This window comes from Schistocerca nitens, chromosome 2 (assembly GCF_023898315.1).
Source record: "Schistocerca nitens isolate TAMUIC-IGC-003100 chromosome 2, iqSchNite1.1, whole genome shotgun sequence".
NCBI classification, from domain to species: Eukaryota; Metazoa; Arthropoda; class Insecta; order Orthoptera; family Acrididae; genus Schistocerca; species Schistocerca nitens.
In genome coordinates, this window is record NC_064615.1 from 893137593 (window position 1) to 893425950 (window position 288358).

General features: G+C 42.8%; 1 protein-coding gene across 1 annotated transcript; it reads right to left on the reverse strand.

Annotated features, from left to right (window-relative positions):
- Positions 1-100965: 100965 nt before the first annotated feature.
- On the reverse strand, positions 100966-229909 carry LOC126235422 (uncharacterized). The gene is made up of 5 exons (XM_049944146.1): positions 229821-229909; positions 180620-181014; positions 175742-177233; positions 174774-175528; positions 100966-101132 (listed from the first exon to the last, which is right to left on the reverse strand). The coding sequence occupies exons 1-5, from the start codon at positions 229907-229909 to the stop codon at positions 100966-100968; spliced, it is 2898 nt and encodes a 965-aa protein (XP_049800103.1).
- Between the last annotated feature and the right edge of the window lie 58449 nt (positions 229910-288358).

The window sequence follows — 288358 nt, forward strand, 5'->3', positions numbered from 1 at the left end:
GAGGATTAATGAATGGTGCGACAGCTGGCAGCTTTCCCTAAACGTAGATAAATGTAATATAATGCGCATACATAGGGGCAGAAATCCATTCCAGTACGATTATGCCATAGGTGGTAAATCATTGGAAGCGGTAACGACCGTAAAATACTTAGGAGTTACTATCCGGAGCGATCTGAAGTGGAATGATCACATAAAACAAATAGTGGGAAAAGCAGGCGCCAGGTTGAGATTCATAGGAAGAATTCTAAGAAAATGTGACTCATCGACGAAAGAAGTAGCTTACAAAACGCTTGTTCGTCCGATTCTTGAGTATTGCTCATCAGTATGGGACCCTTACCAGGTTGGATTAATAGAAGAGATAGACATGATCCAGCGAAAAGCAGCGCGATTCGTCATGGGGACATTTAGTCAGCGCGAGAGCGTTACGGAGATGCTGAACAAGCTCCAGTGGCGGACACTTCAAGAAAGGCGTTACGCAATACGGAGAGGTTTATTATCGAAATTACGAGAGAGCACATTCCGGGAAGAGATGGGCAACATATTACTACCGCCCACATATATCTCGCGTAATGATCACAACGAAAAGATCCGAGAAATTAGAGCAAATACGGAGACTTACAAGCAGTCGTTCTTCCCACGCACAATTCGTGAATGGAACAGGGAAGGGGGGATCAGATAGTGGTACAATAAGTACCCTCCGCCACACACCGTAAGGTGGCTCGCGGAGTATAGATGTAGATGTAGATGTAGATGTAGAATTAGGCTAATCCCAGCAAGTATTTTAGGACAATCCTCGCAAATGATTCAAATGGCTCTGAGCACTATGGGACTTAACATCTGAGGTCATCAGTCCCGTAGAACTTAGAACTACTTAAACCTAACTAACCTAAGGACATCACACACATCCATGCCCGAGACAGGACTCGAACCTCCGACCGTAGGAGTAGCGCGGTTCCGTACTGAAGCGTCTAGAACCGCTCGTCCACCGCTGCTGGCCAATCCTCGCAGCTCCAACAATGTGACGATAATTCTTCAATGATAACCCCCGCAAAATATGACTTCCAAGCAGCACTGTGTGAGATTATCTCACCTGAATATATGATTCTGCTCACTAAAACAAAGATTGAGACCAAGAGTTCAGGCAAAGCATTGAAAGGTCGACACCCAATAAATTATAAATGAAATAAGGCTCCATGAGAATAGAAAAGTTTTTTACTGAGGAAAAAAGACCTGCCACGGTAACAAAAGAGCACTCTATAGAAACAACATGACGTAAGCTAGATTTTGCTAAATCAGTATAAAAAATTAAGAAGACTGCTCAAACAACCAGACAATTATCCTTCAGAGTCACATTCAGACTTCTCAGTTTACTACAGCAGCTCCTATATAGATATGGACTTACTATTCGGCAAAGATGTATCCGAAGAAGTTGAACAAGAAGGTGGAACTCCAAAGAAGAATCAGATTCCCTCCATCACCCAATGACGTCGCTGTAGTAACAGTGCAGTAAAAACTAAGAACTCATTCCTGCTATCAAGGTGCTTTTTGCTAAAAACTTCCAGGAGCCTACAAATTTACTGAGACACTATAAGAGGCATTATTTGGCACTGACATTGTGATAATAAAATTGTCAAACCTATAGGGATGAACACTGTAAGGTTCCATAACTTAATAACTTGCTCAGAGAAACTAACAAAGTACACTATTTACCAGGGACCTAGACAGTTTAACCTCGGTCATTGAGCTCTTTCATTTCACCCTATTAATAGCTCCATCGTGAAGGAGAAAGTTTATTTGCTCTACAAGTTTGTTTTTGCATTATGTTCATATTTATGTGGGTAAGTTCAGTATTGTGTTAGGTAACTTGGCTACGATACAATAACATTACAAGCGGTTATTTAAAGTGATTTTATTATTGAATCATCCTTTTTTATCATGTTTATCTCAAATGGGGCAGAATCCCACACAGTGAGGTTTAACCGCATTTTGTGTGGTAAAATCGGCAACTGTTTTTCGCTAAATTGTAAATTTCTCAGTAATTAATAACCAAATGGAGCTGGAATGTGGAGAGGTTACAACTAACAACCGATGTACGATTTCCATTTGAAATCGGAAGAAAATCTATCCATCACTGATCACAATGTTAGAAAACCTGAAAATTTCGGTGCTTTGCCCCCACCTACTCTATTAACAAATAATAGAAACATAATAATGAGTAAATCATCAGCCAAATATTTTATTGTTCTAGCAACAGCACCAAAATACAACGAAGACGACTTGTAAAAGAAAGTATTAATGAATACAAACACCACACACAGGTAAAATGAAGTGTGAAATCAGGAGAAATCCCACCAAGACGTAGATAGAGGCTAAGGAAATCTACATTTATAGAAGGAAAATCCGAGAAGCGATTGAAATTTTCAAGAACGAATGCAGCTTCAATAGAAAATATAAATATAGGATACCAGCTTCACAGCTTCCCACGATCAGAGAAGTAAATACACAGCCATGTTGCGTGAGCAATACAATGACCAGAAAACCACTTCTGCTGGATGACAATAATATTTTGATAGACATCCTCAATCTCGTAACCTCATTCTCTGCCTGTTCCGCTTTCCCGCCAGTGACGATGGCCCGCCAATATCAGCTAGAATAATTTTATGCAACAGTCCTCTTCTTTACCATAAGCTCGTATCGCTTTGATTCAAATGACAATGGCTCATCAATACATGGCAGAAGATTGTAATCCAATGACTCCATTCCTTCTGTATAAGCGGCCGCGCGGAGTAGCCGCGCGGTTAGAGGCGCCATGTCACGGATTGCACGGCCCCCTCCCGCAGAATGTTCGAGTCCTCCCAAGGGCATGGGTGTGTGTGTTGTTCTTAGCATAAGTTAGTATAAGAAGTGTGTAAGTCTAGGGACCGATGATCTGAGCAGTTTGGTCCATTAGGAATTCACACACATTTGAAAATTTGAACCGTATAAGCGTGGGAAAACCCCCTTGTCAGTGTTCAGCTAACTGTAAAACAAGACAGTTCTGAGGAAATTCCCATCCCGACAGAGGTGTCGAAACGTCGATCGTGTAGAAGAAATTGAACATGACGTGGCCCAACGTCCTGTTCTATTTTATCTACTAAAACACATTTGTCTGGGCATGTACATTGACCGAAACTCCAAGCGTGCCACATTTCACTCAGTCGACATAAATGCATATGTGTTTTCTAATGTTATGCGTAGACTCTCACCTCAGTTGTCTTCTCGTTACTGTTATGTGCGCCTTGCACGTGGCAAGTAAGAGAATTCCTCAAGTTTTTTTTGTCAGATTACTAGCTGATATATTTTCTTTTGGAGAAACATTTACACCATCGTGTTCGATTGCCAAGGATTCCGCACCGGAGAAAATCAGTGTGACGGCATAGGAAGTACTTGCCAACTACTTCACGTAAACTGTAAGTTAGATCAGTAGTGCCACATGTGTTTCTACTGTTAAGGAACAATAATACAAACAGTTTATGAGTGGAAATACTTAATTTGTGTCTCCATTGTTTCTTGCACCAAGTTTGATACAATGATGTTTACTTGTTGCAAAGTGCAGATTAACCTGTAAGTTAGTATTGTTACATCAATTTTAACAGACATTTTAAACCTGGAAAAACTGTTGTTACACACTTTACGTATTTTTGACAAACATTTTAGGCGTGCAATCACTTTACGTTATATCAGTATTATCATTACACTTATCTTTGATGAGTAGCTCAGGTAGTTCATATACCTTAGGGCATTGCTCCTATTAATGCAATTCATTTCGTTTGGATACGGTACCTGCTCCATGGCCCACTTTGACCAAGTTTGAAGCCTCATGACATCACACCAGCAAGTCAGTCTCATAGCCATGACGACACGTGCACCGGCTGCCTACATGTTGGGGTGAGGTGCATTGTCAGCAATAATCTGATACACAAGTTCGTCAGCAAAACTTGTGCCTGACCAGTAAACCTCGCCAGTAAAATTAATCTCTCTCTCTCTCTCTGTCTCTCTCTCTCTCTCTCTCTCTCTCTCTCTCTCTTCTCTCTCTCTCACAAACACACACATACACACGCACAAAGGCCACACACATACACATTTAGATCTCCCAATTATAGCCCAGCATTTTGGCGATTATGAAAGCGAAACAGCCAGTCAGTGTGTGGCGCCAGTGCGCCCATATTTGCCATGTTCCAAAGTATCCGAATGACCTGAACCTGAACTATGGCCGGCCGATGTGGTCGAGCGGTTTTAGGCGCGTCATTCCGGAACAGCGGTGCTGCTACGGTCGCAAGTTCGAATCCTGCCTCGGGCACGGATGTGTGTGATGTCCTTAGGTTAGTTAGGTTTAAGTAGTTCAAAGTCTAGGGGACTGATGACCTCAGATGTTAAGTCCCATTGTAACATTACGAGTCAAGACAGCTGTAACGGAACTTGAATAGCGTAAAGTTATCGTTAACAACGCACGCCGCGCGATTTGTTACGATTTGGTCTGTCATAATAGTAGTAACATGCTTTTGAATGCAATTAAAATATAACGGCGATACCTGTTTAGCGTTATTGGAAATAATATGTAATAAATTAATGAGTAAGGTAGCCGATCCTATAAGAAGAGGTAAAATTGGGCATATTAAGGTGTTTTGCTTTATATCGATCGACTAAGCCGATGATACGGCGTCTTTTTTTCCGTTTACTCTTAGAAGAAAAAAAAAGAAAACAAGTAACGAAGTGCTAATTGTGCATTGTGAAAAATATAGGGGCGAATTTTAAATAGCTACAGTGTATAATCAGACTAACAAATGGACATTCAGTTACGCGAAATAGCGGACAGTGAAGTGTGGTCATTAAATTGAGTACACCTACAGGGCGGTCAATTCCGGGATAAGTCTATTCGCATCTCACGAGGGACGCGGTATTGAGACCGGTTTTTTTTTATTATATCACGGAGAGCGGGCTTCAATTTATGAAAAGGAGAAAAGCTGTATCATTATCATTGACTGTTGGTGTTAAGCAACCAAAACTGTTCATCAAAGGGTTTCGGTGAATGAGTGGTGAATGCGAAATGAAACTGTGAACGAAGTTATGTTAAATAAAGCAGAAGAGACAAGACAGTTTGGTCGTATCTGTTATTATTCCATAAACCGTAACATTTATTCTCGTTGTACGAAGCCTTTATAGACGATCGTTATGACAATTTGCTTTGAAGGGATCTCGTTACGAGTTAAGTTTTGGGGACCTGGTCAACAGGGGATAGTTCGTAGATGCCGGCCGAAGTGGCCGTGCGGTTAAAGGCGCTGCAGTCTGGAACCGCAGGACCGCTATGGTCGCAGTTTCGAATCCTGCCTCGGGCATGGATGTTTGTGATGTCCTTAGGTTAGTTAGGTTTAACTAGTTCTAAGTTCTAGGGGACTAATGACGTCAGCAGTTGAGTCCCATAGTGCTCAGAGCCATTTTTGAGTTCGTAGATCTTAACTACTGCATCTATTCTGGAATCAGGTGCTACCGTGACCGTTGTGTGTTGTCAATGGCTTAAGGTCATCATATTTCATGCTCTAAGATCGACGCGCCTTTCCTCTTGGTATAACGGTGTCTCACGGTAACCACGACAACGCCGACGGCGAAGGAAGATACGGTAGAAGTGGCGCCACAACGTGCGGCTCGATCGAGGAGGATTGCTGCATCGAGTTGAGTGTCATCCGGATTCACGAACCCTAGAGTTGGAAAATATTGTAGCAGCCAGTGAGTCTGTCCAATGAAAGAGGTATTCTTCAATAATCGCTAAAAGTGAGCGATACTATCAGGTATGATTAAAATAACTGTATAATTATAAAAAAAAGGAAGTTGAGACTTGTGATTTCGGTAGATAAATATATATAAATACATAGTGAAAATAAGTGTATGTCTTGGTAGTGAATAATCATGTCAAAATGAACGAAAAGAATACATGATAATGTGCAGTTGAGTAGAGTAATGAGTAGAGACAGAGAGGAAAGTGAAGATGATAGGGATGATGCATCCCATGAGCTCAATGTGGGACAGGAGACATGTACAGATAATAATACAGTTATTGATTTAGAGCCGTTAGGAGATTCAAATACAATGATAAGTAAGGTAAGCAGCGTGGGAGAACATAAAGATCTTGAGGTTTCGGAAGTAGATCAGCAAGTTGATCCTCATAATGGAAATATTAATCAAAAAATGTTTGATATGCTGGTATCAATAAATACTCAAATGGGTGTAATGAATGGAAGACTTGGTTCGCTAGAAAAAGATAATAAGCAATTAAAAGAGGACAATCAAAAGTTAAATGAAAAATTTGAGGCCAAATTTGGTTCATTAGAAGTTAAAATGGATTCTTTGGAAAGCAAACTGAACACCTTTGATTATAAACTGGAAAATACTAAGAAAGAATTAAAGGCGGACTGGGAGACTCAATTAAATGCGAAATTTGGAGAACTAGATGTAGAGTTTTCTAATACCTTAGAAAGGCAATATAATAATTTAATGGGAAAACTTCATGACGTAGAAAAGAAATATGAGGTAGTTTCGTAGAGTTATGATGGCCTGTCCAATAGGATGGTTAAGTGTGAAAGCAGCTGTTTCAATGCTAGCGCACAGATAGAAGAGCTTTCGAAACAAATAGTCGAGCTTGAGTCTGATGCTCGTAAGGGGATTGACAAGTATTTAGTAGATCAAACTAAAGGACTTGACGAAGATCTAACTGAATGGATAGAAATAAAAGGAAATGAAATTGTAGACAAGGTTAAGACTACTATTGGATCCCAGCCAAATGAAAATATCAATGAGCACCTAAGTAGAAATGATGAATTAATTAAGCTCTTCACTAGCGAAATTCAGAAAATAAAAGAGAAAATAGTTGATGAGTTACCTAAATGGCAAAAGGAAACCAATCATAAATTGGCGGAGTTAGAACGAAACTCATCACAAAATTTGTTGACAGAGGACGAACGTTCGGAGAATAGGTCGAAAAACAACCGAACATGTGATAATACGAAGTACAATTGTGGTGAAAATTTGCATTGGGAAGTTGTTGATTCGGTTGGTAAAGATGATGATTCTTTTGGTCAGCGAGGATATTTGTCTTCTTTAAAGGTGGAGAACAACATTCTCCAATGAAAAGAACAACCTGCATCCGAAAGTCTTTATCAATAATTTCAAAAGAATATTTCCGCGTAGCTGGTCAGAACACGACCGACTTCAATTTATAGTATCCAAAATTACCGGAGAAGCCGCATTATGGGCCGCCGAAGTAAGTGAAAGTTGCCATACTTGCGCTGAGTTTGAACAACTTTTTTTGGCTAAATACTGGTCGTCGAGTAAATAAGAGAAATTAAGAAAAGAGGTTTACCAACCTGAGTATTTTAACAGTAAAAGGAGTACTTTAAGGCAATATTTTGAAAAGTACATAAATAAGACACGTTATTGGAGTGATCCAATTTCTCACAAGGAAGTGATCAGAATTTTGAAGGGAAGGTTGCCCATAAATATACGTGAAAAGTTAATAAATGTTCCTGACCACGATGTAGAACAATTCTTGTCGGTGATTGACTCTATGGATATGATTATGGAAGACGCAAGGCAAATGAGTAGTAATCAAATGTCGACTCACACTCATAGTAATACGAATAATTATAATAATAATGTAACGTATGATAATAATAATACCGAAAACCAGGTCAAACCCGCATCACAGGAGCGTGGACACTCTTCATCCTATGGTTGCAATAAAAACAATGATTATAATAAATATAGAAGAGATACTTACTGTGCTAGAGGTAAACCTCGATATGGTGACGCGAATGTGCATAGTAGTGATATTAATAAGAGTAACAGGTACCCAAGTGATGAACCCAATTGCATTCGACCTTGGGAAGATAATTCGAAGCATAATGTTCATCGGCAGGATGGAACAAATGCCTCGAGTCCTCATCCAGCACAAGGAGTTATACCAATGGGCGAAGGAGCCTCCAATGTGCGACGGGGTGAATACCATAACTCGGATCATACTGTACGGATTGTGGAAGTTCATGAACCCCCACCGATGACTCAACGAGATAGATTAAACTAATACCAGTCACCAAATGCCTTCCTAGGATGACTGGAAAGGAGAAGGAAGGCAGGCATCAATTTGAAGCGAGAGTATTAAGGTACAATAATGATCAGGATATAAGGAATGAGTTAATTGAAGAAAAACCTGAAGTTTCTAATAAATGCGGACAAATTTTACAGGCAATAATTCCAACAAGTATAAATAATGTTGATGTTGAAATATTAATTGATACTGGAGCAACTATTAGTGTCATGACGTTGGACTGTTTAAAACAGATAAGCCGAGGGGTAAAAATGCCCACTTTTCCTATCACAGGATGTACCGTGTCTGGCGCGTTCAGCGCAAAAATGCAAAAAGTTGTGATACAGGTACGTGTTGACGTTACAATACAGGGGGCTCAAATAGAAAGTACATTCCTGGTTGTTCCTAAAATTACAGTACCATGTATCTGGGGTTTGGATTTTTTATGTGAGACCGGTGCAATCATTAATTTAGAGAAAGGTGAATGTATATTTAATTCCAATGGTAATGTTTTGACAACCACCCTGAAAAAGGGCCGAGTAATTCCAAATCAATTGTGTATGAATCTAATGGTAAAATATGTCAGTATTGATGATGAAAATGTGTATGATATATGCCTTATTGAATGTTCTGAAGAAATGATGGATAAAATGTCATTGCAGGAAAAGGTGTTAGAATCAGAATATTTATCTGTTATCCAAAGGGATGAACTGTACTACTTGTTGGAAGCATATCAGTCAATTTTTAGTAAACGTCCGGGTATAATAAAAGACTTTGAATACCATATAAAGACGTATGCACATAAACCCTTTTGTCGTACTTCCTATTCTATCCCATGGACAAAGAAAGAAGTAGTCAGAAAGGAAATCAATAAAATGTTAGAATGGGGTATTATTGAGCCCTCAGATTCTGAATATTGTAACCTTCTTGTGGCGGTAATTAAACCCAATGGTGACATCAGATTGGTGTTGGATGCCAGAGAGATCAATAAGATCATTATACCTGTACAAACGCGACCGGAGAACCTAGAAGAGTTAGTACAAAAGTTTTATGGTGCCCGCTTCTTAACTTCTTTGGATATGCGTAGTTCATATTGGCAAACTAGAATATCGAAAGAATCTAGAAAATATACTGCATTCGTTTTCCTGGGCCGAAGTTACCAGTTTACTGTCATGCCATTTGGGTTGAAAATAAGCGGTGGTGTTTTCATATCGGCATTAGATACCGTACTGGGCAGAGACCTTTTGAATGAAGTTACTTTATATGTGGATGATTTGCTAATTGCTTCTGAAACTTGGGAGGAACATTTGGACTTATTAAGAAGAGTTTTTGCGAAATTTTTGGAATACGGAGTTACTGTAAATTTGAGCAAATCCAAGTTTGCTCATAACCAATTGAAATTTCTTGGACATATAATCACTCCTGAAGGGATAAAACCAAATCCTAAAAAGATGGATGCGATTAACAGATGTGCTTATCCAAAATATAGGACGGAATTAAAGTCATTTATCGGATTAGTTTCATTTTTTCGACGATTTTTACCCAATCAGATAGGAAGCCAAGACTGTTTGTTACGGCTGTTAAGAAAAAATGTCACGTGGGAGTGGAATTCCGAATGCACGCAAGCTTTTGATAACATCCGCAATGCTTTGACTAATGCTCCACTGTTACATCATCCGAGACTGATCAAGATTTTTATATTGCTGTGGATGCTTCTGAAACAGGATTGGGTGCCACTCTTTTCCAGATGGACAATCCAGAAGATATCAGTACCATCAAAATAATTGGGTTTGCCAGCAGAACACTCTCTAGCTGTGAACGTGCATATTGTACTACTGAATTGGAAGTACTGGCCGTGGTCTGGTCACTTAGAAAGTTTCGCTATTTTGTATATGGAAAGAAGATCATTGTAATCTGCGACCACAAAGCTTTATCTTTTATTTTAACAGGAAGGATGTTCCATTCACGTTTAACCCGGTGGGCCTTGCTACTGCAAGAATATGATATTACGCTCAAATACATCAGAGGGAAAGACAACATCATAGCCGATGCTCTTTCAAGACTACCGAAAAGAAAGAATGACGACGAGTGTGAAGAACGGACTATTGGCTTTAAAGTCATGAATTTATCAAGGCAATATTGTGAGAGGCAGATTTCACAGCTATGTCGAAGTCTTCCACAACTGCAAGAAGATGATAAGTTGTGGAAAGCCATTAGGCATGCTGTTGAAAGCAAAACGCTAAGTCACTCTCAAGAACAGTATCAATTAAAATCCGGAATATTGTATCGGAGGAAGGATGAAGAAGATGTTTGGAAAGTTTGTGTTCCAAATAAATATTTAGAATCACTAGTATGGTACACTCACTTGAATTGGGGTCATTTTGGTGCCGCTAAATGTACAGCCAAAATAGCACAATACTGCTATCATCCAAATTTGGGACGTATAGCTACAAATATTCTTAAGAAGTGCAAAATATGTCAGAAGGCGAAACCCATAAACTATTGTCGGAAGATAGAATTACATCCTAACATCCCACAACAACCTTTAATGTTGGTGTCATGTGATGTCTGTGGGCCATGTCCCATGACACGTGGATGGTTCAAATATGTATTGGCTTTCTATGATCTCTTTTCAAAATATGTGAAATTATATCCTTTGAAAAATCTCCACGTTCGACCCATGTTACGCAAATTTATCAACAAATATATAACTGAGCTTGGCAAACCTATAATGATCTTGACAGACAACGCTGCTTATTATACAAGCAAAGTATGGAGAGACACTATGAAAGAACAAGGAATCCAGCACATTTACATCTCAAGATTTTACCCTTGTGGAAATCCGGTTGAGAGAATCTTCCAAGAATTGAACCGATAACCGATTTTTACGGATGTACATACCGAAACAACATTATAAATGGATCGATTGGATTTATGAATTTGAGAAAGTGTATAATGACTTACCACACTTATCGACAGGTTATTCACCTAACCAAATAGTATTTGGTGAAAGTATTGTGTCAGAATGGATGAAGAAATTACCTGCGATAGAACAAAAGATTACCAAGAAAGAAGATATGGTGAAGAAGGTCTACGAAAACCTGCAGCATCAAGCACAATTGAGAAAAACCCGTTTTACTCGTATAAAAATGTGAAGAAAGTAGTCACATATGATGTAGGGGAAGAAATTTTATTCAGAAATCACCCAAAAGCATCAACCAGGAAAAGACTGAATAAGAAATGGAAATATTTATATACAGGTCCATATAAAATAATGAAAATACCTCATGAAGGGAGCTACCTCCTGGCAGATTGTGATACTGATGTAATTAAAGGCTTGTTCCCTCACATAGACCTGAAGAAGTATTATCAATAATGAGCAAAATATAGATTCAAGAAACACTGAATGATACCAAGACTACACTCAGTGGACTAAATAAAAGCACCAATTGATAAATACGTACTTATACTAACTTACAAAGAAAATTAAAGAATGTACCGACGGCTTCCATGAGATACCTTCTTGGTATCAGCAACAATGACGACGCTGAAATACGATTTATCCTCTCACCGAACAGCGAGGATGGATGATTTAAAAGTGGCATTAAGAGGAAAAGAAAAGGACCAAATCCTCTCTGGTTAAACAAGTGGCCTGATAAGGGTTTTGGCCTAGGAAGCAATCGTCGAACCCGGCTGTGATCCCTACCTTGCACAGTCGGTTGAAGAACTGAGGGCTTCATCCAAGAAAAAAAATGTGGTGTGAATATGAAGTGATTAGTGCGAAGTGTTTCTAAGACAACCTATAAACAAATGTGGAATTTAGTTAAGGGCATTTTGTCGAGGCCCATTAACTCAACTTAAATATTGTAGAATGTATGTACTGACTTGTTGAGTGAATCTGAGAGTGATTGTATTCGCCGAAACAAATACCCTCTCCTGTCACAGTACACAAAAAAAATAAGCCTGTTCTGTCTGGAACCCTCTTCAAGACATCACAGTCTGGGGGGCCGTGTAACATTACGAGTCAAGACAGCTGTAACGGAACTTGAATAGCGTAAAGTTTTCGTTAGAAACGCACGCCGCGCGATTTGTTACGATTTGGTCGGTCATAATAGTAGTAACATGCTTTTGAATAAAATTAAAATATAACGGCGATACCTGTTTAGCGTTATTGGAAATAATATGTAATAAATTAATGAGTAAGGTAGCCGATACTATAAGAAGAGGTAAAATTGGGCATATTAAGGTGTTTTGCTTTATATCGACTAAGCCGATGATACGGCGTCTTTTTTTCCGTTTACTCTTAGAAGAAAAAAAAGAAAACAAGTAACGAAGTGCTAATTGTGCTTTGTGAAAAATATAGGGGCGAATTTTAAATAGCTACAGTGTATAATCAGACTAACAAATGGACATTCAGTTACGCGAAATAGCGGACAGTGAAGTGTGGTCATTAAATTGAGTACACCTACAGGGCAGTCAATTCCGGGATAAGTCTATTCGCATCTCACGAGGGACGCGGTATTGAGACCGGTTTTTTTTTATTATATCACGGAGAGCGGGCTTCAATTTATAAAAAGGAGAAAAGCTGTATCATTATCATTGACTGTTGGTGTTAAGCAACCAAAACTGTTCATCAAAGGGTTTCGGTGAATGAGTGGTGAATGCGAAATGAAACTGTGAACGAAGTTATGTTAAATAAAGCAGAAGAGACAAGACAGTTTGGTCGTATCTGTTATTATTCCATAAACCGTAACATTTATTCTCGTTGTACGAAGCCTTTATAGACGATCGTTATGACAATTTGCTTTGAAGGGATCTCGTTACGAGTTAAGTTTTGGGGACCTGGTCAACAGGGGATAGTTCGTAGATCTTAACTACTGCAGCCATTCTGGAATCAGGTGCTACCGTGACCGTTGTGTGTTGTCAATGCCTTAAGGTTATCATATCTCATGCTCTAAGATCGACGCGCCTTTCCTCTTGGTATAACGGTGTCTCACGGTAACAACGACAACGCCGACGGCGAAGGAAGATACGGTAGACCATAGTGCTTAGAGGGATTTGAACTATTTTTTGGACCTGAACTATGTAAACTGGCACCATGTTAAAAATTATCTAAGAAACTGAATTATTTATCCAAAACACATAAAGAGTCTACCTTGCATTATTTTCTACGTGTAAAATGTCCATAAAAACTGTGCAATAGTCACATGAATTGCGTAAATCGGTACCATTTTCTAAGGTATCTAGATAACCTAAAATGTATATATTGGTGCCATGTTTACAAGTATCTGAAGTGTGTAAATTGTAGCCATGATCAAAAATATCTGACATGCATGAATCGGGGACGTGCTGAAAAGAACCTCCCTTTTTATAGACGCTGTATCTACTGTGAGGAATTTTTAGTGTCTGCTGTACTGAAGTGCTGACTGAATGGAATAGTTCAGTAAACTGCTGTATCTAATTTCCGAATGCATTAACAGTTACTTGTTTTGAAACATGCAGACAAGTATTAGCATGGAAGAGGAAGCAGTGTTTCGGCCAGCAGAAATTTACCACATATACAAGGAACCTGTAAAGCAGATTGTTGTGAAACACAGCCATCATTGTCATTTTACCGGTTGATTTCCTTGCACATACTATTTGTAATTTAAATTCTATACCTAATTTTACACTGTCCGGAATGTTTCACAATCTGATGAATTATGCTACTCATTTTATAATTCTGAATCTATCCAAGAAACTGGAAGAGACTGAACGTGGTGAAATAAACCAAAGGCCATGTTCCCGTAATTATGACAAACGTGGAAAAGTATGAACTACTTACTAAATCTGTAGCCATGGAACATCACTAGAATATTAGGTTTGTAGATCCCCTCAAATTCCTGGCATGCTCTCTAGAAAAATGTGTATCACACGAAGGGTTATTATTATTTTTTTGCGTGACTGAATAAAATAAACACACTGCCATGAATAAGAGCCCATGGAAACGGGTCATACTGGTCAATGACTACCCGCTGATGTGACAAACTTTCACTGTGACATAGGGCAAAAGGACCAGTACCACAACAACAGTGACACAGCAGAAAGACAGAATCACTGTAACACGTGAACTGATTACTTCACGCCCGAGCCGTAGACTCTGTAGGCGTTATGTGATGGGAATCGTTGCTTTAGCAAAACAAGTATGCTCCAAGCTCATACAAATATCCTTTCGGCTGGAATCACATTGACTGGAGTAGAATTGTCTTCATTGATAAATCCTGCTGCGAACTGAATGCCGATAACCAGTTACGACGTGTCTGGAGGGGCCCCGGTCAGCGTTGGAATTACGTGTCTGCCGCCCACCATAAGGCCTGGCGGACTGTTATTCTGCTGCTTCTGCTGCTACTGGTGCTGTGACTAATGCTGCTGCTCGAAAGCCACAGGTCGGCGAGCTCAGCTGCTAAGGCTGCTGCCGGCCGAAGTGGCCGTGCGGTTAAAGGCGCTGCAGTCTGGAACCGCAAGACCGCTGCGGTCGCAGGTTCGAATCCTGCCTCGGGCATGGATGTTTGTGATGTCCTTAGGTTAGTTAGGTTTAACTAGTTCTAAGTTCTAGGGGACTAATGACCTCAGCAGTTGAGTCCCATAGTGCTCAGAGCCATTTGAACCATTTGCTAAGGCTGCTGTTGCTACTATCGTTGGCAGCTGTATGGAGGCTTGCAGATCTGCAACAACGATAATAAAATGCTCTGACCTTCTTTTGCCTGGCGTAGTGCTGCAAGTCGACGTGGTATGGACTCAGCAAGTCACTGGAAATTTCATCTAGAAATATTGAATATTGAGCCTTGTTGATTCTATAGTCGTTCATAATTGCGAAAGTGTTGCCAGTCACGAACTGACTTCTCAATTATGCCTCATCAATGTTCATTGGGACTCATGTCGGGCGATCTTGGCCAAATCATTCGCTAAAACTGTCCAGAATGTTCTTCAAACTATTCACAAACAGTTGTGGTCCAGTGACATTGTTCACTGATATCAATAGAAATTCCATCGCTACTTGGGAACACGAAGTCCATGAATGGCTGAAAATTATCTCCAAGTAGATGAACATAGCCATTTCAAGTCAATAATGGATTCAGCTGGACCAGAGGACCTAGTTCATTCCATGTGTACGCAGCCCACACTATTATGGAGCCACCACCAGCTTGCATAGTGCCATGTTGACAGCATATGTCCATGGCTTCGTGGGGTCTGCACCACACTCGAACCTAGCCATCAGGTCTTACTAATTGAAATCGATACTCGTCTGACCAGGCCACGGTTTTACAATAGCCTAGAGTCCAACTGATATGGGAACAAGGAGATGTCGTGGTGTTAGCTAAAGCATTCAAGTCATTCGTGTGCTGACATAGCCAGTTAACCCCAAATTTTGTCGCATTGTCCTAACGGATACATCTAGCGTTGTTTTTTTTTGTGTAATGTTACTTATCTGTTGGCACTGACAACTCTACGCAGACGCCCCTGGTCTCGGTCGCTAAGTGGAGGCCGTCAGCCACTGCGTTGTCCTTGGTGAGAGATAAAGCCTAAAATTTGGCATTCTGAGTACAATCTTGACACTGTGGATCTCGGAATGTTGAATTCCTTAACTATTTCCGAAATGGAATGCCCCATGCGTGTAGGTCCAACTACCATTCCGCGTTCAAAGTCTATTAATTCTCGTCGTGCGTCCATAATCACGTCGGAATTCTTTTCAGGTGAGTCACCTGAGTGAAAAATCAAACTGCCAGTAAAGGTGGACACGGTACTCAAGGACACATGGTTATTTGTGTTGATTCATCGTGTCTTGTAGATGGACGAGGTCACCCTGGGAATGCCACGAAGACATTCCCCAGTCCGAAACCCTCCTTCGGCCCGGACATTTCCGATAATTCTTATACGGCAATACACGTAGATGGCTACCTGTCCAATGGAGCACAAAACGTGATTCATCTGAAAAGGTCACCTGTCGCCACCCAGTGGACTTTCAGTTGTGTTACTGGCGCGTAAATTTCAGCCTCAGTTGAGGATCAACAGCTGTCAGGATGTGTGGATGCCCATTCGCCTGCTGTGTAGGCCCATTCACTTCCTGTCTCAGTTGCGGATCAACAGCTGTCATGATGTGTGCATGGCTATGCGCCAGCTGTGTAGGTCCAGTCACAGTAAAGTTCGCTCAACAGTCCTCCAGAAGACAATGATGTTAGCATCCTGGTTTGTCTGGAAGATTAGTTACTAAACAGTTAAACATCTACTCGCCCGTACGCACCTCAGCAGTTGCCATTCGCCCCCTGTCTCTATGGACGATGGTGCACCAAGTGTATTTGTGACAGTTTTGGATAGGGAATTTTGCCACCCACGGATGTGGCACACGAACAGTTAAAAAATGACGAAATTCCTCCAGCTGAATTAAGGTGTTGGTTTTATTGGCAACTAGTTTCCATGTTGTTACAACATCATCTTCAGGCCCATACTTGTTGACAGCAACCGTATGTGTCTAACACTATTTGTCAGTGGTGAGAAAGGCGTGTTCCCACGAACACGCCTATCTCACCACTGACTACTAGTGTTAGAACACGCCTATCTCACCACTGACTATTAGTGTTAGACACATACGGTTGCTGTCAACAAGTATGAGCCTGAAGATGATGATGTTACAACATCGAAACTAGTTGCCAATAAAACCAACATCTTAATACAGCTGGAGGAATTTCATCATTTTTAACATATATTATACTAGCTGACGTCCCAAGTCATCCGTTTCAATTATGAATATACGAAGGTTTATAAACTTAGCTGCTTCGTTCGAAGACCAAAGATGATGTGCCTTTGGACGTCCGTTAAATCGTTCCGTTTTCCCATTACGACACCGACTGCCACCTGCTGTCTGCGAGTGGTTATTATACATCTGCGTCGAACATAGCTGGTGGGCACATTAATGAGACTGTACCGTGTAGTTGAGCTACTGCACATGCAAAAAGGCGTAAGCAATCTTCATTCATTCTTTTCTTCGGTTTTTCTTAAAACTGCCCTCTGTAATGGGGATGAGCAAAGAGGAGGATTTCCCTGCACGTCTGACGACCAAGACATGCGAGCACGTGGATAGAGAAAGTCGAGAGCATGTTGGAGATTCTACTAGAGAACGCCGCTCGCCCAGGCAGTGCCAAGACCGGACTACGAACGAGAAATGCAGTGTGCAATGAAAGCTGGAATACAGTGAGGCAGGAAATGAAAGAGGGCAGGAAGCGAGTAGCGAGATACGGCGCCCTGGGCGGTGCCTGGGAGGGCCGCGGTCCCTGGAGACTGTGGCCGCAATCTGGCGGTTCCGCGCCGGCTGCGCTGATAACAAGCGCCGGCTGCCTCTACCGGCACTGTGCGCCGAGGGTGGGCCTCCGACGCCGGACCGGCGCGCTCCATCTGCTGAAGCCTCGCCTTGTCCCTGCCGAGGGTCTGCCCGCCTCGTCAACTAGGTCGCTCCCGTCTAGCGTCAGTCAGATCTGGACGACGTCCTGATTTACAAAAGATGCAACAAAGTAGTCAATCTATGGCGCTGTAGTTTATTGACTTCGCAACTACTCTGCCTCACAAAATACTGAAGTACCCAGGAGGAAGAGACGAAATTAACCTCCACGGGTTGAGAGGAAATGTGGTGGTGTTTCTCAGTGATTACATAATCTACGCAAATTCAGAAAGAACTTGGCAGTATGAGCCCGCTCGTCAGTATGACGTTCCACTCCTATGACCCGGATGCAAGAACTAATTAGGTTGGGCAGGATGTCAATAAACAGTTGCATCCTCCCCTGGAGCAAGCTGCCACCTAGATATTGAGATATATCCTCGATATCCTGGATAATGGCACTGGGACATAGTCGACGTCCGAGATGCTTCCACATACGTTATATCGAAAGCAGATCTGGGGATTTCGCTGGCCACGGGAGGACGGTAGCGTCATGCAGACATTTCATAGAGACACCTTGCATGTGCAGACGAGCACTGTACTCTTGAAAAACTACACTAGTATACTGTCGCATGAGAAGTAACACACGTGGACACCAGATGTTCGTAATATATCGCCGAGCCGTCAGCATTCCTTCAATCACAGCCTGAATTCAAACCCGATAGCTTCCTACGCAATGACGCCAGAAATACGAGGGATGTTCGGAAAGTAAGCTCCGATCGATCGCGAAATGAGAACCACAGTGAAATCAAAATTTTTTTATTCGCAACGGTTTGCCACACCTTCCAGCTACCTCACGAAATAGTCGCCGCTCCGACTAAGACGTTGTTCGTGGCGTTGTACAAATTTTCCAGTACCCTCGTCACAGGAAGCAGCCGCTTGTGATTTCCGCCAATGCTCTACGCTGATTGCCTTTCGTTGGCTGTGCCAAAATGTTGTCTTCTTAGTCAGCGGTTTGTATCGGCAGAGATGAACAACTGAGGGAGCCACTTAAGGGCTGTATTGTGGGTGATCAGACACCTCCCATCGAAAACGCTGCAGGAGCGACTTCATAGTCCCTGCAGAATGCGGCTGAAAATGTGTTGACGAAAGATGTGTATGACATTTATGTTACGTGGGCTGCATAGCGTCAGGGGAAATCTCTCACCAGATCCACATACTTGGCAGGAGACACTGTGGTTTTCGGCGTTTCTATGTGATCACTTTGCGCTCTGAACTGAAAAGAGCGACGCGAAGCGATCGACAGGCGTAGTAAAGACACTGCCCAACACACGTGTGCAAAGTTCCATCGTATTTTCACAGTGGTTTCATTTTGCGCCTCATCGGACCTTACTCTCCAAATACGCCTCGTAGTTGCACTGTGACTCTCCAAAACAATGGAAGAATCGGACGACCCAAAAGGTCGCCGCCTTTGTTATTATTATTAATTTTATTATAATCACCATTGTTATCATTATTTTAATCATCAGTATTCTGACAGGTTTGATGCGGCCTGCCACGAATTCCTCTCCTGTAGCAACTTCGTAACTCGTTTTTTTTCTCTTACAAACTACGTCATCAATTATTCGCTGGATGTATTTCAGTCTTCCTTCTACTAGAGTGGAAGTTATCCTATGACATTTTAACATATGCCCTATCATCCTGTCGCTTCTCCTTGTCTGTATTTTCCGTATGTCACTTTCGTTGCCGATTAAGTGGAAAAACTTCTCATTCCTTACCTTACCAGTCCACTTAATTTTCAACATTCACCAGTAGCACCACATCTCAAATGCTTCATTCGCTTCTGATCCGGTTTTTCTACAGTTCACGTTTGACTACCATACAATTCTGTGCTCCAAACGTACGTTCTCAAAAATTTCTTCCTCAAATTAAGGCCTATGTTTGACATAGGCCGTTTCCGCCAGTGCTAGTTTGTTCTTTGTGTCCGTGCTCCACATGTCATGAGTTATTATGCTGTCTAGGTAACAGAATCCCTTAACTTCATCTGCTTCGTGATCATCAGTTCTGACGTTAAATTTCTCGCTTTTCTCATTTCTGATACTTCTTATTAATTTTGTTTTTCTTCGATTTACTTTCAGTCCATACTCTGTACTTATTAGACATTTTATTCCATTTAACACATGCTGTAATTCTCAGGATAGAAACTGCATAAGCGTTTACCGCCATACTCGCCGACAATAATCATCCGGTGTAGTGCAGAACCACGATTCATCGCTGAACAAAATGCGGAGCCTCGTTAGCAATCCATGCTCCTCCGTCGCGACACCACTCCAAACGTAGCCAATTGTGTTGTGGTGTTGGAAATGCCGTATGGCTAGGGCCTCCCGTCGGGTAGACCGTTCGCCTGATGCAAGTCTGTCTAGTTGACGCCGCTTCGGTGACTTGAATGTCGATGGGGATGAAATGATGATGATAAGGACAATACAACACCCAGTCTCTGAGCGGAGAAAATCGACCCAGTCGGGAATCGAACTCGGGCCGTTAGGCATGACATTCAGTCGCGCTGACCACTCAGGTACCAGGGGCGGACGTTGTGGTGTTAACATGAGCATTCTGATGGGAGGGTAGTTACCTATTCCAGCTGTTGCTAGTCTCCGATCATTAGCGCTAGATACTGTATGGAACCGATTTCTTGCTCTCTGATGTCAGGCGCACATATGACGGTGCTGCATTGGGCACGGTGCACAATACGCCGATTCACCCTTGTGGTGGTCTTAAGTGCTCGACTGGAACATTGACGACAAGTAAGCCTGGCCCCACGTTCCAATTCAGTCCAACATGGGACCACTGTCAAATTCGAGTGTCCCAAAAATGTGACCAGCTGGCCAAATGGAGACAAACGACGAGACTTCTTTCGAACTCTGTCACGTGCTGATAATTATAAGAATATACAGTATTACCGTACCCTTCACACTGATAACTCAAAAGCTGACGCTGTTCAAGCCCCTTTTATGTCCTACCAGACCTGGTGACAACAACAGACACTGAAACGCTAATGCACTCTCGTGGCCGTTCTACTTGTCTCACATTACTACTACTCTAATCATTTATGTACACTCCATGGAGTGTGCGTTTGAGGAGTTAAGTTGACATCCGATCATTTCCTGACTTTTCTGTTAAGCGGTGTAGACGCCATCAACGCCCTTTCTGTAAATTGTGATACGCGACTTCAGCCGCCGGTCTTAACGTCGGAGAACGAGAGGCGGAACCAGAAGCAGGAACTGAATGCTATGAAGAAACGGAAAACGCTCTTTCTGTGGGTCCCACCAAAGACAATTTCAGCCCTGGAACTGATCGACTTGCTCGCCCTCCCAGAGTGATGGAAGGTGTTACCATAAACGACGGGCCGCAGTCGGTGGTGTTGAGGTCTCCAATGACTCAGTTACATCAGACTTCCTGCAAACTCTTGGTTGCTAGTTCCCATCCGTACGAACTCATAATATTCGAGTAGTCTGCTAGACTTGGGAACGCCGAGCGAGGCATACAAGCATGTTAACTTCATTCCGGCAAAAGAGGCCCCCACCAAACGTCGCAGACGTGACAACTTTTAATATTATTGAAACGAAAAAGGCAAGGAACTCTCCCTCGCGGTAACACACGATGCGAGACAAGTACACTTCGGGTAGTTTCCTAATGCTCTCGAAAATTGGTCGCCTGAGTTTGACCGCCTATCCCTGTATTAGGGATAGCAGAAGACGAGTGATTCTATGCTAGAAAACTGCATGCTTTTCTGTAACAGTGTTCCGTAAGCGTCAGCTATAGACGCTCCGAACATGATACGGTCGGTTTGTGACCAGGGATAGAGAACTGCACTTAACGTGTCGCCTTTCCCCATAGAGCAATGCCAGTCTTGCTACAATACTCGTAGAAGTCCGATCATTGATCAGTCCGTCTGCACCACCTACACATTTGTTTTACACGCTTTCGGATCAATAGCATCTGAACACCGTTTTTAACGCCAAATTGACCACTAGATGTCGCGGGAGGCGGACCCGCAGGTATAAAAGGATGAGAGTAGTGTTGTGAGTAGGGAAGAAATAACAGGGGAATGGATCGAACACGAGATCTCGGTGAGTTAGAACGTGAACTCTGTTGGGTCTCACTTCAGCAACAGATCCATCGTGGACATTTCACCCTTTCTCAAGCTGCCAAAGGCGACTATTAGCGAAGTAACTGGGAGGTGGGAACGCGAAGGAATAACCACAGCTACGAGGGTGACTCAAATGAAAACGTTAAATTTGTAATAACAAATCGAAATTTTGCGCCGTTATCCTGTAAGTTGGTAAGCGTGCTACAAACAGCGTTCAGAATGGCCTGTAGGTGGCAGTATAGTGCAGATGCACACTTACCGTCGCAGTATCAGTATAAAGATGGCCGCCCCACTTGCGACTTGCACCAGGGAATAACAGCCTTCTGTTATTCCGTTTTTGCGTAGTGAAGGTGTGAAACCTATTGAAATTCGTCGACGAATGAAGGTTCAATACGGTGATGCATGTTTGTCACAGCAGCAAGTCTACGAATGGAGTAGGAAGTTCGCAAACGGTGTGACTTCAGTGGAAGATGCTCCTCGTTCAGGCCAGGCACAACGAGTTGTGACTCCACAGAACATTGCAGCAGTTGAACCATAGTGAAGGAAAACCGCCGAGTGACACTGAATGACATTGCAGCATGTTTACAGATTAGTCATGGGTCAAGCACACCACATTGTGCATGATGTGCTCCAGTTTCACAAAGTGTATGCAAGATGGATGCCACGGCAGCTGACTCCGGAAACGAGAGACCGACGTGTTGATGCTTGTGAAGAACTTCTTCGGCTCTTTGAACGAGAAGGTTACTGGGGACGAAACCTGGGTTCACTTGCACAACCGGAAACGAAGAGAGCGAGCAAGGAATGGCGCCATTCCTCATCATCAAAACCAAAGAAGTTTCAAACAGAACCATCAGCATGGAAGGTTATTCTGACTCTCTATTGCGACGAAAAGGGCGTCATTTTGGAGCATTACATGCCTGGAGGGACCACTGTCACCAGTGCAGCATACACAGATCTCCTAAAAAGTCATCTGCGGCCTGCAGTCAAATCAAAGCGACGTGGATTCCTTGCAGCAGGTGTCCTTTTGCAACATGACAATGCAAGGCACCACACTGCCCGTGCAACAGTTGCAACAATCACAGACCTGCATTTTGAGTGTCTTCCTCATCCACCATACTCACCAGACCTTGCCGCAAGTGATGTCCATATGTTTGGACCACTCAAAGACGCAAGTTCCGTTCTAATGAAGAGGTACGCGGACTACCAAAAGAATTTTTTTTCTTAAGGAATTTATGCACTTTGTAAGAACTGGAGGACTTACATTGAGCGTGGGGGAAATTATGTTGTAAAGTGATACAGCTTTGTGCCACTTCTGCACAATATATAATATTTTAAAAAATATTTAACTTTTTCGTTTGACTCACCCTCGTAAATAAAGACCAGGCAGGTCTCATGTGCTAAGGGACATGGACTGTCGAGCAGTGCGAAGAGTGTTTGCCGAAAATTGCAAGGAATCAGCTGAAGGAATTACTTGTGAACTCCAAAGTGCCAACAGAAATCCAGCTAGCACAACGACTGTGCACAGAGATTTACCAAAGAATGGTACAAAAGTGAAGCAGTTCCTCATAAGACACTCATTTCTGTAAATGCAAACAAAAGCGACTCTTCAGATGGTGGGTGTATAGTGGGACGCTACTGGATCGCGGATGACTGGAAACGACTGATATGGAGTGATGAATCATGCTATACGCTATGTCGGTCAGATTGGTTTGGATTTGACGAATGCCTGGGGCGCTTTACGTTGCATCATGTCTACTCGGGAGGAGGTGGTGTCACGGTATGGGGTATGTTTTTCATGATTAGGATTTCATTCCTTGATTGTGCTTAAGAAAAAGTTAATGCTGAAGGATATGAAGGTATTTTACAGCATTATGTACTGAATACGTTAGAGAAACTGATTGGGAAGTATGATTGTGTGAGCATGAGAATGCACCGTGTCATAAAGAGCAGCTGTGAGGCAGTGGCTTATGAACAATAGGATTCTTGAAATAGAACACCTTAGGGATGAGTTATAACGTCAGCTTTACTCCAAACAACGCGTCAAACATCACTTCTTTCTCTGGTTTCATCTCTTGAGTAAGAAGGTTCTACCACGCCTCCACAGAAATTCAGGCACCTCGCTGACTATTCCATCTGTCATAAAGGCGAAGTGTGGATACACCCTACATTAATTTCTGCTTAAAGATCTCTGGATGCTTTTTATCCGATTGTGTAACTGTACATGCTGAAAAAAAATAACGCACATACCAACTGAACTTCAGTTTTCTTCCTTTTCCGAAGATTTCATGGTCCAATCCAACATGACGAAACCTACTCTGACTACAGGAAGAATACACCGAAAGCAATACATTGTCGAAACTGTAGCTGCTAAGACGCACTGCGACTCTTACTAATTCTTGCCGCATGAAGAACGGCTTATAACAGCGTTTTGTACCGCCCTCCCTGCTTAACGGGCGAATCGGCGAACATGCAAACGCAGCCGTGACAAGAGGATGTAGCGCCGCATAGCTCGAAGTGTAAAGAGCACATACGAGAATTTTAACCACGAAAACACACCGAAAATGTCTCAAATCATTAATTTTTTTTATTAACTTGCAGTTCATATCAACAGCTAAACTGTTGCAGATGCAATTGTTACATAAGTGGCTAACAGAGAAAGATAATCAAGGTAGTGTATGATGTTACATTGTAGACGACTTCCCTCAGTCGGGGCTTTATTTGTTGAAATGAAGTATTTTATAATGATTGCTGTAGGACAGTTTTTATGATAATCTTTCAGTACCATATGTTTTGCCGGCCGCGGTGGTCTAGCGGTTCTGGCGCTGCAGTCCGGAACCGCGGGACTGCTACGGTCGCAGGTTCGAATCCTGCCTCGGGCATGGGTGTGTGTGATGTCCTTAGGTTAGTTCGGTTTAAGTAGTTCTAAGTTCTAGGGGACTTATGACCTAAGATGTTGAGTCCCATAGTGCTCAGAGCCATTTGAACCATTTTTGAACCATATGTTTTACTAACAAAGAGCCAGTTCCTTGTTTATTCCCTGCACTCATTACAAAAATGCGAAGTTTCTATTGGACAACTAAAACAAACATTTTCCTTTCACCCGATATACCTGGTAAAAGAAAAATTAATGCATTCAGCCACTTCACAGTAATTTCTAGTTTTATTTAGATTAAAATAGGATGGCGTATGAAACGGGTCGTGGCTGTCCTGGATACCAGCCATAACTGATGTAATTCATAAAAAGTTGTGATGCAAACTGACAATGTACAAACGTTTGAAGTTCAGTATTGTTCGGCTGATAAAGCTGAAGTGACAAACAGCTGTAGGAAATTATATCCTTCGACAATTTTCAGATAAATATTTTATGCTGTCGAAATATTTCTTCATTGGCAGACTGACTCACACTGTTAGCTTCGGTTGGAATCCAAAATATCTTAAGTTTTTTGTCGTCCCCCTGCAGAAGGAGGCCGATAACAAAAGCCACGAATTATTTTTCTGCAACTGGTAAGAAGACGTTCCCCATGTAGTAATGAAAAATATTCTCCAGATTTTGCTACATCGGTTACGAGATTTTAGCAAGTAAAAAATCTTTGCTTTAATTTTTGGTCTATAATTTGTCTTGAGCTTCATGAAAACAAACACGAAACTGCGGAAACAGTAACTCATTCATATTTATCACTGGAAATGTGTATAAATGTGTCGCAGCATTAACTGACTGCACGAGCTACTCTGTTGTCTTTTCGCTCAAGATGATAAAGTGCGGTTTACATGCAGTTCTTGCACGAAATCCAAATAATTGGCTTTATACACAGCGTGTTAAGGGTGACTAAAAGTTTCATCTTCTAATCAGGTATGTACTTCTTTATAGTATTACCTATTAATGACATCTCTTATACACATTTAGTTGACTTTCTTTCCCGTGTAATTTCCTGGACAAAGAAGTCTCAAAATCGGTAACGTTCATCTCACCTGCAATACGGAGATCTCCTTTGGTAGTAGTGTTCTGACTTTCACGAACAGTTCCAAATCTTTCGAATAGATTTTGTTTCACACTTTTGGGAGTTTCATTTTGAAGTATATTTCGTACTTCACGTAAATTTTTCTTCCAATGATACAATTCATTATCAGATTGTACGACACAAAATCGATTTAGTTCACTACTTAACTTTAAGCGTTTTCTCCCTCTTTCGTTTAACTAAAAAATTTACAGCCTTTCCTTCTTAACGAAAAGCTATTACTGTACATGTTTTTGGGAGGCTGGGAAGGTACTGTATGTTCGTTTCTGGATTTTAATTAGTATAGCAATCATAGTTCAAACAGAGTTATTCCTGTTTCTTCCAATGTTTCCACAATTTCTAACGAAATGTCGACATCATTCGAATGAACATCAAAGAAATTACCTAGTAAATAACGCATATGTAGGTTTTCAGAAGAAGTAGGTGTTTTCGATTGTATACTACTTTCTTCACGTTTCATTTTTTGCGGTTCAAAACGTTAACTGGAGCCCACATTACTGTGAAATGCTGGAACCTGCCGAAAGACAGCAAGCATATACGAAGGAAACATACAGAAAATTAGTTTATATTTACCTCCATTGTTAACACTTAGCGATACTGCAAATTCAGCTGATAATTATTGTGGATATTGAATAAGTTACAAACTGAAGCGAATAGTAACTGTGAGCAAATGTGTCAGAAACTATCAACGGGAACTGAAATACGCTTTCTAAATTACGGTCGCATTAAGCCGTGTTATACGATTTTCAACATGCCGTCAACCAGGGATATGTGCCTGCCGTGTTACAGCTGCAGCAGGTGTGTATATTTCTCCAGGCGCGAGACGAGCAACAAATTTGGCAAATTTGCGACATTTTTTAAAATTATTGCACAGTATGTTAGCAACTAAGATTTTGACGTATATTGGTGTAGTCGTCTGGTATAAAAAATCTGGACATGTGGAACTGGACCGTTCCCATGCGAGTCCAAAGCAGGTGTCCCCAACATAGAACACATATTTGTGAGTCATCAAAAAGAAATTATTGAGCGTTAACCTACAGCAGACAGTTGTTGACCACCCGCTCACAAAAATGCACATTCTTGTTCAGTATACAGGATTTAAGAAAAATAAGCACAGTGGATGAAAAATAAGTTACCAGTGAGCGGTTCATCGGCGTGTTTCGATGAGGGTCTACCCTCTCTACCTTTGCACACTATAACTTAGCAATGAGTGATGAGCGGTCCCACTACAGGATGAAGTATGACCCGATTATCCACCTTAAGAGCGCTGCTAGTGCAGTTTCGTGCTTAGTGTCTGTTCATCGTTTAGTGGCTTTGCGTCTTCGTGTTGCTGGTAGTCAGTGTACACACTAGACACCGAACATTTACAATTTACCACGCTATTCAGACTAGTGCACTGAGAGCAGTCGCACTCTGTGCACTTCATCTGAGGACACCTTGGCCTGAACATCCCGCTGTCTGAAGAGTCGGGCTAGCGGCAGACCGATGCCAACTGCTCGTACAACGCGCGCATTTCTCCTCTGCGTTCACTGCACCGTGAGTGAAGTACAGCTGAAAGATTAACTTGCTGCCAGTTTAATGCCCTGGAGGATCTGCAGAACTGCATCATTGTAACTGGTGATGTGCTCATCATGACACGGTGACAGAGGCCAGCTGCTTAGAGTAAAATTGATGCACTAAAGCATGTTTTATAAATTCTTTTAATGCCAGTGGAGCGCGTAATTTGCAAGTCTGACGGCAGCTAACTTGTGTAAATTTTATTTTTTGATGCAGTACTGACCCTGAGCTAATAAAACTTTTTGATTTTTTGAGCAAATGGTTTCTTTTTATTGCAGCTTTCACCCCCAACTCCTCGTTAACTACCTCCTCAATCAAGAGACATCACGCTAATGCCATTGGGCATTCCCTCTAGCATTGATAATATTTTCAGTTTGGCGGGTAATAGTCTCGAATCCTTTTCATGTATGATACATCAAACTGAAGACACTCATCAATTAGAAGGTTTTACACAAGTACTAAATTGCGGGAACGTCACCTGCTTTCCAAAAACTCCCAGACATTTATTATGGAATTGGGAACGAATGGGTTAGCGGGCCATTCAAGATAGAGTGCCTGAGGTTTCGTCCAACAGGAAACTTAGTCGATGAACTCTGTTAACACGGATAGTGTTGTCTTAGGAGCGTTTGTAGCGCAGCACTTTTCTCTTGCTTAATGTTCAAACTGATTTGAGACACAGAATATTTTCAGATAATTTCTAGTCTATTTTATGTGCAAATGACAGACGTAATATGAATATGATTGAAACTGAAGAAACTGCAAAAAGGTGGGAATTTAAGGAGATGGGACCTGGACAAACTGACTAAACCAGAGGTTGTACAGAGTTTCAGGGAGAGCATAAGCGAACAATTGACAGGAATTGGGGAAAGAAATACAGTAGAAGAAGAATGGGTAGCTCTGAGGGATGAAGTAGTGAAGGCAGCAGAGGATCAAGTAGGTAAAAAGACGAGGGCTAATAGAAATCCTTGGGTAACAGAAGAAATATTGAATTTAATTGATGAAAGGAGAAAATATAAAAATGCAGTAAATGAAGCAGGCAAAAGGGAATACAAACGTCTCAAAAATGAGATCGACAGAAAGAGCAAAATGGCTAAGCAGGGATGGCTAGAGGACAAATGTAAGGATGTAGAGGCTTGTCTCACTAGGGGTAAGATAGATACTGCCTACAGGAAAATTAAAGAGACCTTTGGAGAGAAGAGAACCACTTGTATGAATATCAAGAGCTCAGATGGCAACCCAGTTCTAAGTAAAGAAGTGAAGGCAGAAAGGTGGAAGGAGTATATAGAGGGTTTATACAAGGGCGATGTACTTGAGGACAATATTATGGAAATGGAAGAGGATGTAGATGAAGACGAAATGGGAGATAAGATACTGCGTGAAGAGTTTGACAGAGCACTGAAAGACCTGAGTCGAAACAAGGCCCCGGGAGTAGACAACATTCCACTAGAACTACTGATGGCTTCGGGAGAGCCAGTCATGACAAAACTCTACCATCTGGTGAGCACGATGTATGAGACAGGCGAAATACCCTCAGACTTCAAGAAGAATATAATAATTCCAATCCCAAAGAAAGCAGGTGTTGACAGATGTGAAAATTACCGAACTATCAGTTTAATAAGTCACAGCTGCAAAATACTAACGCGAATTCTTTACAGACGAATGGAAAAACTGGTAGAAGCGGACCTCGGGGAAGATCAGTTTGGATTCCGTAGAAATGTTGGAACACGTGAGGCAATACTAACCTTACGACTTATCTTAGAAGAAAGATTAAGAAAAGGCAAACCTACGTTTCTAGCATTTGTAGACTTAGAGAAAGCTTTTCACAACGTTAACTGGAATACTCTCTTTCAAATTCTGAAGGTGGCAGGGGTAAAATACAGGGAGCGAAAGGCTATTTACAATTTGTACAGAAACCAGATGGCAGTTATAAGAGTCGAGGGGCATGAAAGGGAAGCAGTGGTTGGGAAAGGAGTGAGACAGTGTTGTAGCCTCTCCCCGATGTTATTCAATCTGTATATTGAGCAAGCAGTAAAGGAAACAAAAGAAAAATTCGGAGTAGGTATTAAAATTCATGGAGAAGAAGTAAAAACTTTGAGGTTCGCCGATGACATTGTAATTCTGTCAGAGACAGCAAAGGACTTGGAAGAGCAGTTGAACGGGATGGACAGTGTCTTGAAAGGAGGATGTAAGATGAACATCAACAAAAGCAAAACGAGGATAATGGAATGTAATCAAATTAAATCGGGTGATGCTGAGGGGATTAGATTAGGAAATGAGACACTTAAAGTAGTAAAGGAGTTTTGCTATTTAGGGAGTAAAATAACTGAAGATGGTCGAAGTAGAGAGGATATAAAATGTAGACTGGCAATGGCAAGGAAATCGTTTCTGAAGAAGAGAAATTTGTTAACATCGAGTATAGATTTAAGTTTCTGGAAGTCGTTTCTGAAAGTATTTGTATGGAGTGTAGCCATGTATGGAAGTGAAACATGGACGATAACCAGTTTGGACAAGAAGAGAATAGAAGCTTTCGAAATGTGGTGCTACAGAAGAATGCTGAAGATAAGGTGGGTAGATCACGTAACTAATGAGGAGGTATTGAATAGGATTGGGGAGAAGAGAAGTTTGTGGCACAACTTGACTAGAAGAAGGGATCGGTTGGTAGGACATGTTTTGAGGCATCAAGGGATCACAAATTTAGCATTGGAGGGCAGCGTGGAGGGTAAAAATCGTAGAGGGAGACCAAGAGATGAATACACTAAGCAGATTCAGAAGGATGTAGGTTGCAGTAGGTACTGGGAGATGAAGAAGCTTGCACAGGATAGAGTAGCATGGAGAGCTGCATCAAACCAGTCTCAGGACTGAAGACCACGACAACAACAACAATATGAATGCGTGACCTACCCATCTGATATGTGTTTACTGCGTTAACAGAAACGTGTACACCTAAATTTAATAATACTTATGGTGCTTACGAAGGTTTTTCTTGGTAATATGGAAGAATCACATGCGCAATAACGTTTTATTTTTATCTTTATTTTTACAACCTCTTATGTGATCAACTTCACCAATTCTTAATAAATTCCGTGTGACAAGTTCCATTAGTTATCCCGAAGTTTTCTTTTGTATTGCAATTCTTATCCATGATAACGAGGGAAAATGAAGTGTACTCACGTACATTTTATTTTTATAAATTAATTTTATCCCCCAAATTTCATTTTACCTTTATAGTATTTATAATCTAATCAATTTTAATAGTACACCTGAATTTTGTATTTTTCTCGACAACGTTTTAAGCACTTTGGAAATTATTATTACATGTACAATCATACTCAGAAGTATCCGAACGACCTGAATTTCATTTCGCCTGATTCGCATGCAACCGGCATAACGTAGCTGTCTAGCCGGTCCTCTAATCGCTCCTTGGTACAGTCGTTTGACTATTGAAAATGGTTCCAACAAGTCACCACTAGAAAACACTGCTCTGTATCGCAGTAACTCAAGATGTAAAGTAATACCACGATGCTACAAATATCAGGGAACACCTTATCACAGATAAGACTGCCCTTAAGGCTTGTAAGCTCACATTTATTACAATAAATGACAAACCTGAAATGTTACCACTCTCATTAGTACGTCAGATAGGTCATTCACGTAGTAAGTTCGTCGTATTCATGATTTCCTCTTCAAAGTAACATACAGTACTTATTATTTAAGACAAAATGACATTAAAAATTTAAGTCATCCACGAGCAGCTAGATGAGAATATGTATGAACTTCAAATGACACGACGAACCGTCTCGTTCTGCATATGGATTCAAACCCAGGTCAGGCAGACTGCCGGCCGGTGTGGCCGTGCGGTTCTAGGCGTTTCAGTCTGGAACCGCATGACCGCTACGGTCGCAGGTTCGAATCCTGCATTGGGCATGGATGTGTGTGATGTCCTTAGGTTAGTTAGGTTTAAGTAGTTCTAAGTTCTAGGGGACTGATGACCAGAGAAGTTAAGTCCCATAGTGCTCAGAGCCATTTGAACCATTCAGGCAAACGAAGCAAAGATTTCGTGACTTACGCAAACTAACAGTCATTCCTGATTAGGCATAGAGAGAGTGATATACCTCGATTTTAGACAATATCAGTTAGCAAATATCAACTTTAAATTACATAACGCAAACATTTTTAACGGACGCGAATTCCTACCCAGCATCTATAGTCCCTGTTAACGAACTACGAGAGATGTTAAGTATTGCTTCTTCACAAGTAACTTACTTGAAGGGCCGTGAGGCAAAGCTTTGTGCTGGACAGGGATTCGAACTCAGAACCTAATCGGATTGATATCGAAGCACAACCAACTGTGACATATCGGATTTTCTCGGCAATAGCTAGATGTTTTAACTGAAATGACGAGACGAAACATTAATTTTTTCTTTCTCAGGACTCCAACCCGGCACCTATCGCTGTTATATTATAGAGAAAACGAACGTTAAATATGGGTTTGTTGCACCAGCAGCGACATGTGAGCATGTTTGAACTAGAAATAATATGACGAAGAGTTCAGTGCTCACTGGTAATAGAACCCCACACGTATCGTTGTTGACTACACACAAAGAGACGTCAGCTACCGAATTTTTCTCCACCAGCAGCTCGGACTAACATCTTACACTTAGATTATGAATCTGAATATGGGAATGAGGTTAAGCTATTTATTGTGGACGATATATATATATATATATATATATATATATATATATATATATATATATATATATATACTCCTGGAAATTGAAATAAGAACACCGTGAATTCATTGTCCCAGGAAGGGGAAACTTTATTGACACATTCGTGGGGTCAGATACATCACATGATCACACTGACAGAACCACAGGCACATAGACACAGGCAACAGAGCATGCACAATGTCGGCGCTAGTACAGTGTATATCCACCTTTCGCAGCAATGCAGGCTGCTATTCTCCCATGGAGACGATCGTAGAGATGCTGGATGTAGTCCTGTGGAACGGCTTGCCATGCCATTTCCACCTGGCGCCTCAGTTGGACCAGCGTTCGTGCTGGACGCGCAGACCGCGTGAGACGACGCTTCATCCAGTCCCAAACATGCTCAATGGGGGACAGATCCGGAGATCTTGCTGGCCAGGGTAGTTGACTTACACCTTCTAGAGCACGTTGGGTGGCACGGGATACATGCGGACGTGCATTGTCCTGTTGGAACAGCAAGTTCCCTTGCCGGTCTAGGAATGGTAGAACGATGGGTTCGATGACGGTTTGGATGTACCGTGCACTATTCAGTGTCCCCTCGACGATCACCAGTGGTGTACGGCCAGTGTAGGAGATCGCTCCCCACACCATGATGCCGGGTGTTGGCCCTGTGTGCCTCGGTCGTATGCAGTCCTGATTGTGGCGCTCACCTGCACGGCGCCAAACACGCATACGACCATCATTGGCACCAAGGCAGAAGCGACTCTCATCGCTGAAGACGACACGTCTTCATTCGTCCCTCCATTCACGCCTGTCGCGACACCACTGGAGGCGGGCTGCACGATGTTGGGGCGTGAGCGGAAGACGGCCTAACGGTGTGTGGGACCGTAGCCCAGCTTCATGGAGACGGTTCGAATGGTCCTCGCCGATACCCCAGGAGCAACAGTGTCCCTAATTTGCTGGGAAGTGGCGGTGCGGTCCCCTACGGCACTGCGTAGGATCCTACGGTCTTGGCGTGCATCCGTGCGTCGCTGCGGTCCGGTCCCAGGTCGACGGGCACGTGCACCTTCCGCCGACCACTGGCGACAACATCGATGTACTGTGGAGACCTCACGCCCCACGTGTTGAGCAATTCGGCGGTACGTCCACCCGGCCTCCCGCATGCCCACTATACGCCCTCGCTCAAAGTCCGTCAACTGCACATACGGTTCACGTCCACGCTGTCGCGGCATGCTACCAGTGTTAAAGACTGCGATGGAGCTCCGTATGCCACGGCAAACTGGCTGACACTGACGGCGGCGGTGCACAAATGCTTCGCAGCTAGCGCCATTCGACGGCCAACACCGAGGTTCCTGGTGTGTCCCCTGTGCCGTGCGTGTGATCATTGCTTGTACAGCCCTCTCGCAGTGTCCGGAGCAAGTATGGTGCGTCTGACACACCGGTGTCAATGTGTTCTTTTTTCCATTTCCAGGAGTGTATATATGCAGGGTGAGCCACCTAACATTACCACCGGATATATTTGACAAATCGATTCCACAGACCGAACGTGAGGAGAGGGGCTAGTGTAATTGGTTAATACAAACCATACAAATATGCACGGCAGTATGTTTTTTAACACAAACCTAAGTTTTTTTTTAAATGGAACCCCGTTAGTTTTGTTAGCACATCTGAACATATAAGCAAATACGTAATCAGTGCCGTTTGTTACATTGTAAAATGTTAATTAAATCCGGAGATATTGTAAACTAAAGTTGACTCTTGAGTACCACTCCTCCGCTGTTCGATCGTGTGTATCGGAGAGCACCGAATTACGTAGGGATCCAAAGGGAACGGTGATGGACCTTAGGTACAGAAGAGACTGGAACAGCACAATACGTCCTCATGCTAACACCTTTTTATTGGTCTTTTTCACTGACGCACATGTACAATACCATGAGGGGTTAGGTACACGTACACACGAGGTTTCCGTTTTCAATTACGGAGTGGAATAGAGTGTGTCCCGACATGTCAGGCCAATAGATGTTCAATGTGGTGGCCATCATTTGCTGCACACAATTGCAATCTCTGGCGTAATGAATGTCGTACACGCCGCAGTACATCTGGTGTAATGTCGCCGCAGGCTGCCAAATACATTGTTTCATATCCTCTGGGGTTGTAGGCACATCACGGTACACATTCTCCTTTAACGTACCCCACAGAAAGAAGTCCAGAGGTGTAAGATCAGGAGAACGGGGCCGGCCGCGGTGGTCTCGCGGTTCTAGGCGCGGAGTCCGGAACCGTGCGACTGCTACGGTCGCAGGTTCGAATCCTGCCTCGGGCATGGATGTGTGTGATGTCCTTAGGTTAGTTAGGTTTAAGTAATTCTAAGTTCTAGGGGGCTGATGACCACAGCTGTTGAGTCCCATAGTGCTCAGAGCCATTTGAACCATTTTTTAGGAGAACGGGCTGGCCAATTTATGCGTCCTCCACGTCTTATGAAACGCCCGTCGAACATCCTGTCAAGGGTCAGCCTAGTGTTAATTTCGGAATGTGCAGGTGCACCATCATTCTGATACCACATACGTCGACGCGTTTCCAGTGGGACATTTTCGAGCAACGTTGGCAGATCATTCTGTAGAAACGCAATGTATGTTGCAGCGGTTTGGGCCCCTGCAATGAAGTGAGGACCGATGAGGTGGTCGCCAATGATTCCGCACCATACATTTACAGTCCACGGTCGCTGTCGCTTTACCTGTCTGAGCCAGCGAGGATTGTCCACGCACCAGTAATGCATGTTCCGTAGATTCACTGCCCCGTGGTTTGTGAAATCCGCTTCATCGGTAAACAGGTAGAACTGCAACGCATTCTCTGTGAATGCCCATTGACAGAATTGCACTCGATGATTAAAGTCATCGCCATGTAATTGCTGATGTAGCGACACATGAAACGGGTGAAAGCGGTGACTATGCAGTATGCGCATGACACTACTTTGACTCAGTTCACCGGCTCTCGCAATGTCCCGTGTACTCATGTGTGCGTTCATGGCAACAGCAGCTAACGCACCAACTGCACCCGCTTCTCCTGTGACGGGCCTGTTACGGACCCGTTTGCGTGCTACGACCATACCTGTTGCATACAGTTGGCGGTAGATGTTTTGCAATGTGCGGCACGTTGGATGCTCTCTGTCCGGGTACCGTTCTGCATACACCCTGCAGGCTTCAGCTGCATTTCGTCGACACTCGCCATAGATATCATCTCCGCCTATTCAGAGTTCGAATACACCATGGTCACAGTTCCTACAACACTAAACTATCACAGACGTCTGGTAACACGGTGTACTACAGTTGGTCTGTGTGCGGAGACGAATGCAGAATAACAATAGCAGCAAGCGCTACATGCGGACACTGCGACAGCTAGACCAAACCACAACAGTGCACTACACCCACACTCGTAAACACGGTCGTCATCGTAAACATGTCCCTGCAGATGCTGCTCGCCGACCGTGGCCCGTGTTTGTTACAACACGCAACTGAACGTCGGAGCTTTCAAGCGTCAACTTTAGGTTACAATATCTCCGGATGTAAGTAACATTTTACAATGCAACAAACGGCACTGATTACGTATTTGTTTATATGTTCAGATGTGCTAACAAAACTAACGTGGTTCCATTAAAAAAAACATAGGTTTGTGTTAAAAAACATACTTCCGTTCATTTTTGTATGGTTTGTATTAACCAATTACACTAGCCCCTCTCCTCACGTTCGGTCTGTGGAATCAGTTCGTCAGTATTTGATGTGGTTTACGAAATATATCCAGCGGTAACGTTAGGTGACTCACCCTATATATATATATATATATATATATATATATATATATATATATATATATATATATATATAAACTGGAAGATTACGGATCTGCGGTCGGCAACACATTTATAAGACAGCAAGTGTCTGGCGCAGTTGTTAGATCGGTTACTGGTGCTACCATGGCAGGTAATCAACATTGAAGTGAGCTTCAATGTGGTGGTGTAGTCAGCGCACAAGCGATGGGACACAAAATCTCCGAGGTAGAGATGAAGTGAGAATTTTCCGGTACGACTATTTCACGAGTGTACCATGAATATCAGGAATCCGGCATATCATCAAACTTCCGACATCGCTAAGGCCGGAAAAAGATCCGGCAAAAACGGGACCAATGACGACTGAAGAGAATCCTTCAACGTTAGCAAGTGCGCCACCGACTGAGCTACCCAAGCAGGAGACGCGACCCGTCCTCATAGCTTCAAATCTGCCAGTACCTCGCCTTCTACCTTCCAAACTTCACAGATGCTCTTCTGCGAACCTTGGAGAACTAACGCTCCTGGCAGAAAGAATACTGAGGAGACATGGCTTAGCCACAGACTGGGGGATGTTTCCACAATTAGATTATCACTCTGTAGTGGAGAGTCTTCCTGGCAGATTAAAACTGTGGACCGGACCGAGACTCGTTTCGGCACACAGTTTTAGTCTGCCAGGCAGATCCAACAACATGTATGTACCCTTTCCTGCAGTAGTAAGAGCCAAAGGACACGAAAAGGAAGCAGTAGTTTAGAACGGTGTTTTTCTATTTGTACATTGGGAAAGAAGTAAAGGAAGCGAAATATATATTAGGACAGAGATTAACATTCTGAGAGAAGAAATAGAAACTTTGGGGTCTGATGATGTAAATGGAATTCTGCTGTGTTTCGCGGCTGAATATTATACCGACTGAGATATCCCAGCAGCTTCGCTTCTACCTGTATCTCTATTCCACTTCTCAAATATGGAATTAGCAGAGGGGTTCTGGGAGTCGTAATGTTGTGACTGATACGCATGCCTATCTCTGCTGCCTATTTTCTACTATTGTCCATTCATTTTTCACTCCGTCCTCTTCTCGATCTTTTCTTGCGTGTAGAAATCCAGCGATGAAATTTCGTTCATTGGACTATAATAAAGATTAGTTGTAAACTTTCGTCTTCTTGTAGAACGGAAGCTTTCTTTTGTTATTTAGTTCACAAAAATTATTATTGATATTACTATATACTTACGCTTATTTCTTTTGCTGCACAGGATTTCGACATATTTTATGGCCTTAAGTCCTAAAACTCATCAAGTGCATCTATGACTTCATTGTTTAATTGTACCATTTTCTTTCTTATTTACTAATCATACATCACGTAACTATTATAATAAAATATTTTATGAGCTACTTTGAAACTTCCTTTGTTTACGTATTTCATTTATTGTTGAATTTCACGAGCAGAAAAGGCAAATAGAAGCTTCATAACAAAGATGTTTCAGATAAATATCCTCGTGGCTTTCTTAGTTGGTCATATGAACTCTTCTTACAGTCTGATATTACCACCATCCTACTTAAGTGCAATGAAATCTGTAGCACTGATGCATGTGATCTTCACTGTTCTAACGTAGGTTGAATCAAAGTTTTATTTCTCAAGGGCTATCTTTACTAGTGAAACGTCCCCTTTCAACAATTATACAGGACCGTGCTTAACCTGACACACAATATTTTTTAGCGCAACGCAATCTGACTTTCAGAAATCCCTACAAAGAATGGCCCTGACTAACATTAACCTATGCATTTCACAAATCGCTTACCTCACAAAAATCTTGGTTACTCGAACTACTGCAATACAGCGAGCGCCACTACTGCCAGCTAAATAAAAGATTCAAACTACTGAAGGCACTAACTACTGATAGGCATAGTTAGCAAATGAAAGATTTTAATAGAGAACAAACAATGTATTTACCTTAATAGTCATAATATATATAGCAGTACATGACAAATTTCAAAACTCCGCCATTTCTCTCCCCACATCCACCACTGCTGGCGGCTCACCTCCAACTGCGCAACGCTACGCGCTGTTCACATCCAGCTACCGCTGCCCAACACTACAATGGCAGACAACAATGCAAACTACCCACAGACTGCACACAGCACAGCCAGTAATTTTTCATATAGAGCGCTACGTGGCGTTACCAATAAGAAAACATAAGCAGCCTACTTACACTAGTAGTCATACATTTTTAATTATAATCAGAAAAAAAATTCAGAGTGAGACAATAAAAGTTGATGATGGTCTTAGTCCCTTCCAGGTCCATCATCAATCCAACAGTTCTACCCATGATGAATGAAATAGTGGTAACCTCGGTTGTAGAAGCCTGCATTGTGTCTATTCAGGAAACGAGTAACCTCATAAATCAGCACAGAAACATCTGCCACGTCATATGAAGAAAGAGGAAGTCATTCCATATTATATCTGGGAAATATACGGAGTAAGGCAAAATATGATACTCGGAAACAGCAGCGTGTATGTGTTCTTTACTGACAAAGGCTGAGGAATTCTCGTAGAGCAAAATCACCCCTCTGACTGCTCTCTTCGATGCTTGGTCTTGATATTCACCCCATCCAACTCAGAAGATTTCGGTATTATTCTTTCGCGACGGTACGAGCATAATCCATTAGCACTGGACCATTATAGTTTCAAAAACATTCTGCTTCACCTCAACCGATGATGGTGGAATCTTCGCCATGTTCGTCACTGGCCAATCTTGTTTCCAAAACCTTTTTTAATACTTTGTAATAAATAATTTCAGATAGTAACAGCGTATGCTCTGTTAAAGAATCATGCGTACCCAGGAGCAGATAGAGATTCAGATCACAAAGTAGTAGCGATGAAGAGTGGGCTGAAGCTTAAGACGTTAGTCAGGAAGAATCAGTACGCAACGAAGCGGGATACGGAAGTACTAAGAAATGGCGAGATACGCTTGAAGTTCTCTAAGGCTGTAGATACAGCGATAAGAAATAACTCAGGAGGCAGTACCGTTGAAGAGGAATGGGAATCTCTAAAAAGGGCAAGCACAGAAGTTGGAAAGGAAAACATAGGTATGAAGAAGGTAACTGCGAAGGAAGCGTTGGTAACAGAAGAAATACTTCGGTTGATCGATGAGAAAGGAAGTACAAAAATGTTCAGGGAAATTCAGGAATACAGAAACGAGAGAGCGGATAGGTGGAGAGAGTACACAGAAGGCCTATGTGAGGAGGGAAGATTTGTCTGATGTGACAGGAATAACCGGAGTCGATTTAGAAGGGATCGGGGTATTATAATCAGAATTTAAGAAGGATTTGATGGACTTAAGATCAAATAGGGCAGAAGAGATAGATGACATTCCAACAGAATTTCTAAAATTATTGGGGTAAATGGCAACAAAACGACTGTTCACGTTGACGTGTAGAATGTACGACATACCATTTGACTTTCGGAAAAAAGTCATCCACACAATTCCGAAGACTGCAATGGCAGACAAGGGCGAGAATTATCGGACAAACATCTTAACAGCTCATGCATACAAGCTGCTGACAAGAATAATATACAGAAGAATTGCAAAGAAAATTGAGGTTGTGTTATATGATGATCAGTTTGGCTTTAGGAAAGGTAAAGGCGCCAGAGAGGCGATTCTGACGTTGCGGTTGACAATGTAAGCAAGACCAAAGAGAAATCCAGACACGTTCATAGGATTTGTTGGCTTAGAAAAAGCTTTCGACACTGTAAAATAGTCAAGATGTTCGAAATTATGAGAAAAATAGGGGTAAGCTGCAGGGAGAAACGGGTAATATGCAAAAAGTACAAGAGCCAAGAGCGAATAATAAGAGAGCACGACAAAGACAGGGATGTAGTATTTCGTCCCTACTGTTCAATCTGTGCATCGAAGAAGCAATGATGGAAATAAAAGAAAGGTTCAGGAGTGGAATTAAAATTCAAGGTGAAAGGATATCGATGAAACAATTCGCATATGACATTGCTATTCTGCGAGAAAGTGAAGAAAAATTACATTATCTGCTGAACGGAATGAACAGTCTAGTGGGTACAGAATATGGATTGAGAGTAAATCGAAGAGAGACGAAAGTAATGAGGAGTAGCAGAAATGAGAACAGACAGACGCTTAACTTCACGATTGATGGTCACGAAGTAGATGAATTTAAGGAATTCTGCTACCTAGGCAGCAAAATAATCCACGAATGATGGAGCAAAGAGAAAATCAAAAGCAGATTAACACTTGCAAAAAGGGTATTCCTGGCCAATAGAAGTCTACTAGTATCAAACAGGCGTTAATTTGAGAAAGAAATTTCTGAGAATGTACGTTTGGAGCACAGCACCATGTGGTAGCGAAACATGGACTTTTGGAAAACCGGAACAGAAGAGAATCGAAGCATTTGAGATGTGATGCTACAGACGAATGTTGAAAATTAAATGGACTGATAGCGAAAGGAATAAGGAGGTTCTGCGCAGAATCGGAAAGGTACATGAGAAAGACACTGTCAAAGAGAATGGACAGAATCGTAGGAAATCTGTTAAGACATCAGGGAATAAGTTGCGTGGTACTACAGGGAGCTGTAGAGGGCAAAAACTGTAGAGTAAGACAGTGATTGGAATACATCCAGCAAACAATTGAGGTCTTAGGTTGCAAGTGCTACTCTGAAATGATGAGGTTGGCACAACAGAGTTATTTTGGCGGGCTTTATCAAACCAGTCGGAAGACTTATGACTCAAAAAAGCATCTTTATCTCTCTGTGTGAGTGACGTACCCAGGATCCATCTAATATGATTAGGTGGCTAAAGTAGCGATATGGACTGCTGTGACACAGCTACGACATTTCCCTCCTGTCTCGGTTAGGTGATTTACTTGGATGCGTGGGAAACTTTATCATGGCGTACAAGATACCGGAAACTAATCATGAGTGGTTTTCACTTTTCCCACTATCCTTTCGATTGCAGTACGTAATTCGTCGAGCTCCGTGTCCTCAACATCTATTTCAATACCTGGTTCTCCACAGAACGATGTTCTGAGACTTCGTTTTTCACCATTCAAACTTTTTAGACGGCACTAGAAGCATATGATAATACAGTTTCAGTAACTCAGAAAGAACACCATTTAAAGTGTTTTGAATGACATTAAGTGGGTTCGGGTACTGATATGAATCAACGGCAACAGGTGAAAATTTGTGCCGGACTGGAATTAGCATTCGGATATCTCGTTTACCGCGAGCTGTCGTCTTAACCGCCCTGGCCTTCCGAGCACGTTTCCCTTTGTAGCCAAATACGGACATGTACGAAAGAAGTGACACGATTTATTAGAATGAATCGTCGCAATGTGGCTCCCTTTCAAAATGCAAAAAAAATTAATTACCGCCAGATGCTACAGTTCATCTGTGGGCTACGCCGTTTTGTTTTCGCTCCCATGAACTATGGACCTTGCCGTTGGTGGGGAGGCTTGCGTGCCTCAGCGATACAGATGGCCGTACCGTAGGTGCAACCACAACGGAGGGGTATCTGTTGAGAGGCCAGACAAACATGTAGTTCCTGAAGAGGGGCAGCAGCCTTTTCAGTAGTTGTAGGGGCAACAGTCTGGATGATTGACTGATCTGGCCTTGTAACATTAACCAAAACGGCCTTGCTGTGCTGGTACTGCGAACGGCTGAAAGCAAGGGGAAACTACAGCCGTAATTTTTCCCGAGGACATGCAGCTTTACTGTGTGATTAAATGATGATGGCGTCCTCTTGGGTAAAATATTCCGGAGGTAAAATAGTCCCCCATTCGGATCTCCGGGCGGGGACTACTCAAGAGGACGTCGTTATCAGGAGAAAGAAAACTGGCGTTCTACGGATCGGAGCGTGGAATGTCAGATCACTTAATCGGGCAGGTAGGTTAGAAAATTTAAAAAGGGAAATGGATAGGTTAAAGTTAGATATAGTGGGAATTAGTGAAGTTCGGTGGCAGGAGGAACAAGACTTTTGGTCAGGTGACTACAGGGTTATAAATACAAAATCAAATAGGGGTAATGCAGGAGTAGGTTTAATAATGAATAAAAAAATAGGAGTGCGGGTTAGCTACTACAAACAGCATAGTGAACGCATTATTGTGGCCAAGATAGACACAAAGCCCATGCCTACTACAGTAGTACAAGTTTATATGCCAACTAGCTCTGCAGATGATGAAGAAATTGATGAAATGTATGACGAGATAAAAGAAATTATTCAGGTAGTGAAGGGAGACGAAAATTTAATAGTCATGGGTGACTGGAATTCGTCAGTAGGAAAAGGGAGAGAAGGAAACATAGTAGGTGAATATGGATTGGGGGGAAGGAATGAAAGAGGAAGCCGCCTTGTAGAATTTTGCACAGAGCATAACTTAATCATAGCTAACACTTGGTTCAAGAATCATGAAAGGAGGCTGTATACATGGAAGAAGCCAGGAGATACTGACAGGTTTCAGATAGATTATATAATGGTAAGACAGAGATCTAGGAACCAGGTTTTAAATTGTAAGACATTTCCTGGGGCAGATGTGGATTCTGACCACAATCTATTGGTTATGAACTGCAGATTGAAACTGAAGAAACTGCAAAAAGGTGGGAATTTAAGGAGATGGGACCTGGATAAACTGAAAGAACCAGAGGTTGTAGAGAGTTTCAGGGAGAGCATAAGGGAACAATTGACAGGAATGGGGGAAAGAAATACAGTAGAAGAAGAATGGGTAGCTCTGAGGGATGAAGTGGTGAAGGCAGCAGACGATCAAGTAGGTAAAAAGACGAGGGCTAATAGAAATCCTTGGGTAACAGAAGAAATATTGAATTTAATTGATGAAAGGAGAAAATATAAAAATGCAGTAAATGAAGCAGGCAAAAAGGAATACAAACGTCTCAAAAATGAGATCGACAGGAAGTGCAAAATGGCTAAGCAGGGATGGCTAGAGGACAAATGTAAGGATGTAGAGGCTTGTCTCACTAGGGGTAAGATAGATGCTGCCTACAGGAAAATTAAAGAGACCTTTGGAGAGAAGAGAACCACTTGTATGAATATCAAGAGCTCAGATGGAAACCCAGTTCTAAGTAAAGAAGGGAAGGTAGAAAGGTGGAAGGAGTATATAGAGGGTTTATACAAGGGTGATGTACTTGAGGACAATATTATGGAAATGGAAGAGGATGTAGATGAAGACGAAATGGGAGATAAGATACTGCGTGAAGAGTTTGACAGAGCACTGAAAGACCTGAGTCGAAACAAGGCCCCGGGAGTAGACAACATTCCACTAGAACTACTGATGGCTTCGGGAGAGCCAGTCATGACAAAACTCTACCATCTGGTGAGCACGATGTATGAGACAGGCGAAATACCCTCAGACTTCAAGAAGAATATAATAATTCCAATCCCAAAGAAAGCAGGTGTTGACAGATGTGAAAATTACCGAACTATCAGTTTAATAAGTCACAGCTGCAAAATACTAACGCGAATTCTTTACAGACGAATGGAAAAACTGGTAGAAGCTGACCTCGGGGAAGATCAGTTTGGATTCCGTAGGAATGTTGGAACACGTGAGGCAATACTGACCTTACGACTTATCTTAGAAGAAAGATTAAGGAAAGGCAAACCTACGTTTCTAGCATTTGTAGACTTAGAGAAAGCTTTTGACAATGTTGACTGGAATACTCTCTTTCAAATTCTAAAGGTGGCAGGGGTAAAATACAGGGAGCGAAAGGCTATTTACAATTTGTACAGAAACCAGATGGCAGTTATAAGAGTCGAGGGGCATGAAAGGGAAGCAGTGGTTGGGAAAGGAGTGAGACAGGGTTGTAGCCTCTCCCCGATGTTATTCAATCTGTATATTGAGCAAGCAGTAAAGGAAACAAAAGAAAAATTTGGAGTAGGTATTAAAATTCATGGAGAAGAAGTAAAAACTTTGAGGTTCGCCGATGACATTGTAATTCTGTCAGAGACAGCAAAGGACTTGGAAGAGCAGTTGAACGGAATGGACAGTGTCTTGAAAGGAGGATATAAGATGAACATCAACAAAAGCAAAACGAGGATAATGGAATGTAGTCAAATTAAGTCGGGTGATGCTGAGGGAATTAGACTAGGAAATGAGACACTTAAAGTAGTAAAAGAGTTTTGCTATTTAGGGAGTAAAATAACCGATGATGGTCGAAGTAGAGAGGATATAAAATGTAGACTGGCAATGGCAAGGAAAGCGTTTCTCAAGAAGAGAAATTTGTTAACATCGAGTATAGATTTAGGTGTCAGGAAGTCGTTTCTGAAAGTATTTGTATGGAGTGTAGCCATGTATGGAAGTGAGACATGGACGATAACTAGTTTGGACAAGAAGAGAATAGAAGCTTTCGAAATGTGGTGCTACAGAAGAATGCTGAAGATAAGGTGGGTAGATCACGTAACTAATGAGGAGGTATTGAATAGGATTGGAGAGAAGAGAAGTTTGTGGCACAACTTGACTAGAAGAAGGGATCGGTTGGTAGGACATGTTTTGAGGCATCAAGGGATCACAAATTTAGCATTGGAGGGCAGCGTGGAGGGTAAAAATCGTAGAGGGAGACCAAGAGATCAATACACTAAGCAGATTCAGAAGGATGTAGGTTGCAGTAGGTACTGGGAGATGAAGAAGCTTGCACAGGATAGAGTAGCATGGAGAGCTGCATCAAACCAGTCTCAGGACTGAAGACCACAACAACAACACAACAGCGAAGATTAGGATTTAGCGACTCGTCGTCCATGAGGCCATTAGCCACGAAGTCCAAGCTGCGATTCTTTCGAGGATGGGGAAGGAAAGTAGCCGTGCCTTTTGGAAGGAATCATTCTGGCATTTGTATGTTGTATCGATATAGGGAAATCACGGAATACGTAAATTTGGATGGCCAGATGGGGATTCAGACCACCATTCTCCGGAGTGCGAGTCGACTGTGCTAACCACGACGTCACTCCGCGTGATCGGGGATTTCAGTGTGTACCACGATTTGTGAGATTCACCTGCAAACAAACAAGAAATTAATGTAGTAATCTCAGACATTATAACTCAGTAGTACAACCGAAAGGATTATACACTTCGAAGTGTCTTATTTTGAATGAAAAATGAGAGCTTCAAGAATTCGGAAAGACAGAAAGGAATAGTCTGAGGGAAATTCTCGGACCACAGAAGACTTCTAATGGGACGAAGAACTCCACAAGTACTTTGAAAAGATCGTGGACACAATGCGGAAGCGGAGGTTGAAGCTCTATTAATGATGGCAGAATGCAGACTGACCAATAGAATCTTCAACTACATTGTGCGATTAAAGTCCTAGTATATATGGGTATATGAGGTGAAGAGGATTGCAGCGGAAGTTGGAATTACACCACAGACGGTCCGCAGTAGAAGAAAGTTCACAAGCAGAGTTAACAGGATAGAATCATCTCACCAGAAATCTCCAAACAGGAGGCCCAAATGGATCATTTCTGAGAAGCAGAAAAAAGGAACTGAAAGAATGAAGAGATTTTTGGAGAAGAAGATAATCCTAGAAGTCTTAAGTTCTTTGCGGCCGATAGTTGGCCAAATTCAGAAATGGAAAGAAAAGAAACCTCAGGCAAGGTGGCAAATCATATTTACTGCTCCGTTTAGGATTTTTAGTTAGCTGTATGGTTTGGTCAGAAGCCAAAAATGTGGAATTTTTTCCGTAAGGTGTAACGGAAGTTCTAATGCTGCTCCTATATTATTATAGGATGACAATCTACACTGCCTCACACTCTTTCTGTATCTGCATTAGTCATTGACAACAAAGACCAGATTTGCTAAATCTATTAATGATGCCTCCAATGCGTGCAGACAATGTCGCTTCTGATGGTACAGAGTACAAGTCATTCGAAGTCGTCGGGGAGACTAAAAAGAGCGCCAGCTGCAGCTGATAATAGGACAAGACGTAGGAAGTCCGGGCGTCTCGCCGTCCATTTGTCGGCTCGCCACATCGTAATCGAATCCTAGCCTTTCCCCAGCAGTCCGCTCTCATTTCGGCCCTAGCGCTCTGCTTCCGTCCACAGAGAAAGAGAACACGAAAGAAAGACGCACAGTTTGCATTCCCATCATACTTGGTCCCGGACTCCGGTTACACCTCGAATTTCCCGTCCCTCTCCATCAGGAGTGTTGTGTGTGTGTGTGTGTGTGTGTGTGTGTGTGTGTGTATGTGTGTGTGTGTGTGTATGTGCCGTGGCACTCTAGGAACAGATTTTCATTACCGTGCCAGTATTATCGTTCGTAATTTACAGACGTCAGATGTAATTTCCAAGGAAAACAACGTTGAAATTAATATTGAAATAATGTTTGCACCTTTTATGGAACAGAGACCATAGACAAAACAAAGGTCACGATGTAGTCTTGCAGCGTAGAAACTCATATTTTCTGATCATTTACATCAGGCATTAAATTGTAAGGAGTGGAGATCTAATATATTTCGATTTCAGTGGGGTACCTGTCTAATAACAAGAATTTATTGCGAAACAGTTGCAGAACTGCCAAACCAATACGTAAATAAATCACTAACGAAACTGTGATCAGTTCTGCGACGATGGTGAAATGTAGATAAAAACCAAGCGTTCGTTTCTTCAGCAACATTCCCCTGTGCCGGAATGAATCAGTAGAATTCCGATTAATAAATGGCTCAAACATACATTATATGCATAAATGTAAAATTTATCGGATTATAATTAAATCAGGGAATAAAAGAGTAAGTTTGATGTGAGCATCTCGCCAGACATCTGCACTTCCATTCTTTTTATTTATTTATTTACGCATCTAGTTCCGTAGGACCAAATTGGAGAGAAAATCTCCAAGGTCATGGAACGGGTCAGTACATGAAATTACAACATAAAAGTAATAACAGATAAAATAAAATCTTTATTAACCCAAAAATTTAAGCCATAATTTTAAGTAAACGCAATCAATAATATAACATAAGAATCGGGGTAATTTATCAAGGAACTCCTCAACAGAATAGAAGCAGTGACCCGCGGGGAAACACTTCAGTTTCGATTTGAAAGCGTGTGGATTACTGCTAAGGTTTTTTAATTCTTGTGGTAGGTTATCAAAAATGAATGCAGGAGTATGCTGCACACCTTTCTGCAAAATCGTTAAGGAAGTGCGATCCAAATACAGATTGGATTTCTGCCGTGTGATAACTGAGTGAAACCTGGTAATTCTTGGGAATAAGCTGATATTCTTAACAAGAAACGACAGTAAAGAATATATACATCGAGAGGCCAATATCAGAATACCTAGACTAGTGAAGAGGGGTCGACAAGAGGTTCGCGAACTTACTACACTTATTGCCCGAACTGCCCGTTCCTGAGCCAGAAACATCGTTTCCGAATGGTAAGAGTTACCCCAAAATATAATACCATACGACATAAGCGAATGAAAATACTCAGGCTAGTTTTCGTGACGAATGATCACTTACTTCAGATACCGTTCGAATAGTGAAAATGGCAGCATGAAGTCTTTGAACAAGACCCTGAACGTGGGTTTTCCACGACAGTTTACTATCTATCTGGACATCTAGAAATTCGAACTGTTCAGTTTCACTAATCATATGCCAATTCTGTGAAATTAAACCGTCGGGGTTTGTGGAATAGTGTGTTAGAAACTGTAAAAACTGAGTCTTGCTGTGATTTAGCGTTAGTTTATTTTTTACATGTCGTGAACTAATGTCATAAACTGCACTATTTGAAACAGAGCCAATGTTGCACACAACATCCTTTACCAACAAGCTAGTGTCATCAGCAAACAGAAATATTTTAGAATTTCGTGTAACACTACAGGGGATATCATTTATATAAATGATATCTTGCGAAGTGTAAACTGGAGGCATCGAAGGAAATATTGCTCATGTCTTTCACGTGGCGTCCAGAATTAACGTAAAACTTCGGCTTGATTCCCGGTTCAAACAAAATAAATTTTAAAGCGTGACTTCACGTAACCAACCATTCCATAAAGCGGTACCAAATTCGTCTGGCGCAGTATTCGGGTTAGTGATATTTATTAACAGTGACAGTGACACATGAACAATTAAGAATACTCCAGCAGAGACTGAGTAAACGCTGCCTCATGGCGGTAGCATTCAGCGCGTACCAGGGCACGCCACGAGACGGGGCAAGTAAGACACCGAAGAAGTGACGAACAACGGTTTTACTTAATTTTTCTCTTCCTGTTAACGCACATCTCTAAACCGAAAATCGCATTGGAATAGTTTGAGGCCTCTCACCCCCATGCGGCCGTCCTGATTTATGTTTTCCGTGATTCCCCTAAATCGCTCCAGGCAAATTCCAGGATAGTTCCTCTGAAAGGGCACAAGCGACTTTCTCTCCCATCCTTCCCCAATGTTATTGAACTGATGACCTCGATGTTTGGTCCCCTCCTCCAAATCAACAAATCAGTCAACCAGCTGAGGCCACCCTATGGAATGGGCACGTTGAATTCCGTTTTAAAAATAATTTTGTTTGCAACGGGAAAAAAACTGGTGTTTTTCTTTGAAATTAGGCTTCGCATGCAAGGCACGATGAGAAGTACACTACTGGCCATTGCAATTGCTACACACGAAGATGACGTGCTACTGACGCGAAATTTAACCGACGGGAAGAAGATGCTGTGGTATGCAAATGATTAGCTTTTCAGAGCATTCACACAAGGTTGGCGCCGATGGCGACACCTACAACGTGCTGACGTAAGGGAAGTTTCCAGCCGATTTCTCATGCACAAACAGCAGCTGACCGGCGTTGCCTGGTGAAACGTTGTTGTGATGCCTCGTGTAAGGAGGATCAATGCGTACCATCTCATTTCCGACTTTGATAAATGTCGGATTATAGCCTATCGCGATTGCGGTTTATCGTATCGCGACAGTGCTGCTCGCGTTGGTCGAGATCCAATGACTGTTAGCAGAAAGGGGAATACGGAACGCCGTGCTGGATCCCAACGGCCTCGTATCACTAGCATTCGAGATTAAAGGCATCTTATCGGAATGGCTGTAACGGATCGTGCAGCCATGTCTCGATCCCTGAGTCAACAGATGGGGACGTTTGCAAGACAACAGCCATCTGCACGAACAGTTCGACGACGTATGCAGCAGTATGGACTATCACCTCGGAGACCATGGCTGCGGTTACTCTTGACGCTGCATCACAGACAGGAGCGCCTGCGATGGTGTACTCAACGACGAACCTGGGTACACGAATGGCCAACGGCCTCGTATCACTAGCATTCGAGATGACAGGCATCTTATCCGCATGGCTGTAACGGATCGTGCAGACACGTCTCGATCCCTGAGTCAACAGATGGGGACGTTAGCAAGACATCAGCCATCTGCACGAACAGTTCGACGACGTATGCAGCAGCGTGGACTATCAGCTCTCAGACCATGGCTCCGGTTACCCTTGACGCTCCATCACAGACAGGAGCGCGTGCGATGGTGTACTCAACGGCAAACCTGGGTGCACGAATGGCAAAACGTCATTTTTCCGGATGAATCCAGTTTCTGTTTACAGCATCATGATGGTCGTCTCCGTGCTTGGCGACATCGCGGTGAACCCACATTGGAAGCGTGTATTCGTCATCGGCATACTGGCGTATCACCCGGCGTGATGGTATGAGGTGCCATTGGTTACACGTCTCGGTCACCTCTAGTTCGCATTGACGGCACTTTGAACAGTGAACGTTACACTTGAGATGTGTTACCACCCGTGGCTCTACCCTTCATTGGATCCCTGCGAAATCCTACATTTCAGCAGGATAATGCACGACCGCATGTTGCAGGTCCTGTACTGGCCTTTCTGGATACAGAAAATGTTCGACTGCTGCCCTGGCCAGCACCAATTGAAAACGTCTGGTCAATGGTGGCCGAGCAACTGGCTCGTCACAATACGCCAGTCACTACTCTTGATGAAATGTGGTATGGTGTTGAAGCTGCATGGGCAGCTGTTCCTGTATACGCCATCCAAGCTCTGTTTGACTCAACGACCAGGCGTATCAAGGCCGTTATTACGGCCAGAGGTGGTTGTTCTCGGTACTGATTTCTCAGGATCTATCCTCCCAAATTGCGTGAAAATGTAATCACATATCAGTTCTAGTATAATATATTTGTCCGATGAATACCCGTTTGTCATCTGCATTTCTTCTTGGTATACCAATTTTATTGGCCAGTATTGTACTTTTGTACTTCTTCCTTAACTGACATCGCCACCTACGAACCCGCTAGTTCTTTCCGACGGGAACGGCCAAAGAGAACAAGCTAAGAAGGATCGATACTAGAGGACAAGTTGCAAGGATTACTGCTGCAGTTGCAGCAGTGCTATTAAGTCCCAAGCTAATACAACTTTGCAATTGTGACATAATCGGAAAAAACACTCAAATATTTGTGACAACAGCGAGGAAGAGTTTCTGTTTCGGTGCTAGAAATTCGTTGCCTCTTTTCTCGCGTCTTATTGGTTATGTTCATGTATCGTTCCACAGTCTACGTGACACTGACGCGTCGCCAAGCTGTGAGAAGTTGAGAAACACCGCCGTGACTGCCGCTCGCCCTGATCTAGACTTTAGTCGTCCAGATCGGAACCCAATGGAACACCTCTGAGATGCGTTGGACTCCGCGTCCAACGTCACTACCTTCTCAGGTCACCGGTTATAAGGAAGAACAAGGTGCCAAAAGTTGAGACCCCCATCGAAAACAGTCATAAGGGCAAGGGGTGGTCACATCCCATTTAATGTTCACTAAACAGTGTCCGGTGCTTTTGACTAAAACAAAGGCAGACAGAAGTGTATGTCTTTGCACCTCTGTAGACTCGAAGTCTGCTCTTGAGTAACGTTCAGTACAGTATTGCTCCACCGTGTGGATTGATACATGCTTACAAGGGAACCTCCCCAGTGCACCCCCCTCAGATTTAGTTATAAGTTGGCACAGTGGATAGGCCTTGAAAAACTGAACACAGATCAATTGAGAAAACAGGAAGAAGTTGTGTGGAACTGTGAAAAAATAAGCAAAATGTACAAACTGAGTAGTTCAAGGGAAGATAAGGAACATTAAGGACGATGGGAACGCAGGAGGGCCGTGGTCTCGTGGAAACGTGAGCAGCTGCGGAACGAAAGGTCCTTGGTTCAAATCTTCCATCAAGTGAAATGTTTAATTTTTTTATTTTCAGTTTATGTGACAAACTCTTATGTTTTCATCACTTTTTTGGGAGTGATTATCACATCCACAAGAAAACCTAATTCGGGCAAGGTAGAAGAATCTTTTTACCCATTCGCCAAGTGTACAAGTTAGGTGGGTCGACAACATATTCCTGTCATGTGACGCACATGCCGTCACCAGTGTCGTATAGAATTTATCAGATGTGTTTTCCTGTGGAGGAATCGGTTGACCTATGACCTTGCGATCAAATGTTTTCTGTGCCCATTGGAGAGGCACGTCCTTTCGTCTACTAATCGCACTTTTTTGCGATGCGCTCGCAAAACACAGACACTAAACTTATTACAGTGAACAGAGATGTCAATGAACGAACGGACAGATAATAACTATGCAAAAATAAAGAAAGTAAAATTTTCAGTCGAGGGAAGACTTGAACCAACGACCTCTCATTCAGCAGCTGCTCACTCTACCACGGGACCACGGCGCTCCTAATCTCACTTTGTCCATTATGTTGCTTATGTGGCCCATGGACTACTCAGTTTGTATATTTTGCTTATTTTTTCAAAGTTCCACACAACTTCTTCCTGTTTTCTCAATTGATCTGTGTTCAGTTTATTAAGGTCTATCCACTGTGCCAACTTATAACTAAATCTGAGGGGGGTGCGATGAGGAGGTTCCCTTGTTAGATGCTTCGAGGGTTGCCCAGAAAGTAATGCCCCGCACTTTTTTCCTTCAGCAGTTCTTTATTGAACATAATGAGAATTACACAAACGAAAGAATGATGTTTTATCTACACACCCTATTTTTCGACGTAGTCTCCATCCCGTCCTACGGACTTCCTCCTGTGCGAAACGAGAGCGTGTATGTCCTGTCGGTACCAATTCTTGTCCTGGTGGCGGGGCCAGTGTTTCCCTCATTGTCCTCAAAATGTCTTCCACGAGTAGCATCCTTTAATGGACCAAACAAGTGGAAGTCCGAGGGGGCTAGGTCAGGTGTGTCAGGTGTGACGGCCGTGGATAGTCCCCACGGCCGCTGGAAATCGTCGAGCTCCGCCGAACCGCCTTCTGATAACCTCACCCTCGGTGTCCAACGACTAACTGTACGTCTGTTGATAGCAGATGCTCCATAGACTTTGCACAAGCGTTTGTGAATATTCCCCATAGTCTCTTTCCTTGCTGCGATAAATTCAATGACGGCACGTTGTTTTTAACGTACATCACCTACTGTCCTGCAGCTACGCTATCAATCGGAAATGACGAAAACTTGACGAGCTCACTCAGGAAACTTCAAATAAAACATACGTAACGTTTCGCATTTGTAACATTGTTTTCTGCTGAGAAAAAATGTGTCGCATTATTTTCTGGGTAACCCTTGTATTTGCCACGTTACCTACAAAGTAGTGGAGTCATAGCCAAGCATTTCCTGCGCAATGACGGTCCTCCAGTGTGCGGCGACACCCTGGGTCATGACAGCAGGTACAGGACGGTCGGTTGATTCTGTCTTTCTGGAAGAAAATGTTCACTAGAGTGGCGATGTATCAATATCTATGCTAATCTGATTACAGTCGCAAAAAATTTCATCCGTGCTCCAGTGGTAATCCTGCGAGATGACTGCTTTCCGACTTTCATAAACTAGCGTGGGAAGTTGACAGGATTTACAGTAAAAACATTCCAGTGACCTACTCACAGGAGAATGATGCCTTATGCAAGAAGGCAGTAATCTGCCTTTGGATAGAAAAGCGCATACTCCACGTAAACACCACTGTTACACTCCGCGGTGCAGCTCACAATGTATGATACTTGAAGCAAACACTGCAATAGTGAGGTGTGATCGTGCATTATCGTCTTGAGATACGAACCAATAACTGAATTGTTGGCGGTAGGATTAAACAGTAAGTTGGAGATCCTGTTACAGTACTGTACTGTCTTTGATTACTGTCGATAGAGATGAAGGCGCTAATATTAGTGCGTAATACCGGCCCAAAACACAACTGCTCCTGCTCCCTGCTAGGTCGTGAAACTGCGTGCCCTTGATGTGGGTTGGTACTTGGCTGTTTCTACACTCATCTACGGTGAGCATCAGGAGTCAGGTAAATACAGCACTCTTTACTGAAGAGAACCCAACGCCATTGATCCAAGCTCCATTGCATTTTCTTCCCGTAGCGCGGCACTGTTGGATTGTTACTGTTATTGTATGTATAAGCCACAAACATTTTACGGTATTTACGCAACGTTCAATTTGTGACCACCGAAATCACCCTGTCTGTACTTCAGTCACGTTGCGATTGAATACATGTTCCGGGTGGCTATAATTAAATTGCATCTACTGACAGAGGCCCAGTGTGTGTCGTAATTAACGTTAATGGGGAACCGATTTATGCTGGAAAAAAATTAATTCAAATTTTAACGACCACATGCAGATCTGACCCAGAAAATGCCAGAAAGACGTACAGAAATGTTTCCACATGCAACGGATTAGGAAGTGGACGTGGACAGAAAAGGTCAAATAAGTGATAAATACATTACGTTGTTAGTATTATTAACCTCTGCTTACACGGTTTTTTCGTTGGGACCACCAGAGACGTCGACGAGATACTGCATCTGTAAAATGGCGTGGTCAATAGTTGCTCGCAGCAGTTCCGGTGGAATCTGAGCAACATGTTCCGGTATACTGGCCTTCAGATCGGATATAGACCGAACGTATCCCTGGTAAACGCGTTACTTTAGATATACTCAGAGCCAAAAGTCACATGGGTTCAAATCAGGTGATCCTGGAGGCCATTCATCTGCAAAACCTCTGGAGACAACTAGTTTCTGGAAGGTTGCACTAAGCACACCTTTCACTGGGGGACATAAGGCGCTGCCTCGTCTTGCATGAAAACAGTGGTTTCCAAAGCAAGAACCACATGCCGTATAAGGAGGTCTCGATAACGTGTAGACATCGCGGTAATCCTAACATGCCTTCTGGGTGTTTTATCTTCAAACAAGAACGGACCGAGGATAAAGGTGCTTGTGAATCCAGTCACATATGGCGAGTGCAATGTCTCTCCGTGGAAGGCCCGAAGTTTAACATTACGTCAGATTCGGAAGTTTTGTGTATTCACTGCACCCTGTAGTTTAAAATGTGCCTCGCCACTCCACATTTCATCAATTTTGATCCTTTCCAGAAACCTAAGAGCAAATCCAGAACATTGCTACAGACCATGATGTTTCAGTTGCTGCACCGTCTGGATTTTCTACAGATACAAGTGTAAAATAGATTGGAAAAATTTGACTATTGAATGGGAAATTCTGTTGACACTGTACGAACATTAAGATTATGCGGGGCACTTGCTGCATTGATCTATTGCAGCAACAACAATTTGTCAATAACTTCCACTGGGATATGACACCTTCCTCTCCCAGGTGTCGTACCAAGCTTACGTGTGTTTATGAATTCCATTATCACTGCCTTGAAAGAATGTTATCAGGCCTCTCCTCAGACCTTTCAGCTCGCAATACTCTCTCAATGCAGCACTGTAATAGCTGCCGTTCACATAAAACAGTTGCACTAACAGCATATGGTCTCTCTTTTGCGATGCTCTCTCAATGCAGCACTGTAATAGCTGTTGTTCACATAAAACAGTTACACTAACAGTGTATGGTCTCTCTTCTCTATAGCCATACTGTTCACTCATGTTATGACTTGTCAAACGACAGCTTGGGTACCATACCTTCATACAAACGGCGCACAGTGTCAGATTTATACCTGGTGGCCAATATTGGAACTAATTTTTTTGCTGCGAAAACGTGTTCCGCATTAACACATTAGCATATCTGACAAGTTTTACTCCCATACGAATGCTACAGCCAACACTAGACCTCCGTGAATAGCTGCACTTTAATTTTAACCATCTAGTACCTTCGTAATGGCACCTAGGGCAGTAATTGGCCGTATTGAAAATGGTTCAAAAGGCTCTGAGCACTATGGGACTCAACAGCTGAAGTTATCAGTCCCCTAGAACTTAGAACTACTTAAACCTAACTAACCTAAGGACATCACACACATCCATGCCCGAGGCAGGATTCGAACCTGCAACCGTATCGGTCGCGCGGTTCCAGACTGTAGCGCCTAGAACCACTCGGCCACCCCGGCTGGCGGCCGTATTGAGACGGCTGTTTGTTGTCTATGTCGACGGAGCTCTCCCTGTTGCCTTCATTTTCCTAGGGGAACCTATGAAGGTTTGTCGGTAGCGGTTCTTAGTTCGTGTTGGTGATCGTGATCTTCAGTGTTTTGTGTCTCACGATTTCGATTAAAATTTCGAAATACTCCGCCATCATTTATACCAGTTCAGCGGGCAGTATCGTTGAGGCAAAGTGTGCACGACCTAACCTTGAAATCATACTCTGAGGCAGGTTTACTGAGCACATGGAACGTGTCTGCTTCTCACCTCTACTCGTTTCACTGATACACTATGTGATCAAAACTATCCGAACACCCACAAAAACATACGTTTTTCATATTAGGTGCGTTGTGCTGCCACCTACTGCCAGGTACTCCATATCAGCGACCTCAGTAGTCATTAGACATCGTGAGAGACCAGAATGGTACGCTCCGTGGAACTTACGGACTTCGAAAGTGGTCAGGCGATTGGGTGTCACTTGCGTCATACGTCTGTACGCGAGATTTCCACACTCCTAAACATCCCTAGGTCCACTGTTTCAGATGTGATAGTGAAGTGGAAACGTGGAGGGATACGTACAGCACAAAAGCGTACAGGCCAACCTCGTCTGTTGACTGACAAAGACCGCCGACAAGTGAAGAGGGTCGTAATGTGTAATAGGCAGACATCTGTCCAGGCTATCACACAGGAATTCCAAACTGCATCAGGACCCACTGCATGTACCATGACAGGCGCGAGGTGAAAAAACGGATTTCATGGTCGAGCGGCTGCTCATAAGCCACACATCACGGTGGTAAATGCGAAACGACGCATCTCTTTGTGTAAAGAGCATACACATTGGACGATTCAACAGTGGAAAAACGTTGTGTGGAGTGACGAATCACGGTACACAATGTGGCGATCCGATGTTAGGTTGTGGGTACGTCGACTGCCCGGTGAACCCCATCTGCCAGCGTGTGTAGTGCCAAAAGTAAAATTCGGAGGCGGTGGTGTTATGGTGTGGTCATGTTTTTCATGGAGAGGGCTTGCACCCCTTGTTGTTTTGCATGGCACTATCACAGGAGAGGCCTATACTGATGTTGTAAGCATCATCTTGCTTTCCACTGTCGAAGAGTAATTCGGGGATGGCGAATGCATCTTTCAACACGATCGAGCACCTGTTCATAACGCACTGCCTGTGGTGGAGTGGTTATACGATAATAACATCGCTGTGATGGACTGTCTTGCACAGAATCCTGACCTGAATCCTACAGCACACCTTTGGGACGCTTTGGAACGTCTCCAGCACTTGACTGAACGTATGCCTGCCAGAGTGGAAGCTGTCATCAAGGCTAATATTGAATTCCAGCATTACTGATGGAGAGCGCAATGAACTTGTAAGACATTATCAGTCAGGCGACCGGATACTTCTGATTACATAGTGTACATTAAGATGACACTAACCTCTCAGCGAAAGAGTCAGACATGTATCCACACAGGTATCGATCGTGTACTGCCGTGTGCAGCGTTTTGGTCTAGCTGGACACGTGATATGTTACATGGCAGGCTCTTTGGTTTCTGACAATCAATCAGACAGGTTCCCACAAGAATTCACTTTGAACTCGGCACAGTGTGTCCAAGTTACTCGTGCGTTTGCCTCTTGGAATTGTCCTAGTTCTACTTTACTACGCACTTGCAGGTTGCTGTTTCACTTCATGCTGCTACAAATCTGTTGCTTAGATCTCTACATGCTATTGGCTTAAGCGAAGCTCCGCAAATGCACTCGACTACGTTCACGTAGGACGAAGTAGTTTTGTTGATTTCGCGGTTAAGCCTGGTGACTTACGCTCAGCAGATTTACGTGGTGTCTCTCTTGCAAACGGAACTCAGTTCTTTGTGGACAGGTTTGAGTCGCGTATCTATGTGGACTGGAATATCGATACATTCTATTTCCAGTATTAGTAAATGTATTTCAGTACACGTCAGTGCACTCGGTAAAATGAGTTGTTTTCTACCACAGTAAATTATTAACAAATCTTGTGTCGCAGTGTCCATTTTCCTAATTCTTCGCCGCTAGCGCGTGCTTATGTAGGCTCACCGTCTGCAACAGATCACACTATGGTAGCTTTCCCTATTTAATGGCACCTCCACTAACATGTATCCTGTGCATTTTGCAAGGCCTCGGGTATTATTACACACTGTCTTAGCGGCCACTGCTTCTGCTTCGGTCTCGTTTGTGTAGTAATTAGAACGAAAACAATTTTATATGAGGCCTTCTGAAAAATTGATGTATTGAAGACTGGTTTCTCGTTTTTTCTACGCACTTCTGGGAAAGCTGATTTTTAGTAATGAATGTTAAATAGCTTTTCTTAACTTAATTCACAAATTGTAATACCTTCTTAACTTTTCACGCTAATGAAGGCCATGGAAGCATGATCTTTTCCGAATGTTCTGGGAGTCTGAGGTTTTGTTAAGCCTGCCTTTTCAGTTCTTATGGTGGTATTTCCATAGAAAGGTCCATTCCTAGTACATTTCTAACCGAGAAGTCAAATACCAGTTTTCATAGCTTAAGATTTAAAATTTTTTTAATAAAGTAAAATAGTTTAAAAAAAATTTTTGTACTCTCTTTCACTTTCTTGGGTTGAATTCCTAACAGCACTTAAACACTAATTTTTTATTTCTGAGAAGCCAAACACAAATTTTCACAGATTTAGCTTCAAAAATGCTATGAAATATTTGTACATACTGTAAGTCCCCCCCCCCCTCCTCCCCATTTCATTCTCTTAGGGTTCAATTTCCTAAAACAACGAAACACGTATTTTTTAATTTACAACCGAGATGTCTAATGCTAATTTTTACAGATGCAGCTTTAAAATTCCTTTAGCAGTTCCTTAAGTTTTATTTATTTCTTTTAAACCTAACACCCACTATTTCACCCCCTTTGGGGTTGAATTCACAAAAATGCTGAGACACGTAATTTTTTTATTTCTGACTGAGAAACAAAATACCAATTTTCAAAGTTTTAGTTTCATAAGTGTCCTAATCTAGTTTCATAACTCACTTAATAGCGACATGTTTTCAAACAAATCAGTCCGCCTGCATCATTTCCGCTTCGCCCGTCAGGCGACTATGTTGTGCTATTAGTTCCGCCTCTACCGTAGCACTGCGTGTTTTCCTCGTGTCCGTTTAGTGTCGTGTTGGTCTCCGTGCGCGTCGCATCGATGATTGTCGGTTAGTGTTTGCTGTTCGTGCGGCCCTTCCTGTCACGGCGTCGTCTCGCGCCGTGATGTCCACCGTGGTTCCCACGAAAATTCCGCGTACAGGTACTGTCAGCTTCACATTCGTCAAATTCACGCTTCACGTCCAGCCCGGTTCTTTGGAGATACATGACTGGTTAGTCGATACGGTTAAAGTCACTACTGGTTAGGTACATACTGCAGCGAATTATATGTGTTTTTTTGTTAAGTTTCTTGACCCGCTCCAGTTTGATAGAATACGTCCTCGTCACGGTTCTCAGGTACCCTTTACGCACTGTGATCGTTCCACTAGTATGGTTCTCTTGGCTAATGCAGAAGTGATTTATACGAATGTCCGCGTGTCTAACCTTCCTGTTTTCTGAGGCCCGTTTTGCTTGCTTGTGGGGAAATACGTCATATTCTAAGGGAACGCATGTCTGCTCGGCACCGCTTAAAGGTCTGTAGTGGTATTCGGTCGGCGGAAATGGTCAAAAAACATATTCCTTCTCGTCTACAGGTATGAGTTTATAGGGTCCATATTACGTACAGTGGCCAAGAAGGAACATATTATTGTAATCAAACCGGTCATTTCCGTATTAATTGTCCGCGGCGTATGGTGGTATTAAAACCTACATACGAATAGCGTAAAAACTTGACTTTAGCTGATCTCCCGGAGGCATCTCAGACTGAATCGTTCCCTGTTATTGAGGGACGTAGTGACCCTTTGACCGACAACGCTCGTGGTTTTCCCCCGCTGTCCTTGCGTCGGGATGTTGATGCCTGCCGGCCGTTGTGGCCGAGCGGTTCTAGGCGCTACAGTCTGGAACCACGCGACCACTACGGTCGCAGGTTCGAATCCTGCCTCGGGCGTGGATGTGTGTGATGTCCTTAGGTTAGTTAGGTTTAAATAGTTCTAAGTTCTAGGGGACTGATGACCTCAGAAGTCAAGTCATATAGTGTTCAGAGCCATTTGAGCCATTTAATGTAGCTTCCGAATTTTCTAAGGATACTGCCGTGTTTTATAGGGAAAGCATTCAGTTGATCGATTTCTAAGTACTCGACAGTGGAAGGGGGATCGGGTGCACATTTTGTGATGTCAGTTTACTCCTTTATGCCCCTCTGGCACAGGTCGGACTACCGCACGTTCGAGTTTCTATAAAGAAGAAATCATTTACCTGCTCCATAAATCCCCGGCAAATATTACTTTAGGTGGAGACGTCAATTGTGTTCTACGGCCAGCGGAACAGTCTCCTGGTGCGCTCCTTGCGCATGCGTGACGTTTGGGTTTTTAGCTATCCTACACTTGTGCGACATACATACTTTACTCCCACGTCTAGCAGTCACCTCGGTCGCTTTTACCTTTACGATTCCTTGTATGGGCATCTTCTGGATGTTCATGTGATACCAGCCTGTTTTACTGATCATTGCACCGTAGCCGTCACGTTCAATTACGAGCGGCAACCGGTAAAATTGTTTCGTCCTCTCTGGATGCTCAATGTAGCCTCTTTGCAAGATACCTCTCTTGGTGTCGTCCTGGAGGACGTATGGGTTCGTTGTTCTCCTGCTATGGACCGGTACTCATCTATTGTGGCATGGGGGACACTGCATGTTAAACGACAAATCCGTAGGGCGATGGTGCGTTTTGGAGATACGAAGGTGGCAGACGATCGACGAATGCAAGAATTTTACTACTTAGTCTTACGTCAACTGTAAGATAGTGCTACGCATGCTCCCATACGGGTCACTGATATACAGTGCATCAAAGCCTAATTGCTGCAGCTCAAACGCATTCAAATGGAGGGACTGCGGACGAAGTCTCAACCAAGTTCCCTTTTACAAGACGAATTGACGTCACTATACCATCTAATCCGTTTACGGGCGCGCCGGAAACGTGTGTGCCTTGCCTTCCTCACAACCGCTGACGGCCGCATGTCCACTCACCCCTCACCGTGACATTTCCGACTTTATTTACACCTATTTTACTGATCTGTACGATACCCTTGCCCCGGCTGAAAACTCTCTCGATGACTTTACATCCTTGCTGCATCGCGTCGTCATTCCTCAATTAAATGACGCCTTTCTACGTCCCTTTCACAAGGATGATATATATGATGTAACAGGATGTCAGTCCCGGACGTCGCCTGGATTAGACAGTATTCCTAATGAGTTTTATGTTCAATTTTTACTACTCATTGGTGACACTTTTACGTCAATGGTAAATTAAGTGATGCGGGGAGTCTCCCTTCCTGCTTCTTTTCAGGAATATAATCTGGTCCTCCTCCCGAAATCCATAGATAGACTTGCGATTCATTCCCTCCGTCCTATTACTCTCATTAACTTCGATTATAAAATTGCCGCTCGAGCAATTAATACCCGTCTCTCTAAGCTGCACGATACTATTACTGCCACCCACCAAAGCTGTGTGCCTGGACGCACGATACTGACTTCTGTTTTCGAATGTTGCGATGTAATTTCGATGGTCGCTGCCGCTAATATCCCAGGGGCTTTTTTTTCTTGATTTCCAAAAAGCGTTTGATCGTGTCAGCCATGATATTTTAACGAGAGTGCTTACCGCTGTCGGCTTTAATAATGATGCTCGACAGGTCTTAATTCGCCTTTTTACCGTTGTCAGTGCTCCGGTAATTGTGTTGGATGGACTATATTGGGGGAACTTTTTCCGGTCCGTGCATGCGCCGGAGACGTCATGGTTTCAGTAAGACATGTCGAGGACATACCGAGGCTTAGGGATACCTTGGATTCATTTTGTCGTCTTGCTGGTGCTCACATTAATGATCGTAAATGCACGTTCCTACCGTTGAGAGGCTTAAATCATGTCGTCATTCCTTGGGCGACAGTCTTCAATCGCCATAAGACCTTAGTGATCTCAGTGAATCGCAATCCGATCAAAGTGGCGACACTAAATTGGCGAGTGGTTACGAGTCGTGCTCACGGGGCGATCGTTGAACATGAACGCCGTTCCCTTAGCTTCCTTCACAAGGTACGGGTTTTAGAATCCAGGTACGAATTTTTGAAACCTATGTCTTCAGTAAAGTATGTCGATTCCTGTGGCGCCGCCACAGTATCCAGTATCCGTATCCAGTATGAAGAAGTGGGCAGGCCTCGAAAGCTTGGAGGATTGAGTGTTTCCGATATCAAAATGAAGACATCCATCTTATCTGACCGCGCCGGCCCATATGGCCGAGCGGTTCTAGGCGCTTCAGGCTGGAACCGCGAGACCACCACGGTCACAGGTTCGAATCCTGCCTCAGGTAGGGATGTGTGTGATGTCCTTAGGTTAGTTAGTTTTAAGTAGTTCTACGTTTTAGGGGACTGATGACCTCCGATTTTAAGTCCCATAGTGCACAGAGCCATTTGAACCATTATCTGTCCGCCGCAATGTTTTAACCTGTACGCGGGCTCCGCATTCAGTTAGTCTACCTCTCGTTTACTTTCGCGCCTCCGGCCGGTCTGTCTGACCCCTCCTGTTGATGTTGAAAGGATTAATCCTACATATCGGAACATTCGTGAATACTTTCTATCGGTATCCTAGGTGCTAATATACTTTCCACGACACATATTAATACCAACATGCTATCACCCCGTTGGGGGTGCACCATGTCCCCTTTCTCCTGTGGAACTTGCTTCCCCGTCAACGTCTTGAAAAACGGTCTGGTCTCAGTCTTCCTTTATTTTCGGTGCACCATGTCCCCTTTCTCCTGTTGGACGTGCTTCCCCGTCAACGTCTTGAAAAACGGTCTGGTTTCATCTTAGTCTTCCTGTATTACCGATGGAGATAGCTTCAACGTGGCATATGGTCGTTAACCGTCTGATACCCACTGTTGATCGTCTTTTTCGTATTGGCCTTCGTCTGACTGATCAGTGTGAGGAATGTCATCACACTGACACGTCATTTCACAGGCTTGTTGCTTGCAGACGGTATCATTGGCTATGGGTCCGCCGTCAATTAGTTTTCCTTACTTGAGGGGCTGTGAAACCGCTTTCCCAGACGACATTCTCCTACATCCGGACATATCCATTTTTCCTCAGACGAAAACGAATACGATTTTTCTGGTTCTTGGGTTACTATGATCACTATGTCGTTGAAGGGGTGAATGACCCAGATCTCCGCGTTTTTCATCATTATCTGACACCTGCGCATCGGAAATGGCAGCCGTTGCCACGATACCGAACGTTTTTTGCGAATATGCTTTTTCTTGTGTTTAACCGTCAGGTTGTTGGTTAAGCTCCCCTGTGATCCCTGTTTCTCCCCTGAGCTTGAGTCCCTCCCTAGTTGCTTTGTTTTACCACTTTTTCTCTTCCACATGTATATTAAAAAATCGCAAGAAGGGTGGGGTAATGGGTTAGTTTTCCAGTTCAGAATTTAATAATTGTTTGTGCTTGAAATAATTTGTTGACTTTCTTTTTGCAGCTGATATTAAATGAGGATTTAACTTTGGTTGTCTGACGGTATTTTCATGAAAATCAATCTGATAATAAGAAAAGGTGCTAACGTGCTCGCTTCCCATGCAAGCGTGCCCGGGTTCGACTCCCGGCCGGGTTGGAGATTTTCTTCGCTTGAGGACTGGGTGTTGTGTTGTCCTCATCATTTCATCCTTATCGCCGGCGCGCAAGTCGCCCAATGTGGCGTCGACTGAAATTAGACTCACACTTGGTGGCCGAACTTCTCCGGATGAGGCCTCCCGGCCAGCGATGCTACATGCTCATTTCCATTTTTTCAGTAAAACCTCTTATTCTCTATTTATTCGGGGCGGAACTTCGAAAAATCCCTTCTTAAACGACGCCTACAGTGTAAGAGCAATTGACTCTCCAAAGTTTCTATCCTTAGCGGTTTGGGCTAGACGATGATGATTCGGTGATCGGTCAGAACATATCCCTTTATGCACAGAGATTGCCTGGTTTTTCGGCATTTTTGGGTAAGCACACATACAACAAACTTTTGTTACAAACAGCAGTACAGTCAGCACCACTGCAGATCATCTCTCGCCAAGTGCTCAGAAGAAAGCAATTTTTGTGTTCAGAGGACAGATTTTTTTACATTTACAGAAAGATTCAGAGTTGTTACATATTATACAAACTGCCTGAACACGCGTACACTGAACGGTAGATAGTCTATAAGGCGATCTCCATTACAATGAGTTTCCTAATTTTGCATCCCCTTTAAGATCACTTATTCCCATTGTCGTACCAGCTCACCATTTTCTCTCTGAGACTGATAAATGTTCTCCACTACGCTTGTTAAGTGTAACTGATGTCGCCACATAATCACCTACATTTTAACAAAGGCTTTCCGGAAACACGGTTTTCATTGGTTCCACGTAATTCACTATTAATGGTTTAGTATTTAATACAATTGAAGATTGCAGTGTAACTTCCACCGTGTACGCAAGCCTTATTTTTCCGTTCACGGTTCGAAATAGACTTAAATGCATTCAGAATGTTGCTTTCCTTTTAGCTTCATGACGCGTGTGGCTTAACGCACCTCTGTCCATGGTCGACAGGGTGCTGACTAAGAGATTTCCGATCAACGACTTCGTAAAATACGCAAGTCATGGTGATACTTTTTTCATGTGGTTTCGAAGCCGGTCCTCTGTCGATCCCAAACATTTGCTTCCATCTCGTGGATGCATAATATCTCTGCCCGCTAGAAAGCAGGAGAATCGTGCCATCGATAACTGAAGTTGGTTCGCGGGCAGGCTCGGGAAGAGTCTCTTGGCGCGCTGTGCCTTGGCCGAAATGTTAACCAGTCTTAAAAACCTTAATTTGAGTTGATGTCTTACCAGACCCGTTGTGGTACGGGGGCTGTACTGGGGCACTCTGTGCCGAGTATCCATTGTCACACTGTACTTTAGATGGGACCGACCGATATAGCAGCAGTGTGTGGTGGCGTCCACGGTGCAAAGTAAAAGGAGTTTGGTGGATGCAATTTGGATAAATGGGGGCGTCTGCTAAATCCTGTACTCACGATTCTCTAGCACTCGCAGTGGATGGATATTGTATCAACAAACCTATTTCTGGATGTTACAGCGCTGCATTTGGAAACAATGAGCGTCGACTAGTCTACCTCTAATTGATTTATTGCCTTCGCCTTGAGATAAGTGGCACGGTATAACTCTAAAGAGCTGTCAGGAATACCTGCTCTCGTGATTCTTGAATAGAGTATTCACTAGTACTAGCTGAAATTTATTGCAGAACACAATTAGTATTTCCACTCTCTCATTCCTAGCACCGAGTCCATATTCTTCCGTCACCCTTTCTTTTACTCCTTCCCCTACAACTACTTTTCAGTCCGCCATGACTATTACAGTTTCAACTTCTTTGCGTACTGAATTACTCTTTCAATGTCCTCATATACTTTTCCTACTTCTTGATCTTCTGCTTGCGACGTCGACTTGTATACCTGAACTGTTGTCGATGTTGATTTCCTGTCGATTCTGATGAGAACAAGCCTATCACTGAACTGTTCACAGTAACTCACTGTCTGTCCTACATTCCTACTCATAACGAATAATTCTCTCTTTATATAATTTTCTGCCGCTGTTGATATTACCCCGTACTCTACTGACCAGAAAACCTTGTCTTCTTTCCATTTCACTTCACTGACCCACATTATATCCAAACCCAGCCTATTCATTTCCCTTTTCAGATTTTCTAGCTTCCATACTACGTTCAAGCTTCTGACGTTCCACGCCACGACTCATAGAACATTATCCTTTCGTTGGCTACTCAATCTTCTTATGTCACTGACCTCTTGGCACCCCCTTTCTGGAGATCCAAAGGGGGGGACTATTCGGGAATCTTTTGCCAATTGAGAGACCATCATAAAGCTTTTTCAATCACAGGCCACATGTCCGGTATTCATATTACTCGTTTTAAAGTTCTCGAAACACTGAGCAAGCATTTCATATATATACAATGGCAGCTTGAGAACGAGCAATATGAACACAATAAATCCCAATATCTTGTTCACGATGTAAGTAGTAAAGTCGCTAAGATACTGGTTTGACTGAAACTATGGATATATACAAATTGAGCTGTGGTCGATTTACTTTAAACTTTACAATTAACTTGTGTTTTCGTTACTCTGTTCTAATAAAATTGCTTGCTTACTTCAGTTAATCATAAGCACAATAGAATTACTTAATGTAAAGCTCAAACACACAGAAATAAACACAGAATTAATCAGAAAAGGACCTCAGAAATAAACGCTCAGGCTCGGTAGCGTCAGGTGCTTAAACGGATCACCCAGATGATGTGAACTTCGAAATAAAAAATTATTACATAAAATACTTACAAAATTAATTAGTTATGGAAATTCACGAAGTTAATCATTAGAACACTGCAATGAACACGATTGTAGTTGCGGAAGCAACGACCAACAGGCCCACAATCAATGGCAACACCGGCCGCCTTAGAGCACAGGAATCTGTACAACACACATAAAGCAAACTATTACAAATGTAATGCTTCAATAAACCAGTGAATTTATATAAAGCCCCTTTAAAGGAGATCCCATCCGAGGGCGGGACTGTGTGTGACTTTTAACCAACAAATGGATAAATAATTAACGTCACTTGAACTTCATAAAACATAGATTACTGAACGTGCGTGGATATGCACGAGCTTAAAAAAATTATCTAAAAAACAAATGAAACTTTAAACCTAGCCAGCGAGTAGAGTAGTTACCATTACCGCCTCAGATCAAAGATTTTTAATAAGTACACTAAGTGTTATCCGCTCTATTCGCATAGAAATTACTTGCAGGCAGAATGGTGGATTACATGTCCCTGGAAAAGCTTTAAATTAATAACGGGCACATAAAACTGCACGTGGCTTGCTGTGGTTATTTTATGATTTTAAAAGGAATATCAAAATTAGAAACTCTGAATAAGCAGTGCAACAGTGGGCAAAAACATTGGAAAAGGGCGGTCAGTTATATTAAATCTTGGTCGGGCAGAGATTCCGAATTCAGATATTGAATTTTAAGGCATACGCAAGGGCAGAAATAGAGCCAGCTCACAGTTTAGTAATGATGAAAGCAGGTTGAAGCTTAAGAGACTAGTCGGGAAGAACAAGAAGGAATGTACGGAAGTGCTAAGGAATGAAGAGATACTCTTGAAATTCTCTGAGACTGTAGATACTGCGATAAGGAATAGCTCAGTTGGCAGTTCAGGTAAAGAGGAATCGATATCTCTAAAAAGGGCAATCAGAGAATTGGGAATGAATATCATAAGTACAACGAAGGTATCTGCGAAGAAATGGGTAACAGAAGAAACCTGTTGACCGACGAAAAAAGAAAGTACCAAAATGTTCGAGGAAATTCAAGTGGTTAACAAAAAAAGAAAAGAGAGAAGAAAAGAAAAGGTTGAAAATGTGGGAAGAAATGGTGAATGAAAATTGCTTTTATAAAATCGTTAATGACGGTGAAAAAAAGGGAAAGAATGAAAAGCAAATCGGACTTCGTATTACAGAAAAGCTATTGTTGGGGTGGTCCTTGTGGCGTTTTTGAGCAAAAGTTAAACCAATTTCCACTACAAAAAGTATTGAAAAAGAACAGAGAATAACAAAATGTAACTGACAGGGGAAAATGACGTAGATAAGAGTTCATCCTTTACCAGGTAAACTTGTCTTCTTTCGTGCGGCGTCCAGGTATTCAAAAATCTCTTTCATTTCTGCGTGAAAAGTCTGCTCCGAAATCTTGCAATCGTCCAGGAATCACTAATTTATACCAATTAAAATCATCTTGATACTGTATGCAATTTAATTTACTTTGCTACTTCCATCCTCCGAATTTCTTAACAACTTTCACAATATGTCTACACATTAAAATCAGATAAAGACTAGCTAATAAGTTTTTTTACGTCTTCATCAGATCACGTCTGCCTTCAGCTTCGGCTATCAAGAGACAAACAAGAAACGGATAGAAAACAAAAAAAAGGTTACAATTTTAGTAGTTTCTCTGTCGTCGAGCGCTCATACCGCTGCGACGGGATATTTTTTATCTGAGGGAACGAGTGTAGCGAGGCGAAATTCAAAGTCCCGCTACATCGCCCCCCGCGACTGTCACGCTAAAACATTTAGCGTGGCAGGCTAGCAAACCTAAAAGTCAATACATGTATATTTTCATTGGAAAGGCCACGTGCATCCATAGGGGATAATCTTAACCAATACTTACTTTCTAAACCTATATACTAAATACAATTATTACAGTTTGGATCCTTTTTACACGATTAATAACCAGCTCAGTTAATGTTGTGTGCTCCCAGCGTTGGTTTCCCAATGCATCTCTGGCAGCATGTAATCTTCGCGCATGCGCAATAGCACCACTGAATTTCGCGTGCGGCAGTTTCAAAATCGCTGTATTATGACAGTCTTGAACACTATTCACTCTCACATAGTGTTCATTACAAGTTGTTATTCCAGCATAAATGGCGTATTAAGTCCGGTGACACCATAAGATTGAGCGTGTGCGTGATCTGAAGCAATGTCTATGTCTTCTGTTAAGACACAACACTCCAGGTCCTTATGCGTTTTCATGACTATTGTTCCCGGGGCATATATGGTCGATGTAGTTTTTAGCCTCCACATCGCCTACGACAGGTGCTGAGTTTGTCTCCAAAGCATCTGAAGGCCGGCCAGGAACAAAGGCGTCGATGTTCGCAAAGGTAGGTGTTTCACCACATTGTTTACACTTGCCAACAAACGTTCATTTGCAGTGTGAAAATCCTCATTATCGTCGAAGTAAATTGCAGTTTATATCGATTTACAAACAGTTATTTGGTTTATGCGCCATAAGTTTCACAAACACAAAATTCGTCGTTTATAACGTTGTTTGCAACACTTTTTTGCAATATTTACATTTTAACAGTTCACTTTGTCCAAGCATGTTTACATCGTTAATTATGAAAGCTTACATTTCGTGGTCACATTTCAAAATATGTTGACAATATGCAAAGTTTTAACACATATACAAATACATATAAATTTACAAGAATATACATGTGAAATATTTACACTAAAAATTATACTATGTCCCATTGGCTTTCTTTTATTGGGGTATTAATTTTTTTTTATTCAGGTTTCGGCGTGCCAAGGGATATCAGACTTAATACTTAAAGCACGGGCTTTCCTTCATTTATTATTTATCTCTTTCTTTTGATTCCATATCTTGGCTAGTGGTTGACCAGGCTTGTAATGCCATACTCAGTTTTCTTCATGTCTTTAAATTCATACCTGAAAGTTTACTGTCACACAATATATTCTTACATTCCATAAACAAACAATACCCAGCAGCAGGAGGTGGTAGGATAATGGAGAAAGAAAGAAAGATAGACTGGAAGAAACTATTCACTACCTATAAACTACCAAATCCTACAGCTACTACATAAAAGAGAACACAATACATTATAACCTTTGCATCACCTTCAAGGGGTGTGTGAAAGGAGGTGCTTACAATTTACCAAATCATGGGTAAATATAAGTGTCCTTACGTCAAGTCTGTGTAGTGTAACAGCGTGACAGATTCTCTGTTTGTGTTGTGATTGTTCATATGACTTAGCGTATTATACCTTAACAAATCCTTGCATGAGTGAATCGCATATCTGCTCAGTACTTCCTCAATATCTCCACTTCTTGTGGATACCGTCTATACAAATGGAAAATGGATCTCAGAGATTGTCTCTCTCATAATGTGTATTATATAATGACATATCGAATTTCCTCTCAGGAGTTCAACCATGAACTTTCTTCTACTTTAATGAAGGTTAAACATTATGTATATACACTCCTGGAAATTGAAATAAGAACACCGTGAATTCATTGTCCCAGGAAGGGGAAACTTTATTGACACATTCCTGGGGTCAGATACATCACATGATCACACTGACAGAACCACAGGCACATAGACACAGGCAACAGAGCATGCACAATGTCGGCACTAGTACAGTGTATATCCACCTTTCGCAGCAATGCAGGCTGCTATTCTCCCATGGAGACGATCGTAGAGATGCTGGATGTAGTCCTGTGGAACGGCTTGCCATGCCATTTCCACCTGGCGCCTCAGTTGGACAGCGTTCGTGCTGGACGTGCAGACCGCGTGAGACGACGCTTCATCCAGTCCCAAACTTGCTCAATGGGGGACAGATCCGGAGATCTTGCTGGCCAGGGTAGTTGACTTACACCTTCTAGAGCACGTTGGGTGGCACGGGATACATGCGGACGTGCATTGTCCTGTTGGAACAGCAAGTTCCCTTGCCGGTCTAGGAATGGTAGAACGATGGGTTCGATGACGGTTTGGATGTACCGTGCACTATTCAGTGTCCCCTCGACGATCACCAGTGGTGTACGGCCAGTGTAGGAGATCGCTCTCCACACCATGATGCCGGGTGTTGGCCCTGTGTGCCTCGGTCGTATGCAGTCCTGATTGTGGCGCTCACCTGCACGGCGCCAAACACGCATACGACCATCATTGGCACCAAGGCAGAAGCGACTCTCATCGCTGAAGACGACACGTCTCCATTCGTCCCTCCATTCACGCCTGTCGCGACACCACTGGAGGCGGTCTGTACGATGTTGGGGCGTGAGCGGAAGACGGCCTAACGGTGTGCGGGACCGTAGCCCAGCTTCATGGAGACGGTTGCGAATGGTCCTCGCCGATACCCCAGGAGCAACAGTGTCCCTAATTTGCTGGGAAGTGGCGGTGCGGTCCCCTACGGCACTGCGTAGGATCCTACGGTCTTGGCGTGCATCCGTGCGTCGCTGCGGTCTGGTCCCAGGTCGATGGGCACGTGCACCTTCCGCCGACCACTGGCGACAACATCGATGTACTGTGGAGACCTCACGCCCCACGTGTTGAGCAATTCGGCGGTACGTCCACCCGGCCTCCCGCATGCCCACTATACGCCCTCGCTCAAAGTCCGTCAGCTGCCCATACGGTTCACGTCCACGTTGTCGCGGCATGCTACCAGTGTTAAAGACTGCGATGGAGCTCCGTATGCCACGGCAAACTGGCTGACACTGACGGCGGTGGTGCACAAATGCTGCGCAGCTAGCGCCATTCGACGGCCAACACCGCGGTTCCTGGTGTGTCCGCTGTGCCGTGCGTGTGATCATTGCTTGTACAGCCCTCTCGCAGTGTCCGGAGCAAGTATGGTGGGTCTGACACACCGGTGTCAATGTGTTCTTTTTTCCATTTCCAGGAGTGCATATATCATTTCTATAAAACATAAATAAAGAATGTAGTCTTATAATTGACAGTAAAATGTCTCTTTCTCAGTGTCCGTTGCTCGACGTCGACTGCACGGGTGGTCACTTCTCCTTTGCACTTACCTTGCATAGCCTGAGAAGTCAAATGTTGTCTTCAACATACATGTAATTTTGTCATCTCTTCGCTTAGGTGGAGGTATTGCACGTGTCGCAAAACGGCCTTAATAACTCTCCTATCTTTTGCTTCCTCAGGGTTTTCTGTTGTGTGTAAGCATAATAAAGGCTAACATGGCACTAAATTTCACTTTCGTAAAAAATTTTTTATACAAATGTATTCACATGAGTGCTGTGTAAAAACTATATTTCTTTCAACTTAAGTTCCTTAAAATATCATTCTCCTGTCTGAACACGAACTATAAATGTTTTCTTCCGCACAATGACTTAACAAAACTTAACGAAAGGTTACTAAGTTACACTTCTGAAATAAATTAAAGCTTATGTGTTTCCGAGTCACATTCTTATTACACTTCTTTCAACAGCTGTAATCATCATTATGTTCACTCTGCTTTTCTTGCATTCGTTCATTTTCGAGGGCACTGTAAATAGATTCACCTTTAACGCCTTGTACTCACGTGTTCTAACTCATCACAAATGTTTTCTTTCAAACTGAAATTCTTATGTAATCTTAAAGATGTAGACTGTTTACTCACTTCTCTATGTAGCACAATATTACCAAAACATTCTCACTCATTCCTTACTCACATATTCATCATAATAGATACATCCTTATACATTAAACATATTCCTCATCGAACATTAATATACCACATACATGGGGCCATTTGGCACTTCCATTCTCATAAAACTCCAATAATATTTTCCTCAAATAATCTCTTGTCTCCATCAACTACTTCACAGTAACTTACCTTCTTATATTAACTTAAATATTAACTCATTCATACTGATCATTTATTCTTACGTCCTCATTCATTCTGCTATATACCTGTGTCATTACTGATATCAATAGCTAGTATTTCCTCTCATTATAGTGCCTTGAAATAACTAACTAGTTGTTGATTCACCTTATAATTTACAATTAACAGCAAATGTAACCTGTGTAGATCTCATTCCTATACGAATATCTTTTCTCATTCAGTAAGTGTACTCACCTGGGTTCACATTCTCTTCATAATTATGTATACAAGTGTAACTGCAGTATATAATTTCCATAAATGAATGTTTGTGTTCTTAGGCTGCATAACTTAATGTTCGTGTATTCAATACAAATATTCATGATCTCGTTGTCACAGCAACTTGCTCATGTTCAACTTAGTTATCATTATATTATGTTGTTTTTAGTGCACAAAGGGTTTCAAATGTCTGTGGGGATGCAGCCCCCTCGGCTTGTGAGATAACGGGTATTCTAGGGAGTAACAACCTGGGTAAGGTATGATTGCTATTCTGAAAGGACCTGAATATAATAACTGCCATTTTCTGTTCAGTTGTTTTAATTTTGTAGCCTTGGGATGTGAACGCAAAAGAACACGGTCATCAACCTGATAGGTTCGTTAATTCCTGTTCTGCTGTCATTTTGTCGTCGTACCTGAGGAAACAAACCGTCTCAGCCGTTGCACTCTTACACCACCTCACGACCGAAGCACGAGCGCTTAGCTCGGTCGTAGACTGTTTTCCGTCGTCTGCTGTGTTTGGCCGGGTTCATTGACCAGCTCCACTATGTTTACATTCCGGCCGGTTGGCGCCCACGCGTCAGCTGATGGCGCGCCGCAATTGTTATTGCTACTTCGTGGCGGGGAGTGCATCACTGTACTGGGAAACGGCGGCGGATTCCGTGGAGGATTACCATTTGTCATGCGTGAATTTTGTGTGTTCCACATATTCTGTCGGTGATTGTTGGGACTGTTCTTGTTTTGGTGGTAATTATGTCTGTTATATGGCATGTTCCTGTCAAAGTAGCCCGGGTTGTACCGGTTATTCTCACGTCTCCCATTGCGGTTGTTGTTGTACTGTCTGTGATTTTTATTTTGCATGTAGTTACCATTTTGATATGGGTGATAATTATTATTGTTATTATTCCACGAATTTCTGCGGTTGTTCCTACTGTCATACACGTTTCCATTTGAATATGTTTCGCGCGCAGGCATCGTATTGTGTCGCGGCGCGGACGGATGATTCCACCAACCACCGTCACTACGGTTCCTTTGGGGTGGGTGCTGATTTTGGTTACTAATATGAGTAAAATTTGAATGGCGTGAATCGCCTCTGTAAACTACGTCCATTTGATCTAAGAAGTTTAAGAAAGTCTTAACGTCATTCTCCGGTACTCCTATTAATCTGTCTCGGTATGGAAAGGGTAAGCGGCTCTTTAAAGTGGCAATTATCGCTGGCAAGTCGGCTGTTTTGGACCAGTACAGTGTCTTGTCTAGGTACCTCTCAAAGTATTGTCTTAATGTCTCTTTTTTAGGGTCATAGGTCTCGGGGTTGCACAGTTCTCTCCTTAGACTCTGTTGCTCATTCTCGGACCAGAATTCGTCCAAGAAGGCTTGTTCGAACTGTTCAAACGTAAGGCACCGCCGTTTCATAGCGGCACCCCACTTAGCTGCTCGTCCTCTCATGAGATTGATGACGTATCTGATTTTATCGACTTCTGACCAACTACGTGGAAAAACACCGTCAAATGATCTAATAAACACAATAGGGTGGACTTTGTGCTTGTCCTCACTGGAAAATGTCTGGAAATGCCCATGCCTTACAAACGTGTCATCGGTCATGCCGGTTGGCATAACTGTATTGACGTAGTTTGTGTCACTTGCTACTCTAGGTGTCGTACCGTAATATTGCTCGTTTGGTGGAAGAGAAAGCTCCACATTGTAATTTTGATTGGAAATAGGTGATTTAACAATAGGTGTTCTGTCTGTGTCATTAGCCATGGTCTTAGCTGTTTTGTCGTTTCCTAGCGATGCGTTTGCACCAATCGCCAACCACGGCACAATATTATCTCGTAATTTTGTCACTTCGTCTTCTAAGTGTTTTGTCTCGTCTTTAACATGTCTTTGTTTTTGAAAGTATGTCCTGTGTAATTGTTTCAAGTTTTTTGTCCAGATAGTCGTCACACAATTTACATTCGTGTAAAATTCTTTCGGCCATGTTGGTGTCGTTGTTTAGTGACGCGAGGTCCGCTCGATCTTCTAATTCTTCTATCTTTTCTTTGAGGTGGGTTTGTTCAAGAACTACCATTGTGAGCTGTTGGGTAATATTTCCCACTTCTTCAGTCAGCTTTTCTTGGGTGGAGCTAGCTGAAGTGTGGGCCTGTGCTAACTCTCCCACACGGGTGTTCAATTCCTGCTGCACATTAACTATTTGAGTTAACTGATTCTCACATCGGGTGATATTGTTTTTTGTTTCATGTGTGAATGTAACCCAAGTTTCTTCCTGTTTAGTGACACGATCGGACAATGTCTCAAATCGCTGGCTGAGCTGTTGAGTGGTGTTATTTAATTCTGTCATCTGTTTTGTCGTTCGTTCAAAATTTTCGGTCATAGTATGGTTTAATATGTCAATTTTCTGACTAACGTCTCGTTTCATATCTGCAAATAACTCTAATAGTCGGTCCAGTTTGTCAGTTTCCTGTGTCCGATTTGTGTCACATTGCTGAATTTGTCTCATATTCGGTTCTGACATTGATGTTAACAATGGCGCTGATGGTCTAGTCTCGCGTCCATTCCACATTTCGTCATTTGAAGTCGCCATCTGTGTATTATCACAAATGTTGCGAGTTTGCGGCAAAATCATTGCATTGATCTGTGAACTCGTCCATGGAGGGAAACGCGGACTTTCTTGTTGGTTGCACGATGAATCTAGTTCACTTAATTCATCTGCCGAAACTACCTCTACCTTACCACGTTCCATTGTAATAGGATGTATAATCGTAAGTCAAAAGGGAATAATATGAGTCTGATTAATAAAGATTTGACTCAAATTTAGGTTGAAATATTTTCTCGTCAATGTAAATGATTGCTGTGTTGCAAACAATGGTTGAGAAAGATGCAGCAGGGCGGACAAAATTTTTCGTAGCAAATGACTGTTTGGCGGTCAAATTTACGATCTTCATATGCAGCTACAACAATACTATAATTACCACAAACTACAATAGAGAGAGATAATTTTGGAAACATCTAGAAGAAAACTACAGGATGCGTGGAAAGGGAAAAATGGATTCTGCAGTTGGCTATTGAATGCTTGAATGAAACATAATTGTGTGACTCACCATTAAATTTTCTGTCCTGCAGCGGCTGGTCAATCACTTCTGCGTAAATCGTATTCGTCAAAATATGGATTTTCTTAATACATCTCCACCGGATAATCACCAAAAGGTCTCACAATAAGTTTTGCATCAATATATGTCATGAAAAGAAAACAGATTGAATTAGTTACAAAAATTCTTTACAATATTGTGGTATAATCATTTGCTTAGGTACAATAAAGTTGGTGTTTTCGTTACCCTTTAAACTTCAGGATTTTTGATTATTCTCTGTAGGGAAAAAATACAAATTAAAGTTTCAAATTTGCTCAAAAACGACACATCCGAAAATTGCGTCCTGTCGCGGGAGCGAGTTGTAGTGGTTAACAAAAAAAGAAAATAGAGAAGAAAAGGTTGAAAATGTGGGAAGAAATGGTGAATGAAAATGTCTTCTATAATATCGTTAATGACCGTGAAAAAAGGGAAAGAATGAAAAGCAAATCGGACTTCGTATTACAGAAAAGCTATTGTTGGGGTGGTCCTTGTGACGTTTTTGAGCAAAAGTTAAACCAATTTCCACTACAAAAAGTATTGAAAAAGAACAGAGAATAACAATTTAACGGACAGGGGAAAATGACGTAGATAAGAGTTCATCCTTTACCAGGTAAACTTGTCTTCTTTCGTGCGGCGTCCAGGTCTTCAAAAATCTTTCATTTCTGCGTGAAAAGTCTGCTCCGAAATCTTGCAATCGTCCAGGAATCACTAATTAATACCAATTAAAATCATCTTGATACTGTATGCAATTTAATTTACTTTGCTACTTCCATCCTCCGAATTTCTTAACTTTCACAATATGTCTACACATTAAAATCAGATAAAGACTAGCTAATAAGGTTTTTTACGTATTCATCAGATCACGTCTGCCTTCAGTTTCGGCTGTCAAGAGACAAACAAGAAACGGATAGAAAACAAAAAAAAGTTACAATTTTAGTAGTTTCTCTGTCGTCGAGCGCTCATACCACTGCGACGGGATATTTTTTATCTGAGGGAACGACTGTAGCGTGGCGAAATTCAAAGTCCCGCTACAACAGAGGTAGAAGTCACTTAGAAACGAATTAATAGGAAGTACATGTAAGTTAAGGAGAACTGGCTATATGAAAATTGTGAAGAACTCTGAAAGAAAATGATTGTTGGAAGGACTGATTCAGCAGATAGAGAAGTCAAAACAAATTCGGTCTAATTGAAAGTAAGGACGGTAACATTAAGAATGCAATGGAAACTCCACTGTTAAATGTAGAGAAGAGAGGTATCGGTAGAAAGAGTACATTGAGGGCCTCTATGAGGGAGGAGGACTTATCTGGTGACGTAATAGAAGAAGAAACAAGAGTCGATAGGGAGAAAAAAAAAATCCGAAGACTGGAAGAGGGACGAATGCGAGAATTATCGTACAGTCAACCTAACAGCTCATGAATCCAAGTATTTGACAGGAATAATATGCTGAGGAAAGGAAAAGATAGTCGAGGACCTGTTAGATGACGATCAGTTTGGTTTGCACCACAGAGGCACTTCTGATGTTATGGTTGATAATGGAAGCAAGACTTAAGAAAAATCTAGACACCGACCTGTCAACCTGGAAAGAGCTTTCGGCAATGTCAAATGGTGCTATATGTTCAAAATTCTGAAAAAATAGGGTTAAGCTATAGAATAAGCTGGGTAATGTCAATGTGTACAAGAACCAAAAGTGAAAAATAACAGTGGGGGACCAACAACAAAATGCTCCTATTGAAAAAGGTGTAAGAAAGGGATGTAGTCTTTAGCAGCTATTGCTGAATCTATTGATGAAAGCAGAAGAAATTTTCAGTAGTGGAATTATAGTTCATGGTGGAATGATATTAATGTTAAGATTTTCTGACGACATTGTCATCCTTGGTGGAAGTGTAAAAGAATTGAAGGTTCTGTTGAACGGAATGAAGAGTCCAATGAGCACAGAATATGAGTTGAGAGTAAATCCCAGAAAGACGAAAATAATGAGAAGGAGCAGAAATAAGACCAGTGAGAAACTGAAAAACATAATAGGTGATCACACAGTAGATTACAGAATTCTGCTACCTAGGCAGCAAAATGACCTATCGAGACAGACATCTCTGCAAGCCAACGTATGGCGCTAGTGGAGTGGCCCCTGAACCACTACTAGTCATTGCCTTTGCTGTTCTACTTGCAAATAGAGCGAGGGAAAAGAGACTATCTATATGGCTCTGTATGAGTCCTAAATTCTCGTATCTCATCTTCGCGGTCTGTAGGCACCAGTAGAATCTTTCAGTACTTAGTTTCAAATGCCTGTTCTCTAAATTTTCTCAGTAGTGTTCCTCGTATAGAACGTCTTGTTCCTTCCAGGTATTCCAATTTGAACTCCCAAAGCCATACATACCATACTTTCCCTAAATTCTCCCAATAAACCGAAGTCGACCATTCGCCTTCCCTAACACAGTCCTCTCATGTACGTTACATTTCACATCGCTTCGTACTCAAGAATAGGTCGCAACAGCATCCTATTCGTGACTACTGCTAGAGGTTTTGGAATCCTTTATAGATGCCATACTTTCTCTAAATTCCGCGTTTAGAGCAACCTGCCATTCCTCACACTAACTAGAAATATTGTGTAAGCTATCTTCTATGATCCTGCGGTCACTGACTTTGGACAGCTTAACGTACACCACAGCATAATCAGCAAACAACCGCAGATTGCAGCTCACCCTGTCCGCCAGATCTTTAGATACCTGCCACGAATTCCTCTCCTGTGCCAACCTCTTCGTCTAAGAGTAGCATTTGCAACCTATGTCCTCAATTATCTGCTGAATGTATTCCAATCTCTGCCTTACGTTGAAGTTTTTGCTCCTTGTATTACCTTGGAAGTCATTCCCTGGTGTCTTCACAGAAGTACTATCTCTGTCCCTTCTCCTTGTCAGTGCTTTTCACTTATTCCTTTTCTCTCCGATTCTGCGCGGAATCCCCTCCTTCCTTACTTTAACAGTCCACCTAATTTTCAACATTCGTCTGTAGCACCACATCCCAAATGCATCGATTCTCTTCTGTTCCGGTTTTCCTACTGTCCATGTTTCAATACCATACACTGCTGTACTCCAAACGCAAATTCTCAGAAATTTCTTCCTCAAACTAAGGCCTATGTTTGATACTAAAGTGCACGTCATTTATGACGGCTGCCGAGTTTAGGTTCGTTCTGCGCATCTGACGTCACAAAACAGTCAGCCAATGAACAGAAAATGACGTTGCCAGAGCTCGACTGCAGTGCAGAGCACGGATGAGTGTCTTCAGTTTTAGAAACGTTCAGTCATAAATAAAGTAATTGAACAAAAACAATGTCTTGATAGCAGACTTTCTATTATAGAATGTTTGGAAAAAGCATTCTTTATACCAATTGCTTCATATTCTATTAATTAATTAAACCAAACAAGCAATAAGCCTCCTAATTCAGGCGATAGCAAGGAAAGGTTTTTGTATCATTCTCACTACCCGCTTTTTCGCATTAAAGAACATCAGTAATTATTTCCTGTTGTAATTCGACGAAACCTGAGTATTTCCTAGTCCTACCAACAGTGTATGTCGTTATTTTGTGTGATATTTTAAGGTCCTCCGGGAGATGCATTGAATGACAAGCTGCGTTAGCGTAATCGTTAAAGTGTATGGCTCCTAAGCGAAGGGTTCTGAGTTCAAACCTTGTTTGGTGCTTAATATTTTATTTATTTAAAAACAATATCGAAGTGTCTTACTTCATGAATTTTATTCGTTTGAATGTAATTTTTTGAAATTTCTAGTGGCAATGAAATTCGACCATATGGAAAGTATACGCTAATGGACTTTTACCTCTGCAAACTCTTCAAAATTTCGTGCAATGTGTTGTGGATTGGCAGGAGAGCCAACCCACTAATGTTAGAGGATGCCGAAAGGCACGCGTTTAAGCTCACGCAGGCTGGCGTGAGGTCTGGAACAGGACAAGGAAATTAGAACTTAGAAAAACGGACGCAGATGGTGGAATACTTAACTTTAATCCATAATGTTAAACGTAGCTCTTGTCTGTACATTATTTACAATATCAATGGCGCCTTGCTAGGTCGTAGCAAATGACGTAGCTGAAGGCTATGCGAACTATCGTCTCGGCAAATGAGAGCGTATTTTGTCAGTGAACCATCGCTAGCAAAGTCGGCTGTACAACTGGGGCGAGTGCTAGGAAGTCTCTCTAGACCTGCCGTGTGGCGGCGCTCGGTCTGCAATCACTGATAGTGGCGACACGCGGGTGCGACGTATACTAACGGACCGCGGCCGATTTAAAGGCTACCACCTAGCAAGTGTGGTGTCTGGCGGTGACACCACACAATGGTTTACTAAATCTAATGCTGCACAATAACTGCGTTGAACATCGAAACAAAATGAAGTCATTTATGGGGGGAAGGTATCAGTCAAGAAGATGTGTAAAAATCAAATTTTTGGGCCAAAATAGTTTTTATGAAATCGAATGATAGTGTGTCAAAGCAGTCGAAACACCATGTGTCTGCATAGGCGAGCAATGCAATGATGACAAAATCGCGCACATCGCGGAATGCGGGGAGCACGTCTCTGTAGCAACGAAAGGGTTAATGCGGCCATAGTGGCTTTACTTCATAAACTGCGCGCTCCCCCCTAAACGTAAGTTTGCGAACTATACCACGGCGCTGCTTCTCTTGGCGCGTACAACTGGCAACGCAGCAATTTCCCGCGTCTAGGCGAACCGCGAAGATAAAATAATTGAACTATAGTAGACTTCGCATGGCCAGGAATGCCCTTTTTACCAGTGCTAGTCTACTTTTGATGTTCTCCTTGCTCCATCGTCACTGGTTATTATGCTGCCTCTGTAGAAAAAAAAAAAAAAAATTGTGCAAATGGCTCTGAGCTCTATGCGACTTAACTTGTGAGGTCATCAGTCGCCTAGAACTTAGAACTAATTAAACCTAACTAACCTAAGGACATCACACATATCCATGCCCGAGGCAGGATTCGAACCTGCGACCGCAGCGGTCGCTCGGTTCCAGACTGTAGCGCCTAGAACCGCACGGCCACTCCGGCCGGCTATCTGTAGCAGAAATCCTTAGCTTCATCTACTTCGTGACCATCAATCCTGATGTTAAATTCCTCGTTCTCATTTGTTACTTCTCATTACTTTCTTCTGTATTCGATTTACTCTAAATCCGAATTCAGTGCCCATTACATTGTTCATTCCATTCAGCAGGTCATGCAATTCTTCTTCACTTTCACTCAGCATAGCAATGTCATCAGCGAATCGTATCATTGATACCCATTCACCTTGAATTTTAGTTCCATTCTGGAACCGTCATTTACTTCAGTCAGTGCTTCTTCGATGTACATATTGAACGGTAGGGACGAAAGACTACATCCCTGTGTTACACAATTTTTAATCCGAGCACTTTGCTCTTGGTCGTCCACTCTTATTACTCCCTCTTGGCTCTTGTACATATTGTTTATTACGTCTCTCCCTATAGCCTACCCCCATTTTTTCCAAAATTTCGAACATCTTGCACCATTTTACATTGTGGAACCCTTTTTCCAGGTCGACAAATCTTATGAACGCGTATTGATTTTTCTTCAGTCTTGCTTCCGTTATCAGCAGCTACGTCAGAATTGCCTCTCTGGTGCCTTTAGCCTTCCTAAAGCCACACTGATCGTCATCTAACACTTCCTCAATTTTCTTCTATATTCTTTTGCATGTTAATCTTGTCAACAACGTGGATGCGTGAGCTGTTAAGCTGATTGTGCGATAATTCTCGCATTTGTCAGCCCTCACTGTCTTCGGAATTGTGTGGACGACATTTTTCCGAAATTCAGATGATATGTCGCCAGACTTATGCATTCTACACACCAGTTTGAATAGCCGTTTTGTTGTAACTTCTCACAATGGTTTCAGATATTCCGATGAAATGTTATCTATCCCTTCCGCTTATTTGGTCTTAAGTCCTTCAGAGCTCTCTTAAATTCTGATTATAATGCTGGGTCCCCTGTCTCTTTTAAATCGACTCCTGTTTCTTCTTCTATAACATCAGACAAATCTTCCCCCTGATGCAGGCCTTCAATGTTCCACCTATTTGCTCTCTTCTCTGCATTTAACAGTGGGATTCCCGTCACGCGCTTAATGTTATCATCCTTGCTTTTAATTTGACCGAATGTTGTTTTGACTTTTCTATATGCTCAGTCAGTCCTTGAGACAATCATTTCTTTTTAGATTTCTTCACATTTTTCATGCAGCCATTTCGTCTTCTTTCCCTGCACCTCCGACTGATTTCTTTCCTCGACTTGTATTTCTGAATTCGTGTATTTCCCTGAGCAGATTTGTAGGTCCTTCTTTGATCTATCAGCTGAAATATTTATTGTGTTAGCCATGGTTGCTTCGCAGTTACCTTCTATGTTCCTATGTTTTTCTTTCCAATATTTGTGATGGTCCTTTTTAGAGATATCCAATAGTCTTCAACTGTACTGCCCACTGAACTATTCGGTGTTGCTGTATCTAAAGCCTTAGAGAACTTCGAGCGTATCTCGTCATTCCTTAGTACTTCGGTATCCCACTTCTTTGCGTATTGATTCTTCCTGACTAACGTCTTAAACTTCAGCCTACTTTCTATCACGACTACATTGTAATCTGGTTTTATATCTGCTCCTGGATACGTCTCACAATCTAGTTTCTGATTTCGGAATCTCTGTCTGACCATGATGTAATCTAACTGAAATCTTCCCGTATTACCCGACCTTTTCCAAGTACACCTCCTCCTCTTGCGATTCTTACTGGTACAAATTAATTGCAGAACTCAATTAGTCTTTCACCTCTTTCATTCATTGTCCCAAGCCCATGTTCTCCTGCAACCATTTCCTCTTCCCTTACAACGGCATTCCATTCCCCCATGACTATTAGGTTTTCATCTCCCCTTACGTAATGTATTACCCTTTCAGTATCCTCATACACTTTCTGTCTCTTCAACTTCTGTTCGTGACATCGGCATGGATACCTCACCTACCGTTGTTGATGTTGGTCTGCTGTCGATTCTGATAAGAGCAACCCTACCACTAAACTGTTTACAGCAAGACATTGCCTGCCCTACCATCCTATACATAGCGAATCCTACTCCCGTTATCCCATTTTCTGCTACTGTTGTTATTATCCTGTACTCATCTGGCCAAAATCCTTGTCTTCTTTCCATTTCACGTCACTGACACCTACTATATCTAGATTGAGCCGTTGTATTTCCCTTTTCAGGTTTTCTAGCTTCTCTACCACATTCAATCTTCTGACATTCCACCCCCCCCCCCCCGACTCTTAGAACGTTACCCTTTAGTTGGTTATAGAATCTTTTTCTCATGGTCACCTTCCTCTTGGCAGTCTCCTCTCGGAGATCCGAATGGGGGCCATCCAGGAATCTTTTGCCAAAGGAGAGACCATGATGACACTTTTTTCAATTACAAGGCGCAAGTCCTGTCGATACACGTTGTGTGTCTTTAATGGAATGGTTTCCATTTTCTTCTGCGTCTTCATGTCGTAGATCATTGCTTCCGCCTTTAGGGGCTGTTTCCCACCCCAAGGACAAAGGAGTGCTCTGAACCTCTGTCCATTCCTCCGCTCTCTTTTACAAGGCCCTTGGCAGAGTGAGGGTGACTACTTACGCCGGAAGTCTTCGGCCGCCAATGCTGATTATTAATCAAAATTTGAGTGGTGGCGCTACCCCTAGATCACAGGTACGTTCGTATAATATATATAAAATAAAAGCGATCCTATCACACTTCCTGTGGCACTCCTGACGATACCCTTGTCTTAGATCAACAGTCGACGTGGGGGACAATATGCTGGATTGCATAGCGCTTAACAAGTCCTCTAGCCAGTCACATATCTATTAACCTATTCCACCTACTTTTACCTCCGTTAAAAGCATGTAACGAGGCAATGTGTCAAATGCCTTCCATAAATACAGAAATCTTGAAATATGGTATCTGACTGTTTCCCCTTCATATATAGTTCGCAGTATATGACGTGAGAAAAGTGCAAGCTGAGTTTTGCAGCGGCGATGCTTTCTAAAACCACGCTGGTTCGTTGACATAAGCTTCTCAAGAAAATTGACTATATTCGAACTGAGAACATGTTCGAGGATTCTGCAGCAAACCAAGATTGGGATATTGTTCTGTAATTTTGCGGGTCTGTCCTTTTACCTTTCTATATAGAGGAGTTACATGCTCTTCTTTCCAGTCGCTTGTGACTTTACACTCAGCGAGAGATTCGCGATAAAGCGATTTAGGTAAGGGGCAATGCCACAGAGCATCTTTCTAAAACCGAAATGGGATTCCATTCGGACCTGGTGACTTATTTCCTTTAAAATTTTTAGTGGTTTCTTTACTCCAGGAGCGCCTGTCGTCAATACGGGAGCCTGTTCGATGGTCAAATGGCGGTAAGTTCGTACGACTCGCCTGATGAACTACTCCTTGAAAGCGAAATTTGAAACACCGGATTTCGTTTTGCTATCTTCATCTGTACACTAGACTGGTCAACAATGAATGGATAAAAGCCGTGGCCCGCACAGTGATTTTACGCAGGATCAGTAGAAGGGAGAAACGATAGAGGTTCTCAAAGTACCCTTCGCCACACACCACCAGGTGGCTTGCGGAGTGTGGATGTAGATGTTATCTGGTTCTCCGCCAGATCTTTTGCTGAGGTATGACGGTGTTTGTCGCTGTATGCTCGGCGCATGTCTCTCGAATATCTACTAACATTTGGCAGAGAGTGCAGCAGACGCTGCTTCCTCAGACTTTCCAAATTTTGTTATTAAATCATAGTGGGTCTTTTGTATGCTTAATCCATTTACTAGGCTCATAATTATCCAGAGCGCATTTACTATCTGCTTAATGTTTCCTCTTTGGGAATCTTACTGGCGCTAAACAATGTCAGTTCTCCGTCTAAGTGAGATGCCAACAACTACTTATCCGCTCCTTCTAGCAGAAACAAAACTTTCTTGACTTATTTATTAACATTCGTAACCATAGTTGCTGCATTGACTTTATGATAGCTAATCCTTGCTTCTATGCTGACGATGGTGATAAGGTCCGGTCTACTTGTAGCTACCAGGTATAACATATTTCCATTTCGTGTGAGATGCAGAACTAGCTGCTCGAGACCGGTTTAAGAAAACGCATCCAAAAGTACTTCGTGTCTGTCTGTATGCCCGGAAATGAGTCCATAGACCGCCCAGTTCATACTCGGTGGGTTGAAGTCACCTCCAACTGGTCTTGCATAATCTGTGTATTTACTCGCTACTGACCGTGGAACTTCTTTGAACGTCTGCAGCTGTCACGACGGAATCGGGTGGCCGATAAATTACCTTGGCTTCACCTACACTTGTTACATGCGACCAGATAACTACTGTCACCCTCAGCTTCGACCTAAGTAGACAAACATTTTTCTCAACTGCAACGATCACTCCCCCTCTTATGGCCTCTAATCTGTCCTTCCGATATACATTCCATGACTCACTAAATATCTCGGAGATTTCCACTTCGGGTTTCATCTAATTTGAGCGCTAGAATTTCCCTGACGAAGACAGCAGCTAGGACACAAAAAACAGAATAGCAATGGCAAAAAATGCATTTCTCTCCAAGAACAGACTACTAATATCAAAAATGGGCATTGATTTGAGGAAGCAATTACTGGGAATGTACGTTTAGAGAACAACTTTGTATGGTAGTGAGATGTGGACTGTGGGAAAATCTGGATGGAAGAGGATAGAAGGATTTGAGATGTGGCGTTAAAGAAGAACGTTGAAAATTAGGTGGACTGCTAAGATAAGGAACGAAGCGGTTTTCCACAGAATCTTCGTGGAAAGGGATGCATGAAAAACAAGGAGGAGGAACAGAATAATAAGACATGAGGCATAAACTTCCGTGGCACTAGAGGGAACTGTAAGGGATAAAAATGTACAAGAAGGCTGGGATACATCCAGCAAATAATTGAAGAAACATGTAGTAAGTGCTACTTTGAGATGAGAAGGTTGGCACAAGAAAAAAATTAAGTTTCGCCGTTAATATTTAAAGAGTGATTCTTATTAACGTAGGCAGATGGCCCTAAGACAAGTGTTTTAATACGAGGTGCATTCAAGTTCTAAGGCCTCCGATTTTTTTTCTAATTAATTACTCACCCAAAATCGATGAAACTGGCGTTACTTCTCGACGTAATCGCCCTGCAGACATACACATTTTTCACAAAGCTGACGCCATGATTCCATGGCAGCGGCGAAGGCTTCTTTAGGAGTCTGTTTTGACCACTGGAAAATCGCTGAGGCAATAGCAGCACGGCTGGTGAATGTGCGGCCACGGAGAGTGTCTTTCATTGTTGGAAAAATCCAAAAGTCACTAGGAGCCAGATCAGGTGAGTAGGGAGCATGACTGAATCACTTCCAAGTTATCACGAAGAAACTGTTGCGTAACATTAGCTCGATGTGCGGGTGCGTTGTCTTGGTGAAACAGCACACACGCAGCCCTTCCCGGACGTTTTTGTTGCAATGCAAGAAGGAATTTGTTCTTCAAAACATTTTCGTAGGATGCACCAGTTACCGTAGTGCCCTTTGGAACACAATGGGTAAGGATTACGCCCTCGCTGTCCCAGAACATGGACACCATCATTTTTCAGCACTGGCGGTTACCTGAAATTTTTTTGGTGGCGGTGAATCTGTGTGCTTCCATTGAGCTGACTGGCGCTTTGTTTCTGGATTGAAAAATGGCATCCACGTCTCATCCATTGTCACAACCGACGAAAGGAAAGTCCCATTCATGCTGTCGTTGCACGTCAACATTGCTTGGCACCATGCCACACGGGCATCCATGTGGTTGTCCGTCAGCATTCGTGGCACCCACCTGGATGACACTTTTCGCATTTTCAGGTCTTCATGCAGGATTGTGTGCACAGAACCCACAGAAATGCCAACTCTGAAGGCGATCTGTTCAACGGTCATTTGGCGATCCCCCAAAACAATTCTCTCCACTTTCTCGATCATGTCGTCAGACCGGCTTGTGCGAGCCTGAGGTTGTTTCGGTTTGTTGTCACACGATGTTCTGCCTTCATTAAACTGTCGCACCCACGAACGCACTTTCAACACATCCATAACTCCATCACCACATGTCTCCTTCAACTGTCGATGAATTTCAATTGGTTTCACACCACGCAAATTCAGAAAACGAATGATTGCATGCTGTTCATGTAAGGAAAACGTCGCCATTTTAAGTATTTAAAACAGTTCTCATTCTCGCTGCTGGCGGTAAAATTCCATCTGCCGTACGGTGCTGCCATCTCTGGGACGTATTGACAATGAACGCGGCCTCATTTTAAAACAATGCGCATGTTTCTCTCTCTTTCCAGTCCGGAGAAAAAAAATCGGAGGCCTTAGAACTTGAATGCACCTCGTATAAGACACACGGGGGTCGCAAATGTCAGGAAGTACTGCAACAATGGACACAGATGTTGTACATGTGACGTCACCAGATAACACCTCATTGCACGTGCTGCGATTGAACCTATTAGTCAGTGGCGCCTGATCATCTTAGCCCAAATCAAGTCTACACTTCGTTGTGGCTCCGCACCTATGTGCGCGACATCAGCGCGTGGGACTGTCTGGCAGACAGTATTTTTTTTATTGGATTGATTAATTTAGTTTTTTAGTTGAAATGCGATTCGTTATTTATCGTAACAGTCTTGTCGTTTCCGATGATTTTTAGCAAAGTAGAATACAACAGAAACCTACCGTATTACATAAGAAGTAATTGAATACAAGTTTCCGAACCACCTCGTTAACAGTAAATAGCCAATGTTTTCTTAATTAAAAAGTTTGTAATCAAAAAGGGAAGGGAAAAAAAGATAGAAACACAAAATTATAACAGATTTTCTCAGTCACAGCGAAGACCATAATTTTTAACTTCTACGTTTACAACAGATTACGTTTACAAAAGATGTTCAAAATATGTACCGTTTGCTCTAATGCGAGTGTTGCATCGCTCCATCTTCCATCACGCCCACGCCGAACCGCTGCCGCCGAGCGAGGTGGCGCAATGGTTCACACACTAGACTCGCATTTGGGAGAACGGCTATCCTGATTTAGGTTTTCCGTGATTTCCATACATCGCGTCAGGCAAATGACTGGATGGTTCCTTTGAAAGGGCACGGCCGACTTCCTTGCCCATCCTTCCCTAAACCATGGGGCAGATGATCTCGCTGTTTGGCCCCCTCTCCCAAACAAACCAAACCGACCGCTGCACGTGTGGCGACCTACGTCATTTCGTGACGTCACATGTTAAACATTTTTCATCCATTTTTGAGGTATTTTCCGACATTTTCTACCCCGTGTGTCTTATATTAAATCACTTGTCTTAACCTCATCTACCTCGCTTCGGGCTTTTTAAACCGTGATAATACTCGTCTTCTTATACAGCGTGTTTCACAGTCTAGGGCTGGCAGATCAAGTCTTCGGGGACGACCGTCTTACAAACAAAATGTACGCTGACGCTCCCCGGTGACCCAAGGCGTCTCATATAACTGCTTACGTTCGTGGGAGGTGGCAGGGCGAAAGCACTCGGCGGTGTGAACTTTCAGTGTTTGTTACCCCTATTGTAATCTGATCTGCGTGGAAGGGGAAAATTAAAGTTCCTAATTAGCTTTTAAAATATTTTTTTTCGCTTACAGACACACATTGTGTTGGGGCAGATAGTATTGACATGCAGCACACCGGGTTAGTAAACACTGTTAGTTCGGTGAAATGTCGCTATTCCAGGACTGGCATTTTCGATAGGAAGAGTCCTAGCGCCACTAGCTAGCGTCAGGGAACATATAGCCTCGAACAAAAGTTTTTCCACATGACATGATCTCTTACGCCTAGACGTTGGGTGCAAAGACTTCGAAATATCCAACGCATTAATCACTGCTGCATCATTACTGCTGCTAAATTCCGTAGCCCCGATCCATTATCAAATTCACCTTCTGTGGAGAGAGAGAAATCAGCTCTTTTGCATCGAATATCAAGATGAACTGTGTCGAATGTGATCCATCACTACAATTTTTTGTATATAAATTATCACATTGGTCTTCCGCTCTACCACTTATTTCTTCCCCATATTGCTATTGATCAAGAGTCAAATGTAAGTCTCCTCCTTGATGAAACAGAACGTTCCAGGATGAATTCGGGCATGATGATACGGCACTGTCGTAGGACACGTGCTGTGTGCAGCTGATAACCTGTGTAATCACAATTCTCCATTCCATCTTGCAAGATCTGTATGATATGAATGAATGTACTGCTCTGCGGGGAAGGGCCAAATTAAAGTTCCTTATTTGTGGTCTGTTATGTTCTCTTGCTTATCTTACGTCACGGCAACCACTGATGACTAAACAAAGCAGGTTTTTACTATAGAATTTTATCCTGTTTTTGTAAGTCATACTCCTCAGTTTGTTGTGATCTTGATAACAATTCCTGTGAACGGCCAGTGCGTGAGATGAGCATTTCACGGAAACTTTGCAAGAGTCAGTGCCGTAGAGAGAAAGTGAATAAGGTGTTGAACGATTATATTTAAATTTTCCGTGAGCTGGCATATTTTGTCTTGACTTTCTAAGGTGCGCCTTACTGGATTTGCCTAAAACAGTCAACAGGATGTGTGTCATTGTCAATCTTCTTGTAACATCCAATGTTATAAATTTTACATGAGTATAGAGTGTGTGTGTGTGTGTGTGTGTGTGTGTGTGTGTGTGTGTGTGTGTGTGTGTGTGTGTGTGTGTGTCTGGAGTAAATGCGAGACAGAAAAGTTGCAGTTCTTGTCTCGAGGCCGGTTGTCTTTACGTGGTTACATTAACTCTGGTAAGGATGAATTGATTAATTCACACCGTGTTCCTCTCCTCACCGACTCTGTGGAAAATCTATACTTTTCTTATCAGTCCACTTAATCATCATCTTCCTCCTATAGAACTACATCTAAAATAGTTCCATTTCTTCTACGGTTTTCCCACAGTCAATTACTCGCTACCATACAGCGTTATGCTCCAAACACATACTTAGAAAATGATTTTGGTGGTGTTGAACCACACTTACACGACGTTTTTGAAAGAATATACCGCCATTTGACTCTAAGTTACTGTATTTTTCTCCTGCACAATCTAGATTCCGGGTTTTACTTCATTATAGAGCACAATGTTAAAAGTTCTTAGACCATTAACACGTCATATGTGGTAAAGCCAGCCCAAAATAGGTAAACAGGTCTACCTCATGCCGTTTAGATGTAACTTTAAATAGTTCTTCGCTTTTTTCTCAGACCGTGGGGTGTGTCCATCAGACTGTTCATTCCATTTAACAGATCAATTAATTCTTCCTCATTTTCACTGGGGATAGCAATGTCATCAGCAAATGCTATCATACGAATCAGGTATAAAACCTTAATCCGGCCAATGTCGCTTGTATTTTCGCTCGGACAACTTACTTTCCTAAACTTGGAAAGCCATTCACTCAGCCTCGCCTTCGGTATCCGTCCACCTATCCCCCCTGGGATCCTGTAGGAACTTGCTCATTTCTCGCCTATGCTCTCTGGTTTTGAACGTCTTCCGATTACCTAAACTTGCCGAAAATGTCGCAACAACCGCACTATCGTTTCACCCTTATCAACACTCGTTCTATACCTCACTATTACCAGTATATTCCCGTAATAATACAACTACATAATCCCCATATGGTTTCATAACCAAACTTTAGCGACCTTTTCACATATGTTTGCGAAATCTGCCCAAAGACCTACTCAGTCTTTCAGCTTCAAGAAAATACATCTTTTTCCACCACTTACCTTCGTTTGCTTCATGATCCTCCTGCAAATCTGTTCCATCCAATGTAATTTCAAACTAACCTGAAACCTCCTAAACTAACGCACACTTCCTGTAACTTAGTGTACTGGAGTGTTTCCACTACAGTAATTTATGTCAAATGGGAATAGTTTTGTAAAATGCGGCGTAACCGTCGCTTGACATGTTGTAACAATAGCGTTGCACCCTGTTGCGTCTGGGATATGACATCGTCCAAGACCTGATTTCTTATCTGCACTCATTTGACGCAATACTGTCGCTGATGAATAAAGTGAGATGAGTTCTGTTAATAATGGTTCAGAGTAGTCGTTATTAGAAGTATTCCTTCGCAATGGGTATAGATTTGCTCATACTTCCACGTGGAGGTCCTTCTTTAATAGCTACTAATTTTCAGAGTTATTAGAGAATGAGTGTAGTAGTTACAGGCAAACGATATGTAGACCCGAGGGTTATTACAGGAAAACTGGTGTAAGTTTCTGTATAATGACTAGAACAGAGATACAATTAGTTACTCTCCTGCGTGTCTAAAGCTGATTGTATAATATATGCAATATATTAATCTCTTCATTATAGATTTTTTAAATTATTTGCTGTAAACGAAAGACAGGTGTCTAAACAATATAACCAAGTAAGAAGAAACAAAAATGTTATGAAAGTAGTAAGAATATTATCTCTATTATAACTATAGGATGGTTAGTGTATAGCTTGGTAATCTCGAATTAGCACAACTTTTTAGTGATTTCATATGTAATCTGCTTCATATTATTTATCTAAGCAGCATTTAATATTGTAATTACAGTTAAGTACCTGGTTTGTGGACTCCGTAAAGCCTCGAAACACGAAAATTATCTGCAGATAAACAAATTATTCAAATTGCTTGTTGAATGCATCTCTATTAAAACTAAATTACAATTAGGTATGTAGCTATGCAGTAGACGCAACACGTCACTAATCTCCCTGTTACCAGGCGACTTCTTAAATTTGATTGAGCATTTATTACTGGCCACTGCAACTTCCACATCGCGGCACGTACTGTGTCATCAACGACACTACTTACGTGTAAGAGGAGCTGAGACGAATCAGGCTGGATTCTAACGAAGAAAGGACCGAAAATGAGGAAATCCACTGACTTGTGCGACTTCGACGAAGGACTGCTTGTTGTGGCCCGGCGTCTATTTAATAGCGTCTCGAAAACAGCCCAGCTCTTCGTCTTTCAGCGTGCGGCTGTTGCGAAGAACTATGTGAAGTGATTTAAAGACAATGAAACAACGAATGGGTGACACGGTAGTTAATGTCGACGCCTCAGCTCTGATAGTGGGTATCAGAGGCCTGCTTTCCTTGTAAGGCGTAAGCGGCGGCAATCTGTGGCAGACCTGACGATAGAGGACAATGCTGATGCACACACAAGTTTCTCTTCCTCGTCCGACTGAAACCGACATCCACGCGCATTTTACTTCAGGTCGCGAAAGATGTGAAAATCGCACGGTGAAGGATCCGAGCTGTACGGAGGATGTTGCACTGTTTCCCAATCAAATCGCTAAAACGTATTCTTCGTCCTATTGGCAGTGTGAAGGCGGGTGTCATCGGTCCATAGAATAATTCATTCCAACAGTATTCCCGGGTTCACAAAAATAGAGCAGAAAAACGGACTGACCTTTGGATGACGACCAAAGAGAGAGAAAAGGTTAAGTATAGAAGGAGTGGAAAAATGTAGAAAATAGCCACATGGAACGTTTGAGGAATGATCACTAAAGAACAACAACTAACAAAGAAATGTAACACAGCTAAAACTGATATAGTCGTAATATCAGAAACAAAAAAATTACAAAGCTCTAAAGGAATTAATGGTTATATTATGACATACAGTGAAGTAAGTAGAACTGAACGGGTAAAAGATGGAGTTAGTTATAATCAAAAGTGCACGTAGAAAATGGTTGCAAAAATGAAAGATTGATACATTTAAGGTTAAAAGTATTGGGGAAGCAGTTGAATAAAATTGGAGTACATGTACTAGAGGGGGGAAAGAATGAAAATAAAGCATGCAAATTACCAATGCATGGGTTAATGGAGTATGTAAAGTAGAATATTTACACCTAGCTCTACATCTACGTGATTACTCTATTAACAGTCAAGTGCCTGGCAGAGGGTTCAAAGAACCACCTTCATGCTGTCACTCTGCCGTTCCACTCTCGAATGGCACGTGGGAAAATCGAGCACTCAAATTTTTCTGTGCGAGCAAGAATTTCTCTTATTTTATCGTGATGATCATTTCTCCCTATGTAGGTGGGTGCCAACAGAATGTTTTCTCAATCTGAGGAGAAAGCTGGTGATTGAAATTTCATGAGAAGATGCCGTCACAACGAAAAACGCATTTCTTTTAATGATTGCCACTCCAATTCATGTATCATGTCTGTGACACTACTCCCTATTTCACCATAATACAAAAAGAGTTGCCCTTCGTTGTACTTTTTCGATGTCATCCGTCACACCCACCTGGTGCGGATCCCACACCGCACAGCAGTACTCCAAAATAGGGCGGACAAGTGTAGTGTAAGCAGTCTCTTTAGTAGACCTCTTGCAGCATCTAAGTGTTCTGTCAATGAATCGCACTCTTTGGTTTGCTCTACCCACAGTATTATCTATGTGATCGTTCCAATTTAGGTTATTTGTCATTGTAATCCCTAAGTATTTAGTTGAATTTACACCTCTCAGATTAGTGAGACTTATCGCGTAATCGAAATTCAGCTGATTTCATTTAGTACTCATGTCAGTAACTTCGCACTTTTCTTCATTCAGGGTCAATTGCCACTTTTCGCACCATACAGATATATTATCTAAATCATTTTGCAAATAGTTTTGATCATCTGAGGACTTTACAAGACTGTAAATGACTGCATCATCTGCAAAAAATCTAAGACGGCTACTCATACTGTCTCCTATGTCGTTAATACAGATCAGGAACAATAGAGGGCCTACAACACTTCCTTGGGGAACGCCGGACATTACTTCCGTTTTACTTCACGACTTTCCGTCTGTTACTACGAACTGTGACCTTTCTGACAGGAAATCACGAATCCGGTCGCACAGCTGAGGCGATACTCCGTAGGCACGCAGTTTGATGAGAAGACGCTTGTGAGGGACGGTGTCGAAGGCCTTCTGGAAATCTAAATGGAATAAATTTGACATCCCCTGTCGATTGCACTTACTACTTCATGAGTATAAAGAGCTAGTTGTCTTTCACAAGAACGATATTTTCTGAATCCGTTCTGTGTGTCAATAAATCGTTTTCTTCGAGGTACTCCATAATGTTCGAATACAGTATATGTTCTAAAACCCCACTGCAAATCGACGTTAGTGATATAGGCCTGTAATTCAGCGGATTACTCCTACTTCCATTTTGGTTACTGGTGTGACTTGAGCAATTTTCCAGTCTTAGGTACGTATCTTTATGTGAGCTAGTGGTTGTATATAACTGCTAAATATGGAGCTATTTTATCAGCATACTTTGAGAGGAACCTGACTGGTATACAATCTGGACCGGAGGCCTTGCCTTAAGTAATTTAAGCTGCTTTGATACACCGAGGATATCTACTTCTATGTTTCTCATCTTGGCAGTTGTTCTTGATTGGAATTCACGGAAAACCGTGTTTAAAAACTCTGCTTTAGTGGCACTGTCATCAGTGACTTCACCGTTGTTATCGTGCAGTGAAGGTATTGATTGTGTCTTGCCACTGGTGTGCTTTATGTATGACCAGAATCTCTTTGGGTTTCCTGCCAGATTTCGAGACAGAATTTCATTGTGGAAATTATTAAAAGCATCTCGCATTGAAGTACGCGCCATATTTCTTACTTCTGTAAGACTTTGCCGATCTTGGGGATTTTGCGTTCTTTTAAATTTGGGATGCTTTTCTCGTTGCTTCTGCAACAACGATCTGACCCGTTTTGTGTACCATGGGGGATCAGTACCATTACTTATTAATTTATATGATATATATCTGTCAATTAATGTTGATATTATCTCTTTGCAAACATTCCACAACTTTTCTACACTTACATGATCAGATCGGAAGAAGTGAAGACTGTCTCGTAAAAAGGCGTTAAGAGCATTTTATCAGCTTTTTTAAATAGATATACTTTGCGTTTCTTTTTGATGGTTGTAGGTGTTACGGTATTCAGCCTAGCAGCAACTGCCATGTGGTCGCTAATTCCAGTGTTCGTCACAATACTCACCATTTGTCCAGAATTATTTGTTGCTAAAAGGTCAACTATGCTTTTACAACCATTTATGCTTAGAGTGGGTGCATGAACTAATTGTTCAAAATAATTTTCTGAGAAAGCATTCAGTATAATTTCGGATGATGTTTTGTGCTCGCCGCCGGTTTTAAACATATAATTTTTCCAGCATATCGAGGGTAGATTGAAGTCACCACCGACCATAGTTGTATGTATAAATGTATTTGAAATGAGACTCAAGTTTTCTTTGAACTGTTCAAAAACTATGTCTTCTGAGTCGGGGGGGGGGGGGGGGGTCGGTAAAACTATCCAGTTAATAGTTTAGTCGGATTGTCATGTATAACCTCCACCCATACTGTTTCACATGAACTATCTACTTCAATTTCGCTACAAGGCAAACTTCCTCTGACAGCAATAAATTCTCCACCACCAACTTTCTGAACACTGTTAGATCGTTTGAAAAAATTGCGGCTGAACTTATTTCCGGCTTTAGCCAGCTCTCTGTACCTACAACTATTTGAGCTTCAGTGCTTTCTATTAGGGCTTGGAGCTCTGGTTCTTTCCCAACAAGAGCAAATACTGCTCACCACGTTTTTCATGCGACGCCCAGTGAAGATGGAAAGCATAGGTTTGTTTCCCGTTATAAACAAAATTATATTTAAAGTGCTTATTTGGCTGGGCAATGCTAAAATAGTGTAGAACGATATTAGTTTTATCGACGTGTATCAAAATGGACGGTAAAACATGAAGAACAACTAGTACTGCAGAAGTGAGTGCACCACCCTGACACATGTTGACTGCTTCTGCCATGCAAAAGCGGTGCTTCGTCGGTTCTGGAGTATCGGTTATTCTTTGTGTTTCCTGTCAATACATAACGATAAAAAAAAATTACGCACCAGATTGAACTGTCGAATGGTCAAATAAAATTCCAATTTAAGTCATTTTCCTTGGAACTGATTGACAGATGTTCGATGACCTGCTAAGGAATATCGTATCAAATTCTGTCCATTTGGCGCATAGATCATCATATTCCGATCCGGTTGGAGGGCCCTGCCAGTAACCGGGGAGAGATCTAGCGACCTTGGTGGCCATAATAGATTTTGACAAGTATGAAGATACGCAATGGAAACTCTCGCTATATGCAGGCGAGCATTATCTTGCCAAAATATGAGCCCAGCATGGTTTGCCATGAAGGACCTGGACTCTCCCTGACTAGAGTCGTCTTCAGTGATGAGTCCCCACTTCGAATTGAGCCCCGATGACCAGCGAGGACGTCTCTGGTGACGTCCCAGGCAACCGTGCGATACCAACGTGATTGTCGAGCGAAAACTGTCAGACAACCAGAACTGATGGTCTGCGTTGCAATTAGTTTTCGTGGCAGGACTCCTTTGGCTGTCACACGGCATCCTAACAGTACAGTGGTACATCGACGATCTGCTATCCTCCGTTTCGTTGCTCCTCTTAGGAAACGATCCTGAGCTTAGATTTCAGCGAGGTAGGGCCAACACGAACACGGCTTGTATTCGTGCTTGCCAAACCACACCTTCACCTGGAAGGTTCCCGGTTCTCTCTCCAACCTGAGAACATTTGGAGTATTATGGGAAGGGCCCTCCAACCAGCTCTGAATTTTGACGATCTAACGCTCCAGCTGTGCGGAATTTGCCACGATGTCCCTCAGGAGGACATCCAGAATTCCATCAATCAATTTGAAACTTGCTTGCATAAGGACCAGAGGTTGTCCAACGCCTTATTGAGTTCTTCCATACCTGAAGGTTTTTCTTTTGAATAAATCAACTTTTTCTGAATCTGTAATCATTTGCTTGTCTGTACATGTAAATCACTTCTACCAATTTATGTCCAGTTCGAATAATTCCCTCCTGGTGCGTCGTCCACCTTTTTTTTTTGCGTTAGTGTCTACATCTCAGTATGAGTGGTCTATAGTCCAGCCATTTACTACACGCGAAACGTGGTGTAGGCCGATCTGATTAAAGTTCCCAAGCATTTCTAAAATATCTTTCGGTGTTCATTCTTATGGATGTCTTATTTAAAATATAACAATTTACTGGCGTGGGCAGTATGAAGATAAGGCTCACTTGTAATTTCGGCGACACTTCTTAGTCCCAGGACCGACGAATTAAATAAAAAGACGTTGAGCGTCGCTGGGAAGTGCATGGAACATTTTGCCTCTGAGGAAAGCTTTTACCTCGTATATGAAATACAAGCAGTTGTCAAATGGAAATGATTTTCACTTTATTTTCAAACTTTCATTATTTGGCATCGCATTTAATTCACAAGGAAAATCTGGTCATTTCTGTGCAAGAGTAAGTTATATACAAGACTGGCTACTTTTGTTCCTAGTAAGTTATTTATGCATGCTACTACTGTTTCTAAATTGAGCCCGATCCTTCACAACTACTTCCACAGGACATGTAGGCTGTTGTTAGTGTACCTAATTTTTGAAACAGTTGCCTATATGAATTTTGATGATGGACACCAGGTAATGTATCTACAGCTTGTTTCTGTGCAATGAATACTTTGTGTCTACGAGTACTAGTAACACACAAAATCATACGACATCAGAGGAAGGATATATGAAAAGTATGCCAGTTTTCTAAAGCTTTCACCACTAAAGCAAGCAATTAGTCATAGAGTAAATGTTCATGATCTCCATTGTTTGAGAAAATTAGCAATATATTGTTTACAATTAAGGTTCTCATCGGCATGCACACCCATATATTTTGAAATAATTCGTTTCCCATGTGCTTGATTTTTATTGAAGATGATACATCGTGGCTTTTGTATAATTAAGCGATATGTCTTTTTGGATGTTCAGTGATACGCTATTTACTCTGAGAGCCAGTCAGTAACTGAATACTTCCTTTATTAATCCCTTGTAATTGCAGCTATGTTGGGTTTGATTATCGTACTCCTCATTTGGAAATTGTGTTTGAATCTTGGTTCTTTGTAAGAGAATATTGCGTGCTCCCATGAAAGGTCAGTACGTGCTGTAAATCGACAGCGGCAGAACAGAGTCTATGGAGACTGATCTACTGTAACGTGATATTGCTTCTCCAGTTGGTCGGAATTCGAAGACTGTACTGTGAAAATTAATTAGAGAGGCAGCCATATTCAACACCATGTAGTATTTCAAATGCCCCTACGTGACCAGCGCCTGAGAGAACAGATATATTTTCCACTCGGCCTTTGCAAGCTCATACAAATACGTCACTTACCTTGAGTCAGTTTGCTGCATAGCGATCATTGCTGCTTTGCTTTTTTGAAGCGGCTGCTGAGAGAGCGTGCGCCTAACGACAACATGAGCACAGGAGTAGCATCAGGTCTTGCTTTCAGGTGTATCCTGGTTCTGCACAAGCCTTCATGACGGAGATACGCATGTGTGGAGGTACGTAGGAGAATTAACGTGGCGAGACTGCAACTGTCAACCTCATGTGGCCCAGCATCTCACATAATGGCGTGAGGTAACCTTCAGAACACAATACGATCCCCTCTGATCCGCATCGTCGGTAGCTTTTCTACATGGTGTTTATAAATTACTTATACCAAAGTAACTTTGATTGTGGAAGGGGTAAATAACTTAAAGGAGTGTTTGATACAGCACTGAATGCAGTAAATCTTCAAGTTTTATTTCCACCCGACACTGTTGGTTCCCGAAGTTGCCGGTAGGTGGCATGCAGCAATTTGCTACTCCTATAGTCATCAAAAAGTCTTATAATGGTGCAGAGCCTATGCGTATCGAAAGCCACCACCTCCAACTGTTATTAACTGCTGCAATCGTTTTACCGAAATTGGCCGTGTGTCACACAGGACGGCCAGTCATGGTCGGCCAACAACCCCTGACGCAGCAATCGATAAAGTTCGGCAGTCTTACACTCGTAATCCGGGTAAATCAACGAGACGTGCCAGATTAGAATTGAATATGTTTAGTGTTATATTGCGGAAGATATTATGAACACGCTTCTCATTCAAACCTTACAAATTAGAGCTGTTGCAAGCTGTAAGAGGAAGTGACAAAGAAAAACGGAGTTTGGGCAGAAATGTTTGAGTGCAGAATGAAGATGAGTTTCTTAATAAAATTGTATTCAGTAGTGAAGCCATCTTCTGTACCTGCGTTAAAGTGAATCGGCGTAATACCCGGATATGGGCTGAGCAGAAACCACGTCACGTAATCGAGCATATAGGGGACTCGGCAAAGTTAAATATCTTTTGCGCTGTAAGCTGTAACAAGATTTAGTCCATTTCTTTTTTGGCGAGTCAGCTGTAACTGGCATATAATACCTGCAATTGTTTGAACATTATGTGATACCTTAAATACAACTCGATATGTAAACAGCAAGAGATCGCGCTACCACGTATCTTCATGAAGTTGCCGCATCTCTCTGTAGAAATGTGCCGACTTGGACTGGACGTGATGGAACAATATTCTGCCCACCACGATCACCTTATTTAACCCTAATTGACATCAGTGTGTGGGCTTACATTAAAGGGAGAGTGTTTGTTCCTTCGGTTCTGGGAAATGTCTCGTAATGCAAGACGGCATTTTTGCCGTGCTGTCGTAACCTGTCTCGGCAAAGGGAGTGTTAGACTGTTGCCCTGCGCAGTACATAATGGGAGGTCTGTGTCCCATTGGAAACATTACGCCGTGAGGAGCACAATGAAATTTCCTGAGGGATAAAAACCAAACGAATCAACTGTGTTTCAGTCAGGAAACTAAATTATTTTGAAAAGAAGTTACCAAAAATTACATCAGTAGCATTAATTTGGTGGAGGGTACAGATTCCTCACATAGTCCACCTACTGCACACACATGCTGTGTTTGTACTGTATATCGCATATGATAAAATGATAAAAGTGAGACATATACGTAAGATATGCTAAATATCTCAAGAAAATATCTTCTGCGAGTTGTAGATACTACCTGTAGTAGTGCAGAAATTACTTAATTACTCACTTCGAAACAGATAAATTGATTGACAGCATGATACAGCAGTAACTACATAAGCGTTACTACAGTGCTGTATTCAGTTTTAGTATTATTATTATTATTGATAGTAATAGTAGTAGTAGTAGTAGTAGTAGTAGTAGTAGTAGTAGTAGTAGTGGTAGAGTGGCTAGAGACAAAGCATTAACAGACAAAAGTCGTCCAATCTCTGCCAGTTCAACAGTAAGGAAGGCAGGAATGAGGTGATCCACGAACAGTAGGTATAGTGCACACGACTGAAAACGTTTGATTTTAAATGGAGCTGCAATGTGCGGGTCAAGCAGTTGCCAAAGAGGAGAAGAGTAGTGCAGGGGAAGCTGCGCGCGCGCGCGCGCGCACGCACGCACACGCACTTTGCCTGGTGAAACGTTGTTGTGATGCCTCGTGGAAGGAAGAAAAATGCGTACCATCACGTTTCCGACTTTGATAAAGATCGGATTGTAGCCTATCGCGATTGCGGTTTATCGTATCTCGACATTGCTGATCGCGTTGGTCGAGATCCAATGGCTGACTGTTAGCAGAATATGGAATCGGTGGTTTCAGGAGGGTAATGCGGAACCCCGTGCTGGATCCCAACGGCCTCGTATCACTAGCAGTCCAGATGACAGGCATCGTATCCGGATGGCTGTGACGGATCGTGCAGCCACGTCTCGATCCCTGAGTCAACAGACGGGGACGTTTTGTAAGACAACAACCATGTGCACGAACAGTTCGACGACGTTTGCAGCAGCATGGACTATCAGCTCGGACACCATGGCTGAGGTTACCCTTGACGCTGCATCACAGAGAGGAGCGCCTGCGATGGTGCACTCAACGACGAAGCTGGGTGCACGAATGGCAAAACGTCATTTTTTCAGATTAATCCAGGTTCTGTTTACAGCATCATGATGGTCGCATCCGTGTTTGGCCACATCGCAGTGAACGCGCATTTGAAGCTGGTATTCGTCATCGCCATACTGGCGTATCACCCGGTGTGATGCTATGGGGTGCCATTGGTAACACGTCTCGGTCACCTCTTGTTCGCATTGACGGCACTTCGAACAGTGGACGTTACATTTCAGATTTGTTACGACCCGTGGCTCTACCCTTCATTCGATCCCTGCGAAACCCTACATTTCAGCAGGATAAAGCGCGACTGCATGTTGCAAGTCCTGTAGGGGCCTTTCTGGATACAGAAATAGAGTGCTGCCCTGGCCAGCACTTTCTCCAGATCTCTCACCAATTGAAAACGTCTGGTCAATGGTGGCCGTGCAACTGGATAGTCACAATACGCCAGTCACTATTCTCGATGAACTGTTGAAGCTGCATGGGCAGCTGTACCTGTACACGGCATCCAAGCTCTGTTTGACTCAATACCCAGGCGTATCAAGGCCGTTATTACGGCCAGAGGTGGTTGCTCTGGGTACTGATTTCTCAGGATCTATCCACCCAAATTTCGTGAAAATGTAATAACATGTCATTTCTAGTATAATATATTTTTCCAATGAATACCCGTTTATCATCTGCATTTCTTCTTGGTGTAGCAATTTTAATGGCCAGTAGTATATGGGTTTCGTATCTTCTTAGTCCCCTTTCGTGCACTGTGGGCGTCTATCGATTTACTAGTACATGAACTTCAATTCTCAGTCTTCATTGGTAGAACGGATGCGTAGAGACACACACACACACACACACACACACACACACACACACACACTCTTGGCACCCGCTGCTTCCCTCAGCTGTGACATGCAGATTCTGTGTAACATTTCTACAGGAATTTTAGTCTTCTGTGGACGAGAACAACAGAGGGCGGGTCACGTGATATTTTCTTTCCATTCGCTGCCACGCGCCACCTGGCTCTGTGCCCTCCTCTCGCTGCTTGTCCTTCCACCGGCCCACGTGTCCCCAGTGCTGCGGCCTCGCACAGTGGGCTGCCGCTGGGGTGGTGGGAGGGAAGGTCGGTATTTTTCTGCCGCACCGCCGCCAACGTTGTTGCGTTTTTTTCTGATTCCTCACAGCAGGCGGGCACTGCAGCTGTAGCCGCAGCCGCTGAGCTCCCTGGACTCATTCGGTAATAGCCGGCGCATTAGCGCGCCGCCAAAGCCGAGCGTCGGCTCTGTGCCGCCGCTGACGATGCGTGTTGCTCGTAAAAGGCTGCAAGCTCTCTCCTGTTTCTCTCCTTCGAAGCACAGAGCAGATACCGCCAGTGTACAACCACGTTCTCCGACTACTTTTGCGAACGATTGTAGCTTTTCGAGATTGTGAATGACTCCCTTACTGCAAACATTTCGTTTTAAAGCCGACAGGTGCTGATTGTTAAAGACACGATTTTGGAAAAATTGAAAAATATTTTAGTCGCTAAGAGTACAGTCCCTAGAAATAGATCCTGGACAAATACAGTCAACATGAGACGATCAGTCAACTTTAAACGAAAGACTGCGATTCATTGGCGGAACACTTAGAAGGTGCAACAGGTCTACCAAAGAGACTGCTTACACTACGCTTGTCCGTACTATTCTGGAGTACTGCTGTGCGATATGGGATCCGCATCGGGTGGGACTGACGGATGACACTGAAAAAGTACAAAGAAGGGCAGTTCGTTCTGTATTACCGCGAAATAGGCGAGATTGTGCCACAGACGTGATACGTGAATTGGAGTGGCAATCATTAAAACAAAGGCGGTTTTCGTTGCGACGTGATCTTCTCATGAAATTTCAATCACCAGTTTCCTCCTCCGATTGCGAAAACATTCTGTTGGTACCCGCCTTCATAGGGAGGAACGATGATCACAATAAAATAAATCAGGGCTCGCACGGAAAAATAGAAGTGCTCGTTTTTCCCGCGTGCCGTTAGAGAGTGGAACGGTAGAGAGACAGCATGAAGGTGGTTAATTGAACCTTCTGCCAGGCACTTTATTGTGAATAGCAGAGTAATCACGTAAATGTAGATGTAAATGTAGAAAAGGACTTCAACCAAATGAAACAAGATGTGAAGCTAAGACACTCCAAGTTAATAAATAGTCAATTACAATTGTAGCAAAGGGACAGAAATGGCTAATTCTTTGGCACTACCACTGGGAAGCTACGTGATACTTTACTTAAAACGTGTGTAGATAAACATCCAAAGTCAAGTTCGCAAATCTTCTTTGTTAATTACCGGTTTCAGCTAATTGACGACCCATTTTCAAATGAATCATAAATGTTGTTCGACTTCTGAAATTCGTAACACATCGTCGTATTCTCAGAGCTAAGTCACCTAATTTTAGGACAACTTAGCTCTCAAAACACGACGATGTGCAATGACTGTCACACAGAGAACAATACTTTAGACTGTTCTGAAGGTGGATCGTCAGTGAGCGGAAATAGGGAATCAATGAAGATATGGTCTCTTGGAAACTGAAGTACGATAACAAGATAGTGTACCAAATAACAGAAGCCAGCACTGCCGAGATGGCTGAGAGATAAGGAATGAAGGAAGACTAGAGTTCACACCTCATTGACGGCGGGGTCGTTGGAGACAATAGCAAAAAATCTGAGGTAGGATAGGAAACGAAAAAAGTCGTTTCGACAAGAAGAATCCCGGCATTTGCCTAAAATGACGTAAAGGAAACACAGAACGTCTAAATCTCGACGGAATAACGTCGTACACTCTGGGGAGGTATGAACGTTTCCACGGTATCTGTGTGGGCCTACACTGACGAAGGTGGAACGAGTTACACTTTGAGGCACCACTACGATATTAATCCAACTTCGAACAGATGTTTTTCACATAATGGATACCAAATCATTGAAGTTTCATTTCAGCTGGAACTAATGTCAATCTATGAGGCATGGCTTTACTTTTGTGATCATCTTAACATGGAATCAAATATATTGAGGAATTTTCTGCCATGCCTGAAACAAATGTTTTAGTCATTAAGACTGATGGCCGAAGGCTGATTTGATGGTACACGTGTCAAAAATGGTTCAAATGGCTCTGATCACTATGGAACTTAACTTCTGAGGTCATCAGTCCCCTATAACTTAGAACTACTTGAACCTAACCAACCAAAGGACATCACACACATCCATGCCCGTGGCAGGATTCGAACCTGCAACCGTAGCGGTCGCGCGATCACAGACTAGCGCCTAGAACCGCTCGGCCACTCCGGCCGGCACACGTGTCACTATGTAATGACAGTTTTAACCGGTTAGTAACGTTCACCTAAAATTTCTTAGTTGCGAAATATAGAAACACTGCACAATTTTTACTTTTGAGTTTATTACTTTCAATTCGTAATCCGATCAGGGATCTTCCAAAGTATGCGCCGATGTAGTGTAACCATAAACAGTAACGCCATCTGCTGGTGACGTAAGAAACTGTTTACATAAATGTTCTCGTTTCTGTTCGAGCACTTTTGTGTCTGCGGGTAATAGCTTTTGTGTAGCCAAAAATGAAACTATACTGAAAAATAGATTGTAAATGTAAAACATTTATCGTACTTGTACTCTTACCAGAGCTGCGCTAGTTAGGCACATTTTTTCTTTGTCGTAACAACTTTGAGAATAGTCGTCGGGACCAGTCTGTTCGTTGTGTCTATGGCGTACTCTGTGCCAAAGTGCTGCATCCTACGATGATCGATGAAATACGTATGGAGGAATGTTTACAAAGGACTATATATATGGAGCTACTAGACAAAGAAATGTGACACTCTCTAATAATTAACGTAACATGTCATGGATTTTGAACAAGGAAATCACAGCACCAATCCATCTAAGTGATATTTACTTATAAACTTAGTTTCTATTAACAGTTTGCTTTCACATTTTGAAAGAAAAAGATGAAATATTCCACACAATAATCAACTGATGTCTTTTATTCACCATTTTCACAACGCTTCATCACAAAACATTGTCACTCAAGTATAAAGTATCATCACGAGCCTGCTGTTTCCGCCTTGTAGTAAATTATTGAGTTTAGTAACTGCAGTGCACTGTACTGTCTGTATGAGCAATCATTTGACTAGCACATGTGCATGCATGATGATTTGGATGACTAGTGGAGTTATTACGTTACTATTATGTTATTCAGTGATACACTGTAAAACCTCTTGAGCCACTCCTTGTCAACCTTCCAATTGTCATAGCAGTTTTGTTTCACGCTAATTACCAGTTGTCAGTGCTTGAACACAAACAAGGAATAATATTACAGAGCACACTGAAATTGATATAATTCGCTGTCGGGTAATCCGATGCCTTCAGTGTCATATTATCAATACATTAATATCTTTCGCAACAAAACCCGCTAGCCGCGCTATAATAACCACACCGACATTCAGTGTATGAGTGACAAATCGGAGGACTAGAGAGGCCTGGCAACGATCCACACATTTGTCAAGAGGGCTTTGGGTTAGAACCGCAGTTATGGGTCTAGTGTTATCGTGCTGGAATACGCCATTTAATACCCTTCACCTGAAGGCTATGGCAGTAGAGTTTACCGTTCTTGCCACATTTTAGCTAGAACTTTGTCTCCCTTTAGCGATTGGTACATCAGTCCTGTCTGCATATACAACAACTCGGCACACCATAACTACAGGAATTGAAAATGTATGGGGCTCCAGAATGCTGCTTCCTGTGATCTTTTCCTCAAGGTGTTTCTGGTATAACAACATCCATTTCCGTCACTGTATGATGGTCTTAAAATGCAGTCAGAGCAAGTTGGCTGAAAAGAAACTGCGGTTACAATAATATTCATATAAATTATAGACGGGAACGGACCAGTAAAGAATATGTCTTATTCACATTCGTTGTTTCAATTTACTGATGGAGCTATCGGTGAGGGTCAGGTCGACATCGAGGAAGGTGGTTTTGTGGACACATCTCCATACTAGCAAAGACATCTCTGGCCAACCCTTCTCTCCAAATACCCCAACAGCCCTTGCAGTACCGAAAAGTGAACAAAAACAGTGCTAATCTCGTTTGAGATTTTAAGTAACAATTTTCTGTATGCATAAACGCCTGAATATGGGTAGAAAATGCTCGAAATGCTCGAAATGCTTTGCGTTATGTTAAATTAAACGTAAAAAATTAGTGATCCATGTCAGAAAATACAAATAAACAATTTTTTACCACAGTCACGGTTCCCAATCCTAACCAATATGCGCACAAGTAACTTGAAAACTAATCCAAGATTTCTAAATTTATCCTATGCTGAGGGGAAACTTAGTTTAGGAAAATAATAACTTTTTTATTTGTGATTGGGAAATGCTGTAACTTTATACTGACACTACCAACGTGTGTGCCTATGACCTATTACAATCTCATTAATATCGGACAAAGACGTTTAAATGTACATAGTTTTAAAGTGAAAAATTCCTAGGCTAGACGCCCAAACCTCAGACCATCCCATGTGCCACACTGCCGTGAGTTTTGCTAGGAAACTGCACGTGTTTTCCTTCACCCTTCGCCGTTTCCAAAACCTGTTAGTTCTATACGATTATTCATACCCTTTCACATTATGTATGTTTGTATCATGTGTACTTTATAGATTACGAAATCGAATTACAGTTACTTGGCCACTTGTTTCGTTTTCTGTTCCGCGCGACGGCGAGTGTTCCTCAGAAACTGCTAGTTATTTGCTGCGCTATTCTCCTTTCGTAACATCTGGAGCGTTAGTTCATTAGGGTAGCTCATGCCCTTTAGATTGTAAATGTTTGTGTTATTTGCCTTGTGTATGTTAGGAAATCAAACTGTATCTATTAGGTCAACTCGTAAGCAGAAAGTAAATAGGATCAGGTAAACAGTGAAGCGCTTTCTGACATTACAGAGGAGAGTAGATAAAGACGGCGTTTGCATGACTGCTGTAACGCGCGCTACATTCTGTTGTGCACGTCGACCTGCTCTCGCACGCAGGCATACATGAATGCCCCTTGTTGTCTGGCCGTTCTACCTGCTGGGCGTACACGTATGCAATGTAGGGAGAGCGCCCAGACGGCTTTGGGCGTACATGTAATCCTGTAGCCGAAAAAGGTTAAACGGGAACAATCACATTATCAAGGCAACGTACCACTCCACCTGTCTTATACAGATTTCAAGTACCAACAAGAAATGATCGCCATCGTACCTATATGAACAATAAAGTGAGACATGTGAACACTAGAAATGAGTGATAACAAGTCTGTACCAGAAGTGAAAGCTAATAATGGACTGATGGGACGTCCTATTAGGTAAGAATTACATGCAGAGCGCCAGCCACAATCTCCCGTGCCACACTGTATCTATCACTTAGCCAGAAACAGTACTATTTTGCCCATATATCCCTTTGAACAAGAGCATAGTTCGTACCACAGGTTATCGCGAAGGGGACCGCGGTTTTATGAGACGGCCTGTGTAACTGAATGCGAGCAAAGGCAGTGTCGCTTATTTCTTAATATGGTAGTTAGTCTGCATCTGGAATAACAGGCATGTGAGAAGGAACTGTATTAACACACCGCTTGGGAAAAACAAGCACCAAGAAAACAAGGTCAAATATCAATGTAACTTGGCGTGCGCACATATCATTGAGTGTTGTGTAGTTGATAAGAGTTGAAATCCTCTGTAATGGATAGAACGGCTATCAGAGTACATCGACGCCATTCGTGTTTGCGGTATTACCAGGCCTAGTAGGGTACGTAAGGGACGTGAACAACATTACATTCTGAGTGATCAATATGAAGGACGGAGAGGTACTGCATACTCATGCCAGGCAGTGTTGTAAGCACCAGCCAAAGTTGAAAGGGGAATAATTGTGGATCTAACTTCAGCTGGTAGGTTGAATGGTGCAATATCCAATTCTATGGGACATTCAGATGATACAGTGGCCCGAGTCTGGACTGTCTGGGAAAATGAAGTTAGGCATACACATTGTTAACGTTGCAGTCCACCGCTACTGACAACAGTGGAGGATCACCGTAATATGCACCACGTGGACTTCTTCACATCTGGCTCGCCATTCGAGTACATTGTGTCATCCCGCACCACTGGTCGGAGATTATTAACAGACGAACCAGCGAATTATCATCACACACATAGGCCCCTGGTAACATCACCGGGATCATGGGCTCCTGGTGAACGGTGCTGTCTTGTGCAAAGTGATAAAGCATGGCTCTGGCACTATCCCACGAGAGCACAGTCGGCCAGGATGGCAGTGGACTGAGGAGATGTTACATTCTTTAACGTTTTGAAGAAGCACAGTGGTGTTACTCCTGGCATCATGATACAGAATGCCATTGAGTGTGACGAGTAGTAGTGATTGAGGGAACTGTGACTGCAGCAGCGTAAGTCACGGACATTCTGCGTCCTCACAGGTTACCTAACACGTGCCGGTGTCGTGGTGTTCTTTCCTACAGGACAAAACTCGTCCACACATTGCATTACTCTTTCTGAACTGAGTGCTGTTCAGCTTTCCCCGTGGGCAGAAAGACAACCAGACTTGTTCCTGATAGAACATTTCTGGGACTAGCTGCGTCCCAGTTCCAGTATCCGGTATATCAAGGTCGGGGTACAACAGTTGACGGGCAGCATGCCTCTAGAGCGAATACTGCTACACAAAGAAGCAATGCAGATGATAAACGGGTATTCATTGGACAAATATTATACTAGAACTGACATGTGATTACATTTTCACGCAGTTTGGTTGCATAGATCCTGCGAAATCAGTCCCCATAACAACCACCTCTGGCCGTAATAACGGCCTTGATACGCCTAGGCATTGGGTCGAACAGAGCTTGGATGCCGTGTACAGGTACAGCTGCCCATGCAGCTTCAACACGATACCACAGTTCATCAAGAGTAGTGAATGGCGTATTCTGACGAGCCAGTTGCTCGGCCACAATTGGCCAGACGTTTTCAGGTGGTGGGAGATCTGGAGAATGTGCTGGCCAGGGCAGCAGTCGAACATTTTCTGTATCCAGAAAGGCCCGTACTTGACGTGCATTATCCTGCTGAATTTTAGGGTTTCGCAGGGATCGAATGAAGGGTAGAGCCACGGGTCGTAACACATCTGAGATGTAACCTCCACTGTTCAAAGTGCCGGCCATGAGTACAAGAGGTGACAAAGACGTGTAACATAAGGCACCCCATACCATCACCCCGGGTCAGAAGCCAGTATGACGATGACGTATACGAGCTTCCAATGTGCGTTCACCGCGATGTCGCCAAACACGAATGCGACCATCATGATGCTGTAAACAGAAACTGTATTCATCCGAAAAAATAGCGTTTTGCCAATCGTGTACCCAACTTCGTCGTTGAGTACACCATCGCAGGCGCTCCTGTCTGTGATGCAGCGTCAAGGGTAACCGCGGCCATGGTCTCTGAGCTGATAGCTCGTGGTCGTGCGGTAGCGTTCTCGCTTCCCACGCCCGGGTTCCCGGGTTCGATTCCCGGCGGGGTCAGGGATTTTCTCTGCCTCGTGATGACTGGGTGTTGTGTGATGTCCTTAGGTTAGTTAGGTTTAAGTAGTTCTAAGTTCTAGGGGACTGATGACCATGGATGTTAAGTCCCATAGTGCTCAGAGCCATTTGAACCATTTGAACCATCTGAGCTGATAGTCCATGCTGCTGCAAACGTCGTCGAACTGTTCATGTAGATGGTTGTTCTCTTGCAAACGTCCCCATCTGTTGATTCAGGGATTGATACGTGGCTGCACGATCCGTTACAGCCATGCGGATAAGATGCCTCCCATCTCGACTTCTAGTGATAAGAGGCCGTTGGGATCCAGCACGGCGTTCCGTATTACCCTCCTGAACCCACCGATTCCATATTCTGCTAACAGTCATTGGATCTCGACCAACGCCAGTAGCAATGTCGCAATACGATAAACCGCAATCACGATAGGCTACAATCCGACCTTTATCAAAGTCTCAAACGTGATGGTACGCATTTCTCCTCCTTACACGAGGCATCATAACAACGTTTCACCAGGCAGCGCCGGTCAACTGCTGTTTGTGTATGAGACATCGGTTGGAAAATTTCCTCATGTCAACACGTTGTAGGTGTCGCCACCGGCGCCAATCTTGTGTTAATGCTCTGAAAAGCTAATCATTTGCATATCACAGCATCCTGTCAGTTAAATTTCGCGTCTGTAGCACGTCATATTCGTAGTGTAGAAGTTTTAATGGCCAGTAGTGTATTAGTACATCATTGAGCCGTGTACGGCCTGCGTTCATGCCATTTATCGTTCGTCATCTTCTATTACCATACTGCCGTCTCGTTTTCTTATTCCATTTACTGGCTTCACTAACTTCCTGAATCACTTGCTAGTGGGCGGCAGCAGCAGCGCGTATCGATAAGTGCACTGTCGTACTATCTCTAGAGCGACCGATAGCATTTCCGGGTCGTCGTGAGTCTGGCAGTCAGTTCGGGATGGACCAGCAGTGCAGTCGGGACGCAGCAACAGTAAGTCAGAGGACGGAGCGCCGGTGAAGCGCCGACAGCCAGTGTTCTCAGACTGCTGGCGACGCACATGAACTATCTGACGGACGGAGATTGGAGCGGGATGACCATTGGTTGGTCGTTCGGTTGGTCGTCTCATCGGCCGACGTATACTTGGCCCTTTCACCGTTTCCGGGCCTGGGCAGTTGGTCGGTTGGCGTGGCACAGAGAGGAAATCTCCACGGCACGCAGTTTAGCCAGGCCTGCTGGCAGCGTCTATGCAGTGTCGGAGTGTGTGGTGCTGTTCCCATTGCTACGAGGTTCGTGGCTCACCTATCCTCGACATGAAAATTGAATTTTGACTTAATCTACCATCAAGTCACGACTGTTCACCTTGTGTCGTTTGGAGTTCGTTGTCGGTTGTTGGCATAATCCCGCGAGCAGTAACGTGTGTTTTCAAGTTGGCAAATTTTAACCACCCCCTGTGGAGTTTAACTGTACTTCGTTATTTGAAGTGCACCAGCCGAATATTGTACCTTGTGCCCGTTAACGTTCCGGTTACCTGCCCTGGCCGTTGACGTAAATTCAGGCAGTGTTTTTTCCTCATCGTGTTGTCACTGTCGAGCATGGTGTGTAGTTTGACAGATCAATATAATTGGTTGTGGGCGCCAATAACTTTTACGTTGCTCCATTGAACTCCCTGTTGTGTGCTGGTCGGGTGAAGTGGAGGTTATCTTGTCCGCGGGTCCGTTGACTGTCAGTTGGGTTGTCGTCGGATCGACTATGGTTGAGCCAACTGCCTGTCTCACCTAAGCGAGCGTTAGTGTCTGAATTCCAGGCTGACCCTCGGACCTTCTGAGCGCCCTTGGGTGTACTGCCTTTCCTTGTTTGTTCTTGTTGTTTGTACTTTTACGGCTTCTAGCCCATTTTTAGATTAAGGTTGTTTTGCCCTTAAGGCATCAGACGGTTTGGGCCTTCAGTCTAATTTAAGAACTGTTTTACGTAAAGCCTTTGGCATTTTCAAGATTAATATTATTGAGCCTTAAGTGTTGGGCCTTCAACCGATTTTGAATTTAAGTTTTGCTTTTAAAGTGTCAGATTCTTTGGGCCTTCAGCCTAATTAAGGAACTGCTTTAAGATAAGGCTTTGCCTTTTGAATTTCTGATTTTGGTTGAGCTTTAAGTTATTGGCTTTCAGCGGGTTTTAAATTAAAGTGGTCTTGCCCTTAAGGCATGAGACTGTACGGTGCATTCAGCTGCTAATTAAGTTCCAAAACTAAAGCTGTTTTGTTTTTCTTTTTTTTTTAATTTTCTTGGCTCTTGTAATGTTTGATCAAATGAAACGTATGTTGGAGTATAACTGACAGCAGCTCCTTATTTCGGCCCCTTTCCACAACTTAAACTACCCATCCTGTCCTGCGGGTTTAGCAGGGCGTCTCAATCATATTAATGAACAGATACAAAGAACTGCAACATAATATGCTAACCGTCATGAATTACAAAATGAATTTGAAAAGTACTTTCGGAAATGACGGCTTTGTTGTGCATATTGAACATGTGGAGAAGGAGTTGTTCAACAGGAACCAATACGGCTATATCGCTTCACCTAAGGTCACAGGCGTGTCGTATTCTCTGCCAGAAGTTAGTGTTATGAGAATTACGTCATTATAGACAGGGGATTTCAGATGACTCCTGACCGAGCGAGATGTCGCAGTCATAAGGAAGACACATTCATGAGGATGATGGCTCAGGTCACCGTTCAACCATACAGATTTAGGTTTTCCGTGGTTTCCCTACAATACTTTAAGCAAACGCCGCGAAAGTTCCTTTGATAGGGCACGGCCGATTTCGCTCCGCATCCACCTCCACTACGATTCGGTACACCGTCAATAACATCGGAGTGGAGGAGACCTTAAACCCCAATCTTCCGCCCTATCCTCCATAAAAGGAAACTGTTCCATTACAGAAAGAAAAAAGAACATAAAAATTTGATCAGTGATCTCCTTCGTCTTTGAAGCATCGAACCCTTTTCTTTAAAACAGCTTCTAACTTCACACAGCTTTGCAAATTAGTTAATGTGTTAAATATATGCTGTCAGCTTTGTAAAACTTTCGTAGTTGAAAATGATTATGTTGGTTTTATTCGTTTCGGATTATTCACACGCTATATAGTAAAAAGTGAAAACCGAAACGACGTAAATTAAAACATCTCGCTTGATGCTGAAGTCTTACCGCATATGCAACGAACGTTTTTCCTTCGACGTACCTCTGTGCTGTAACGGTACCCCGCCCGAAAACCAAAAGGGTCCTTTGTGAAATGAAATGGTACCCTTAGCCATCACTCCCGGCTATCGGGCCGTATGGCGGGTGACAGTAAAGTTCGTATCCCACCGGCGTCTCAGGTGTCTCGTCAGTCTCGCTGCTCAGTTCGAGACTCGTCACTGAAGACAATTCTACACCAGTGAATGAGATTCCAGCCGTGCCATTTTGAGTGTACCTTCCCGACGGTAACCTCATGTACAACTAGGTCTGTATTGCCGGATGGCGATCTCAGCCTTCGTCCCCAAAAATGTGAATTCAACTTCTTATAACTGCGCCATTTGTTCAGTGGAATGCAGTTGGACGGTTGGTGTCGCGTTGTAGTGCAGACTGGGGCAGAGCTTCGTCATGCATGTACCATATTTTCATTTGTAAAAAGCACGGTTAACGTTTAACATACTGCAGTCGGCGGATCCTTGGGGATGGAATAAAAGCTCTGAAAGGGCAAGAACAGGGGAAGAAATTCCACAGTAACCAAATATTAAATTTTTGTAGTCCTTATAGGAATACACTGTACCCTCGCTCGTGAAATAAGTTTCAGCCGTGAACAACGTATTTCTCGAGCTCGTTTATCATAGTCCTGCATCTGATGACTTTCAGGCGCAGTTGTTAGTCTTGTGGCAGAAATACTCTTCTCGTACATGTTACCTGGACAGCACGTCAAACGGAACTTCGTGATACTGCTAATGCATTTCTAAGGGACCTAAGGCTTATGCTACTCTCATCTGCAACAATTTGCGACACATTCCTCTCGTCCTGTGCACCATATGTCCAGGATCGTCCCCGGCCACCGAATGAGAGTGGTGTTGTGTTGCATTCCATGTATATCTGCATACTGCGTTTAAAAGCTGTCTGCTGGTGACAGAGGTCCCCTAGGTGTAACTGCCTTGAATTACTTCTCTTCTTTCCTTGTATTCGTAAATGGCGAAAGTGAGAACGTGATGAATGAGATCGTTTCCATCATGCTGTTGTTTTAAATTGTACTTTATTAAGCACTGCCGGCCGGGGTGGCCGAGCGGTTCTAGGCGCTACAGTCTGGAACCGTGCGACCGCTACGGTCGCAGTTTCGAATCCTGCCTTGGGCATGGGTGTGTGTGGTGTCCTTAGGTTAGTTAGGTTTAAGTAGTTATAGGGGACTGATGACCTCAGACGTTAAGTCCCGTAGGGCTCAGAGCCATTCTATTAAGCACTACTAGCACTACTAGCTCACACCGGAGTAAAACGTAAATCAATCCTACAACTGCACTGGATGTACATTTTTCCCAAAAACAGTGTGATTACACAACTGGTGTGGTTACATTATCCTCGTAAGCTTTATGAAACAAAATTAGAATAACTTGTAATGTACATGGCATAAAACAGGTATAGACTATATGTGTAAACGACAGCAATAATAGACAGGAAAAAAAAAACAGCGTACAACAACAAACAACGGGAATACAGTTCTCGGAGCAGACATGTGAAAAGTAGACACCCGCGGAGTTGTTAGCAGTTCCGCTAAATGTGTATAACTGAGCGCGTGAAAATTTGGGAATCTACATTTTACTTACACGTACAAAGGTTCATGACATGAACAGAGCATTTAATTAATTACTTCCACGTCCAGAGTCTTATTTTCATAAGTAAAAGACAGCAATTTAATATAAAGGATTTCATTCATATTTATTCTATTTTCACTTCTCCTTTCTTCTGGATCATCTTCTTGAGTTAGCATCTGAGTGAACTCTATGGGCTGTGCCATTGCTCTGCCACTATTGGATCGTATAGAAGTGTTATTTGAACTGCTCTACTACTAAGCCAAGATTACAAGTATTAATGTAAAGGAATCCATGTTATAGCACGAAACATGTTCTGGAAAGCAAGACTAAATTCTTTCTTGGCCGTAGAGTTCATGATGAGCCTTGGCCCCTTCTACAGTTTCTTTCCATCTCTCTCGGTCTTTTGCCAATACTCTCCAGTTTCTATAGCCCAACTTTCTAAGATCTTGGATTACTCCATCTGGCTCTTGGTCGACCACGTCCTCTCTGCCCTCCTGCCTTTCCTTGTAATATTCTTTTTGCTACTGCAGTATGCGAGCCATATGTCCCGCCCAGCTCACTGTCCCTCTGATGGGTTGCTCTTTGTGCATGATATACAACTCATGGTTGTAATCTCCTCCTTCATCTTTCACAGATTGTGCGGATAATTCGTCTAAGTACCTTTCTTTCAAATGCATCCATCATTTCAATATCTTTAGTTGTTAATGCCCAGGTTTCAGAGGCTTATGTAACCACTAGTCATATAAGTTGTTTATAAATTGTTAAGATTCAGGGGCCTTGAAGACAGAAGTCTTGTTAGAGCAAAATAGGCTCTAGTGGCTAGTATTAATTTCTATTAATTTCTGCTTAATTCCATAGGAGGTATCATTTAGATGGGTAACTGTCGAGCCCAGGTACTTGAAGTGTTCAACTCTCTCAACCGTATAATTGCCCATTGTTATTGCATTTGGCACATTTTCTATACATGCTTTTCCAGCTGCCATATATTTTGTTTTATGTTCATTAATAACTTACCCCATTTTCCTACTAGCCTGTTCGAGAGCCGTAAATGTCTCTTCCATTGCTTTCTGGGTTCTTGCTACTATATCTATGTCATCCGCGTAGGCCAGTATCTGCACTGATTTATAGAGAGTCGTTCCCGTATTTAGAAGGTTTGCGTTTCTCATCACCCTCTCCAGGGTGGCATTAAAGCGAACACATGCCAATGAATCCCCTTGTCGTACTAGCCGGCAGCTGTGGACGAGCAGTTCCATGCGCTTTAGTCCGGAAATGCGCTGTTGCTGCGGTCGCCGGTTCGAATCCTGCCTCGGGCGTAGATGTGTGTGATGTCCTTAGGTTATTTAGGTTTAAGTAGTTCTAAGTCTAGGGGACTGATGACCTCAGATGTCAAGTCCCATAGGGCTTAGAGCCATTTTTCTACGCCTTTTATTTATGTTCTTCCTTATTTTCTCTCCTTAATTTACTTGTATTCCATCCTCATTGTCCTTTTCCATGCCAGGCCCGTGTTCCTTTATCCGTCCGGCTTTATTTTGTAGAAGTTTCGCAACAATTGTTTCTTATAGAGCGGGCTGTCAACCCTGGGTCCTACCCCTACCGTGGAACGCGTGATTTTTGATTAGAATTTTCTTCCCTTAGCCTTCCCCAATCCGCCACCTGGAGAGGCGCGCGATGGGAGACTAGCAACTCCACACGGGAAAGAAGATTAAATACTCAGGTAAAAAATCATCTGTGTATTTGGTGTTAAGAGATGTATTGTTCCAGAGTGTACTCACAATCTATGTCTGCATTAATGTGTTAAAGAGTAGCTGTAAAGTAAATATTGTAGCTGTTGGCGTATTTTCAAGCAGGTGTATTGTAGAGTTCTACGAAGTCAATGTTCATTACTAAATTTCGTGTAAAACTTATATGCAATATTCGGTTCCAGTAATATTTACTGTGAAATGCTAAGTATTTTCAAAAGTAAACTCCTTGCAACGTATATGCCACTATTACTATTAAAATTATAAACAACCGACCAGTTGCAATGGATAAAGATACTCTTAACCTAGGTTTCGACAAATATAAATTTGTCTTCTTCAGAAGGTAACAGTTTTACATTAGTAAGGACTAATGTACCATCGCCGTTTTTACAATTATCGGTATAGATCCATGAGTCAAAAATAAATTATAGCCCTAGAATTAGGGTTTGTCACGTTAATATAAAATAGCTCATGGATCTTGCAGAGCCCTATGTTTGATACTAGTAGACTTCTCTTGGCCAGGAATGTCCTTTTTGCTAATCTCCTTTTGATGTCCTCCTTGGTCCGTCCGTCATTGGTTATTTTGCTGCCTAGGTAGTAAAATTCCCTAAGTTCATCTACTTCGTGACCATTAGTTGTGAGGTTAAGTTTCTTGCTGCTCTCATTTCTGCTACATTTCATTACTTTCGTCTTTCTTCGGTTTACTCTATATTTTGTACTCAATAGACTGTTCATATCATTCCGGAGATCATGTAACTCTTCTTCGCTTTTACTCAGGATAGCAATGTCATTAGCGAATCGTATCACTGACATCCTTTCACCTTGAATTTTAATTCCACTCCTGAACCTTTCATTTCTATCATTGCTTCTTCGATGTATACAGTAGGAGCGAAAGACTACATCCCTGCCTTACGCCCTTTTTAAACCGAGCATTTCTTTCTTGGTCATCGACTCTTATTTAATTCCCTGTTGGCTTTTGTAAATATTGTGTATTATCCGTCTCTCCCTATAGATAAGCCCTATTTTTGTCAGAATTTTGAACTTCTTACACAATTTTACATTGTCGAACGCTTTTTACAGGTCGACAAATCCTATGAACGTGTCTTGATTTTTCGGTAGGTTTGCTTCCATTATCAACCGCAACGTCAAAATTGCCTCTCTCGTGCCTTTATTTTTCCACTCATCCTCAATTTTATTTTACGTTCTTCTGAATATAATTCTTGTCAGTAAGCATGAGCTGTTAAGCTGACTGTGCGATAAATCTCGCACTTGTCAGCTCTTGCAATATTTGGAACTGTGCGGATTTGAATAGTCATTTTGTAGCCACTTTCCCCAAACATTTTAGAAATTCTGATGGAATCTTATCTATCCCTTCTACCTTATTTGATCTTAAGTCTTCCAAAGTTCTTTTAAATTCTGGTTCTAATACTGGATACCGTACCTATTTGAAATCGACTCCAGATTTTTCTTTCATCACATAAGACAGATATTTCCCTTCATAGAAGTCTTCAATGTACTCTTTCCAGCCATCAGCTCTCTCCACTGCATTTAACAATAGAATTCCCGTTTGCACTCTTAATATTACCACATTTGCTTTCAATTTCCCAGAAGGTTGTTTCGAGTTTCCTATATGCTGAGTCAGGCCTTCCGACAATCAATTCTTTTAAGATTTATTCACATTTTTCATGCAGACATTTCGTCTTACTTTCCCTCCACTTCGTGTTTGTCAGCTCTCAGTGCCTTGTATTTCTGCACTTCTCTCAACATTTTTGTACTTCCTTCTTTTTTCAAGCAACTGAAGTATTTTTTCTGTTACCCATAGTTTCTTCGCAGCTACCTTCATTGTAGCTACGTTTTTCTTTCGAACTTCTGTGATTGCCTTTTTCTTTCGGACGCCTGTGATTGCCATTTTTATTTCGAACTTCGGTGATTTCCCTTTTTAAAGATATCCATTCATTTTCAACTGTACTGCCTACTGAGCTATTCGTTACTGCTGTATCTATAGCCTTAGAGAACTTCAAACGTATCTCGTCATTCTCTAGTACTTCCATATCCCAATTCTCTGCGTATTGTTCTTCCCGACTAATCCCGTAAACTTCAGGATGCTCTTCGTCACTACTAGATTGTGATCTGAGTCTATATCTGCTCCGAGGTGCGCCTTACAATCTAGTATCTGATTTCGAAATCTCTGCCTGACCATGATGTAATGTAACTGAAATCTTCACTTACCACCCGGCCTTAGCCGGCCTTTGTGGCCGAGTGGTTCTAGGCGCTTCAGTCTGGAACCGCGCTATCGCTACGGTCGCAGGTTCGAATCCTGCCTCGGACATGGATGTGTGTGATGTCCTTAGGTTAGTTAGGTTTAAATAGTTCTAAGTTCTAGGGGACTGATGACCTCAAATGTTAAGTCCCGTAGGGCTCAGAGCCATTTGAACCCCCACTCTGCCTTTTCCAAGTATACGTCTTCCTCTTGTGAGTCTTCAATAGAGTATTCGCTATTACTAGTTGAAATTTATTACAGAACTCAATTAGCCTTTCTCGTCTTTCATTCCTTGTCCCAAGCCCATATTGTCCAGTAACCATTTCTTCTACTCCTACCCCTTCAGTTGCATTCCAATACATCATGACAATTAGATTTTCATCGCCCTTCAAGTACTATATTATCCTTTCAATATCTTTATATACTTTCTCTCTCTCTTTATCTTCAACTTGTGACGTCGGCATGTATACTGAGCTATCGTTGTCGGTGTTGGTTTTCTGTTGATTGTGACAACAACAACCACCCTTTCACTGAATTGTTCACTATAACACACTCTCTGCCCTACCTTCCTATTCATAATGAATCCTACTCCCATCGTATCATTTTCTGCTGATTTTGATACCATCTTTAGGGGCGTTTCCCACCCCGAGGACAAGAGAGTGCCCTGAATCTCTGTTCGCTCCTCCGCCATCTTTGACAAGGCCCTTGGCAGAATCAGTATGACTTCTTCTGCCGGAAGTCTTCGGCCTCCGGTGCTGATTCTTAATCGAAGTTGAAGCGGTGGCGGGTTTAGAACCTGTGACCGAGGACGTCTTGATCACTAATCAAAGACACTGCCTCGAGACTACAGAACATAAAACAGAATTCAGCAGAGTTTCAAAAGTCTCGCAGATGACCCTCTAAATATTTTGATCTGTATGAGGCATATCTGAGTACACCAGTAAGCCTTGACAAAAAGCAGTTAAGTATTAGTAGCTCAGTAGATATAGCTTTGATGGAGGGGTTTGCAAAAGTTGGAGTCATTTTGATTTTAGGTATGTTCTATGGTTCACACCTCTCGTGAAAAACTCATGTTTTAGACCTTCCCCCTCACGCACAATATCTGCCGTCCTGAAAAATCTTCCAAGAAATGTCTTTTTTTCCATTTTTTCCACAGTAATTCGCTATCTGTGCATTATAGGCAAAAATATGCTGTAACATTCTGAAACATTCGGAACAGCTACTGAGATCCGAGGCTCTAAAAAATCTGTATAAGTCTTAAGAAAGTTCGATATGTGAAGAGTTTCGCGTTAATAAGGTTTCTTCAGTGCATTTTTTTTGCGTAATGCTTAATAAAGTGTTGTAGGGGAATTAACTTGCTTCAACATTCGTAAAAATACTTTTCAATACTGCCTATACAAGCAGCAAATGCTGCATGAACAATTTTAGGGAAAGTGGACTCGAAACGGAAAGTCCTATCCTCAGTAAAACACTAGTATTACTGAATGTAATATCATCTTTCACTGATTATGTATGCATTATCTACATGTAGTTCTTGAGATTCATCTAATTTATGGAATTAATTTGCAAGGGGACCAAGTTCACATATTACTCTGCCTTGACGCTCTTGCCAAGTGACATATAAATGGGAAAGACCAAAGGTGACGTAGTAGATGGTAGATACCTCCTACCCACAGTTCACTGGAATAGGATCAAATGTTTTTCTGCTATTTTTAAAAGATTAGTAACTTAAGTTCAGCCATACAATGGTCAAAATGCTGTCGTAATCTTCGATGGGTACCCCGGAAAACGGGCAGAAAGAGCTCGTCGTTCCAGGCTACAGTCTCGTGGAGAAGTTCCCTTTGATGGTTCCATGTTTCCGTAGATTGGAGAGAATGAATTGTTACGGAATGAAAAACAAGAAAAAAGTAAAAAGTAAGACTAATCCCGCTTCGTCTGTCGTCTTCAGAACAAATTGGAGAGAGCACAGCTGGTCCGCAAGCCAACGATAGAAGATAAAGATGTATTAATGCTGAAAACTACCATTTCGCTGTCCCTGGATTCTTCTGCTATTGAACAATCGACTGATCAGTTGGTTTTAGTTATGACTTTAATGTCAAACAATGCATTCTTTTGCAAATCCATGTAAGATAACATAGGAGACGCAATGTATTCCATAACATTCTTCAAATGTAAAGATATTGTGGAATACACGCCATTTCATCGTGCGATAAATGGCTGCGATACCACCACCGCTCTATTTGGACAGGGCGACACTAAATTTTGCTCTCCATCTGAGAGTGATGCTTCCCCTCGGAAAAGTATTTCCATTTTGAAAGATTCAGCCGCAGAGAGAGAAGACGAGAAAGAAACTGAAAATTTCGTTGTGGCACTTCATGTAGCTGTCTCAAAAACTACTGTAGACGAGTTGTGATATCTTCGCTGCTGCAAAGCTGCTACAAGCACAAAATTAGATTTGGCACGCTTACCTCCAACAAGGAATGCAGTTCAATATCACGCATTTAGAACTCATCTGCAAGTTCAGACGTGGACGGGTTATGAAAAAGACGCCCTCAAGTTGGGCTGGAAGAAAGATATTGGTTGCCTAACACCAGTGCCAATGAGCAGAGAACCAGCTCCACAGTATTTGCTGAAGATGATTTTAAGTTAATGCAAAAACATAAAAAAGAAGACTTGTGGCAACAAATGCACTGAGGTGCCAGATGTTATGGGGTACCTCCTAACTTCATGTTGGACCTCCTTTAGCCAGCCACAGTGCAGCAGCTCGGAATATGTACTCGACAAGTCGTTCGAGGTCCCATGCAGAACTATTGAGCCGTGCTGCCTCTAGGGGCGTCCATAATTGCGAAAGTATTGCCAGTGCAGGAATTTATGCACGAACTGACCTATCGATTATGTCCCACAAATGTTCGATGGGGCTTATGTCGAGCGATCTGGGTGGTCAAATCATTCGCATGAACTGTCCAGAATATTCTTCAAACCAATCGCGACAGATTTCCGCTCAGTGACATATTGCATTGCCATCCAAAAAAATTCCATCGTTGTTTGGTAACATGAAGTCCATGAATGGCTCCAAATGGTCCACAAGCACCCAAACTAGCAACGTTCAGTGAGTATCCGTTTCAGTTAGACCAGAGGATCCAGTTCATTCCATGTGAACAGAGCCCACAGCTTTACAGAGTCACCCCTTCGGTCCCTGGCTTCGTGGGTTCAGCGCCACATTCGTATTCTACCGTAACCTCTTACCAACTGAAATCGGAACTCATTTGGCCAGGCTACGGTTTTCCAGTCGTCGACGGCCAGCTGATATGCTCACGATAGCAGGAGAGGCGTTTCAGGCGATGTCGAGCTATCAGCAAAGGCACTCGCGTCGGTCGTCTGCTGCCATAGCCCATTAACATTAGTTCCGTCGCACTATCCTAACGTTCGTCTTAGTCCCAATTGATTTCTGAGGTTACTCCACGCAGTGTTGCTTGTCTATTGGTACTGGAAACTCTACGCAATGTCTATTGCTCTCGGCCTTTAAGTAAAGGCCGTCGGCCACTGCGTTGTTCGTAGTGAGAGGTAATGGCTGAAATTTAATACTCCCGGCAAACTCTTGACACTGTGGATCTCGAAATACTGAATTCCCTAACAATTTCCGAAATGGAACTTCCCCCGTGTCTAGCTCCAATTGCTATCCCGCGTCCCAAGTCTTGGCTGACCATAATAACGACGAAAAACTTCTCACATGAATCACCTGAGTACAAATGACAGCTAAGCCAACGCACTGTCCTTGTGTGTGTGTGTGTGTGTGTGTGTGTGTGTGTGTGTGTGTGTGTGTGTGAATATCGCTACCCCACGGCTCACGGCTTTTGCCACCTAAGTATATGTTTTCATTGGTGATTTGGATCATGCGGTGGCGCATCAGTTGTTGAATTGCCCGCCCCCGGTACCTGAGTGGTCAGAGCGACAGAATGTCAATCCTAACCGCCCGGGTTCGATTCCCTGCTGGGTCGGAGATTTTCTCCGCTCAGGGACTGGGTGTTGCGTTGTTCTAATAATCATCATTTCATCACCATAGACGCGCAAGTCCCCGCAGTGGCGTCAAATCGAAAGACTTGCACCCGTCGAACGGTCTATCCGACGGGAGGCCCTAGTAACACGACATTTACATTTACATTTTAGTTGTTGAATTCTGCATGGAACAAAACGTGTTAGATGATCCACTGCCTATTGGTGGAAGTGATTTACTGTACACAGTATCCACATTATGGCGAAACCATACAGTGGTGAGTGAGTGTACCGGGACTTACACCAGTTCACTGCTACTAGCCCAACGTCATCATAAAGCACCTGTGCGTAGCATGCACGTATTGCACCATAAGCTAAGGACAAAATTTAAAAAAAAGTTATCTTTTCCAAACTGTGTCAATACATGCTTCAGTATATTTACGTTAACATTGTTAAATCTCCGAGTGATCGGATGAAGATGTTTCCGTGAATACATAGTTTTAAATAAAAGAAAGGGGCGCTAAATAATCAACCTAGAAAGCCAAAACGTGTTCAGAATGTGCATATGTACGTCACAATCTACTGTTGAATGTCTCAACTTGATGGGAGCAATATTTTGGTCAAAATACGAGTTTTTACGAAAAACTGGAGGCGCTAAATATTAGACTCAGAAAAATGAAAATTGGTATGAAGCTTGAGTCTGATATAAAAACATTAACTATGTGACCCCATTAAGTTAATTCTAACAGCTTCAAGTAATTTACTAAAAACTAAATTTGGGACGAAAACGTCCTTATTTCTGATAGGGTAAGTATCATTTATATTCACCATAGAAGATTCTGACTCCAGCACTTAATTACAACAATTAAATATTAAAGCTATAACATGTTTCAAGATTTTATTGTAAACATAAATCAACACAAGGCTTCTTAAAGTGTAGTTCAGAGGTCAAGTGCTAGTGTTGGTTCCGTTCTAAAAATTCTAGCTGGCAAAGCTTAAATGCAGTCGAGATACAACTTTCTCTGTGATTAACGCCAACTTAATTCCATTCATAAAAAATTACGAAGATTGTATACAGATTAATGACAGATTTATTAAGTAATGTGAGTCCGAGAAAGCGCCCATTTAGATGCTGCTACCTGGGCGTACGGCAGACGACGGCAGATTTTCCCTTCGGCCGTCCGTTGCGCCCATGAGGCATGAGAGGCAGTGATACTCCAATTCGCACACAGCAATCACACGGTCGGCGTCAGTCAAACGTCGGCTTACGCGCTGCCTCGGATGACGTCACAGCCAGGCTGCTATTAAAAAACGCGTGTTACGTAAAAGCAGTCCTGGCTCGTGCAGATTTCTGAAAACGCTCACTTCGCACCGAGCTATCACTCTGTCCGTGTCAGTCAAACGACGGCTTTCATACTGCCTCGGATGACGTCACAGTCAGTCTATTGATAAATGGATGTTCTCGGTACAAACGGGAAGTAAATTCACTTGGACTGTGCACCGGATGTAACTGTTTGTGTGCCGTTTGTTTCTTAGAAGTCAGGGCCAAAGACCATTTCAATTGGAACTTAGCGTGGAGGTTACCTCTGAACTGCTCATAGTGCTGTTTGATCGACACATTATTATTATTATTATTATTATCATTATCATCATTATCATCAACATTACCGTGTTTGTGCGTGTGAACTTTTACTGGATACATTAACCAGTTAGAGCTCAAAACTTACATTTATGATCATAGTTCCTGATCTGCTGAGTAAATAGAGAGTAGAAACCTTTCTTTCAGTGAGTACAAGAAGAATGTGGACTTGCAGACTGGCAACTATGGTCAGTATGTTCTCCATCTCTTTCCGGCTGACCTTAAAAATAGTTTCATGCTGCCGTAAGAGACGGCAGCATCAACCTATCCCTCCACATCATCTGACATGTGTGGAAACCATCTCGGAAACCATTCGGAATAGGGCATATATCCACATAAAGTTTTTTATTCAGAATCAGTAATGCTATCACCTGTCAAAACACGTACCCTTCCTCCTAAATCACCCTGAACATGTACACTACTGGCCATTAGAATTGCTACACCAAGAAAAATGCAGATGATATACAGGCATTCATTGGAAAAAAATATTATACTAGAACTGGCATGTGATTACATTTTCACACAATTTGAGTGCATAGATCCTGAGAAACCAGTACCCAGAACTACCATCTCTGGCTGTAATAACGGCCTTGATACGCCTGGCAATTGAGTCACACAGCTTGGATGGCGTGTACAGGTACAGCTGCCCGTGCAGCTTCAACACGATTCCACACTTCATCAAGAGTAGTGACTGGCGTATTGTGACGAGCCAGTTGCTCGGCCACCATTGACCAGACGTTTTCAATTCGTGAGAGATCTGGAGAATGTGCTGGCCAGGGCAGCATTCGAACATTTTCTGTATCCAGAAAGGCCGTTCGGGACTTGCAACATGCGGTCGTGCATTATCCTGTTGAAATTTAGGGTCTCGCAGGGATCGAATGAAGGATAGAGCCACGGGTCGTAACACATGTGTAATGTAACGTCTACTGTTCAAAGTGCCGTCAATGCGAACAAGAGGTGACAGAGACGTGTAACCAATGGCACCCCGTACCATCACGCCGGGTGATACGCCAGTATGGCGATGACGAATACACGCTTCCAATGTGCGTTCACGCGATGTCGCCAAACATGGATGCGATTATCATGATGCTGTAAACACAACCTGGATTCATCCGAAAAAATTAAGTTTTTCCATTCGTGCACCCAGGGTGGTCGTTGAGTACACCATCGCAGGCGCTCCTGTCTGTGATGCAGCGTCAAGGGTAACCGCAGCCATGGTCTCCGAGGTGATAGTCCATGCTGCTGCAAACGTCGTCGAACTGTTCGTGCAGATGGATGTTGTTTTGCGAACGTCCCCATCTGTTGACTCGGGGATCGAGACGTTTCTGCACGATCCGTTACAGCCATGCGGATAAGATGCCTGTCATCTTGACTTCTAGTGATACAAGGCCGTTCCGAGCCAGCACGGCGTTCCATATTCCCCTCCTGAACCCACCGATTCCATATTCTGCTAACAGTCATTGGATCTCGACCAACGCGATCAGTAATCGCGATAGGCTATAATCCGACCTTTATCAAAGTCGGAAACGGGATGGTACGCAATTATTCTCCTTACACGAGGCATCACAACAACGTTTCACCAGGCGACACCGGTCAACTACTGTTTGTGTATGAGAAGTTTGTTGGCAACTTTCCTCATGTGGGCACGTTGTAGGTGTCACCACCGTTGCAAACCTTGTGTGAATGCTCTGAAAAGCTAATCATTTGCATATCACAGCATCTTCTTCCTGTCGGTTTAATTTCGCGTCTGTAGCACGTCATCTTCGTGGTGTAGCAATTTTAATGGCCAGTAGTGGATCTACCACCCGCGCCGCGCACAACCATAATTGGTCCTCTCAAGTTCACCTAGGGCGTCTTCCCAGTGAAGCACACATACGATGAATGAGTCGATATCTTTTGGTGTTGGGCACGGCCGATAAGCAAGTTTCTGGTGCTGTTGTTCGTGCATGTGTTGCGTGGTGCCCTCAGAGACGCCATCCCCATAATAATGTTTTTGATGACCTGTAGAAACGCTCTCTGGAAACCGGTGTTCTTCGTCCACAAGTAATGGACAAAGGTCACTCAAGGACTAGACTTACTCCCCAAACATAGGACTCGATTCTTGAAACCGTTCACCAATAACCTCAGCAAACTACCCGTGTTACTTCAAGGCAGTTTCAGATATCCCAAAGACAGGTTGTTGAAGTGATGCATGATGAAGAACAGCACCCATATCATCACATTTTAACTAAACTTCAGTGGCCAGAAGACCGCACTTGGCGAATACAAATTTGTGAATGGCTTTAGGACCAAGTGCAAGATAACTAATATTTTATATATAACATGATGGACTGATGAATCTAGCTTCACTCGTGAAGGAATTTTCAACCTCCACAACAGTCATTATTGCTCAGAACACAACCCACGTGTCACCCACGTGGCTTTCAGGGACGCTTTGGCATAAACCTGTGAGCTGGAATCGTGGGAGAAGTACTTTTGAGCTTGTTAGGCCTACCTGACATGCGTCCCTGTATCACGTTTCTTTGCTACACTTTACTTGACGCATTAGATAAACTTTGCTTTTATTTTTTTCGCGGCAGCTGTGGTTTCAGCATGATGATGCAACGCCACGATTTGGAATCAAATTGCGTGAATATTTAAATGAAACATTGCCCAGGAAATGGATTGGCCGTGGAGGTCTAATGTTCTGGCCTCCACTTTACACGGACCTTAATTCACTAGATTTTTGTTTGTGGAGACACATAGTAACAAATTTGAAGTACTTCACCCATCGGTGTACACGATCTAATAGCTCGCGTGCATTCCCTTTCAACAATGGTGGATGCATGTGAGCTGCATAGGGTCCAGAGATGTATGACTCTGCGAGCAGTGAAATGTTTGGAAATGAAAAGTGGTAGCTTTGAACATCATCTCTAAGGTGAAAGTACTTCGTGCACATATTTACCAGCTCTCTGAAGATAAGCCTGGACATAAACTGTCGAGAATGTAATTATTGTGCGTAGCATAATGTGAAAGCTAGTGTAGCCTACGTATTGTGTTTTTCTACCTTGTTGCTTACTGACCATGTTACTGTAATTCATACGATTATCTGTTCGCTTCATTTGCGTCGTGGACAAAAGAAAGTGGTCGTTTACGTCTCTATGAGGTTCATACTATGTTTATGCTTAAGCTCTTCACGGGCGTGCTGCCGAATATGATCGTCTTCACTACACGATATTTCGGCGATCCTTTTGGCTTTCATCTTCAGGTGTGATCGCTGAGTACACAATGTTATCTTTTAATATTTAAATAACTGTAACAGTAATAGAAATGCACAAGTTACCACTTTGTGGATGTATATATTGAATAAAATTTGATGCTTTTGAAACGTCCCCTTTGAACAATTATATACAAGACTGTGCTTAAACTGACACACAATATTTTGTTAGCGCAACGCAATCTGACTTTCAATAATCCCTACAAAAGAATGGCCCTGACTAACATTAAACTATACCTTTCACAAATGACTTACCTCACAAAAATCTTCGCTGCTCAAGCTACTGCAATACAGCGAACGCCACTACTGCCAGCTAAATAAAAGATTCAAACTATGGAAGGCACTAACTACTGATAGGGATAGTTAGCAAATGAAAGATATTAATAGAGAACAAACAATGTATTTACCTTGATATCATCATATATAAATATAGCAGTTCATGACAAATTTCAAAACTCCATCTCTCTCCCCACATCCACCACTGCTGGCGGCTCACCTCCAACTGCGCAACGCTACGTGCTGTTCACAGCCAGCTGCCTAACACTACAATGGCGAGTATTACAACAATGCAAAGCAGCCACAGACTGCACACAGCACAGCCAGTGGTTTTCATACAGAGGTGGCGTTACCAAAAAAACTAAACAGCCTACTTACACTTTAACTGAAAAAAGTGCTTCGCGCAAACGCGAGTCTGTGTATCCATTCCCAGCGATATTGCCTTGTCGTACTGAGCTAATGGGGCAGCACCAGTACAACAGACAGTTGATGCTACCTGTGCTTGACAACCAAGCGAGGTGGCGCAGTTGTTAGCACACTGGACTCGCATTCGGGAGGACGGAGGTTGAATCCCGTGTCTGGCCATCCTGATTTAGGTTTTCCGTGATGAAGTCGCTCCAGGCAAATGCCGGGATGTTTCTTTTGAAAGGGCACGGCTGACTTCCTTCCCCATTCTTCCCCATTCTTTCCTAATCCGATGAGACCGATGAGACCGATGACCTCACTGTTTGATCCCCTCGCCCCCAAACAAGCCAGCATTCCCCACCCACAACCCTGTTCTTGCCAACACTGTGCGTAGTTACAGCGTTGCCAAGGTCTTAATTTTTTAATCGCGTTTGTATTAAACCTATTGGAGGGACTAGGTTTTAATAGACAGCAGAATTAGATGAAAATTGGGATGAGGAATCGCATGTCGACCACCAAGTGTGGCAAGTTTTCATTACCCTGCATTTGTATATTTTTCTCTACGTGTATAGTGTAGTATGACCTACTTTAATGGAGACATACTATCCTTGCATCATAATTCAGTGATGATACTGACTGTCTGAAATATTTATTGTGTATGCAGTACTGACATGATTTAATCAGACGCAGTCATGTCATGTAAATGGGGAACTGTAGTTAGAATTCATAGGAATATGATAGTTGATCCGATGAGATTTGCATTCTGGAGTACTCTCCTGTTTCAAAACAGCACGAGATTTAGTATCGCTTTGGTACGTTCTTCATCTGGCAGGCGCTACTACCTCTATGCAGAGGTTTGGCTTGCCGATGAAGTAAAAATTTCATGTTCTATTTTCGATTCAGGTAACGTGTGTATTGAATGCAAATATTGGTCAACTATGGTGAGGGCATGCATAAAATTTTATGCAACTAACTTGTAAATAAGTACAGAGACGCATAGTTCTGCGCTACCAACTTCAGTGGATTGGGAAACATTGTTTTCGAATAACTATTACGGTGAATTTCTTAAAGTCAGTGTCATTAAAGAATAATGCGGTGCAATGATTTTCGGTGTCTAACATTGTGAACAGACATACAGGGAGTGGACTTCTCTTATTAATGACGTGCTGAGTGTAAGCTCCACGTTACTGCAAGTGTAACATAAGAAAGCACTCACCACTCAAACGCTGTTACTGGCGATCAGAAATGTGTGTCATGTCTAATCCAGTGTGTAACTGACTAGATTCTGTGAAATACTTTCCAAGGTTTGAAGGTTCACGGAATCATATTAATACACGCGCTGGATGGCATTAGCCCCTAAATGACCGGTAATCCATTTGTTCCGCCACTTAACGTTTATTGTCTAATTAAAATCTCGGCACGACAGCAACGGCAACGCTGCACAGTTTGATGTGAAACCTGCGAACTACTTGGAGTGAGAGCAGATAGACAAACGACGTTCCGTCCCGCCTACGCAATTATCGCCGTGCCCTGCGGGTGGAATGCAAATTGTGTACTACTTTCACCACCACTGACAGGACAAGATGCAGTGTGCTTCATTGTGCGTTAACTTGGAGTGTTACATGGTATGGTCGTGTGCATAAACACTTCGTGCCACTCCTAGAATATTAATCAGCGCCCCGAGTACAGTGAAAAGTAAAATACATTAAATTCAGACTTTAGCAGCGAATAAAACGATTTTTTATACTCAATGTCGTGTAGTTAATATTGCATCCATTGGGACAGTGGATTGTACAGGGTGAACATCAATAAATCCGGCAAATACATGGACGGATTCCTCGGTGTAAATGGAGGGCAGAAGGTCCTTTGGCTAAGTGTCCTGAAACGGACTGTGTGCGTGTGCGTGCAACAACAATTTACAGAGCCCCGTCGCTTCCACATCACAACAGATGTGCAAAGTGTCCTCCATGGATTGCAGGTGATAGGGATGGTAGCGGTTGTCATGCAGGACACACATTATCGAACTTTGGCTAACACCATTTTTGCGGGCCACTTGCCTCTTGCCTGGAGCTTTTACTTGGGTTCGTCCCAGTTACCTGTAGAGCACGGTCCTCCATAGCTGGTTACGAACAGTCGTCTGTCTGAAAGTGCCCTTGATCTCACAAACGCCCAAAAAGGGCTTCAAATGCTGCGTGATGTGGATGGTTCTGGGAGGGTACTTGTTTGGAATGGACAAGCTTGTGATTGTTTAATTTGACGCAAAAGAGACTCTGTAATAAACTTCAATTCGGACATTTGCCCTCTTACTGATGCAATATACAAACTTCACTTTAACTGAATTACATAAACACGAATAAGAATCATATTTTGCGTCCGCAACCCAAATCATAGGTATTAGACACGGTGAAATAATCAATCGTAAACAATCGTTCTTGTTTAACCATATCTCTAAAGACTAGTAACACTATACACTTCCAACCCAAAGCTACACAGCCACATAATACCACGACTTCATTAAAAACCAAATCTTAAAGCTTAATAAAACTGAACTGTCCACATAAAGGTCTCCAGTGAAACATACTTATACTAAAAATGCAAAGTGGTCCTACCAAGGATGCAAAACTGGCACACAGCAAAAATAAAAAGTTTCACATTCATTAAAGATATACAAGTGATCGTTTTCATTTGCTTTCCCGTACACAAATACCATCTCGCTGTGTTCCGGACGTGAGTACCGGACGATTCTGCTGCTTACAGTGTGCTCACAGGACACTCTTTCCTCCATTTCCAGTCAGGAATTCCTCCCTGCATTTGTCGGTTTTATTAATGTTCGCCCTGCATATATCTGTACAGATTTTTTCCTCAGTAGTCTTAGAGGAGCACCTCTGACTGCCTTCTAACTAAATTAAATCTTTTTTTCAAAAAGAAAACCTGGTTTTATAGGTCTACTCTTATGCATACGACTGTTATTACGTTTCATTTTCACAACGCTCCTGAATCACTATCCGCATGTGGGCTACCCACTCACCTTCACCTTCTTCATGTCACTTCTGCTACTCTGTTAACAACAGTTGGTAATCTCTGGGCCACCTGAAAAAGTTATATACGGATAGGAGCGTCCTTCTCCAAGTTTCGGTTCGTTGCCTGTGGGACTTGGGTGAATGCAGCTAGTCCAGCCACAATTTCAAGCTATTTCGACCATCTGGCTTCACAAGGAAACGCGATTTTCCAACCTCCGTGTCGACTAAACTAAGATGTAATGCAAAAAAGAGACAAAGGATAATTCTTACCTGTGATTCCTGGATTATTGTGAGAGTTGTTCCGTTCGATACTCACTTTCATAACAAAAATGGAACTATTTCAAATGACAAATTCTAATACGTAACTATATCTATACGAATTCGTAATTATTGCTCATTATTTAAGCTACTCATATGTGGCCAAAAAGTTAATGTTTACTATATATGTTGCACTTACGTCTTTACATGAGTTCAGCAGTTCAGGTAGGTGCGCAATGTAATCATATCACTTGCTATACTGCGGCAGCCTTTGTGTAACGTCCTCATTTTGTCTGTAGGACGATTTTATGTAAATCAACAGTTACATTATAAAGTATTGAACATTTGTAATTATCTGTCTTAGATGCTCAGACAGCTGCTCTGTGGAGTACACCATTGCTAGGCTGCTAGTTCGTAGGCTAGTGTATAAAAGAATCCGTTGTATAGAATGTAACACGTTCTGAGAAGTAAATTAGAAATTCAGATAAATAATCGTCTTTGCATTCGATTTATGGATGTACGGTTCCTGACTGCACTCACAATGTGTTTTAAGTAATTTGTTCAAGTTGTGCTGAGTCTTTCCGACTGTCGGCAAGACTCAGCACAACTAGGAGCACCTCCAAAGATGTCCAACTTAGCTTCCGACGAAACGTCAGGGATAGAAGAGTTCCACGGACCACGGCTGTACAACCCGAAAGAATTCTCAGCAGCTGAAACATCCGGTCGTGAAGGACTTCATTGTACAACAGTACCTGCCGGTAAAATGTGCCTACGGCTTTCGTCTTGACTATAAACCGAAGAATCACTGAGACCTGAGCGGACGTACAGGATACCTCACAGATGTATGAGGGAATCTTACTACTAAATCACTGAGTTTTAGAGATCTAAACTAAACTCCGAACAGGCCTTAGAAGGCCAAACGGTATCGACCGGCCGCCGTGTCATCCTCAGCCCACAGACGACACGGGTTGCGAATACAGAGGGGCATGTGGTCGACATACCGCTCTCCCCGCTGTATGTCAGATTACGAGACCAGAACCGCTACTTCTCGATCAAATAGTTCCTCAGTTTGCCTCACAAGGGCTGCGTGCACCCAGCTTGCCAACAGCGCTCGGCTGACCGGATGGTCACCCATCCAAGTGCTACATCTACGTGATTACTGTGCTATTCACAACAAAGTGCCTGGCAGAGGGTTCAATGAAACACCTCCAAGCTGTCTCTCTACCGTTTCACTCTCGAACGGTGCGCGGAAAAAACGAACACTGAAATTTTTCTGTGCGAGCCCTAATTACCCTTGTGATGATCATTTCTCCCAATGTAGGTGGGTGCCAACAGAGTGTTTTCACAATCGGAGGAGAAAACTGGTGATTGAAAATTCATCAGAAGATTCCGTCGCAAAGAAAAACACCTTTGTTTTAATAACAGCCATCAATTCACGTATCATGTCTGTGGCATTATCTCCCCTATTTCGCGATATTACAAAACGAGCCACCCTTCTTTGAACTTTTTCGATGTCATCCGACATTCCCACCTGATGCGGATCCCACAACACACGGCAACACTCCAGAATAGGGCGGACATGCGTGGTGTACGCAGTCTCTTTAGAAGGCCTTTTGCACCGTCTAAGTGTTCTGCCAATGAATCGCAGTCTTTGCTCTCCCCACAACGTCATCTACGTGATAGTTCCAATTTAGATTATTTCAAATTTTAATCCCTAAGCATTTAGTTGAATTTGCAGCCTTAAGATATGTGTGACTTATCGCGTAATCGAAATTCGGCGAATTTCCTTTAGTACTCATGTGAATAACTACACACTTTTCTATATTCATGGCCAATTGCCACTGTTCGCACCATACAGATATCTTACCTAAATCATTTTTCAATTCGTTTTGGTCATCTGATGACTTTACAAGACGGTAAATGACAGCACCATAAGCAATCTAAGACGGCTACTCAGATTGTCTACTGTGTCGTGAACATACATCAGGAACAGTAAAGGGAATATAACATTTCCTTGGGGAACGCCGGATATTACTTCTGTTTTACTCAACGACTTTCCGTCTAGTACTACGAACTGAGACCTTTATGACAGGAAAGCATGAATCCAGTTGCACAGCTGAGGTGATATTCCATAGGCAAGCAGTTCGTTAGAAGGCGCTTGCGAGGAACGGTGTCGGAAGCCTTCCGGAAATCTAAAAATATGGAATTAATTTGACATCCCCTGTCGATAGCACTCATTACTTCATGAGTATAAGGAGGTAGCTTTATTTCACAAGAACTATACTTTCTGAATCCGTGCTGACTATGTGTCAATAAATAGTTTTGTTCGAGATAATTCACAATGTTCGAATACAGTACATGTTCCCAATCCCTACTGCAAATCGACGATAGAGATATTGGCCTGTAATTCAGCGGATTACTGATCTTTCCATTTTTGGGTATTGGTGTGAATTCAGCAATTTTCCAGTCTTCGGTACGGAACTTTCTGTGAGCGAGCGGTTGTATATAATTACTAAATATGGAGTTACTGTATCAGCATACTCTGAAAGGAACCTCGATGGAGTATAATCTGGACCGGAGACCTTGTCTTTATTAAGTGATTTAAGCTGATTTACTACACCGAGGATATCTACTTTTTCTCATCTTGTTCTTGAGTGTAATTCGGGAATATTTACTTCATCTTCTTTGGTGCAGGAGTTTCGGAAAACTGTGTTTAATAACTCTGCTTTAGTGGTACTGTCATCAGCGACTTCACCGTTGTCATCGCGCAGTGAAGGTACTGAATGCGTCTTGCCACTGGTGTTCTTTATATATGACCAGAATCTCTTAGGGTTTTCGACTAGATTCCGAGACAGAGTTTCCAAGTGGAAATTGTTAAAAGCATCTCGCATTGAAGCACCCGCTATATTTCAAACTTCTGCAAAACTTTGCCAATCTTGGTTGCGTTTTATTTAAATTTGGCATGCTTTTTTCGTTTCTTCTGCAACAGCTATCTGCCCCGTTTTGTGTACGGTAGGGGATCAGTACCATCACTTATTTATTTATGTGGTATATATCTCTCAATTGCCGTCGATACTATATCTTTCAAATCATCCACATCTTTTCTACGCTTACATGATCAGATCGGAAGGGGAGGAGACTGTCTCCTAAAAAGGCGTTAAGAGTACTTTTATCGGCTCTTTTAAATAGATGTACTTTTTGTTTCTTTTTGATGGTTGTAGGTGTTACGGTATTCAGCCTAGCAGCAACTGCCTTGTGGTCGGTAATCCGTGTATCCGTCACGATACTCACTATTTGTCGAGGATTATTTGTAGCTAAGAGGTCAAGTCTGCTTTCGAAACCATTTACGCTTCGAGTGGGTTCATGAAGTAATTGCTCGAAATAATTTTCTGAGAAAGCACTCAGTACAATTTCGGATGACGTTTTATGCCTGTTGCCGGTTTTAAACAAAGTTTTCCAGCATATCGAGGGTAGTTCGAAGTCACCATAGACTATAATTCTGTGAGTATGGTAACTATATGAAATGACTCAAGTTCTCTTTCAACTGTTGACCAACTGTATCTTCCGAGTCGGGGGGTGGTTAAAACGATCCAATTAATAGTTTAGTCCGATGGTCAAGTATAACCTCTACCCATACTGTTTCGCAGGAACTATCTACTTCAGTTTGACTACAATGTAAATTACTTCTGACAGCAATAAATACTCCACAACCAACTGTATTTAATCTATCCTTTCTGAACGCTGTTAGGTCGTTTGAAAAAATTTCGGCTGAACTTATTTACGGCTTTCGCCAGTTTTCCGTACTGACAACTGTTTGAGCTTCAGTGCTTTCTATTAGGGCTATGAGCTATGGTTCTTTTCCAACACGGCTACGACAATTTACAACTACAATACCGATCGTTTCTACAACTACCTTAACCGCGCGTGGTATCCGCACGGTCTAAGGCGCCTTGCCACGCTTCGAGCGGTTCCCCACGTCGGAGGTTAGTCCTCCCTCGTGCACGCGCGCGCGCGCGCGCGCGTGTGTGTGTGTGTGTGTGTGTGTGTGTGTGTGTGTGTGTGTGTGTTGCCCTTAGCGTAAGATCGTTTTAGTTACATTAAGTAGTGTGTAAGCCTAGGGACCGATGACCTCAGCAATTTGGTCCCATAGGAACTTTCTACAACTTTCCAACTACAACTACTTTACTGTGTTTTTCTTGTCCCCTTTTAGACAGACGCCATTTCTGTGGTTTCCTGAGACCCTGTAACATAAAAAAACAACCCAGTCAATTCCCCACAGCCCCCGCTACCCGTGTAGCCGATTGCTGTGTGTAGTGGACTCCTGACCTATTAGGCGGAACTCTGAAACATACCACCTGATGGCGCAAGTCAAGGAATCTGCAGCCTACACAGTCACAGAACCGCCTGAGCCTCTGAGCCGGCCGTTCCGGCCGAGCGGTTTTAGGCGCTACAGTCTGAAACCGCGCGACCGCTACGGCCGCAGGTTCGAGTCTTGCCTCGGGCATGGATGTATGTGATGTCCTTAGGTTAGTTAAGTTTAAGTAGTTCTAAGTTCTAGGGTACTTATGAATTCAGAAGTTAAGTCCCATAGTGCTCAGAGCAATTTGAACCTTTTTTTTTTTTTTTTTTTTTTTTTTTTTTTTTTTTTTTTTTTTTTTTTTGAGCCTCTGATTCTACCGTCCAGTCAGTTCTGTCGACGATGCTGCAGATGGTGAGCTCCGCCTTAATCTCGCAAGCAAGACTGGCAGTCTTTACCATTCCCGTTAACTGCCCGAAACGAGAAAGAATCTTCTCTGATCCAAAGTGACACACGTCATTGTTACCGACATGATCCACCACCTGCAGCAGGTTGCAACTTATATTCTTCATGGAATCCGGAAGCACCCTTTCCACATCCAGAATGACTCGTTCCGGTATGCACACGGAGTGCACACTGGCTAACTTTCTGTCCTTGGCAGCCGTGTTCCAAAGGGTCCCGATTAAGCTCCTAACGTTGGAGCTCCCAATTACCAGCAAACCCATCCTCTGTGAATGCCCAGATCTTGTGATCTGAGAAGCTTCCTCTGGAACAGGGTGGACGACTACATCCGGCTCAGAGACTTCGTCAGCCACAGATAACGCCCCAAAACCTGTTCATCAAACGAACAGGGGAGGCCCTACGATCGGCTCCTTGAAAAGTCCTGCTGGACTTTGGAACGATCTCCCCCTAGACCACGGGTGAGGGAGCAACCTTCGTGCAGGCAGTACCCGGGGCGGCTAAAGCAGTGGACCAATGGGATGTGCTCAACGTCCCTTGCATACCCACGTCTGACTTCCCCCCTGGTAGTAGCCTCAAGCTGTGTGATGGAAGCCAACACAGCCTGGAGCTGTGAGCGAAGGGTCAACAACTCAGATCACATCTGTACGCAGCAGTCACAGTTCCTATCCATTACTTAAGTCGCTCCTGTTTGAAGCTGGTAAACCTATGTGATAAACCAACGGTGCATTCGTCTTATTAGCAGCATGAAATCGCAGTGCACTCTCACTGACAATCTAACTGACACTGAACTGTTCTAAACAAAACAAACAAAAGCCTGTATGATACAAGGGTTGACACAATGGTCGATAGCAACTGCGGTACACTACTATTAAAACAAAAGTTTGTGCCTAGCGAGCACTCAAACACGCAAGAAATTACAAAAATAATATAGGAACTAAACAGATAACTGAAAATAATTCGTTCGTGTTTGAAGCTCATAAAAATATAAAACGAACGGTGTACTTGGCTTAGTAGCGGGAGGAGCTCCCGGTGCTCTCTCACTGACGATGTAACCGACACTGAGGTGTTCTAACCCACTGAGCTGTGTTAGCCCAACCCGACAGCACTTAACTTCGATCTGATGGGAACCGGTGTTACCACTGCGGCAAGGCTGTTGGCGAGTTTTAAAGAGAGCACATTATTTCCATTAGAGATTGTGATGCATCCATCTGGTACACTGCTGCTCATATGGGACGAAATGCTTAGCCAGTGCAACGGGTGTGTGCAGAACGGTTCTCTGAAGGCCGTAGAGGATGGGGTGGGTCAGGTTACACCACCCAGACCACCTGGATCAACCGAATGGCATTGCAGGACAGACCTGCGCAATGGTGGCTCAGTGTAACACATCCTACATCCCAGGGGTGACAGTCCATCGCCGTTTATTACGGCATAGGTTACGTGCGCGTCGTCCGCTTTTCTGTCTACCTTTGAAGAATGGTCAGAAACTTGCTAGAAGCAATGGTGTATGGAACGACGTCACTAGGGACAGGAATGGCATCAGACAGAGTTTTTCAATGAATACAGGTTCTGTTTGTTTGAAAATGATGGCCGCATCTTATTAGGGGGAGCGCCATCAGAGTGACTGCATTCGCAAAAGGCATACAGCGCCAACTCATTGCCTTATGGTGCTTGTTGGTACATTGGTACAACCAAAAATCACAGGGGGTGCGTGTTCAGGCCACTGTAACCTGTGTGACTTACGTGAATGATATCCTGCGACTTACCCTTGCTGCACAACTCCCCAGACGCCATTTTTCAGGAATACAATGCATGACCACATGTTGCTGTATGAAGTTGTGCCTTCTCGGTGTAATAGGACGTCTGCCTTTTGCCAGGCCCGCCAGATCACCAAACTTGTTGCCAGTCGAAAATGTGTGGATCACTGTGAAACACGGGTGCAGTGCGGTGATCCAGTGCCAACAACCACGGATGAACATTGGCACCATATGAATGGCTATACTACAAGAAGCCATTCGCGCCTTACACGAGTTGATGTCATCATGCATGGAACACGTTATCACAGCCCATGGCAGACCCTGCTGAACTGAGATGGCAGAAATGCTAACCTTTACTGTAGAACGTACTAATGTACATGTCCTGTGAATATGAACATCCTATATCTAGTCGTTCAAGGTGTTTTTTTTTCCCTTAACATATATATGTTCCTTCGCCATAAGGAGGCATCACCACGACGCAAGTCCTTACAATCATTATATATATATATATATATATATATATATATATATATATATATATATATATATATATGCGCGATCTAAAGACTGTGTCGTGGTGATGGCGCCTTATGGAGAAGGAACACAGTTCGAAAAGTGGCTAGCATGTAAAAACACCGTGAGTGCCCTAGTACCACATATCGTAGAGTCTCTGGTAATCTGCTGTACTGGCAGCGTCGGCACTTGCAACCCGTCGTTTATCGCCAGGTGTTCTGGAACTCACGTATAGCACGATGCGGTGCGGGTTGATGAGACAGAGCTGTTGTCGACGAAGACTTGTTGGATCTTGTCGATGGTAAATGAACTGGCAGAAGGGAACATGTACGAGGAGAGATGCAGTTCACTGAACAACTTAAAGAAGTGAATTGGCATGTTCTGTTCTGCTCAATACGTTTGTTTGCTGTGAACCTCGCTGTCCCCTTCCTCAAGTACTGGAACTTGTGAGTGTGTCGAAACTACTACGTAGGAAGTTTGCTTTGGAATTGCATTCTATCCAGCGACGTTTTGTGGTATAAAGTTTGCTTTGAATTTTATGAGTTCTGTTTAAGGAATTCTATGGTCACGATTTGGGATGCTGGCATTTTTTATGACCTGTCATTGTGGCCGAGATTTCGTTCCCTTCTGGTTGTATTTTCTTGTGCAAGTATTGCGGTAGAACAGATCTTGCAGATGGTCTCCAAGCCGAGTTGCTTACAGGTTCCCAAAGAAGATCACATTTTGTTGTAGAGTTACCGTAGGGTAACTGGTCTATTTCATATCCAGCAACTATATTGTGTTGGAAATAAAAATAAAAGATGTTGGTTGGTGCTGCATTAATCACATCTTACCTCAGCTATCATATGCATTATGGTCAGTTTCTAGGGCGCAAATTTTTGTCAGCTTATGTTGTACCTGAGTTGTACTTCGGTCATTTATAATTTTTAGTTTTTATTGTGCTTATTGTTTACGTCTGCTACTAATTGTGTTAACTTTAGTTGAAGGCTTTTGTTGTAGGCGTGGCTACTGTACGTAATAGCATGCTTTGCAAGCTTCCGTTTTAAGAGTGAGCTTTGATATATACTTATCTACGGTAATCACCCTGTTTTGAGTCCGCAGTTCGTGGACTGGTGGCTAGCGTTGCTGCCCCCGGATCACGGGGTCCTGGGTTCGATTCCCGACCGGCTCAGAGATTTTCTCCGCCCAGGAACTAATGTTTATGTTACCCTCATCATCATTCGGGTAATTGCCACACTGGAAATGGAAAGTCTGGAATTTGTGCGAGCGCTGATGACCACGATGTTGAGGGTCCCTCAAACCAACATCACCACCGCCCTGTTTTTGAAAGAGCTTTGCTTCCACTGCAGTTATACTCATAAAAGCTTTTATATTTTAACTTCCATTTAATTCTGAGGCTGTAATACTTTCTCAGGACGCTCTTAACAACGAAAAAACTACTATTCTAAAACATCATCCTGGTGGAAACCATGTCATTATTCAGATGTATCGAGGCTGTGAAGGGAGCCAGAGGAAGTAATGACAGTGTGCTTCGCAGTTGTAGAATTTCTCTTGGAAGAAACACTGAGATGCGTTCGTTGGCACCTGTTAGCAGAGAAAATGTCTGGTATAAAAATCAGTGAAATGATACGTGTGCTGTCATGTACGATGAAGAAATTACTACACTCTATGAAGAAGAAAAAAAAAAAGAAAAAGCTACGCACCCCGAGGAATTATCCTAATGGGACGAAAATCGGTAGATGTGATGTGCACGTACAGAAGAATAAACGATTACAGTTCCAGAAAAATGGACTGTTTATTCAGGAGAAGGAACGCAAATTGAGCAAGTCAGTATCGCGGTAGTACATCTGGCCCTTATGCAAGCTGTTATTCGGCTTGGCAGTGATTGATAAAGTTCTTGGATGTCCTCCTGAGGGATATCGTGCCAAATTCTGACGAATTAGAGCGTCAGACTGTCAAATTCCGAGCTGGTTGGACGGCCCTGCCCATAATGCTTCCAACCTTCTCAAGTGGGGAGAGATCCTGCGATCCTCATGGACCAGGTAGGGCTTGACAAGCACAAAGGCCAGCAATAGACTTTCGCAGTATGCGGGCGGTCATTACCTTCTGAAATGTAAACCCAGGTTGGCTTTCCATGATGGACCACGAAACAGGAGTGTAGAATATCGAGGACGTACCGCTGTGCTGTAAAGGTTCCGCGGATGACAGCTAAAGGTGTCCTGCTACGAAATGGCAACGCAGGCCATTACTTCTTTGGACAATTTAACACAATTTCCCTCAGGAGAACATCCAATAACTCTGTCAGTCTGTGCCAAGCCGAATAACTGCTTGCATAAGGGCAGATGTCGAGCCGAATAACTTCTTGCTTAATTACCAGATACGGCCCACCGCGTAATTGTTTTGCTCAATTTATGAACCTCTTCCTCTTGAATAAATCATCCACTTCTTTTAAAATTATAATCATTGGTTAGACTGTATATATCCATCACATCTACTGATTTCGGACTTTTTCTTATTTGCATTTCCAGTTTTACGGATTTATTTTCACATCAAATCGAATTTCAGCTATCACCAAAGATAATTACTACTAAAGTCTATAATGAGGTATATAACATATATTTCAGCATAAAAATAACGACATAATACACAACGCACCACTCCCGCGTCACCTGCGTTTCGCTGTTGTGCAGAAATATTTAACCGTTTGAGGCACTTGAAGGACAATATCATCATTCCACCTTTTATTTACGCGGCATGTAGATTCTTCAACTGGAAATCAAAGGGTGGCGTGGCGCGTCGGTATTCGTTTCCGGAGGTGAATGGGGTCGTCATCAAGCAGCCTGCACGGCCGCAGAATGCTTTTGTACCGCACAGAGCTGCTCCACTTCGCATATTTCATTGATTTCAGTGCGTCACACACCAGCATAATTTGTATTCAGTCTTGTTAAATCGAACAACCAGGCATTAAATGTATGTTAACTTGGGAATAATCAGAGCCACATTGTGTAAGGGGGCGAGGGATGGGGGGGTGGAGGTGGAGAGGGAGAGGGGGGGGCGGAAGATTCAATTGTACCGGCGCATTCTTGACGCAGAGATGAGATGAAAATCTCTCGCGTTTGCAGCAGGCCGACAGCGTTTACCCTCGTAGCACTAATGGGGTGGTGGTGGATGTGGCAGGGATGAGGCTACTGCAGGACCATCTTTTGAAAATATTGCAATCTACTCAGTTATATTTTAAAATTTTCGAAAAAATATCCATCGTTTTTAATGAACTAGAAAGGCCCATTTTTTAAATTTTTTAGTTGAAGTTAATCCAAAAATTTAAGCCTTAGGAGTAGATGTCGCTTCCCGGATGCATGTTTTATCTAATATTTTCAGGTTCAGCACCTCATTTACACGTCAGTATCTCTTTAAATAGCGTGTTGTGAGTAAAAGTCAATTACTATTAACGAAGTTTGCAATTTTTAAATTTTTTTTCGATTGGCATACCCTCAGTCGGTAGCACACATTAATGAAGGTGTGTTGACATTGTTAAGTGTGAGCTAATAGATATTTACAGGTTCTTGACCCTATTTACACATCAGTATGTACGGGCTTGCAGCATACTGCATGTGAAAAACAGGTCCGAAACTTGTCTTGTATGTGAAGTAAATTGTTGTAGCTTCGTCATAAGTTGCACTGAGAACTATCTATTTTTTATTTATGGATGGTGACTAGAATCGGACACCTATGTCCATTTTTAAGTCATCGCTACTGTGTCACAAATATAGGCGATAGCAATTACACAAACTGCAGTTGCAGTAATCAAAGTGGTTCAAAAATGGTTCAAATGGCTCTGAGCACTATGGGACTCAACTGCTGTGGTCATAAGTCCCCTAGAACTTAGAACTACTTAAACCTAACTAACCTAAGGACAGCACACAACACCCAGCCATCACGAGGCAGAGAAAATCCCTGACCCCGCCGGGAATCGAACCCGGGAACCCGGGCGTGGGAAGCGAGAACGCTACCGCACGACCACGAGATGCGGGCAATCAAAGTGGTATATGGTAGACTTAACAACAGCACGTAACACCACATAGGAAGGACATTGGTGTTCTCTTTCTCTGCATACGCCTAAATTTAAGGATGGCCAGGTGCATCCATTCGATTCATTGATGGCGTGGCCATTAGCAGCGAATATCTGCGTATGTAGTGCCACCTCTCGACCTTAGGGTGAGCGAAGGAGATTGGCTGTGAGCGAAGCGGGCTCTGGTGGCCAGCCTGGTGTTACCATACCCGTCAGTCTTCGGAGCGGCTCGATGGCAGCATGGTGTGAGGTCAGCATGGGACTGCCGATCAAGCACCGTCTTTGTATGTTGACATCAAACTCATGAAACAAAGTTACTTTTTAACAGCGATTATACCTCAACTACATTACAAATACAGTAAATACGAGGGTTGCCCAGAAAGAAATGAACTGCATTTTTTTATTCAACAATCCTTTATCGAACATAATGAGAATTACACAAAAGACTGGTGTTTTATGTACACACCCTATTTTTACACGTAGTCTCGATTCGGTTATATCGCCTTCCTCCAGCGCCAAACAAGGGCTTGTGTGTCCTGCCGGTACCAATCCTTGTCCCGGTGACAAAGCCAGTGCTTCACTGTTTGAATCACCTTCTTCCTTTAATGGCCCAAAACAAATGGAAGTCCGAGGGGGCTAGGCCAGGGCTGTAGGGGTGACACTGTCCAACACTGTTCTGCGATATGTTCAGCAGTTCTCAGACATACGTGGGGCCGAGCGTTATCGTGTTGCAGCAAAACATCTCCTGGGTTGCTGTGCCGCCAAAGTCGGCGGAAGCGTGTCTTGAGTTTTGTTAATGTGTTAACATATCATTCTGAATTAATGGTACCCACTCTTGGCATCACATCAATGAGACTCACACCTTCACAGTCCCAAAACACGGTGAGAATAACCTTACCGCGGAAGTAGTTGCTTTGAACTACACTACTGGCCATTAAAATTGCTACACCACGAAGATGACGTGCTACAGACGCGACATTTAACCGACAGGAAGATGATGCTGTGATATGCAAATGATTAGCTTTTCTGAGCATTCACACAAGGTTAGCGCCGGTGGCGACACCTCCAACATGCTGACATGAGGAAAGTTTCCAACCGATTTCTCATACACAAACAGCAGTTGACCGGCGTTGCCTTGTGAAATGTTGTGATGTCTCGTATGAGGAGGAGAAATGCGTACCATCACGTTTCCCACTTTGATAAAGGTCGGATTGTAACCTATCGCGATTTCGGTTAATCGTATCGCGACATTGCTGCTCGCGTTGGTCGACGTCCAATGACTGTTAGCAGAATATGGAATCGGTAGGTTCAGGAGCGTAATATGGAACGCCATGCTGGATCCCAACGGCCTCGTATCACTAGCAGTCGAGATGACAGGCATCTTATCCACACGGCTGTAACGTATCGTGCAGCCCGTTTCGATCCCTGAGTCAACAGATGGGGACGTTTGCAAGACAACAACCATGTGCACGATCAGTTCTACGACGTTTGCAGCAGCATGGACTATCAGTTCGGAGACCATGGCTGCGGTTACCCTTGACGCTGCATCACAGACAGGAGCGCCTGCGATGGTGTACTCAACGACGAAACTGGGTGCACGAATGGCAAAACGTCATTTTTTCGGATGAATACAAGTTCTGTTTACAGCATCATGATGGTCGCATCCGTGTTCGGCGACTTCGCGGTGAACGGACATAGGAAGCGTGTATTCGTCACCGCCATACTGGCGTATCACCCGGTGTGATGCTATGGGGTGCCATTGGTAACACGTCTCGGTCACCTCTTGTTCGCATTGACGGCACTTCGAACAGTGGACGTTACATTTCAGATTTGTTACGACCCGTGGCTCTACCCTTCATTCGATCCCTGCGAAACCCTACGTTTCAGCAGGATAATGCACGACCGCATGTTGCAAGTCCTGTACGGGCGTTTCTGGATACAGAAATTTTCGACTGCTGCCCCGGCCAGCACATTCTCCAGATCTTTCACCAACTGAAAATGTCTGGTCAATAGTGGCCGAGCAACTGGCTTGTCACAATACGACAGTCACTACTCTTGATGAACTGTGGTATCGTGTTGAAGCTGCATGGGCAGCTGTACCTGTACATCCCATCCCAGCTCTGTTTGACTCAATGCCCAGGCGTATCAAGGCCGTTATTACGTCCAAAGGTGGTTGTTCTGGGTACTGATTTCTCAGGATCTATGCACCCAAATTGCGTGAAAATGTAATCACATGTCAGTTCTAATATAATATATTTGTCTAATGAATACCCGTTTTATCATCTGCATTTCTTCTTGGTGTAGCAATTTTAATGGCCAGTAGTGTACTTCTTCTGTGGGGAGTGGGAATGGCGCCATTCCATCGACTGTTGTTTTGTTTTGGGCTCAAAATGGTTAACCCAGGCTTCATCATCTGACACAATCCGGGACAAGAAGACCTCCCCCTCAGCTTCAAAACTTTGCAACAAATCAAGACAAATTTTTTATGTACGAAATGTGATCCACCGTTAGACACTGAAACCAACCTTGCACACAGTTTTGAATATCCAAGAATGCTGACAATTTCATCCACACTTCCTTTTCTGATTGACAGGTGCAGCCCGAGCTGCAGAATCGTAATGCGTCTGTCCTCGCATCAACTCGCTGCAACACGTCAGATGTGACAGCCGTGGATGATCCCTCGACCGCTGCAAATAGTGGAGTTCCGCCGAACCCCCTTCTGATGACATTACCCTCCTTGCCTGGCGATCAACTGTACTATTCTCGACAGCAGATGCTCTACAGACTTTGCAAAAGCGTTTGTGAATATTCCCCACAGTTTCTTTCTCTGCAGTGAGAAATTCAACGGCGTCACGTTGCTTGTAAGGTACATCACCTATGGATGCCATTCTGAAAATGCCCTGCAGCTACGCTATCTGTCGGAACTCATGCGAATTTGGCGCGCTCACTGAGGAGGCTTCCAATCCACATCCATAGCACTGTTTTCGCTTAGAGAGAAAATTCGATGGATTACACTACTGTCCATTAAAATTGCTACACTAAGAAGAAATGCAGATGATAAACGGGTATTCATTGGACAAATATATTATACTAGAACTGACATGTCATTACATTCTCAGGCAAATTGGGTGCATAGATTTTGAGAAATCAGTACCCAGAACAACCACCTTTGGACGTAATAACGGCCTTGATACGCCTGGGCATTGAGTCAAACAGAGCTGGGATGGGATGTACAGGTACAGCTGCCCATGCAGCTTCAACACGATACCACAGTTCATCAAGAGTAGTGACTGTCGTATTGTGACAAGCCAGTTGCTCGGCCACTATTGACCAGACATTTTCAGTTGGTGAGAGATCTGGAGAATGTGCTGGCCGGGGCAGCAGTCGAAAATTTCTGTATCCAGAAACGCCCGTACAGGACTTGCAACATGCGGTCGTGCATTATCCTGCTGAAATGTAGGGTTTCGCAGGGATCGAATGAAGGGTAGAGCCACGGGTCGTAACACATCTGAAACGTAACGTCCACTGTTCAAATTGACCTCATTGTGAACAAGAGGTGACCGAGACGTGTTACCAATGGCACCCCATAGCATCACACCGGGTGATACGCCAGTATGGCGATGACTAATACACGCTTCCAATGTGCGTTCACCACGATGTCGCCAAACACAGATGCGACCATCATGATGGTGTAAACACAACCTGGATTCATCCGAAAAAATGACGTTTTGCCATTCGTGCACCCAGGTTCATCGTTGCGTACACCATCGCAGGCGCTCCTGTCTGTGATGCAGCGTGAAGGGTAACCGCAGCCGTGGTCTCCAAGGTGATAGTCCATGCTGCTGCAAACGTCGTCGAACTGTTCGTGCAGATGGTTGTTGTCTTGCAAACGTCCCCGTCTGTTGACTCAGGGATCGAGACGTGGCTGCACGATCCGTTACAGCAATGCGGATAAGATGCCCGTCAGTGATACGAGACCGTTGGGATCCAGCACGGCGTTCAGTATTACTCTCATGAACCCATCGATTCCATATTCTGCTAACAGCCATTGGATCTCGACCAACGCGAGCAGTAATGTCGCGATACGATAAACCGCAATCGCGATAGGCTACAATCCGACCTTTATCAAAGTCGGAATCGTGACGGTACGCATTTCTCCTCCTTACAAGAGGCATCAGAACAACGTTTAACCAGGCATCGCCGGTCAACTGCTGTTTGTGTATGAGATATTGGTTGGAAACTTTCCTCACGTCAGCATGTTGGAGGTGTCGCCACCGGCGGCAACCTTGTGTGAATGCTCTGAAAAGCTAATAATTTGCATATCACAGCATCTTCTTCCTGTCGGTTAAATTTCGCGTCTGTAGCTCGTCATCTTCGTGGTGTAGCAATTTTAATGGCCAGTATACTTTGGAGAGGACAGTGCATAGTCGCTAACCACCTCCGTCATCGTTACGTGAACTTCCGTTTGGCTCTGAGTACTATGGGACTTGACATCTATGGTCATGAGTCCCCTAGAATTTAGAACTACTTAAACCTAACTAACCTAAGGACATCACACAACACCCAGTCATGACGAGGCAGAGAAAATCCCTGACTCCGCCGGAAATCTAACCCGGGAACCCGGGCGTGGGAATCGAGAACTCTACCGCACGACCACGAGCTGCGGACACTTCCGTTTGAAAACTATAAGTGACCCGTATTTTTTTCCTTCCGGGACGACTGCAAGCTGTTTCGAATGCCAATGCTTTTCCTATAGCGTGTTAGGCATAGCAATGTTTTTTGCGTCTCATGTTTGTAGATTTTAGTCCTTTCCCTCTGTGTTCTCTAGAAAGGCCTCGAAATTAACTGACCAAAGTATAAGCCAATGTTTATTCCTAACTGTTACTGCGGTTTTACTGTTTTCATGCTTTTCAGTGTTGCACACCCTCTTTAAAAAAGTAAGTTTGCTTTATTTCGGCTAATGTTTGTGTTACAAGCTCTAATTCAGGCAGCTAAATGCACAAACCGGTAGATTCTTTGAATTTGACGTGTAGGATTAGTACGTTTTCCTTAGATTACTGTACACTGATGAGCACAAAGACAGAGTACCTGACGGTGTGTGTCTAGTGAGAAACGGAGTGTGAAAAGGAGAAAGAGGAAAGATGAAGGGCAGGAAAAGGCGAAATTAAATACTTTGGACGGTGTCCAGAATGACGCTACTCTCCTTGGAAGGAGGCATCTTAGCGTGCGGATCAAGGATCGCAACTACTTAACTCGTGAAATATTAAACTGCACCGAGTAAAATACTCTTACGCATTTCCAAGATGTCTGAAAAACAGAGCCGTATCGAATATCGCTGGAAGTTTTCTGTAAAATGAGTGAAATAAACTGGCCGTTTCAAATGAGTATCAAAACTCCACGACACTGTTATGTAATCAACGACTCGTATATGAAATTGCAAGGGGCTAGTTATTCTTCTAATTGCTCCAGTCATCAGTGGAGTATTCCTTATCACTGGAATATCTTATTTTTTCCTTCTTGTAATTGATTTTATAGTGAAAATTCCTTTTGTAACCTAATCTAGTGTGTGCTATCCCTTGTGTTTTTGCTCCATGCAGCTTTCTCAGAGTGCAACTTCTATGCTTATCCAGAAATTTTCGAGCGCCATCGTTTTGAAATGTCCAAATATGCAAGGATGCTGGAAGACATAACATCCATTATAGGAGTCAGACTTTGAAACAGGTTTGAAGGTCTAGCAATAGAAATAAGATGAAAGGTAGCGATAAAATTGAACTGAAATTTCTAAAATAATTGCGGGGTAGTAGGAAAGAAACGATTGTTCAAGTTACTGTGTGGAATCTACGAGACTGGATGGATACCATCTAACTTTAGGACTATTGGCTTTCATACAAGCTCAAAGAGAAAAAAGGCAGATAAATGAGATAACTAATAATCTTATAAGCTTGACAGTTGATCCACCCAGTTTTCTGAAATACGGACACAATTCAGGGATTAGGTCTTACGCCTGTTTCGACTGGACAACTGCTACCTAAAAGCCAGTATGAGGAGCAGTCTATAAGGCAAAGTCAAATGAAAACGAGACAGATGGAAACAAAGTGAGTAAAGTGTTTATTATTTGAAAAGTAATCGCTATAACTGTTAATACTTTATCCTATTGTCGGGCAGAGCGTTCAGCGCCTTCGTGGGAAAATGATGGCGGCTGCCTAAAGAATAATGATTGTAACCAAACGTGCATCTCTTCGACAGAAGCAAATCGTCACCCATGAATGTCTTCCTGTAGGGCTCCAAAAAGATGGAAATCGCTTTTGGGGGGGGGGGGGGAGACCGAGACTGTATAGAGTTTTAGAGTTTGTGTAAGGGGTGCCCAGCGAAACTTGAGTAGTTAGTCGAGAGAACAGCCACGCCTACTCCGGGAAAGTCTAGGTGGCGTTTATCTTTGACTGCAAGGGCCCTATGCTCGTTGACTTTGTGGAACACGGCACTACAATTTACGCACAACGGTAGGTGGACATTCTGAGAAAACTGCTGGGCGACATCAAGTCCAAACGACCAGGAATGTTGACTGAGGGGCATAACTGTGTTGCAGCATAATGCCCGCCTATAGGAAGCCAAACTGCAGAAGTTTTACTGACAAGCCCTTACACATCATCCACACGGTCCCGATGTCTCCGTATGCGATTTCCATAAGACTTCTGTGCCTGTCGATTTGCTTCGGAAGAAGAGATGCGCGTGGTACAATCATGGTTCCACAGGTAAATGCAAACATTTTCCCATGACAGCACTGATCGTTTCTCACAGTGGGATAAATGTATTAGCGTTTGTGGCGATTAATCTTTTCCCATCCGTCTCGCTTTCATTTTACTGCTTCTTGTCTGATCGAGGGACATATGATCAGCATGTCGGCAATGCCTCCAGTTATCATTGCCAGTAGAAGGGTCCTGATAATGCCACCACTTCTTTCTTCTAGCGGCTCTTCATCTGACCTTACAAAGTTGAGTTGACTCCATTACAGATCTCGTACCTCAGGAAAAAATCTGAGTAGCTAACGGGAATCAAAACGGGTCCTTCCGTCATATACTGAGGCGTTCACTAAGTGAATAAGCAGCGTAATCTATAGAAGAATAGAAAAAATGAGTATCTGCTAGATAACGATCAGTTTGACTAAAAAAAATGGTAGTTATGCCGTAGATCATCCTTCGACAACGTGATATCATGTAATATGTTTTAATTTTTCATAAATACAACTAAGGGAAGTACAATATGTACAAGGAGACTGAGTAAGTAGACTGGAAGATGCAGGGGTATCAGCTAAATTGTCTTTCTCAAGTGCTTTCGCTATTGTACATTGAAGAATTATGAAGGGAAATCAAAATGTGTGAGAAGTCCTATGGGACCAAACTGCTGAGGTCACCGGTCTCTAGACTTACACACTACTTAAACTAACTTACGCTAAGGACAACACACACACCCATGCCCGAGGAAGGACTCGAACCTCCGGCGGGAGTTGCCGTCCGATTTGTGACATGGCGCCTCTAACCGCGCGGCCACTCCACGCGGCGGGAAATAAAAGAAAGGATTAAGAATGGGTCGGAAATCCTGGTCGGAAGGATATCAAAGAAAAGTATCGCTGATGACATTGCTATCCTTTCAAGGTGATAAAGAGTTACAGGTCCTGTCGAATGGAATTAAGTCTACTGAGCAGAGAATATGGATTGGGAGTAGACCCAATGAAGTCGAATGCCAGGAGAAGCAGCGGAAATGAGATAAGCTATGCTTCATATCAAAGTTGGGAACCACGTAAACGACGAAGTGAATGTAATTAGCGTACTTCACAATGAAAATGTCTTATGACGGATGAGTGAAGGATATAAAGCGTAGAGCAGTACAGGAAAAGACAGCATTCCTCACTAAAAGATGTCTTCCATCATTATATGCCTTGACGAAGAAATTTTGAAGTATATATTAGGTTGGTCCGTAAGTTTCCACCGTTTTTCTATAATAAACGCAACAGATACACATACCAGACTTTATTCATCAACTACATATTCTCCTTCACGTATTTACAAGAGTCTGCCAATTCTGGGATAACTTTGGATACCTTGACTGTAGAAATCACGTTATTTTGAAGCGAAGAACTCGTCATGTTCGATACTAATTTCCATCCGGAAGGGAATTTCCTTGAAGGTTGTTCGATAGGGAGCGGAGAAGATGAAAAATCTGAGGGTGCAAGAATAGGTGAATAAGGTGTGTGGGGAATGACTTCCTAACACAACTCCAGTGCAGTGTTTTTCGTCACTCTAGCAGAGTGCGGGCGTTATTGTGTAGTAGCATCACTTCTCGCAGTCTTCCTGGACGCTGTTCTACGATTGAGTCTGGGAAACAGTTGTTGACAGTATGTGTCACAAGTAATGGCTACATCTCAGGGAAGTCTTTCGTAGTACACCACACCATCGCTGTTCCTCCAGACGCATGACATCTTTTGTGGATGCACGCAGGTCTTCGTACGGGGAGTTGCTACTTTGTTTGAGGCCAACCATTCCTTTCTTTTCCTTACTTTAGCATAAAGACAAAATTTCGCGTCACCAGTGACAATACAGTATAGGAATGGTCTGGGTTGCTCGAGAGCCCATTCATGATGAGCAAGCAGTGATGCAAATATGGCCACCTGCCGATTTTGTGATTTTTGCCTAGAGTATGAGGTACCCATACACACGATTTTTGAACGCTCCGCATTGAAAGAAAATTTCGCCTGATGATAAAATCATCACATTTCATCACATTTGTCAGTTCAGGAGTACAATGATGAGGATCATCGGGCATTAACGCGTTTAAACTTCATCAACCCCCGAATGTCTTCCTTAACGTGGAGAGTCACTAAGACAAAAACGATCCTCCTTTAGACGAGGAAACCATTTTCTTGCTGTGCTCAGTTCAATGGCGTTATCGACATATACAGTGCAAATGTTTCTGGATGTTTCCGCTGCTGTGACCCCTCTATCAAAATCAAACAGAAGAATACGTCGGAAATTTTCCGCTTTCTCCACTTAGCACTCCATCTCCTGGCGTCCACAGCTTCACTCACTATCAACAAATGACAAAATGGCAATATATAAGCTCAAATAGCAACGGCGACCTACAAAAAAAATTTCAATCAATAACCAAACCCATCGCCAGCGGTATACCAAAATGCAAAAGAAAAACGCTACAAAGTTATGCACCAACCTATTGCGCCTAAAACACAGTATATTGTAAAAGTATAAGGTAAATTATTAGCCTTTCTAGCGTACTTTCCAACAGTACGTCAAACAAGTATGGACGGAAATAGAAGAGTTGATTAAGAGTGGGTGTAAAACTCTGGGTGAAAGGGAATGAAAAATCTCGAAAGAAGAGAATCAAAGTGTCTATGAGGTGGTATTACAGAAGGATGCTGAATACAAGTAGTAAGAGGACTGATAAGATCAAAATTGAAAGTTTCGGAAATATGTCCCGTAATGAACTTTCCTTCGTTCATTTTATTATAAATTCCTGTATTATCCGTGGTACTCTGTTTTTATATTTTACATGTAACTGATTTATTATTATTATTATTTTTTTTTTTTTTTTGTAAATTGATATATTTTATGGTTTTCACAACCAAACAGTTGCCTTATAGACAACGCGCACTCACAGTGCAAAGTCTTGGGGCAGGAATATAGACTTAGTTGTACCTATATAATGCCCTGATTCTTAGCATTATCCTCAGTTTGACAGCTAAATGTCGCACGTTTCTTCTAATTGTACATTACTTAGTTCATGAGTAGAGATAGTGCAGATATTTTTATTTGTTTTCGGTTTTTAAGATAGGCCCTTTATATTTTCGTATTGCAGAAACTGAAGATGCCCATTGTGGGTCAAGCGGTTATGATTGTCATAAAAAGTGATTGTGTCAAAAATACAAACCATTTCATAATAAATAAAACCGAAATGCTTAAACGAAATGTCGTTTGTTCCAAGAAATGAATAGGTTCTTCGCAGAATCCCCGAAGACACCAATATATGTAACCACTGACTGAAAAAAGAAATAGAATAGCAGGCAATCCGAGACTGAGTCCCTCATTACTAGAAGAAACCATTTGAGGTAAATACATACACTGGTATATTTCAACCAAACAGTGGAGGGAGTTGGCTAAAAATGCTAATCTGTGATGATGAAGAGAGTTGCACGTGCGAAAAAGTCTTGGCAGACGACATCAAAACAGTCAGATAATGCCGGCAGCCCCTACTCCGTAGTGAAAAAAATTACTCAAACATCAGTGGACAGATTGAGTACAGAAATGCAGCGCTTCTCTCGTTAAACGACAACTGACTACAGACACAACTAAATATGTACATTTTCGTAGATACTCACAAACATATTATGGAAGAAGCCTACAAATCGAATAGGATTAAACGAAATATGGCAGAAGTTCCTTAATACGAGACAGTTGTTACTGGGTCGGTAGACAACGCTCGGTCACTCAAGCCAAACCACACAACTCATCGGAGGTCCAAATGAAGAAATAAAACATGTAACTGAAGGCGAGCGAGAGAGTTACTAATGATGGCATTGTATCCTGGTTGATTGCCTCTGCGGCAGCATAGAGGCGTTTACGGCCTGAGTGTTATCGTAATTACAAGCTCTCATCGTAATTCCGGATGATCTGATTATCGCAACTAGCGTGCTACAAGATCATTGACTGTTTATCCGAGTAACTAGCAGTCAATTATCGGCCCTTGTGGTGGCCGCAGCATTCATTTGAAACTTTCTCAACACAGTACCTAAACGGTAGGAACATGAAGTCTACCCACGGAAATGTATCTTGACTACAGGAGGAACCGAGTCCCAGTGATACAGAGATCCTGCTTTGGGGAGGGGGAGGGGGTGCGGGGGGGGATCATTAAACACCTCGGGTTTCAGATAAACGACCTACTACGCAGAGGAGTCATTTGCACAATTTTGGGCAGGACGCTTTCTTGTCTTAGGCTTCGGACACTGACTTCTTCCATCCGCTTACCTGGCGCTTCTATTTATGTGTTCATCAGTGGACGACAGTAAAAACGGCATAAAAGGCCCACTTAATTACGGGAAAGGCCATCTTGGCGAAAATTACCAACTTACGAACTAGGTTCAGTTACGACTACCAAAATTATGGACAAAACATCCATAATGGTGCATTGTTATTGCCTATTTAGTATTTGTCGTTTACTGTCGCGACACACATACAATCACAAATTAAATTATACTCAAAATTAATTAACATTATTGCTAGCCAAAAAGGCGCGGTAATGTCTAATTACCGTATTTCCGATTCTCCACATCTCAGACTCCGTGGTTCTCTTCTTTTTCCGGTTTTCCCGCAGTCCACGATTCATTTCCAAAAGATTTGTGTTCGTAACGTAAATGTTTCTATCCGAAGCTAAGTTTTATTAGGAGTGGCCATCTTTAGGCAAAGAATGGTCTTGCACGTTTCGTGCGTCATACATTTTTTTTTCTTCTAAAATAGAAAAACTCTTTCAGTCTCTTTACTAATTACTAACGAAATTTTGATATTGTAGTTCTGTTAACACTATTTGTAATGCTCCTCATTTCTCTCACCTTACTTTGGTTTCTTTCCAGTCCGTATTTGTGCTCACTAACTTCTTCCGTTCCGTTCAACATATTGACTAAATCCGCTTTAAATTCATAAATGAGAGCAATGTCAATCAGCACTTTCATTTTGAGTTTGAAGCCCACGTCTTAACGTTTCTCTAAGTACAAACATAGTTTCGTGACACAGATTTAACCCTGGGGATGATAGTCCCCAACCCGCCTATGGCCATTTTGATCATTTCCCTCTTACTCTTCACGACGTTCAACAAGGTGCGTCAGAAAAGTTCAGTGAATGGTCCCAGATCATAAGGGAAACAAGATTTACAAAAGAAATGCCTTTAGCGGCCTTCAAACTATTCACGATTAGCTGCAGCGCAGTAGTGACAACATAGTAAAGCTGTTGGAAACTGCCACCAAATGTTTCTTCTGGAACCGCTCGCAGCACCGCTGCGAAGTGACAGCGGTATGGTGTTCACCGTCTTCCCTGTCTCACAAAAAAAAAAAATCGGCTGGCAACATCCAAGATTAAGAGAACGTTGATCGCCTTTTCCTGCAGCAAGGACTTCATTCATTATAAATTTACACCCGCGGGAGGTGAAGATGACGAACACCATGACATTGGCTATCGCTTGGCGTCAGGATCGTATAGGTAGCATAATGTCTCACCTCCTGTAACGATGCCGGTATCCACGGTGCTTCGAGCGGTTGCACAAGAAGCGCTTGCTGATAATTTCCAACAGCCTTACAACCGATGTCAGATATTTGTGGTAGCCAGTGGTAACTACTTTGGCTTCCAGTAAACGTATTTTATTCGTCACTCTTGTTTCCTTTATTTTCAGAACCATTCACAGAACTTTTCAGATGCGTTTTGTACGGGGGTTGGAACTTTAATAGTGGCAACTATTTATTTACAGCTCGTGCAAAATAGATAGCTGTGTCAAAGTTTTACTGACCTTCAAAGTAGTCACAGCATTGTGTATAAGCCGTTGCCAGCGATGTGGAAGTCGTAGGTTACTCTTAGCAGTGCCAGTTGTGTTGACAGTCCGAGCGGCACGATCTATTGCCCGACGAATTTGTAGCAGTTCTGAAGAGAATGACGTGAAGTGTTTCCTTCAGTTTAGAAATCGAGTTGAACTCTCACAAGCCGCATTATCAAGCCGCATCCACACGTAAAGACATGCAGAGGGCTTTCTAATAGAAATATTTTAGATCTGGTAGCCACGAACAGACTTCATCGACAGTGTCAGTGTTGAGACAGGGATTAGTGATCATGATGTCATTGCGACTATGGTTACGAAAGTTAAAAAGTCGGTCAAGAAGGCTAGGGGAGTTGTTAGCATGCCACTTAGTAAATGAATCGACTCCATTTACATCCGGTACGATGGACGTGGAAGAATTATGGGCAAATTTTAAACACATTGTAAATCACGCATTGGAGAAGTATGTGCCGAAAAGGTGGCTTACGGACGGAAAATATCCGCCGTGGTTTAACAGCGCAATTCGGAGAATGCTCAGAAAGCAAAGACAGTTGCGGTATAAGAAAGATCGGGAGAATGAGGACAGGAAAAAGTTAGTAGAGATTCGTGCTGCTGTAAAAAGAGCGATGCGCGAAGCATACAACGACTACCACCGTCATGCCTTAGCCAAAGATCTTGCTGAAAACCCAAGGAAATTCTGGTCTTACGTAAAATCAGTAAGCGGCTCGAAGGCCTCCATCCAGTCTGATCAGTCTGGCATGGCAACGGAAGACAGCAAAACGAAAGCTGAAATTTTAAATTTAGCATTTGAGAAATCTTTCACGCGGGACGATCGTACAAACATACCGCTGTTTGAGTCTCGTACAGATTCCCGTATGGAGGACATAGTGATAGACATCCCTGGGGTTGTGAAGCAGCTGAATGGATTGAAAATAAATAAATCGCCAGATCCTGATGTGATTCCAATTCGGTTTTACAGAGAGTACTCTACTGAATTGGCTCCTTACTTAGCTTGCATTTATCGCGAGTCCCGAGCGAATGGAAAAAAGCGCAGGTGACGCCTGTATATAAGAAGGGTAGAAGGACGGATCCTCAAAATTACAGACCAATATCCTTAACATCGGTTAGTTGCAGGATTCTCGAACATATTCTCAGTTCGAATGTAATGAATTTCCTTGAGACAGAGAAGTTGCTGTCCATGCATCAGCGCGGCTTTAGAAAGCATCACTCTAGCGAAACGCAACTCGCCCTTTTTTCACATGATATCTGGCGAACCATAGATGAAGGGTATCAGACGGATGCCATATTCCTTGACTTCCGGAAAGCGTTTGACTCGGTGCCCCACTGCCGACTCCTAAGGTACGAGCATATGGGTTGGTTACCAAATATGTGAGTGGCTCGAAGACTTCTTAAGTAATAGAACCCAGTACGTTGTCCTCGATGGTGAGTGTTCATCGGAGGTGCGGGTATCATCTGTAGTGCCCCAGGGAAGTGTGGTAGGTCCGCTGTTGTTTTCTATCTACATAAATGATCTTTTGGATAGGGTGAATAGCAATGTGCGGCTGTTTGCTGATGATGCTGTGGTGTACGGGAAGGTGTCGTCGTTGAGTGACTGTAGGAGGATACAAGATGACTTGTACAGTAATTGTGACTGGTGTAAAGAATGGCAGCTAGCTCTAAATATAGATAAATGTAAATTAATGCATATGAATAGGAAAAAGAAACCCGTAATGTTTGAATACTCCATTAGTAGTGTAGCGCTTGACAGTGACGTCGATTAAATATTTGGGCGTAACAATGCAGAGCGATATGAAATGGGACAAGCATGTAATGGCAGTTGTGGGGAAGGTGGATAGTCGTCTTCGGTTCATTGGAAGAATTTTGGGAAAATGTGGTTCATCTGTAAAGGAGACCGCTTATAAAAGACTAATACGACCTATTCTTGAGTACTGCTCGAGCGTTTGTGATCCCTATCAGGTCGGATTGAGGGAGGACATAGAAGCAATTCAGAGGCGGGCTGCTAGATTTGTTACTGGTAGCTTTGATCATCAAGCGAGTGTTACGGAAATGCTTCAGGAACTCGGGTGGGAATCTATGGAGGAAAGGAGGCGTTTTTTCCTGAATCGCTACTGAGGAAATGTAGAGAACCAGCATTTGAGGCTGACTGCAGTACAATTTTACTGCTGCCAACTTATATTTAGCGGAAAGACCACAAATATAACATACGAGAGATTAGGGCTCGTACAGAGGCATATAGGCAGCCATTTTTTCCCTCGTTCTGTTTGGGAGTGGAACAGGGAGAGAAGATGCTAGATGTGGTACGAGGTACCCTTCGCCACGCACCGTATGGTGGATTGCGGAGTATGTATGTAGATGTAGATGTAATTAATCGAGTGTAAGCATTATTTGCGTGAATATGACCTTTTACTTCCAACAAGAGTGCAATATTATTTATAACCAGGAACCAATCACTAGTAATTTTCTTCAGCGGGAACATATGCATCAATCCGCAAAAATAACGAAATTAGATATTGATTTTGTACGACAATGTTGCTAATGATACGACGTCAATCCACTCTAGAGAATGTTAATCAAAGAGAGTGCTCGTTATTTACGGAAAACCTGTGGCATCGCTAGTGATGTGGTGCTTTTTCTACTTTACCAGTAACCATATACACTGCCCACGCGTAGTTACTAGCCATAGTTCCACATATATTTACATATGAATGGTTGGCTCATTACTTCTTCGTTTTCAGTAACTTAGAATGACAAACTATTATTTCAGATCTTTTCAGAAAGTCAAGCTGTTGACCAGTAGCAGTTGTCAGCATCGGTCCAGGCCACGACAACAAAATATTCTTGTATTGATCAGTTTGGAGAAAAGAAAGCATGTTGACGATATAGCTGTAGCACGTCAGAGGCAATACTTTGTCTAGGCAGTGAGTTTACGGGACATTTCTCTAAAAAAATGCTTCATATGGCTCTGAGCACTATGGGACTTAACATCTGACGTCATCAGTCCCTTAAAACTTTGAGCTACTTAAACCTTACTAACCTAAGGACATCACACACATCCATGCCCGAGGCAGGATTCGAACCTGCGACCGTAGCAGTCGCGCGGCTCCTTACTGAAGCGCTTACAACCGCTCGATTGCTCTACTGAGCCGCACTCTAGTGAAGGTGTTTTCCCAGTTCTGTGCTGCAACGAGCTAACAGTTCGTAAATGTGTTTCTACATGACCCAGAAAAAGCGTTCCAAGTCATAAAGTGGTACAAGATATATGAAATCCTGTAAAAAGTAAGACTAAGCCAGAGATAAAAGCCGGTAATAGGCAACAGAAACGACAAGAATGGAAAACAAAGGGTGCAGAGATCGAATTAAGACGGGCGAAAGGTACGGATGCAGTTTTCCACCTTCACTTTCTTTCAACATAGCAGTTCAGGAAATGAAGAAAATGTTCTAAGTGGTGATTAAATTTTGTAGTGAAAGTGATTAAATTTTGGAGTGAAGGTGTCAAGTAGATGAAGTGACTGGACTGAATGGAAAATAGCGCCTCACAGACTACGTAAGGAGGATTGAAGCGGACAATCGGCTGTACGGAAACAGAAAATAAGAGACCGAATTCTTTGAGATATGTTGTTACAGAATGATGATGTAAGTTAGGTGGACTGATAAAACGTGACGCTTCTAGAAAAATCGGTGAGGAGAGAAACATGTAAGAATCAGTGGTAAGAAGTATGCAGTCCTAAAGCATCGACTGCACACCGGCCACTGCAGCACCGCGAAACAGGATCAAGACTATGCTGACCCGCGCGCCAGAGGAAAGAGCAGGCCGCGCAGCACCTCCAGGAAGACACCCTGTCAGCGCTGATTTAACCGGCCGCCCTTCGCTGGTCGGCAAAGTTCATTCGCAGACTGCAGGAGCATCAGTACTGAGTAATAGCAAGCCGAGTAGTAATTCTGAAAAGTACATGCATATAGAAGGCGCTGGAAGTCGCTTAAGTCATGTTTATTTTCTTTTTGGAAGTTAAGTGACCAAGTAATTATAGTTTTCTACAGGTGATAATGAATTCCTGACACGTCCATCGCAACTTCTCTCCTTCCTTGTTTATATTGGTGCTGACTTCCATGACAGCCGACAAAACAGGAACGACAGGTTGGTAAGAGATGTGTTAAGATATCACGAAATAGCTTACATGGTATTAAAGGGAGCCCTAGAGAAGAAAACAAGTAAGTCTGGCATACAGCCAACATACGCTGTCTGACAGAAATAGCACCCAAATACATGGTTGGCCGTTGATGTACGTTCATACATGTGCTACCATTGTCGTGAATGTATGAGGGGCGTTCAATGAGTAATAGAACTCATTTTTTTTCCTGAGCCACTTTCGGTTGAGAAAATTCGAAATTTGTTGTGGAACATCGTGGAAAATTGTTGCGTCAGCCCCTATGGTTCCACGGAGTTCCGATAGGTGACGGCGGTGTACGGAGCCTTCATAATGGCGCCTGTAACAGAGGTGCGTTTCAGAGAGCTGTCACTGAGTTTCTTTTGGCGGCAAACCAGAACACAACAGATGTTCATAGGCGCTGTCAGTGAAGAAAGCACGGCGAGTCGTTGTGCGAGGAGTCTGTCATGATGAAAGATGTTGCGCAAACCTGTCCATTGTCCCGTGTACCGGCCGGCTGAACATTGCTGTGACCCTTGCAATTCTGGAACATGCGAACACTCTCATTCGAGGTCATCGTAGGATCACAATCTAGCACCTTGTTCTGTTGGTGGTGCAGACACACTTGTCCACCATTTAGTGTACTCAAACGCGTTTTCCCCTTGGGCTCCTAGCCACCTCACAGAAAACCATAAAAAGCAACGAAGGACTATCTGTACGGAGTTGCCGACTCCTTATGAGGTTGATCGTGGCGACCTTTTTGTCCAACATCGCTACAGGCGATGAAACATGGGTTGATCACATCGAACCGTAAACAAAACGCACGCCATGTCATCTCTCCTCCGAAGGAAAATCAACAATTCAAGAACAGCCTTAATCGCATTTTTTATTCTTATAATACCGCCAACCGGTTTCAACCCGACGTAGGGGTCATCTGGGCGTTTACACCATTGGTCGACTGCTGGTGGTGTCACTCCTGTCTACATAACGCCCAGAAGATGACCCCTACGTCGGGTTGAAACCAGTTGGCGGTATTACAACAGTAATATATGCCATTAAGACTGTTCTTGATTTATTGATTAATCATACTAATCGCTGCTTCTTTCCACAACCATGTTGTCCAAAAATCCTAAGGAAAACTTTAAAATTGCATCCTTCGCCGGTAAAATCACGGCGATAGTGTTTTGGGAATTTGAAAGAGTCATTATAATTGATGTTCTCCCTCTTGGAGCAGTGAGAAACTCTAAAGTGTATTGTGCAACCCTCTGGAAATTGAAGTAACGATTTCAGCGTGTTCGTCGCCAAAAAACACGCAAACAACCTTCCCCTTTTCATAGACAGTGCAAGGCCTCACACAGCGCACCCGATAGCAGCTCTAAAACTTGATTCGACATTTCTTACCGAACGGCCCTACAGCCCAATCTCGCACTTTCCGACTTCAATTTGTTTAGCTCAGTGAAGGATGTACTCCATGGTAAGCAGAACGCGGATGATGGGAACGTTATTGATGCAAGAAGACGTTGGCTCCGACGTCGACCAGTAGACTGGAGCCATAAGGGTATGCAGGCCCTCCCAGTAATGTGACGTAACGCCGTCACATTGAATGGAAATGACGTTGAAAAATAGGTTTTTATAGCGAAAAGATTGGGGAAGAATATGGTGTACAGAATACTGAATTAAACCAACTTGCTTTCAGAAAAAAAGTGTTGCATTACTTAGTGAACGTTCTTCGTAATTGACTAGGGTTGCAGTTCTCTGTGATAGGCTGATCGGCCACCGGAGTGCGTTAGCATTGTTCGTGTTTTCAGCAGGTCTGGTAGCGTATATAAGGAGCGCGAACAGCATCAGAGGATGAGTGGAGGACATAGAGAAAGCATTATCAGCAACTTCTTTTTTGGGTCATCGTCCACTAAATACCTTTTTTGTGTTTGAGTAATCAGTCCGCTGACTAGTTTGATGCGGGCCGCCACGAATTCCTTTCCTGTGACAACCTTTTCGTCCCAGAGTAGCACTTGCAACCTACGTCCTCAATTATTAGCTGTATGTGTTACAATCTCTCTCTTCCTCTACAGTTTTTGCCTTCTGCAGCTCCCTCTAGTACCATGGAGGCCATTCCCTCTTGTCTTAACAGATGTCCTATCGTCCTGCCCATTCTCCTTATCAATGTTTTCCACATATTCCTTTCCTCTCCGATTCTCCACAGAACCTCTTCATTCCTTACCTTATCAGTCCACCTAATTTTGAACATTCGTCTGTGGAACCACGTCTCAAATGATTCGATTCTCTTCTGTTCCGGTTTTCCCACAGTCCATGTTTCACTGTCATATAATGCTGTACTCCATACGTACATTCTCAGAAATTTCTTATTAAAATTAAGGCCGATATTTGATATTAGTAGAATTATCTTGGCCAGGAACGCCCTTTTGCCATTACTAGTCTGCTTTTGATGTCCTCATTGCTCCGTCCGTCACCGGTTATTTTACTGTGCAGGTAAATGGTTCAAATGGCTCTGAGCACTGTGGGACTTAACATCTATGGTCATCAGTCCCCTAGAACTTAGAACTACTTAAACCTAACTAACCTAAGGACATCACACAACACCCAGTCAACACGAGGCAGAGAAAATCATGACCCCGCCGGGAATCGAACCCGGGAACCCGGGCGTGGGAAGCGAGAACCTGTGCAGGTAGCAGAATTCCTTAACTTCATCTACTTCATGACCATCGATCCTGATATTCTTTCTCTCTGTTCTCATTTATAACACTTGTCATTACCTTCGTATTTCTTCGATTTACTCTCAATCCATACTCTGTAGTCATTAGACTGTTCATTCCATTCAGCGGAACATGTAATACTTCTTCACTTTCGCTCAGGATAGCAATGAAATCAGCGAACGTATCATTAATACCTTTCACCTTGAATTTTAATTCCACTCCTGAACCTTTCTTTTATTTCCATCATTGCTTCCTCGATGTACAGATTGAACAGTAGGCGCGAAAGGCTACATCCTTGTATTATACCCTTTTTAATACGTGCACTTCGTTCTTGGTCGTCCTGTCTTATTATTCCCTCTTAGCTGTTGTACATATTGTATATGACCCGTCACTCCCAGTAGCTTACCCCTACTCTATTCGGAATTTCGAACATCTTGCACCATTTTACACTGTCTAACACTTTTTCCTGGTCGACAAATCCTATGAACGTGTCGTGATTTTTCTTTAGTCTTGCTTCTATTAGTAACCGCTACGTCACAATAGCCTCTCTCGTGCCTTTACCTTTCCTAAAGCTAAACTGATCGTCATCTGCCGCATCCTCAATTTTCTTCTCTATTCTTTTGTATATTCTTGTCACCAGGTCAGATGCATGAGCTGTTAAACTGATTGTGCGATAATTCTCGCACTTGTCAGCCCTCGCCGTCTTCGGAATAGTGTGGATGATGCTTTCCCGAAAGTGAGATGGTATGTCACCAGACTCATATATTCTACAGACCAACGTGAATAGTCGGTTAGTTGTTAATTCCCCAAATGATTCTAGAAATTCTGACGGAATGTTATCTATCCCATCTGTCTTATTTGATCTAAAGTCCGCAAAGCTCTATTAAATTCTGATTCTAATACTAGGTGTCCTATCTCTTCTAAATCTACTCCTGTTTCTTATTCTATCACATCAGATAAATTTTCCCCCTCAGAGGCTTTCAAATGTATTCCTTCTACCTATCGGCTCTCTCCTCTGCATTTAACAGTGGCATTCCCGCTGCACTCTTAATCTTATCACCCTTGGTTTTAATGACACCGAGGGTTGTTTCGATTTTCTTGTATGCTGAGTCAGTCCTACCGACAATCATTTGTCTTTCGATTTCTTCACATTTTCCACACAGCCATTTCGTCTTAAATTCCCTGCACCTCCCATTTATTTCATTCCTGGGCGACTTGCTTTTCTGTATTCCTGAGTCTCCCGGAACATTTCTGTACTTCCTCTTTCCATCGATTAGCTGAATTACTTCTTCTGTTACCCATGGTTTCTCTGCGGTTACCTTCTTCATATCTATGTTTTTCTTTCCAGCTTCTGTGATTTCTCTTTTTGGAGATCTCTATTCCTCTTCAACTGTACTTCCTACTGATTTATTCCTTACTGCTGTATCTATAGCCTTAGAGAACTTCAAGCGTATCTTCTCATTCCTTAATACTTCCGTTCAAATGGCTCTGAGCACTATGGGACTTAACTGCTGAGGTCATCAGTCCCCAAGATTTAGAACTACTTAAACCTAACCTAAGGACATCACACACATCCATGCCCGAGGCAGGATTCGAACCTGCGACCGTAGCGGTCGCGCGGTTCCAGACTGTAGCGCGGTTCCAGACTAGCGCCTAGAACCGCTCGGCCACAGTATTTCCGTATCCCACGTCTTTGCGCATCGATTCATACTGACTACGTCTTGAACGTCAGTCTACTCTCCATCGCTACTATTTTGTGATCTGAGTATACTTCTGCTCCTGGGTACGCCTTACAATCCAGTATCTCATTTCGGAATCTGTCTGACCATGATGTAATCTAACTGAAATCTTCTCGTATCGCCCAGCCTTTTCCAAGTATACCTCCTCCTCTTGTGATTCTTGAACAGAGTATTCGCTGCTACCAGCTGAAGTTAATTACAGAACTCAATTAATCTTTCTTCTATCTCATTCCTTGTGCCAAGCCCATATTCTTCAGTCACCTACCCCTCCCTATATTGCATTCCATTCCCCCATGACAATCAGATTTTCGTCTCTCTTTACATACTGTATTACGCTTTCAGTATCCTCATACACTTTCTCTACATCTTCTTCTTCAGTTTGAGACGTCGGCATGTATACCTGAACTATCGCTGTCGGTGTTGCTTTGCTGTCGATTCTGATAAGAACAACCCTATCACTGAACTGTTCATTGCAACACACTCTCTGCCCTACCTTCCCATGCATAACAAATCCTGTTCCCGTTATACCATTTTCTGGTCCTGTTGATATTACCTTATACTCATCTGACTAGAAATCCTTGTCTTCCTTCCACTTCACATCACTTTCCCCTACTATATCTAGACTGAGTCTTTGCATTTCCCTTTCCAGATTTTCTAGTTTCCCTACCACCTTCAAGCTTCTAACATTCCATGCCCCGACTAGTAGAACTTTATTATTTCGTGGATTACTGAATGTTTTTCTCATGGCAACGTCCCCTTTGGCCGTCTCCTCCAGGAGATCCGAATGGGGGACTGTTCTGGAATCTTTCGCCAATGGAGACGATCATCATGACACTGCTTCAATTACAGGCCACATGTCCTGTGGATACACATTACGTGTTTTTAATGCTGTGGTTTCTATTGCCTTCTGCATCCTCATGCCGTTGATATTTACTGATTATTCCGCCTTTAGGGTCAGTTTCCCCAACCCTAGGACAAAAGAGTTCTCTGAACCCTTGTCCGCTCCTCCGCCTTCTTCGAGAAGGCCGTTGGAAGAATGAGGGGTGACTTCTTATGCCAGAAGCCTTCGACCGCCAATGCTGATTATTAGTCAAAATTTAAGTAGCGGCGGGAATCGAACCAGGGACCGAAGACGTTTCGATAATGAATCAAAGCCGCTACGCCTAGACCACAGGTGCAACCTGCAGCAACTTACAGAGTTTGAAAATGGCATCAATGTGGGTCTCCTTTTGGCTGATCAAATCGTACAATGGCGAAATTTGGGTGGCCCTAGGATGTGGTAGTGGCCTGGTTATGGTCTGCGTGGCATATGGGGGCAGGTTGAACACGTCTCACCACCAAAAGTCGCACTAGGGCATTACCATCCCAAGTGCGGGCTACTGTCGACACCAAAATAGAAATGGCTGCGGGAGTGGAATGGTAGCAGGGGGGCACAGACCGTTGATGAATAGCGTCGTCATTTGTTCAACGATGAATCTTAGTTCTGCACCATCACAGATAAACATCGTCAGTGAGTATGACGGCGATGTGGGGAGAGGTACCGTTCATCGAATATTTTGGAGAGACATGATGTTACTCCTGGCGTCATGGGATGAGCAATGATTGGGTATGGCTTCGACTCGTGGCTGATAGTGAACGAGGGAAGTGTGATGAAACACGGTATGTCCCTCACATCCTACGTACTTATGTGTTACCTCTGATTGAACAGTATATTGGTGCCCTTTTTCACAGGACAATATTCGTCAAAAACTGGCACGTGTTATCATGAACTGTTAACGTGTTGTTGAGGTACTCCTGCGGCCTGAAGGATCCCCAGATCTGTCCCCGATAAAAACTTGGCGCGGTTAACTCAGCTATGAACTCCTAGCCAGCGCCAGTACCCATGAAAACAAGGATCAGTCATAACAGTTGCAGGCCAGCTTGATTCAGATGATAAATGTGATTTGTTACACCCTTCGTAACAGAATTAGTGTGTGCTTCCAGACGAGAGCTGTTGAAATGTCTTACTGGTAACTGGGTTCATACTATGAAGTTTTTCTTACATTTCACTCGATTTTGTAATCACTGAAATGATAGTACATGTCCTCTTAGGCCGTGAAGGTTCAATTCATTTCGCCCCCACATCTTGCTGCATTATTTATTTTGTTAGGTACTGTACATATCCTTGAACATATGAATTAAATCGGACACAGCGCAATTTTGAGTATCGCGTTTCTCCAGTCTACACTTTGTAATATAATTGGAGTGCCTTTGACAGACAGTCCATTAGGTCGTCGAGAGATTGCTGTCCCAAGCCTGTCCCGCTCTATAACAGTGGCTCCTCTTAGTGTTCTCGTGACGTCTCACTGCGCTCTACACTCGTCCCCAAGCATACTAACAGATGTCGCGGATCATTTCATTTAGTTGATTCTTGACTGCTGGAAGAAGATGTGCACCAGTTGGGCGCCTTGTGTTCGTGAATTTTGTCTTGAAAGACAACCCGATTCCCAAAATGATAAGCAGAGTTCTCGACGGTTGGTCGGTAGGGGTCTGAAACGTCCGATATCTTCACTTGTTACTGGCCAAAACATAACTGAACGTCTCCCTGTTGAATGTGTGAGACTGCGTGACTGGGATGTGCTCTGGCACCTACTGCCTCCACTTTACGACGATCATCGGTCAGTAGAAAAACCCTGTGTTTGTCGGTGAAGAGAGCCGAATGACAGATGTTCCCATGCCTGCCTCCTTCGAGCAACACGGTGCTGTCATGAGGCATTCTGGAGGCTATTTGGAGGCCCTTAGCTCCCGCAGTTCCCTCCTGGTGCTGAGGGTTTGAACAGTTCGGAGGAAGTCTGGAGGCTGGATGGCGGTCTTGGATGAGATAGTACAAGGTGAATGGATTAAAAAGGTTTTAAGACAGGGATGCGGCCTTTCGTCTCTACTGTTGAATCTGTATATGGAAGAAGCAATGGTGGACGTAAAAGAAAGACTCAACTGTGGGATTAAAATTCAGTGTGAAAGGGTATCAGTCACCAGATTCCCTGATGACATTTATGCCCTCAGTGAAAGTGAGAAACAACTACGGGATCTGTTAAATGGAATGAACAGTTCACTGAGTGCAGAATATGGACTAACAGTTAACTGAGACAACGAAAGTAATGAGTAGCTGCATAAATGAGAATAGCTAGAAATTTAACATCAAAATTGTTGATCATGAAATAAACGAAGTTACGGAATTCTGTTACCTAGGAAGCAATGTAACCCATGACGGACGAAGCAAGGAGGACATAAAAAAACAAAGTACTACAGGCAAAGAGGGCAATTGTAGCCAGAATGGTCTACTGGTATTTGAGGAAGAATTTGCTGAGAATGTTTGAAGCACAGCACTGTACGTTAGTGAATCAAGGACAGTGGGTAAACCTAACTGAAAAGAATCGAAGCGTTTGTGATGGAATGCTACAGAACAATGTTAAAAATGACAAGGAATGAGGAAGTTCTCCTCAGAATCGGTGAAGAAAGAAACATGTAGGAAATGCTGCCAAGAGGAAGGGACTGGATGATAGAACATCAGGGATTAACGTCCATGGTATCTGGGAGTTATAAAGGCCAAAAACTGAAAACTGAAGGGGAAGACAAAGACTGGAACACATACAGCAAATAACAGAGGACGTAGGGTGTACAGAAAGAAAAATGAGGCTGAGCAGAGGTAGAGACGGTTGATAGCGCCCACAGCTCCTCTGGTTGCCTGTTGGTACGAAGTTTGTACTTCTTAAAGACAATCTACAGGCTGTCCAGAGGTCAAATCATCATGTCAAGGCGGTTGCTTACGGTCATTGCTGTACCAGTTGCCTCCTAAGTTGCGTTGAGTTTATCTTAGGGTACCTATTTACAATGTTTGTGGCAGACGGCAATCCTCAATGTGTTGTGTGCGGCAAATAAATGTCGTATGACTAGGGCCTTCCGTCGGGTGCAAGTCTTTCGATTTGACGCCACTTCGGCGACTAGCGCGTCGATGGGGATGAAATGATGATGATAACAAAATACCCAGTCCGTGAGCGGAGAAAATCTCCGACCCAGCCGGGAATCTAACCCGGGCCCTTAGGGTTGCCATTCTGTCGAGCTGACCACTCAGCTACCGGGACCGGATACTACTGCCGCTGAATGCTCGAATGACGTCACTGTGGTGTATGCCGAATCATTGCGATATTTCCTAGACTGAAAAATTTCTTGCTGCCATAGTGACGATGCGCTCACTTTATTCACTGGAACTGCCTCGTCAAAGCAAGTTAAGTCTGAAAAACATGTGCCCAAGCGTTGTCCCATTTACGGTTGTAGACAGTCAGCTACCAAACTACTCTGATGTGAAGGTTTGTTTTTGCCCACTGACCTCTATCTAAAAATGCACGCCGAGCTGCTGATGTATGACCGTCCAGGAGGCCGGAGATAGGTATATTTCGTTCCTTGGGTAACTGCAATGTGGTGGCCACGAAATACATTCCGATTCTGGTCCCATATAGCGTATATCATCAGATGGTCCAGATTTCTGGGCGAGGGCTAAATGATCTGTTCCATAAATTGTGTAGAAAGCGGCGACAGTTCCGCTGTATTACTGCAAAACTCCAGTCTGATCCCGCCATTAACAGACTGCTTTATTTCAGTTTCGTTTTACTCACTCCAGGGCCGCCGCAGGGGGGTACCAGTACGCGCAGCCCCTAGTGAGAATTAATTGATTTTACGAATATGAAAAAGGACGTGTAACCGCAGGGTCTGGTCTTTTATAACATAAAATACCTGGAATATAACGACTAATACGACCTAAAAAGCATTAAAATGACGCAAAATGATGTAGTACATGTTTAAAGAGATAAATTAACTTGAGTAGTGAAATACTTCATAGGCCTTGGGAACTCAAATTACTATTACGATAATTAATTTAAAATAGAAAAATTGTGCCTTAAGAATTCTCATTCTACCGCAGTGAATGACAGCATGCACAGGTTTTAGAAAGTGACAGAAAATACACTCCTGGAAATGTAAAAAAGAACACATTGACACCGGTGTGTCAGACCCACCATACTTGCTCCGGACACTGCGAGAGGGCTGTACAAGCAATGATCACACGCACGGCACAGCGGACACACCAGGAACCGCGGTGTTGGCCGTCGAATGGCGCTAGCTGCGGTGCATTTGTGCACCGCCGCCGTCAGTGTCAGCCAGTTTGCCGTGGCATACGGAGCTCCATCGCAGTCTTTAACACTGGTAGCATGCCGCGACAGCGTGGACGTGAACCGTATGTGCAGTTGATGGACTTTGAGCGAGGGCGTATAGTGGGCATGCGGGAGGCCGGGTGGACGTACCGCCGAATTGCTCAACACGTGGGGCGTGAGGTCTCCACAGTACATCGATGTTGTCGCCAGTGGTCGGCGGAAGGTGCACGTGCCCGTCGACCTGGGACCGGACCGCAGCGGTGCACGGATGCACGCCAAGACCGTAGGATCTTACGCAGTGCCGTAGGGGACCGCACCGCCACTTCCCAGCAAATTAGTGACACTGTTGCTCCTGGGGTATCGGCGAGGACCATTCGCAACCGTCTCCATGAAGCTGGGCTGCGGTCCCGCACACCGTTAGGCCGTCTTCCGCTCACGCCCCAACATCGTGCAGCCCGCCTCCAGTGGTGTCGCGACAGGCGTGAATGGAGGGACGAATGGAGACGTGTCGTCTTCAGCGATGAGAGTCGCTTCTGCCTTGGTGCCAATTATGGTCGTATGCGTGTTTGGCACCGTGCAGGTGAGCGCCACAATCAGGACTGCATACGACCGAGGCACACAGGGCCAACACCCGGCATCATGGTGTGGGGAGCGATCTCCTACACTGGCCGTACACCACTGGTGATCGTCGAGGGGACACTGAATAGTGCACGGTACATCCAAACCGTCATCGAACCCATCGTTCTACCATTCCTAGACCGGCAAGGGAACTTGCTGTTCCAACAGGACAATGCACGTCCGCATGTATCCCGTGCCACCCAACGTGCTCTAGAAGGTGTAAGTCAACTACCCTGGCCAGCAAGATCTCCGGATCTGTCCCCCATTGAGCATGTTTGGGACTGGATGAGGCGTCGTCTCACGCGGTCTGCACGTCCAGCACGAACGCTGGTCCAACTGAGGCGCCAGGTGGAAATGGCATGGCAAGCCGTTCCACAGGACTACATCCAGCATCTCTACGATCGTCTCCATGGGAGAATAGCAGCCTGCATTGCTGCGAAAGGTGGATATACACTGTACTAGTGCCGACATTGTGCATGCTCTGTTGCCTGTGTCTATGTGCCTGTGGTTCTGTCAGTGTGATCATGTGATGTATCTGACCCCAGGAATGTGTCAATAAAGTTTCCCCTGAATGAATTCACGGTGTTCTTATTTCAATTTCCAGGAGTGTATGTTGTCGGGAAACATGTGCTTGTAGTTGGAAAACCTTTCAACGTTTTCTGAGACAAACGGAGCGTGCACTTCGATATTTTCCTTCGGTTTCAAAAACCAATATGAAAACCCTACACCCGAATATCCATATTTCACAAATGGACTTTATCTTTCGTACAGTACTGATATAAAATCTAGATACTTTTATTTCACTGGCCATACCTGGTACAAGTTAACAGCAGTAAGTGACGTGAGAATAGCAACAAGCAGATGAAACGTTACTTTATTTTCAACATATACGAATAAATATTCTTGACCTACAGTTTGCGTTTTCTTAGAGGCGCGTGAACTGTTCGTTCTTGTCAACATTACGAGAATGAATTGTTGTGCCGCAAATGGACTTTAAACACCAACATATAAAAAAATGAAGTAAAGTTAAAAAAATGACATCATTCTTGAACAGTACGGAACCTTTAAAACTAAATACACAAAATTAAATACGAAGTTGTGTGTTCAGAATAATCGGCAGTTTTGTACATACTTGTGAAAAATGCGTAGCTCATAAGAAACAATGATTACCTGACAAAATCCGGTCTTTACCGATAAGCTAGAGAATACAAACTCTACAAAAGCTTACACACTAACTGATAAAAAGTGATGGAGCTGGAATGTGGAGCGAATTAAATGTTCTGACTCATGCCAAAGGCGAATCGTTTGGTTTCTGGTCTGAACAGGCAAGTCCATTTCAAGAATGTTATTGTCCACAAATCATTGCCTCACTGATGCTGCTTTATGACAGGGGCTATTGTCATTCTGACATAAGCATCGCCTCCCACCTGTATCTCTGCTGTGAGATGTGTTCATGTGCTTTCCATTTTTTTAAGGAGAACATAATGTTTACGTTCGAAGTCACTGAGATCTCCCGACCGACCCTTTACTGCTTTACTGCTTCTCTACTGAGAACGCAATACTCCCGGCCTTCTTTTATACTGGCGGTCAGCCTCTCTCGACGGTGAACTGTCAGCTCCGCAGTACATGGTGATGTCCAGATGCATCTGATCAGAAAGTATATCTCCAAATTTCAAACAACACCTCTCAGACGCTAATTTAAAGTAGTATATTGTGTTATTTATTTCCATTTCCTGAAGAGGGGTTTATTTTTAATGCATGGGCCCGTATTGGTGTTTGTCATTAGAAGTAGGAAATCGTCATTAGTACTACTGCCAACCTATGCGACCTAACAGTGGGTGGCATTCATTGAGTAATTGATTTACAGCAGGCTTCATTTCATTAATGTCATAATCACTACTGCAATTATGCACCACATTTGAATATGGACATCTCTATTAAGGGCTGCAACAAAACTCAACTGTTCGGTACGGCTCGAGAGTATTGTTGGCGGTGAATGAAGATGTCTCTCAATTTTTCCATTGTCAGCAGTGAGTTGTTACAGGTAGCAATGATGCATGAACGTAGCTTCCTTTGTATTTTGTGTATAGTTAGGTATAAAAACACACTGAACAGAGTGAAACAACCGATATTCGTAACTTTTTATACCCCATAGACAAATCAAAACCGAAAGAAACAGTGAAGTAAGGTCACAAGAAAAGGGTGAGTCAGATTCAAGTAGCTCAATAAAAAAATCAGTACTTGTACTGATTCACAAAATATATGCCTAGCCAGTACCTCTGCCGGCGTCGTGTTCTTTGATAAAAAGTATAGTAGTGTCCACGTCAGCATCTCCGGATTCAAAAACTGCTTTGAAAAGCAAAAGATTACCTCTTCGCTAAAGTGCAGGATATTATTGATTACATGGTAATCTAGAAACAATTGTTGTTTCATGAATGCCTTGGCTAGCATAAACACAACATTTCGACAGGACTGGCTATTATGATATCAATGACTGGTTTGGTGTAAAACAGATATGGGAGCACTTTGTAAGGTTTGTGCTCTTTTCCGTCAACGTACAACCACAGCAGGCTTCATGGTGCATTCATAAGCTGTCCAGTCGATATTCAAAAAGTTTCACGAATCTACAAAAATTCGTATGAATTCTGAATGACATAAAGACGCAATTGAAAAGTGAAGTAATTTTGTTAATGTTGTTGTTGTGGTCTTCAGTCCTGAGACTGGTTTGATGCAGCTCTCCATGCTACTCTATCCTGTGCAAGCTTCATCTCCCAGTACGTACTGCAGCCTACATCCTTCTGAATCTGCTTAGTGTATTCATCTCTTCGTCTCCCTCTGCGATTTTTACCCTCCACTCTGCCCTCCAATACTAAACTGGTGATTCCTTGATGCCTCAGAACATGTCCTACCAACCGATCCCTTCTTCTAGTCAAGTTGTGCCACAAACTCCTCCCCAATTCTATTCAATACCTCCTCATTAGTTATGTGATCTATCCATCTAATCTTCAGCATTCTTCTGTAGCACCAGATGTTATCCCAAAAAATTTAGAGTGTAGAAGAGTTTGTCAATAAGAATGTTGCGAAAATTGTACAAAGTAATCGCGCTTTGCTTACATGAATTGTTTCTTTCACATTGTTTTGTGCATTACACGACGTGCTTTTAAAAGGAAAGACAAACTGAAATCTTATTTTTTCTTGATTTATTGCATTTTACAGTGCGGACTTGCGACGAAATATTTTGAAAGTGTAGCTCAAGATCCCACTTATATTTCTCATAAAATAAATAATAATTTAAATTCTGAAAAATACCTTACAGTTTCATGTATTAACTAGCGGGTTCCGCATGAGCGAGAATATAAGTTTCCACATACGTCGATTTTAAAACCATTGTTTGAAGCTTGTGGTAGTGGATCGGAAGCGTAAAATGGGGGAAATGTTGTCCGTACGAAATTTTTAATGGCAGAAAAACTATTAACTACGAAAATAAGACTTCCGACGTAACTTCCAGAAAATAACTTGAATAGCGGGAAAGCGTAAAACCTGGGAAAGTAAAAACAGGTTTTAGTATAATTACACTGTTTCTTTATTTATATTTATAACATTGACCAGAAGTGCACTGTACAAGCCAGTACGAGAAAATGATCAGCAGATGACAATGTTCACAAAATTTGTAAATCATCTTCAAAATTTGTGAACCACATGTAGGGTTATCGGAAAAATGTTTTGCCTGTACTGACATGAAAGTCTGTTGGCGCCTCTGACACATCCTGTTATCATGAAAAACAATCTAATGAGATACGATAGACATCAACGAATCCGCAATATATTAGCTACACTTTTAAGTACGTTTAATTTCTAAAGTCAAACGTCGTTAACAAAGCCGACGCGTCTTCAGTAAAGTTGACATTGTTTGTTGCCACTACTACTTATAACGATTACGAATGAACTACGTAAGTATTTGTTGCGTATAAAGTGATATTAAAATGTGAAAAGGGTCCTACTTCTGAAGCTACGCCGAAATACTTCTTTATGCACTTCGTAATTGAAGTGGTGCACTGCCTACCATTAGCTTGTCATGCAATCTCATAGACACACTCTGGAAATCCAACGATCTATTTCTCTCAATAGGATATTAAATATCGAGTTTTCAACAACGACATCTGCGCTTTTTATACTACATGTTGTTTGTTTTGACGACAGAAATAAACGTATATATGTATGAGTGGCAGAAAGCTGGGGTTAGGAAAATTTTTGTCAATTGTTTGCACAACGTACACAACGAAGTTGCAGTTATTTCTAGAGGACTAAATTTTTTCTTGCCACTTGCACGGACAAACCCAAAATTCATAGCTTAAATGATGGATGGTATTATGCTGTTTTGTGAACGTCCTCTGCAGAAGTACTGCAATCGTGTGTTCCTGATAGTTGTCTAAAGACAGCGTTACAGCTAATTACGTAAGGTCCATAACCAGAAATCACGTAAAGACACACGTGAAGCTTCTGCCGAGCTACAGTATGGTAGACGGTGGGGAAGACAGGTACCTGTAGGTACGTTGACGATCTGTGCTCTCAGACGAGAAATCTACCTTCAGGCAGAACCTTGAATACGCAGGTGCAAGTACGTGCGATACCCTCGGTTAAAATAATACTGCTAAGGGGATTTCCTACGAAAAAGAACCAAATTATGTAAGTTTTGAGGGTGGGGGAAACACATTTTGAACCATTCAAATTAACTGATAGTTCTCTCCAGACAGCCTTACAGCTAATTACATAAGGTAAAATGTGAAAATTTTCCTTTCGCACGGCAATGTCGATTACGTCTATGGGAGAGTCAGTTGATAAGGCTCTATTAACTAAGTTGTGTTTCGATGTCATTCATCTAAATATAGCAATACCACTTCTACCTAAAATTCATGAATTAAGTTCAATGTTAGATTTGATTTTAATTTTCTGTTAAGCTCTTGTCAGTTGACGTCCAAGCCTTTCTAGCAATAAGATACAAACTATTTTAGATAGTTGCTTCGAAAGCAGTTAAAAGGTAAGTGTTGTTAACTGACTGGTGCTTTCAGTTGTAAGCCGACGTTGCTTTCGTGTTTCAGATATGTATGCTGTGCAAAACAGCCCCTCAAGAGGGGCTGTTAACGATGCCTAATTCCGAGATGTTCGAACGGGTGGGTGGGGGAATGGACCAAGTTTTTCACCAGTATTTGGCCGTTAGAACGACAGTGTATTTGATTCTGTAGACGCATATCTGCTCTTCGGCAGACACCTTAAGATTGACGACCACTTATTTTTATTTTATATTTCTCTCGTTTTACTGATATATGCAGCCAGCTATCATACGTAACTGGTGTAATAGTTTAGAATATACTGATGGACATGAAGATTTACTCTCGGATTTTAGAATTTCGTTTGCTTCGTTTAAAGCCAAGATGTTCTGGTCTGAGGTGGGCCAATCGGTACCGACCAACCGCCGTGTCATCCTTAGACTATGCTACCATGAAAATTCGGTATGGAGTGAGGCCGAGTCAGCACACCGCTCTCCCAACCGCTGTCGGCTTTGCAGACTTCCGACCACTGAACCAAAGTTCTTCGCGTGGCAGTCAGCTACGCTGACAACTTAGCTAGTGCGGAGGACTCCGCTGCGACTAAACACTATTACTACAGTAACGAAGTCATTCGTCGATGAGAAAGTTTACTCAGGTACGTTAGTAAAGATAGATGATTTCTTCCAGAATGTCACAATTGTGTTTGCTATGATATCGGGGCCCCACTGCCTCAGCAGACAACGAGGCACGACGGCGTTCCTTTTCCATTTACGGGCAGTCACACAGCTGTCACGGCTAGCGACAGCGGGGAAGTTCCAGTGGCCCTGCAGAAAAGGAAGGCTGTGAGAACGACACGTGGCGCAGGGACGATGCAGCCGTGGTCGTCCGGGAATGTGCTGCCGGACAAAAGCCCTTTCAGGTCATTTTCGTAATAATGTGTAGCACGGCCTGGTTTATTCCTGGATTATGTGCTTCTGAATTATTACACAGAAGCGAGCTGTGTTTCGACGTCGCCTTGAATCATTTCTTTCTGAGGGGTAGGTCAGTACGCTGGTAATGGTAATTGGACACTGGTAAACTTGCCTTTTCGCTCTTCAATCTAAATTGTTACCCTCGAGTAGAAATTATTCAAGGCTATGTAGTAGCACATGGTTTTACTTCACATCCGTTTAGCGAATGAAACCATTTATTCCTATCGATATGCTACTGGAATGAAACACAATTTCGATATAGTAAATGGTTCACTACAGAAAAGCAAATAGAGTTCAAAAAACTTATATAAATACGAAGCAGATAATTTCAGATTATAACCTAAACATAATTTCGAGATTGGTAGGAGAGACATTTGACTTACTAGATCTTATTAGATCTTATTAGATGGACACAGAGGTGGCTGATACAGATAAGCGGTGAGAAACAGATGTAAGCTTTCATTGCCGGAATTGTCAAAATTAATAAAATATTCCGGGCTATTATGCCGTGGTTGAAGGAACTGTGCTGTAAAACCCGACGTTTCGTCCCCATATGCGGAGACATTTTCAAGGGGGTCGTAGCTATGTTCATTGTCAGATTCACACCATGGGTCGCTACTGTCTCGGTCAGTACTGTCTCGGTCAGTACTGTCTCGGTCAGTACTGTCTCGGTCAGTACTGTCTCGGTCAGTACTGTCTCGGTCAGTACTGTCTCGGTCAGTACTGTCTCGGTCAGTACTGTCTCGGTCAGTACTGTCTCGGTCAGTACTGTCTCGGTCAGTACTGTCTCGGTCAGTACTGTCTCGGTCAGTACTGTCTCGGTCAGTACTGTCTCGGTCAGTACTGTCTCGGTCAGTACTGTCTCGGTCAGTACTGTCTCGGTCAGTACTGTCTCGGTCAGTACTGTCTCGGTCAGTACTGTCTCGGTCAGTACTGTCTCGGTCAGTACTGTCTCGGTCAGTACTGTCTCGGTCAGTACTGTCTCGGTCAGTACTGTCTCGGTCAGTACTGTCTCGGTCAGTACTGTCTCGGTCAGTACTGTCTCGGTCAGTACTGTCTCGGTCAGTACTGTCTCGGTCAGTACTGTCTCGGTCAGTACTGTCTCGGTCAGTACTGTCTCGGTCAGTACTGTCTCGGTCAGTACTGTCTCGGTCAGTACTGTCTCGGTCAGTACTGTCTCGGTCAGTACTGTCTCGGTCAGTACTGTCTCGGTCAGTACTGTCTCGGTCAGTACTGTCTCGGTCAGTACTGTCTCGGTCAGTACTGTCTCGGTCAGTACTGTCTCGGTCAGTACTGTCTCGGTCAGTACTGTCTCGGTCAGTACTGTCTCGGTCAGTACTGTCTCGGTCAGTACTGTCTCGCTCGCCGCATAATAGCCACAAATGTATTATTAATTGAAACAGAAGGCCTCCTCCATGACTGGAACCTCTAGAAAAAGCTCCGCTGTGGGTCTGACCAGCGAAGTCCCTAGGTAGATGCCGAGAGGGATGTGTCTTTAGTTGATACCCGAAGGGAAGTGGGTCTTCGTGCCACCTGAGAGCTACCTTCTGGTCAGACGGCATCTATATTTGTGCTCTGGCACTGTGCCGGTCAGCACTGTGCCGGTCAGCACTGTGCCGGTCAGCACTGTGCCGGTCAGCACTGTGCCGGTCAGCACTGTGCCGGTCAGCACTGTGCCGGTCAGCACTGTGCCGGTCAGCACTGTGCCGGTCAGCACTGTGCCGGTCAGCACTGTGCCGGTCAGCACTGTGCCGGTCAGCACTGTGCCGGTCAGCACTGTGCCGGTCAGCACTGTGCCGGTCAGCACTGTGCCGGTCAGCACTGTGCCGGTCAGCACTGTGCCGGTCAGCACTGTGCCGGTCAGCACTGTGCCGGTCAGCACTGTGCCGGTCAGCACTGTGCCGGTCAGCACTGTGCCGGTCAGCACTGTGCCGGTCAGCACTGTGCCGGTCAGCACTGTGCCGGTCAGCACTGTGCCGGTCAGCACTGTGCCGGTCAGCACTGTGCCGGTCAGCACTGTGCCGGTCAGCACTGTGCCGGTCAGCACTGTGCCGGTCAGCACTGTGCCGGTCAGCACTGTGCCGGTCAGCACTGTGCCGGTCAGCACTGTGCCGGTCAGCACTGTGCCGGTCAGCACTGTGCCGGTCAGCACTGTGCCGGTCAGCACTGTGCCGGTCAGCACTGTGCCGGTCAGCACTGTGCCGGTCAGCACTGTGCCGGTCAGCACTGTGCCGGTCAGCACTGTGCCGGTCAGCACTGTGCCGGTCAGCACTGTGCCGGTCAGCACTGTGCCGGTCAGCACTGTGCCGGTCAGCACTGTGCCGGTCAGCACTGTGCCGGTCAGCACTGTGCCGGTCAGCACTGTGCCGGTCAGCACTGTGCCGGTCAGCACTGTGCCGGTCAGCACTGTGCCGGTCAGCACTGTGCCGGTCAGCACTGTGCCGGTCAGCACTGTGCCGGTCAGCACTGTGCCGGTCAGCACTGTGCCGGTCAGCACTGTGCCGGTCAGCACTGTGCCGGTCAGCACTGTGCCGGTCAGCACTGTGCCGGTCAGCACTGTGCCGGTCAGCACTGTGCCGGTCAGCACTGTGCCGGTCAGCACTGTGCCGGTCAGCACTGTGCCGGTCAGCACTGTGCCGGTCAGCACTGTGCCGGTCAGCACTGTGCCGGTCAGCACTGTGCCGGTCAGCACTGTGCCGGTCAGCACTGTGCCGGTCAGCACTGTGCCGGTCAGCACTGTGCCGGTCAGCACTGTGCCGGTCAGCACTGTGCCGGTCAGCACTGTGCCGGTCAGCACTGTGCCGGTCAGCACTGTGCCGGTCAGCACTGTGCCGGTCAGCACTGTGCCGGTCAGCACTGTGCCGGTCAGCACTGTGCCGGTCAGCACTGTGCCGGTCAGCACTGTGCCGGTCAGCACTGTGCCGGTCAGCACTGTGCCGGTCAGCACTGTGCCGGTCAGCACTGTGCCGGTCAGCACTGTGCCGGTCAGCACTGTGCCGGTCAGCACTGTGCCGGTCAGCACTGTGCCGGTCAGCACTGTGCCGGTCAGCACTGTGCCGGTCAGCACTGTGCCGGTATATGAATCGGACGTTCAAGAAAGCTACGATCCCCTTGAAAAATCCTCCTCAAATGGGGACGAAACGTCGGGTCTGAAAGCGAAATCCCTTCGCTCACCGCATAATAGCCACATATGTTTTATTAATTGAAACAGAAGGCCTCCTCCATGTCTGGAACCTCTAGAAAAAGCTCCGCTGTGGGTCTGACCAGCGAAGTCCCTAGGTAGATGCCGAGAGGGATGTGTCTTTAGTTGATACCCGAAGGGAAGTGGGTCTTCGTGCCACCTGAGAGCTACCTTCTGGTCAGACGGCATCTATATTTGTGCTCTGGTGACGAACCCCAGCTGCCATTACAAAAACTCATGACGTCCCATTACATGGGTCATAAATCTGCCACCAGTCGCCTGATTCGTGCTGTTCAGATGACATTGCTTTCTTATTTGACACACTCGTTTGCTTTAATCATCAAATTCACTATGGAGACTGAAACGGAGGGTAAACTACCTTTCCTTGACGTCATTGTCAAGAGAAGGCCTGACGGCACCCTAGGCCATGGGGTGTATCGGAAGACAACGCACACTGATCTGTATTTGCACGCAGACAGCTGCCATCACCCTTCACAGAGGAATGGGGTGCTTAAAACTCTAGTACATAGGGCGCGCACTATCTCTGACGCGGAGAGTCCACCCCAGGAATTGGAACATCTGAGAACTGTATTTCGAAAAAATGGGTACTCAGAGTGGCAGATTCAACGTGCTCTCCGCCCACCCACTACAGCACAACCTGTGGAGATGGATGAAATCACGAGGGAGGAGGTAGGCACTGCGTTTATCCCATATACAGGCGCACTCTCGGGGAAAATCGCCCGCATTTTGAAGAAAAACCGGGTCGGAACTGTGTTTTGTCCTCCGAATAAAACTCGTGCACTGGTGGGGAGCGTCAAAGATGACCTCGGTTTGAGGAAGGCCGGCGTGTACCAGATTCGTGTCAATGTGGCAAGTCGTATATTGGTCAGACGATGCGTACCGTCGAGGATCGATGCCGTGAACACCAGAGGCACACTCGACTGATGTATCCGAGCAAGTCGGCGGTCGCTGAACATTGTTTGTCGGAAATTCACGCTATTGGGTATGAACGCACGAGGATTCTGGTACAGACGTCAAGATACTGGGACGGCGTTGTTAGAGAGGCTATCGAAATTCGCACCAATGACGACCTCATAAACCGTGACTGTGGCTATAATCTTACAAGGGAACCTCCCCATCGCACCCCTCTCAGATTTAGTTGTAAGTTGACACAGTGGATAGGCCTTGAAAAACTGAACACAGATCAATCGGGAAAACAGGAAGAAGCTGTATGGAACTATGAAAAAATAAGCAAAATATACAATCTGATTAGTCCATGCGCAAGATAGGCAATACTTCAGACTTTAATCGAGTCCAGGCCACGTCTTGTTGCGGCACTTCTGCGTGCACTACACGATATTAGGCAGGTGAACCAGTTCATTTGGCTCTTCAGTGTAGATGATTCCTCATGCTTTTTACAGTCATATTGTAACCTCCCCCTCACTTATCGACCTTAATGACAGTGAAAAATTAAACCGCGTGTACCTATTGGAAATTTAGGAAAAAGCAATCGTCACCGAAGTTAATCTGTCGGTAAAGAGGGAGGAAAGGGTTACGTCTAAATGAAAGGAAAAATGCAAAACTGGTGGAAATTAATTTTGAAAATGGGTAAAGTTGATAAAGAAAGTAAATGTGCGATCGCTACGTTGACAGTTAACTGGCGTTAATTATATATTTGAGATTTGAGGAAAACTGCGGTCGCCAGTCCTATGGGCAACTACTATAATAACTGAAAATGAAAGGTTAATGCACATATAATTAGCACTACAAGCGTGGCAACTGAAGGTTGACACGTGCTGTGTGAAAACTGAATGTTTGTCAGAAGTAATAAATTTCGCTACACTCTGACTTAATCTAGCAAGAGAATTAATAAAACCGGAAAATTGAAAGTTAATTTAGTGACTGAAATTAATAGTGAACTTTGTATCTGAAGCGCTACGAAATTCAGTAAAATATTGGTCTAGGGCTACCTCAACAATCATTTCAAAAGCTACTTGAATTTTTGCAATTTAGAAATAAGAGATTTAACTTTGAACTTGAATTAAATGATTCTGGACAATTAGCAATAGTAATATTTAGTACGTACCAAGCTGAGGTGCAGTCACAGGTAAGCTAGAATATGGTAACAAAACTCGCACTCTTAATTTCTGCTTGTGTAATCTAAATATTGTAGCCAGCTATGAATACTTCAACTGAACTTTGAAATTAAAGCAGTGAAATGGAATGATATTACTTTAATGCTGGCGTATGAATTTCAACGACACTCGGGTTCATTCCAGAACAGGAAGGGACCCTGTTTGGTAATGCAATTAGGACAATGAGCAACAAAGGCTCATGCTAAGTTGCTGTATTTTTGTGATGCAACAATTTTAAATGCTGAGGTCTGCCATACAGTTCTAAAACTTTACGTGCTTCCAGTCTTCCTTGTTGGTTGATTGAAGGTTTGCAGTCGTCGATCGGGGAGGTGGCGACAGTCACTCATTGTCGGCCGTCGCAGTTGCAGAAGCTGGATGTTGGCGCGCCTTCTTCTCGACACGGTCACCAGGCGAAACGGGCTCTTGATGTGCGCCAGCTAATGCTTCCCGTCCGCGACACCGTGTCAGAAACTATCATAGCAAGTCGAGCGCAAATACATGCTGCCAAGCCCCGAAAGCGCGGCAACTCGCGGGAGCGTCACACAACACACCTGCTCCACCGCCCTACTCCAGCCAGACTCCCTGTGCCCGCGCTCCACGCGGCAGAGTTCACACTACCAAAGATCCTAAACACTTTGGTTCTCCACACGACCAATCGATGTAATCGTTCGATAGCATAGTTTTCCCTAGGCAAGACCCAGCGTAAAAATACAAGTAGTATTTACAAAACAAACGAATCATACATCTACATAAATGCATAAATATATACATACAGATAGTAAAACAATTACAATATATAAAGGCACAGAAATGTTATATCTTCAGGTAACAAAATAAGGAAAAACGTTTATAGTACAATAGTTGGAAATAGGAGGATATGCATTCCCGGCGTTACAATACGCAGAACAATAGTTTTGTTAAAAAAAAACATCATTTCTGTGCCGGAAAGTGAATTGTATTTTCATTCGCATTTGGAGTTGACGGTAAGGCCTTATGGATGAGAAGTACAACGACAGTTAGAAGTGGATGTAGGTGGAACCTGCCAGCGCACGCCAACCGGAAGACGTGCTCTGGAGCCGGGCTGCGACAGGTGTCAGCCAGACGTGGCACCGCCGAGCGGACGCCGGCGCTGGGACGGCGCGCAGGCGTCGGCGTCGAGTCGCTGTGTGAGTGTGGGTGTGTGAGTGTGAGGGAGAGGCGCCGCGCCGGCCAGTGCTGGTCGGGTCGCGGTACGACGCGGACGCGGCCGGGCGGAGCGTCTAGCGTCTGTCGTGTGGCGTTCGCGGAGCCGCGGACGTCGAGCGTCGGGTGTCGCGAGCCGGGCGTGTCGGGCGCCCACGTGTCGGTTTCTCCCACGCCGGTGGGGGGCGTCGCCGGTCGCGTGTGCGCGCGTGTTGTCTCGTGCGGAGGTGTCGGCCGCGAGTGACAGGTGGAGTGCGTCGCACGGTCTCTCTGCTGGACGAACACTCTAGTGATAACTGGTGTGACGTTGTGACTTAACAGCGCCTGTGCGTCGTTCGTGTCAAAGTTGCTGTTGCATCGCCTCCATTGTAAGTCTGTTGTAATTTAATTCATCATACTGAAGGCTTTTTTTTATCAGTAACTTTCTCCACCCAACAGCGTGTTTGTCAGTCAGTACCACATGAGGGTTTTTTAATTTTCTATTTTTTGTATGTACTGGCTTCCGGAATGCTTCCATACTGCGACCTCAACATAGGAAATGTTATGTAACACAAGATCGACAATGGACTAATTTAACGTAACAGAAGATTTACAGTCAGAGTATACGAATACGAGTAAACAGGAAGAAAATGAAAGACAGGATACACAATAAGAAATGACAAATCGCTGTTGGTGCAGATCTTGGACATTCCCAAATCAGCCCACATTAACGACTATATATCTAAATAAACACTAAAACATTTTTTGTAGATTCTGTGAGAATTTTATAATTGCTTCAGCTTCTGCGGCTACAGTCCGTTGATACAAAAGTTTTCTGAGTATCGTACTGCGTCTACCGGTAGTAGACCCAGAAGAAGGGCAATGTAACAGTGGCCGAAACGTAGTTTTTTACATTATGACACGGGAGCATATTCAGAAGACCTTTATTTCTACTATGAGAATTGTTTACAAAGCTGCGGATAAGAAACTGAACATTTGTGCAGGTTTACAAGCAGCATCTAGAAAAAACAGCTGAACAGTCTGCAGGAACCAGATTTATCTATTACTGCCACGCCTATAGAGACACCGGTGAGGTACACTACATGAATTCCGACGAGTTTATACGATAACTTCCTGTCAATCGCTCCGCGATAAACACTAGGTAAGCTTGACCAACGTTATAGCAGTAGCTGCAGGTACTAGGTGTTTACTCGTTGACAGAACATATGAAGTTAATTATCTCGCACTCTAGTTAACCGTCACACCACATCTTTGCTGGCGTTCTTAATTACTTCTTTGTTGCATGTTGCCATTCCGCCGCCTCTAGAGAAATCTGTTTTCAACGAATAACTTTTCCCCAATAGCGTCCTTGTCAGTCAGTGCCATCTTAGCTCTGATGCTGACTTTATATGGAAACGTCTTCTCATCCGCTACGTAATAAACAATGCAGAAGCATCATCGCCATCGTGCAGGTAGCTATACACGTTACAATTTTACTTACTGATAGAATATTTGTTCATTATTACCACAGCACGGCTACATTAGCACTGCCAGTTAGTCCCGTGGTGAATGTTGCTGTTTAACCAACTCAAGACTAATTGTGCAGACAATTGTTTCGTACTATTAAAGGCGTGATTTGACGGCTAACATTCCCCGACTGCGTCCTTGTCATTGTGTCATGTGTGTGGTTGTGTTTATATAAACGTTTTCATTCGCTACGGCGAAAACGTTACGAAAATTTTTTTGTTGCATCTGAAGAAATATTCAAGAACCACGGCAGCCGGTTGATGAAACAAACCATTATTCGTTACCGATTTCTGTCAGACGAGCTTTCATTACATCATTTATACTATCCAATGTGGTATCGTCCTTACTGCGGCGTCAAAAACCGAAAGCGGTACGATTTATTTTATTTTCTGGCGCCACATTAATAACGGTACTACACAGGCTGGTGTAAATAAATTTATAGTATCCGATGATGACAGAAACAGGTAGTGGACGTTTAATATATCAGCAGCTGTTGCTGGATCTGAAATAAAGCAGTCTGCAAATATTTATGCGCTGTTCGGTTCCACCTCCAGAAAATATATTGTTATATATTTTTGAAGGTGATTGCGAACACCTGTTAAGTGTTCTATCAGATCACTAACTCGTAGCTGTCTGTATGTTCTATATTACGTAGGGACTTTAGAAACTAAGTTACACTTTTCGCCCCACGCTAAGACGATAACCCAAGATGAGTGGCGCGTTGTCAGAAGAAAGTTTCTCGCAGACAGAGCCCTGCTGCGCCGCGGATAACAGGTGCTGCGCAATGTGCGGTACAAGCGGTGCGGGACTGGAAAACACTACCTCAGTTGAAATGCGCGAAACAGTGAGATCCTCGTGTGCGAAACGACTAGACTGCACAAGGTTCGTCTTGAAATGCCAGCAGTATACTGATCACATGCAATATCCCGTCCAGCGATAGTGAAATGGTGCCAACAATTTGATCAATGCTGTACAAACGTGGGAGATAGGGATCAGGCATACAATTCAGATGTTGAACCATGCGATTTCTATCTTTTCGGCAAACTGAGAGAACGACTGTACCGAAACAGATTTCCCAGCGATGAGGAACTTCACACTGCGGTTCTCGGAAGGCCTCGTGCCCAAGCAGGGGCTTTTTACCGTCGAGGAACTGAAAGATTGGTAGAACTTCTGACTGTTCTTTCCAGGCACATGGTGACTATGTTGAAAAGTAATGTCAGGTATCTGCAAGTGTAGTGCAGCATTCAGTAAAACTAACACTGTCTATCGTAAGAATGCATAACTTACTTTTTGAAGTCACCTCGTATCACCAAAGGTTTCGGTTCACCTCTTCAGTACGGTAGCTGTTCGTTCCTTTGATGCAGCACTTCTGATGGGGTTGTATTAACAAATAAAATTTCCATACTGACACGACATGACACAAAAAATACACTGAAGCGCCAAAGAAACTGATACCCCTGCCTAATATCGTGTAGGGCCCCCGCGAGCACGCACGAGTGCGGCAACAAGACGTGGCGTGGACAAGACTAATATTTCAAGTAGTGCTGGAGCGAATTGACACCATTAATCCTGCAGGGCTGTCCATAAATCTGTATGAGTGCGAGGGGGGGTGGAGATCTCTTCTAAATAGCACGTTGCAGGACAACCCATATATGCTCCATAATTTTCATATCTGGGGACTTTGGTGTCCAGCGGAAGTGTCTAAACTGAGAAGAACGTTCCTGGTGCCACTCTGTAGTAATTCTGGATGTGTGGGGTGTCATATTCTCCTGCTGGAATTACCCGAGTCCGTCGGAATGCACAATGAACGTGAATGGATGCAGGTGACCAGACAGGATGCTTACGTAAGTGTCACATGTTAGTCGTACCTAGACGTATCAGGGGTCTCCTATCACTCCAACGTCACACAAACCACACCATTACCATTACAGAGCCTCCACCTGCTTAAAATGTCCCCTGCTGACATGCAGGGCCCATTGACTCATGAGGTTGTCTTCGTACCCGTACACGTCCATCCGCTCGATACAATTTGAAACGAAATTTGTCCGACCAGTCAACATGCATCTAGTCGTCAACTGTCCAATTTCGCTGTTGACGGGCCCTGGCAAGGGATAAAGCTTTGTGTCGTGCAGTCATCAAGGATACACGATTGGGCCTTCCGCTCCGAAAACCCAATGTCGATAATGTTTCGTTGAATAGTTCGCACGCGAAGACTCGTTAATGGCTCTGCATTGAAATATGCCGCAATTTGCGGAAGGGTTGAAAGATCTTTTTCCGGCTGCAACGATGTCGCTACCTCGGAGATGCTGTGTCCCATCGCTCCTGCGCCGACTATACCACCACGCTAAACTCCCTTAAACCTAGATAACCGGCGATTGTAGCAGCAATAATCGTTCTAGCAACTGCGCCAGACACTTGCTTTCTTATACTGGCGTTGCCGACCAAAGCGCGTATTCTGCCTGAATTTGAATACGCATGCCTATACCGTCTTTTCGGCCTTCAGTGTATATGGAATTTTATACTGTGGCGATAGTTATTAACGAAAGCGGTAGCAATAACAAAGTAAATACGAACATTGTCGTCTCACGCTTTTGATAAAATTTATTGTTATAGTTGCCCCCATAAGTACCAAGATTTTACTCATTAAGGAAAGATGTGAAATAATTACCCTACACTTTGAATACCGCCACATCAGATCTATGCTGGCATTCATAATTTGAACGAAAACTTCCTGGGATATGACACGAAGCCCATGGTATCGAAAACAACTCCTAAACCTTAGCGTCCTCGCAACAATCTGCGATTGATTTCTTAACGGAAAACCTGGAATATCGTCAAAATCGGCTGTAAAAAAACAAATGGCTCTGAGCACCATGTGACTTAACAGCTATGGTCATCAGTCCCCTAGAACTTAGAACTACTTAAACCTAACTAACCTAAGGACAGCACACAACACCCAGTCATCAAGAGGCAGAGAAAATCCCTGACCCCGCCGGGAATCGAACCCGGGAACCGAACCCGGGAACCCAGGCGCGGGAAGCGAGAACGCTACCGCACGACAACGAGCTGCGGACTAAAATCGGCTGTAGATTTCATTGCACGCATAGTAGCTATTTGTAACGAAAACGAAGTCGTGAATTCAGTGGAAAACTCGGGAAAAACGTCTTTATATTGTATTTGCATTAGCGAATCCATAATCATGTTAGAGTTAAACAAGATCGCGAAAGAGAACTTCACTGATGTGACATGCAACAAGAAATTATAAAATCCACAGGTGTGATACGGTTTATTTTTCTTTACAACAAAAAGATTTGTTCTATCACTGTTTCGCGAATTTTAATCTAAATCGCTATAACATCAGAAGATACTAGTTTTTATGGGCGTTGACATCACCATGAAATTGATTCGATACACAACTGAAGGCCTGAAGATGAAACTCTGCTTCAGAACGTACGCGGGCGAGTACATCACGCTACCTTTGAAAAAAAAAAAAAAAAAAAAAAAACAGTAGCCTGTCTTTATTACTGCTTTTTCCGGTTGTATATGTTTCAAAATTTTTCAGATGTTCTTATTCTGAGAACGTAAGTGGTGCCGCGTTTGAGCAGCTCTGTGATAGCGTGCACCAAGTGTTTTTTCTGGCCGCCCCCCGTCGAGGGGGATTCTTTAGTGAGACGGAACGAGTGTGAAAAGAAAAGAATGCTTCGGAATGTGTGTCGACGTCACAACCACATCACTGATACGTTGTGTGACACGACGACACACACAGTCTCATCCAAGGTGAATCCTGCTGTTCTGCGGGGTCGAGAGCAAGCGTGACGTCGGCCGCTCCGCCCTGCGGAAGCTTTCTTTTGAAGCTGACAGCTTCCTCTGATTGCGTACACGTCAGCGTGACTTGATGTCCGTAATACTTACTGCGCCAATTTTCCGAGATCCTTTACAGTACAAACGCTACCGAAAGCTTCAACAACGTTAACGTAATATCTGTAGACAGCAGTTTTTACTAATTTCTAATGTCGGAAACTATGTTACCGTTATGTGCAGTCCTTACCAGTTACGACTGCAGATGCTACACCCGAAGTGGTTTAAGAAGTGAATAACAACTAATGCAGCATCTAAACTCATATATCAGCTTTAAACTCATTAGCCATAAAGGCAGAGACACAGCAGTTGCTCGTGCCTAGTTAATTTTGTAATATTGCAGTCTCGCTTGCACTATACTTCCGTTAACACACATCGGTAAACCGAATGCTTAGATTCGTTGTAGAAATATGAAGTCTGTTTCATTTTAGGTTACAAGAATAGGACACACATGTGCCGAAACCGGTACAGCCGTGAGTACTAACCGGAATGTAGTTCGATTGGGACTGTCATAAAATACTATTTGCCTTGTGCATTTGGTGCTCTGCAACTTGTATAGCCTGTAAATATGTCGTAGTAGCAATTAGCTGTTAGTTCGTTGGAAGCTGCTTGTTGGTATTGCGTTATTTTAGCGAACTAATTTCGACCGTTGCTCATCATCACCACCAGTATCTGTAAGTCACGTATTACAAGAAATACGAGTCTTTTCTACAATATAGCTGACAACGGGCAACGTTCGAAACTAGTCCGTTAAAATAAAATACTACAAACAACCAGCTTCTGTCACACAATTAATTGCTATTATACCATATTTACAATGTGTATACAATTACAGAATAATTGTTACATTATAGGAATTTAAAATACTTTTTATGAACAGCTAGCAACCACATATGAATTCATGACATATTTTAAAAATGTTTTATTTTGTTTTGCTATTGCCTTCCTTCTCTTGGACATTTTGCTAACTGTCTTTATGGTTTCATTACATTTACTGATCAGCTGTTATGTGTTTAGAGCGTCAGACAACAAGTGAACATTAAATGCAATGAATGCCATCTGATTAACAATATCTACAAAACCGGTAAGTCTGCAGCTCGTGGTCGTGCGGTAGCGTTCTCGCTTCCCGCGCCCGGGTTCGATTCCCGGCGGGGTCAGGGATTTTCTCTGGCTCGTGATGACTGGGTGTTGTGTGATGTCCTTAGGTTAGTTAGGTTTAAGTAGTTCTAAGTTCTAGGGGACTGATGACCATAGATGTTAAGTCCCACAGTGCTCAGAGCCATTTGAACCATTTTTTGAAAACCGGTAACATATGAGTGGTAAGACAATAAAAAAAAACGTTTTAAAAATATACCACGAAAATATTTGTTTGGTTGCTGTTGCATAACTTGTAGCATCCACGGAATATGCTGACAAAATAACTTTATTCTCCGTGTTGTTTCTTAAAGACAAACTTAGAATATCAGCCTCAGGTAAATGTTTCATACTTTTTTTGTTCCGAATATAAGAATGTGTCTGGGTATACGTGTGGTAGTGTACAGGTACTATACTTACCGTTGTCTCGTGCTGAACTTTCTCTACCAGCAAGACGGATCAAGTGTGAACCGAATGACCACCCCACCCCAGCAGTGAAATGTCGTCTGCTGTATTAAGACGCTCTACGAGTCTCACGCGGTGGATGCTGCCGTCTTGTCATGGCACAGAAAGGTGCAATGTCAACAGCTTCACCCCAGCGATGTTTTTATTTGAGAATAATTACAGCGGCTACGCTAGGCACATTCAGAAATTCTCAGCCACAGCTTCTAGATATCTGTGTAACGTCCTATCGTACGTTAAGACCTAACGTACTGAAGAAAAGAATCAATTAAGTTGCGTGTTCAGAATGTTACACGTAACATATACTGGATCAAGACTGGATCAAATTTGTCGCCAAATGAAAATAGACGAGTATTTTACTGTGACGTTTTCTCTCTCTTTTTTTCCCTTGTGATAGATCCTTCATCAGCGCCATGTAACGCCTACAGCGCTGCGGTTAATTACGGAGACATCGAAACAATGATAAACTTTTTTAATGCAGTGATGTATTTCGTTCAGTGCCTTATAGTGGACTTTGAAAACAAGAGCACAGGAATAAATGTGAACGTACGCAGCTAAACTTTTCACAGATTTATCCGGGGACAACGCTGAACGTGAAGCCGGTATCTATTATGTCCATTGACAAGTATACGTCACCTAATGGATATCAAATCATTTTACATAGCAAAACGGGACCCCTTATTTATCAAATCCACTCGTTCCAAATGACTAACGTTCTTGTCTACATTGTTGCATTTGATGGTCAATAGTGAGTCTCTTGGTTTTGTTCTTCTTTCTGTCTAAAGCACTGCAAACGTTCTCAGTCCGAAGGAATAGCAGGTCAGCTACCTGTGGACAGCGAAAAACGCTTAACAAGGAGACTTAAATATGTCGTTATCGAATAAGAAATAAGCAGACTTTCCAATCTGATCAAATTTTATTTTAGTACAGTAATTCATGTTCGTGTAGTCAATCCACGGTCCACGTCTACAGTTTTTAACATGCCCCTACACCCCTCTCCCTTACACTCTCGTCCATTCCTCCTTTTCTCCAGTCCCAAATTGCAGATTCCTATATCCGACAGGATGTGTCTGTCAACAGATTCCTGCTTTTAGTCAAGTGGTGCCACAATTTATCGCGCACTTTTTACTGTGATAGAAGACCCACATCACACAAATACCATCAAAAACTACTTAACACATAAATTTGTATCCAGCGTTAACAAATCGTCCTCAGAAATGTGTCTCTACCTTCTGCCAGTCTGCACTCTGAACTTCGGCCATCGACAGCTGCTTTGGTGCCCTAATATCAAAATGTCACTCAGTTCTCATTTCATAATATCTCTCGATATCGTCTGTTTTTAATTCGACTAAATTTCATTAGCAGGTACGCTAGCCAAGATCTTTAATAAAAATGTAGAAAATAAATGTTTTCAAACCCACAAAGCTATGACATACAAAACCGTGTATTATAAAAGATGTGTAAAAGACATATTAATACTGCTTAATGGTACGGAAGCAGATGTTTAACTGCACTTGAGAGCTCAAAATACCATTTACCTAGGAATTTGAAGAGGGCGATTCTCTAAATACTTTAGGTCTCACATTAGAAAGCTAAACGGTAAACATATATTCAGTGGTACGGACGTTATTTCTAAACGCTACGCCCATTCACCCTGAAAGATATAAGATATTCTTTTACGCTTTGATCCGTAGGCGCCTCAAGGTACCGATTGATCACGCAAATCCGGAAAGAGAACCAGCAGTTCAGCAGCAAATAACAAATTCTATGGATGTAGAAAGAATACGGTAAATAAAATTTACAGCGAATTAAAAAAGCAGAACTCACATTGTAACGATAGCAGACAGTCTCCAAATAAAAATAATACACAAATGAAGTATGTAATTATGACATATACAGGTGGTTTATCGGATAAAATCGAGCAGAGGTTTCACAATTCAAATGCCAAAGTAGCATTTAGGACATAAAACACCTTCAAACCAAGATTAAGCCATCATACAAGTGATAATAAGACAGATGTTTATCCCGTTTCAGGTATATACAAATGGAAATGCGTTCATCGCGATAACTTTATATAGGGCAGACAGGACGTTCGTTTTAAACTAGATTCCGTGAACTTACGAACACGCAAATCAAAATTGCACAAGAACAGTAAGAAACAATAAATAGTTCAAATGGCTCTGAGCACTATGGGACTTAACTTCCGAGGTCATCAGTCCCCTAGACTTAGAACTACTTAAACCTAACTAACCTAAGAACATCACACACATCCATGCCCGAGGCAGGATTCGAACCTGCGACCGTAGCGGTCGCACGGATCCAGACTGTAGAGCCTAGAACCGCTCGGCCACTCCGGCCGGCAAGAAACAATAAACACAAAATCACAGATGTGTAGCAAAATGTAGAATTGCTACGTAATGCTTCCAAAGGAGCGAAACTGAATGTATAAGAAACTCGCAGATATATAGCAATAACAAGATACTAAACGATCCAGCCCAATTCAACAAAAAGTATCTTTTTCATCGCAATCGATCATGTCCTATAACGCCACATCGTCTCGTCAATGAGAAGAAGCAGCAATACACAAATAGCATATTATTATAACCTATTCGTTGATTGCTACCTATTCCATCTGATGGTCATGCCTTTATTATATAGCACTCTGTTGTTATAATTTCAATACTGTATATTACCTAGACCAAATGCTACACGTCATATTTGTAACGAGTATAGTTCACGCTGGAATCATGGGAAGATGCTAGCTCTATCGAAGAAATATATATGATTGCAATTACCAACACTAAATCAACGACTAGATAACAGTTGACATTAATATTTTACACCACATTCGTAATTATAGGCTACACCGTTCACTTTGCGCCCTAGGCTCCAGTATTTCATACTCTTGTACTATAAATACAGTGTTATGATAAGTAGTAAGTACCTGAGCTAATGTCCGTGCTTTTATTACTGAATTAGCTGTTGTTTATAGCAGATGTTAGATCAGTCACAATGTAGACCTGGTACTACAAGCCATATCGTACCGAACGAAATGTTGGTTTTGAAATGCAGCCTTACCTTTACAAGATTTATAGGGGTATAGTGTCCTCCATGTCCTGGATTTACTGAAGGATACGAGTCGATCCTATCACGAAGTTCAAGCAGCATAAACCAATGATCAGCTAAGGCCTGTATCATTCAGTAGAAAGCAATTAGACTCAGTCACACTCAACCTAACTTTGCAATATGAGGCGAGTGGCATGAAGCCCCTACCCATGTAGTAGCTATCAATAAACAACAGTAATGGCACCTATCATGACCTAGACATCGAGCTAGATTTTACGCGGCTTTGTAATCAACACAACTGCTTAGTACGATTTTATCTCATCTTCCCAAAACCTATTATGATATGTAACGCTGTGCATTGTATCTACCATAATTTAGATAGTCATGAAATGCTTCGTCTTTCTTTGAAACAGCTGACATGAATAAAGTAGACATGTTTAGAGATATGATGTTAGTCCGAGTATGGTAGAACCTAGATCTGCATAGACGATACAATTCGGTTGACTTCTGCTGGGCTGTGTGCCGATGGCTGTCAGCACGGACAGAACTACAAACATTTTGTATACAAAACGTATTTCTAAAACCACTTTTATGAGCGTGTACCACATGTTGGGTTTCACTATTTGAAGTATGACGCGACACTAATGCAGCGGCTCGTGCGAGGTATGTGCACCCTTGATGCATTTTATTATACTACTGACGTCTGATATTCAACAATTATTTTTATTTATGTATCAGTTAATTTCCTATGTATTCAGGACTTCCTACGTATTCAGGACTTCTAACTGTACCTTGACCATGAAAAGCAAAATAATTTGAAACTACTATTGTAAATGTAAATGATTCTTTCAGATTTGAAGATGGTAGTTAAAGTTAGCCGAAGCTAATAGTCCACATTTATATTTCATGCGATCTGGGCAAATAAAATTTCTCTATCCAATAGATTATATTCTTCATAACAAGAGACCGCTCCTCGGCCGACGATCTCAGGTAAGGCCGGCAGCGGTGGCCGTGCGGTTCTAGGCGCTACAGTCTGGAACCGCGCGGCTGCTACGGGAGTAGGTTAGAATCCTGCCTCGGGCATGGTTGTGTGTGATGTCTTTAGGTTAACCAGGTTTCATTAGTTAAAAGTCTGGGGGACTGATGACCTCCGATGTTAAGTCCCATAGTGCTTAGAGCCATTTAGTATTTTTTTTTTTGTTCTCAGGTAAACTTTTTTTTTTTGTTTCGCTCATCTTCATATTTTAAGATATTGTCTACCCCGTTCAACTGTTCTTCCAAGTCCTGTGCCGAATCTGGCAGAATTACGGCGTCATGTAAGTAAAAATTTCTTCTTCATGAACTTTAATTCCTTTAGCAAATTGTCCTACATTTCCTTTACTGGCTGCCCATTGTATATATTGCGAACTACAAACATGTTTCACTCCCTACTTAACTACTGTCTTCTTTACATGTCCTTCGATTTTTATAACCTCAGCGTGATTGCTGTATTACTTGTTGTTAAGTTTGGCTTCCCCGATTTTATCCCTGCTACCTTTAGGATTTGGAAGAATGTATTCCAGTCAACACTCCACAACTGTACCCTGACAGTGTTTTGTGGCGGACTGTACGCCTTGTACCACCTCACTATCCACTTCTTGTTCCGCTCGCGAAGGGTGTGCGGGAAGAACTGAGTACACAAGCTGTTTAATAAAAAAAATGTCATTTTCAAAAATATTACGTACAAGTCGTCAGAACCTGTATTCAGGTAATGTTTGGACTAAAGTTTGTAAGTCGCTATCACAGAAACGTAAGGTTACCTCAGGACTGAGGGAAACATGCTCCTTAGCCCCTACCCCCTTTAAAATATGTCTCAACGAGCAGTGAAACACTGGAGAAAGGAAGTGCAAAACTATGGGGCTTCGAATAGAAATTTCGCTGACGATCAGGTCATTTTCAGCAAGGAAGAAAAAATGTATTTTAATGTTGAGAAAGCTTAAAGAAGAATATGAACAGTGGGGTTTTAAAATAAACGTGACTAATACTTGGTTGGCGGAGGTATATTGTAGGGTCTTGTTGTGGGTAATGTATCTGTAGGAAAGTGTAGTCGATCACATAAATATTTAGGGATAATCAGTTAGGACAAAGGTGCAAGCAACGAGGAAATTGAACATGGAATACTAAAGCGAAAAATTGCAATTATCAACTACACTCCGTTATTTGGAATAAAAATATATCAAAAACTTAGAAAAGGGCGATTTACAAAAGTACAGGTCAGAGCATTACTCTTTACGGAGCAGAACTATGGGATCGCGAGTGACCATGAGAAGAACTTAAGTTCTAAGAAAACGAATTTTCGGAAACGAAGTTGTGAATTCATAAGAGAGAAATTAGGAAATGAAGTGCTATGACAACAAGTGGGAGTAGCAAGGATATTGGAGATGCAACTGAATACAAAGAATTCCAGAGATAGATGACCTTCCAGTTTATGATAGTGGAGACATCTACTCCACAGAACAAGAGGAAGACAGCGGCTGAATTTGGAGTAAAGCATGCGATGCAGGATAGGGCCGTGCAAGAAGAGGACTGGCGCGATGGAAGGAGATGGAAACTTGGATGCGAAAGAAGCTGCCTGCTGTAGAAAACTCGCAAAAAGAAGAAGAACTGACGTATTCCTAAAGGAGATAGTATTGGTCAAAACTAAAAACCGTTCCTATAATTATATGTCTGGTAATTAACAGTTGTTCAGATATGAGACCAATCACCCCTCTCATTGCCATCTGTCTGTTACGCAGCAGCAGCACATGTGGTTACCCTGCATCCTAAAACGTCCTTCTTTGAAGTGTCTCATTCAGTCTTTCGAATAGACGTGCCTCAGTTCTGATAACGTCACTTTCTTTGGTCACACGCTCCTATAACGTCTGCATATTGTCAATGGGGTGGGTATAAAAGAACCACCGAATTCTCCACATAGCTCATGACAACAAATCACTTCATATCTCAACACGTACTGGTTTCCGCAGGCATAATTATATGAAGTCTTCTTCTCGTTTTCACTAATATTACCTCCTGTAGGCATATGTGACACGTTTATACTATGATCTCCAATGTAGATTGAGCGTGAGTGTGCGTGTTAACGCCTAAGAGATATACACTGAGGCGACAAAAGTCATGGGATAACTTCTATTACCGTGTCGGATTTCCTCTTGCCCCCCGTAATGCAGCAACTAGATGTAGTATGGACACAAGAAGCCGTTGGAAGTCCTCCACAGAAATACTGAGTAATGCCTACCTCTATAGCCGTCCATAATTGCGAAAGTGTTGCTGGTGCAGGATTTTATGAACGAAATGATCTCTCGATTACGTTCGACAAAATTTTTATAGGACTCACTTGGGCGATGTGGGTGTTCAAATCGTCGCAAGAAATGCCCAGATTGTACTACAAACCAATCGCGCTTGGTGACATGTTGCGTAGTCATCCATAATAATTCCATCAAATTCCATCTTTGTTTGGGAATATGAAGGCCACGAATGGCTGAAAATAACTTCCAAGTAGCTGAAGATAGCCATTTCCAGTCAATGATCACGTTAGTTAGACCATAGAAACCAGTTCATTCCACGTAAACATACCCCATACCCTTATGTAGCCACCAGCAGCTTGCACAGTACCTTGTTGACAACTTCATTCCATCGCTTCGTAGGGTCTGCGTCACACTCGAACCCTACTATCAGCTCTTACCAACTGAAATCGTGACTTATCTGACCAGGCAACTGTTTCCGGTCGTCTAGTGCCCAACCGATGTGTGCCCAGGAGAGGCGTTGCAGGTGACGCCGTGCTAGTAACAAAGACACTTGCGTCGGTTGTCTGCTGCCACAACCAATTACCGACAAATTTCGCTGCATTGTGCTGACGGATACTTTAGTCGTACGGCCCACCTTTATTTCTGTGGTTATTTCACGCATTGTTTCTTGTCTATTATCACTGACCAGTCTATGCAAACGCCACTGATCTCGGTCGTTAAGTGAAGGCTAAATTTTCTCAGCAAACTGCTGACAATGTAGATCTCTGAATACTGAATTTCCTAAAGATTTCCGAAATGGACTGTCCCATATATCAAGCTCGAACAATTATTCCGTGTTCAAATTCTGTTAATTCCCATCGTACGGCAATAATCACGTCGGACATGTGTCACCTCAGTGCAAGTGACAGCTCCGCCAGTGGACCGCCCTTTTATGACTTGTTCACGTGATACTGCCGCGAATCTGTATGGATGCATATCGTTAAACCTTGGCTTTTGTCACTTCAGTGTATCGATGCAGAGAGAGAGAGAAAGCATGTCATCTAACCCCTGTTCAAGACGTAGAAAGGCTTGGTGCTTATAATGTGGAACCTGCGATACCACAAGTGAGAAGTTCCGGGACTGTTATATGCACACTTACAAGTGGCGGTATTGCGTACAGAAGGTATCAAAGAACAGTGAGTGCATTGGTAGAGCTGTCATTTGCGCTGATAGGATTCGTGAGAAACGGTGTCCGACGTGATTATGGTCGCAGGACGCTAACAGATTTTGAACCCGTAATGGTTGTTAGAGCTAGACGCGCGGGATAGTCCATTTCAGAAATCGTTTGGGAATTCAGTAGTCCAAGATCCACAGCGTCAACAGTTAGCCGAGAATACCAAATTTCAGGTATTACCTCCCACCATGAACAACGCAGTGGCCGACCGTCTTCACTTATCGACAGAGATCAGCGACATTTTCGTAGAGTTATCAGTGTTAACAGACAAATGACATTACGTGGATTAACGGCAGAAATCAATGTGGCACGTACGACGAACGAATCCGATAGGACAGTGGTACGAAATTTAGCGCCCCGGTCGACGCGAGTGACTTTACTAACAGCACGACGTCGCCTGCAGCTCCTCTTCTGGGCTCGTGCCCACATAGGTTGGACACCAGACGACGGGAAACCGTTGCCTGGTCAGGTAAGTCCCAACTTCAGTTGGTAAGAGTGAGGTGCAGACCCTGCGAAGCCGTGGACCCCACTTGTCAACGGGGCCCTGTGCAGGCTGATGGTGGAGCTATAGTTATGTGGACTGTGATTACATGGAGTGGACTGAGTTCTCTGGTCCAGCTGACCCCATCATTGACTGGAAATGGTTATGTTCGGCTACTTCGAGATCATTTGTAACAAATTTTGGACTACTTCTTCTTCCCGAAGGGAGTGCCTTTGCTAACAGCACAACATCGCTTATAGCGTCTCTGCTGCGTTCGTAACCATATCGGTCCGACCCTGGAGATACCGTGACTTGTTCAGATGAGTCGCAATTTGAGTTGGTAAGAGCTGATTTTAGGATCCGTATGTGGAGCAGACCCCACGAAGCAAAGGAACCAAGTTGTCCAAAAGGCACTGTACAAGCTGGTTGTGGCTCCATGATGGTGTGGGCTGTGTTTAGATTGTACTGGATCATATGGCTCTGAGCACTATGGGACTTAACATCTGAGGTCCTCAGTCCCTTATGTTCGTCAGGATAGAAGTCAGGAGCGGGGGGCGTTGTAAAATGAATATTAATTGAGTGGAATGGACCCAATTTATTCTTGTAATGATAGTACAGTGGTGCCTACGTAGGGCCGAGCAGCCCCAAGAGGGGATGCCGTCTGCTCATCAGAGAAGCAGAGGCTAGAGGAGCGACTACTCGGGGCCGAGGTCAGAAGCTAAGAGAGCGCGGAGCTGTTTCCAAGCCGCCCTCGCCGCTCCCGGCCGCGTCCCCACGTGATCACACGATTAGTCTCTGACTGGAGGATTGATTCCGCCAACGCGCTTTGCTAGTAGCGTACCCCCGTCAGCGCAACCAACCCGTGGGACTTGAGTCTGACCGAGGAGCACGTGGCAGGAATGTGCCGACCATGGTCTTCCGGCCAGCACCTTCCACCACAGTATGCCCAAGCCGGCTAAGGCCGAACATTATGCGTGGAAAAATTTATTTAAATTAAATTTTGTCGGCAATGATCCATCTTGGGAGGTCTCCTCCCTGCACATCCTTTCCCCTTCCGAAGAAGGCTCTCTGGATGAAAATGAATGAGCTTATTCTAATTGATTATTCCATTTAAAAAAATATATGATCATTATGAAGGGTCCCATAACATAGTGATATCAATATGTGCAAAAGTTACAAAGTGGCCTGAAGGAAGGCTCTTGAATAACAAACTTGTGAAGTTGGTGCGACGGCAGTGGGGCGGCGCCATGCTGTGAGTGTGTGTCGGCGGTATCAGTGGTGGTGGGTACCCAGGCGATGATGAGGGGCACCGGAGCACAGCACACTGAAACACTCCACCCTCGTGGGGGTGAGAGAATGCTCCCAGGCCTAACAGTCACAAGGGGGTTTTTCCCCGTAATATTACTTTGAGTTCTTAAATCTAGGATTACAATGGTAATTGCCCAAGTGGGTGAATGAGAACATTACAAAATGACAAAAATTTAAAGTGAAAACAAAATGACTTACACGAGGGTTAAGACTCGACAGTTAAATTGATTCCATAGACTTTACATAGAAATACAAATCCATTACAAAATTAGTTCATTGACCTGACACCTAGACTACAACTTAATTCTAAGGTGGGGGGTCATGCCTGATCGCATGCACCAAGGTTGGCAGGTAGTTTCAGGTGTGATATTCACCTTCAGGTTGTGGGGGTGGTACTACTTCTCGGAAGGAAGTGAAACATTTGCAAAACCCTCTTTTACAGAGTATCCAGGATACTATAATCAGAATCATTACAATGATTATTACCGAACCAGCGCTGGGTAATACAACGGTGGTTAATCGCTTGGTTTGGTGCCAATCAGCAATATGTGAGGCCACTCGGTCAAGAGCAACTTGGTTGTGTTCCTGGGTAAGGAGATGATTGATCGATTGGAGTAGATCTGAATCATTGGTATTCGGTAAATTCTTTAGCTTCTCATGGTGATGGAGTTTAAAAGAGAGTTCAGGAAGGTATAAGGTAAATGTGAGAATGGTGACATGAAAGGTGGAGTGCAATTGAGCTGATATCCTCATAGAAGCAGCGTATACGTCACATCTTGAACTACACTCCTGGAAATTGAAATAAGAACACCGTGAATTCATTGTCCCAGGAAGGGGAAACTTTATTGACACATTCCTGGGGTCAGATACATCACATGATCACACTGACAGAACCACAGGCACATAGACACAGGCAACAGAGCATGCACAATGTCGGCACTAGTACAGTGCATATCCACCTTTCGCAGCAATGCAGGCTGCTATTCTCCCATGGAGACGATCGTAGAGATGCTGGATGTAGTCCTGTGGAACGGCTTGCCATGCCATTTCCACCTGGCGCCTCAGTTGGACCAGCGTTCGTGCTGGACGTGCAGACCGCGTGAGACGACGCTTCATCCAGTCCCCAACATGCTCAATTGGGGACAGATCCGGAGATCTTGCTGGCCAGGGTAGTTGACTTACACCTTCTAGAGCACGTTGGGTGGCACGGGATACATGCGGACGTGCATTGTCCTGTTGGAACAGTAAGTTCCCTTGCCGGTCTAGGAATGGTAGAACGATGGGTTCGATGACGGTTTGGATGTACCGTGCACTATTCAGTGTCCCCTCGACGATCACCAGTGGTGTACGGCCAGTGTAGGAGATCGCTCCCCACACCATGATGCCGGGTGTTGGCCCTGTGTGCCTTGGTCGTATGCAGTCCTGATTGTGGCGCTCACCTGCACGGCGCCAAACACGCATACGACCATCATTGGCACCAAGGCAGAAGCGACTCTCATCGCTGAAGACGACACGTCTCCATTCGTCCCTCCATTCACGCCTGTCGCGACACCACTGGAGGCGGGCTGCACGATGTTGGGGCGTGAGCGGAAGACGGCCTAACGGTGTGCGGGACCGTAGCCCAGCTTCATGGAGACGGTTGCGAATGGTCCTCGCCGATACCCCAGGAGCAACAGTGTCCCTAATTTGCTGGGAAGTGGCGGTGCGGTCCCCTACGGCAGTGCGTAGGATCCTACGGTCTTGGCGTGCATCCGTGCGTCGCTGCGGTCCGGTCCCAGGTCGACGGGCACGTGCACCTTCCGCCGACCACTGGCGACAACATCGATGTACTGTGGAGACCTCACGCCCCACGTGTTGAGCAATTCGGCGGTACGTCCACCCGGCCTCCCGCATGCCCACTATACGCCCTCGCTCAAAGTCCGTCCACTGCACATACGGTTCACGTCCACGCTGTCGCGGCATGCTACCAGTGTTAAAGACTGCGATGGAGCTCCGTATGCCACGGCAAACTGGCTGACACTGACGGCGGCGGTGCACAAATGCTGCGCAGCTAGCGCCATTCGACGGCCAACACCGCGGTTCCTGGTGTGTCCGCTGTGCCGTGCGTGTGATCATTGCTTGTACAGCCCTCTCGCAGTGTCCGGAGCAAGTATGGTGGGTCTGACACACCGGTGTCAATGTGTTCTTTTTTCCATTTCCAGGAGTGTATTATACACTAGGCCACTATTATTCAGTGTTACCCGGTACGATTCAGTCTCTGACATTGAACGGTGGCACACCAGGGTGGCGGTGACAGTCTGTGGAACAGCGAACAGAAAACTGTTGCCAACAGGCTGAATTATTGGTTGACGAAGTGAGACTAGAACACGAGGACATGGAGGTGTAGTAGTTTCAGCTAAAAACAGTGACATCTCGCACTCAGTAGTGTTAGTGTGTAAAATTAGCGTGGAGCATAAGTAATGTGTTGTATGGAAGCAACTGGATAGTTCAGCGTGAGAGAGAGTGGCGTGAGTTTGTCGATCCCGACTAACTATTAAAAATTCTTGAGTCTGCCAAACAACATGGTGGTGAAGGGTAGCCCAAGAGACCGGAAAAGTGTATATTTGATAGCATTCGTATTCGCAATTTGCGCACGTGATTGGCAACCTCATTCGCATCCGAATACCGTCCGAATTACGGGTAAGTCGGACCTCCAACGCAGCATAGTAAAAGGGGAGGTTGCTTTCCCGCACGGCATAAAGCATTTGTTTAGGGGCCAAAATTTGCGACGACACATTGTGTAGGATGTGCAAGAAGGGCTCTGAGGGTAACAGATGTGGACTGAGCTTTCCTTGCAGTCCGAGTTGAATGGCCGAGTGTAACATGTGCACATGTAACTGTGCTGTGTGTATATTAAATAAAAAAATCTGCGTGGTCTTCACAATGTTCAGTGTGATAGTCAGATTACGTAATCCCGAGCGAAGATGAGTCCACTCTGCTATGGGACGAAGGCCAAGTATCGTTAATTAATTTTAGATTTAGTACGAAGGAAGTTTTCCTTTTTCTAAAAAATGAATAAAATGAGAAGGAATCCTGTGATCGCGGTGTGAACCTGCACAGCCTAGGCACCTCCCACGCATTGGCCACTACGCAGGGGCACCCACCCCGCTAAGGCTCGACACGGCGAGACAGGTGAAGTACTTCATAAATTTCAGAAATAATATTGAGTTGTTTTTCAGCTGTAGAAAACCCGAATGAGGGTAGGACAACTCAAGTTAACTCAATAATCATAGGATCTTTACTTACAGAAGTGCTCAATAGAGAGATTAACTGTACTGAAGGCGGAAATGAATGTTAGCGAGAGCGAGTCTGTTGCTCGTGAATACAGAGGCTGGGCGTGAAGCAGTGGAGGCGGCGCAGCGCAGCTTTATCAGCGCTGAGCCGGCAGAGTGCTGAGCTCAGATAACAGCGTCGGAGAGCGCTAGTGGCTCTGCGTCCGAGACTAAGACATTGTAAGTGCAACTTAAAAGTAACAGTTTATTGCAAAGCAATAATAACCGAATAGCTGATGTCACACAGACGTTTGATTCCATTGTAACAGAGCAACTTAAGTGTTCAACAGGTAAATTGATTACGTTGTTGATTAAAAGAAACTGCTACTGAACATAACGTACATACGTACGTACTTCCCTTTCCCCTTCCGAAGAGCGGAGGGCATAAACGATAAAAGCCTTGTTCATGTACTTAGTACATGACAACAGAGGTCTGGTAACATCAACAAGTTACACCAAGGTAGTGTGGATATGAACAGTGTGTGTGTGTTGTAAGTTGTTATTGGGCGCATGAAGTGTTGTGTAAATGTGTGACTAATGGTAGCTGATGGCGGATACGAATTGAAGGCCAATCGGTGCTATCAGAGATACTTCCAGTCGAGAAACAATGAAAGTTAAAAGGGAATACCGAATATGGCACGAAAATAAAGTATAACCATAAAGTGTACTAACATTAATCATAACTATAAATTGATAACAATAAAACATGACATTGAAGTAATAATAATTGACAAGAAATAAAATAAAGGGAATATTTCCCGAACGTAAACTTCCGAATCGGATACGAAATCCGTCATGGGATGTTGGTTTTTAGTCGGTTGACGAAGTGCATAAGGGACTACGTCAGTAGAATCCGACAGTGTGTGTATATAACAACATTGTTCTTAAAAGTGCAGTTTGCACTGTCAGATGGTGAAAAGTAACTAATCCGTTCAGCAACGGAAAAGGCTGCCATCTGGGGAACGGTATCTGAATCTTTGGCAGAATCCGATGATTTTGCAATGGAATTGCCATCTAGAAGAACGTGGCGTTGTATAAAATGTAATAAAAGCGCGTCTGGGGCTCAGTTCATTTGTGGTTGAGTGCCAAAGGCGTAGTGTGAGTGCAAATTGTCTCACGGTAATTGATGTATGAATTGTTTTGTGGTCAACCGAGGAGCCTAGGATTCGGTGACGTGTAAGTACAAGTTCGCGGTGCGTATGAGCTACCTGCGAGTGACTCGACTATTAAGTTCAGCAGTGCATTAGTGCAATCTGCAGACTTGGATTGATGATTATATAATTTGCAGGGCAATGGGGCAACCTGCGGACAGTGCTAAGCAACCTGTCTAATAATTGAGGGGTAGGCAGTGCATTGGAGCTATCTGCGATACCGTGGTTCAGCGGGCCTAAGGGCGTCCGTCTGACTTAATAAGAATTAGTGTAGGCACATGGGTTTCCTGCGATGCATGGAATAAAAGTATCAGCGGCGTTATTAGCGACCTGCTGTACTAGGAAAATGTCGACTGTTCAAGCAATAAAAATAGCTCTGAAGCTAGAATAGCATACATGCATAAATAGCGTCACTTTTTGTGCGCGCAGTACATAATACTACATAAAATGAAAATCATGAACTATAAATCACTAGCGCTAGCATAATATAATTAAACACAATGACATATATTGACAGGAAAATAAAAACACAATGATGTATAATAATAATGCTGTAAGTAGTCGGAACGCTCAACGTTAACGTGTAACACTGGCCACCTGGGGCTGGCTGCTAGGCTGCGTGTGTGTTAGTTTTAAACCTGACGATAACAAATTGAACTGAAAGGACAACTAGGCACAGTTCCCGTAGCGCTTACATCACCGGCTAATTAGAGGCAAAGTACGTATCTCACAATGGATCATCGGCCGATATTTTGGGGCAAGACTGCAACAAGGGAGTGCAATATCTCGGTGTAAATGGGTGGTAAGATTAAAAGACCGGTACTGTCGGAAGAGGGTACCTAACATTTTGTAGGGGCCTCCTCATCGACAGAAGAAGGAAAACAGGATAGAACAATGACCACGGCGGTAGAGTAAAATAAATGGGGAGGGCAAAAATAACTGCGTAGCAACCAAGGAACAATCGCCCACCGATATACGGCAGCCCGGACGATTGGTCGTTTGTGCCTCGTCAGTAGCGTGAAAAACCCGTGGCATTGCATTGGTTTGCCCATATCTGGCCTTGTCCAAGGAAGATAACGTTAAATGTCCTCATAGTTCGATGAGTAAGAGGGTTAGGGCTGTAGTTTGTAGCTTATACAATGCATCAAAGCAGTACTGAAACTTCACTTATAGGATTGGCAGACTAAGGTATGCAGAATAATGTAAATCGTTAAGAACTTCGTGTGATTTATCCAGCTAATGTGAAACAAAACAAGGAAAAGAATTTAACAATGAATCACATCTACTTAATATTTATGTTAAGATTTATTGGGATGTTTGAATGAATTTTGTTTGCCGTGTCTTCCGGCTGCATGAAAGAAACCAGCTTGGAGCTGTTAGCGAGCGCGCAGCGCACGCGTAGGTGCGAAGTAGGCACCGGCACGTCAGCGGTTATGTGAGACGGCGTGTAGCCGCGAGAGACCGGCCGCTACTGCAGCGACAAATATCACGCGCTTAGCGTGTACCAGAAATAATGATGAATTAGAAATTGCTAATTATCTAGAATAAGAGTTTTTTAAAAAGGCTGTTATATAAAATGATGGTAAATACATTGTAGTGTGTCATACACGGAGGATAGGGCAGTAATTTGCGGTTTGTTTTTGTAACTACTCGGACGCGCCGCGTGTTGAGATGCTGGAGGCGGGAGCGCACGTGGTGATAAGTTACGTCATCGCGCGGAGCGCTGTTACTGACTGAGAAAAAATGATGACCGCTGGCCAGTTCTTGGCGAGGAGAAGGGACAGCGCTGAAGAGAGGAGGGGAGGCGACAGCTGATGTGTTGCCCCGCCAACAGCTGGTCCCGTAAACAAAGCGTACGAGTCGTATGCATTTCAAGTCCTGGCTTTATCTGTTCCGATTACTTACGATTAGCTGCAGCAAATACAGAACTACGACATATAGTACAATACACTAGACGTCAACGTAACAAGTATTAAGAAAAGCTCGGAGTAAAAATACTCCACATGTACTGGTTTGCCAAATAGATGGCAATAGAGGACATTGAAGAATATTATTCGGAGTTAGCAGCCGCGGTACTGCCAACACCAAGTGTAATGGTTGCATTTGAAACAAGTCAGTTGCGTGACGTCTAACGCGTGGCATTGCTTGCAAAACATAAAACATAATCATATAAAAATGAGCAAAAATACATGACATGACTGGAAATTGACAATTGAGAATGGCTGGGAACTCCGTGGTGGCCAGGCACGTCTTGCTTCCACGTCCCTGGAGAAAATGACTTAAACTAAGCTGCAATAGAACATAACATAAAACTCTAATTAGGCGTGATTAATCACGCGACCTCAACCCATAAGGGTGTCGATTCCGCAAAGGGTATCTACAACCCTGTGGAGGTAATCTCCTCCGTTTTTTCTTTCGTCTTTGTTCCACTTGAAGTGGAGGTGACACAGGCGGATCGGGGGCTGCGACCTGTTGTGGTGACACAGCCCTACCGTGGTAAGGTTGCAGGCGGTCAAAGTGCACTATCACCGTACGATCGGTTAATTGCAGTTCTGCATTGACTGGTGAGGTCAACCGTACAATCCGATACGGGCCTTCAAAGCGGGGAGAGAACTTTTTAGTTCGTCCCTTTTTGATTGCCGGGTTTCGTAGTAACACTAAATCACCTGTTTGATAAGTCGGTAAAACAGCATTTTTGTTCTGCCTGTGCAACTGTTTATTAGTAGCTTTGATATTATTCCTCTTTACCTTATACCAGATCGCTTTTAGCCGGCGGGCTAAACCTTATACTTCCTTTATTTCTACACCTTGAGGTAGTTTGTCTATTTCGAACAGCGAATTCATCGGCCGTCCAAACACAGCTTCGTAAGGTGTATACCCCGTGGATTCATGTATTCGGGTGTTGTATGCAGAAGAAATATACGGTACATATGTCCCAATCAGCGTGCGTTTTTGCAACATAATAGGATAACATTTTACAAATTGTACGGTGTACGCGTTCAACGCGACCGTTGGCTTTAGGATGGAAGGGAGTTGTACGCCATTTTTTTTATTCTTAGCAATTTACAAACTTGTACAAATAAAGCAGACATGAAATTGGTTCCTTGATCCGTTAAAATGGCATCAGGACTTCCAAAAGGTAGTATCAAACGATTTACAAACTCTCTCGCCACAGTTTCAGCTGTCATGTCGGGGAGGGGAACCAAAATTAGATAACGTGAAAAGTGATCAATAACAGACAAAATGCATTTATTACCTTGTTGCGACTGTGGAAAAGGACCTTGGAAATCTAAAGCAAGAATTTCGAAGGGTGAAGATGCCTGAGGAAGTGTTTGCAGCGGCACTCGCGGATGCCTATTTTGTGCTCGTTGTGCACACGGCAGGCAAGATCTTACATACCTGTCCACGTCACTTTGTCGGTATTGCCACCAATAACGTGTCGCAATTCGAGCGTTCGTAGCGCGTTTTCCGCTGTGACATGCTTGGATTGTATCATGGCATTGCCGTATTATACGTTGCTGCAAGCATTCCGGTATTACCAAACGATTTCCATGGGGAGTTCTTCGAAACAAAAGGTCGTCTATTACTTCAAATTCTGGTAAGGTGGCGTATTTTTGAAATTGAACGTCCACCTGCTGTGCTTCTTTTAACTCTTCAATTGATACCTCATCTGATTGAATGACACGCACTTCTCTACTTAACGCATCAGCATTTTGATGCAACCGACCAGGCTTGTGCCTAACTTCAAAATCATATTCTGACAGTTTCATGGCCCAGCGCATAAGTTTGCTGCTAGGGTCTTTAAGATTCAATAACCACTGCAGAGCAGAGTGATCGGTAAGAACTGTAAACTTGCGACCATAAAGGTAACATCTAAAATAATTATTTCCAAAAAGAAGGGCAAGCAATTCCTTTTCTGTAGTACTGTAATTAGTTTCTGCTTTATTCAGTTGACGAGAGGCATACCCAACAGGTTTTTCTTCACCATCTTGCACTTGGCTTAGGACGCATCCTACAGCAAAATCAGATGCGTCACAAGATAAAATAAAAGGTTCAGCGAAGTCTGGGTAAACAAGTAGAGGTGAACTAGTTAAAATAGTTTTCACTGTTTGAAAGGCGGTCGAACATTCATCCGTCCAAACAAAAGGAGTATCCTTTTTCAACAATTTAGTAAGTGGTTTGGTAATAGTAGCATAATCTTTAACAAAACGGCGGTAATAATTTGCAAGGCCAAGGAAGGATTGTAATTCCTTTAAATTTGTTGGAATAGGAAAAGTGTCTACTGCTTCAATTAATCGTGGATCTGGCTTGACTCCGCTGGAACTGATGACATGACCTAAATACTGCACTTGTGGTTGAGCAAAAGAACATTTTTCTAATTTTAAGCTTAAATTAGCATTTTGCAAGCGCAACAGTACACTGCGTAGATGTTCAGCATGTTCAGCAATGGATTTTGAAAATATAATTATATCATCAAGATACACAAGGCACATAGTAGGTTTCAACCCACGTAATAGCAGATCTGCAAATCGCTGAAAGGTTGCTGGCGCGTTGCGAAGCCCGAAAGGCATCCTTAAGAATTCATATAAGCCACCAGGAACTACAAAAGCTGTCTTAGCTCGATCTTGAGGAGCAATTGGAATTTGATGATACCCACTGCGCATGTCTAATGTTGTGAAGTACCGGCAATTGCCCAGACGATCGAGTGTTTCATCGATCCGGGGTAATGGATAATGATCTGGAGTAGTAACTTTGTTTACTGCTCGCATGTCTACACAGAGGCGATAGGATTTTTCTCCGTCTATAGATTTCTTTGGAACGACTACAATTGGGCTAGACCACGCACTAGAGGAGGGTTGTATTATTCCTGCTTCTAGTTGCTGTTGTATAGTTTCCTCTACCACTGACTGAAGATGGTAGGGAATTCGATACCCTTTTTGAGCTATTGGCCTAGCATTTCCGGTTGGAATCTCATGTTGGATTAGATCTGTTGCTGGTAAATATTTCCTGTCTTGAAACAACCATGAATACTCATTCAATACTTCATTTATTAGCTTGGGAGGTGACTAAGCTTAGCTTTAAACTTATCTGTCGGATGTGACGTGATTATCAAAAGGTGGTGAGAGGCGGCAGCAGTCTTTTCCTTTTTCAGAGAAGGGTTCTCATTGGCAACTCATCTTCTGTGACAACCTGTAAGCTGGCTAATACTGTACCACGCGGTGTTAAAGCTTGCTTGTGACTAAAATTGTCTAAACACACGGGTACGCAATTTTCTTTCTGTACTTGCTGCGCTTTGCACAGGCTACGTTTTACGTGGACCTGCATCTGGTCAAGAGTTTCATTCTGGCAGAGTGGATCTACCAAGAAATGAACCTCTTCGGATTCACGTATCCCGACAGGCACCCAAAGGATCTTTCCTGTGCCTTCTGGTATCTCCACGGGATTATCGGCTTTTAGCATCGTTACGGGAGACTCCGAAACTTGGGAAACGGATCCTTTTTTCCCAGCTCCGCTCGCCCGCAACGTGCAGTCACGTCCAAAACGGTGCACGTTGTCGCCGAATTGGACGGTATTTAACCTATAGTCAATAACCCCCTGGAAATGACGCAGAAAGTCACTTCCCAGGATGATGTCGTAATCCGTGCGCCTGTTCCGTACAACCTCCATCGTAAAAGCATATTCTGTGGAGTCCAACATGAACTCAACGCAACAGCTGCCATCAGGTTTCACTATGCCGGGACCAATACCACTGATATGGTACCGCGGCGGTTGCAATGTTCTTTTATCTCTCTTCGATAAAAATGCCAAGCTGATCTGTGCGCCTGTGTCAATTAGCACGCGTATTGGTTTGCGGCCTCTAACACCACCGACAACCACGCTTGCCACCTGTGTGATTCCCTTATAAGCTAGGGGGTCACTATTTTTAACGGGGGCCGGGAGGGGTGGCACTTCCTGCCCCGCGGCCGTTTCCCGAATTCTGTAGTTGGTTTGCATTTCGCCTGGAATTTGCAGGCGGTTGTGGCCTACTATTTGGACAATGCACGCTTTGGTGACCCATGTTCCTGCACTGATGACAATATGGCATGCGACATTGCTCTGCCACATGTCCTTGTCTATTACAGCGCCCACACTTAGTATCGTTCGAAGAGACACGTCGGGGCTCGCTTTGCCGCGCGGAGACGGCCACAAATCGGCTCGCCTCATCTCTTAAGAGTGCTAATCGCACGGCTTCGTGTAAGGTGCGGGGGGAAGCTACCTTGATTTCGCCCCCTATTTGAGGGTTTATGCCACGAATAAACACGTCTATCGCACGACATTCTGATTCTTCCAACAGAACCTCGTTACGAGCAGAACTAGCACTTAGTGCGTACGTGTGGCATGCGACGCTTCTAATCCTGTCCGCGAATGCTTCTAAATCTTCACCCGTTTTTTGCTTAAGGGTGGAAAGCAAGTCGCGATAGTAACTAGTACCACGTTTGTCTGTATAGCTTTCAATTAACCCTGTTGCAAGTGACTGGAAGGTAGGGTCATTTTTCAAGCTCTCGACCGACTGCACGTAGTTCCACGCTTCGCCGGTGAGTTTCATTTTCATCACGTTTAAGAGAAATTCATCTGGCCAACCGCAAAGCTTTCCGATGTCCTGGATATTCTGGACAAGCGTTTGAATATCCTCGTGCGGCTTTCCAGCGAACGCCGGAATAAACGCTACTGCTGGGAAGCTCTGCACCAAAGTAGAGGTGGCTACTGCCACAGTTGATTCTGCACTAGTGAGTGGTGGAATCACCTACTTCGACTGTTCTTCCACTAGCACTGGCTTAGCAACATTAGATTGCGGAGAAGCCATTTTAAGATCATCTATCTCTTGCTTAAGCTCCGCGTTAGTTAAAATTAATTGATTTAGTTGGGACTGCAGCGCCAAGAGGGGATCTTCATCCTCTCTGGCTGCTCCTGCCTCCGATTGCTGCCTGGTGATCGGCATGTTACAATAGTGTGGGCATCTACACCACCGTAGCGTCGCTAGCGACTTACATTATTTGGTGGCGCGCAGACGACGGACGGCGGCGGTGTCGACGAGCGGCGGCAGGCGCGTCGATGACGCGCGGGCGCAGCAGGCGGCGGGCGACAGCGCGGACAGCTGCGACGGCGGGGCGGCGCGAGGGCCGCACCGCGGCCCTGGCGCAGGCGGTGACCCGTGGCAGCGGCGGCGGCGGCGGCGGCGAGCGTGACTGCATCGCGGACCCTCCTCGGCTCGCGTCCGGCGGCGAACTGCGTCACGCTTGTGGCGCGCTAGTGCGCGGCCACGCACATTCTGCAACGCAGGCGACCGGCTGCCACGCGCATGGCGCGCTGTAGCCTCTCCACGTTCGGTCTAGTTTCCCTTAATTGCTCAGCCTCGGCCCCTTTGTAGTACTCATAACTGATGAGTTAATTTTACAACCGTAAGGTGGGTCGCATCCCACTCCTGACACCATTTGTTCGTCAGGATAGAAGTCAGGAGCGGAGGGCGTTGTAAAATGAATATTAATTGAGTGGAATGGACCCAGTTTATTCTTGTAATGATGGTACAGTGGTGCCTACGTAGGGCCGAGCAGCCCCAAGAGGGGTTTCCGTCTGCTCATCAGAGAGGCAGAGGCTAGAGGAGCGACTACTCGGGGCACAACCAACCCGTGGGACTTGAGTCTGACCGAGGAGCACGTGGCAGGAATGTGCCGACCATGGTCTTCCGGCCAGCACCTTACACCACAGTATGCCCAAGCCGGCTACGGCCGAACATTATGCGTGGAAAAATTTATTTAAATAAAATTTTGTCGGCAATGATCCCTCTTGGGGGGTCTCCTCCCTGCACACTTAGAACTACTTAAACCTAACTAACCTAAGGACATCACACACATCCATGCCCGAGTCAGGATTCGAACATGCGGCCGTAGCGGTCGCGCGGTTCCAGAGTGAAGCGCCCAGAACCGCTCGGCCACACCGGCCGGCTGTACTGGATCCTCTGGTCCAAGTGAACCGTTCGCAAGTACCGATGGAATTTTTATGGATGGCAATGCGCCCTGTCACCAGCCACGGTCGTGCGTGGTTGGTTTGATGAACATCTGGACAATTCGAGTGAATGATTTGGCCACCCAGATTGCCCGATATGAATCCAATCGAACATTGATGGGACGTAATGCAGAGGCCAATTCGTGCACAAAATCTTGCACTAGCAACACTTTCGTAATTGTGTACTGCTACAGAGACTGCATGGCTCAGTATTTCTGCAGGGGACTTCCAAGGGCTTTATGGGGCCCATCAAACGTAGAGTTGTTGCTCTGCGCTGGGAAAAAGAAGGTGCGACGCGGTATTAGTAGGTATCTCACGACTTTCGTGTCCGTAGTGTAAATACTCATGAGAAACGTTGGGGCATCCTGGACTCAGTGTGACACAGGATGAGGAATTTGATGTCACGATGAGTTAGATTTGGTATCATGACTCTCTCTGTTGCTGTTTTTATCCTATTGCTAATTAAACTACAGAAAATGGGTTCGAATGTACAACTCGAGCACTTACGGGCCCATTGCAATATAATATATATATTTCGTAAGTCCTGAGAGTTTCGTCGTACCTTACATTGCGCTGTAAATATGAATGATAATAAAAGATGATGATAAAAGCGAAAGTGAATGTAGCGAATTTTAGTTGATGAAATGGTGTGGTCCGTATTCTAACATAGCTTTGCAATTTTCAAAAGTTAGCTCTATCTTGATCTGGCGTGCTCAATCTACAACTGATAAGTCTGGAAAGGGACACTTTTCTTGCTTCCCAACATTTACGTTATTTTCTCCTTCTTATAGCACTACCAGTATCGAAAAATATGATTTCATTTTCGAGAGCAACAGCGTTGTATCTTTATCGTGGCCAAAAGTGTAACGCGTGTGTCCAAAAAGTTCCGAGACTAATTTTATTTCTGGCATATGAGCGATGTCAGCGCAGTATCTACGGTACTTTCGACCTGACGGTTGTGAGCAGTGAGTGTAAATTAGTGGACGTAGTGGCTGTAGTGTATCGCCGTTGTTGCGTCCCAAATCACAATGCAGCAATGAAATGAACTTCTCCAAATCAAGTGTTCAAGGCATTCTCCAGAATGTTCTGAGGGAGGGGAAAGCGTGTGCAATTGTTGTCTCGTAAGCCTTGCCTCTCGGCTTCTACTCCATGTCCCATGACCACTGTATGTGCAAAAGACCATTGTTCTTATTGAACCTGGAATTTGGTGCTAGACGTGTTACAATTTTTTTTAGCTTATGTCGGAAACCAGAATGTAGAAATCGGGAATAGCTTAATGTTCATTTCGAAAACAACTCCACATTTCCATATATTTTAAGTTTCAAAGTTTCTTCTTTGGTAATTTCAGATGTTACTTGGAAAAGTATTTAAAATGGCGAATGAACATCGTCAGTGTCTCGTCCAGAGTAATGATACTGTAAAATCATCTTCTTTTCCTCGAGATCATGACTTCTTTGTTCTATAGGTTGCGTACTTACAAAAGGTACAGGCAATTTATGACATTAACGTACTCCTGACTTAAAACGTCAATTAACATTTCCTCCGCAGAGGCAACTGTATCGTGTTATCGTCTTTAATTGTAGGCCGACCTCGTTATATAGTAAATTAATTCAACCTATCCCAATGCAGCGGATTACAGCCAAACGCTCTCGTAGTAGCGGCGGTTTGAGACCATTCATTTCCCCAGTACACGTAATGCGCTTAGCGTAGGTGTACTCCGCACGCAGTCGGGTTTGCTCAGTATGAAACACTACACACAAAAAAAAGTTCTGAAGCAATACATATAACAATAATTATCAACCGTATTGAGTAAACTGCCACTTTCGATTACACCAATAATTGCCCGAGGATTTCATTCGCTTAATATGTAAATATCAATGAACTGCCAATTTTTTATTAATTGAAACATGCGTTTTAGGTAATTTATTGATTCCCCCGAATTCAGATTTTTTCCATTATAGCAAATATAATCACTTCTCCTGAATAAATAAAAGAAAAGGTGTTTCAAAAAGGATCGTCAGATATCTACGCGAATGAGGAAATTTATGGGCAATATTTAACATGGAAACTAGAAGTAAGTTGCTGGTTCCTGTGGTTGTCGGTAGGTGTCTTTATAGCTCAGCTAGCGCGGTCGCTCAGACGTTCATTCCATAGTTTCCGTCGAGTCGGGTGGTGATGATGGAGCAGCAAATAGCTTTTTGCGCTGTCTGTTAGACAGGTTTATTTCATATGGTTCAAATGGCTCTAAGCACTGGAATTAACATCTGACGTCATCAGTTCCCTAGACTTAGAACTACGTAAACCTAACTAACCTAAGTACATCGCACACATCCATGCGCGAGGCAGGATTCGATCCTGCGACCGTAGCAGCAGTGCGGTTCGGGTCTGAAGCGCCTAGAACCGCTCGGCCAAACCGGCCGGCCAGGTTTATTTCATTTACAACTGTGAGACGTGATTTCCGTCGGGATTTCGACAATGGACCCCCTCATACATGTTAAAGCATTCAAAGATGGCACCAATAGTTCAAAGACACTGTTATATATTCTCCATATGGACAGTCTGGGGCGATCTGCAATGTGTGGTAACTGCAGAAAACATCACAAGCCGCGGTCGCTAAGAAAGCACTTTATTGTCTAACTGGTCTCTGCAGAGCTACACTGTAATCACATCCCACTTTTTGTTGTAAAACTTCAAAAGCACAAGATCCGATAAAGACAGCATAGCTCTGTCCAAACCAGCCATCCAATAAAAGGTTTTCTTAGCAATGTTAGCTTGTAAAGATTTTTTTTTTCAATTAGCGTTAAGGCTCTGGTTGCTTACGTAAGTTGTAAAAGGTGCCTATGTCAGTCATTCTTTGGTGGGTCGAACTTTCGGCCTATAACAGAGACTTTTCTCAGCCCCGACCTTCCGATTGAGCAGTTATTGGGCTCACCACTGCCCCAGAAAGCAAAATCGTCTAATGTTCCATAAATATAAAGATAATTGTACCCCTAGTTTCTACTTGAAGAATATCGTTGAGGCGGAATCGTCTCACTAAATTCCAATCACCAACTTCCTCCTCCGAATGTGAAAATATTTTGTTGACACAGACCTACACAGAGAGAAACGATAACCATGATAAAATAAGGGAAATCAGAGCTCGTACCTAAATATATAGGTGCTCCTTCTTTCCGCGCGCGATACGAGACTGGAATAGTAGAGAATTGTGAAAGTGGTTCGATGAACCCTCTCTCAGGCACGTAAATGTGACTTGCAGAGTATCCATGTAAATGTAGGTGTAGATGCAGAAGGAAAAAACGTGCAATAGTGATGTAACAAGTAAACTCCAGATCGACTAATACGGGATTACACTTTACTAAATACATTCTAAGACAAAAGAAAAGGACGCAATACGCAGGAATCAGCCGAATGGGACGGAAATTGGTAGATGGGGCTCAGTTCAAAACGGAACTAATCACTGAAGACAACTGTAATCAGTGAGATTCCAAGCCCCGAAGGCCACTGAGAACGTATCTGAAGACGCCCTGGACAGCGGTGGGACACCTGCCAGTCGGTCACCGGCTGTACTGCCCGACAACCAGAAGTGATCATCTGGGTTGTCATTTCATTTCGTAGCGGGAGAGCTTTGGTTGTGACCCGCCGCACCCTTGCAGCACAGCGGTTCATCGACGTATTCTATCCCTCTTTGTTTTTCTTCTTTTTTGTCCTTCATGGCAAGGCATCCAGAGCTTTTTTTTTTCATTAGGCTTCAGATTTGATTCGACCTACCATGAATTCCTCTTCTGTGCCAACCTCTTCATGTCAGACTAGCATTTGCAACCTACGTCCTCCATTATTTGCTGTATGTATTACAATGTCTGTTTTCCTCTACGCTTTTTGCCCTCTACAGTTCCCTCGAGAACCATGGAAGTTACTCCGTCCTACCATCCTCTCCCTACTTCTTGTCAGAGTTTTCCCTACATTTCTTTCCTCACCGATTTTTCGCAGAACCTCTTCATTCCTCACCTTATCAGTCCACCCAATTTTCACCATTCTTCTTAAACACCACACCTCAGAAGCTTCGATTCTCTTCTGTTCCAGTTTTCTCACAGTTCATGTTTCACCACCATACAGTCCTATCTTCCAAACGTACAGGAATGCCCATTTGGTCAGTGCTAGTCAGCTTTTTATGACCACCTTGCTCCGGCCGTCATGGGTTATTTTACTGCCAAGGTAGCAGAATTCCTTAACTTCATGACCTTCAATCCTGATGTTAAGTTTCTCTCTGTTCAACATTTCTTCTACTTCTCATTACTTTTGTCTTATCTCTGAATTACTCTAAATCCATATTCTGTACTCATTATACTGCTCATTCCATTCAGCAGACATTGTAATTTTTCTTTGCTTTCACTGAGGATAACAATGTCATCACCAAAACTTATCGTTGATATTCTATCACCTTGAATTTTAGCTCCACTCCTGAACCTTTCTTTTATATCCAACATTGCTTCTTTGATGTACAAATCGAACAGTAAGAGGGAAAGTCTACATCCCTGTCTTTCACTCTTTTTAATCCGAGCAATTCGTTCTTGGTCGTCGACTCTTATTATTCCTTCTTGGCTGTTGTGCATATAATACCCGTCGCTCTCAATAGCTTACCCTTGCTTTTTTTTCAGAATTTCGAACACCTTACGCCATTTTACATTGTCGAACGCTTTTTTCAGGTCGACAAATCCTATTAACGAGTCTTGATTTGTTTTTAGTCTTGCTTCCTTAATCAACCGCGACGTCAGAATTGCCTCTCAGGTGCCTTTATCTTTCCTCAAGCCGTTGCGATCGTCATCAAACACATCCGTAATTTTCATTTCCATTATTCTGTATGTTATTGTTGTCAGCAACTTGGGTGCATGAGCTGTTAAGCCGATTGTCAGCTCTTGCAGTTTTCGGAATTGTGTGGATGATATTTTTCCGGAAGTGGAGTGGTATGTCGCCAGACTCATGCATTCTGTTCACCGACGTGAATAGTCGTTGTGTTGCCGCTTCACTCAATGATTTTAGAAATTCTGATGGAATGCTATCAATCCTTTCTGCCTTATTTGATCGTCAATCCTCCAAAGCTCTCTTAAATTCCGATTCTAATAATGGATCCCGTATGTCTTCCTAATAGACTTCTGTTTCTTCTTGTAACCCATTAGACATATCTTACCCCTCATAGAGGCCTTCAGTGTACCGTTTCCACCTATGAGCTGTCCCCTCTGCATTTAACAGTGGAATTCCCTATTCGCTCTAAATGTTACCATCCTTGCTTTTAATATCATGGAAGACTGTTTTGACTTTTCTGGATGCTAAATCAGTCCTTTCCACTATCATGTCTCTTACGATTTCTTGATACTTTCCCTGACATATTTCGTCTTAGCTTCCCAGCATTTTCTACTTATTTAGTTCCTAAGTAGCTCGTACTTCTGTATTCCCGAATTTCCCGGGGTATGTCTGTACCTACAGCTTTCATCGATCAACTGAAGTATTTCTTGTGTTACCCATGGTTTCTTCGCTGTTACCTACTTCGTACCTATGTGTCTCTTTCAAACTTCTGTAATTGCCCTTTTATAAATGTCCATCTCTCTTCAACTGGACTGGCTACTGAGCTTACATTACGCCAATATAATTCCCGTCCTCACACGGCGAGAGTTTCTACAGCTTGTTTTCGTGCTTGCCAAATCCTACCTTGGCCAGCAAGGTTGCTGGATCTCTCCCCAATTAACTTTCGGAGCTTTGTGGACAGGGCCCTCCAACCATCTCGCGATTCTGACGATCTAACGCACCAGTTGGAGAGACGTTGGCACGGTATCCATCAGGAGGGCGTCCAACGACATAGTAGGTCAATACTAAGCCGAATAAGTGCTTGAGTGAAGGCCAGAGTTTGACCAACGCGTTATTGACTTGCTCAGTTTCTGAACTCTTTGATTTGAATAAATACGCCAATTTTTTCTGAAATTGTAATCATTTGCTTGTCTGTGCCTCCATATATTAGACCCTGGTTTCCACCCCGTTTGGATACTTTCTTCGTGTTTTTTTTCATGTTACAGTGTATTTCCTAGTCTCTCTCTCTGACAGATTACGTGAGGAAGAGAAGGCATGCTGCGATGCACACTGTGGCAAAGTTTAACGAACTAAATAATGCCTGAACAACATCATTTCTTCACAAATATGGAGAGTCGTACAGAACTGAATTCACCTTGAAATACTTATAAAAACATAACACTATGGTCCCTTACAAACAAACTGTGATAACATAACGACCACCATTATTCACCAAGGATTGGGTTGCTTAGTTAGTGGAAAATTGACGCGCACTTGCTCACCCACAAAAATTCCGACTCACATAGGACTGAAAACGAAGTAATGATTGAATAGCTAGAGTCGAGTTGTGATTCGAATCAAAAAGAATCATAAGAGTTAACTGGATGTACGATGCTTGAAGTGAATTCCGGTTTATTGAGAAGCATGTTCGATTCCATCTGAATCCAAGTAAAATCACAGCCGGAATATGACTCCCGAGAACCCCGCACTGCTCATAAAGATGGAGATAATCACTACAGAAGATAACTAAAATTTGATCGAACTCGCATCCGAAAACGCCGTTCAGGTACGTACAAAAACAGCACGTTCTATTTACGTTGTCACGGTGCAGCGAACGTTTACTGCGACTCGTCTAGTCAGTGGTCCAGTAAATTAAGTCCAAAATCCACAGCGCCTCACGTCTGTGTGCCGAGCTCGATTAAACTTGAAGGGGGCTGATTGACCAATCACCAAGATGAATTTGCAAGTAGTAGTAAGCGTCTCCTCCAATTAGAAGGCAACAGGGACAACTCATTGATCCTTAGCCTCAAAATATTTCACTGGCTTCAAAATTCGAACGTGGCATCTCTCGCAGGTGGTTCCGGAGAAACCAACCACGTCGGCACTCGTTTACACGCTTGGTAGACGACCGTCGCGAATGAGGGGCACCACAGCCCGGCTTCGAACTTAACGTTGCAACTGCATTTCCCATGCTGCTACTACAAAGTCAAACAAAGAAATTACAGCTCAATTCACCCAGTAATCACACCTACATTCATTTCAATCAGCGACCGTCTATGTTTAGGACGCTTGCCTACAGCTACACAGTGTGCTGAATGTCAAAGGTCGTAAAAAGAACGATGAAACATCCCAGCATATGAAAATTATGTGCCGGACAACCGTTGCCTTTCGCGGGCATATGGTCTACCAACTTTTCCCCCCTCATTTTGGTTATCATTGTTCTCGGTATTTTGTCTGAGCGGACTTCAAATGACACCCTTTCAAGCTCATCGCAAAATACTTCAATCAGTTTCTTTTTTGGATTGCAGAGAGCCGCCAGTACTCTCACCGAACGCACTGGTATACCGTACCGGGTACTGAGCTACCCAGACACGACTCACAACTGATCCTCACAGCTTTACTTGGGTCAGTACCTCATCACTTACCCTCCAAATTTCACACGATCTCTACTGTGGGACTTACAGGACTAGCAATCCTGGAAGAAATGGTACTGCGGAGACATGGCTTAGCCACAACCTGAGGGATGTTTCCTGATTGAATTTTCCATTCTGCAGCGGAGAGTCAGTGATATGGAACTTCCTGGCAAATTAACATTCTTTGCCTGACCGAGACTCGAACTAGGGACCCTTGCCTTTCGCGGGTGGTCCACCGAACAGCTTTAATCCCCCTGGAAGCTTTATATCAGCGCACACTCTGCTGCAGTGTAGAAAATTCAATCTGCAAGAATAAAAAAACATTCGTTTCCAGCGTCATTTTTCTCCCTGACATGTAAAAGCGTGTGAAAACACAGGCAGCTAAAAGATACTTAGCCTACTAGATTACGAAATTATAAAACCACATCATAATATGAAACTTGGATTGCCTATCAGGGGAAATGCGCAAGTTACCCTGTGTGCTCAGTCAAGACGTAGAGCACATGCAACAGGCTTACACTATGTGATTAAAAGTATGCTGACACCTGGCTGAAAATGACTTAAAAGTTCGTGGCGCCCTCCATCGGTAATGCTGTAATTCAGTGTGTTGTTGGCCCACCCTTAGCCTTGATGACACCTTCCAAACTCGCAGGCATATAATCATTCAAGTGCTGGAAGGTTTCTTGGGGATTGGGAGCCCATTCTTCACGAAGTGCTGCACTGAGGAGAGGGATCTATGTCGATCGGCGACGCCTGACACGAAGTCGGCGTTCCAAAACACCCCAAAGGTGTTCGATAGGTTCAGGTCAGGGCTCTGTGCAGGCCAGTCCATTACAGGGATGTTACTGTCGTGGAACCATTCCGCCAAAGGCCGTGCATTATGAACAAGCGCTCGATCGTGTTGAAAGATGCAATCGCCATCCCCGAATCGCTTTTCAGCAGTGGGAAGCAAGAAGGTGCCTAAAACATCAATGTAGGCCTGTTCTTGGATAGTGCCACCGAAAACAACAAGGGGTGCAAGCCCCTCCATGAGAACCACGAGCACACGATAACACTACCGGCTCCCAATTTTCCGTTGGCACTACACACGCTGGCTGGCAGATGACTTTCACAGGGCATTCGCCATACACACACCCTCCCTTCGGATGGCCACATTGTGTACCGTAATTCGTCATTCTACACGTTTTTCTGTTAAATCGTCCAGTGTTTACGCTCCGTACACGAAGCAAGGGGTCGTTTGGCATTACCGGCCTGATGCGTGGCTTATGGGCAGACACTCGACCATGAAATCAAAGTTTTCTCACCTCCCGCCTAACGGCCATAGTACTTGTAGTGGATCCTGATGCCGTTTAGAATTAGTGTGTGATGATCTGCATAGATGTCTGCCTGTTACACATTACGACCCTCTTCAAATGTCGGCGGTCTCTGTCAATCAACAGACGAGGTCGGTCTGTACGCTTTTGTGCCGTGCGTGTCCCTTCATGTTTCCACTTCACTATCACACCGGAAACAGTGGACCTAGTGATGTTTGAGTGTAGAAAAATGGTTTAAATGGTTCTGAGAACTATGGGACTTAACATCTGAGGTCATCAGTCCCCTAGAACTTAGGACTACTTAAACCTAACTAAGGGCATCACACAACACCCAGCCATCACGAGGCAGAGAAAATCCCTGACCCCGCCGGGAATCGAACCCGGGAACCCGGGCGTGGGAAGCGAGAACGCTACCGCACGACCACGAGATGCGGGCAGACGTATGACAAGTGACACCCAATCACCTTGGCACGTTCTATATCTGTGAGTTCCGCAGAGCGCCCCATTCTGCTCTCTCACTATATCCAATGCCTATTGAGGCCACTGATGTGGAGTACCTGACAGTAGATGGCAGCAAAATGCACATAATATGAAAAACGTATGTTTTTGGGGGTGTCCGGATACTTTTGATCACATAGTGTACGCATATAGTCAGCCGAGAGTTGGGCATTCCTCGTGGGTGTGCATACCATGCTTTGCGGCGACATTTGTGCTTCAGACCGTACAAGATTCAATTTCTACAAGCCCTTCGTGATGGTGACAGAGTTTCGTGAATACATCCTGGGCGTGGAGATGCATGTGCATTGTCCCGCGAAAAACAAAACAATGTAAGAGTAATAATGGTATTTCAGTGAAAATCAGATAATTGCAATAGCGAAAAAAAATTACCCTTTTCGCGTATTTCTCACAGCTCCTTTAGGTCGAATATATGCGGGAAGAAAGATTATGAGTGCTGCTTTCAAAATCAAGAAACATGCAAAAATGATTGGTAACAATGAGTGAGGAAAGGTATTCTACTACAAATGAATGCTAACGCAGTTAGTTTGCCTTATGTAATTTAACTTCTTCTAATTTATCGCAACACATGAATGACACGCCTCTGAGGCGATACCGCAGCTCAATATATCTGTCTGTAGTTTGAAACGTGCTAATGTGAGAGACGTCTAAGTCTGCGTCCCGTTCTTCCGAAGACCAGACCACAAAGGTGAATAATAAATGCGAAAAAGTCTCGCACTGCTAAAGAGAAACGCTAAAGAAAACTAACTCGAATCAGCGATATAATATTTACAGTAGTAGCTTCTGACTGTCTGCGATTAATTTACTAACATTACATGCATTTAATTAAAGATAATGATGGGTACTGCAGAGTGTAACAATTTCTCTCCATGTTTAGTGTTTAGTGATGAGGCTACGTGCCATTTCAATGGAAAAGTGAACCACCGTTAAGATAGCAGACACTTGTAGACGGCACATGCAGAACCATTCACGGTGTCGGCAATATACGGCATACCGTGTACACGTGGAATAGTCTGTGTTTAAATGACGCGACTATCCATACTGGGTTCATCAAGCAAAAACGATGTTACTGGTTTCGGTTGGTGGAAAAATCAACCATGACGAAGTTGGTGCTGTGTGAGACCGACCACATATTAAATTTCTCCGGCACGCAGGTTCTCGCTGTGCGGAAAAACTACCACTACGCTTGTTTGCTCAGGAAAGCCATAGATATTCACAAACACGACAAAAGTTTTAACAAGAAAGTGTAAAGCCTCAGCGTAAACGGTTCCGGGATTTCTGCGCTGCAGCGAACGGTCGTAGCATTTGACACGGTGGAGAAAGTATTTCAGCGGAGTAAATACGACTGGGAAAATAATTCTAGCGACGATTTGAGCAACTCACTGTTGCCATATACGTCAAATTAGCAGGATGATGAAAGTAAGGTGTAATGAACTTTTACTAGGAAGGGAGGGTAGTAATGTGCAACACTCTACCTTTCCAAACATTTACTCATTACTAATCATTACCCTAAAGATCTGGGAGGAAACGTAATTTTTGACGTTAAAGTGTAGAAATTAGACTTACATGGAGAAACGGAATTATTAAATACACACTCAATAAGGATGGTTACATGTTAAATGATCAGCGGCAATTTGCGAGTCAACGTTTTTTGAAGGTTTTAGACAGGTGCTTCAGACCGGTTAATGTCGTTACAGTTCGTTGGTGATCTCCTCTTGTCATTCATTCTCAACAAATTTCTATTGTTTTTTTGTCGAAATATTTTCTATTTTTTCTATTTATGCTTCTTTTTACTGTTATAACGCATTTTTAAAGTTTCCACACCTCCTCCCTGCCTCTCATGTTCCCCCATTTTTCTGCCTAAACATTTCCTTGTCTCTTTTCGATACAACGTGGTAATTGCTATTTACCTATCTGGTTGCTATGCGCATATGTCTTCGAACCCGTACGCCACCTGCCGATGTTCGCTATTTAGTCCACTGAAACAACTTTGTTAGTCGCTTCATGCCACCAACCACATACTAGCCGTTTCACTGCCTTTTAGTTCCATGTACATTTTAATGTGAAACTTTAACGCTTTACCCAGCTCCGATGGAAATGTTTTTGAGTGGATTCTGTTTGGTTTTACTGATGGTCACGCCTATCTTGTTACTCGAATGAGCTGCTTTACCCTGTTGCCAATATAACACTTTACATCTAAGTAATTTTTGTTCATTATACAGTATTTCTGCCCGGTAGATTTGTATATCCTTCACACCTTGATAAATTTAGTAATTATGATGTAAAACTTTCCTCAGTATTCCCATGCACTTCTGAAGAAGACAATTTTACACTTGTTGAATCTATGTTTAAGGGTTATAAAACCTTCAAACCGGCAACTGGTTGGCTGAATTTCTCGCACCATTCATTGATTGACGCAGAGGAGACCGGAAATATACTTCTCGGGCTCGCTGTTGGATAACTGTGCAAGTCCCACAATATTGATCGAAACAACAGTTCTACATATTACGTGGTATTGTGTTGGTAGCATATCCACCGGGAAAGACTGAAAAGTCACGAAGATAGTTATTACCCAGCGTTTGGGAAGGGGAATCTCGGAAACGGTGAACGATCGGCTATTTGAGTGCTATTGTCATTAGAGTGTACGAGAAGTGGTCAGAGGACATGGACCCGCGAGTACGCTACGACGTGCCGGGTGTCAATGCGCTTCATCACAGAGTGTGGAGATCGCAGGCTTGCCCGTTTTATAAAGCAGGATAGGCGGTAATTTATGTTGGATCTGACAACAGAGTGCAGTGCAGGTGCAGGCACAAGGTATGTGGATCTCACCGTTCAGTGAACGTGGGGTTTCACGGCACACGTCTACGTGTTGTCACGTTGACTCAACAACATCGTAAATTACGATTACAGTAAGAACAATATCGCTAAGATTTGCCAGTAGATCAAGCCTTGTCGGATTATCGACGTTTTCTGTTACACTAGGTCGACAGCCGTGTCCAGATACACCGTCATCGTGAAAACAAGTGCTCTAAAAATGCACCGCACGACGGATGCAAGTTTGTGAGGGCAATGTTATTAAAAGGGTAACATTCACCTGAGTTTGCGTAACAGAAGGCCTCAATACATGTAAATTATTGTAGGTAAGCTGTACCCCATCATGATTTATGCATTACCCGAAGGCGATGGTCTGTTCCAGCAGGATAATGGTCCGTCTGCCAATGCCAGGATCGTGTTTAGTGGTTCGAGGCGGATGACACTGAACTCACGTTGACGTCGTAGAATCAAAATTCACCTGATCTGAATCCAATGGAAAACGTCTGGGACGCTATCGGGCGTCAGCACTGTGTCCACAATCTACCAGCCAAGCATTTAAGAGGATTGCATGACCTGTGTGTACATACGTGGTGTCGCATAAGAAACCTACCAATGGCTAACCGAATCCATATCACGCATAATCACTGTTGAATTGCGTCCCAAAAGTGGACCAGGTGCGCTGTTTTGCTCCACATTTCATGTATCCAGTTTCTTCTTCGTGCGATTTCTAGTGGCCTAAGTTCGACTGTTGTACTCCAGACATATACCACCATAAACGTTTTCCGCATTATCAATAGAGCTCTTTTATTAAAGTAAAACTGCCTTCACATTTGCGAATTTACTCTTGGTATCATCGTTGCCTCAGTCATCCAGTTTAATCTTGATTTCTATATACGATCATTCTTTCCCGCTTTCACTACCGTGTCGTTAATAAACTTTTTCGTTAAGCAAGTCGTTATTTTTCTATTGTAATCACTAATGTACAGGTGCAGTAGGTGCTGGTCAGGATGATCATGGATTAGGACTTATAAAGGGAGCTCTTCGTTAAAATTAAGAGGTATTTAAAGACAATTCTATGTATTCTGGTGTACGGAATACAACTGGGTGCGCTTAGAAAGCTAGACCATTAACCAGACAAGCTGGTCATGGAAGAGTGTCGTTTTGAAGCTGGAAACAAGTTCGTAACAAACAGGAGAACGAGTATACGGTGTACGTCATATTCAGCTGGAGGTTGGAACTGAGAGAGAGTGTTCTATCCAGGATCAGCGCTTGCCGGCCGCGGTGGCCGTGCGGTTCTAGGCCCTTCAGTCTGTGATGTCCTTAGTTAGGTTTAAGTAGTTCTAAGTTCTAGGGGACTGATGACCTAAGATGTTAAGTTCCATAGTGCTCAGAGCCATTTGAACCATTTTTTTTTTTTTTTTTTTTATCAGCGCTCCAGATTCGACCTGAAGCGAACACCTGATATCTCTCCCGTGCACCTTGTTGGCTGTTCGAAAGTAGTAAGTAGGTGATGTTGTTTGGTTTGTGGGGAGCTCAGCTGCGCGGCCATCAGCGCACGTACGAAGCCCAGATTTCTACACAGTTCATTTTCTTTTTACAGTCCAATATAGGCACTCTCACAAATGATGATGATGATGATGATGATGATGATGATGATGATGATGATGACGACACAAACACCCAGTACCCGTAGTGCGTAGGGGTTTGTTAATCAGAGTGTACAGGAACAAACAGCCTCTGTTGGGGCGACGATCCTAATCATCTCAATTTGCACTCGAACATCAAAGACGAAAATGTAAGTGGAAAAAATTCGGAAACAATAGAAATTCGCGATGTTCCCTGGAGCGGCCAAGCATCGGCACGATGCCTTCGCCTTTATTACGTCTATCGTTAAGCTATACTCATTTCTAAGCAGGATGGTCGTTCGTTTCAACAACTTTGTCTTCCTCATTCCCAGTCAGACGGGCCATGTGCATCATCGAACGTGTTCCCTTCGCAGTTTTATTCTACTTTCGTGATGTTCTGTCATTTACTTCACTGCTTCATCGCCCAATTGAAAAATAATGGTGATAAGCTGCAACCCTCTCTTACAGGCATTTTACATTTTGTGTTTCTTCCAGATTAATTGTTTTCATTTTGATTTTACAATTGTTGGTTTGTCGATCTTCTAAGGATTGTGAACTTCTTATTCTTCTTTACAATGCCGAAGGCTTCCATAGCTCTTCGAATTCGGGTAGTGTATCCTCACATTCCTGCAGTCTTTACTAAGTGCAGTATTTTAATTGTATCTCTGGCGCCGTTCCCTTCCTAGAACTACACTCTAAAACAAAAAATTTGTGTTTGCTAACGTTGCAAGCGTTAATCTGCTTGCACCACGAGTTAGAAAATTTCACTGCTATTGACTTCTTTGCTATTGTTGTCACATCCTGATCTATTCGGGTTTAATTCATTGTTGCATAAGCTGCGACACAGTCGCTGATAATAAAAGGATTATCTAGGAATTGGAGAATTAATTTCCTTCATTCCATTCTACCATAATAGAAAATTTGTCCTCACGCATTCGATTTTGGTCAGTGGTGACCAGAAGTTAAAACATATCCAAATATAATAACTCTGACGATGTCGCAAGGCACTGCGGGCACGGTGAGATTTTTTTAGGGGGTTGGAGAGCCCGTTGGCCGTGGGGGGGGGGGGGGGGGGGAGGAATGCTTTGTACAATGTAGCCATCGTAACTTTTTTGTAATAGGATATGTTTTAAATAGATCTGAAGATGTTCACCACTGACTGAAATCGGAATTATGAGGACAATGTTTCGTTGTCATACACTGCTAGAAAAGAAACATTGTCATTGTTGTTTGCACACTTTGTTCCAGGCGATTGCCGAAGAAGTCATGTGCGACAAGGGAGCAACGCACTCTATGAACCTGTGTATAAATCGCCTGGTTAAGAGATTACCGCTAATCAACTTGATGGACGCTGCTTATAGTTTTCCCATGTTCCTTTACTCTAGAATCACGAGCTAGGGTTCCGGAACAGCGTAATAGAATAAAAAACGCAGAAGTTTTCACCAAACTCAAGAATTATTTCTTTCCGACGACTGAGACGTATGTAGCGTCTGATTGGGATGTGAGTGTAGCTGCGTTCGCTTTCACAGCTGCATGATATACGCCAAGAATCTGTAGTCTTGACAGAGCTATTTTGCGGTTAAGGCATTTTCTCTCCCCTTCAGTGAAAGGCGTAGTGGGTTCGAAAGGGTGAGGGGCGGGGGATGGTGGGAATGCTTTATACATCACGACAGCGGCGCGTAGTTGGCTGCCTGACAAGGGAGATGGGAGGGGGGTGGGGGTCGGCGGGGGAGCAGCGCGACGGCTTCGATTTCTTGCGGTAACAGAAGATGAAAGCGGACTCACACCGAGACGCAGGCCAAATAAACAGAAAGGACACTGTATGAGTTCCTGAAAATGAATCTCAGTTTAAGAAATATAATTTTCATTTGTATAATCCTACAGGGGAACTGGCAATTAGATAACTGTACAAGTTAGTGTATAGTATCTGTGAGACAGGGGATATATCACTGTACATTTGGGAGAGTATCATCGGCAAAATGTAAAAGGAAACATAGGCAGAGAAATGCGTTTATCGGACAACCAGCTCAACAGTTCGTGCTTTCAGTTTGGTGTCAAGAATAATTTTCAAAATAGCAAATAAGAAGGAAATCTAGATGACGACCATTGTAGCTTTACGCAACCTAAATGCACCAAAAACAGTTCTTAAGTTGCTGTTGATAATGGAACCAATACTTCAGTGTGCTCGAGACACTTTCACAGGATTTACCGACATAGGAAAAACGTTTGACTACGTGAATAAAAAAAAATGGCTCTGAGCACTATGGGACTCAACTGCTGAGGTGATTAGTCCCCTAGAACTTAGAACTAGTTAAACCTAACTAACCTAAGAACATCACAAACATCCATGCCCTAGGCAGGATTCGAACCTGCGACCGTAGCGGTCTTGCGGTTCCAGACTGCAGCGCCTTTAACCGCACGGCCACTTCGGCCGGCCGTGAATAAAAGATGCTGGAAATTCTGAGACAAATAGTTTCAGAGAAAAATGTGTATTACACAAAACATACGACAACCAAGAGGGAGCTTTAAGAATATAAGACAAAGAGATAAGAGCTCCAATTAAAAAGTATGTATGACAAAGATGTAGTCTTTCCTCCCTAGTGTTCAATATGTACGTCGAAAGACAATGACGAAAAAAAAAGAAAGGTTCAGGAGTGTAACTGAAATTCAAGGAGAAAGATATTATCTTCAGTGAACGTAAGGAAGAATTACAGGACCTATTGAAATGAATACGTTAATAACCACAAAATAAGGGCTAAGGATTAACAGAAAGAAGAAAAAAGTACTGACGAGTAGCATATATTCACTGATTTTCTGCCTAAACGCATGTGAAAAGTTCCTTACCAGCAATCGGTAGAAGGTAATAGTAATGAGACCCGTCAATACTTCCAACTTTTCTCGACGACGTTATACAGTCTGGAACTCGACTAAATGAAATACGCTTATTGTCGTGTTCTTTTCACCAATAAACACATTGTCGTGACAAGTGATACCCAAAGAAACCTCTTTTCCCTAATAATCAAAGAACATTCGTATTGCTCATAGTCCGTAGCCATAGAGTATTATTCAAGAATGCCAGTCAAATGAAAAAGGATTATTTCATATCCGGCGTTTGCGATTCCACAGGCTTTGCATTATACCGTAAGTATATAGTCCTTCACGTTCCAAGAACACGGGAAAATGAGCAAGAGTCATCTACGTCACATTACCAAAGAGTTATTCTCCTAATGTTAAGATTATGTGACATCTGGAAAGCTTAGATTTTAATCATTCGAATGCATACTAGTGTCGAGGCATAATGTCGAAAGTTCGTGTGTGAAACTGCCTTAAGTACAGAATGTAATTCACTAAGTGTCTCAACTACGACCAAATGAAAATTGCTTTCTTCGAACGATCGTGGCATTACACTTCAGGATACAGCGATACGATTGTGCTCTCATGAGATAAGATATGCGTGACTACACATTGTTCAATTAAAACGAAATTAAGTTGGATTGGCCTTAAAGCAGTACGGCGGGTAAAATAACACACTCACAAATAGGAACAAATGAGCAGCGTCTGGCAGTCGTAGCGATTGGCGCTGGTGAGCCAGTGATTACCATAAACGAATAGGGGGTGAGCACTAGCGCGCACTCGTAGTCCAGTTGACGGGCATCAGTCATGGGGAACCCTGGATAGTGCGAACTATGCTTCAACAGCAAGTAAGCCCAATGTTGTCGCTACCTCGAGACAATAGTAGGAACAAGGATGACGTCATTTCCATTTCCTTCAGTGATCAGTTCATGGCCAGCCAACCACGTACCAGGAAGGAGCAACGAAGGAGATTGGGGGCGTTAAGAGGCGTCCTGGCTGATGCTACTCAACCTAATACAACAAAAAATGGAACTAATGTACTAAGAGGATGAATTACTCACACATAGAGCAAGACAGTATATTAATGCACATTGACCACCGACCCTTTACTTACATGTTAGGAATCATTGCCTACAACTCCTCATAGTTTGTTAATCCTAGGAAACTCACGGGAACAGAATGTAGCTGAACGTCATCATGAAACTTTTTCGCGTGTGAAATATTTTGGATGCTGTCTTGGTTATTTCTAGTTGTTCTAATTCTCAAACGTGTATATTTCCATCTGTACCTTATGATGTCTGGTGTCAGGTACTTTGCGTAACACACTCACCACCCCATTACCCGTTAAAGCTGCGAATACTGTCAGAGAAAAACGATTTTTAGTAACTGTCCGTTTGGGCTCAAATCTATCTCACTTTACTTTCATCGTTTTTCCAAGAGACTTGCGTAGGAGAGAGCTGTGGTGTCACTGCCAGACACCACACTTGCTAGGTGGTAGCTTAAATCGGCCGCGGTCCATTAGTACATGTCGGACCCGCGTGTCGCCACTGTGTGATCGCAGACCGAGCGCCACCACAAGGCAGGTCTCGAGAGACTGACTAGCACTCGCCCCAGTTGTACGGCGACGTTGCTAGCGACTATACTGACGAAGCCTTTGCTCTCATTTGCCGAGAGACAGAATAGCCTTCAGCTAAGTTAATGGCTACGACTTAGCAAGGCGCCAATTGTCAGTGTATGTATCTTACGAGTCTCATTTGTATAGTCAAGAGAGATGTACCAAAGGAAGCATTAAAAGTTAAGTATATTCCAAAGATACGTATTTTCTTTATCACATTCATTAAGTCTCCTGTTTCAGACCTCACTCCATCCTTCGTGAGTTAGCGCGTGCATCTTGGCCGCCTCTTTCAATTAATGTGCGTAGTGTTGGCAAGTCTGCCGACACTACAAGAGCAATAAATTTATTAACTCTTCTAGGATCGTTCGTTCTGTCACAGGAGATCAACGAGCATCTGCGTTGTGCTTTCGCCCTTACTAAATGAACATGTGACGAAATACACTGCACTTCTTTCGATCCGTATTTACTCTATCAATACTAACTGGTAAAGTTCCCAGACAGAAAGCCGCGCTTGGTTGCCACGCGGTCTAGGGCGCCTTGACACGGTTCGCGCGGCTGCGCCCTTCGGAGGTTCGAGTCTTCCTTTGGGCATGGGTGTATGTGTTGTCCTTAGCATAAGTTACTTTAAGATAGATTAAGTAGTGTGTAGACCTAGGGACCCATGACCTCAGCAGATTGTTCCCATAGGAACTTACCACCACCACGAACAGACAGAAGAGCAATACTCAATTATCGGTCGGACGGGGGTTTTAGATTCTTCGAATGATCCTCAGGTTCACATCTGTCTTTTATAAGAACAGTTTCATGTAGTAGACCCCTTTAAATCGCTTTGTACGCTTATTTCCAAGTATGTAATTGATATGGCTGCTTGCACTGACTTAATCATATAATAATAATAATGGAGCATTGCCTCTACTTACGCACAACACGCTACATCTTTGAATGCTGAAGAACAACTGCCAATCACCAAACCAAGCATCGATCCTGTACAGGTCTTTCTAATGAGTTTATTTGCTATTGCAATAATCGGAGCCTTTACTAGTGATACAAATTCCCAAATCCGCAACTACCGTGGATATACTTATCTTTCTTTATTTGACGTAGAAATTCGCCAAACAGCCGTGCAAATTCAGAATTTATTTTTTTCGCTACCAGATCGGCAATTCGGTATGTCATCTTCAGGCCCCATATGAACCTCTCAAAAATTATTGGCGTTGGCATACTGAGACCATCTGCTTCTGGATGTCGTGAATTCCCAAGTGCTTCCTTCGAAAACTTCACTTATCTTTCGGTCGTTTGTTGTACATGGTTGCGGGTCTATAGCTTCACATGTTGACTGAAATGTTTTTTTTTTTTCTTTTTGTAACTTCATAAATAACAATAAAAAATGTCGAATAATGTTTCTCATTTGTCGTTTAGTACAAAAATAATAACACAAGTATGATGCAGTGTAATATCTCACTGCGTCATGCTATGCAGAAATAACACAGGGCCACCTGTAGCTGCCAAAGCGTCCGCTTGCTACATCAGTCGATAGTGCGGCGTGACTGGCCCCACAAGCACATCGATTGCCCAAGTGGCCTCCTTTAACTAAGTCTACTGCTTTTGTACTAGTAGCCTGTGACGTCATTCTCATGCCGTCAACCAAACCCTACATCTGAGTCACAATGGGTTTTCTGGATCAAGATTTACTTAATTTTAAGCTCTGCTGATGGCCAGTTGTGCAGGTAATTCATGGTGTCCAAAGAACTCTGCGGATCCCTCATAAATGGCGGTTCCTTTTGCAGTATGTGCAGGACTGGACCTCTATGTATTCCGTCACCACACTCGCTGATATACTTCGCTGGCCAGGTATAGCCTGTACCTTATCTCGGGAGGCTGTTTGTCAACAGAAGAAACGCTGAGCTCTCTACCACCAAGTCCCCGGCAGCCGTCATACGATTGGGGTGCAAGTGGCGTAGATACTTGGCGTGTAGGTCGCGGTAAACAGCACTTCAGTTGCAGGCACCTATTACCGTCCGCGTGGTCACGTCAGCTCAGTCCCTCGACAGCGATTTCCGGCCCGGGGTACAGGCCGACCATCATCCGCCTCTCATCTACGCTTCGGACAACAGCGCCTGCCATTGCTGCTACCCGTCAGACGGCACCGTCTCAGGCTTTCGCCGGACCATCAGCCGCTGGACGTCCGTCAGCTGCTCCTCGATAAGGACATCTGGCTCCATGGCTCACAAGCCCACAGGCACATGGTACGTGGCGCTGATCATCCACTGTACCTTCCAACTCACCACCACTTCCTATGATCATAGTGGGCGTTCGCTGCGCCGCTTGAAGGTGGACGCTTCTCTGGTACTCGAGTGTGGACAGTCGCCCTCTAAGCTGTACCGATTTTAGTTCAAGATTAATAAACAAAGGGTCGTTATTGTAATCATAATCGAGATATTTTCTTCTCGCCTTTTGAATGAAATAGATCAACTGCTTTAAGAGGCTCTCCTACAATGTGAAAGCGCTCTAGGTCAACAAATATCTATAATGTTAGATCAAACCAACTTTCATGAATCAGAATTCAGACTATGACGAACAAAACTATTTTTATCTGTAACAATCAATTTGAAATACTCCGTAAGACGAACAGAAAACGCCGCACCATGAAGTAATTACCCGAATAGGATTAAAATCGGTAGATGTGAAGCACGTACGCAGACACACAAATTATTACAATTTCAGAAAAAGTTCATAATTTATTCAAGAGAGAAAGCTTCACAAATTGAGCAAGTCAATAACGCGTTGGTCCACATAAGGCCCTTATGTAAGCAGTTATTCGGCTTGGCATTGATTGATAAATTTGTTGGGTATCCTCCTGAAGGATATCGTGCCAAATTCTGTCCAAATGGCGCGTTGGACTGTAGAGTTCCCGAGGTAATTGGCGGGCCCTGCCCACAATTTTCTAAACATTCTTGACTGGGAAAGATCCGGCGACTTTGTTGGCGAAGGTAGGGTTTGGCAAGCCGAAGACAAGCAGTAGGCACTCTCGCTGTGTTCAGACAGCCATTATCTTGCTCAAGTGTAAGACCAGGATGGTTTGCCATGAAGGCCGATAAAACGGGGTATAGAATGTCGTCGACATACCGCTCTGCTGTAAGGGTGCGGATGACTACTAGAGGGGAACTGCTATCAAATGAAGTGCCACCCCAGACCATCACTTCTTGTAATTGGATCGTATAATGGGCGACAAATAGGTTGGTATCTAACCGCTGTCCAGAGTGCTTCCAGGCTCGTTTTCGCTGGTCATGGGAGCTCGTTTCGAAGCGAGATACATCACTGAAGGCAATTCCCGTCCAGTAAGTGAGATTCCAGGTCGGAGCTCTTTTTGTCCTAGATGGTATTTCGTGTACAGCTTGCCACAGTCAAATATAGGACCCCAAGCCTTCATCAGGCAATCTTGTTGGTGCTTACTTTTAATGAAAATAATAGGTTCCAGTTTATTATCAAAGTCTTTTAAAAGTCTTCTTTGAAAAGAGTGAGGTCTAATTTTGTTGCCTATCCTTACAACAGTCCTCTTACTGTCGATCGAATTTCAAAACTTTCCACGCGGAGACTGCTGTGTAAAATACAGTGATACATTAAAAACTGTGGACAAATTCCATCTTTTAGGCAGTAGTCTTATACGGACTTTCAAAGAAATTACTTCCAGTAGTTCCTCTTCGACACTAAAGTTATTTAAAATCTTCTTTACTGTTGCATCAGTAGACACATCTAATTTCATTAAAAAAGTAACACTCATCTAAGTCTGTTTTCAATTGAGAAAAATACGTCATTAACGTTTTCTGAACTCTTCTTGTGACCATTCTTGATGAAAATTAAAGGGATTTTATAACAGTTACTACTTAAAACTTGTTTTTGAAATTGTGAAGCAACGCATCACCAGCTTGTCTAAATAATTCCTTTGGGAATTCACGATGTTCAGAGGTTTTCCTCATTTCCGTCAGTACATTCAAACATGATACGTAGTAAGATTGGGCCGGCCGAAGTGGCCGTGCGGTTAAAGGCGCTGCAGTCTGGAACCGCAAGACCGCTACGGTCGCAGGTTCGACTCCTGCCTCGGGCATGGATGTTTGTGATGTCCTTAGGTTAGTTAGGTTTAACTAGTTCTAAGTTCTAGGGGACTAATGACCTCAGCAGTTGAGTCCCATAGTGCTCAGAGCCATTTGAACCATTTAGTAAGATTGGCAGCCACATTTTTGTCTATTGGTTTTGCGAACACATTTTTCTGAAAATTTAATCGGTTTCAATGTTTCCTGATTCTTTTCTTTCCTGAGTTCACAGGATAAGGGAAACTCAAGATTCAGACTTGCGTGCACAGTTTTGAAATGTCTCTAGACGCTTGCCTTTCACACAAGGGCAATAGTAACTTGAAGCAATGAAGAAATGTGTGCACCGTTTCTTTCTGTTACCCAAAATTCATACTGCCATTTTCCATATTTCTTATAATCAACTTATTATGCCTCAAGTCGTTACACTACGTGCTATTTTCTTGAGAAGAGATAATGTTTGAAGATCTGTGACATAAAATTTCCGTGACAAGCGAACACGAACGTTGAAATCAGATTTACTTTGTCGTGCTGAATTGTAATGACGTTCTCGCAAAGTGTGTAAGGATATATGCATATTCAGCGTCAACAGCACACACAAATTATTTACAGCGTTCTGCCTACGTCCGTTCCACGTACTATTACATCGCAGAATTTGGTAGTACACCGAACGGCATGATACTGAACGACTTCTCCCGAAACATACGGAACCAATAATCCGCAAAGATAAATGAAATAATGTTGCATCTCGTGGCTTGCAAGTGGCGGTTGATTGAACTAACGCGGGAAACACGATTAGGTTTGATTAACACGGTTCTAGAGCTTCAAGAGAAGTGTTGGTAACCATTCTAAGCGCGTTAGCAAACAAAACTTGTGGCGAACGTGTGCGCACGTTCGGTGCTACGAAAATAAAATTGCCATTTTTATTCAACAAGTTTTCTTTCGCATTCGGCAGTCACGCGTTCTACGAAATAAGCACTCGCGACCTACAAGTGCATCGCGATCCCTGCATGTAGTGAAACGGGAAAAGGCAGAAAGGAAAGAAAGAAAAAGAAAAACTGCCCAGGTGTAAGTAGGACTCCCGCACTAAGCGTTCCGTACAAACTTAATGATTTATATAGACAGTACATCTATTCCGAGAATCGAGGGTCTCGACGAATTTTTGCTCTTATCGATATCGATACTGGCAAAATATCGGTCCCAAGGATTCCAAGGTTTTCCAGAATATTTTAATTTCAGGTCTGAAGTCGAATAACAAATGAAAAAAGAAACCATTTTTCGTGTGATACAAGTAAAACTTAAAAATTTTTTGACTTTTTTTCCTTTAGCTGTACTGTAAAGCAGTTCTTCTCGCCAAATTTCGTGATTCTGCGTCAACGGACGGCATTTTTTTTTACGTGTGACATAATTTTTTTCCTTTGCATGTAGTGCGAAACCTTGGTTCTTGGGAAATGCCATGATTCTAGGTCAACGGGAAGTAACTTGTAGGTTTTGACGAATGGGTTTGCGAGTATCAAAATATGTGGCGTAAATGACCACATCTTTTGCTTGCTCACACCCAAACGTCCATATATCAGACACTCAGATCAGCACCAAACGTTGTATGTAGATAATCAACGAAAACGCCGATTTAGTTCGTGCTGTGTGCTGTTGTTCAGTAGAACATGCGTAGACGGTTATTAAGAGTAACACCAGAACTATGCAATGCAGGAAAAGTGAATTGTGAATAACTGTGTTCAAGATCTCGCATGGGTGAGTTGGTAGAAAGTGAGACTCGAAGGGTCTCGCACTGAAACCCCGCTGATGATGACTTTATTTTGAATTGTTTACGTGTGAAATTGTTATATAGGAGAACATTTTCATAAAATGTAAAAGGTCTTTTCGGAATTTGTTCATTTGGCAGTTTGCTTTCCCTTCGTTAGTTGAAAGTAACAAAACCATAGAGTACGTTTGTATAGATAAGCGTCGTGCTCCATCTCTGCAAATGTACTTTATAGGTTTCCAATTTTGAACTAACAAAGCGAAAGCAGGCTACCAAAATAACATTGCTACTAACTCCGAAAAATCCTTTCACATGTTAGGAAAATATTCTCCTATACAACAGTTTCATACGTAAAGAGTTGAAAAAAATTGTAACCAGTGGGGGTCGAACGCGGAACCAACAGCACGATAACCTCACGCTCTGCCACCTCCTCACCTTCATTTTTTATTCATTTTTTAACTTGTGAAGTTGGTTTATTTGTCACAACGGAGTACAAAATAATGCCAGGTATTACAAAACATGCAGTACTGCAAACCTTACACATAAACTGTATCGTGGGCAGAATACAACTAATTAGAGTATTACTATTCAGTCATTCATGTATTTCTCATTTTGTCTCAATAAATCATCATAATCGTCTCGTGGCACGTCAAGGCTTTGGGCTCCTCCTTGCAATAATGACCCAAGTGAGAACTTCAACGCAATTAATCACAGTTACGCTTTTCCTCTTCGGCGTAGTTCTGTGTTACTTTTAATTAGCGTTTACGCAGGTTCTCCAGGGTGACAGCAAACGGCACGAACTAAATTGGTGTTTTCATTGACACTATATCGACGTACAACGTTTGGTATCGATCTGAGTGTCTGACAGATGGAGGTTTGGGTGTTACAAGCTTCATTTATTACACTGCCTAGTAACAATAGACCTCAGTATTTTACATAAATTTCAAATGGTTCAAATGGCTCTGAGCACTATGGGTCTTACCATCTGTGGTCATCAGTCCCCTAGAACTTAGAAATACGTAAACCTATCTAACCTAAGGACATCACACACATCAATGCCCGAGGCAGGATTCGAACCTGCGACCGTAGCGGTCACGCGGTTTCAGACTGAAGCGCCTAGAACCGCACGGCCGCACAGACCGGCCTTTAATTTCAACTTCATACGTCTACCCGCTCCTGAGAAAAAGGGGTCTTAATAGGCGGACTGACTTACTGACTGTCTGAGAACAAAAACAAAAGAAAATGGTTTGATATAATTACAAATGAACAATTTTCATTTTATTCTACTGTAAAATATTTATTCTGGCTAAATTTCATGATTCTACATCGACGGAGACGTGGACAGACAGTACTGACAACAAGTGACAATTTTTTGCGTGTTATATATTCACAAGGAAACGGCCTTGCCCCAGTGGATACACCGGTTCCTGTGAGATCACCGCAGTTAAGCGCTGTCGGGCGTGGTCGGCGCTTGGATGGGTGACCATCCGCGTCTCCATCCACTGTTGCCATTTTTTGGGGTGCACTCAGCCTCGTGATTCCAATTGATGAGCTACTCGACCGAATAGCAGCGGCTTCGGTCAAGAATACCATCATCACGATCGGGAGAGCAGTGTGCTGACCCCATGCCCCTCCCATCCGTATCCTCCACTGAGGATGACACGGCGGTCGGATGGTCCCCGTAGGCCACTCATGGCCTGAAGACGGAGTGCTTTATATGTATATATATATAAATTGTTTTCGGATTCTCTCCTATGGTTGTATTGTCAAACCTTGCCTTTCCCCAAATTTCGTCATCCTTGTTCAACAGGAAGTACCCTATGTGTTTTGCTTAATGAGTTTCCGAGTACCAAAATATTTAACGTATTTTTGATTGCATACAAATACAAACCTCACTTTTTTGCTGGCAAGGAACTGTGTACCTTAATATGATATAGATTTGTACTTGATACGTCCACCCGTTAATCGGAATAAGGGTTACGGACGGACAACGTAGTGATTCAGTAAGGGTTCAGCTTTGCCCATTGAGGTACACAGAACACTAAAAAGAAGACTGTTTAACTGTACTACTAGTTTTACACGATTCTGTAACCCGACAGTCTTCCTATAACTAACTGTGTTTTAAGTGTACACGGTATGCTTTCACGGCCAACGTTTACTTCAGTTAAGATTGTAGTCGATATACATGGTGGTCCATTGATAGTAACCGGGCCAAATATCTCACGAAATAAGCATCAAATAAAAAATTACAAAGAAGATGTCTAGCTTGAAGGGGGAAACCATATGGCGCTACGGTTGGCCCGTTAGATGGGGCTGCCATTGGTCAAACGGATATGAACTGCGTTTTTTTAAATAGGAACCCCCATTTTTTATTACATGTTCTTGTAGTACGCTAAGAAATATGAATGTTTTAGTTGGACCACTTTTTTCGCGTTATAATAGATGGCGCTGTAATAGTCACAAACGTATAAGTACGTGGTATTACGTAACATTCCGCCAGTGCGGGCGGTATTTGCTTCGTGAATCATTACCCGTATTAAAATGGACCGCTTATCGATTGCGCAAAAGGTCGACATCGTGTTGATGTATGGCTATTGTCATCAAAATGCCCAACGGGCGTGTGCTATGTATGCTGCTCGGTATCCTGGACGACATCATCCAACTGTCCGAGCCGTTCGCCGGATAGTTACGTTGTTTAAGGAAACAGGAAGAGTTCAGCCACATGTGAAACGTCAGCCACGACCTGCAACAAATGAAGATGCCCAAGTAGGTGTTTTAGCTACTGTCGCGGCTAATCCGCAAATCAGTAGCAGACGAATTACGGGACGATGACAGATTTTTTGCAAGCGTTCTATTTAGCCACGAAGTGTCATTCACCAACAGAGGTAACGTAAACCGGCGTAATATGCGCTTTTGGGCAACGGAAAATCCACGATGGCTGCGACAAGTGGAACATCAACGACCTTGGCGGGTTAATGTATGGTGCGGCATTATGGGAGGAAGGTCCATTGGCCCCATTTTATCGATGGCAATCTAAATGGTGCAGTGTATGCTGATTTCGCACGTAATGCTCTACCGATGTTCTACAAGGTGTTCCACTGCATGACAGAATGGCACTGTTCTTCCAACATGATGGATGTCCGGCACATAGCTCGCGTGCGGTTGAAGCTGTATTGAATAGCATACTTCATGACAGGTGGATTGGGGTCGTCGAAGCACCATACCATGGCCCGCACGTTCGCCGGATCTGACGCCGGCGGGGGTGGCCGAGCGGTTCTAGGCGCTACAGTCTGGAACCGCGGGGCCGCTACTTCGCAGGTTCGAATCCTGTCTTGGGCATGGATGTGTGTGATGTCCTTAGGTTAGGTTTAAGTAGTTCTAAGTTCTAGGGGACTGATGACCTCAGAAGTTAAGTCCGATAGTGCGCAGAGCCATTTGAACCGGATCTGACGTCCCGGATTTCTTTCCGTGGGGAAAGTTGAAGGATATTTGCTATTGTGATCCACCGACAACGCCTGACAACATGCGTCAGCGCATTGTCAATGCATGTGCGAACATTACGGAAGGAGAACTACTCGCTGTTGAGAGGAATGTCGTTACACGTATTGCCCAATGCACTGAGGTTGACGGACATCATTTTGAGCATTTATTGTATTAATTTCGTATTTACAGGTAATCACGCTGTAACAGCATGTGTTCTCAGAAATGATAAGTTCCCAAAGATGTATGTATCACATTGGAACAACCGAAACAAAATGTTCAAATGTAACTACGTTCTGTATTTTAATCTAAAAAATCTACATGTTACCAACTGTTCGTCTAAGATTGGGAGCCATATCTTTGTGACAATCACAACGCGAAAAAAGTGGTCCAACTAAAATATTCTTATTTCTTTACGTACTACACGAATATGTAATAAAATGGGGATTCCTATTTTAAAAAAAAATAACCTATGGGGGTCAACCATAGCGCCATCTGGTTTCCCCCTTAAAGCTAGAGAAGTTTCGGTCTTTGTAGTTTTTTCGTTTGACGCTTATTTCGTGAGATATTTGGCCCGCTCACGATCAATGGACCGACCACCCTGTACAGAATTATTCGTTGCATTCCATGTATGGCTTATTGTTTTATATATCTACCACAGTCTCTATTCAGAAGTCATAATTGAAGTAGCGATTTTAAAATGTTATTCTTCAAAATTTTAATTTTTATCCTACCCAGACGTGATGTTTCAGATACTTTTGGAAACATACAGACTGGGTAACGGTTTGAGTAGGTCCAGAATTTTCAGAACTTTTCCTTTAGTTGTCAGTCTTCGTAGTGTCAACCTCTGGCGAATTTTCAGTCCAACCCAGTATATGTCTCAATGGCCATGAGAAACGATCAAAAATTATCATCGAGAATGGGAGACCTACAAGGCTAACGGTCGTTAATCAAATTACAGAAGTGTTACTTGTCTGGGCCTTTCCTCAGCTTTGGAAACTAACAGTTACAACTGGGACTTGTTTGAGATGGTCATTTCTTTTATTATTGTATTTTATCTCCTGTAACTGTAATGTGATTTCCGTAAATTATTTCCCAGCATCGAGATGGAATTTTATTCAGAGATTCCACAATTTTTAGAATCGCAGCTCAGTGGTAGCGAAAGCAAGCGGAGACTTTTTTGTTCGTTGTGTGACATTCATTTATCTCTTATTTTGATGTCCACACGGCAGGGGACAAAAGAAGAATCATATACGTGGTACATCACTCGCTTTATAGCGACGCGAATGACATTCATTTTTACGCTATACGTTTTCTCCTTTGAACACGAGCCATTACCAGAATTACTAGCGGGCTCTCATCACCACTCCCCGTGCGTTTACACTCTTCAGCGGAAGAGTGATAGTTTTATGAACGTCACTCTTTATTTCATAACTTCTAAATGACTGTTTTTAATTCTGTTGAGTCGCCAACGCTATCAAACCCATAAAATCTGTTACACTTTTGCAGTGCTTCCATTTGATAGCCTAGGAAACTGTGATGTGCCTGTGCAGTGCAGCCTCTTGTTTTATGATGTATACTGAACAGCGTACTAGATAATCAGTTTCCAGTGGTACACGGAATTACTCCTTGTTGAGAATCGTACAGATTAATACTGGTCACAGCACAACAACGAACAGAATCCTCTCCACTGGTCGAAAACATCGTTAGACTCACGAAAGTTATACCAGCTGTTTAAAATGGGAACGCTCTTCATTAAACAAATGTAAAGACCACATTTTTAAATTTATCTCCGGAATTAATAACTTCGATAGAAACAATACAACTTAAATCAAGATCTCATTTAATGACGCACTATACTTGCCAGCGTATTATATACGAAACTTTGCTCAATATACGAAAGTCGATAGTTTTATTTGACATAATTCTAATTATAGCTTAATAATAATTTTTTCATAATGCGGGGCCACAGTCATAATATATTTCTTTAAAGTCAGTACCGCCATTAGACTTGTTTATTTACAGTGATACATTTCCTCTTACACAATCATGATTTCGGCTTCAGAGTGCCATTATTAAGTGTTTTTCTGAAAGCAGGCAAGACAATAACAGTGAAATACATAACAAGTGATAAAACCATATAAAAATCCATATTTGTAATGCTTACTTACATGTTTTATAAAATGCCTAAGATGCCATACTATCCTATTAAAATACACTATTAGACACATTATCTAAGAGTCGATCCAGAGCCTACTGCTTTGTTTCATTACTGAGTACACCATCTTGACTGAATGACAGCTGGCTAAGTGTCAAATTGTCTTGGTCAAAGTAATTCCTGTTACAAGCAGGTGACCTTTTTTTAGTCTTTGGACTGAGTGTCCGGTAGGATAAGAAAGGTGAAGAGCAATTTATTTTCTTTGGCAGTTGCTACATCTTTGCAGTACCTGTTTATCTTAGTAGGCAATGAAGTTGCCTGCTCATAAACATAAACAGTAACAAACCTCTCTATAATATTCGCTGCATCCTTTAATATAAAAGTCCACACCCCATTTACAATAGCCTCTTCTTCATTTACCTAGCTCTCTATATATTATTATGTGTTAGTATTTTTCTTGACTAGGTATGATTTGACTATACCAATCACTAAAATATACATGTAAGAACATACCACCTCCTTTCCCTCTTTTTCATTCCCCTCCCATTTTTCCTTCTTTTAATACATTTGTGTGATTTCATAGTACTTCCACATTCTATTTGAGACCACACATCTTTTACGTATTCTGGTCACTAAATTTATATTTCTGGAAGTATATATTCTGTTTGTGGACTATTCCTTTGATAGTTCACAATCTGAAATATTTGTGTTTTTTGTTCCTTTTTGCTTTTATAGTTATTTTTTTAAGAGTTTAATTCCACGCCGTTATGCATGATTCTTTTACTCTTCAGCATCCTCCTCTCCCCTTCCCTGGCTATATTGTTGACATACGTATCACCCCCATCAGGGATGATTGCTAACCATTGATCCACTAACCCTTTCCTCACTCTGAGACATACTACTTTTACGAGAATCAATACCCCTCTTCACACCTCGTACCTCATTCCCACACAATTTTTGACACGTATTAAGGCAATCATAATTATTGTCAAATAATAAAGATAATAAATATTATTCCGTGGTTAAGGCTCACCCCCCGCTCCCCCACACCTCTTGCAATACCCCCCTTTTCTTCATTTATCTAGATCTCTACATATTATTATGTGTTAGTACTTTTATTTTGACTAGGTATGATTTGAATATACTAATCACTACAAAAAAAAGGTAATTCACTTCACATTTTTATTCTTAATCCTTTGTTAGTTACCCTTTTGGCTCCCACCACGCCAACACCCCACTACAATAGCTTCTTCTTCATTTCATTAGTAATTTTATAACCCCCCCTGATCCATCCTTCTACAGCCCCCCCCCCCTTACACTTACACTCCACATGCCTGCAGCCTTCATTGAATGACTTATAGTATTGGCCGTCCGCTGTGGCCGAGCGGTTCTTGGCGCTTCAGTCCGGAACCGCTCTGCTGCTGCGGTTGCAGGTTCGAATCCTGTGTCGGGCATGGATGTGTGTGATGTCCTTAGGTTAGTCAGGTTTTAGTAGTTCTAGCCGGCCGAAGTGGCCGTGCGGTTAAAGGCGCTGCAGTCTGGAACCGCAAGACCGCTACGGTCGCAGGTTCGAATCCTGCCTCGGGCATGGATGTTTGTGATGTCCTTAGGTTAGTTAGGTTTAACTAGTTCTAAGTTCTAGGGGACTGATGACCACAGATGTTAAGTCCCATAGTGCTCAGAGCCATTTGAACCATTTTAGTAGTTCTAACTCTCAGGGACTGATGACGTCAGATGCTAAGTCCCATAGTGCTTTGAGCCATTGGGACTTATAGTATTCTAGACCTTGTGTTTCTTCCCAATTGTTTATTACCTCTTTATGAAGTAACTATTATCAGTAATGTTATATTTATCTTTATTGTTAAGAAATAGGATATAAACCACTTAGGAGTTTCTTATGTGATAGCTGATTAAGTTTATAACATTACTATGTTATCTTCATGTCATATAAATAAGATGTGACTACTATAACATATAAATAAAAGTGATAGCACCAAGATTATAGCCATATGTATCACTACGACGGTGCACTCACGTTTGTAATTGTATCTCATCAACCATTAATGAATAATAGGATATCCATACTCTTTATAGTACGTTAAATTTAAACGTGCTGTTTAACATGAAGTCCTTCTATTCTTTTATTTGGTTAAATGCTTTTATGTACATGATATGTTTGATATACCTGTATTATTTTTTAACTTATTCTGAAGTAACGTTCCAACACATATAACTGGATTTACATGCCTGATGATACATATGTCATAAATGTCGCTTCAAACCTCAATGGTTAATTAATGAGTAAGTAGAATAAATAATTGCACTGTATTGTATTAACTCTGAATTGAGGCAAAATTACACAACTTAGATTTGGCCATGTGTTAATTTCACGTACAAAGCTGTATATTTACCTACTAAAATGTACTTTAAACAATGTCAATGACTAGCTAGACTTTTATATTTATGGATGCAGCGAAAGTTATCGAGAGGTTTGTTACTGTATATGTTTATGAGCAGGCAACTTCATTGCATACCAAGATAACAGGTACTGCAAAGATGTAACAACTACCAAAGAAAATAAATTTCTCCTAACCTTTCTTATCCTACCGGACACTGAGTCCTAAGATTAAAAAAATGTCATTAGCTTGTAAGAGGATTTTCTTTGACCCAAGACAATGTGACACTTAGCCAACTGTCATTCAGTCAAGATGGTGTACTCAGTAACGAAACAAAGCAGTAGCCTCTGCCAGAAATATCGACTCTTAGATAATGTGTCTAATAGTGTATTTTAATAGGACAGTATGCCATCTTAGGCAGTTTAAAACACTTGTAAGTAAGAATTACAAATATGAATTGTTATACGGTTTTATCACTAGTTAAGTATTTCACTGTTATTGTCTAACATGCTTTCAGAAAACACTTAATGGCACTTTCAAGCAAAAATCATGATTGTGTAGGTGTAAATGTAACATTGTAAATTAACAACAGTCTAATGGCGGTACTGACTTTAATGAAATGTAGTTTAATAGTTTATTTTAGAGTAAATTAATAACAAATCACAGCAGAAAATTTTGGAATGTCGTAGAGGATAGAATATTTAACAGTGTTGCCTATAAAAAAAAGTAAAGGGTGAGTATGTCATCAAATAAGCTGGAATTTCAGTATTAGATCGAATTAATTTGAATATTCAGTAACAGCATCTGTAGTTAGAAAAAAAATGGTCGTCATCAGTGGAAAAAGGAGGAGAAATCTCTTGCATACGAATTAACCTGTGCTTCACTTTAATTATATCTCTTTAATTAATGAATGTGTAGTAAATTCTCATTAGAAAAATATAATAAATGATTTCTGAAGCAGAATAATAAAAGCAAACATCGCCGTGTTTGGTGTTGGTAGATACGGCTTTGAAAACCGCACACTGTGGTGCCTGTAGTTTTAATTTAGGGCATAAGGCGTAGTTTTATCTTCATTTCGATGTACTTGCGAAGTAAAAGCATGGGATTTGGAGGTAGAGTGAGAGCGAGGGTATACAGGGAATGGGCGGGCAGTCTGATGAACAATGTCTGAACCGCGGGCTACCTCAGTGAGACTTGGTTGTTGCAAATGTCGGAAACTCTACAGTTCGTTACCGGGACAAGTCTTGGGCTGCTGGAACGCCGCAGTGTTGAAATTTGTACAGTTCGGTTCAGAAGTGCAAGTTGCAGGTTTGCAAGATGACCGGACCTACTCATCACAGATTCCGTCCACATTTATGATGTGTGAAAGACATAGATTTACATGAAAGTGACACAGGTAGGAGCTCCAGATCGCCAAGCGTTCAGAAAAAAATAGCGTTTTTGGGGCGCGTCGGTCGAGGCACAAGCCATTTATGTTAGCACAGTCCGCACGCAGTGGTTGGGGCAGTGGACAGATTACAAAACAGCAATCCGAGGATTGTGAGATTAAGTCCTGCAACGGAAACTTTTTTGTTTTGAAATCAGTTTTCTTTACTTATATTGTAAATAAATCAAAATATTGTGTACATTAATACTCTTACTTTCATAAAAGGGATGAATGAAAGAAAAGGTGAACACTTGATTGCAAATAAATTTACAGGAAGTAATTGTAAGGCGTAGACGAGAAATTCGCATATAAAATTAGATATTGGGTCAGATGGCTCTGAGCACTATGGGACTTAGGATCTGAGATCATTAGTCCGCTAGAACTTAGAACTACTTAAACCTAACTAACCTAAGGACATCACATACATCCATTCCCTAGGCAGGATTCGAACCTGCGACCGTAGCAGTCGCGCGGTTCGGGACTGAAGCGCCTAGAACCGCTCGGCCACCACGGCCGGTAAAATTAGATATTATCGTTATTTTACGGTCCATGATTTGCACGTGTTGGAGTGATATTCATCGCAGAAAAAGGGGGAACAGTAATTTTCCCTGCATCTTGCACATTTTATGAATGCCGCATTCTTACTTTTAACTGCTTTACACTCATAAAGGGTTCTCTCTCCTGCACAATCTGGCAATAAACTACACACAACGCAAAATTTCGCCAAATATGCGTGGCTACGTGGCGATGTACAATGGAATGTACGAGGGTTATTCGGAAAGTGAGGAACGACTGGTCGCGAAATGGGTACCACAGTGAACTTTTGTACAGGTATGTTTGGCTGTGTCTGTAGTATGCCCGTCGATCACGTGACGTCGGTCGTTTTAGTTCTGAGCACACAGGGCGCACATAAAGATATCTAGGACAATAGTGTCTCCCGTCAAGTACGAGGACCTGGTGAGAAATTTCGCATGAAGCTATGCAGCCAACAATCAATAACTGCCGTGCCGTTTCTTCTTCAAGACAATAGTCGGCCGCATTCTGCTGGGGCAATGAAGATGCTCCTGCATCGTTTTCAGTTGGAAATGTTTGATTACCCACAATACAGCCCGTAATTGTCTCCCTCTGAGTTTCATCTCTGCTCACATAAACCCAACATTTTGCACAGGCAACGAGCTGTAGGCCAGCTTAGAGAATTGGCGGAAAGCACTGGCGGCTGTCTTCTATAACGAGGGTATTGGAAAGTTGGTACAACGCTACGACGAACGTCTGAGTCGGATCGGCGACTATGGAGATAAGTAGCTGGAAGTTGTAGCTAACTGTTGCAAATAAAAGTATTGATTTTCACTATGGTTACCATTTCGCGACCTATCGCTCCTTACTTTCCGAATAGCCCTCGTATGTTGAAGTAGTCTCCTAGAACGTAAAAGTGAAACTAATGCAATACAATGTCCTGAAGGCTTCAACTGCAATCCCTTCTTTAAAAGTGTTATTAGCAGCTCTCTCGTGGACGCTTAGGCACAATGCTTTCATGGAAATTTATTTGCAATCCTAAATTTTCCTTTTTCCTTCCCTTTCATGCCTCTCGCGAAAATATTAATGTATAATCTTCACAGTAATGGAGGTTGAAATTAGTTACGAACACACAAAATTAATACAGTAAAATTGGAAAATGTCAACTTCTTTGAAAATACTAAATACAGAATAGTATTTCGATTAATTACATTGCAAATAATGTAAAAATTGAAAATAGAAGTAGTTTTCACGTAGGGCCTCGACCATAAATCCTCGGATTATCGTTCTGTAATCTTTCCATGGACCATCCACACCTTGGAAACTACTCTAACTTAAATCAATGTTGACTCGCCCTAGTAAGGCCGAAAATGCACTTTTTCCCCTTCTAAATTCTTCGCCATTGGGGACGCAACGCCGAAATATACTGGTTAGTTGCCGATGTCCTTGAGCTTAGTTCACATTGCTAAAATCTACACAGTTATGTGCCGGCAGACAACAAATTAGATCTGGAAAGTAACTCCACTCTCGCGCAAACTTACGCTGGGCTACCCATGTAACGACTTTGTGCAACAGACGGCCAATATTTATTGCCGTATGCTGTTAATCAAATTGAATTGTAAACAAATTCTCGTATGTCGCCGAGAGTTATTGATTATTCACTTCCTAATTTTAATAATCACAGGTATATTACATGCAGAGGCTTTGATCTTTCGTGGAACAGACTGCGAGACCGTAGGTGGTCGCCCCCTAGGCCAGCCATTCTCTGTGGGGCGTGCCCTTCTGAAAGAGAGAGAAAAAGAATATGAAAGCAAAAACTTATTAATTTAATGGTGCGAAAGGAAAGTACATTCAGAAGTAATTAAAAAAGTAAAATTCACATTTACACTGATATAATTCGCTTACGAACAGGATTGCATCAATATTGCACAGTGCATTTAATAGAGAATTTTTCAGTACTAAGTGTAACAGTTATTAGTGACTCACATGGGGCTGACTTGCGGAGCAGAGTTATTCGAAGGAGGCTTTAATATTAAAAATAGATACTCTGAGAGCTATATTTTGTGTTGAATTCAATATAGAAATATTGGTTTCACAGAGGTAGGAGTACACATTCCCCCTCGCACCTCCTCGCACTCCCGTCAGGTAAGCAATCAACTTTTCTCACTTTGCCTGTAAGACAGAGAGCAGTAGACGACCGCTGCTTCCGGTTTTGCCACTGTGGCTTATCGGTTATGCAAAATAACAAAAAAATTACTTCGTCCTTGTAATTTGTAAAGTTGCAACTTCGTAGCTTTAGCACCAATATAATATATACTGTTACGTATAATGAAGAGTGGTACAATGAAAACTATGATTGTAAATTCGGATATAAAGGCTGAGAGCCAAACAGTTGTGAGGGTGGGGTTGATCTGCTATTCTGTTACTCTGCGCAACGGATTAATCTGAGGTGTACCCTTTATGCTGTGGCTCCCGCAAGATGAAATTTCCACCCCCACACTACTACAGAAGTAAGACAGACGCTCCTAACGTTCTTAAGAGAAATGCCTGAAAAACTTTCAGCAATAAATATCTTCTGGAGTCGTCCACTGTAAGGAAATGACACAAAAATTCACAAAATTTCTTACGTGGATACTTGGGTACTGGAGTAGTGCTAGTTGGCGTAAGAAAAACCATGAAACTAACGAAAATTATTTACTTTGCAAAAATTCTGAGAAATCACAATGGCACTTTTAGTTATGAATTGAACAATTTATATCCTGGTTCTTCACGCAATGTGAAGTTACCTCTCAAGGATAGAATTCGCCATGAAATTTCTGTACAAAGTTTAAGATTGTTATTGACTTGGCAGAATGGCTGAGAGGCACACCTATTCAACTTGAATAATTATCGTTTAGAATGTTGCTACGTAAGGTTGAGGCTGTCAGGTGTGAAATGCTGTGAAGTGTAAGATTGTGGAGGAAATATGGGGCTGGCAGTACCTGTAGCGCACAATACCGTAAGATGCGATGACTGCTGTCTGCGCCGCTCGCTGCTGACAAATAAGATAACTCTCGTTCTATCTGGATTGACCTTCGCCAATCACTCTCTCCCTATGCCTTGAAGAAGTCGAGGATTCCTATTCGCCCCTAGTCGAACTATTGGTGTGGTTCATCAGTCAGATAACCAGTCCACCGCGATGCCACTAAAAAATTCGCTCGCAGGCGTTTAACTATAACTCTGTCCATTCACACCACACAATAAGTGTGTCGACCAACACAGTGAACAACGCTTAATCGCAAGGACTCAGTATAGAGTCGCACTCAGATTTGCTCTCGACAGAGGTGCTCTCCCAGTGAAGTACTGAGGAGAGACTTGTTCCTCGCTCCAAGAGCGACAACGTAATGGCGCCTCTCCACGCCAGACGTGAAGGTGTATATCTTTCGGTCTCCTCCATTAGTCCATCAGCTAAAGGCGTCAGAAATATCGTCTGCCAATCAGCATTGCTCTTCTAAAACGGGAGAATGACGTTCCGTTTAAGGCGACCAATCCGGAAATCTGTAGTATTGGCGTTTGCTGTCTCCCTGTGAAAATCTCTGAAACTGCACGCTATGTGTAAAGAGTGCGTATGTTGGACACTCCCACACAATGTAGCGAAATTTGCTTTTAAGCCGAAAATGGGGTCGTTCCCCATTTCACTTGGGGACACGCTGTCTGCTCCACGGGCGGCCGAGGTTGACTCGTCCTCTAAAGGGACCGGCCTTCCGGTGTGTGGTCTGCCTCTCTCGAACTAAAAGCTCCTGTGACCGTCATGTCTGGAATGTATGTGTGTACGCCAGCCTCGAGTATTTCAACCCCTGTGTGCACAGGTTATTTGCATACCGTTTACATGAATTCATACAACATTGATTTTATCTCACTGAGATCGGGTTCGAATGAAGCGTCTTGATGTGTGGAATATGTAAGCAATGAAGGTCAGGGGACCACGACGTCTTACACAGTCAAGCGGCAGTCAGCAGGCTTGGCTCTGCAAGGAATCATTTATTACCTGTTGGGTCGAAATGTCTTAACGCGGCATTAAGAAATAAGACATATTAAATGGCATTTGAGGGACATCTGTGGTTGTAACAACGATTGCTTCTCTGCGAAACACCGCTGCAAGTTTATGCCTATCAGGGACATTATATTGTCGATGTAGGTTAAATACAACACCTTTAGGTATTAAGTTTGAAATCAGGAACAGGTCTATAAGAAATGATTGGAATGCACAAAGGACGTAATCGCATGATTTATTTTTATGCAGCACTGTTGTTGGGGAGTTTGGACAAAAGTTCCCCACCGTTATGCAAATTTTACATTTGCGTGCTTTCAGAGTCCTATCGTTTGCGTAACAGAGGCGAAAATATTGTTCAAAGTGTTGGGTCTTGCCCACTTCTCTCGTATAGACGGTGCCTAAGCGATACTGCGTTCTCGGAATGCTATACATCAATCCAAGCAGATAACATCAGTAGTTTTATTTCTATAAAGCAGATTGACAATTCCTAACTTTAATGTACAAAGGTGTCGCAAGCGATGGGCGACATGCAACATACATCCGAGTTCTTGCTATACACAATGTTCCTAGAAGTTGACACACGTCACTGGTAACGATTCTGGGCCATCTGCCTCTCCGAGAATACTTTCCACTAATGTCCGGCCGAGGCTTCACTTCTGGCAGAGGTCGCTTCTGTCGTGGCGCGGTCCTAATCAGCACACCATTGGCCGACGTCGTTTCACCGCCTTCTCTGGTTTTGCGTTCTTCGTCTTTGTTCCGGCGCTTGTGGTTGCGCCAGAACACAAAGCTATCGAAATATTTTTATTATTAATTGTTCAGTGGCCCAAGGGCAACTCGTTATACAAATTGTTACGTATAGTTTTGTTATTGTTTCTTTTCAGATTTTTATGCCCTGTGATCTGTTAAAGATTCCACTCACAGAGTCAGCTTTTCTGGCTTATACGTATCTTGGTTTTGGGTGTATGAATTACTATTGCCTTCAAATTTCAATTGCCTAACATCAGAGATACTGTTTCTAAGTGTTCTATCACCTGTTACATGTGTAGTTCCTACGAATGCTACTACTTTCATTGTAAGTATAAAGTTTTGGGGACTATAATGTTCAAATGGCTCTGAGCACTATGGGACTTAAGATCTGAGGTCATCAGTCCCCTACACTTAGAACTACTTAAACCTAACTAACCTAAGGTCATCACACACATCCATGCCCGAGGCAGGATTCGAACCTGCGACCGTAGCAGTCACGCGGTTCCGGACTGAAGTGCTTAGAACACAGGGCCACCGCGCCCAGCAAAAAAAAAAAAAAATAAAATAAAATAAAATAAAAATAAAAAATAAATAAAAAAACCAATTCCTTCGAGTTGTTAGTTTTACTGGTGACAGTTCAGATGACATTTAAGAATATATTTAATGGATTAGAACAGTGCTGAACTTTGAGGAATGTTTTAAGCAACGAACAAAACTTGGCGAAATCTTCGAAACAAACTATTTTTCTGGCAATTAGTAATATATAAGAATCAGCATTAAGGAATGGGTGAATTGTATCTCACATTTCTGGGGATAATTATAATCACTGAAAGGTCCCGCGATCGCATCCTGGCCGGACCACGGAATATTTCAGCCTTCCTTTAACTTAACCTTCATATCTCAAAGACGTGGAGGATCGTCAGAGACAAGGCATGGTTTAAAAACCGTGTTAAACTATAGAACCACCATAGGAATTCTGGTTTTGCTTAGGGATACGTAAGCAGCCGACGTGGTATTCGATTGTCTTCCACAGGGCCGTTGAGAGATATGAAGATATCTCTCAATGGATGTGATTCATCTACTGTCTGTCTCCTGTTTCGCAGGACAATTTCTGTGAACTTCTTAAGGTAGGAGATGAGGTACTGCCTGAAGTAGAGCTGTGAGGACAGCTCGTCGGTTGTGCTTGCGGAGCTTAGTTCCTGCCGGCAGGGTGGCACTGCATGTCCGATTAGGGAGCTTGCTTCTCTCTAGAATAAAAAAAAAAAAACTGAATGAAGGGATCAACAATGAACTTGAACGAGCATCATGTGCCGTCCTCCACCAGACGCCGCGATGGCCGAGCGGTTCTAGGGAATTTAGTCCGGAACCGCGCGACTGCTACGGTCGCATGTTCGAATCCTGCCTCGGGAATTGATACGTGTGATGTCCTTAGGTTATTTAGGTTTAAGTAGTTTTAAGTTCTAGGGGGCTGATGATGTCAGATGTTAAGTCCCATAGTGCTTAGAGCCATTTGAACCATTTCTAAATTTCGGGAAATTGAGCCGCGCAAACAGTGTTTCCTCCACTGATATATCGGTCGCGTATCGTCCGGTGATCCTCAGAGTGAGTCACAAGACTTGTCACTCACTTTGACGATGGCCGGAGGATATGCGGCTGATATATCAGTGGAGGAAATTCTATTTGCCTGGCTGCATGCCCGAAATTTAATGGACTGTTCTTTACGCCACGAGAAGTTGAAAATGCTCATCAAGATACAGCACGGCTACACCAAAACAACTGTCTTTACAGACACCAACCACATCACACAATATTTCAAGCCGTTTATGGGCGTTTGTGCGATCATGGGGTTCTTCAGACAGACGAACGTACAGAGATGTGGCGGACAGTGCGTACACTAGATTTGGAGGATACTGAGACGAACCCTAGTAAAAACTCCAGGCAAGTGCCTCGCCAACATGGTGTAAGCCAGAGAACGATTGTGTCTGTCCTGCATGACAACCACTACTATTCCATGACCTAAAACCCATTGGAGTGCATTTTGAATTTTTGTGGCTTGGATGCAATGCAGCTCTGCAGTGTGTTCTGGGATAATCTGTGGTCGTTGCACGCATTCCGTCCATTTCCAGTCAGGAATCCGACCCTGCACTTTAAGGGATTTATTGCTCTTCACCCTGTGTAGCCAAGTAATGTCTGAAAAAGCAATTATCCACTACTATAATGAGTCACCTCACTCAAACAACTGAGTATAGAAATGTATGGCGATATACTGGGTGATCAAAAAGCCAGTATAAAATTGAAAACTGAATAAATCACGGAATAATATAGATAAAGAAGGTAAAAATTGACACACATGCTTGGAATGACATGGGGTTTCATTAGAAAGAAAAAAATGTCCGACAGATGGCGCTTCATCTGATCAGAATAGCAATAATTAGCATAATAAAGTAAGAGAGAGCGAAGATTATGTTCTTCACAGGAAATTCTCATTATGGCCACCATCATTCCTCAACAATAGCTGTAGTCGAGGAATAATGTTGTGAACAGCACTGTAAAGCATGTCCGGAGTTATGGTGAGGCATAGGTGTCGGATGTGGTCTTTCAGCATCCCTAGAGATGTCGGTCGATCACGATACACTTGCGAGTTCAGGTAACCTCAATGCCAATAATCGCAGGGACTGAGGTCTGGGGACCTGGGAGGCCAAGCATGACGAAAGTGGCGGCTGAGCACACGATCATCACCAAACGACGCGCGCAAGAGATCTTTCACGCGTCTAGCAATACTTTGTATTTGGTTCTAATAAAACCCCATGTCACTCCAAGCATGTGTGTCAATTTTTACCTCTCTATCTACACTATTCCTTGGTTTATTAAGTTTTCAAATTTATACTGACTTTTTGATCACCCGGTAAAACGAAACTATCGCATCGACTCAATCGTGGGTAAGGCAGGTGGGAACTTCAGTTCTTTGATAGGATCGGGGAAAAATGCAATCAGTCTAGAAAAGAGATCGTTAACACATCACTTGTGCGGCCAACCCTGCAACATGGATTCAGTGCGTGGAAACCTCACCAAATTGGACTAATATCGGATACTGAACGTATACAAAGAAAGACCGCACAAAATTGTCACATGTTTTTTGAAAAGCAGAAGAACGTCACGAGAATGTTCAAAAACTGGAAATTAACAGGGAACTGAAAATAGTCAGTTATATTATTAAAACAGACATAACGCCAATTGGAAGTATGAGAGCTTTTTAAATGTTTATATAACAATTTATTGCGTCACGATCGTGAGATAAAAAAAAGAAAGAAAAAGAAAAACTCATTTCACCGGTATCGGCAAGTAGTTGCCATCTTCAGATGTGTTCAATCCATTAAATATCTTCTTTTTCGTGTTTTAGTAATGAGTCTCCTAACTGGTTTGAAGCGACCCGGCATGAATTCCTCTCCTGTGCCAACCTCTTCATTTAAAGTAGCACTTGCAACATATGTCCTCAATTATTTGCTGGATGTATTCCAATCTCCGTCTTCCTCTGCAGTTGTTGTCCTCTACGGCTCCCTCTAATACCATGGAAGTTATTCCGTGATATCTTGACAGATGTCCTATCATTCGATCCCATCTTTTTGTCGGCGTTTTCCATATATTCCTTTCCTCTTCGATACTGCGGAAAACTACTTCATTCCGTACCTCATCAGCCCACCTAATTGTCAACATTCTCTCGCAACGCCACGTCTCAAATGCTCCGATTCACTTCTGTTCCGGTTTTCCCAGTGTCCGTGTTTCACTATCATCCAGTGCTACGCTCCAAACGTACGTTCTCTGAAATTTCTCCCTCAAATTAAGGCCTATGTTTGGTACTAGTGGAATTCTCTTGAACAAAATTGCCTTTCTTGCCAGTGCTAGGCTGCTTTTGATGCCCTAGTTGCTCCGTCCGCGATTGCTTATTTTGCTGCCTAGGTAGCTCAATTCATGACTTCATTTACTTCGTGACCATCAATCATGACGTTAGGTTTCTCGCTGTTCTCATTTCTGCTACTTCTCATTACTTTCGTCTTTATTCGATTTACCCTTATTCCATATTCTGTTTTCATTAGACTGTTTATTCCATTCAGCAGATCATGCAATTCTTCTTCACTTTCACTTAGGATAGCAATGTTAGTGGTGAATCGTATCATTGATATCCTTTAACCTTGAATTTTAATTCCACTCCTGAACCTTTCTTTTATTTCCATCATTTCTTCTTCGATGTACGGATTGAGCAGTAGGGGCGAAAGACTACATCCCTGTCTTACAGCCCTTTTAATCCGAGCACCTCGTACTTCGTCATCCTAGACTTTGCTATCCGGTTTCTAGAATGCCTCTACGTTTTTCTAACCCTCAGCACCAGGAGGCTGCTGGGGTAGCTGTGGAGCAATGAACTGTCTCCAGAGTTTACATTTTGTTTAGAAAATGGGTGTGATTCAGTAAAATCTTAGGACAAATTCTGAATGAATATTATTTGTATTGTAAATTAACTGTAATTCGTGCAGTATTCAGAAAAAACTAAACACTTAAAAATTATGCAATCAATACCACTGGAATGTGGAAGTATAGGTCCTGGCCGAAAGTAGACACAGTGCTACGTCGAAATAAATACAACATCCGTCCTGCATGTTCGGTGCTTGTGTCTAAACTGTGAATAAATTGTTGGCTTACCTGAAACAGCAGTTACTTAAAAGTAATCCACGTCGTTGTAACGCACTTTTGGGAACGTCTGACCTGGAAACTCCAGACGTAGTCGTCTTCTAAGGGTAGTCTTCACTTGAGTCGTAACATTATGTAAGATTCCTGTCAGAAAATCTCTGGTCCTTCAGGGCTGATTTTAACCTGGGGAGCAAGAAACTGTCTGGGATCGACAAGTCCGGGGAGCAGGGCAGGTGAACTGAGTGACACAACTCCCCTGTTAGTCAGGAACTGCTGCACCAGGAAGGCAGTGTGTGAGCCGCCATTGTTGTTGAGCAGGGTCCGATCGCCTTGTCTGTCGTACTGCGGCCGCACCTGCTTGATCCGTTCCTCACAGCCAATTTCCACTTCCTTCGGTACTATTGGCACTGCTTTACGACGATACTCGGAGAAAAGTTCCTTCACTTTCTCTTTGTTTCATGGAGAGCGCGCTGTCCAGTCGGGGGGGGGGGGGTAGTTTCTACATTGTGTGCCCCCCTTGTCTGATGCGTTGAAACTACTCATAAACACCCTTGTAGAGGACATCAATGTCTTCTTAAGGGGCTCCGGAATGGCTCAAAATCATGAAAAGTTCAATTTTTACTTTTTTGCGTTTTCTGAATCTGCAGACTATTACCTTTTAATAGATATATAATTTATTCAATTCCGAGGACTACAACTATTTTTAAATTTTTTTTTAAATGTCTTCTACATGGGCGTGACCCACTGTGGCGCAGTTAAACTGCTGTCAAATGGTGTTATTATTAACGTCCGTGTTCATCAGGTACATTTTAGTGATGTGAGATAAAGTATGTATTGTGGCTAACCTGTGATGGTTCAATATATATCGCTGGTGTGATTGTCGATTGTTTCATGTTTATTTACTCTGCCGTTATCTCGAAAATATTCGTAATTAATTCTGTTTCTTGAGTCTCTGTTTTGTTGAAGTATAATAATGAGTAAAAGTAAAGTTATTAGAAATCCTCTGAAGGCTTTTAAGAAAAGGAGAAATGTTGGAAAGCCAAAGGTATGTGTTATTACTGTAAACAATAAAGACGATAACCATGTGAGTGAAACTAACCTCTCAAGTACACCTGCCCATAGCAGTCAAAGTGCGAAAGAAAATACTTCACAGAAGAAGCTTGGTTCCAAGAGTGAAAACTATGAATGTTTTATGGGCGAATCGGATGTGAATGAAATATTTGATATGTCGGTTCTCAAAGGAATTTTTTCAAACTGTGTAAGATGTATTCATTGTAGTGAAGTTGGTCTGGAACTCTCCATAATAAAGCTCGTAGGACTTGCTAGTGAAATACAACTGAAATGTGATAAGTGTTCATACATGACCACCTTTTGGAACAGTGTTGCAGTTACTGCAACTGAAGAAAATGGTAGCAAAATCTACGAACACAACATTAGATTTGTTTATTCCTTGCGTTCAATTGGTAAGGGTGCTACTGCAGGTGCAATTTTCTGTGGCATCATGAATCTTCCAAATCCCCCAACCAAGTTTACGACCTATAATAAATTAATAGGGTCTAAAGTAGAAGATGTCTGTATAGAATCTATGAAAAACGCTGTGGAAGAGGCAGTAATGGAAAATAATGGTAACAGAGATTTGACTGCAGCGTTCGATGGTACCTGGCATAAACGGGGACACACATCTCTTCATGGTGTAGTATCTGCCACCAGTATGTATACAGGGAAAGTTTTAGATGTAGCAGTAATATCAAAGTATTGTAGATGTCCACAAAAATATAAAGGTACACATGAAAATAATTGCAAAGCTAACTATAGTGGCAGTAGTGGAGGAATGGAAGTGGCTGGTGTTGCCAGTATATTCCAGCGTTCTGAGGCGTGTGATAAAGTGCGATATGTTAATTACCTTGGTGACGGTGATTCGAAAAGTTTCAAACATGTTCAAGGACTGAAGCCCTATGGTGATGATGTTGTAGTGCAGAAATTTGAGTGCATTGGACACGTACAGAAGCGAATGGGAACAAGACTTCGGCGACTGAAAGCTTCGTACAAAAACAAAAACTCAGTGATGGTAAAGGGTTGGATGGGAAGGGAAGGTTAACTGACAGTGTAATTGACAAAATACAGAACTATTATGGAATGGCTATTAGGCAAAATACACAAAGTGTCGACGAAATGAAGAAGGCTGTTTGGGCTCTTTTTTTTCATACTTCTTCAACCGATGAAAATCCCCAACATAGCTTGTGTCCCAAAGAAGAAGACAGTTGGTGTAAATAAAACAAAGGATTGCTAACTGGTGAAGTGTACACTCATAAGCATAGTCTGCCTCATGCAATAATGGAGGTGATAAAACCTATTTTCAGAGACTTAGCAGCACCTGAACTGTTGAAAAAGTTTATTCACGGAAAAACTCAAAACCCCCAATGAAAGTGTAAATAGTGTTATATGGTCGAGAATCCCCAAGACTGTATTTGTTGGAATAGAAACACTTCACTTTGGTGTGTATGATGCTGTTGCGACTTTCAATGATGGCAACATTGTAAGGTGCAAGGTATTTAGAAATATGGGAATGAAGATAGGTTCTAACATGGTACGAGCGATGCTTGCTTTAGACAAGGATCGCCTTCGGGCTGCAGACAGGGCTGTAAAGAGTCTAGAAATACAAGCAAGAGTAAACAGGAGGAGGAACAAGAGGAAGCTGGAGGAGTAGTTTGCAGAGGATGAAGATAATCCATCCCATGGACCTGGAATGCACTAAAAAGTTAATCCAATCTTTGTCGCTCGATTCCCAAAACTTTTATTTTCTCATACTAATTACATGTTTTCTAAGGATCTTCCAAACATATTTGTTTCAAACTTTCAGTAAATGTTACACAGTACCTTCTGCATAATTTAACACAGCCTTTTTCCAAAAAACTGTATATTTTTGAATATATAAATAAAAAATTGCAAAAAAATGTTGTGAATTTTCATTACAATTGAAAAAATCATCTTTAATAACTGAACTAAAATTTTGTAAAATCCCTGTGTTAAGTTGTAGCCCATATTCCAATAAATAATCTGTAAAAAGTTCAACTTCCTACCTCAAATACTTTGTGAGGAAAGATGTAATTTATAAGCGTTATTTTAACATTGCAAGTATAGGGCGTTCCGGAGCCCCTTAAACTATTGTGAACTTCATCAGGAGCTACTTTCGCTGATTCAGAAGTCTGAAAGTGAACGGCATATTCGTTCGCTGATCCGTTTTGGGTTTGCAACTTGTGTACTACTCCTACACTCTACAACGTTCTAAATACAGACGAGAAAGACACTGTCAGGGCCACTTGTTGACTAGTCCGGCGCGGGAATCGGTAGTGGGGCACTCTTACGGCAATGAGCAGTATGACGTCATTCAGAGATTTTCGTGATGATGACTGGGTGTTGTGTGATGTCCTTAGGTTAGTTAGGTGTAAGTAGTTCTAAGTTCTAGGGGACTGATGACCATAGATGTTAAGTCCCATAGTGCTCAGCCATTTGATAGAGGTTTTGTATCGCTGTATTATTGTGATGCGATAAATAATCCGTTGTTCGATGGAGTAGAGTGTATCACCATATTACTCGTACAGCATATTCTGTACATATTTTAGTTCAGAATTACTCAAAACGAACGGAAGTTAACATATTTCTCGAATACAGACAAACATTGCGATAAACAACGTTCTTCAAGCAGATGCTGTCATCTGGGAATATGCTATACCCGTGGTAGTGTAGCTCTTGGCGGGGTCTCCCAGGTCGCAAAGACCACTTGAAGAGGAGTATAGAGTATAGGGTAATATCAACAGCAGCACAAAATGGTATAATGGGAGTAGGATTCGTTATGAATAGAAAGGTAGGGCAGAGAAGCTAAGACGAAATGGCTGCAGGAAAAAGATGAGGACGTCGAAAAAGAAATGATTGTCCTAAGGACAGACTCAGTATACAGGAAAGTCAAAACCAGCTTCGGTGACGTAAAAAGTAGGGGTGATAACATTAAGAGTGCAACGTGAATTCTCCTGTTAAATGCAGAGGAGAGAGTGGATAGGTGGAAAGAATACAATGAAAGCTTCTATGAGAGGGGGAAGATTTGTCTGATGTGATAGAAGAAGAAACAGGAGTCGATTTAGAAGAGATAGGGGCTACAGTATTAGAATTTAAAAGAGATTTGGAGGACTTAAGATCAAATAAGGCAGGAGGGATAGATAAAATTCCATAAGAATTTCTAAACTCATTGGGGGAAGTGGTAGCAAAATGACTAGTCACGTCGGTGTGTAGATTGTATGAGCCTGGCGACATACCATCTGGCTTTCGGAAAAGCATCATACACACAATTCAGAAGACGGCAAGAGCTTAAACGTGCGAGAATTATCGCACATTCAGCTTAACAGCTCATGCGTCCTAGTTGCTTACAAGAATAATATACAGAACAATGGAAAAGAAAATTGAGGATGCGCTAGATGACGATCAGTTTGGCTTTAGGAAAGGTAAAGGCACGAGAGAGGCTATTTTGACGTTTCGATTAATAATGGAAGAAAAACTAAAAGAAAATCAAGACACGTTCGATCTGGAAAAAGCGTCCGACACTGTAAAATGGTGCAAGATGTTCGAAATTCTGAAAAGAGTAGGGGTAAGCTATTGGGAGTGACGGGTCATATACAATATGTACAACAGCCAAGAGGGAATAATAAGACTGGAAGACCGAGAACGAAGTGTTCGTATTAAAAAGGGTATAATACAAGGATGTAGCCTTTCGCCCCTACTGTTCAATGTGTACATCGAAGAAGCAATGATGGAAATAAAAGAAAGCTTCAGAAGTGGAATTAAAATCTAAGGTGAAAGGATATCAATGGTACGATTCGCTGATGACATTGCTATCCTGAGCGAAAGTGAAGGAGAATTACATGATCCGCTGAACTGAATGAACAGTCTAATGTGTACAGAGTATGGACTGAGGGTAAATTGAAGAAAGACGAAGGTAATGATAAGTAGTAGAAATGAGAACAGCGAGAATTTTAACACAAGGATTGATGGCATTGAAGTAGATGAAGCTAAGGAATTCTGCTACCAAGGCAGTAAAATAACCAAAGACGGACGGAGCAAGGAGGACATCAAAAGCAGATGGCAAAAAGTGCATTCGTGGTCAAGATAATTCTACTAATATCAAATGTCGGCCTTAATCCGAGGAAGAAATTTCTGAGAATGTACGTCTGGAGTACGGCATTGTATGGTAGTGAAACATGGGCTGTGGGAAAACCGGAAGAGAAGAGAATCGAAGCATTTGAGATGTGGTGCTATAGACGAATGTTGAAAATTAGGTGGACTGATAAGGCAAGCAATGAGAAGGTTCGGAGCAGAATCTGAGAGGAAAGAAACATGTGGAAAATAGTGATAAGGAGAAAGGACAGGATGATGGGACATTTGTTAAGACATGAGTTTGGAATACAACCAGCAAATAATTGACGACGTAGGTTGCAAGTGCTACTCTGAGATGAAGAGGTTGGCACAGGAGAGGAATTCGTGGCGGGCTCCATCAAACCAGTCAAAAGACTGGTGACCAAAATAAATAAATAAATAAATCGGTCCTCCACGTTCGAGGTGGTCTGACCAGTGTATGAGATCCGCAAATTTGTAAGGTTATTCAACATTTTATAGACATGAGAAAATTTAAGTTTCACACACAATACTCTTTCTCACCTGCTGCGTTTCTTAGTATATTTTTGCTATCATGCTGGAACGTGTAACTCTGTCTTACGTATCTCAGGAAAACTGAGACTACGTTCAGGGATACATAAAATGTCAGCAGAGGACGGGGGAACTTCCTTGCTGTCGTAACCTTCTTCGAGACCTTGACTTTAGACGAAGAATACTACCGGAAGTGGCTGACAGCTTTGCGCAGTGTAAAACTTTATTGTCTTTACTACGTACTAAGGAAAGGAAGTTATGCTTGGTTCGAAGAAGTTGAGTCTCATAGCGGGGAAAGATAAGAGACCCTCGTTTTGGCAACTTACCAGCGGAAGCTGCTGGAGCCGGCTGACAAAAACCCTGACGAGAACTGCGTGTTGGCAGCAACTGCAGGGGCGCTTTCTCTCTTCCGGCTGCTGAGCAGCAGCGGCAGCCGTATCTGTGACGGTGCGTTACTCCGTACCTACTGGAGGAACGCTACGCCTGGCTTTCATTGCATCATCGTTTCGCTGTTGCTATAACTCCTTCCGGGGACCATTTACCAAATTAATAATAGACTAGAAATGAATATCCACTTTATGCCAGTCACTTCGACCGGGTGTTCCTAAATTGTCACGTATTAGTCGGTCTCTTTGACTGGTGCTCCACCCTCCTAAGAATTTTGGTTCCTTTGTCGGAGCATTTGATCAGTTTAACTGAAAGTTTTGGTTGCACACCACGCTTGATATTTTTGTATCTAAAAAATTCTAACATTTCGTATTGAACGTTTTAATTTTAATTATTGCGTTTTTCACACGCGCGTTCTAATTTACTGCGCAAATTTGTTACAGAAAAGGAAGTATACGCATTAAAAATTCGTTGAAATTAATTTTTCCTATCTTCCCCTATTGGGTTACGATGGGAGATTCGAAAAACGTTTTAAATCACTCGACAAAGAAAACTTGAGCCCACGCACTCTTTCAAAATTTGTTTCAATAAATCTACTCGGAGTGGATTCAGAGGAGTCATACATTCCAATAGAGGACCTTACTATCCTAGATTCTTGTAATGAAACAGTTAATGGTGACGACTCTTCCGCTGATCATAGTCATGATGAATATGTTCGAGAAATGCAACCACAGTCTGACAAAAATTCTACGGGAAGCAGACTAATGACTCCACACTTGCCTATGGGCTGATGTTTGTAGCCCATCTGCGCATTCTGACGATGACAACCAAGATGAGGGAAGAAACAAATGTTTCAAATTGTCATCAGATGGCTCTGAGCACTATGGGACTTAACATCTATGGTCATCAGTCCCGTAGAACTTAGAACTACTTAAACCTAACTAACCTAAGGACATCACACAACTCCCACCCATCACGAGGCAGAGAAAATCCCTGACCCCGCCGGGAATCGAACCCAGGAACCCGGGCGTGGAATTGTCATCAGTTTCTGTACGTTCTAAGACGCGAAAAGTAGCATTTAAGATACAAGATTCTTTCCTGACTGCGGAAAAAAACCAAGGCGCCTTTTCTTTACCAACGACATGAGTGAGAGGATTGACGTAAAAGCGTTCCCTTATTGAACAAAAGGAACGTATTGCTTACAAATTCAGATCTGTGAGGGAGCCTATGACCTTCCTATTCTCCCCTTCGGCCTTGCTGAGGTAAATTTTCCGATCAGTTATAACTGAAATGCGATCACGAATATTGCTTAGAGCATTTCCGTTCGATGAATTGGACATAAGGAAATATAGAGAGAAACATGATCCAGTGGATGCTATTACGGACTTACTTAACAAGAATATTTGGTGCTGCCAGCAAATTTATAGCCCTTGAGCGCATATGCCAGTTTATGAAACTTTGGAACCTTTCAGACGGAAAGGGGTGGGTTTAAATTACACATATGTATGCCCAATAAACCTGCCAAATATGGAATTATGGTCACCGGCCCGCAAACGCACTTTGGACACGACACAGAACGAAACCAGATTCCAGCAGAATTTCAAGTAAGAAGCGATCGTGAAACTGGATGTAGCCTTAAGGATTTACAAAAGACTTAACACTGCTTTCCCAAGTCCCCCAAGAAATAAGGCAGTCCTACTTAATCAATGCATCATTCCAATTGCAATGATTTTTGAAAAAGTAAATCTGAAATCACATCTTTTTATAGCGTCACAAAAAGTGGAAAATGCACACCAGTTATGAAGTGCTCTGTTTATTCTGATAATTGTAATACAAAAACATGGGCAATGGCTTTTTCTTTAACGCATGGTGATCACGGCTGAATGAAACGCAAATATTCTGTAGGGATTTTTGAAGAAAAAAGTCATATTACATTTTGATCTTTTGGAGAGATTTTCTTCACATTTAGTCCACGATTTTGCGAAATAGTGAGTGGCAGTCTCCAATCTGTCGCAAGATCTCCGAACTACTACTGTAAGTAGGCTGTTTAGGTTTTTTTATTGGTAACGCCACCTCTGTATAAAAATCACTGGCTGTGCTGTGTGCAGTCTGTGGCTGCTTTTCATTGTTGTAATACTCGCCATTGTAGTGTTAGGCAGCTGGCTGTGAACAGCGCGTAGCGTTGGGCAGTTGGAGGTGAGCCGCCAGCAGTGGTGGATGTGGGGAGAGAGATGGCGGAGTTTTGTAATCTGTCATGAACTGCTATATATATGATGATATCAAGGTAAATACATTGTTTGTTCTCTATTAATATCTTTCATTTGCTAACTATCCCTATCAGTAGTTAGTGCCTTCCATAGTTTGTATCTTTTATTTAGCTGGCAGTAGTGGCACTCGCTCTATTGCAGTAGCTTGAGCAGCGAAGATTTTTGTGAGGTAAGTGATTTGTGAAAGGTATAGTTTAATGTTAGTCAGGGCCATTCTTTTGTAGGGAATCTTGAAAGTCAGATTGCGTTGCGCTAAAAATATTGTGCGTCAGGTTAAGCACAGTCATTGTATAAATTTTTCTAAGGGGACGTTTCATATGTCGACCCTTAGCCGAGGATACCTCACTGGAATCTTCTGATTTTTTTCTTGTAGTTTGTGTAATTAGTGTAGCTTTTGTTTATTGCCAGCGCGTAATTATAGAGAGAATTTCCATTGTAGTTGTAGTTTTTCATTGTTGTACAGTAAAACAGTTGTGGCATGCATGTAGATTTGCACCAAGTATTTCGCAGCTGCAATTAACTAGATATTATTTTCAGTGTTATGTTAATGTGTTCTCTTATTTTTGCTCTTAAAATTGTGTTTTTCTGTGTTGTCGTGTGAAATACTGTGACAATAATGGCGTGTGAAAAACGTAACACTAGGCTCCAAAGTAAATTGAGAAATGACAGCGAAGACGAAAGCAGTGTGTTAGCGCTACCGTGTAATGAATTAACTAATATTCAAAGTAGTAATTTGGTAACTGTGCATAGGGAAATGGAGCGGGCGGCAAACAATGGTGTAGACAGTGAAACAAATAATGAGCAGGGAAGCATTATCGATCGATCGGTCGGCGACAGCTCGCCTCAGGAATCCGAAATGACAGGAAACAATCTCGGAAATGCTGTGGATTCAGGATTTGGGTCCTCACCGTTTTCTCAAATAAGTCAAGACACATTTTCTGCTTGTCAAAATGTGAATGTTGCCGGTGCAACTTCACTGCCGAAAAGCACTGAGGAACGTGTTTCAGACACCATTGCATTGTTATTACAATTAATGCAACAAATGGGACAAAAGCTTGAAAAATTAGACACAATTGAACAAAATCAGAAACAAATGGAACAAAATCTGAGTCAAACACAGCAACAGTTAGACGCAATGGAACAAAAGCTTCAAAAGTTAGACTCAGTGGAAAATAAGCTTGAACAAACACGTGAAGATTTAACTACCGAGTTACATAATATTGAATCGAAATGTCAAAAAGTCTGTAATGATGTAAAAACACAAATTTGTGAGCATTTTCAACCTATTTTTTCGCGGCATGAAAATGCGTTACAGAATCACGAAGCAGCCATAAAAGAACTGCAAACCATTGTTCATGAAAATCATGAGACCTTGCAAGCTAAATTTGACTCAGTTGCATCTACCGATTCGCTTACGCAACTTGCAAAAACTCAGGAAAACTTAAAGGACACAGTAGATACTCTGAAACTTGATTCAGAAAAACACAGTGAGGAAATGTGTTCACTATCGGAGAAAGTAGCCGAACTTTCGGATCAGTTCACTAACTTATCTACGAAGGTAGATGATAATCTGAATGACACAAAACCGGTAGTCTTTAATGACACAGAAGAGTGCGAACAAATTAGGAAACTGAAACAAAATCTGAATCAACACCAAAGAGAAATCCGGGAAGTACAAGATCAGCTGACACAGGTAATACAAGAATTACGTATTTCAGAGGACACTCGCGCTCCAACACGGGAAGAGGGAAATAGAAATACGGAACAACCACAAAATAATAACACAGGGCACTTCGGAAATTATGAAAGAAATTGGCAATGTGCACCGAATTTTGAGATGGAACTGCCAACACGACGTAACAATGACCGATATGCTACTCGCCGACACGATGATTTTGACTATAAGCTGTTCATTACTACACGTAAATTCAAAACGTTTAAGAATTCTGCCAACGACATTCATCCACAAGCGTGGCTTCATCAGTTCTCTCATTGTTTTCCTCCCAACTGGTCGTTAGAACACAGATTAGAATTTATGTGTGGCTATTTAAAGAATGAACCAGCTGTAAGAATGCGATCGGTCATTCACGATTGCCATAGTGAAGGAGAATTTTACCATGCCTTCCTCTCAGCATATTGGTCTCAAGCCACACAAGACCGAGTAAAACATGGCATCATAATGATGAAACATTTCGAACAATCTGAATTCCCCAGTCTTGTGAAATATTTTGAAGACATGTTGCACAAGAATCAGTACCTGTCAAACCCATACAGCCCCTCAGAACTCATCCGCATTTGCTTAATCAAACTGCCTGAACATTTACGACACATTATTTTGGCAGGACGTTGCAAAGACGACATTGAAGCTTTTCAGGGACTGTTACAAGAACTAGAAATTGACACAGAGAGTCGCGGGATGCGAAAACAGGAAAACAATCACTACAGGTCACATCCGTCGGAATTCCGCGATGAAAGAAATAATAAATGGACACGACAAGGCTATTCTCACAACACAAATCGTGACCAAAACAGACACCACCCTTATGACAACCGCTGGCAGAATAATAGTTACAGAGAAAGATCGCATTTCCGTAGTAATGAATATGACAGAGATAACCATAGAAACAGACAATATGGTAACCAGAACTATTATTATCAAGGGAGACAGAATACTTTCAGACGCAACAGTTCAGCGCGCAGTTACGATTCAGGGAGAAATTCTCCACCACATGACCGACAAGAAAGAAATTATGAAATCTACCGACATGACGACAGACGAGATAATCATAACGACAGACCTGAATTTCATCAGAACTGGCGGGATTCAAACAGAGCAGGGCACTTTCGACAACGTGAATTTGTAGAAGTTAGGTCTCCTAATCCCAATAACGACGCGCGTCAACAAAGAGACAGACAATGACTCGCACAAGCAGGCAGCCGCGTGCGCCGGCTGGCTCAGGGAAAAATAACATAGACGCTAACCTTGAGAAAAATTCCAGTATTCTTTACTGACGTATACCGCACGATAATTGCATTAAAGTTCAAACTCTGAGTACTATGAAGAGTAAAGGTTTACACCACATTTCACATGTAAAATCATTTATTGAGAGATAATCTGCTTTCTAACTTAGTCTTTGCCATAAAACTTTTCACTTCACATTTCTAGTATGCATTGTCAGACTTATAAACTGTTACCATGCAACAATGTTTGAAGATAAATATCCAGTCAAGAACCAAGAGAACTTATTTAAACAGAAATTACGAATGCATTGTTATAGTGAACAGACTACACAGTGTTGCATTTGTACATTCTTGCTTGTTTGTTGCACGATTACGTAACGACTATAAGGCTCACATACTTAGAACATTTACCAGTACTGTTAATGAGATTTTAATGCAACATTTTGGTTTACTTGAAAATACATTCTGGATTTAAAGTACTTTCTGAGAGATACCAGGTGACACAGTGGTTAGTTTATTTGACAGCTACACGACTATATCACGACGCTACTAATGTGTGACACGATTCACCTTGTTGCTTTTGCGGTGTATCTGTTTTATATCTGCACAGTTTTTCTGAATTCTTCTAGAAAGAAAAACATGTTTTAGTATTTAACTTTTGTGGTATAGCTACAATGAGACAGCCTTTTTCGTAGCACAACAATACGTTACAGCACAGTACTTTCTTCATCACAACAATAAGCGTAATAACTAAGATATCTATACGCAAAGCATTTCACTTTTGTGTATCATCAGGTAAGTACATTGACTTCCGCAGAACTTAGCTTTCGGAGGACGATAACTACGAGACTTCCACAGAGATTATCTTACAACATGACGCACAGTTTAGCGCTACAGGACACGTATTTGAGTGATTAATTTTGTACTTAAAACATTTATTTTTAAAGATTTTTGAATTACAAAGAAAGTTTTCCGAGATATATTTCATTCCATTGCTGTAATTTGTAACACCTGAGGGTATAATTACATTTATCCTCAGGGGGGTACACGCCTACTTTGTGTACCATGTGTTTGGCGAGCACAAGGAGCCCTAGCTAATATGGTATTTGCTTATACAACTTTACACATCGGTACCATATTTCTCTAACACTGAATTACACAGCTATCTGATTATTTGACAGAGAAACAAACATTCTTTTTACTACGTCAGTGACAGATATTTACGCAATTACACAGTTGAATAACTTCACACTTATGAAATTGCATTTTGTCTGTACTTTGTAAACTGTTCATATTTTTTTGGAACCATTGTGATACTATGAGAGCTTTGAATGATGTATTTGGTATGAGATCATGATTTTTAAGGTACGTTTGAGGTAGATAACACTTTTGAAATAAACAGAGAATTTTTTTTAGGTTTTAAAATATTCAGGAAGCTACGACGATTTTGAGATTTGGCTGAGGTTTTATGATGTTATGATGACGATGTGTATTACGCTGTTGCGGTATGTTTATGATAAATAAGCTGATGCTATATGACGAATTTGATTATGCTACCTATCTGTTATGATGAAATATTGTAGAAGTGTCGATGATATGTATATGTATAATAAGGTAAGGATTAATGAATAGTGATTAGGGCACTCTGATTTGTGGAAAAGGTTGTTGGAAACCAAGATCGTACTTTAAGAGTTATGAAATGTATGTAAATGCGTGCGTGTATTACAATGCCGACAAAAATTTTTTGGACACTGTTATATTCATAAGATATTGTTCCTACACATTTGTAACCAAATTCTCAACCTGTGAATTTTTTTTATATGAGACTGTCGCTGTAGCGAAAACTGCTGTCGTAAATATTTCGTTAAGAAAGGTAAGTGACCGTGAAGTAATTCGTTGTGAGCGGCCAGGTGTGCCAGCCGCCTTGAGAAAAAGCCATTAGTGTGTGGCGCAGGTGGAGAAGAAAAAAAAAAGGGGGAGGCCATTATCCTCGCTATTGACATTCCTTTGTAGAAAGCATCGCAAATGCGACACGCTCATTACTTGGAAACATATCGTACTTTCTGATATTTACTGAAATACCTAATGAAATGACAAGAAATAGTTTGTCTACACACCTGATTATGACTACTGTCTTTCTAGATGAGATATTTTTTTACTACTTATGAAATGCCACATGGCTATTGAACGATGTTCTTATGCTTTGCTTGGTACATAGTTGCTTATTTCATTAGATATCTAGTTTCCAGCTGTGTTGCAGCATTGGTTTTATTAAAAAAAATTCATTTGCTAATGTGAACACTTTCTGTCAACAGATCTATTAAATGATTATTTTATGACCCACATTCTTCGAAAAAAGAGCTCTTGGAATGGAAAGAACAATAAGAAGGGACTAATAACAGGAACTGCATACACAATTTTCTTTTCAACTACTTGGTAATTTTTTTTTTCGTAGAGTAAGTTTTTTGTGATGCATCACTCTAGTGTTAAGATGTGACATACATGGCCATTTTTACTGTAATATTTTTTCTGCTTGAGCTATGTCATGTTTAGGTATAAGTTGCTGCTGTTTGCCAGGCATAATGTTACTGAATTTGATTTTGTATTACGCTGTTAAGCCAGTTTTACTAATGATCTATTTTTATTGTTTGTTGCACATTGCCTTAGATTAGTTGTAACATTACAATTGCTTTGCTAATTTCTTCATGCTGCTTGCTTCGCAAATCTGCGTTTCTTTTATTGCTGTTTATATTAATTGTTTTATGTGATGCTGCATTGCCTTGTCCCTTAGTTTAGCATCTGAGCTCAGTAGATTTAAGTTAGCTTAGGAGGGGGTAGACTATATAAGAAACTAACTATGATGGATTGGAAGAAATGCATTGAGAAGCTTAAAGAAAATGCTTTGGACAAAAAAAGGGTATTTTGAAAGAGGATATGAACCAAAAAAAAGTAGGGTTTAGGGACAACAGATATAGGTAGGATTTTCTTGGAAATAAATAATGAGTTAAGAAATATGTGAAATAAATACAGAAAGCATGCTTGGATAGGATTTTTTTCGTGGAAGCAAAGGTTGAAATAAGACGAAAGATCTACAGAATGAAGTTTTGCGTTGGACTGCAGTACCAAATGATACACTGAAAACAAACCCTGTCCTTTCCTTTTGTGTTATCCCACTATGTGTTTGTGTACCCTTGTGTATTTGTTTTCTTCCTGTCTTTGTGTAGTTTCATAGAATTTTTTCTGTTCTAGTACTAAGCTACATTCACTATGATGAGGAATACTGTTATCCTCAAATATAATTTGCATTTATAATATGTTATTTTCTTTGTAAAGATGTTAGACATTATTTATCTGTTCTGTTTTGTTGCTCATGTGTGAAGTTGATGTTTCGAGGGTTATTCTAATCTTTTATGTATGTGCTTATGTCATTATTTATGTAACATTGATGTATATGTTTATTTCTATTGTGTTGTAAAGCCTGTACTACAAATGTTATCTGTATTGTTATGTTCTTTAATGATGTATTTTGTACCTTTATAATTGTACTCTCATGTTATAATATTGTAATTGACACCAGTTCTTCAAATTAAGTATCATTTCACTGCACACGCTTCTGTTGATCATAGTATAAGGACAGTATGTGAGAAGTAGGGACTGTTAGTGTTTACACGTGTGTTAAATAATTCAGCAAGGGACTGGATAACAGCATTGCTGGTTCTAAAGACAATTCCAAAAACTTTGTGAGTGCACAAGTGGTGGTTATGGACTTGCTACATTATCCGCAAGACTCTTCAATGGTGATTGTGCACCTGATAGTCGCAGCAGATGGCTGCTGGCCATCTCTACAAGGACTACAGTGGGTCTATACCTTTGATGATCCACCAATACCATTATTTCTACAAGGACTGCAGTGGGTCTGCGCCTCTGGTGGCCCACCAATACCGTAATCTCTACCAGGACTACAGTTGGTCTGCTCTGTGATGACCTACCAAACGATATTCTTCAAAACTTCGATTGACTCCGCTGTGGGTTTGCTCTGTTGTGGCCCATTACCTGTCAGCATGTCAAGAGTCAGCACTGTCTTTCCGTTGGAAGGACACTACTTCTTCAAGACTGCATGGAAATCCACTACTTCTGTGTGCATTTTCTTTTACTGCTCAGACTTTGAGAAAAACACTGCTATTTTACCGTCATGAACGATCAGGACTGTCTTTATGGACTGTGAGAAAATTTTAGCTTTTGACCAACATTGTATCAATAAGTGTGTTCATTTGATTTCTTCGTTATTGTAATTGTGAAAAAAATTTTAACAAATATGTATTGGCCAGTGCCCAACAAAATTTGTAAAATTTTTTTGTGGGGAGCATGGGGGCTATGTAAGTAGGCTGTTTAGGTTTTTTTATTGGTAACGCCACCTCTGTATAAAAATCACTGGCTGTGCTGTGTGCAGTCTGTGGCTGCTTTTCATTGTTGTAATACTCGCCATTGCAGTGTTAGGCAGCTGGCTGTGAACAGCGCGTAGCGTTGGGCAGTTGGAGGTGAGCCGCCAGCAGTGGTGGATGTGGGGAGAGAGATGGCGGAGTTTTGTAATCTGTCATGAACTGCTATATATATGATGATATCAAGGTAAATACATTGTTTGTTCTCTATTAATATCTTTCATTTGCTAACTATCCCTATCAGTAGTTAGTGCCTTCCATAGTTTGTATCTTTTATTTAGCTGGCAGTAGTGGCGCTCGCTCTATTGCAGTAGCTTGAGCAGCGAAGATTTTTGTGAGGTAAGTGATTTGTGAAAGGTATAGTTTAATGTTAGTCAGGGCCATTCTTTTGTAGGGAATCTTGAAAGTCAGATTGCGTTGCGCTAAAAATATTGTGCGTCAGGTTAAGCACAGTCTTGTATAATTGTTCAAAGGGGATGTTTCACTACTCCATATGTACACATATCAAAACAAGTTTAGCATCACCTCGGTTCCGACAGTTCCGGAACCTGTGCAGAAAATTGGAATAGGGATTAATCATCATATCCGCACTTTTTATTGCTCATGAGACCCACACATTGCATGTTGTACCATCGTACAGCGAAACTTTCAGAGGAGGTGCTCCACATCGCTTTACACACTGGTACCCCTAATACCCAGTAGCACGTCCTCTGGCACTGATGCATGCCTGTATTCGTCGTGGCATACTATCCACAAATTCATCAAGGCACTGTTGGTCCAGATTGTTCCACTCCTCAACGGCGATTCGGCGTAGATCCCTCAGACTGGGTGGTGGGTCAAGTCGTCCATAAATAGCCCTTTTCAATTCATCCCAAGCACATTCGATATGGTTCATGTCTGGAGAACATGCTGGCCACTCTCGTTAAGCGGTCTAGTACCTCCAAACACGTCTCCGACCAGTGTCTGGTTGAAAGCATACGCGACACTCATCGGTGAAGAGAAAGTGGTTTTAATCCTGAGCGGATGTTGATGGGCCCACCTGTACCGCGCTGCATGGTGTCGTGGTTGCGAAGATAGACCTCGCCGTGGAAGTCGGGGTTGAAGTTTGAGTCGTAACACGACGTCCTGTGTCTGCACGAAAAGCATTATTCAACACGGTGGCGTTGCTGTCAGGGTTCCTCAGAGCCATAATTCTTAGGTAGCGGTCCGCCACTGCAGTAGTGGTCCTTGGGCGGCCAGAGCGAGGCATGTCATCGACAGTTCCTGTCTCTCTGTATCTCCTCCATCTCAGAATAATATCGCTTTGGTTCACTCCGAGACGCCTGGACCCTTACCTTGTTGAGAGCCCTTCCTGGCACAAAGTAACAATGCGGACACGATAGAACCGCGGTATTAACCGTCTAGGCATGGCTGAACAACAGACGAGTCGTGTACCACCTTCCTGGTGGCATGACTGGAACTGATCGTTTGTCGGAACCCCTCCGTCTAATAGGCAATTCTTAAGCATAGTTGTTTACATCTTTGGACGGGTTTAGTGACATGCCTGAACAGTCAAAGGGACTGTGTCTGTGATACAATATCTACAGTCAACGTCAATCTTTAGTTCTGGAAATCGGGGTGATGCAAAACTTTTTTTAGATGTGTGTGTGATTATGTTGCTCAGGATAGAAGATTTTTTCCTTATTTCTGGCATGTCGATACACAGTTCCGTAAATGAATTACCAATTAACTCTTTGCAGTAAAATCAGTTTTTTTTCGATAAAAGCCTGCCTTTAAGTGCAAGCTGAATTTAGCTATGAAAAGTCACCGGTACAAAAAACCTTAACATCCACGAACGGTCTTTCAAGAAGTTTCTACAAAGACACAGGCTTGTCATAAAAACCAGTGCCACTTTGGTCAGTTGAACGATTTCCTCGGTGGCAGACGTTTGATCAGAACTCGAGAAGCGCTGTTCATGTAAAGTTGTTTACGTCTTTTGGCAGGTTTAGTGACATCTCTGAACAGTCAAAGGGACTGTGTCTGTGATAGAATATCCACAGTCAACGTCTATCGTCATGAGTTTTGGGAACCGGGGTTATGCAAAACATTTGTCGATGTGTAAATAAGAAGAAGCAGCAAAAGAAAGAAAATCGTTAGCTAACGCAATGAATTTTTACGCAAAGTTGACGACACTTCATGTTCAACGGGCAAGCTTGAAAACAGAAAAAACAGTCGACATTTCCGGCCTCAAAAGAAGACGAAAACTGCTTACAAGTGTACGTGTTGTGAAGGCTAACGCGTTTGGGGAGTTAACGAAAGTCTGCAAAACTTTTGTTATGAAAAATAAACCTTAAATTTTCTTCTTGCATTACTTATGAGTATTCAGTTTCCTTACATTGTGACTGTAATAATGTAAAAAAAATGTATTTCTCAACGAGTAAAGTGTAAAAAATCAAATAGTCCAAACTATAGTAGTCCTTTCTAGTGATAAATTTGGATTGATTGATATATTAACAATGGTTATGTTTCAAGAACTTATTATTAATTTGTATTTTAAAGAGTGATAAATACGATGTGAAAATGTGAAAAAGTCAAAGAGGGGAGTAGCAACAGTTTAAAATACTTAGCGGTCTAGGAGACTGACATTACGTTTTATTGACGAACAAAAGATGTTCCGCTCGGAGGTTGACTTCAGTACAAGGGTTAGAAATAGATAAATACTTTCAGAAAATACGTGTAAACCCTTCAGTTTACATGAGAGTGGGCTGAAAAGTAATGCCTCCATGCTTGTAGAACGTGAACGAAATGATCATAAGATACACGCCAGGTGGCATGTGAAAGATAACTTCCCCTTATATACGCAAGCACAGTTCGAATAAGTTGCGTTAATCAAATGCATTTTAAGTAGCAGATGTATGGAGACGTGTTCTAGTGCTACGTCAACGCGAGTTAAGCAGTTTACAGTTATCGAATTTTCAGCTGCTGAAAAAGTAGCTCCTAGTGAGATTCATCGTCGTTTAACGGCTGTTTATGGTGAAGATGCTGTTGATTTGTCTTCTATAAAACTATGGGTAGTAAATTGTCAAGAAACACGCAACGGACGTCCTATCACTGTCATAGACCATAAGGCATCACAAACTCGTCGACATTTGATCCAAAAAGATCGGCGAATCACTCAATAGCTTATCGCAAACCATAATGGAATATCCAAGGGACGTGTTAGCTTCGTCATTGAACAATAATCTTGCAATACAAAAACATTCATCGACACACATCGTGGGCAACTGAAGACGCTCTGCGAAACCTGAAATTTGAACCAATTCCAAACCCTCCTTACTCCCCCGATCTAGCATCTTGCAATTTGTATTTTTTCCTCTAGCCTGGAGAGACCTCAAGGGCAATCGTTACTCCTCGGACGATGAGGTGAAGGCATATATGAAGTCCTGGATTCGAAAGAAGTCGGAAGAATTGTTCAGTGACGGAAATGAACAACATCTTACAGTTTATAAGAAAGGTGATAGTCTTAACGGTGACTATGTTGCAAAATAAATAGAGATTTTCAAGTTTAAGAACTGTAATTTAATTTTCACCCTACCTTTCTACAAGTATTCTACAAGCGTAGGTGCATTACTTTTGAGCCTAAGTAATTCTCTTTCCCAAAAAAGTTTTTCTTGCTGTTGCGAGTTTGCATTTTTATTCTCTATCATTTAGACATCGTTCGCTAATTTTTCTCCCCAGATAGCAAAACTCGTCAACTACTTTCACTCTGTCTTTTATCCGATGTCATTTACACATCATCTGAGTCAATTCAACTGCATTCAGCTGATCTTGTTTAACTTTTGTTGGTGTTCATCCCACACCTTCTTCTCAAGACGCTATACATTTGACGTCTCTGATCGATTTACAGTGTCATGCACAAACATCAGATGTTTTATTTCTTCTCCGTGAACTTTCCTTCCGTTTCCAAATTTCAGCTTTGATTCCTTCGGTACTTACTCAATGTAAGAATGAATAACATTGATAATGGGTACAAATCTGCCCCACTCCCTTCTCAATTAGTGCTTCCCTTTCATGTCCTCCGTCTCTTATAGCTGCAGTACAGTTGCTGTACAACTTGTATATAAAATTTAGCTTCCTGTCTTTTATGCCTGCTACATTCAGAATTGCAAAGATTGTATTCATGGCAATATTTTCAAAATGTTTCTCTAAGTGTACAAATGAGATAAATGTAGATTTGCTTTTTTGATTTATCTTCTAACAGAAAGCGTAGTGTCATTGTTGCCCCGTGTATTCTTAAGTACCTGAACTCAGACTGAACATCCCCGAAGTTGTCTTCTAGCTGTTTCTCGATTCTTATGTTGATAGTTCATGTTACTATTTTGCAATCATGACTTATCAAGCTGATGGTGATGAAATATGAGGTACTCCCTTATTTGAATTAGAATTATTACATTCTTCTTGATGTCAGAAAACCATCCATCTCATGTATCTTACGTACCATACGGAAAACGTTTCGTTATGGCTTGTTCTCCCAAGAATCTTAATAGTTTCGTGAGAATGCTGTCTACTCCACTGCCCTTGTTTCAGCTTGTCTTTCATTATCTGACAAGTCCATCTAGCAGTATCGCTTCATCAATATCTTTCCATAATACAATGTTCAAGTTTCTTTCATTTTTTGCTATATAGTTTTTTACAAATGTATTTGCACACGAGATCCAGTTTCCCAACCTTCGATTCAAAGCTACAGCAAGCAGACTACAGCTCCAGTTCGGTAAGAATGGCCACCGCCCAGGTACAGTCATACTTCGCCTCGTACCGACAAAATTAATATAAAACTGTCTGACATAAAATCAGTATGATCCTAATTGTCATAAGGTTAGACAGACACCACAGACCGATATATAAAATACATACACGGTAACGAAGCACCACTAGAGAGGACTTGCGTAGCGCGTTATGACCGACACGCATTATAGATGGACAACGCAATGCGCTTTTTGCATTATTGCATAATATAAAATATGTAAAATAACATCCAGGCAAATATAATAGGCGCAGAGAAGGAGAAAATTAAAAACACTTGAATGTCACGAAGAAATAGAAACTAAACATTGTTACAATGTTTCAGCTCTTGTAATGGTTGTATTGAAGAGGTAGTTCACAGTATGAAATATGATCAGGCTGCCATATAGCTGTCTACTGCTGACGGTACATCTCCATCAAACCCGAATTTTTCTCTGTCACGGATTTCTTTGGATTCAGGAAACACAGGAAGTGAGAGAGTGGTAGTTCAGTTTAATATGTGGATGTTCAAACCACTTATGTTTGATCTAATGACACTATATGGTTATAGAGGCCTTTTTAAGTTTCAGATAGCTATGATGTAATATGCAGACTGGAGCCACGAATGAAAATTTATAGCAATAGTCCCACTTCTACAAAGCACCTATGCCTTGGTTTCGCGTAGACTGTCCCGTTTTGTTTGATGCTGACGTGCTATTCCAATATAGTTGGAGAGCCTCTGCAATGCTGTTAGAATTTATGGGGAATACCAGGTGGGGTGAGGTGTGAAAGGGAATTTGGAATAAGGAGAGAGGCATCCTAGAATAGTCTGGGCAGTTGTAAAGAAACCACTGTGCCAGGGTGGCGTAGTGGTTAGCATATCTGACTAGCATGCAGGAGATCTGGTTTCGAATTTTGGCCTTGGAACAGATTTTCGTTCGTCGCTTCACTATATCGTATATACATTTATACTTTATCCCACAGTTTACCTATTAGCAGCACGGGTAGACTGATGAAAGACGAATTATTTTTCTTTTACATTACAGTCCTTAAGTGATGTATTTCAACTTTCTCTCGCTTCCGAGCCCTTACGCAGTGGCCGGCCGCGGTGGTCTCGCGGTTCTAGGCGCGCAGTCCGGAACCGCGCGACTGCTACGGTCGCAGGTTCGAATCCTGCCTCGGGCATGGATGTGTGTGATGTCCTCAGGTTAGTTAGGTTTAACTAGTTCTAAGTTCTAGGGGACTGATGACCTAAGATGTTCAGTCCCATAGTGCTCAGAGCCATTTGAACCTATTTTTTAACCTTACGCAGTATTAACCGTTCTCTTCATCTGCATCCACAGTATAAATATTACTGTAAAGTGCAATGTAGAGCGCCCATCCCATTGTATCAGTTACTAGAATTTCTTCCCGCTCCATTCGCGTGTGGAACGTAAAGAGGGTCACTGCTTACCTACCTCTGTGGGCCCTGTTGTTAGCCGAATCTTATCTTTGTGGTCTGTACGAGAGTTGTGAGCGATACGTGAGAGGTTGAGGTACACTTTTAGATTCCTCACACGATTGTGTGTAACGCCGGAAATACATTCCATCTATTGTACTATAATTTTTTTTCCTTGTTTTGTTACCTCAGGATATGACATTTCTTTGTCTTTATATATTGTAATTGTTTTACTATATATATATATATATATATATATATATATATATATATATATGCATTTATGTCGATGTATAATTGGTTTGTTTTGTAAATATTATTTCTATTTTTACGCTGGGTCTTGCCTAGGGAAAACTATGCAATCGTACGAATACATCAATAGGTCGTGTGGAGAACCAAAGTGTTTAGCATCTTTGGTAGTGTGAACTCTGCCGCGTGGAGCGCGGGCACAGGGACTCTCGCTGGAGTAGGGCGGTGGAGCAAGTGTGTTGTGTGACGCTCCCGCGAGTTGCCGCGCTTTCGGGGTTTGGCAGCATGTAATTGCCCTCGACTTGCTATGATAGTTTCTGACACGGTGTCGCGGACGGGAAGCATTAGCTGGCGCACATCAAGAGCCCGTTTCGCCTGGTGACCGTGTCGAGAAGGAGGCGCGCCAACATCCAGCTTCTGCAACAGCGACGGCCGACAATGAGTGACTGTCGCCACCTCCTCTATCGACGGCTTCAAACCTATCAATCAATAAGGAAGACTGGAAGCACGTAAAGTTTTAGAACTGTATGGCAGACCTCAGCTTTTAAAATTGTTGCATCACAAAATTACGGCAACTTAGCATGAACCTTTGTTGCTCATTGTCCCAATTGCATTACCAAGCAGGGTCCCTTCCTTTTCCGAAATGAACCCGAGTGTCATTGAAATTCAGACGCCAGCATTAAAGTAATATCATTCCATTTTACTGCTTTAATTTCAAAGTTCAGTTAAGGTATTCATAGCTGGCTACAATATTTAGATTACACAAGCACAAATTAAGAGTGCGAGTTTTGTTAGCATATTTTAGCTTACCTGTGACTGCAGCTCCGCTTGGTACGTACTAAATGTTACTATTGTTAATTGTCCAGAATCATTTAATTCAAGTTCAAAGTTAAATCTCTTATTTCTAAATTGCGTATATTAAAGTAGCTTTTGAAATGATTGTTGAGGTAACCCAAGATTAACCTTATTTTGCTGATTTCGTAGTGCTTCAGAAACAAACCTCACTATTAATTTCAGTCACTCAATTAACTTTCAATTTTCCGGTTTCATTAATTCTTTTGCTAAATTAAGTCAGAGTGTAGCGAAATTTATTACTTCTGACAAACATTCAGTTTTCACACAACACGTGTTAATCTTCAGTTGCCAGGCTTTTATTGCTAATTATATGTGCAATAACCTTTCTTTTTCAGTTATTGTAGTAGTTGTCCGTAGGACTGGCGACCGTAATTTTCCCCAAATCTCAAATACCTAATTAACGCCAATTAATTGTTACCGTGACGACCGCACATTTACTTTGTTTATTAATTTTACCCTTTTCTCAAAATTAATTTCCACCAATTTCAGTTGCATTTTTCCTTTCATTTAGATGTAACCCTTTCCTCCCTCTTTACCGACAGATAAACTTCGGTGACGATTGCTTTTCCCAAATTTCCATTAGGTACATGCGGTTTAATTTTTCACTGTCATTAAGGTGGATAAGTGAGGGGGAGGTTACATGTGGTCCTGCCACGTGTTATGGAACAATTCCGTGACATTTATCAGCAGGGCAAACGAACCTATGAGCATTATTTTGTACACGTTGAATATACCCCGTCATTATTTCTTTCTATAAGTTTTACGCACTGGAGCAATATACCGCAATGGATCGCACTGCTGAACTGTATCTCCTATGTAGACTATTTTCCCATATACTGCCACTGAATCGAGTATATCGCATGACATACAATCCATAAATGTAACCGTTTGATATCCTCAAAAATAATTACTCTCAACTGTTTCTATAAGATACCTATTTCTTATTGTGACTCACTGATGTTGTAGTGACAGGAAACTACACTTCTGTTATTTATGGATTGCAGAATGTTACTTTCGTGAAAACTAGAAGCAAGTTGTCGGTATTTCTGCCGTTTTTTGGATCTTATGAAGATCTGAGTATTTGTGCGGGCTTTCTTCAGGTGGTACTTCATTACAGACAACAGCAAGATCTACTATCGTTTTATCCTTTGCCAGTTAAACAGCAAGTAGAGTTCCTGTTTGCATCAAGGAACACTATGTCTAACCCCTTGTATAGCGTTCGCTGTTTTTCATGATTTGCAAGATGTATTTGAATTTAAATTTGTGGCTGGATGTTCCACAAGCCACCACAGTCGCCTGTTAACCTAAGCTAGGGAAGTAGTCTAAACTTTATGCCTTATCGTATTTTAAGTGTTTCTGTATCGCGCTTTCTAAAGCGGAGATTGTGGACTAGCCCAGCATTTGCCTAGCAGAGAGGGATAAACCACTTACAAAAGAGAAAAAATTCAAGCCATCTGATGTATCAGAACGAAGGTCATGTAGTCGCATCATCTTCATTAGGAGTATTCTGTGGACGCGTACACCCTCCAGTTGTGAGAAAAGTCGTCCACATAGACTGCCTGCTTAAGGCCCTGGTATGATAGACACTAAGACACCTTATCACTACTTTATTCGTCCGATTCGGCAAGCTGCGGCCTGCGGCGGTATGCCGTCCGAATCATTCGTGTGGCCCGCGTTTCACAACCGTATATTATGCACTGATGTGCAAAACTTAAAGATGAGGGTACATTTCGCATGATGTGTCACTCACAAGCAACACAGCTCGATGAAACTTTCATCATACGTAGAAAGCTCTGCTAAAATAGAGAAGGTAGCTGAAATAAATACGCAGTGAGACGAAAAGAAATGACATCTTCATAAACTGAAGAGCCAAAGGAACTGACACACCTGCCTAATATTGTGTAGGGCCCCCGCGAGCACACAGAAGTGCCGCAACACGACATGGCATGGACTCGAGTAATGTCTGAAGTAGTACTGGAGGGAACTACGCCATGAATCCTACAGGGCTGTCCATAAATCCGTAAGAGTAGGATGGGATGAAGATCTCTTCTAATCAGCACCTTGTAAGGCATCCCAGATAAGCTCAATAATGATCATGTTTGGGAAGTTTGGTGGCCAGCAGAAGTGTCGAAATTCTGAAGAGTGTTCGTGGAATCACTTTTTAGCAATTCTTGACGTGTGGGGTGTCTCATTGTCCTTCTGGAATTTCCCAAGTCCGTCGCAATGCACAATGGACATGAATGTATGCTGGTGATCAGACAGGACGCTTACATACATGTCACCTGTCAGAGTCATAAGTAGACGTTTCAGAGGTCCTGTATCACTCCACCTCCACACGCCCCACACCATTAAAGATCATCCACCAGCTTGAACAGTTCCCAGCTGACATGCAGCGTCCATGGATTCATGAGGTTGTCTCCATGCCGTACACCTCCATCCGCTAGACTCGTCCTACTAGACAACATGTTTTCGGTCATCAACAGTCCAATGTCGGTGTTGATGGGGCCAGGCGAGGCGTAAAGCTTTATGTCGTGATGTCGTGCAGTCATCAAGGGTACAACTGTGGACCTTCGGCTCCGAAAGCCCATATCGATGATGTTTCGTTGAATGGTTAGATTAGATTAGTACTTGTTCCATAGATCATGAATACGACACTTCGTAAAGATGTGGAACGTGTCAGGTTAATAAAAGGTGTCTATACAAGAAATTACTTTACACAAAATATTACATGATACTCCATATTTATTATTTTTTATTTTTTTTTAATTTTTTGTGGGGGTTTGGGAAATTACCCGCTCTTATATCCAAAAATTCATCTAATGAGTAGAAGGAGTTGCCATTAAGAAATACAAGATACTACATTACACAAAATATTACATGACACTCAATATTTTTTTTATTTTTCATTTTTTTTGTAGGGGTTTGGGAAATAACCCACTCTTATATACAAAAATTCATCTAATGAGTAGAAGGAGTTGCCATTAAGAAATTCTTTTAATTTCCTTTTAAATGCTATATGGCTGTCAGACTTTTGATGCTATTAGGTAAGTGACCAAAGACTTTTGTGGCAGCATAATTTACCCCGTTCTGAGCCAAAGTTCAACCATGAGTAGTGAAGATCATCCTTTCTCCTAGTGTTGTAGCCATGTACACTGCTATTACTTTTGAATTCGTTCGGATTGTTAATAACAAATTTCATAAGTGAATATATATTGTGAGGCTACAGTGAAGATCCCTAGCTTTTTAAATAAGTGTCTGCAGGAAGATCTTGGATGAGCTCCAGCAATTATTCTGATTGCACGCTTTTGTGCAATGAATACTCCTTTACTCAGTGATGAGTTACCCCAGAATATGATGCCATACGAAAGCAGAGAATGATAATAGGCGCGGTAAGCTAATTTACTCAGATGTATATCTCCAAAATTTGCAATGACCCTAATAGCATAAGTAGCTGAACTCGAACGTTTCAGGAGATCGTCAGTGTGTTTTTTTTTCCATTTCAACCCCTCATCAATGCATACACCTAGAAATTTTGAATATACTACCTTAGCTACCGATTTCTGATAGAAGTCTATATTTATTAATGGTGTCATTCCATTTACTGTGTGGAACTGTATATACTGTGTTTTGTCAAAGTTTAATGAGAGCCCATTTGGCGAGAACTACTTAATGAATTTCTGAAAAACATCGTTTACAATTTCACCAGTTCATTCTTGTCTGTTAGTTGTGATAGCTATACTTGTATCATCGTCAGAAAGTACCAGCTTTGCATCTTCGTGAATATAGAATGGCAAGTCATAAATATATATTAAGAACTGCAGAGGACCCAAGACTGAACATTGTGGCACCCCATTCTTGATTGTTCCCGAGTTCGAGAAATCACCAGCTTTTTGCATATTATGTGAATGACATTTGTTGACGGCCCAGCAGTGATATCTGCAGCCCTTTGCGGAAGGGTTGCACTTCTGTCACGTTAAGCGATTCTCTTCAATCGTCGTTGGTCCGATTCTTGCAAGATGTTTTTTCCGGCAGCAGCGATGTCGGAGGTTTGATGTCTTACCAGATCCCTGACATTCACGGTGTTGTTGTTGTTGTGGTCTTCAGTCCTGAGACTGGTTTGATGCAGCTCTCCTTGCTACTCTATCCTGTGCAAGCTTCTTCATCACCCAGTACCTACTGCAACCTACATCCTTCTGAATCTGCTTAGTGTATTGATCTCTTGGTCTCCCTCTACGATTTTTACCCTCCACGCAGCCCTCCAATGCTAAATTTGTGATCCCTTGATGCCTCAAAACATGTCCTACCAACCGATCCCTTCTTCTGGTCAAGTTGTGCCACAAACTTCTCTTCTCCCCAATCCTCTTCAATACCTCCTCATTAGTTACGTTATCTACCCACCTTATCTTCAGCATTTTTCTGTAGCACCACATTTCGAAATCTTCTATTCTCTTCTTGTCCAAACTACTTATCGTCCATGTTTCACTTCCATACATGGCTACACTCCATACAAATACTTTCAGAAACGACTTCCTGATACTTAAAACTATACTCGATGTTAACAAATTTCTCTTCTTCAGAAACGATTTCCTTGCCATTGCCAGTCTACATTTTATATAATCTCTACTTCGACCATCATCAGTTATTTTGCTCCCCAAATAGCAAAACTCCTTTACTAATTTAAGTGTCTCATTTCCTAATCTAATCCCCTCAGCATCACCCGATTTAATTTGACTACATTCCATTATCCTCGTTTTGCTTTTGTTGATGTTCATCTTATATCCTCCTTTCAAGACACTGTCCATTCCGTTCAACTGCTCTTCCAAGTCCTTTGCTGTCTCTGACAGAATTAAAATGTCATCGGCGAACCGCAAAGTTTTTACTACTTCTCCATGAATTTTAATACCTACTCCGAATTTTTCTTTTGTTTCCTTTACTGCTTGCTCAATATACAGATTGAATAACATCGGGGAGAGGCTACAACCCTGTCTCACTCCTTTCTCAACCACTGCTTCCCTTTCATGCCCCTCGACTCTTATAACTTTCATCTGGTTTCTGTACAAATTGTAAATAGCCTTTCGCTCCTTGTATTTTACCCCTGCTACCTTCAGAATTTGAAAGAGAGTATTCCAGTTAACGTTGTCAAAAGCTTTCTCTACGTCTACAAATGCTAGAAACGTAGGTTTGCCTTTTCTTAATCTTTCTTCTAAGATAAGTCGTAAGGTTAGTATTGCCTCACGCGTCCAACATTTCTACGGAATCCTAACTGATCTTCCCCGAGGTCGGCTTCTACCAGTTTTTCCATTCGTCTGTAAAGAATTCGCGTTAGTATTTTGCAGCTGTGACTTATTAAACTGATAGTTCGGTAATTTTCACATCTGTCAACAACTGCTTTCTTTGGGATTGGAGTTATTATATTCTTCTTGTATATTATTATATTCACGGTACACTCATGAAATGGTCGTACCGGTAAGTTCCCACTTCACCGCCACCTCGGTGATACTGTGTCCCATCGCTCGTGCGGCGACTGTAGCACGACGTCCAAACTCACTTAAACCTTGATAACCTGCCATTGTTGTAGCAGTAACGGACCTAACAACTGCGCCAGACACGTATTGTCTCCGATAGGAATTTCCGACCGCAGCGCCGTATTCTGGCTGTTTACATATATCTGTATTTGAATACGCATGCCAACACTAGTTTATTTGACGCTCCAGTATACAATGACAGTAATTACACTGAACTCATCGTGATTATGGTGGTTCCCTGGACATTGAGAAGGGAGAACTTGCTTCTTAATAGGGTGTGTGATGTGTAATAACCACGGATAGCGAAGCAGGGTCTGCAATGTACTCCCATGGTGGCCACAAGGTTGGCATGAAGTTCTTCTGCTAGTGCTTTCCTTTCCTCCATCAGCGCCGTCGACAACTGTTGGATGGTCCTTGGTGCGTGTGGACGTACTGCAGTACGTCTCCCCAACGAATCCCACGCGTGATTGATGGGATCTAAGTAGGGGGAATGGGCTGACCAATCCATTCGCCGAATATCCTCTCCACTCCAGCAGCTCTGTCAGTTGCAGGATTCGATGCGGTCGCGCTGTCATGTATAAACATGAAGCCAGGGCCTAACGCACTACTGAAATGATGCACAAGGAGGAAGACTACACTGTCAGTCCATGACGCTGATCGGTGAGTGTACTGTGTTCATAGACTTAAAGGTCACTATGCTCATGCCACATCATGTCTACCCACAGCATAACGCCTGGGCAACGCAAACCATCAATTCCGACTATGTTTTATTTTATTTTATTTACACGTCACGTTCCGTAGGACCAAATTGATGAGCAGATCTCCAAGGTCATGGAACGTGTCAGTACATGAAATTACAACATAAAGGTAATAACAGATAAAAATAAATGTTTATGAACTCGAAAAAAGTCAATCCATAAGTTAAAGTAAACGCAGTCAACAATGCAATAAGACTCAGCGTATTTTTCATGGAACTCCTCGACAGAATAGGAGAGAGACCCATGAGGAAACTCTTCAGTTTCGATTTGAAAGTGTGTGGATTACTGCTAAGATCTTAGTGGTAGCTTACTGAAAATGTATGCAGCAGTATACTGCACACCTTTTTTGCACAAGAATTAACGAAGTCCGATCCAAATGCAGGTTTGATTTCTGCCGAGTATTAACGGAGTGAAAGCTGCTTATTCTTGGGAATAAGCTAATATTGTTTACAAGAAATAACAGTAAGGAATATATATATATATATATATATATATATATATATATATATATATATATATATATATATATATATAGGCCGATGTCAAAATACCCAGACTTGTGAACAGGGGTCGATCGTGAACTTGCACCACTTATTGCCCCCGAACCGCCCGTTTCTGGGCCAAAAATATCCTTTTAGAACGGGAAGAGTTACCCCAAAATATAATACCATACAACATACGTGAATGAAAATAAGCAAAGTAGACTAATTTTCGTGTCGAACGATAACTCACTTCTGATACCGTTAGAACAGAAAAAATGACAGTATTATGTCTTTGAACAAAATCCTGAACATGGGCTTTCCATCACAGCTCACTGTCTATCTGAACGCCTAGAAATTTGAACTGTTCAGTTTCACTAATCATATGCCCGTTCTGTGAAATTAAAACGTCAGGTTTTGTTGAATTGTGTGTTAGAATCTGTAAAAAACTGAGTAATAATGTGATTTAGCGTCAGCTTATTTTCTACGAGCCGTGGACTAAAGTCATGTACCGCACTATTAGAATCCGAGCCAATGTCGCACACAACATCCTTTACTACCAATGTAGTGTCTTCAGGAAACAGAAATATTTGAGAGTTACCCGTAATATTAGAGAGCATATCATTTAGATATATAAGGTACAGGAGTGGCCCCTACAGTGATCCTTGGGGCACCCCCCACTTGACAGGACCCCACTCAGACCCAACGTCACAGCACTTGTTAATACTTTGAATTCATAGGTGCAAGACGTGTTCCAAGTCTCACCTTATGAGAGTCCGTCCAGCATTGCTAAACACGATCGTTTTGATGTTATGGAGTGGCGAGGCATTACGTTGTATTAGCATATCGACTTCCAAATATTTGCAAACGCCCTCTCATCGGTTAACGTTACTATGACACTGTACACCATCCGCACAGGGGTTAAGTCAGCCCTTGTGGGTGGGAATGCGCGATCGCATTGAAGAACTCAGGTCGAGGAGTTCTTTGAGCGAGAGGATATTCGATGGATGGATTGGCCTCCCCGTTCCTCAGACTTAAATTCCCTCGAGTACGTATGGCATGAGTTGCACACATGGTAGCACGTCCACATGCACCAACGACCATTGCAGTTGTCAATCGCGCTGGTGGGGGGATGGAACACCCTACCATAAGAACTCCTTGCCAATCTTGTGGATAGCATGGGAGCATGTTGCATGCTTTGCTGTCCGTGGTGGTCACGCTCCCCATTAAGAACCATAGTCTCCTTTGGCAGTGTCCAGCGGACCATAAAAAATCGCGGTGACCTCATTGTAATTGCTTTCTTTCAATAAAAGTATTGTTTCTGTTCGTCTCATTACGTGTCTCTATGAGTTACCTTCTGTACTACACTGTAGCAGTTCTTTCTAGGTATTGACAAAGTTATATCGATCTGTGGTAGCTGGCAGTGGCACATCATCCGAAAGTTACTTATGTTAAGTTTTGCACACCAGTGCAACGATGTGCATCTTTCGACTAACAGCCGTATCCAAGAATTACAACTAACGTTAAGAATTTCTTAATAGTATAATTTTGCTACTTACAGAGTCAGTAATATTTTAAAATGCGCTTACTTGTGACATTGATGAATTCGGCCTTGAGAAAAGTAAAGTTGGCTGCTCTCCTCAGGGGCAGAGGTGGAAGTAGCACCTCCGCTGCTGGGCAGCATTGTATGAGATGGAGGAATGTTCAACTGTCGTCCAGTAGGGACATCAGTTGCAAAGAGACGTATTTCAAACGGGAATAGCCTTGATACATGAATGAACGTTACAGACAGGGCATCTATAAATGCCGTACCTATTTGTAGAAAGGAGTATCAAATTAAATTAAGGCTATTGTAATACAACGCAAAGAGAGGAAGATAAATTATATTCAAATCGTTTTTTTATCGTTGTTCGTATAGCATAATGCATTTAAATATCAGTACGTGTCTTTTATTAATCTACTAAACATGTCTCGCACAGACAACACAACAACATTCAGTGGGACAATAACTATGTCAGGGCTCTGAGACCACTATATGAAGCAAGGAACAGGCGACACAAAGTCTTAAGAATGATGCTGATATTTAATCATCAGTACTTTAGGCCTGGAGGCCATCTGAATGCTTTCTTCCTATTGCTAGTCTTTTTTTTTGTTAGGGAGAGGGGGGAACATAACATACTAAATCAGTGTAGCTTACTAATTCAAGAGTGCAATTTTTCCACAAAAATGCGTTTTCAGTGCTATAATGTTGTCGGTACTTGGCTTCAGGCCGATAGACATTTTCCCATTGTGAAATAATCAAGAATTTTTTAAAATTAGTTCCTAGATAGTGCGTAGTTTCTCGGCCAAGCAGTGCTTACAGTGGAGTTCCGAGTCACAGTTTCTCAAATTTTGCATGAGCTAGTCTGAAGAGGCGACACCCAAGTTTCTGGTGAGTATACATTGCTCTTTGAGCTGCGACAGCAATATTACAATTAGAGTCAAACGAAGAAAGGTAAGAAGGCGTCTTTTCCGAAAGATTTACACAGGTTTGTTATGTCAGTGAAATCTGTGAACCCATTCCATTTGAGAGGACGTCGATTAATTACGTTATTTTAAAGTGGTACCGGAGGTGAGATAGGGGTCCATCGAAATCTCAATAGAGGGTGGGAGAGGGAGAGCAATGAGAATCTCACGTCATCTTCCTAATTCAGAGAATATACACTGAAGCGCCAAAGAAACTCGTATAGGCATGCGTATTCAAATACAGAGATACGTAAACAGGCAGAACACGGCGCTGCGGTCGGCCAAACCTATATAAGACAACAAGTGTCTGGCGCAGTTGTTAGATCTGTTACTGCTGCGCCAAACCAGGTTATCGAGATTTAACTGAGTTTGAATCTGGTGTTACAGTCGGCGGACGAGCGATGGGACACAGCATCTTCGAGTTAGCGATGAAGTGGGGATTTTACGAGTGTACCATGCATATCAGGAATCCGGTAAAACATCAAATCACCGACATCGCTGCGCCCGGAAAAAGATCCTGCAAGAACCGGAACAACGACTGAAGAGAATCGCTCAACGGGACACAAGTGCAACCCTTCCTCAAACTACTGTAGATTCAATGCTGGGCCATCAACAAGTGTCACCGTGCGAGACATTCAACGTAACGTCATCGATATGGGCTCTCGAAGCCGAAGGCCCTCTCGTGTACCCTTGATGACTGGGCCCGTCAACACAGACATTGGACTGTTGATGACTGGAAACTTGTTGCCTGGTCGGAGGAATCTCGTTTCAAATTGTATCTAGCGGATGGGCATGTACGGGTATGGAGACAACCTCATGAATCCATGCACGCTGCTTGTCAGCTGGGGACTGTTCAGGCTCTGTGATGGGCGTGTGCATTTGGAGTGATATGTGAACCCTGATACGTCTAGTTAACACTCTGACAGGTGACACGGACGTAAGCATCCTGTCTGGTCACATGCATCCATTCATGTCCACTGTGGATTCCGACGGACTTCGACAATTCCAGCCGGACAATGCGACGCCCTACACGTCCAGAATTGCTACAGAGTGGCCCCAGAAAGTATATTCTTTCAACACTTCCGCTGGCCACCCAAGTCCCCAGACATGAACATTATTGAGCATATCTGGGATGCCTTGCAATGTACTGTTGAGATTTCCACCCACTGGTACTCTTACGGATTTATGCACAGACCTGAAAGATTAATGGGGTCAATTCCCTCCAGCACTACTTCAGACATAAGTCGAGTCCATGCCACGTAATGTTGCAGCCCTTCTGCGTGCTCGCAGGAACCATACGCGATATTAGGCAGGTGTACCAGTTTCATTCACTCTTTAGTCTATAATATTATAACGGATAATATTTTGCTATATGTAATTAATCCGAGCATAGAATTAAAGTGCCCACCAGTGTATATGGCCACTTTGAATTGAATTGAGTGCTTTATATGTGGACGAGCCCAGGATTCCCCGATTTGAAACCAGTGCCTCACAAGTGCCAGATTACATTTGGGGTGTTTTCCGTCGCGCCGGTCGAAATTACTGCTTGTCATACAGTGTACATTCGTGATATTCTGCAGCGCTTGTAAGTTTTGGAAATTTGTGGTAAGGACTGTGGGACCAAACTGCTGACGTCATCGATCCCTAGGCTTACGCACTACTCTAACTTCAACTAACTTAAGGACAACACACACACGCATGCCCGAGGGAGGACTCGAACCTCCGACGGGGGGGCGAGCTGCGCGAACCGTGACAAGGCGCCCAACACCGACCGCTACCCCGCGCGGCACGCTTGTAATGCCTATCTTGTTGTGTTAAGTATAGATCTATATCAAAACTTTTACAATGCATATGTTAAGTGGCATGCCGACAAGTCGAAACACAACTGCGAGCAAGAGGTTACTCGTTCGAGAGAGGAATCTAAACTGAAGTTTGCCAGCAAGAATTCTCTTGTGATCATATAAATAAATTGATTGAAAAGCCACTTTATTAGGTGGTTGGAAAGAAGCTACAAAACAATGTTGCCTTTCATTTTCAACGTAATCAAGGGTTCTTGATGTGTAATGTGTTCAGTATTACGTACCAATAAAAGGAAATTTTTTTAGGGATCCGTCAAAACGGTTCACACTATTTCCGTCGTGCCTTTTTAACCGTGTGTTTCTATCTCTGTGTGTCTATCTGCCTGTCCCAATAGTATTAAGGGCTGACATATTTTAAAAAAGTCATTTTAATCACATTTCAAAACCTTATTTGATGCATTTTATAAATTAAAAATGATTTTATTAATGTGCTTTATTCTATATTTGAAATAATAAAATTTCGTTTTTACGTAATTTTATCTGACTACTGGATAAACCTAACGTGATGGAGATGGCGAGAGTCCCACTGTATTTCACCAAGGTAGGATGCGTGGTGACCAAATTTTAAAGAAAAACCCTCAGCTGATTAGATGACGTGTCCTAATTCTGACGCATACAACTGACTTCTCTAATTTGAAAGATGCTGCTGAAACGTAATTGCCAATGCATATATCCGAATGTAGTATGATTGCAGTGTCTCATACTCTTTCATCTCCAATAGCTATCCAAAAATGAAGCACAAGAATGGAAAGATGTCAGTATATTTCAAAAATGGAAAGATCATCGCAGATGTATCCCACGCTTCATCTGAAGACCAGTAATGTCTGTCAGCTGCAAAACAGAAAGACCTGTGACGATGTTACCATTTCTACAATAAACTTTGCAATATCTGATTGTAAGAATGAAATTATGTAAAAGCAGATGTCAATACTGAGAGATTGTTTCCTTGAAATTTATAAAAATTAAAAGAAATGCAAATTGTTTTTTGTTGACTACAGTTCTACTGAATTACAGAACGCATATAGAGCCACTTCGCTTGCACAATTTTTTTTTGTCATCTGACAATGGTATCGACTGCATTAGGGGAATCTTCATCGGAATAAAAACTAACATGAAATACGTGTAATCACACCATGGTTTAAAACGTCTGGTGTGAATACATGTATTCCATGTAACTTTTTATTCTGATGAAGATTACCCTAGTGCAA

Excerpts from the sequence above, each read along its gene's own strand:
- LOC126235422 (XM_049944146.1), bottom strand. The coding sequence starts at position 229,909 with ATGGAGCCAGATGTCCTTATCGAGGAGCAGCTGACGGACGTCCAGCGG. Across the intron at positions 177,234-180,619 it reads GACGCCGACGCCTGCGCGCC|TGCTGACCGGCACAGTGCTG; the intron begins GTCCCAGCGCCG and ends ATACCGGCACAG. Across the intron at positions 175,529-175,741 it reads CTGACCGGCACAGTGCCAGA|CGAGACAGTACTGACCGAGA; the intron begins GCACAAATATAG and ends TTATGCGGCGAG.